The sequence below is a fragment of the Ranitomeya imitator genome, chromosome 3, assembly GCF_032444005.1.
Source record: "Ranitomeya imitator isolate aRanImi1 chromosome 3, aRanImi1.pri, whole genome shotgun sequence".
NCBI lineage: Eukaryota > Metazoa > Chordata > Amphibia > Anura > Dendrobatidae > Ranitomeya > Ranitomeya imitator.
The window spans coordinates 235,117,007-235,405,364 of record NC_091284.1 but is presented as its reverse complement, the minus strand read 5'-3'; the positions used below and the strand labels follow the sequence as shown (position 1 = coordinate 235,405,364).

General features: G+C 43.7%; 1 protein-coding gene across 1 annotated transcript; it reads right to left on the bottom strand.

The window, feature by feature from the left end:
• Nucleotides 1-94,027: 94,027 nt before the first annotated feature.
• LOC138669634 (complement receptor type 1-like) lies at nt 94,028-233,976 on the bottom strand. Its single transcript, XM_069756282.1, has 26 exons — nt 233,880-233,976; nt 233,646-233,784; nt 219,051-219,140; nt 209,969-210,031; nt 207,514-207,603; nt 195,357-195,548; nt 190,876-190,917; nt 187,306-187,494; nt 186,156-186,344; nt 180,955-181,149; nt 163,252-163,348; nt 144,065-144,144; nt 141,826-142,005; nt 137,917-138,096; nt 137,565-137,750; nt 134,777-134,873; nt 131,755-131,831; nt 125,906-126,085; nt 122,922-123,119; nt 117,626-117,722; nt 114,055-114,134; nt 111,727-111,903; nt 102,679-102,870; nt 100,365-100,461; nt 98,130-98,209; nt 94,028-94,372 (listed from the first exon to the last, which is right to left on the bottom strand). The coding sequence occupies exons 3-26, from the start codon at nt 219,127-219,129 to the stop codon at nt 94,167-94,169; spliced, it is 3,243 nt and encodes a 1,080-aa protein (XP_069612383.1). The 5' UTR covers nt 219,130-219,140; nt 233,646-233,784; nt 233,880-233,976; the 3' UTR covers nt 94,028-94,166.
• Nucleotides 233,977-288,358: the final 54,382 nt, after the last annotated feature.

Below are 288,358 nucleotides of genomic sequence, written 5' to 3'. Positions count from 1 at the left end.
TATCTCTGAACTTCATTGTTCGGTGCTGGCCGGTCATCCAGGAATCTTTGGTACCAGGGAGTTGGTTGCTAGATCCTTCTGGTGGCCATCTCTGTCGCGGGATGTGCGTGCTTTTGTGCAGTCCTGTGGAATTTGTGCTAGGGCTAAGCCCTGCTGTTCACGTGCCAGTGGGTTGCTTTTGCCCTTGCCGGTCCCGAAGAGGCCTTGGACACATATTTCGATGGATTTCATTTCTGACCTTCCCGTTTCTCAAAAAATGTCGGTCATTTGGGTGGTCTGTGATCGCTTTTCTAAAATGGTCCATCTGGTGCCCTTGGTTAAATTGCCTTCCTCCTCTGATTTGGTGCCTTTGTTCTTCCAGCATGTGGTTCGTTTACATGGCATTCCTGAGAATATTGTTTCTGACAGAGGTTCCCAGTTTGTCTCGAGGTTCTGGCGAGCCTTTTGTGGTAGGATGGGCATTGACCTATCTTTCTCCTCGGCCTTCCATCCTCAGACTAATGGCCAGACCGAACGAACCAATCAGACCTTGGAAACATATCTGAGATGTTTTGTTTCCGCTGACCAGGATGATTGGGTGTCATTTTTGCCGTTGGCTGAGTTCGCCCTTAATAATCGGGCCAGCTCGGCTACCTTGGTCTCTCCATTTTTCTGCAATTCTGGGTTCCATCCTCGTTTCTCTTCAGGACAGGTTGAGTCTTCGGACTGTCCTGGTGTGGATTCTGTGGTGGACAGGTTGCAGCAGATCTGGACTCAGGTAGTGGACAATTTGACCTTGTCCCAGGAGAAGGCTCAGCTTTTCGCTAATCGCAGACGCCGTGTGGGACCCCGACTTCGTGTTGGGGATCTGGTTTGGTTATCTTCTCGTCATATTCCTATGAAGGTTTCCTCTCCTAAATTTAAACCTCGTTTTATTGGTCCGTATAGGATTTCTGAGATTCTCAATCCGGTGTCTTTTCGTCTGATCCTCCCAGACTCCTTTTCCATACATAATGTATTCCATAGGTCGTTGTTGAGGAGATACGTGGCACCTATGGTTCCATCTGTGGAGCCTCCAGCCCCTGTTTTGGTGGAGGGGGAATTGGAGTATGTTGTGGAGAAGATTTTGGATTCTCGTGTCTCTAGACGGAAACTCCAGTATCTGGTCAAATGGAAGGGTTATGCTCAGGAAGATAATTCCTGGGTTTTTGCCTCTGATGTCCATGCCCCAGATCTTGTTCGTGCCTTTCATGTGGCTCATCCTGGTCGGCCTGGGGGTTCTGGTGAGGGTTCGGTGACCCCTCCTCAAGGGGGGGGTACTGTTGTGAATTCTGTGGCTGAATTCACTTCTGTGGTCACAAGTGGTATTGCAGTCTCTGGGCTTCCTCCCTCAGGTGTTTTGGTGAGCTCGTTGGCTGCCTTGCTATTTAGCTCCACCTGAGTCTGTCTTCCTTGCTCCTTGTCAATGTTCCAGTGTTGGATCTGAGCTACTGCATCTTTCCTTGGGCCTGCTGCTCTGCTAGATAAGTGCTTCTAGTTTGTTTTCTGTTTTTTCTGTTCAGCTTGCTATTAACTTTTGCTGGAAGCTCTGAGAAGCAAAGGAGTGCACCGCCGTGCTGTTAGTTCGGCACGGTGGGTCTTTTTGCCCCTTTGCGTGGTTTTCGTTTTAGGGTTTTTTGTAGACTGCATAGTTCTCTTTGCTATCCTCGCTCTGTCTAGAATATCGGGCCTCACTTTGCTGAATCTATTTCATTCCTACGTTTGTCTTTTCATCTTGCTAACAGTCATTATATGTGGGGGGCTGCCTATTCCTTTGGGGTATTTCTCTGAGGTAAGTCAGGCTTGTATTTCTATCTTCAGGCTAGTCAGCTCCTCAGGCAGTGTCGAGTTGCATAGGTAGTGATAGGCGCAATCCACTGCTGCTTATAGTTGTGTGAGGATAGATCAGGTATTGCAGTCTACAGAGATTCCACGTCTCAGAGCTCGTCCTATTGTTTTTGGTTATTGCCAGATCTCTGTATGTGCGCTGATTACTGCACGCTGTGTTGCCTGATTGCCAGCCATAACAGCTCCCCTCCTATGTCAGGGACACTACGGACGTCCTGGGGAAACTGGATGGCCTTATTTTGGAGCCTGACATGATTTTTGCAACTATCGATGTAGAGTCTCTCTACACTAGTATCCAACATGAAGATGTACTGGAGGCGGCTGAGTTTTTTCTTGGTATGAGTAACCTGGACCCCTTGATGCAGGCCCTGATCCTGGAGCTATTACAATTCATCTTAACACATAATTTTTTTCTATTTAAAGATCGTTTTTTTCTACAAAAATGCGGCACTGCCATGGGCGCGGCATGTGCACCCTCGTACGCTAACCTCTTTCTCGGTTACTGGGAGAGGGAGGTTTTTGGCGAGGGAGCGCGCCGCCTCCCATGTGCAGTGCTGGTACCGGTACATCGATGATGTGTTGATGATCTGGCAGGGTCCTGAGCCGGCCCTCTTGGATTTCATCCATGGGCTCAATCAGAACAGCCATAACATTAGGCTGACTCACAGAATAGCCAGTGGCGATATCGATTTTCTAGACATCAAAATAATGAGGTGCAAAGATGGTGAGATACAGACCGACGTTTTCCGAAAGGAAACGTCGGTCAATGCCCTCTTACACTCTACTTCAGCACATATGCGGTCCACTATACGGGCTATACCAGTGGGTCAGTTCCTCAGAATGAAGAGGATCTGCTCTGCGGATGAGATCTTCGAGAGGCAGGCTCGGGACCTTGCCTGTCGGTTCCAGGATCGGGGCTATAGCAAGAGTCATCAAGAAGGGTTACTTACATGCCAGGAGCTCGCCCAGAAATCAGTTGCTTTTTAGACCTCCCAGGCCTTCTTTTGTTAAAAGAGCTCAGCCGTTGAAATTCATCTCCACCTTTAATAATAGGTGGGATGATATCCGGGAGATACTACAGAGGCACTGGTCAATATTAAAAACTGAACCCACTCTTAATAAGATTCTGCCCGATCGCCCCCTCCTTACTGCGAGAAGGGGGAGAAGTCTAAAAGACCAGTTGGTGAGGAGTCATTATGTTCCTGCCCCCTCTAGAATTTTTGGATCAGGACCACAGAGATGGGGGTGTTTTCCATGTGGCTCATGTAAGGCCTGTAGTAACATCATCAGAGCCACTACTGTTTCGGCAGCGGGGGGAGGTAGGGACTAACGAATCACAAGCTATATATCGTGCAGCACCACTTTTGTAGTGTACTACCCTACTTGTGCGTGTAATTTGATCTACGTTGGCCTTATGTCACGCGAACTCCGTGTCAGGGTCCGTGAGCATGTCAGGGGTATTGTAGCGGCTAAGGAGGTGGCTGACTTAACACCATTCCGAGACACTTCAGGTTACAACATGCCTGTAATCCAGTGTCCTTCAAAGTGCGTGGAATTGATAGGGTCCATGCTGTTAGTAGAGGGGGTGACCTTAAACGGACCTTGGCACAAATAGAATGCCGATGGATCGTGTCATTGGGAACTATGGTCCCAAACGGTCTAAATGAGCAAGTATCTTTTGTTCCTTTCCTATAGACGCTGGGCTTTGTTGTTCTCTCATTTTTTATTTTTATTGTTATTGTGTTTTTAATCATTGTTCTGTTCTCCTTTTTCTCTTCTTCTAGTTTGTCTTTTATTCATATTCACTTTGCAGCGATCCTATTCGCATTCATATTGGTCTGGAACAGGCTGCTCTGTTACTGATATAACTTTTTGGAATATAACATCTGGAAGATATGCAGCATTATTATTATTATTATTATTATTATCTTTATCTATTATTATTATCTTATTGACATGGCATCTTCTATAGGAGAGAATGTGGATGCTATAAAGATGGATCCCGGAACATCTTACCGAGTCTTGATTTAGTTGCCACCATTTAATAGTGTTGTCTGCATGTCCACCGGGTTTAGCGCCGTGCCGTGCATTGTTTTCTACCATCTTTGTACTGTGTTCTATATGTTACCTGTATTTTCACTCTGCTGGCAATTTTCCCCTATCCAAAATGGCCGCCGCAGTGGTGCGCATGCGCCGTGGATCTCCAGCCGAGCCGCGCCTCCCAAGGCTTCCGCAACAGCGACGCCCAGACACAGTGACGTCACGGGGGATTTTCCTCCTCTCTGGGCACCGCTGGGAAGGCCGGAAGTGGCGCGGTGCCAGCGTTGTGATCCGCCCACATGCGCCGCAACTCCTGCGGCTTATCAGCTACAGCTGCATTAATGATATAAAAACTGGGCTTTCACTAGTATCCACACAGCCCCCCGAGGAAGCACTAAAACGCGAAACGTGCTTCGGGGCTCCCGTTAGGACATTCCACATAGGAGCTTGCGCACATGGGTAAGCGGTATGCACGGTCTGGGGTCGTAATTTGATTGTGGAACTTTGTTTGGGCAGGTTGCAATAAGGGTGGGTTCCAGTATGGACAGGGTTTATCCCTATTATGGGGCTACTTGCTTTACTTAACCCTTTGTCCTCTGTCTCCACCCTGTATATGTGCACACACTTCATGCACTTTTACCAGCCTTATGTTATTCATTACATACCCTATACGGTGTGATTTTTCTGCACCTGTATTTTGTTTTATGTGCCCATTCCTGTGTAGTTGTCCTTTATAGTCATACACCTTATCCTCAATATTTGTTGTTTTACTTGTTTGTATCTCTGTGAATAAAATTTATTGATTTTATATTTAAAATTGATTATTGTCACGTATCTTTGGTATGGAGCATTATGCTCTCTGAAACTTATAGGTTTGTACATTTAGCTATTGTGTGGTTTGTCTCTCTGTGCCTTCCGTTCTGTTTGTAGATTTTTCGTTGCCTGACCTTGGACCTTGTTCTGTCTCTTTAACCCCTTCTTCTCTGATCTGCTATCCTCCTGGTATTCTGACCTTGGAAAGTTACCTACTACGCCATTGTCTCTTCCATCTGTTTTATGAAGTATGTTCCTGGCTCATGACCTTAGAACTTTTGACCACTCTGCCTCACAACTAGTCCATGAGAAGTGACTAGCATCACAACAGATTACAAGACCAGCTGAGTTTTTTTTTTTTTTAAATTTGAGTGAAAATGATATATCTCAAATTGAAAGAGAGAAAGTTAGCTGAAAATGTAAGAAAAAAGTAATTCACCATCTTGCATAAATTTTAACACTATTTTTGTTAAGAAATATGAATGTGGTAATGTTTAAATAAAAAAAAAAACTGTAGGCAACATGACTTCAAGAGACTGTATTGATTTTTACTCTCCCCTCCACCAATAAAAAAAAAATATCAAAACAGACATTGTGACGACACATAGGCACAGTCACAGAAGGACATACATCCCATCTTTTAAACACAGGGAAAATGACATGCATTACAGCTGATACACTAAAATAGTGCACCTACTGAAGCCCCTTATTTTTCTAACCCGCTTTCTAACCCGCTTTCATATCCCCAAAATTCTCCACCCAAACAGTATGACAACCCCATTGTCCCCTCAGACAGTATGATGTAATCACAGTCCCTCCACACAGTATGATACCCTCATACAGTATAATGCAACCATTGTCCTTCACACAGTATAATGCCCCCACATGACTCTGTTAGTGTCGCCCTCACAGTTTATAATGGTCCTCACATAATGTGATGTCCCCACAGCTTCACACACACAGTATTATGCCCCCCTTACAATAAAGTGCAACCCCAGTCTTAGTCACACAGTATGATACCCCTACAGTCTTGGACACAGTATTCACAATACAGTATGATGCCAGCACACTCCCCCCACATAATAGCAAGCCCACTACATCCCCCACACAGCATGATGTCACTACAATTCCTCACACCGATGATGGCCCCCACTGCTTCAACAAAGCAGTCAGTTCTCCACACAGTATGATAGTCCTCCACATAGTATGATGTTGACCACACTTTTCTACAGTATGGTGGTCCCTACAGCCCCCACACACAGTATGATGCCCCCACACACAGTATGATGCCCCACACACAGCATGATGACTCCATAAACACTGACACTGTGTGAAGCCCACACAGTGTGATGCTCCATTGTACCCTCCACAAGCAATAACTGACAAAAAAAAATACATCCACCCTGTTTCCTTGATGCGCTACTTCACTCTGTGCAGTGTGTGGACTGAGGCTCTGTTAAATATTAAGTCAAATTAAATTATTAGTTTCCAATACTAGAACATTACTCAACTGTACTGGGTACATTGCTTCACCCTAATGGAAGGTTTTGCTGAAGTACATGTGATATTTTTGTACTTCGCTCAGGGTATGGTAACGAATGCCATATAAAGATAATGTGCTGAGTCCAGGACATACATGTGCATCTCACAAAATTAGAATATCATCAAAAAGTTAACTTATTTCTGTTCTTCAATACAAAAAGTGAAACTCATATATCATATAGAGTCATTACAAACAAAGTGATGTATTTCAAGTGTTTATTTCTGTCAATGTTGATGATTATGGCTTACAGCCAATGAAAACCCAATAGTCTTTTATTTCTCTTATTTCTGTAAATTAGAATCTATATATATAATTGTCTAAGGGTTTTTCTGTCTGTCTGTCTGTCCTGGAAATCCCGCGTCTCTGATTGGTCGAGGCCGCCAGGCCTCGACCAATCAGCGACGGGCACAGCATGGCGACGATGATGTCATAAAGGTTGCCTCGACCAATCAGCGATGGGCACAGTCTGCCGCGAATTCGCCTCGACTAATCAGCGACGGGCACAGTATCGACGTAGATGTCATAATGGTTGCCATGGCGACGATGATGTCATGAAGGTTGCCTCGACCAATCAGCGACGGGCACAGTCTGCCGCGAATTCTGGAATCATCATTGTTCATATACTACGGGGACATGCATATTCTAGAATACCCGATGCGTTAGAATCGGGCCACAATCTAGTACTTTATAACACCAGCTTGAAAAATGATTTTCAAATCTGAAATGTTGGACTACTGAAATGTATGTTCAGTAAATGCACTCAATACTTGGTCAGGGCTTCTTCTGCATCAATTACTGCATCAATGCAGCGTGGCATGGAGGTGATCAGCCTGTGGCACTGCTGAGGTGTTATGGAAGCCCAGGTTGCTTTGATAGCAGCCTTCAGCTTGTCTGCATTGTTGCGTCTGGTGTCTCTCATCTTCCTCTTGACAATACCCCATAGATTCTCTATGGGGGTATGGTCAGGTGAGTTTGCTGGCCTATAAAGTAAAGGAATCCCAGCCCCGCAGTGTGAATAAATCAGAAGACACTGCAGGGCTGGGATTGAAAGGCAGGGCGGCCGCACAGGCGCAGTGAGCTAGACTATATATGAGGACAGAGGACGGGCAGTGCTCACTGCACCTGCCCAAGGCATGACAAAAGAGCGCAGGCGCCGGCTGATTTCAAAACAGCGTTGAGGAGGCGGCGCCCAGCGCAAAGAAGACTTGAGCGACAGCTGTGTGGCGTCTGCAGCAGGGGGGGAAAGACCTGCCTCCAGACTGAAGAAAAGTATTTAGGACAAATTACAAAACGGATTATTTCTGCAGTTACAGCACCAATAACTCTAAGAGCCACCTTGTCAGAATGCAGCATTACTGCTGCACAAGGTGGCTCTTTTAGTTTCAAACACCTGGGGGGGGAAGGGGAGGGTGACAGGTTCCCTTTAAGGTCGAATAAGGATAATATACACCTGTTGTTGTTTTTTTCCAATACGGGAAAAGATATTTGGTTTTCTTTGTTACAATTTTCTTTGTTCTGGGGTTAGTTGTTGGGGGAGGGGGGCTGGAGGGTAATGGGGATGGTTTATGCCATGCTTCTTATTCAGGTAATTTACATGTTGCACATTTTATGTCATATGCAAGTCTGAGTATCAATGTTGGGTGACGTGAAAATTCTGAGTTGGAATGTTAGAAGCCTGGCAGCTGATGGTAAAAAACAAGCAATTTTTCAGTTTTTGCGTGCAGCGAAACCAGCTATAATATGCTTGCAGGAGACTCATATGGTCCCAGACTGGATTCACACCATGAATGGGCATTGGATACAAGAGAGCTATCATGCTACGTACTCTGCCTATTCGAGGGGAGTAAGTATCGATATGTAAGGGAACGAGGTTTGAAAAGCTCAACGTGATCATTGACTCGGAAGGGCAGTATGTGTGTCTTTTGTGCAAACTTAATAGTAGGCCTATACTGCTCATATCTGTGTATGTTCCGCCGCCGTATAATAATAAATTGTTTTTGAAAATACTTGAAATTATCGTGGGCTTCCCTGGAGTACCGTACTTGGTGGTGATCTCAATAATGTACCTGACTCTCATTAGGATAGAGGTAAGGGAGAGGACTTAAAACCGGGGGGTAACTGTACTTCATTTGGTGCTTTGTTGAGAGAAACATCTATGATTGATCTCTGGGGGGTCCGTAACCCCAGGGTGCGTAGATTCTCGTGCTTCTCAGCAACTTTTTCTTCCTTGTCGAGGATCGATTGCCGTTAGGGGATGACCAGATGCTAAGACTTGTGACAGATGTGGGATATTTGATTAGAACAGTGTCTGACCATTCTCCAGTGTATGTCGTACTTGGTGAGCAGGGTCAGATAATGAATAACAAACCCCATTGGCGATTGAATGCCTTTTGGCTACAGTTAATTGATAAAGGAGGTGATCTAGAGAAAGAGCTCCAAGAGTTCTTCAGGGTTAATAGTGGAACGGCCCATGAGGGAATTGTTTGGGAGGATATGGAAGCTTACTTTAGGGGGCTTTGTATTAAAGGAATATCTAGGCTTCAGACGAATACTAAGCAGAAAGATCAATGGGTTTTCAAGGAACTGAGAGAGGCGGAGAAGGCATTGACCTTGAACCCATCCACTCAGGCGGAGGAGAGGCTTAAAAAGGCTCAGGTTGGAATAAATGCGCTGTCCTTACGGATGGCGGAACGAAAAAAGATGTTCCGAACTATGCAATACTTTGAAGAAGGAGAGAGAGACGGTCATCTCCTGGTCCTAGTGGCTGCAGCACAGAGAGACAGTGCTTATATAATTGCATTAAGGAGAGAAGATGGGCAGAAGGTTTGAGATACTGCGGGCATACTGGAGGTGATGGAGGGCTTTTATATTGATCTATATAGATCACAGGCACAGCCAACAGATACAGATATTAATGATTTTTTTGGTCAGAGCTGAGCTTCCCAGATTGTCTGCAGAGAATCAGCAATTATTGGATAGACCTTTTAGCTTGGAGGAGTTGGATGTAGCGCTGGCCTCTATGGCTAATGAAAAGGCTCCAGGGGGGATGGTTTGCCCAGTGAAGTATACAAAAAATATGGGAAATGTTTGCTACCTGCTTTGCTGGAAGTATATAAGGCAGGTTTGGAAAGAGGTGAACTCCCACGGTCCATGCGGGAGGCAATCATTGTTGTGCTCCCTAAGAAAGGCAAGGACCCCACTGAGCCGGCCTCGTATCGCCCAATCTCACTGCTAACGACGGATGCAAAACTTCTGGCTAAAATGATGGCTAACCGTCTTAATAAAGTTATAACATCTATAGTGCATGGGGATCAGGTGGGCTTTATGCCTAACAATTCCACAGCAATGAACTTGATGAGACTTTTTATTAACATGCAAGTGAAGGCGGATAGTCAAGGGCATAGAGCGATCTTGTCGTTGGATGTGGCCAAGGCAACATGGGCTTTGGGGAAGTGTTTACCAAATGGGTTCAGTTGTTGTATACTGCTCCTAGGGCCAAGGTACGTGTTAATGGGCGAATGTCTGAGGGGTTTTCCTTGTTTAGAGGCACACGACAGGGATGCCCTTTATCCCTTTTATTGTTTGCTATAGCAATAGGGCCACTGGCGGCAGTGATTAGAAGGGATCAAAATATTGTAGGATTTAAATATAGGATACATGAGGAAAAAGTGGCACTCTATGCTGACGACATGTTGCGATTTTTGGGAGATGCGGAGGTTTCCCTGGGGACGGTGATGAAGGTTCTAGATGAATATGCCGGTATATCTGGGATCTGCATTAACTGGGATAAATCCATTTTGTTACTGCTGGATGGTGGGACTCTTGTTATAGGAGATCAGCCAACCCCGGTTCAGGTGGTTACAGAATTCACTTACCTGGGCATCAAGGTGTCAAATAATATTGAAGATTATGAAAGACTTAATTTGAACCCGCTGCTAGGTAAATTTAAACAGAAGATTACGGCATGGAGGAAATTAAATTTAACAATGGCCGGGTGTGCTAACTTAATAAAGATGATACTTATGCCTCAGCTTTTGTATGTGCTACACAATGCACCGGTTTGGCTGCCTCAAAATAGATTTTATAAAATTACCGCCATTTTCCGTGATTTGATATGGAAAGGAGGTTGAGCACGTGTTAAGATAGAACTGTTGCAACGTCCAAAAGATGATGAAGGTTTGACGGTTCCCAACCCATGGTTGTATTACATCGGGTCCCAGTGCCAGCATTTGATAGGATGGGGGGATCATGATAGGATGGGGGGCCCGTTGCTTGCTGCTCTGGATGCGCGTAAATTTCATCTGAATCCTAAAAGGTTTCCAACTTTGGCGTTGCTTGAAAACTGTGGAAAAAATAAAGCTATGGAGGGGTATAGGGGAATACACGAGATACACAGCCATTTGGTAAGACCCCCAGCTGACTGAACAGCTAAGTTTACGGAATTTTGGACAGTGGAGAAGAATAGGTATATGGTATGTGTCGCAGCTGCTAGATGTGAGACATTTAAAACATTTGAAACACTAGGAAGGAGTTCCCTTTGGAGCATAATATGTTCTACCAGTATCTGCAGTTGCGACACGCATTCTCTAGACAGTGGAGAAGGTCACCGATAGTGATGCAGAGTGACAGTATGTTGAATATACTTGGTCCACAGAGGGGTACTAGGGGTCTTATATTGCTAATTTACAGGGGATTGCTGGATAGTTTTTGGATAGACATCCATTGATGGCTAGAGCTAAATGGACAAGGGATTTGGGAGACATATCGGATGATCAGTGGGAGTCGATTTTACAGTATGTCCCTAGAATATCTATAAGTGAATCTGGGAGGGTGTCGCAGTTATTCACTATACATAGGGTATACAGGACACCTGTATGGATGAAAAAAGCTGGACTAAGGGCGGACTCTGGATGCCCGAGATGTATGATGGTTGAAGCTGATATTCTTCATATGCTATGGTTTTGTCCAAGACTACAGGCATTTTGGATTGTGGTCCTAAATTTAGTGAAAAGAATGACGGAAGCAACTATTACTCGAGATCCATTGTTATGTATTTTAGGACATGTAGAGGAGGTGGCATCGGATGAATGGGGTAGGCTAGCAATATCCAGACTGCTTTATGCTGCAAGGAAAACTATCACATTGCAGTGGTTAGATGGAAATCCTCCTACTAGGAAGGAATTTGTAAATAGAGTTAATTTTGTAATCCTTATGGAGCAAACTGTATACATGAAAAGAGGCAAGATGAACCACTACGAGAATATCTGGGGGGGCTGGTTGGACTTTCCCGGATTGGCTTCCGCAGAACTCGACAAAAATAGGATATTAGGGTTATAAAATAGTGTGCAACATTGTAATACATGGATAAGGATTGTAGAAGGGGGATGGGGGAGGTTTTCTTGTTATGGGAGGAGGGAGGGATGTGTTTGGTGTATTTACATTTATTAAAAAATGGGGAAAGTATTATCATTTGTACTCTAATGCATGCTTATGTATGTAATGTTATCCTTTCTGCTTTCTTCAATAAAAAAAATACGGTTGCCTCTTTTCTGTGATGCTTTTTGTAGTCTCACTTGGTTAATTATTCTTACCTTTTCAAATTTGTTGATATGGTTGCTTATCAGCCAAGAATGCTTACATTCCATCTGCTGAAGTATAAAGTTAATAGCATATTGTGCAATGTACTATAACCTAGGAGTTTTCAAAATATTGGTTATTGAAGTGTATACTTCATAACTTAGAAAGTCTTTATTACTCCCACTAACTGGTTTGACTCATGACAAAATGTACGGCATAAATAATTCCTAGTAGCTTGGGTTTGACGTATTGAGGATTGGATAGACAAATTGCTGGGTGAGGCTGAGGAAGAGCTATCCATCATTGGGACACATTAATAGCAATGACCAAAGTCAGAGGGAAAGGTCACAAATCATTTTAAGGAGCTATGAGAGTAGCTGAATCCAGGATCTCTAAGTGTTTTCAGAAATATTACCAGTGCAACGAGTGTCACTAGAACAACAGCGAGAGCTTAGGGACCTAAACAAGTGGCTTATAAATTGGTGAAAGGAAGTTGTTGCAGAAGCAGACTTCTCTGTCGGCTACAGACTCTACAGTAGGGATAGGCTTCATCTAAATGTGGAGGGTGCAGCTTTGCTAGTGGAAAAAATGGTTAAAAGGTTAGTGAAACATTTAATTTATGATCTGAGTGAGGGAGAGTGGTTGTACAAAAAATAGACTAGCACTAATAGAGAGTGGAATTTACTTGGATGGGGATTTAGACGGTCTGGGACTTGCAATGAAAGTAGAAAGGTGATTAAAAATGAATGTGGAACTAAGAAAAATAAATGTCTTGGTAGTATCAAAAGTCTGCTGGCACATGCAAGAGATTTTGCAAATTGAATGCATAATTTGGAAATTATAATCTGTACCTGTCATTAATATGTGATGGGCTGGATATAATGGAAACCCGGCAGGATGAGAAGGCTACACTTTTCAGTACAGATAGGAATGATAAAATAAATTGGAATTTACAAAAATACAAATCCCTTTTCCAAAGACCTGTACAGAATAACTGTAAGAAGATGTTATAGGTAAATATCCATCTTGAAGGTAATAGTAAACTTCTAATTGGAGTTTGCTATAAGACACCCAAAATAACTGAACTGGTGGAGAATGAATTGCTGCCCTAAATAAAAGCTGAAAGTGATTGTGTTGAAAGTTGTAAGTTTTTATCCATAATTCAAAAAAGTTATTTATCTCAGCTGATGAACCAGCCAAACATAGTTACATAGTTACATAGTTATTAAGGTTGAAGGAAGACTATATGTCCATCTAGTTCAACCCATAGCCTAACCTAACATGTTGATCCAGAGGAAGGCAAAAAAACCCCATGTGCAAAGAGTAAGCTCCACATTGGGGAAAAAAATTCCTTTCCGACTCCACATACGGCAATCAGACTAGTTCCCTGGATCAACGCCCTATCAAGGAATCTAGTGTATATACCCTGTAACATTATACTTTTCCAGAAAGGTATCCAGTCCCCTCTTAAATTTAAGTAATGAATCACTCATTACAACATCATACGGCAGAGAGTTCCATAGTCTCACTGCTCTTACAGTAAAGAATCCGCGTCTATTATTATGCTTAAACCTTTTTTCCTCCAACCGCAGAGGATGCCCCCTTGTCCCTGTTTCAGGTCTATGATTAAAAAGATCATCAGAAAGGTCTTTGTACTGTCCCCTCATATATTTATACATTAAAATAAGATCACCCCTTAGTCTTCGTTTTTCCAAACTAAATAGCCCCAAGTGTAATAACCTATCTTGGTATTGCAGACCCCCCAGTCCTCTAATAACCTTGGTCGCTCTTCTCTGCACCCGCTCCAGTTCAGCTATGTCTTTCTTAAACACCGGAGACCAGAACTGTGCACAGTATTCTAAGTGTGGTCGAACTAGTGACTTGTATAGAGGTAAAATTATGTTCTCCTCATGAGCATCTATGCCTCTTTTAATGCATCCCATTATTTTATTTGCCTTTGTAGCAGCTGCCTGACACTGGCCACTGAATTTAAGTTTGTCATCCACCCATACACCCAGGTCTTTTTCATTGACGGTTTTGCCCAGAGTTTTAGAATTAAGCACATAATTATACATCTTATTACTTCTACCCAAGTGCATGACCTTACATTTATCCCCATTAAAGCTCATTTGCCATTTATCAGCCCAAGCTTCTAGTTTACATAAATCATCCTGTAATATAAAATTGTCCTCCTCTGTATTGATTACCCTGCAGAGTTTAGTGTCATCTGCAAATATTGAAATTCTACTCTGAATGCCCCCTACAAGGTCATTAATAAATATGTTAAAAAGAAGAGGGCCCAATACTGACCCCTGTGGTACCCCACTGCTAACCGCTACCCAGTCCGAGTGTGCTCCATTAATAACCACCCTTTGTTTCCTATCCCTGAGCCAGCTCTCAACCCACTTGCACATATTTTCCCCTATCCCCATTATTCTCATTTTATGTATCAACCTTTTGTGTGGCACCGTATCAAAAGCTTTTGAAAAGTCCATATACACTACATCCACTGGGTTCCCTTGGTCCAATCTGGAACTTACCTCTTCATAGAAACTGATCAAATTAGTCTGACATGAACGGTCCCTAGTAAACCCGTGCTGATACTGGGTCATGAGGTTATTCCTCTTCAGATACTCCAGTATAGCATCCCTTAGAATGCCCTCCAGTATTTTACCCACAGTAGAGGTTAAGCTTACTGGCCTATAATTTCCGAGTTCAGTTTTTGTCCCCTTTTTGAATATTGGCACCACATTTGCTATACGCCAGTCCTGTGGCACAGACCCTGTTATTATGGAGTCTTTAAAGATTAAAAATAATGGTCTATCAATGACTGTACTTAATTCCTGCAGTACTCGAGGGTGTATCCCATCCGGGCCCGGAGATTTGTCAATTTTAGTGATTTTTAGACGCCGCCGCACTTCCTGCTGGGTTAAGCAGATAATTTTCTGGTCCTGGTCTGCACTAGATACAATATCAGATTTGCAAGTTTGGAGCATAATAAGCTTCAAAACTTTCAAGAAATTATTACAAATTGAAAAAAACTAGAAACCATGGCTTTAGAAAAGCAAATTTCATTCGTTAATGCCCCCTAACCATTTCACGCCGCTGACAATTTCTGTTATTCTTTTATTCGTTTTAGTTTATTCCTCCCCGTCTTCCAAGAGCCTTATATTTTTATTTTTTTGAGGGCTTGTTTTTTGTGGGACAAGTTGTACCATTCATTTCATCGTGATGTACTGGAAAGCTTGAAAAAAAAATCCAAGTGTGTTATTTTTTGCTCCCTGAGCTGATGGTTTTACTGATACTATACTGGGGTAGATATGTTGTTTTGATTGCCTCTTATTGCATTTTATTGCAATGTTACCACAGCCAAAAAATGTAATTCTGGTATTTTTATTTTTTTCTTATTACACTGTTTACCAATCGGATTAACTTATTTTATATTTTGATATATCAGACTTTTATGAACGCAGCAATGCCAAATATGTGTATTTTTTAAATGGTTTATTTTTAATGAGGCCAAAGTGGGGTTATTTGAACTTTTATATATTTTTTTACATTTTTCATAATTTTAAAAACACATTTTTCGCTTTTTACTGTATTTGTTAGTCACTTTAGGGGATTTGAAGCTGCAATCATCTGATTGCTTCTACTATACATAGTATATATAAAAAGACCAAGAAACCTGTAGAATGTAAGCCCGCAAGGGCAGGGTCCTCGCCCCTCTGTATCAGTCCGTCATTGTTAGTTTGTTTACTGTATGTGATATTTGTAACTTGTATGTAACCCCTTCTCATGTACAGCACCATGGAATCAATGGTGCTATATAAATAATAATAATAATAATAATAATAATAATAAATAATAACAGAAACAACAGTCAGAAATCCCATTAGAAGTAACCAAAATATAAATCTTCATTATCAAAACAGGAAAAAAGAACAAATGGGGCTAAAAGGAGTAAAACTAGATGTTAACAGCATCCAAAAAATCGCCACGGGCAAGCATGTCACAGACATTAAGTACATATATCATCAGTACACATCAGAGGCGTAGCTAGGGTTTTGTTTCGGGGGGGGGGGGGGCGAAGTTTCTGAGTGGGCCCCTAACCAGGTAACCTTGAATACAACTCAATGACACACCCTAATAGTGGAGGAGAAGCTCAGCAGATGACCGCACTGTTACTGAAGATAATCTCTATATAACGACCGACATGGATATTACCGCCATATGGTCAGTGGTAAATACCAGCCCCACAGAACATATAAGTGATCACAAAACAGTTACAGATAATGACTTACTACTGACGATCTTTCTGATGGAAGCGTTCACTTTTCCCATCTTTTCCATCTGGCCCAGACTGACACGACAACTTCTTCCAGCCAGGACTTGACTGCAGAGAATACAACAAAGACACATTTCACTTCTCACATTCCAGCCCCATCACCATCTATTCCCAACCTGCACAATCTCCTCATCCAGCTGATATCCCAATACTGAGCGCTGCTGCCATAGGTGTCCCTATTAATCCACCTGATACCCCAATACTGAGCCGCTGCTGCCGTATGTTTCCCTATTACTCCACCTGATACCCCAATACTGAGCTGCTGCTGCCATATGTGTCCCTATTATTGCACCTGATACCCCAATACTGAGCCGCTGCTGCCGTATGTGTCCCTATTACTCCACCTGATACCCCAATACTGAGCCGCAGCTGCCGTATGTGTCCCTATTACTCCACCTGATACCCCAATACTAAGCCGCTGCTGCCGTATGTGTCCCTATTATTGCACCTGATACCCCAATACTAAGCCGCTGCTGCCGTATGTTTCCCTATTACTCCACTTGATACCCCAATGCTGAGCTGCTGCTGCTGTATGTGTCCCTATTACTGCCCGATACCCAAATACTGAGCGGCTGCTGCCATATGTGTCCACTTGATACCCCAATACTGAGCCGCTGCTGCCATATGTGTGCCTATTACTCCACCTGATACCCAATACTGAGCCGCTGCTGCCGTATGTGTCCCTATTACTGCCCCTGATACCCCGATACTGAGCCGCTGCTGCCGTATGTGTCCCTATTACTCCACTTGATACCCCAATACTGAGCCCCTGCTGCCGTATGTGTCCCTATTACTCCACCTGATACCCCAATACTGAGCTGCTGCTGCCGTGTATTTCCCTATTACTCCACCTGATACCCCAATACTGAGCCGCTGCTGCCGTATGTGTCCCTATTACTGCACCTGATACCCCAATACTGAGCCGCTGCTGACGTATGTGTCCCTATTACTGTCTGATACCCCAATACTGAGCCGCTGCTGCCGTATATTTCCCTATTACTCCACCTGATACCCCAATACTGAGCCGCTGCTGCCGTATGTGTCCCTATTACTCCACCTGATACCCCAATACTTAGCCGCTGCTGCCGTATGTGTCCCTATTACTCCACCTGATACCCCAATACTGAGCTGCTGCTGCCATATGTGTCCCTATTACTCCACCTTATACCCCAATACTGAGCTGCTGCCTTATGTGTCCCTATTACTGCACCTGATACCCCAATACTGAGCCGCTGCTGCCATATGTGTCCCTATTACTCCACTTGATACCCCAATACTGAGCCGCTGCTGCCATATGTGTGCCTATTACTCCACCTGATACCCCAATACTGAGCCACTGCTGCCGTATTTGTCCCTATTACTGCACCTGATACCCCGATACTGAGCCGCTGCTGCCGTATATGTCCCTATTACTCCACCTGATACCCCGATACTGAGCCGCTGCTGACATATGTGTCCCTATTACTCCACATGATACCCCAATACTAAGCCGCTGCTGCCGTATGTGTCCCTATTACTGCACCTGATACCCCGATACTGAGCCGCTGCTGCCATATGTGTCCCTATTACTCCAACTGATACCCCAATACTGAGCCGCTGCTGCTATATGTGTCCCTATTACTCCACCTGATACGCCAATACTGAGCTGCTGCTGCTGTATGTGTCCCTATTACTCCACTTGATACCCCAATACTGAGCCGCTGCTGCCGTATGTGTCCCTATTACTGCCAGATACCCCAATACTGAGCCGCTGCTGCCATATGTGTCCCTATTACTCCACCTGATACCCCAATACTGAGCTGCTGCTGCCGTATGTGTCCCTATTACTGCACCTGATACCCCGATACTGAGCCGATGCTGCCGTATGTGTACCTATTACTCCACTTGATACCCTAATACTGAGCTGCTGCTGCCTTGTGTGCCTATTTCTCCTACTGATACCCCAATACTGAGCCGCTGCTGCCATATGTGTCCCTATTACTCCACCTGATACCCCAATACTGAGCCGCTGCTGCCGTATGTGTCCCTATTACTGCACCTGATACCCCAATACTGAGCTGCTGCTGCCGTATGTGTCCCTATTACTCCACTTGATGCCCCGATACTGAGCCGCTGCTGACATATTATTATTATTATTATTATTTATTTATATAGCACCATTGATTCCATGGTGCTGTACATGAGAAGGGGTTACATACAAGTTACAAATATCACATACAGTAAACAAACTAACAATGACGGACTGATACAGAGGGTCGAGGACCCTGCCCTTGCGGGCTTACATTCTACAGGATTATGGGGAAGGAGACAGTAGGTTGAGGGTTGCAGGAGCTCCGGTGTTGGTGAGGCGGTAGCTCCGGTGTTGGTGACGCGGTAGCTCCGGTGTTGGTGAGGCGGTAGCTTCGATAGTGATGAGGCAGCAGCGGTGTCAGTGCAGGCTGTAGGCTTTCCTGAAGAGATGAGTTTTCAGGTTCCGTCTGAAGGATCCGACTGTGGTTGATAGTCGGACGTGTTGGGGCAGAGAGTTCCAGAGGATGGGGGATATTCGGGAGAAGTCTTGGAGGCGATTGGATGAGGAGCGAATAGGTGTGGAGGAGAGAAGGAGGTCTTGGGAGGACCGGAGATCACGTGAGGGAAGATATCGAGAGATTAGTTCAGAGATATATGGAGGAGACAGGTTATGGATGGCTTTGTAGGTCAGTATTAGCAATTTGAACTAGATACGCTGAGGGAATGGGAGCCAGTGAAGAGATTTGCAGAGGGGGGAAGCGGAGGAGTAGCGAGGAGAGAGATTAATTAGTCGGGCAGCAGAGTTAAGGATGGACTGGAGAGGTGCAAGGGTGTTAGCAGGGAGGCCACAGAAAAGGATGTTGCAGTAGTCAAGGCGGGAAATGATGAGGGCGTGCACAAGCATTTTAGTAGATTGGGGGTTGAGGAAAGGACGGATCCTGGAGATATTTTTGAGCTGGAGGCGACAGGAGGTGGAAAGAGCTTGGATGTGTGGTTTGAAGGACAGGGCAGAGTCGAAGGTTACTCCGAGGCAGCGGACTTCGGGTACAGGGGAAAGCATGATGTCATTGACTGCGATAGATAGGTCAAGTAAGGAAGATTTGTGGGATGGAGGAAAGATGATGCGTTCAGATTTGTCCACATTGAGTTTGAGGAAGCGAGAGGAGAAGAAGGAGGATATGGCTGATAGGCACTCTGGGATTCTGGACAGCAGAGCGGTGACGTCTGGGCCAGAGAGGTAGATCTGAGTGTCGTCAGCATAGAGGTGGTACTGGAATCCATGGGACTTTATGAGTTGTCCCAAGCCAAGTGTATAGATGGAGAAGAGTAGGGGTCCTAGAACAGAGCCTTGGGGGACTCCAACAGAGAGAGGGTGGGATGAGGAGGTAGTATGGGAGTGGGAGACGCTGAATGTGCGGTTGGAAAGGTACGAGGCGATCCAGGATAGGGCGAGGTCTTTGATGCCAAAGGAGGAATAGGATCTGCAGTAGGAGGCAGTGGTCAACTGTGTCGAAAGCAGAGGACAGGTCTAGAAGGAGGAGTACAGAGTATTGTCCAGTAGCTTTGGCGGTAAGTAGGTCGTTAGTGATTTTGGTCAGGGCAGTCTCAGTTGAGTGATGGGGGCGGAAACCAGATTGTAGATTGTCGTACAACAAGTTAGATGAGAGGTGGGAGGAGAGTTCAGCATGGACGTGCTGCTCCAGGAGTTTGGAAGCAAATGGGAGCAGCGATATTGGGCAATAGCTGGACATAGCAGTTGGATCGAGGGTTGGCTTTTTAAGGATAGGCGTGATTGTGGCATGTTTGAACGCAGAGGGGAAGGTGCCAGAAGTTATGGACACATATGTGTCCCTATTACTCCACCTGATACCCCAATACTGAGCCGCTGCTGCCGTATGTGTCCCTATTACTGCACCTGATACCCCGATACTGAGCCGCTGCTGCCATATGTGTCCCTATTACTCCAACTGATACCCCAATACTGAGCTGCTTCTGCTGTATGTGTCCCTATTACTCCACTTGATACCCCAATACTGAGCCGCTGCTGCCGTATGTGTCCCTATTACTGCCAGATACCCCAATACTGAGCCGCTGCTGCCATATGTGTCCCTATTACTCCACCTGATACCCCAATACTGAGCTGCTGCTGCCGTATGTGTCCCTAGTACTGCACCTGATACCCCGATACTGAGCCGATGCTGCCGTATGTGTCCCTATTACTCCACTTGATACCCCAATACTGAGCTGCTGCTGCCTTGTGTGCCTATTTCTCCACCTGATACCCCAATACTGAGCCGCTGCTGCCATATGTGTCCCTATTACTCCACCTGATACCCCAATACTGAGCCGCTGCTGCCGTATGTGTCCCTATTACTGCACCTGATACCCCAATACTAAGCTGCTGCCGTATGTGTCCCTATTACTCCACTTGATGCCCCGATACTGAGCCGATGCTGCCGTATGTGTCCCTATTACTCCACTTGATACCCCAATACTGAACCGCTGCTGCCTTATGTGTGCCTATTACTCCACCTGATACACCAATACTGAGCCGCTGCTGCCATATGTGTCCCTAATACTCCACCTGATACCCCAATACTGAGCCGCTGCTGCCGTATGTGACCCTATTACTGCACCTGATACCCCGATACTGAGCCGCTGCTGCCATATATGTCCCTATTACTCCACCTGATACCCCAATACTGAGCTGCTGCTGCCGTATGTGTCCCTATTACTGCACCTGATACCCCGATACTGAGCGGCTGCTGCCGTATATATGTCCCTATTACTCCACCTGATACCCCAATACTGAGCCGCTGCTGCCGTATGTGTCCCTATTACTGCACCTGATACCCTGATACTGAGCCGCTGCTGCCGTATGTGTCCCCATTACTCCACCTGATACCCCAATACTGAGCCGCTGCTGCCGTATGTGTCGCTATTTCTCCACCTGATACCACAATACTCTGCCGCTACTGCCATATGTGTCCCTATTACTGCCCCTTATACCCCAATACTGAGCCGCTTCTGCCATATGTGTCCCTATTACTGCACCTGATACCCCAATACTGAGCCGCTGCTGCCGTATGTGTCCCAATTGCTGCACCTGATACCCCAATACCAAGCTGATGCTGCCGTATGTGTCCTTATTTCTGCACCTCATACACCAATACTTAGCCGCTGCTGCCGTATGTGTCCCTATTACTCCACCTGATACCCCAATACTGAGCCGCTGTTGCCGTATGTGTCCCTACTTCTCCACCTGATACCCCGATACTGAGCCGCTGCTGCCGTATGTGTCCCTATTACTGCACCTGATACCCTGATCCTGAGCTTCTGCTGCCATATGTGTCCCTATTACTCCACCTGATACCCCAATAATGAGCTGCTGCTGCCGTATGTGTCCCTATTACTGCACCTGATACCCCGATACTGAGCCGCTGCTGCCGTATATGTCCCTATTACTCCACCTGATACCCCAATACTGAGCCGCTGCTGCCATATGTGTCCCTATTACTGCACCTGATACCCTGATACTGAGCCGCAGCTGCCGTATGTGTCTCTATTACTCCACCTGGTACCCCAATACTGAGCCGCTGCACCTGTATGTGTCCCTATTACTCCACCTGATACCCCGATACTGAGCCGCTGCTGCCGTATATGTCCCTATTACTCCACCTGATACCCCAATACTGAGCCACTGCTGCCGTATGTGTCCCTATTACTGCACCTGATACCCTGATACTGAGCCGCTGCTGCCGTATGTGTCCCTATTACTCCACCTGGTACCCCAATACTGAGCCGCTGCACCTGTATGTGTCCCTATTACTCCACCTGATACCAGAATACTGAGCCGCTGCTGCCGTATGTGTCCCTATTTCTCCACCTGATACCACAATACTCAGCCGCTGCTGCCATATGTGTCCCTATTACTGCCCCTTATACCCCAATACTGAGCCGCTTCTGCCATATGTGTCCCTATTGCTGCACCTGATACCCCAAAACTGAGCTGATGCTGCCGTATGTGTCCCTATTACTGCCCCTGATACCCCAATACTGAGCCGCTGTTGCTGTATGTGTCCCTACTTCTCCATCTGATACCCCAATACTAAGCTGCTGCTGCCGTATGTGACCCTATTACTGTACCTGATACCCCAATACTGAGCCTCTGCTGCCGTATGTGACCCTATTACTGCACCTGATACCCCGATACCGAGCCTCTGCTGCCATATGTGACCCTATTACTGCACATGATACCCTGATACTGAGCCTCTGCTGCCGTATGTGATTCTATTACTGCACCTGCTGTGTATTTCTGTGTACCCTCTAAATTCTAAAGTAACCCTCTATAATATAGTAATGCCAGGTGCAAGTGCTTTAGAAAACAGCGCCCACATTTTGCCCCTAAAGTAATACTGCCCTGTGTGTCCCTTTGATAGTCACAGTAACCTGAGTTCCCCTATAACAATAAGTGTCCACTTTACATTTAGTGTCCTGAGTCTCCCCCCGTACAGCTCCCCTATACACAGTATAATAGCCCCTCACTGTATAGTACCACCCACACAGTATACTGACCCCTTAGTAGCCTCCAAACTGTTTGATAGCGCCAACACTGTATGATGGCCCCTTCACTGTAATCTCCACACTGTGTGGTGGCCCCATAGATAACGTCCATATAGTGTAATGTGCCAGATAGTCCTCAATATAGTGCAAGGCAGCACCCCCATAGGCAGACCCTGTAGTATAACACAGTACCCCAATAGGCAGACCCTGTAGTATAAAGCAGCACCCCCATTGGCAGACCCTGTAGTATAAGACAGTACCCCTATCAGCAGACCCTGTAGTATAAGACAGAACCCCCATATGCAGATCCTGTAGTATAAGACAATACCCCATAGGCAGACCCTTTAGCATAAGGCAGCACCACATAGGCAGACCCTGTAGTATAAGACAGTACCCCTATAGGCAGACCCTGTAGTATAAGACAGTACCCCTATAGGCAGACCCTGTAGTATAAGGCAGTACCCCTATAGGCAGACCCTGTAGTATAAGACAGTACCCCCATAGGCAGACCCTGTAGTATTAAGCAGCAGCTCCATAGCCAGATTCTGTAGTATTAAGCAGCACCCCCATAGGCAGACTTTGTAGTATAAGGCAGCACACCCCATAGGCAGACCCTGTAGTATTAAGCAGCACCCCCATAGGCAGACTCTGTAGTATAAGGCAGCAACCCCCAATAGGCAGATGCTGTAGTATAAGACAACACCCCCCCATTGGCAGATCCTGTAGTATAAGACAACACCCCCCATTGGCAAATCCTGTAGTATAAGGCAGCACCCCCCATAGGCAGAACCTGTAGTATAAGCACCCCCCATAGGCAGACCCTGTAGTAAAAGACAGAACCTGTTATGATCTGGTGGCCTAGGAGCAGCATGAGATGTACTCTGGAGAAGGTGGTACCTGTACTGACCGCAGACCCTGAACTTAGCACCGCAACTAGAAGTAGCCGTGGGATGTACCTAACACTCCCTAGACACCTCGACACAGCATAAGAACTAACTTCGACCTAAAGATAGAACCGGGAAGACTATCTTGCCTCAGAGAAAATCCCCAAAGGATAGACAGCCCCCCACAAATATTGACTGTGAGAGGAGAGGGAAATGACATACGCAGACTGAAATCAGGATTTAGCAAAGGAGGCCTTTCTAGCTAAAAAGAAAGAATAGGACAGAGTACTATGCGGTCAGTATTAAAACACTAGAAAATATCCACCACAGAAAATACAAATCTCCACATCTGACTAAAGGCATGGAGGGTATATCTGCATCTCCAGAGATACAGCTTGGCTGCAAAAAATCCCTACACAGACAAAGCTGGACAAGACAAAACATGTAAAAGCACTGAATTATAAGGCCCACAGCATGTGGACAGCAAAAACAAAGCCAGAACTTATCTTTGTTGAAAAGAACAGCAAAACAGGAGAGACCAGGTAGGGATGAGACTCCTCCAAAAACAATGGACAACTGGCACTGACTAAAGGATCAAGCAAGACTAAATAGCCCAGTCCAAATTGCAATAAGTGGACACACCTGATAAATGCTGCGATCCAAAGACAGCAGCACTACCACTCATAACCACCGGAGGGAGCCCAAGAGCAAAATTCACAACAAGAACCCCCATATGCAGATCCTGTAGTATAAGAAAATACCCCATAGGCAGACCCTGTAGCATAAGGCAGCACCACATAAGCAGACCCTGTAGTATAAGACAGTACCCCTATAGGCAGACCCTGTAGTATAAGGCAGCACCCCTATAGGCAGATCCTGTAGTATAAGACAACACCCCTCCCATAGGCAGATCCTGTAGTATAAGGCAGCACCCCCAATAGGCAGATGCTGTAGTATAAGACAGCACCCCCATAGGCAGATCCTGTAGTATAAGCACCCCCCATAGGCAGATCCTGTAGTATAAGGCAGCACCTCCCCATAGGCAGATCTTGTAGTATAAGCAACCCCCATAGGCAAATCCTGTAGTGTAAGCACCCCCCATAGGCAGATCCTGTAGTATAAGGCAGCACCCCCCATAGGCAGATCCTGTAGTATAAGCACCACCCATAGGCAGACCCTGTAGTAAAAGACAGAACCCCCATATGCAGATCCTGTAGTATAAGACAATACCCCATAGGCAGACCCTGTAGCATAAGGCAGCACCACATAGGCAGACCCTGTAGTATAAGAAAGTACCCCTATAGGCAGACCCTGTAGTATGAGGCAGTACCCCTATAGGCAGATCCTGAAGTATAAGACAGCACCCCTCCCATAGGCAGATCCTGTAGTATAAGGCAGCACCCCCAATAGGCAGATGTTGTAGTATAAGACAGCACCCCCATAGGCAGATCCTGTAGTATAAGGCAGCACCCCCCATAGGCAGATCCTGTAGTATTAGCACCCCCCATAGGCAGATCCTGTAGTATAAGGCATCAACCCCCCATAGGCAGATCTTGTAGTATAAGCACCCTCCATAGGCAGATCCTATAGTATAAGCACCCCCCATAGGTAGATCCTGTATTATAAGGCAGACCCCATAAAAAAACACAATAAATAAATACCTCTTTTCCTCCTTGTTCCAGCGGTGCTCCCTGCTCCTGCTCATCTCTTGACAGCAGGCACCGGGCGGTGACGTTATCGTGCCCGCTGTCAGTGTCGGCATCTGCGATGTCAGAGGCCGACAGGGGGATGATGGGAGAAGGAGTGCAGCACTCCTTCCCTCATCAATGCTAGATACCGATACAGCTGACCCTGCGATGACAGGCGGGGGGCCCACTGCTGGCACCGGGCCCCCCGCCTGCTTATGGGCGCCCATAAGAGGCAGAGCAGGGAGATTGATTTTCCCTGCTCTGCAGCAGAATGTAACTGTATCAGTGCACCAATGCAGTTACAGTAGCGTAGCTCCGGGTGGACCCCCTTAGAGCATGAATCCCTGGGCGACCGCGCCCTCTGCCCCCGGTAGCTACGCTCCTGGTATACATGTACAATCCATTATAGGAGGCAACCCAGAAATAACATCAAGTAATAGTGAATACAAATACCTTAGTGGATTGAAATTACAGGATCGCTGTGGCACGCCCGTCCACCCCGACGCGCGTTTCGGTCAAAAGACCTTTCTCAAGGGGCGAAAAGCATGTGTTAACGTTGCATGAATAAATACAGGTGGACCGGAAATGGAGACCAGATCAGGTCGCCACATTACCATGGCCACCATCGCAGCCACCAGATCGCACACAGCGAATCAGCGGAGACCAGAACATGTGGGGCACCACATGATCCGAAAACAGATGCGTCGCTGGAGCACAAGCCGGTAAGCGCACAGTGAGCCATGGAGCATGTGCATAGAGGTGTAAGGACACCAGCAGCCATGACAGCTGATGGCAGATAGTCAAATATATTATCAAAATTAGATTTTTAGAAAAAACATAGTATCATGCTAAGTAACGGATAGCCTCAGGATACACACAGGCAACAAAGTGTATATCCTAAAGATAATCCAATGGAGCATTTAAGTATATAACTGCAAAAATTAACCCATAAAGTATCGAAACATATAATATATAGCAGAGTATATAGCTGTAGTATACAACCTATAAGGCCATTACAAACATGACAGAAGACAAAAGACAAATTAATATAAAAATATCTAGAAAAAAATTATAAATACAATGCCTACAAGTAGTATTCAACCCCCTGCAGATTTAGCAGGCTTAATAAGATGCAAATAAGTTAGAGCCTTCAAACTTCAAACAAGAGCAGGATTTATTAACAGATGCATAAATCTTACAAACCAAAAAGTTTTGTTGCTCAGTTAAATTTTTATAATTTTTAAACATAAAAGTGTGGGTCAATTATTATTCAACCCCTAGGTTTAATATTTTGTGGAATAACCTTTGTTTGCAATTACAGCTAATAATCGTCTTTTATAAGACCTGATCAGGCCGGCACAGGTCTCTGGAGTTATCTTGGCCCACTCCTCCATGCAGATCTTCTCCAAGTTATCTAGGTTCTTTGGGTGTCTCATGTGGACTTTAATCTTGAGCTCCTTCCACAAGTTTTCAATTGGGTTAAGGTCAGGAGACTGACTAGGCCACTGCAACACCTTGATTTTTTGCCTCTTGAACCAGGCCTTGGTTTTCTTGGCTGTGTGCTTTGGGTCGTTGTCTTGTTGGAAGATGAAATGACGACCCATCTTAAGATCCTTGATGGAGGAGCGGAGGTTCTTGGCCAAAATCTCCAGGTAGGCCGTGCTATCCATCTTCCCATGGATGCGGACCAGATGTCCAGGCCCCTTGGCTGAGAAACAGCCCCACAGCATGATGCTGCCACCACCATGCTTGACTGTAGGGATGGTATTCTTGGGGTCGTATGCAGTGCCATCCAGTCTCCAAACGTCACGTGTGTGGTTGGCACCAAAGATCTCGATCTTGGTCTCATCAGACCAGAGAACCTTGAACCAGTCAGTCTCAGAGTCCTCCAAGTGATCATGAGCAAACTGTAGACGAGCCTTGACATGACGCTTTGAAAGTAAAGGTACCTTACGGGCTCATCTGGAACGGAGACCATTGCGGTGGAGTACGTTACTTATGGTATTGACTGAAACCAATGTCCCCACTGCCATGAGATCTTCCCGGAGCTCCTTCCTTGTTGTCCTTGGGTTAGCCTTGACTCTTCGGACAAGCCTGGCCTCGGCACGGGAGGAAACTTTAAAAGGCTGTCCAGGCCGTGGAAGGCTAACAGTAGTTCCATAAGCCTTCCACTTCCGGATGATGCTCCCAACAGTGGAGACAGGTAGGCCCAACTCCTTGGAAAGGGTTTTGTACCCCTTGCCAGCCTTGTGACCCTCCACGATCTTGTCTCTGATGGCCTTGGAATGCTCTTTTGTCTTTCCCATGTTGACCATGTATGAGTGCTGTTCACAAGTTTGGGGAGGGTCTTAAATAGTCAGAAAAGGCTGGAAAAAGAGATAATTAATCCAAACATGTGAAGCTCATTGTTCTTTGTGCCTGAACTACTTCTTAATACTTTAGGGGAACCAAACAGAATTCTGGTGGGTTGAGGGGTGGAATAATAAATGACCCTCTGAAAAGACTTTTCACAATTAAAAAAAAAAATAAATAAACAAAGAAATAACATTCTTTTTTGCTGCAGTGCATTTCACACTTCCAGGCTGATGTACAGTCCAAATGTCACAATGCCAAGTTAATTCCAAATGTGTAAACCTGCTAAATCTGCAGGGGGTTGAATACTACTTGTAGGCACTGTATATATAAAGACAGTATTATGATATAAAGTACAGTATAATAGCATAATAGCATATCAATCCTTTACTTAATTCCAAATATTAATCATATAAAGTGAATTATCACAATTAGGTGAAACACCATGAATAACAGAAACTCCGCATGTACAGGGTAATAGTGCAGAACACATACAGTATATAAAGCATTTATAATAGACAAAGATGTCAATATATCCAAGAGATGGTACATGTTCCATATTGCTTCTCTGGATAATTCATAAATGGTAAATTCATTTCAGCATATTCTACATGGTTCAAATACTGGACCAAATCATTTCCAGGCCTACACATAAAAATTACAGAATGTTAAAATCATATAAAAACATATTTGGATGCGAGAAAATACTCAAAAAGTCAGCGGTCGGGTGATCAGAGAAATGGCACGAAACTTAAATTTTCAGAAAAAAATTGGCTCAGCCAGATGGAATAGGTTTACGGTACGGTGGGGCTGAAGCTCAGCGGCCGGGTGATTTGAGATGGGATGAAAAGTTGTCATCCATTAAGACAATGTTAATTAAACATTCCAAAGTTTGATGGAATAGGATTTTTTTTCGAGAAATATGTGAAAGACAAGATGATTCCTAGAGGCTTGAGGGTAAGAGTCATCCCCACTTTTCCTGTGGATGATGAGCAATTTATTGGGAGGTGGGAGGAGGCCTGTAGAATGTGTTTGTCTGCTCTTATGCAGCTCCTTATTGATTTAAATACCAGTAACATCTGTGAATTGGACAAATGATTGATACTGTACAAGCTGAGTTGAGAACTGGTTGTCCTGCTGAAAAGTTACAGCACTTTGAGGCAGACCTGGAAAAATCTATGGATGCCTTGGTCAAAAAAAATACAGGAAACTCAATTGTCAAAATACAATTGTGATTTCAAGGACTATCAAACCAAGAAAGTCTACCTATGGAGAACAATCATCCCTTAGTGAGCAGTATGATATTTCTAATGCTTCAAGAAATTCACGGGTGAATGCTGAGAATAGTAGATTGTGTGATCATGCATACCATCCCTATAGGAGACTTACCACCTATTCACCTGAATTAAGGAAGAAAGATAATAAGATGATAAACCTCAACCAGTATACTCTATCTAGATCTGATCTTTCATTATTGGGTAGAGGTCTTTCCTTTTCACCTACTCCAGAGTATGATACCTTCACTGCTATAAAAGACTTGCATATTTTTGCTAGGTCGTTGTTGTTCAGACGGTATTTCTTTAACAATGAAACTAATGATCTATTTCCTACAGAGGAGGAACAAAGTGCACTAAGAATCTTGGAGGAGTTGACGGTGGAGCATAAACACGAAGGAGGTAAGATTCCTCCCTCCATTCGTCCACGTTCCAAAAAGTTTCCCCCCAACGTCAAATTCTAATATTGATCTGTTTGTACATGCAGTCAGTAAAGATCTATTGAAGATTCCTAGATTTGATAAAACTGACAACCTTACCAGGGAGGAACGGATGAGGCTGAAATATTTTCAGAATCTGCCAGACGTTGAGTTAAAACCTGCAGACAAAGGTGGTAATGTCGTGCTGTGGCCCAAAAAAATGTATGAAAAGGAGGCCTATCGTCAAGTGAATAATAATGAATGTTACAGAAAGCTTACATATAATCCTTTGTCGACATATTTGGGCCAACTAGAGGTCATACTTAAACAGGCTACACAGCACAACATTATCACCAAGGATTTGGCGTCTGCACTCTTAGTTAATGCACCAGCAGTGGCTACCCTATATTTCCTCCCAAAGATCCATAAAAACATCGGGATATCACCAGGACACCCCATTATCTCTGGGAGGGGAAACTTTTTGGAACATGTCAACCGGTGGATTGACCATCACCTCCAACCGTTGGTGGCCAGCCTTCCTTCCTTTCTTAAGGACACCGGCGAGCTGTTGCATAAGGTCGACTGACTGTGCTTGGAGGGTGGTTCTTCACTAGTTTCAAGGGATGTTGAATCCCTCTATACCAATATTAAGCACAAAGACGGCTTAGCCGCTGTACGATTTTTTCTAGAGACATCGACCTTATCTTACGGGTTGAGGGAACATCTGCTGGAGCTACTGGAGTTCACCCGCACAAACAATTTTTTTGTGTTTAAGGGATCCTTCTACCTGCAGCTCCAGGGGACTGCCATGGGTGTGGCTTTTGCGCCATCCTATGCCAACCTTTTCCTGGGGCTGTGGGAGAAGGACCTCTTTCTGTCAGACAATTTGTCACCGATGGACCGCGTCCCATTTTGGACGTGGTACATTGATGACATCTTTTTTGTCTGGCAGGGCACAGCCGTCGACCTCCAACAGCTCACCTCTGATCTGAACAACAATGACATTAACATCCGTCTCACCTTTGTGTGGCATGATAAGAAGGTTCATTTCTTGGATGTTGCTATTATGAAAGATCCAGCTGGGATTATTCAGACAGATATATATAGGAAGTCAACAGCGACGAAAACATTGCTGCATGCCTCCTCTTGCCATCCCTGCCATATGATTAAATCTATACCTGTGGGACAGTTCCTCCGCCTGCGCCGTATCTGCTCAACTGACAGTGACTTTGAGAAACAGGCGGAGGAGATAAAAATGCATTTTTTTCGCACAGGGATACAGCAGACACATAATTAAAAAAGCTTATCACAGGGCTAAACATTCACTACTGCATGATCTGCAATATAAGACCCAGCTCCGCTCCAAACCCGATGGAGAAGGTCAACTAAGATTTATTACAACATGCAACCCGCACTCCAGCAGGGTGCGGTCTGCACTGGAGAAGGCATGGCCTATTTTACAGGTTAACCCTATTATCAAAAAAATTCCTTCCAAGTAAACCATCTATTACGTTTAGACGAGCAAAAAACCTACGTGATCATCTGACTCACAGCCACTATGTAGGTCAACATGTGCCAACATTTTTAGATGATTTTTCGTCTGGGGGTGGTTGCTTTCCATGCAGTCATTGCATTGCCTGCCCCAATGTGGACCGATGTGATTCATTTTCAAATTCTAGTGGTGCAAGACAATATAAGATCAAAAAGCGTATTTCTTGTACCACTAGATATGTCATATACTATGCCACCTGTCCATGTGGATTAATTTATGTCGGCCTTACAACTAGACAGCTCAAGGTACGCATAAGAGAACATGTCCTTGGGATACAGGCTGAGGCGACACACACTCCACACTCAAGACAATACCCCGTTACTTTAAGGCCTTCCATGGATGTGATAGTGCCCTGCTGAGGGTGCGTGGTATTGATTCTTTTAACATTAATATTAGAGGTTAAGGTCTTTCTAAATGGCTGGGGCAGATGGAAGCGCAGTGGATCTGGACCCTTAATACAGTCCAACCCCTAGGTCTTAATGAAAATTTAAGTTTCGTGCAGTTTCTCTGATCGCCCGACCGCTGACTTTTTGAGTTTTTTCCCGCATCCAAATATGTTGTTATATGATTTTAACATTCTGTAATTTTTATGTGTAGGTCCGGAAATGATTTGGTCCAGTATTTGAACCTTGCAGAATATGCTGAAATGGATTTACCATTTATGGACTATCCAGAGAAGCAATATGTAACATGTGCCATCGCTTGGATATATTGACATCTTTGTCTATTATAAATGCTTTAGATATGTTCTGCACTATTACCCTGTAGATGCAGAGTTTCTGTTATTCATGGTGTTTCGCCTAATTGTGATAATTCACTTTAGATGATTAATATTTGGAATTAAGTAAAGGATTGATATGCTATTATGTTATTTTACTTTATATCATAATACTGTCTTTATATATACAGTATTTATTATAGATATTTTGATATTAATTTGTCTATTGTCTTCTATCATATGTTTGTAATGGCCTTATAGGTTATATACTACAGCTATATACTCTTCTATATATTATATGTTTCGATACTTTATGGGTTAATTTTTGCAGTTATATACTTAAATGCTCCATTGGATTATCTTCAGGATATACATTTTGATGCCTGTGTGTATCCTGAGGCTATCCATTACTTAGCATGATACTATGTTTCTTCTAAAAATCTAATTTTGATAATATTTTTGACTATTTGTCATCAGCTGTCATGGTTGCTGGTGTCCTTACACCTCTATGCACATGCTCCATGGCTCCCTGTGCGCTTGCCGGCTTGTGCTCCAGCGACGCATCTGTATCCGGATCACGTGGTGCCCCATGTGTTTACGGTCTCGGCTGATTCGCTGTGTGCGATCCGGTGGCTGCGATGGTGACCATTGTCATGCTGCGTCCTGATCTGATCTTCATTTCTGATCCACCTGTATTTATTCTTGCGACGCTAACACATGCGTTACGCCCCTTGAGAAAGGTCTTTTGACCGACACGCGTGTCGGGGTGGACAGGCGTGCCACAGCAATCCTGTAATTTCAATCCACTAAGGTATTTGTATTCACTATTACTTGATGTTATTTCTGGGTTGCCTCCTAATGGATCGTACATGTGTACTGATGATATATGTACTTAATGTCTGCGACATGCTTGCCCTTTGCGATTTTTTGGATGTTGTTAACATCTAGTTTTACTCTTTTTAGCACCATTTGTCAATTTTTCCTCTTTTGATAAAAATAAAGATTTATATTTTGGTTACTTCTAATGGACTTTATGACTGTTGTTTTTGTTTCTTGATCTTTTTATATATTGTTAGTTGCAGTTGGCCCCTATTACAGTCCATAAGATGATATGTGAATTATATTTACTATTCTGTTATTGTTATTAGTGGAGGTTTTCCTCCAATTTTTCCACGATATTATACGATGCGATACGATACGATACACTTTATTGATCCCGTGGGAAATTATGGTATCACAGCAGCACAACTTAAATCATAAAAATCATAAAGGAATTACATAGTTGACATGACAGTGGAGTTGACAGAAGAACATTATACATTATACATTAGAATAGGACATACACAACAAGTGAACTGAAATGTAGAGAAATAAGTAGACATTCACCTTGGTGGTTTAACCCTAATGTTATTATTGTACATTCCCATGGCAGTTGGCACAAACGATTTCCTATATTTTTCCATCTTACACCTCAGAAGTATTAGCCGGTTACTGAAGGTGCTCTTCTGTCTCATGAATAGCTCATATAATGGATGTGCATTATTGTTCATAATTGCCATACACTTTTTCAGAGTTCTTCTGTCCACTACCTCCCCAAAAGAGTCCAGATTACAGCCCACAGCAGAACTTGCCTTCTTAATAATCTTATTCAGCTTATTAGCATCAGAGGCCCGCACACTACTACCCCAGCACGTGATTGCAAAAAAGATGGCACGTGCCACTACAGATTGGTAGAACATTTCTAACATTTTGCTACACACATTAAAAGACTTCAGTTTCCTTAGGAAATACAATCTGCTCATCCCCTTCTTGCAGACAAACTCTGAGTGGCATCTCCAGTCCAGTTTGCTATCCAAATTAACCCCCAAATATTTGTAACTCTCCACCTGCTCTACCTCCTGACCAGCAATAGTGATCGGTAAGCATTCCAACTTAATCCTGCTATAGTTGGCCACCAACTTCTTAGTTTTCTTAACATTTAGTTGTAGATAGTTACCATTGCACCAATCCACGAAATTTGACACCGCCCTTCTGTATTCCTCATCCCCCTGATCTCCCCTAATGCATCCCACAACCACAGAGTCATCCGAAAATTTTTGAAGGTGGCAAAGTTCAGATTTATACTGAAAGTCTGAAGTATACAGTGTGAATAGAAAGGGCGCAAGCACCGTTCCCTGGGGGGCACCTACACTGCTCAGTAATCTGCTTGACACCACTGCTCCCATCTGTACAAACTGTGGCCGATCTGATAGGTAGTCAGTTATCCAATTTCTCATCCTCTCCTCAACCTTCATATCAGTCATCTTTTTGTTTAGTAAAAGTGGCTGCAGGGAGTTAAATGCACTCGAGAAATCGAAGAACATCGCTCGCACCATGGTTCCGTCAGTCTCCAGAAATGAATGTACCCTATGTAACAGAGAAAGAATAGCATCATCCACCCCCAATCTATGTCGGTAGGCAAACTGAAGGGGATCGATAAAAGCATTGACCCTTGGTCTTAAGTGAGCAAGCACTAATCTTTCCAAGGCCTTCATAGCGTGAGATGTTAAGGCTACAGGACGATAGTCATTTAGGGTTGCAGGAGAAGAAGTCTTGGGTACCGGCACCAGACAGGAAGTTTTCCATAACACAGGTACCCTCTGTGTTTGTATACTTCCATTAAATAGGCGTGTAAAGACAGTACACAGCTGGTCTGCACATACTTTAAGGATGCGTGAGCTGAGTCCATCAGGTCCTGCAGCTTTACCAATGTTAAGTGACTTAAACTGCCTCCTCACATCATTTTCGGATACTCTAAATGTAGTCTGCTCATCCTCCAATATCGATGTTGCAGAATTTGCACCCAATTCCCATCCACTATCAGTTGGCAGTGCACATGTACTGCTAAACCTGTTGAAATACTCATTCATCTCATTAGCCTTGTCTAGATTTCCACCATCATTTTCAGGCCTCAGCTTAAGCCCAGTCAGTAATTTCATTCCTGACCAAACCTCCCTGGTATTATTGTGGGACAGTTTCTTTTCAAGTTTAATTCTGAAGGCTTCCTGGGCCTCCTTTATTTTATGCTTCAATTCATGCTGTATCATTTTAATTTCCTCTTTGTCACCTAGTTTAAATGCCTTTTTTTCCTGTTGAGCAAATGCTTCAATTCCTTTGTTATCCATGGCTTGTTGTTTGCAAAACACCTAATCTTTTTAGTCGGCACCAACATATCAGTGCAGAAGTTAATGTAGTCAGTCACTTTACCAACCACTTCATTAACATTTGTATACTCGTCCATTGTCCCAAGCAACACATCCCAGTCTGTAAGATGAAAGCAATCCTGCAAAGCCTGTTCATTTGCTGGACTCCACATTCTAACTGATTTAATGTAAGCAGGCTGTTTTCTAACAACAGGTTGGTAGACTGGTGACAATAGTATAAGATTGTGATCAGACTTCCCCAAGGGCGGCAGGGTAGACGATGAATAAGCATTCTTGACATTCACATAGAGTAAGTCTAAAGTAATTTTGTCACATGTTGTACATTTAACAAATTGATAGAATTTAGGTAAGGCAGTAGAAATTTTAGCCCGGTTAAAATCCCCAGAGATTACAGTAAGCGAGTTGGGGTGTTTCAGCTGGAGCCGAGCAATGACTCCTGACAGCACTTCACCTTGCCGATATATGCTTGCATGCTTGCCGATAACATTATTTGTTATACATAGTATATAGCAGTGCATCAAAACTGCTATGTACAGTCATGGACAAAAATTTTGAGAAGAGACAATTATTAATTTTTCCAAAGTCTACTGCTTCATTTTTTCTAATGGCAATTTGCATATACTCCTGAATGTCAGAGTGATCAGCTTAACAGCAATTACTGTACTTGCAAAGTCAATATTTGCCCAGAAAATGAACTTTAACCCCCAAAACACATTTCAACATCATTGCAGTCCTGCCTTAAAAGGAGCAGCTAACATCGTTTTAGTGATTCATCCATTAACACAGGTGTGGGTGTTGATGAGGACAGGGCTGGCGATCAATCAGTCATGATTAAGTAAGAATGACATCACTGGACATTTTAAAAGGAGGCTGGTGCTTGGTATCATTGTTTCTCTTCAGTTAACCATGGTTATCTCTAAAGAAACACGTGCAGCCATCATTGCACTGCACAAAAATGGCCTAACAGGGAAGAGTATCGCAGCTACAAAGATTGCACCTCAGTCAACAATCTATCGCATCATCAAGAACTTCAAGGAGAGAGCTTCCATTGTTGTCAAAAAGGCTCCAGGGCGCCCAAGAAAGACCAGCAAGCGCCAGGACCGTATCTTAAAACTGTTTCAGCTGCGGGATTGGACTACCAGCAGTGCCGAGCTTGCTAAGGAATGGCAGCAGGCTGGTGTGAGTGCTTCTGCACGCACTGTGAGGCGGAGGACTCTTTGAGCAAGGCCTGGTTTCAAGGAGGGCAGCAAAGAAGCCACTTCTCTCCAGAAAAAAAATCAGGGACCGACTGATATTCTGCAAAAGGTACAGGGAGTGGACTGCTGCGGACTGGGGCAAAGTCATTTTCTCTGATGAATCCCCTTTTCGATTGTTTGGGACATCTGGAAAACAGCTTATTCGGAGAAGAAGAGGTGAGCGATACCACCAGTATTGTCTCATGCCAACTGTAAAGCATCCTGAAACCATTCATGTGTGGGGTTGCTTCTCAGCCAAGGGAATCGGCTCACTCACAGTCTTGCCTAAAAACACAGCCATGAATAAAGAATAGTACCAGAATGTCCTCCAATAGCAACTTCTCCCAACCGTCCAAGAGCAGTTTGGCGCCCAACAATGCCTTTTCCAGCATGATGGAGCACCTTGCCATAAAGCAAAGGTGATAACTAAATGGCTCATGGAACAATACATAGAGATTTTGGGTCCATGGCCTGAAAACTCCCCAAATCTTAATCCCATTGAGATCTTGTGGTCAATCATCAAGAGACGGATGGACAAACAAAAACCAACAAATTCAGACAAAATGCAAGCATTGATTATGCAACAATGGACTGCTATCAGTCAGGATTTGGTCCAGAAGTTGATTGAGAGCATGCCAGGGAGAATTGCAGAGGTCTTGAAGAAGAAGGGTCAACACTGCAAATATTGACTTGCTGCATTAACTCATTCTGTCAATATAACCTATTGGTACTCATAATATGATTGCAATTATATTTCTGTATGTGATATAAACATCAGACAAACACTAATAAAAACCAGAGGGCAGCAGATCATGTGAAAATATAATTTTGGTGTCATTCTCAAAACTTTTGGCCATGACTGTATAGTGAAAATCAAAGTCTCAGCTAAATGCTGGCTTTCACAGGAGAATCGTAATAATAAGCATGGAGACCTTCAGCAGACCCCTGCCTGTCATTGCAACCCATTGGAGCCATGCAGTCATGTTGGGCACGTGGAATGACACTGTCAAAAGTATGTCACATTCTCCTGGGAGATCTGGGATTAAAGGTCATTACATATTGTAAATCGCAGATCATCCATTTAGCCTGTGTGTTTCGTGTCCCATATTAAATGGATTTTGTTTCATTTGGTGCTAAAGAGGTTAAAGGGAATCTGTCAGCAGGATAATAAAGGGAACACTTAAACAACAGAATATAACTCCAAGTAAATCAAACTTCTGTGAAATCAAACTGTCCACTTAGGAAGCAACACTGACAATCAATTGCACATGCTGTTGTGCAAATGGAATAGAAAACAGATGGAAATGATTGGCAATTATCAAGACACACTCAATAAAGGAGTGGTTCTGCAGGTGGGGACCACAGACCACATCTCAGTACCAATGCTTTCTGGTTGATGTTTTGGTCACTTTTGAATGTTGGTTGTGCTTTCACACTAGTGGTAGCATGAGACGGACTCTACAACCCACACATGTGGCTTAGGTAGTGCAGCTTATCCAGGATGGCACATCAATGCGAGCTGTGTCAAGAAGGTTTGCTGTGTCTGTCAGTATAGTGTCCAGAGGCTGAATGTGCTACCAGGAGACAGGCCAGTATACCAGGAGACGTGGAGGGGGCCGTAGGAGGGCAACAACCGAGCAGCAGGACCGCTACCTCAGGCTTTGTGCAAAGAGGAACAGGAGGAGCACTGTCAGAGCCCTGCAAAATGACCTCCAGCAGGCCACAAATGTGCATGAGTCTGCACAAACGGTTAGAAACCGACTCCATGAGGATGGTCTGAGTGCTCAAAGTCCACAGATGGGGGTTGTGCTCACAGCCCAACACCATGCAGGATGCTTGGTATTTGCAACAGAACACCAGGATTGACAAATTCGCCACTGGCGCCCTGTACTCTTCACAGATGAAAGCAGGTTCACACTGAGCATATGTGACAGATGTGACAGAGTCTGGAGACGCTGTGGAGAGTGATCTGCCTGCAATATCCTTCAGCATGACCGGTTTGGCAGTGGGTCAGTAATGATGTGGGGTGGCATTTCTTTGGAGGGCCAAGCAGCCCTCCATGTGCCCGCCAGAGGTAGCCTGACTGCCATTAGGTACCAAGATGAGATCCTCAGACCCCTTGTGAGACCATATGCTGGTGCGGTTGGCCCTGGGTTCCTCCTAATGCAGGACAATGCCAGACCTCATGTGGCTGGAGTGTGTCAGCAGTTCCTGCAAGATGAAGGCATTGAAGCTATGGACTGGCCCACCCATTCCCCAGACATGAATCTGATAGAACACATCTGGGAGATCATGTCTTGCACCATCCACCAACATCACGTTGCACCACAGACTGTCCAGGAGTTGGCGGATGCTTTAGTCCAGGTCTGGGAGGTGATCCCTCAGTAAACCATCTGCCGCCTCATCAGGAGCATGCTCAGGTGTTGTAGGGAGGTCATACAGGCATGTGGAGGCCACACACACACTACTGAGCATCATTTTCTTGTCGAGGTATTTCCACTGAAGTTGGATCAGCCTGTAACTTCATTTTGCACTTTGATTTTGAGCATCATTCCAACTCCAGACCTCCATGGGATATTAGTTGTGATTTACTTTGATATTTTTTAGGTTTTATTGTTCTCAACACATTCTACTATGTAATGAATAAAGATCTACAACTACAATATTTCCTTCAGTGATATCTAGGATGTGGGATTTTAGTGTTCCCTTTATATTTTTGAGCAGCGTATATATATATATATATATATATATATATATATATGTTTGGATCACACAGAAAAACATTTGTGAGATGCAGAACAACTGAAAAGATGCTGGAAGAGTATCTCACGCCATCTGTTAAGCATGGTGGAGGTAATGTGATGGTCTGGGGTTGCTTTGGTGCTGGTAAAGTGGGAAATTTGTACAAGGTAAAAGGGATATTGAATAAGGAAGGCTATCATTCCATTTTGCAACGCCATGCCATACCCTGTGGACAGCGCTTGATTGGAGCCAATTTCATCCTACAACAGGACAATGACCAAAGCACACCTCCAAATTATACAAGAACTATTTAGGGAAGAAGCAGGTAGCTGGTATTCTATCTGAAATGGAGTGGCCACCGCAGTCACCAGAACTCAACCCCATTGAGCTTTTGTGGGAGCAGCTTGACCGTATGGTACGCGCAAAAAGTGCCCATCAAGCCAAACCAACTTGTGGGAGGGGCTTCTGGAAGCATGGGTTGAAATTTCTCCAGATTACCTCAGCAAATTAAAGGGAACCTGTCACCCCGAAAATCGAGGGTGAGCTAAGCCCACCGGCATCAGGGGCTTATCTACAGCATTCTCTAATGCTGTAGATAAGACCCCGATGTATCCTAAAAGATGAGAAAAAGACGTTAGATTATACTCACTCAGGGGCGGTTCTGCTGTTGGTCCGGGTCCGGCGCCTCCCATCTTCATCAGATGACGTCCTTTTCTTGGCTTCATGCTGCGGCTCCAGCGCAGGCGTACTTTGTCTGCCCTGTTGAGGGCAGAGCAAAGTACTGCAGTGCGCAGGAGCCGGGCCTCTCTGACATCTGAAAAAGATGGGAGGTGCTGGACCCGGACCAACAGCGGGAATACCCCTGGGTGAGTATAATCTAACGTCTTTTTCTCCTCTTTTAGGTAACATCGGGGGCTTATCTACAGCATTCCAGAATGCTGTAGATAAGCCCCTGATGCCGGTGGGCTTACCTCACCCGCGATTTTCGGGGTGACAGGTTCCCTTTAACTGCTAGAATGCCAAAGGTCTGCAATGCTGGAATTGCTGCAAGGGGAGCATTCTTTGACGAAAGCAAAGTTTGAAGGAGAAAATTATTATTTCAAATACAAATCTTTTTTTCGAACCTTGTCAATGTCTGGACTAGATTTTAAATTCATTTGGCAACTCATTTGATTAATAAAGTATGAGTTTTCATGGAAAGCACAAAATTGTCTGGGTGACCCTAAACTTTTGAACAGTACTGTATTTTACAACAAGCAGTCAGTACACTGATGAAGGTTGCCAAATGACCGAAATGTTTGAAGTATACAGTATATACTATACATTGGACTGTATTAAAGTTTCCTGCATATCATCAAGCTGAGTGCCAAGTTTCCATTAACTATACTATTTGGCAGATGAGACTACGTTTCCCATCAGGGCACCTGCTGTCACTGTTATCTTTGACAGCAGACGTAGCAAGATGGGAGCAGTAGTCTCATCGGCCAGCACCTGCAGGTCACAGTCACAGCTGCGGGGTCACGCTGACATCTGCCAGCATGATCCTGCAGCGCTCTGACCGACAGCCGGCGGTAGCGTTACTGTGGGGGACAGTCACAGCTGCGGGATCCCACTGACATCTGCCAGCATGATCCCGCAGCGCTCTGACCGACAGTCTGCAGTAGCGTTACCCCAGGTCACAGTCACAGCTGTGGGATCCCACTGACATCTGACAGCATGATTCCGCAGTGCTGTGACAGTACCGGTGGTAGCATTACCGTGGGTGACAGTCACAGTTGCGGGGTCACACTGACATCTGCCAGCATGATTCCGCTGCGCTCCGACCACCAGTAAGGTTGCGTTACCGCCGATAAGAACAACCGCACCGGTGTTTCCCATGCTGTCACACAGATGACAGCGTGGGAAACACCATAGGAAGCCGGTAAATGCAAGGCATAACCTCAGCAAGTCCACAAACATTTTTATATCTGCATTTTTGCTGCTGATTTGATTGACTCAAAATAAATGGGTGCTGAAACGCAAAAGAATTAACATGCTGCAGCAAAAAATGCACTGCAAATACTTATGGAAATGTACTTATCATGTGCACAACACTTCAGGATTGTCATAGAATTAGCTTGCATTAGGATTCCATTGCATTTTTGGTCCATTTCCGCGAGGAAAAAAACGCAGCGAAAAAGAATAAAAACTGCATATTGTGCATGTAGCCTAAGTTCTCTGGCTGCAATGTTTTAAGGTTATGGGTTTAAAGGTACCGTTACACTAAACAATTTACCAACGATCACGACCAGCGATACGACCTGGCCGTGATCGTTGGTAAGTCGTTGTATGGTCGCTGGGGAGCTGTTCTCCCGCAGCTCTCTCCAGCGACCAACGATCAGGGGAACAACTTCGGCATAGTTGAAACTGTCTTCAACGATGCCGAAGTCCCCGGGTAACCAGGGTAAACATCGGGTTACTAAGTGCAGGGCCGCGCTTAGTAACCCGATATTTACCCTGGTTGCCATTGTAAAAGTAAAAAAAAAAACACTACTCACATTCCTGTCACGTCCCCCAGCGTCAGCTTCCCTGCACTGCGTAAGCGCCGGCCGTAAAGCAGAGCGGTGAATTCACCGCTGTGCTCTGCTTTACGGCCGGCCGGCGCTGACACAGTCAGTGCGGGAAGCTGACGCCGGGGGATGTGACAGGAATGTGAGTATGTACTGTTTTTTTTTTTTTACTTTTACAATGGTAACCAGGGTAAATATCGGGTTACTAAGCACGGCCCTGCGCATAGTAACCCGATATTTACCCTGGTTACCAGTGAACACATCGCTGGATCGACGTCACACACGCCGATTCAGCGATGACAGCGGGTGATCAGCGACCAAAAAAAAGGTCGTGATCACTCCCAGCGACCAACGATCTCCCAGCAGGGGCCTGATCGTTGGTCGCTGTCACGCATAACGATTTTGTTAACGATATCGTTACTACGTCACAAAAAGCAACGATATCGTTAACGAAATCGTTATGTGTGAAGGTACCTTAAGACCTGGGAGCACTCACAGAAAATAGTTTGTTAATTGTTTATTACATTTACTACTTTTATAAGAACTAAAAATTGTTTCTTCACCTAAGTATACATGCACCATAAATATACATTGTTATACACCATGTATTTCTATGGTTATTTATAACTCGCTATTGAACCCGTTCTACGCCCGGGTGGCGAGCATTTACATTGGTATATGGTCTCCATCCTGGTATGTGCTGCTCCATCCTGCGCCCCCATCCTGTCATGTGCTGCTCCCATCCTGCGTCCCCATCCTGTAATGTGCTGCTCCATCCTGCGCCCCCATTCTGACATGTGCTGCACCCATCCTGCGCCCCCATTCTGACATGAGCTGCTCCATCCTGTGCCCCCATTCTGACATGCACTGCTCCCATCCTGCCTGTGCCTCCATTCTGACATGTGCTGCACCCATCCTGCGTCCCCATCCTGTCATGTGCTGCTCCCATCCTGCGCCCCCATTCTGACATGTGCTGCTCCCATCCTGCGCCCCCATTCTGTCATGTGCTGCCCTATTCTGTCATGTGCTGCTCCCATCCTGTGCCCCCGTTCTGTCATGTGCTGCTCCCATCCTGCGCCACCGTTCTTTAATTTGCTGCTCCCATCCATATGCCCCATATGCTGCTCCATAAAGGTTTATGGCCCCCATAAAATGCTCCATAGTATATGCCCCGTACACTGCTCCATAAAGGTTGATGGCCCCCATAAGATGTTTCATAGTATATGCCCCCGTGCACTGCTCCATAAAGGTTTATGGCCCCCATAAGATGCTCCATAGTATATGCCCCCGTACACTGCTCCATAAAGGTTTATGGCCCCCATAAGATGCTCCATAGTATATGCCCCCGTACGCTGTTACATAAAGGTTTATGGCCCCCATAAGATGCTCCATGGTATATGCCCCCGTTCACTGCTCCATTATGGTTTATGGCCCCCATAAGATGCTCCATAGTATATGCCCCGTACACTGCTCCATTATGGTTTATGGCCCCCATAAGAGGCTCCATAGTGTATGCCCCATACGCTGTTCCATAAAGGTTTATGGCCCCCATAAGATGCTCCATAGTGTATGCCCCGTACGCTGTTCCATAAAGGTTTATGGCCCCCATAAGATGCTCCATGGTATATGCCCCCGTACACTGCTCCATTATGGTTTATGGCCCCCATAAGATGCTCCATAGTATATGCCCCCGTACACTGCTCCATAAAGGTTTATGGCCCCCATAAGATGCTCCATAATGTATGCCCCGTACGCTGTTCCATAAAGGTTTATGGCCCCCATAAGATGCTCCATGGTATATGCCCCGTACACTGCTCCATTATGGTTTATGGCCCCCATAAGATGCTCCATAGTGTATGCCCCGTACGCTGTTCCATAAAGGTTTATGGCCCCCATAAGATGCTCCATGGTATATGCCCCCGTACACTGCTCCATTATGGTTTATGGCCCCATAAGATGCTCCATTATGGTTTATGGCCCCATAAGATGCTCCATTGTATATGCCCCGTATGCTGCTGCAATATATAAAAAAAAAATACCATACTCATCTATCGTCGCTGGGTGCCGAGTGCTGGGGGCCTGAGCAAGCGGGGTCACCGGCGCGCTGTGGGGGTCAGGTGCCGGTATCGCCGCCAGCTCAGGCCCCCCAGCACTTGCTATATTCACCTGGCCCCGTTCCACCGCTGCGCGCCGCCATCTTACCGATCCTCTGGCTGTGACTGGTCAGTTAGAGGGCGGCGCCCGCGCGCATTAAGCGCGTCATCGCGCCCTCTGAACTGAAGGTCACAGGCCGAGGACCGGGAAGATGGCGGCGCGCAGCGGTGGAACGGGGCCAGGTGAATATAGCTCATACTTACCCTCCTGGCGGTCCCTGCTTCTCTGTTGGAGATCGCGGTGTGCGTTCAGTGTTTACGCATACCGCGATCTCCTGGGAGCGTCACTCTGTGAGGCCCAGACTGCGCCGGCGCTTGCGCTTGCGCAGTCTATAAAGGCTTCGGACAGAGTGACGCTCCCAGCGTTATATTATAGATCTGCTTCTGGGTTTGTTGCCTGCGACAGAGGTCAAGATAACCAAAATCTCCTATGTACATCATTGTGGACTGTAGCTAAGTGGTAGAGCGGTAACCTTCAAACGCAGATATGTGAGGATTTGTGAATTTGAGTCCTGAGGAGACCAGAAGAGGTGAGTAATACAATTTAATTTATGTACTGTACTGAGCTATGCAAACATCAGAGAAGTGAGAAGAAGCCTTGAGAAAAGCTGTGACGGGACAGTCCTAACAAATCTGGGAGCTTTGCTATAATTTCTACTATGAATACATTACAGTCATGGATAAAGACAATATGGGTTTGAGCAATACAAGCATCAGCTCACTATGGCTATGATAAACCTTGTAACGTTCTAAGGAATACTATAAAATGTTATAAATGTAAATAAGAATGTTTCATCTACTTGGCATCGAAAAAGAGTTTAACCATAAAGTGTATTATAAAGTTTTTCGAGTTCTAAAAGTATGCTGTTATTCTATCCATGAGTAATTTGCTATACTTAGATCAGCTAACCATTCATGTGAACTCTGCAGTTTCCTGCTCAGCGCCTAACAAAAAAAAAGACGTCTCCACCCTTCACTGAAGTTTTATAAAAAGTTAAACATAATTATGTTATCACTATATGTTGAAATATCCTGTGACAGCCTGCACTTGGGCAGAAGAAGGGTGTGAACACTTTAAAGTAGAGCTTGTTAGTTACAGATGTACATTTTTAATGCTTACTTTAGTAATGGAAAAAAAGATGAACAAAAATATAGAATACGAAAATGCTTTGATATAAGTGCATTTGTGGCCTACAAAAGGGATATGGGTGGGTCAGGACAGGACTGCATAAAATATTCTTGAACTTTGGACCACCAGTGAAATAAGTGGTGGCCTTTATTGTGCCATGTGATGCCATATTATATTGTTCATCTTTAATATATGTAGTTTAATGACATTTTATTGCCTTCATTGCACCTTTATTTTATGTTGTATTTAAGGCTGTAATATACTGTATGTGTAGAAATATGCACACAAGTTGGCTTGGTCAGAGCTCAAGTATGCGAATACTACGATGTTGCATTGTATAGTATGAATGGTCTGCGCGCACCATGTTGCGTTTGGAGGACCATGATGTTCCTAAACAGGGCAAATCTCCCACAAGTGACCCCATTTTGGAAACTGCATCCCTCAAAGAATTTATATAGAGGTATAGTTAAGGTAATGATAATAATGCTTTTGGTTTTACTGGTGTATGAATTTATAATGTGATGGTATTTGTAAGTTGCAGGGAGTACATCAGATTATAAAACTGTGTTGTGTCAATAAAACAAATTCTATTCATTTGTGGACATGTGATACGCTGTGACGCAATCCTTAATGCAAAGGCCAGGTTTCTCAGGGAAGAATTTACAATGGTAAATTGTGCCTTTTCGGATTCCCATCTTGGAGCATACTCTTCACCTTTTTTGTGTTCTTCCCTTATCTGCTGCTTGGGGAACCTCTGCTGGAAAATGGGGTGGTACTATCAGTTTCAGACGTACTGGGACTCTCACCCTACTGAGGGTCAAACTATAAGGGCCTTGATGACTACCTCCTGAAATTGAAGGAAGGTCCCTGTATTGTTTGCAGATCGTAACAGCACAAAAGCACAATGTGCAGAGCCATTATTTTGTACCATACGATAGCTTTTCGCATGACATTTTATGGTTTTAGGACCTGATCTGAGAGATCTACATCCCCCATGTACTTATTATAATCCAAGATACAATCTGGCTTTCTGACTTGTGTTATAATACATCAGACAGTGACAAGGGAGCTGTTTTCATGGTGTATGGTGGTTAAGATAAAGACACCCCTCTTGTCCTTATAGTTTACCACCAGCATGCTGCTGCATTGGGCTCTGCTGTCACCCTTTCTCAGCAGTTGCCCAGTTAGCGGCTTAGGAAGACCTCTTTGATTTTTTTTACACAGTGTAGCATGCAACTATACCTCTGACAGAGAGGGTCTTGAAGAGTGGGATGCTGATATAAAAGTGGTCTATGTAGATGTGATAAGTAACCTTTATCCAGCAGTGGGTGCAGCAAATCCCACACAATTTTCCCAGTCATCCCCAGGACAGGGGGCATTCAGGAGGGTCAAGCTGTGTGTCCTTCTCTTCGTAGACCCTAAATCTGTGGGTGTACCCTGAGGAACTCTCGCACAGCTTGTACAGTTTAATTACATACCTGTCCCTTAGTGATGAGCGAGTATACTCGTTGTTTGGGTTTTCCTGAGCAGGCTCAGGTGGTCTCCGAGTATTTATGACTGCTCGGAGATTTAGTTTTCATCACCTCAGCTGAATGATTTACAGGTACTAGCCAGCTTGATTACATGTGGGGATTCCATAGCAACCAGGCAACCTCCACATGTACTCAGGCTGGGTAGTACCGTAAATCATTCAGCTGAGGTGATGAAAACTAAATCTCCGAACACTAGCAAATACTCGGAGACCACCCGAGCGTGCTTGGGAAAACCTGAGCAACGAGTACACTCGCTCATCACTACTGGCCCTCTTACTGGGCAGGTATTTTCGGAATTTTAGGCTCCCTTTGAAAAGAACCAAAGATTTATATATACAGATGTTCCTTTGGAGGTTATACGTCTCAACAAATTTTCTCCTGAAGTTTTCAACTACTGGCCGAATTTTATATAGACGATCAAAGTTAGAATTCGTCTCGGGGAGGACCCTGCACATTACTGCTAAAATGCAAACATTGTTGGATTGTTTCAAATAGTGTCATTGTCACGGCCATATGGAATACCTGTGTGCTGTAGAGTAAATCAGTATTCCAGTATTGCCAAAGCTCTGGTGTTCTGACTATGCCCATATGCAGCACAATTCCCCAAAATGTCATAATTTTTACTGCATTTACAGGGTTCCATCTGTCATATGATGATGTGGGATTTTGGGTGAAAAATTGATGGGCATATAAATTTGTCTGGGTTACTATAAGATTTATTGTTTCTTCCCTGAAAAAGAATTTGAACAAGTCAATTTTACTGAGGCCTGTAGTGTCAAATTGGATTCCAGAGTTGACAATGAAATCCGTAATAACAGGCTGATTTTTTTAATTTTTTGGTGGATGGAGTCCATATGGGATCAATTGCTGAAAGGGTTGGCTGATTCCTAGGGTACCTTGCTTTGGGTCCCTCTTCACTAGATAGAGGAATGTGGGATCTTCCTCACTGCCTGAATCTGTGTTGGAGGCAGGAAAGCATATGCATCCTTTAGTGAATAGCTTGATGAATGGGCCATTTTTATTTTATTCTTCAAAACACCGGGGATGTGTGTGTAAGTGGTGCTTTTACATGTGTATTGTGTGGGGCTTGTGTAAAGGGCACTAGTTATCATAAAAGTAGAGAAAAAATGTAAAAAGGAAAAATTTAGAAGAAACACTAAGGGTATGTGCACACGTTGCGGATTCGCAGCAGTTTTGCATGCGTTGTACAGTACCATGTAAACCTATGGAAAACCAAATACGCAGTGCACATGCTGCGGAAAATTCCACGTGGAAACGCTGCAGTTTATTTTCCGCAGCATGTCAATTCTTTGTGCGGATTCTGCAGCGTTTACACCTGTTGCATAATTGGAATCAGCAGGTGTAAAAATGCAGTTGAAATCCGCACAAAATCCGCAGTAAATCTGAGCTAACTTTTCTTTTTTTTTTTGGAAAAGAAAATGGACACTGCTAACACTGCGACGTATGCTCCCCTAATGCACTAGCTAAGAAACTACCCGGCGATAACCTCTTTACCTATAAAGCTACTTTGTACTATTATTTTTTTTCTAAAAGAAAATTGGACGTCACTAACACTGTACTCTAACACACTACCTCCCTACCTATGAAACTACACTATACTAACTACCGTATATACTCGTGCATAAGTTGAGTTTTTCAGCATATTTTTTTGTTCTGAAAACTTCCCCCTTGGCTTATACATGAGTCATTGTCCAGAAAGCCGGTGGGGAAGGGGGAGTAGCGGAGCAGCAGCAGGAGCCAGCGGCTGTGGCTGTAACTGTGCAGCTGCTAAAGAGAAATTAATATTCATTTCTCATAGCACATAGTGACAGCTGCAGCTGCAGCCGCCGGCTTCCAGAACACATCATACTCACCCTCATCCACACCGTCGCAGCATCTCGATGGTCCCGGCGCCTGCAGCTCTTCTTGTGTTGAGCGATCACGTGGCATCTCTCATTAAGATAATGAATATGCACGCAACTCCACTCTCATAGGCGTGGAGCGCATATTCATTACCTTAATGAGCGGTGCCACGTGATCGCTCAGCACAAGAAGAGCTGCAGGCGCTGGGACCGACAAGATGCTGCAACGGTGCGGAGGAGGGTGAGTAGAATGGGTTTTTTTTAGAATAGGAAGCATGCATACCAGAATGGGGGGAGCCACGCATACAATGACAGGTCCAGTGGAGGCATGCATACAATAGTGGGAAGGGGGCGGGGGAGCCACGCATAACAGGATAGGACTGGGGTTAGCCATGCATACCAGGACAGGACAGGGGTGAGTCATACATACCAGGACAGGACGGAGGGAAGCCAAGCATACCAGGACCGGACGATTGTGAGCCATACATACCAGGACATGACGGGGGAAGCCATGCATACCAGGACAGGATGGGGGAGCCACACATAGCAGGACAGCGACGGGGGAGCTACGTATAGCAGGGCATCAACAGGGAGCCACGCATAGCAGGACAGGGATGAGGGGACAATGCATACCCGGCTTATACTCGAGACAATAAGCTTACCCAGTTTTCCGTGTCAAAATTAGGCGCCTTCGCTTATACTCGGGTCGGCTTATACTCGAGTATATACAGTAATCCTTTTTTTTTCTTTCATTTTATCCATAAATTCATTAAAAAGATCAGCTTAAAAATGACACCAGCCATGTATGGAGGCAACAGCACCATCTTGCTCGAGAAAAAATTGTCTCCACTTAGATGACACTGCCTGTGCAGTAGCAGCTATCAGCGGTCTGATAGCTGATTACTGTGCAGGTGGCACCATCTTGCTAGAGGAAAAAAATTGCCACCTTCAAGATGGCACCGCCGGCGCCTGCGCAGTAGCATCTTTCAGATCGCCAATAGTGTTTACTGCGCAGGTGCGACCGGCACCATTTTCAAACTGTATTTTTTTTAGGAATTTATGGATAACACTAGATGGAAGCCCGATGCTATTGCATCGGGAGGGCAGTAATGTCACGATGGGGCAGGCATGTGGCACTGTTGTTGCCTAATGGCATCCTGTGATAATCTAATGACTTTTGCATCAGAGGACTCATGTGCTTGATGCCTAAGCTTATATGTGAGTCGCCCCGCGGGCAAGGGGTACTCGGTCCGATGTTCACTAGGGGATGTCACGGTGGCTGCGACCCAGTCCATGGCCCTGGGTGCCCATGTAAAAGGGAAAGGTCTTTAAAGGGATAGAATTTATGTTCGTGCCACATGTGGTATTCGGTCAGGGTGACCGACGCTGCTTTAAGGAGTCCTCTGGGGTGATGTTATGGCAGCTAGATGGTATACCTTCCCACAGGTGAAGTACTGTATGTCCCCACGGCTTCCCGGTGTATAGATGTGGTATGATGAGAGGCACAGAGAAGAACGAGGACACAAGGTTGCAGTCTCTTTACCTTTGCTGAAGACTTCAGCATTCATAGTCCAGGGCACCAGATCACGGGGCAGGCAGAGTCCGGCCAGTTTGGAGGCAAGTCCAGAGTTCCCTTGTCCAGATGGAAATCAGTAGCCTTCCTTTGCGCTGCGGTGGTGTAGTCCCTTACTGCCTATGGCTTCACATAAGGGTCTCACAGATGTGGTGTTTCGTTCTCTCTGTCCCCCAAACAGGATAGGACAAACCCGTATGACTGGTGACTTGAGCCTGTTTATAGGGTCTCTTAGATAACCCGGCTCTGTGGGTATCACCGTGCCTCCTGGGTGTAGGTGCAGACAGGTAACCTGCAATTAGCTGTCCTGCCGGTGTTGTGAATTCTGTGGCAGAGCTCCCTCTTGTGGTCACAAGTGGTACTTCGGCTGGTTCTCTCTGTGAGCTTCCGTTGGTGGAGGAAAGTGGTACTGCGGCTTCTGAGTTTCCTTCCTCAGGTGATGTGGTGAAGTCGTTAGGTGCTGCTCTATTTAACTCCACCTAGTGCTTTGATCCTGGCCTCCAGTCAATGTTCTAGTATTGGACCTGTTTCCTCCTGGATCGTTCCTGTGGCCTGCTGCTCTGCATAGCTAAGTTCCTCTTGCTATTTGTTTGCTGTTTTTTTCTGTCCAGCTTGTCAATTTGTTTTTTTCTGCTTGCTGGAAGCTCTGGGACGCAGAGGGTGTGCCTCCGTGTCGTTAGTTCGGTACGGAGGGTCTTTTTGCCCCCTTTGCGTGGTTTTTGTAGGGTTTTGTGTTAACCGCAAAGTTACCTTTCCTATCCTCGCTCTGTTCAGAAAGTTGGGCCTCACTTTGCTAAATCTATTTCATCTCTACGTTTGTCTTTTCATCTTAACTCACAGTCATTATATGTGGGGGCTGCCTTTTCCTTTGGGGTATTTCTCTGAGGCAAGGTAGGCTTATTTTCTATCTTCAGGCTAGCTAGTTTCTCAGGCCGTGCCGAGTTGCATAGGGAGCGTTAGGCGCAATCCACGGCTGCCTTTAGTGTGGTTGGAGAGGATTAGGGATTGCGGTCAACAGAGTTCCCACGTCTCAGAGCTCGTTCTTGTTTTTTGGGTTATTGCCAGGTCACTGTATGTGCGCTGACCTCTATGTCCATTGTGGTACTGAATTACCTTTCATAACAGTACTGGAGGCCCAAAGTACTAATGATTCCCAATAGAGGGAAAAAAGAAGTTCTGAGACCATTTTTTTTCTTTGCACTGTGTTTTGCCTTTTTTTCCCCTAGACATATGGGTGGTTCAGGACACAGGTATAGCAATGGACATTAAAGGTCTGTCTTCATGTGTGGATCAGCTCACGGCAAGAGTACAAAGTATTCAAGACTTTGTGGTTCAGAATTCTATGTTAGAACCGAGAATTCCTATTCCTGATTTGTTTTTTGGAGATATGTTATGTTTGCTAATGACAGGTGTTATGAAGGCAATCCAGAAACACAGTGTGCTTAGCGATCAGAGCGCACACAGTGATCTGACAAATACCCAAAAATACAAGAACGAGCTCTGAGACGTGGAAACTCTGTAGACTGCACACCTGATCCTATCCTAAACACAACTAAAAGCGGCTGTGGATTGCGCCTAACAACTACCTAGGCAACTCGGCACAGCCTAAGAAACTAGCTAGCCTGAAGATAGAAAAATAGGCCTGACTTGCCCCAGAGAAATTCCCTAAAGGAAAAGGCAGCCCCCCACATATAATGACTGTGAGTAAGATGAAAAGACAAAACGTAGGGATGAAATAGATTCAGCAAAGTGGGGCCCGATATTCTAGGACAGAGCGAGGACAATAAAGCGAACTTTGCAGTCTACAAAAAACCCTAAAGCAAAACCACGCAAAGGGGGCAAAAACAACCCACCGTGCCGAACTAACGGCACGGTGGTACACCCTTTGCGTCTCAGAGCTTCCAGCAAAACAAAAGACAAGCTTGACAGAAAAAAAGCAACAAAAAAGCAAAAAGCACTTAGCTATACAGAGCAGCAGGTCACAGGAACAATCAGGAGAAGCTCAGATCCAACACTGAAACATTGACAAGGAGCAAGGATAGCAGCATCAGGCGGAGTTAAGTAATGAAGCAGTTAACGAGCTCACCAGAACACCTGAGGGAGGAAGCTCAGAAGCTGCAGTACCACTTGTGACCACAGGAGTGAATTCAGCCACAGAATTCACAACAGTACCCCCCCCTTGAGGAGGGGTCACCGAACCCTCACCAGAGCCCCCAGGCCGACCAGGATGAGCCGCATGAAAGGCACGAACAAGATCGGAAGCATGAACATCAGAGGCAAAAACCCAGGAATTATCTTCCTGAGCATAACCCTTCCATTTAACCAGATACTGGAGTTTCCGTCTAGAAACACGAGAATCCAAAATCTTCTCCACAATATACTCCAATTCCCCCTCCACCAAAACCGGGGCAGGAGGCTCAACAGATGGAACCATAGGTGCCACGTATCTCCGCAACAACGACCTATGGAATACATTATGTATGGAAAAGGAGTCTGGGAGGGTCAAACGAAAAGACACAGGATTGAGAACCTCAGAAATCCTATACGGACCAATAAAACGAGGTTTAAATTTAGGAGAGGAAACCTTCATAGGAATATGACGAGAAGATAACCAAACCAGATCCCCAACACGAAGTCGGGGACCCACACGGCGTCTGCGATTAGCGAAAAGTTGAGCTTTCTCCTGGGACAAGATCAAATTGTCCACTACCTGAGTCCAGATCTGCTGCAACCTATCCACCACAGAATCCACACCAGGACAGTCCGAAGACTCAACCTGTCCTGAAGAGAAACGAGGATGGAACCCAGAATTGCAAAAAAATGGAGAAACCAAGGTAGCCGAGCTGGCCCGATTATTAAGGGCGAACTCAGCCAACGGCAAAAAGGACACCCAATCATCCTGGTCTGCAGAAACAAAACATCTCAGATATGTTTCCAAGGTCTGATTGGTTCGTTCGGTCTGGCCATTAGTCTGAGGATGGAAAGCCGAGGAAAAGGATAGGTCAATGCCCATCCTACCACAAAAGGCTCGCCAAAACCTTGAAACAAACTGGGAACCTCTGTCAGAAACAATATTCTCAGGAATGCCATGCACATGGTCAGCTGGGCCCAGTATTGAGGTTTATTCTTGGCCAAAGGTGTAGCATCAATTCCTCTCAATGGAATAGGACACCGCAAAGGCTCCAAGAAAAACCCACAACGTTTAGCATAATCCAAATCCATCAGATTCAGGGCAGCGCCCGAATCCACAAACGCCATGACAGAAAACGACGACAAAGAGCATATCAAGGTAATGGACAAAAGGAATTTGGACTGTACAGTACCAATGACGGCAGACCTAGCGGACCGCTTAGTGCGCTTAGGACAATCAGAAATAGCATGAGTGGAATCACCACAGTAGAAACACAGACCATTCAGACGTCTGTATTCCTGCCGTTCAACTCTAGTCATAGTCCTATCGCACTGCATAGGCTCAGGTTTAACCTCAGGCAGTACTGCCAAATGGTGCACAGATTTACGCTCGCGCAAGCGTCGACCGATCTGAATGGCCAAAGACAAAGACTCATTCAACCCAGCAGGCATAGGAAATCCCACCATGACATCCTTAAGAGCCTCAGAGAGACCCTTTCTGAACAAAGCTGCCAGCGCAGATTCATTCCACTGAGTGAGTACTGACCATTTCCTAAATTTCTGACAATATACTTCTATATCATCCTGACCCTGGCACAAAGCCAGCAAATTTTTCTCAGCCTGATCCACTGAATTAGGCTCATCGTACAGCAATCCGAGCGCCAGGAAAAACGCATCGACATTACTCAATGCAGGGTCTCCTGGCGCAAGAGAAAATGCCCAGTCTTGAGGGTCGCCGCGCAAAAAAGAAATAATAATCAAAACCTGTTGAATAGGATTACCAGAAGAATGAGGTTTCAAGGCCAGAAATAGCTTACAATTATTTTTGAAACTTAGAAACTTAGTTCTATCTCCAAAAAACAAATCAGGAATAGGAATTCTTGGTTCTAACATAGATTTCTGATCAATAGTATCTTGAATTTTTTGTACATTTATAACGAGATTATCCATTGAAGAGCACAGACCCTGAATATCCATGTCCACACCTGTGTCCAGAATCACCCAAATATCTAGGGGAAAAAAAAAAGTGAACACAGAGCTGAGAAAAAAAAAAAAAAAAAAATGATGTCAGAACTTTTTCTTTCCCTCTATTGAGAATCATTAGTTGGGCTCCTTGTACTGTTATGTTTGCTAATGACAGGTGTTATGAAGGCAATCCAGAAACACAGTGTGCTTAGCGATCAGAGCGCACACAGTGATCTGACAAATACCCAAAAATACAAGAACGAGCTCTGAGACGTGGAAACTCTGTAGACTGCACACCTGATCCTATCCTAAACACAACTAAAAGCGGCTGTGGATTGCGCCTAACAACTACCTAGGCAACTCGGCACAGCCTAAGAAACTAGCTAGCCTGAAGATAGAAAAATAGGCCTGACTTGCCCCAGAGAAATTCCCCAAAGGAAAAGGCAGCCCCCCACATATAATGACTGTGAGTAAGATGAAAAGACAAAACGTAGGGATGAAATAGATTCAGCAAAGTGGGGCCCGATATTCTAGGACAGAGCGAGGACAGTAAAGCGAACTTTGCAGTCTACAAAAAACCCTAAAGCAAAACCACGCAAAGGGGGCAAAAACAACCCACCGTGCCGAACTAACGGCACGGTGGTACACCCTTTGCGTCTCAGAGCTTCCAGCAAAACAAAAGACAAGCTGGACAGAAAAAAAGCAACAAAAAAGCAAAAAGCACTTAGCTATACAGAGCAGCAGGTCACAGGAACAATCAGGAGAAGCTCAGATCCAGCACTGAAACATTGACAAGGAGAAAGGATAGCAGCATCAGGCGGAGTTAAGTAATGAAGCAGTTAACGAGCTCACCAGAACACCTGAGGGAGGAAGCTCAGAAGCTGCAGTACCACTTGTGACCACAGGAGTGAATTCAGCCACAGAATTCACAACAGAGATAGAACTAAATTTCTGAGTTTCAAAAATAATTGTAAACTATTTCTGGCTTTGAAACCTCGCTCCTCTGGTGACCCAGTTCAACAAGTTCGGATCGTTATTTCTTTTTTGCGTGGCGACCCTCAGGACTGGGCATTTTCTCTTGCGTCAGGAGATCCTGCATTAAGTAATATCGATGCATTTTTCCTGGCGCTCGGATTGCTCTACGATGAGCCTAATTCTGTGGATCAGGCAGGGAAGAATTTGCTGGCTCTGTGTCAGGGTCAGGATGAAATAGAGGTATATTGTCAGAAATTTAGAAAGTGGTCCGTACTCACTCAGTGGAATGAAGGTGCGCTCGCAGCTATTTTCAGAAAAGGTCTCTCTGAAGCCCTTAAGGATGTCATGGTGGGATTTCCTATGCCTGCTGGTCTGAATGAGTCTATGTCTTTGGCCATTCAGATTGGTCGACGCTTGCGCGAGCGTAAATCTGTGCACCATTTGGCGGTATTACCTGAGCTTAAACCTGAGCCTATGCAGTGCGATAGGACTTTGACCAGAGTTGAACGGCAAGAACACAGATGTCTGAATGGGCTGTGTTTCTACTGTGGTGATTCCACTCATGCTATCTCTGATTGTCCTAAGCGCACTAAGCGGTTCGCTAGGTCTGCCACCATTGGTACGGTACAGTCAAAATTTCTTCTGTCTGTTACCTTGATCTGCTCTTTGTCATCGTATTCTGTCATGGCATTTGTGGACTCAGGCGCTGCTCTGAATTTGATGGACTTGGAGTATGCTAGGCGTTGTGGGTTTTTCTTGGAGCCCTTGCAGTGTCCTATTCCATTGAGAGGAATTGATGCTACGCCTTTGGCCAAGAATACATTTCAAAAACCTGACCTGCACATCCAAACATAGACTGAGTGTGAACAGGTGCTGAACCCAGAGTCGCCAACTCGTATATAGTTAAGTAAATAGGGCAGCACACTGCAGCGCCAAAACATGCAAACTTGAAAACACGAAATTTGAACTGCATTACTGCACTAGAAATATGAAAAATGAGAGCTTTTAGCGCATAAAAATGGCCAATTTTATGTGTACCTCGTAGCCACTTTACGGCATCTCTCTTATACGAGGTCCTACGCTTGACCTACCTCGCTGAGAATAAACGTCTCCATCTGAATGGGTACATGTGAAACCTCTTCTTGGACTCAAATTCTCTCTCTCTGTGGAGGGGTATTGGACCTACTATAATTAAAACACCTGAAGCTAGGAGGCGGGGAGTGCACGATCAGAAGGCTAGAGAATACATTTCAAAAACCTGACCTGCACATCCAAACATAGACTGAGTGTGAGCAGGTGCTGAACCCAGAGTCGCCAACTCGTATATAGTTAAGTAAATAGGGCAGCACACTGCAGCGCCAAAACATGCAAACTTGAAAACACGAAATTTGAACTGCATTACTGCACTAGAAATATGAAAAATGAGAGCTTTTAGCGCATAAAAATGGCCAATTTTATGTGTACCTCGTAGCCACTTTACGGCATCTCTCTTATACGAGGTCCTACGCTTGACCTACCTCGCTGAGAATAAACGTCTCCATCTGAATGGGTACATGTGAAACCTCTTCTTGGACTCAAATTCTCTCTCTCTGTGGAGGGGTATTGGACCTACTATAATTAAAACACCTGAAGCTAGGAGGCGGGGAGTGCACGATCAGAAGGCTAGAGAATACATTTCAAAAACCTGACCTGCACATCCAAACATAGACTGAGTGTGAACAGGTGCTGAACCCAGAGTTGCCAACTCGTATATAGTTAAGTAAATAGGGCAGCACACTGCAGCGCCAAAACATGCAAACTTGAAAACACGAAATTTGAACTGCATTACTGCACTAGAAATATGAAAAATGAGAGCTTTTAGCGCATAAAAATGGCCAATTTTATGTGTACCTCGTAGCCACTTTACGGCATCTCTCTTATACGAGGTCCTACGCTTGACCTACCTCGCTGAGAATAAACGTCTCCATCTGAATGGGAACTGCATTACAGCACTAGAAATATATTTATTCTCAGCGAGGTAGGTCAAGCGTAGGACCTCGTATAAGAGAGATGCCGTAAAGTGGCTACGAGGTACACACAAAATTGGCCATTTTTATGCACTAAAAGCTCTCATTTTTCATATTTCTAGTGCAGCAATGCAGTTCAAATTTCGTGTTTTCAAGTTTGCATGTTTTGGCGCTGCAGTGTGCTGCCCTATTTACTTAACTATATACGAGTAGGCGACTCTGGGTTCAGCACCTGTTCACACTCAGTCTATGTTTGGATGTGCAGGTCAGGTTTTTGAAATGTATTCTCTAGCCTTCTGATCGTGCACTCCCCGCCTCCTAGCTTCAGGTGTTTTAATTATAGTAGGTCCAATACCCCTCCACAGAGAGAGAGAATTTGAGTCCAAGAAGAGGTTTCACATGTACCCATTCAGATGGAGACGTTTATTCTCAGCGAGGTAGGTCAAGCGTAGGACCTCGTATAAGAGAGATGCCGTAAAGTGGCTACGAGGTACACATAAAATTGGCCATTTTTATGCGCTAAAAGCTCTCATTTTTCATATTTCTAGTGCAGTAATGCAGTTCAAATTTCGTGTTTTCAAGTTTGCATGTTTTGGCGCTGCAGTGTGCTGCCCTATTTACTTAACTATATACGAGTTGGCGACTCTGGGTTCAGCACCTGTTCACACTCAGTCTATGTTTGGATGTGCAGGTCAGGTTTTTGAAATGTATTCTCTAGCCTTCTGATCGTGCACTCCCCGCCTCCTAGCTTCAGGTGTTTTAATTATAGTAGGTCCAATACCCCTCCACAGAGAGAGAGAATTTGAGTCCAAGAAGAGGTTTCACATGTACCCATTCAGATGGAGACGTTTATTCTCAGCGAGGTAGGTCAAGCGTAGGACCTCGTATAAGAGAGATGTCTTAAAGTGGCTACGAGGTACACATAAAATTGGCCATTTTTATGCGCTAAAAGCTCTCATTTTTCATATTTCTAGTGCAGTAATGCAGTTCAAATTTCGTGTTTTCAAGTTTGCATGTTTTGGCGCTGCAGTGTGCTGCCCTATTTACTTAACTATATACGAGTTGGCGACTCTGGGTTCAGCACCTGTTCACACTCAGTCTATGTTTGGATGTGCAGGTCAGGTTTTTGAAATGTATTCTCTAGCCTTCTGATCGTGCACTCCCCGCCTCCTAGCTTCAGGTGTTTTAATTATAGTAGGTCCAATACCCCTCCACAGAGAGAGAGAATTTGAGTCCAAGAAGAGGTTTCACATGTACCCATTCAGATGGAGACGTTTATTCTCAGCGAGGTAGGTCAAGCGTAGGACCTCGTATAAGAGAGATGCCGTAAAGTGGCTACGAGGTACACATAAAATTGGCCATTTTTATGCGCTAAAAGCTCTCATTTTTCATATTTCTAGTGCAGTAATGCAGTTCAAATTTCGTGTTTTCAAGTTTGCATGTTTTGGCACTGCAGTGTGCTGCCCTATTTACTTAACTATATACGAGTTGGCGACTCTGGGTTCAGCACCTGTTCACACTCAGTCTATGTTTGGATGTGCAGGTCAGGTTTTTGAAATGTATTCTCTAGCCTTCTGATCGTGCACTCCCCGCCTCCTAGCTTCAGGTGTTTTAATTATAGTAGGTCCAATACCCCTCCACAGAGAGAGAGAATTTGAGTCCAAGAAGAGGTTTCACATGTACCCATTCAGATGGAGACGTTTATTCTCAGCGAGGTAGGTCAAGCGTAGGACCTCGTATAAGAGAGATGCCGTAAAGTGGCTACGAGGTACACATAAAATTGGCCATTTTTATGCGCTAAAAGCTCTCATTTTTCATATTTCTAGTGCAGTAATGCAGTTCAAATTTCGTGTTTTCAAGTTTGCATGTTTTGGCGCTGCAGTGTGCTGCCCTATTTACTTAACTATATACGAGTTGGCGACTCTGGGTTCAGCACCTGTTCACACTCAGTCTATGTTTGGATGTGCAGGTCAGGTTTTTGAAATGTATTCTCTAGCCTTCTGATCGTGCACTCCCCGCCTCCTAGCTTCAGGTGTTTTAATTATAGTAGGTCCAATACCCCTCCACAGAGAGAGAGAATTTGAGTCCAAGAAGAGGTTTCACATGTACCCATTCAGATGGAGACGTTTATTCTCAGCGAGGTAGGTCAAGCGTAGGACCTCGTATAAGAGAGATGTCTTAAAGTGGCTACGAGGTACACATAAAATTGGCCATTTTTATGCGCTAAAAGCTCTCATTTTTCATATTTCTAGTGCAGTAATGCAGTTCAAATTTCGTGTTTTCAAGTTTGCATGTTTTGGCGCTGCAGTGTGCTGCCCTATTTACTTAACTATATACGAGTTGGCGACTCTGGGTTCAGCACCTGTTCACACTCAGTCTATGTTTGGATGTGCAGGTCAGGTTTTTGAAATGTATTCTCTAGCCTTCTGATCGTGCACTCCCCGCCTCCTAGCTTCAGGTGTTTTAATTATAGTAGGTCCAATACCCCTCCACAGAGAGAGAGAATTTGAGTCCAAGAAGAGGTTTCACATGTACCCATTCAGATGGAGACGTTTATTCTCAGCGAGGTAGGTCAAGCGTAGGACCTCGTATAAGAGAGATGCCGTAAAGTGGCTACGAGGTACACATAAAATTGGCCATTTTTATGCGCTAAAAGCTCTCATTTTTCATATTTCTAGTGCAGTAATGCAGTTCAAATTTCGTGTTTTCAAGTTTGCATGTTTTGGCGCTGCAGTGTGCTGCCCTATTTACTTAACTTTTGGCCAAGAATAAACCTCAGTACTGGACCCAGCTGACCATGTGCATGGCTCCTGCACATCAGGAGGTTATTCGCTTTCTGGTGTTGCATAATCTGCATGATGTGGTCGTGTTGGGGTTGCCATGGCTACAAGTCCATAATCCAGTATTAGATTGGAAATCCATGTCTGTGTCCAGCTGGGGTTGTCAGGGGGTACATGGTGATGTCCCATTTCTGACTATTTCGTCATCCACCCCTTCTGAGGTTCCTGAGTTCTTGTCTGATTACCAGGATTTATTTGATGAGCCCAAGTCCGATACCCTACCTCCGCATAGGGATTGTGATTGTGCTATCGATTTGATTCCTGGTAGTAAATTCCCAAAAGGTCGACTGTTTAATTTATCCGTGCCTGAGCACGCCGCTATGCGGAGTTATGTGAAGGAGTCTTTGGAGAAGGGGCATATTCGCCCGTCATCGTCACCATTAGGAGCAGGGTTCTTTTTTGTAGCCAAGAAGGATGGTTCACTGAGACCTTGTATATATTACCGCCTTCTAAATAAGATCACGGTTAAATTTCAGTACCCTTTGCCATTGTTATCTGATTTGTTTGCTCGGATTAAGGGGGCTAGTTGGTTCACCAAGATAGATCTTCGTGGTGCGTATAATCTTGTGTGTATTAAGCGAGGCGATGAGTGGAAAACTGCATTTAATACGCCCGAGGGCCATTTTGAGTATCTAGTAATGCCATTCGGACTTGCCAATGCTCCATCAGTGTTTCAGTCCTTTATGCATGACATCTTCCGAGAGTACCTGGATAAATTCCTGATTGTGTAGTTAGATGACATTTTGATCTTCTCGGATGATTGGGAGTCTCATGTGAAGCAGGTCAGAACGGTGTTTCAGGTCCTGCGTGTTAATTCTTTGTGAAGGGATCAAAGTGTCTCTTTGGTGTTCAGAAGGTTTCATTTTTGGGGTTCATCTTTTCCCCTTCTACTATCGAGATGGACCCTGTTAAGGTCCAAGTCATCCATAATTGGACTCAGCCGACATCTCTGAAAAGTCTGCAAAAGTTCCTGGGCTTTGCTAATTTTTATCGTCGCTTCATCTGCAATTTTTCTAGCATTGCTAAACCATTGACCGATTTGACCAAGAAAGGTGCTGATTTGGTCAATTGGTCTTCTGCTGCGGTGGAAGCTTTTCAAGAGTTGAAGCGTCGTTTTTCTTCTGCCCCTGTGTTGTGTCAACCAGATGTTTCGCTTCCGTTCCAGGTCGAGGTTGATGCTTCTGAGATTGGAGCAGGGGCTGTTTTGTCGCAGAGAAGTTCTGATTGCTCGGTGATGAAACCATGCGCCTTCACCTGCTGAGCGAAATTATGATGTGGGCAATCGAGAGTTGCTGGCCATGAAGTGGGCATTCGAGGAGTGGCGTCATTGGCTTGAAGGAGCTAAGCATCGCGTGGTGGTCTTGACTGATCATAAGAACTTGACTTATCTCGAGTCCGCCAAGCGGTTGAATCCTAGACAAGCTCGTTGGTCGTTGTTTTTTGCCCGTTTTGACTTTGTGATTTCATACCTTCCGGGCTCTAAAAATGTGAAGGCGGATGCTCTGTCTAGGAGTTTTGTGCCCGACTCTCCGGGTGTATCTGAGCCGGCGGGTATCCTCAAAGAGGGAGTAATTGTGTCTGCCATCTCCCCTGATTTGCGGCGGGTGCTGCAAAAATTTCAGGCTAATAAACCTGATCGTTGCCCAGCGGAGAAACTGTTTGTCCCTGATAGGTGGACGAATAAAGTTATCTCTGAGGTTCATTGTTCGGTGTTGGCTGGTCATCCTGGAATCTTTGGTACCAGAGAGTTAGTGGCTAGATCCTTTTGGTGGCCATCTCTGTCGCGGGATGTGCGTACTTTTGTGCAGTCCTGTGGGATTTGTGCTCGGGCTAAGCCCTGCTGTTCTCGTGCCAGTGGGTTGCTTTTGCCCTTGCCGGTCCCGAAGAGGCCTTCGACACATATCTCTATGGATTTTATTTCAGATCTTCCCGTCTCTCAAAAGATGTCAGTCATTTGGGTGGTCTGTGATCGCTTCTCTAAGATGGTCCATTTGGTACCCTTGTCTAAATTGTCTTCCTCCTCTGATTTGGTGCCATTGTTTTTCCAGCATTTGGTTCGTTTACATGGCATTCCAGAGAATATCGTTTCTGACAGAGGTTTCCAGTTTGTTTCGAGGTTTTGGAGAGCCTTTTGTGATAGGATGGGCATTGACTTGTCTTTTTCCTCGGCTTTCCATCCTCAGACTAATGGCCAGACCGAACGAACCAATCAGACCTTGGAAACATATCTGAGATGCTTTGTTTCTGCTGATCAGGATGACTGGGTGTCCTTTTTGCCTTTGGCTGAGTTCGCCCTTAATAATCGGGCCAGCTCGGCTACCTTGGTTTGGACTCATGTAGTGGACAATTTGACTTTGTCCCAGGAGAAGGCTCAACGTTTCGCTAATCGCAGACGCTGTGTGGGTCCCCGACTTCGGGTTGGGGACTTGGTTTGGTTATCTTCTCGTCATATTCCTATGAAGGTTTCCTCTCCTAAGTTTAAACCTCGTTTTATTGGTCCGTATAGGATTTCTGAGGTTCTTAATCCTGTGTCTTTTCGTCTGACCCTTCCAGATTCTTTTTCCATACATAACGTATTCCATAGGTCATTGTTGCGGAGATACGTGGCACCTATGGTTCCATCTGTTGATCCTCCTGCCTCGGTTTTGGTGGAGGGGAAGTTGGAGTATATTGTGGAGAAGATTTTGGATTCTCGTGTTTCAAGGCGGAAACTCCAGTATCTGGTTAAGTGGAAGGGTTATGCTCAGGAAGATAATTCCTGGGTCTTTGCCTCTGATGTCCATGCTCCCGATCTTGTTCGTGCCTTTCATATGGCTCATCCTGGTCGTCCTGGGAGCTCTGGTGAGGGTTCGGTGACCCCTCCTCAAGGGGGGGGTACTGTTGTGAATTCTGTGGCAGAGCTCCCTCCTGTGGTCACAAGTGGTACTTCGGCTGGTTCTCTCTGTGAGCTTCCGTTGGTGGAGGAAAGTGGTAATGCGGCTTCTGAGTTTCCTTCCTCAGGTGATGTGGTGAAGTCGTTAGGTGCTGCTCTATTTAACTCCACCTAGTGCTTTGATCCTGGCCTCCAGTCAAGGTTCTAGTATTGTACCTGTTTCCTCCTGGATCGTTCCTGTGGCCTGCTGCTCTGCATAGCTAAGTTCCTTTTGCTATTTGTTTGCTGTTTTTTTCTGTCCAGCTTGTCAATTTGTTTTTTTCTGCTTGCTGGAAGCTCTGGGACGCAGAGGGTGTACCTCCGTGCCGTTAGTTCGGTACGGAGGGTCTTTTTGTCCCCTTTGCGTGGTTTTTGTAGGGTTTTGTGTTGACCGCAAAGTTACCTTTCCTATCCTCGCTCTGTTCAGAAAGTTGGGCCTCACTTTGCTAAATCTATTTCATCTCTACGTTTGTCTTTTCATCTTAACTCACAGTCATTATATGTGGGGGCTGCCTTTTCCTTTGGGGTATTTCTCTGAGGCAAGGTAGGCTTATTTTCTATCTTCAGGCTAGCTAGTTTCTCAGGCCGTGCCGAGTTGCATAGGGAGCGTTAGGCGCAATCCACGGCTGCCTTTAGTGTGGTTGGAGAGGATTAGGGATTGCGGTCAACAGAGTTCCCACGTCTCAGAGCTCGTTCTTGTTTTTTGGGTTATTGTCAGGTCACTGTATGTGCGCTGACCTCTATGTCCATTGTGGTACTGAATTACCTTTCATAACAGCCGGTCTCTGAAATAAGGCATAGAGGTCCTTACTCCCTCGGTGTTCCGGCTACTGGGGTTTTGCGCCTCAGAAAGAGGCAGCCTGAGCGGGGCTGGTCCCCTTCTGGTATCCTCTCCTTTGCTTCGATTTCCTTCACGTTCGCTGCAACACAGTTCTGCTTTTCAATGTCTCTTTCTGGGAGCTGCAGCTCTGAGGGCATGCACAGCTCTTTTAACCTTCTGTCCTCCTCAGACTACTGTCTGGAACTCCCTCCAGAACTCCTGTCTGGAGCTCTGTCAGTAACTCACTTCTGTCTGGAACTTTCCGATTCTCCCTACCAGTGGCGTATCCAGGGGGGGGCAGCCGGGGCATGTGCCCCGGGCGCAGCCGACAGGGGGGCGCCAGCGGGCCGCCTGATGATGCGGCGGTCCAAGGAGGCTCGGGTGGGACTGCACTTGTCCCGCAGCAGAGCCCCTGCACCGCAGAGAGCCGCACACCACAGCTATTGCTTGTGCAGCTCTGTGCTCACAGGACCTGTGATGAGGTCACGGGGGGGAGGAGTCAGGAGTCACATGATGAAGGGCTTCTGTGTAGTGCAGGACTCTGCTGATTGTCATGGTGCTCGGTGCTGGACGAGGGTAAGGGTCAGGAGTGGTTTGTGTGGATGTAGCAGAGCCATGTGTGTACTAGGTGTACAGAGCGGAAGCCGTGTCTGCAAGGTGTACGGAGCGGAGCCGTGTCTGTGTACAGAGCGGAGCCGTGTGTGTACGGAGCGGAGCCGTGTGTGTGTGTACGGAGCGGAGTTGTGTGTGTGTGTACGGAGCGGAGCCGTGTGTGTACGGAGCGGAGCCATGTGTGTACGGAGCGGAGCCGTGTGTGTTTACGGAGCGGAGCCGTGTGTGTGTACGGAGCGGAGCCGTGTGTGTGTATGGAGCGGAGCCATGTGTGTACGGAGCGGGGCCATGTGTGTACGGAGCAGAGCTGTGTGTGTGTACGGAGCAGAGCCGTGTGTGTGTGTACGGAGCGGAGCCATGTGTGTACGGAGCGGAGCCATGTGTGTACGGAGCGGAGCCGTGTGTGTGTGTACGGAGCGGAGCCGTGTGTGTACAGAGCGGAGCCGTGTGTGTGTGTACGGAGCGGAGCCGTGTGTGTGTGTGTACGGAGCAGAGCCGTGTGTGTGTGTACGGAGCGGAGCCGTGTGTGTGTACGGAGCGGAGCCGTGTGTGTGTATGGAGCGGAGCCATGTGTGTACGGAGCGGGGCCATGTGTGTACGGAGCAGAGCTGTGTGTGTGTACGGAGCAGAGCCGTGTGTGTGTGTACGGAGCGGAGCCATGTGTGTACGGAGCGGAGCCATGTGTGTACGGAGCGGAGCCATGTGTGTACGGAGCGGAGCCATGTGTGTGTGTACGGAGCGGAGCCGTGTGTGTACAGAGCGGAGCCGTGTGTGTGTGTACGGAGCGGAGCCGTGTGTGTGTGTGTACGGAGCGGAGCCGTGTGTGTGTGTACGGAGCGGAGCCGTGTGTGTGTGTACGGAGCGGAGCCGTGTGTGTGTGTGTACGGAGCGGAGCCGTGTGTGTGTGTGTACGGAGCGGAGCCGTGTGTGTGTACGGAGCGGAGTTGTGTGTGTGTGTACGGAGCGGAGCCGTGTGTGTACGGAGCGGAGCCATGTGTGTACGGAGCGGAGCCGTGTGTGTTTACGGAGCGGAGCCGTGTGTGTGTACGGAGCGGAGCCGTGTGTGTGTATGGAGCGGAGCCATGTGTGTACGGAGCGGGGCCATGTGTGTACGGAGCAGAGCTGTGTGTGTGTACGGAGCGGAGCCATGTGTGTACGGAGCGGAGCCATGTGTGTACGGAGCGGAGCCATATGTGTACGGAGCGGAGCCGTGTGTGTGTGTACGGAGCGGAGCCGTGTGTGTACAGAGCGGAGCCGTGTGTGTGTGTACGGAGCGGAGCCGTGTGTGTGTGTACGGAGCGGAGCCGTGTGTGTGTGTACGGAGCGGAGCCGTGTGTGTGTGTACGGAGCGGAGCCGTGTGTGTGTGTACGGAGCGGAGCCGTGTGTGTGTGTGTACGGAGCGGAGCCGTGTGTGTGTACGGAGCGGAGTTGTGTGTGTGTGTACGGAGCGGAGCCGTGTGTGTGTGTACGGAGCGGAGCCGTGTGTGTGTGTACGGAGCGGAGCCGTGTGTGTACGGAGCGGAGCCGTGTGTGTGTGTACGGAGCGGAGCCGTGTGTGTGTGTACGGAGCGGAGCCATGTGTGTACAGAGCGGAGCCGTGTGTGTGTGTACGGAGCGGAGCCGTGTGTGTGTGTACGGAGCGGAGCCGTGTGTGTGTGTACGGAGCGGAGCCGTGTGTGTGTGTACGGAGCGGAGCCGTGTGTGTGTGTACGGAGCGGAGCCGTGTGTGTGTGTGTACGGAGCGGAGCCGTGTGTGTGTGTACGGAGCGGAGCCGTGTGTGTGTGTACGAGGTGTACAGAGCTGAACTGCGTGTGTGCAAGGTGTACATAGCGGAGCCGTGTGTGTATGAGGTGTACATAGCGGAGTCGTGTGTGTACGAGGTGTACGGAGCGGAGCCGTGTGTGCAAGGTGTACGGAGCTGAGCCGTGTGTATACGAGGTGTATGGAGTGGAGCCACGTGTGTACGGAGCGGAGCCGTGTGTGCAAGGTGTACGGAGCTCAGCCACGTGTGTAGGAGTAACTAGGTGTGGCCATTACATTACTGTACTCAGTGTGTGTGTGTGTGTTTGTGCGTGCATGCGTAGCGCTGCGGGTGAATGTGCAGAGACGTAAATGGTTTTTTGTGTGTACGGAGAGGAGAGGCGAGGGCAATGATGGGACTGACGGGGAGAGGGCAATAATTGGGATGGAGGGGGAGGAGGAAATGATGGATGTGGTGGAATGGGCAATAATGAGGGGGGGAAGAAATGATGGAGGTAGTAGAATGGACAAGGATGGTGGTGGTGGAAAGCACACTGATGATATTGGAGGGGGAGAAAATGATGGAGGTGGTGGAATGGGCAAGTATGGTGATGGTGGAAAGGACAATGATGATGGTGGTGGAAAGGGCAAAGATGGAGATGGTGGGGGAAAAGAAAATGATGGATATGGTAGAAAAGGCAAAGGAGGAAATGATGGAGGTGGTGGAATGGGAAATTATGGGGTGGTGGGGGAGAAAGCAATTATAGTGGTGGTGGAGAAAGTAAAGATGGAGGTGGTGAAGAGAGCAATGATGGGGTGGGGTAGAGGAAAATAATGGGCATATATGAGGAAACAGTTCAGGAGAATGGGGGGCATATCTGAGGAAACAGTATGGGGGATGGGTGCAGACAGTATGAGGAGCGAACGGGGGAATGTATGTGGACACAGTATGAGTAGCAATGTGAAAAATGTATGTGGACAGAGTACGGGGAGTGAGGGTGATGGGATGTGTGCAGACACAATATAGGGAGTCAGGTGAGCAGGCAGTATAGAAAGCGAGGGGGTAAATATATGAGGAGACAGTTTGGTGAACAGGAGGGATGTGAGAGGAGACAGTATGAGGAGGGAAGGGAATAGTGTGAGGAGACAGTATGCGGGAGAAAAGTGAGTGGGCACAGAATAGAAACTGAGCAGTAGGGGTGTAGAATGAGGGGACAGTGTAAGGGCACAGCCAGCAGAGGACGGTATACCAAGGAGGGGGGAGTGTAATCAGAGTACAGTACAAATACTGGGCCCTATAGAGGGGGACACAGTGTGAGAGGACAGTGTGAAGAGGGGACCGGTATGGAAAGGAGAGGTTAGAGTGAAGAGTATGTACCATAAGAGGGACAGTGTGGGGGTCATATTTTGGGCAGACAATATAGTGAGGGGCAATTTTTTATTCAGGAGCATTATAATGACACTTGTATCTTTAAGGGCGTCATGTGGAGATTTTCTGCAAAAGAGCGGACAAGATGGAAGTCTGCAGAGACGGCTGTGGATGAGAAAACTCATCATGGGGTCTGGACAAGATGAAGAAAAGAAGTAGAACGACTCCAGAGATGACGACATCTATAAGGTACCTGGATGTAAATGTTATTTGTGTGTTGTGAATTCTGTGGCAGAGCTCCCTCCTGTGGTCACAAGTGGTACTGCGGCTTCTGAGTTTCCTTCCTCAGGTGATGTGGTGAAGTCGTAAGGTGTTGCTCTATTTAACTCCACCTAGTGCTTTGCTCCTGGCCTCCAGTCAATGTTCTAGTGTTGGTCTTGCTTCCTCCTGGATCTTTCCTGTGGCCTGTCTGCTCAGCATAAGCTAAGTCTGCTTGTGTTTATTTTGTTGCTATATTTTCTGTCCAGCTTGCTTTTTGGGTTTTGCTTGCTTGCTGGAAGCTCTGAGACGCAGAGGGAGCACCTCCGTACCGTTAGTCGGTGCGGAGGGTCTTTTTGCCCCTCTGCGTGGTTGTTTGCAGGTTTTTGTGTTGACCGCAAAGCTATCTTTCCTGTCCTCGATCTATTCAGTAAGTCGGGCCTCACTTTGCTAAACCTATTTCATCTCTGTGTTTGTATTTTCATCTTACTCACAGTCATTATATGTGGGGGGCTGCCTTTTCCTTTGGGGAATTTCTCTGAGGCAAGGTAGGCTTATTTTTCTACCTTCAGGGCTAGCTAGTTTCTCAGGCTGTGCCCGAGGCGCCTAGGTCTGTCAGGAGCGCTCCACGGCTACCTTTAGTGTGGTATTATAGGATTAGGGATTGCGGTCAGCAGAGTTCCCACGTCTCAGAGCTCGTCCTATGTTTTGTGGGTTTTGTCAGGTCACTTGTGTGCTCTGAACTTCAAGGTCCATTGTGGTTCTGAATTACCTAATCATAACATTGTGATACTGACTAACTCATGTTTTTATTTATGTTAGGAGCATTAAAGGGGTTGTCCAGGTTTGTAATGAGTCTGCAGTCATTCTTTGTGACTGCAGACTTCTGAATTCTCACAGTGCGCCCTGCACGCTGTCAGGATTCTCTCGTGCTGGTGATTTACATACATGCGGTCACGTGCTGACTAGACATGTGTGGCCTCACTCAATGAAAATGAACTGAGCGAGGCCGGCACGTCTAGTCGGAATGTGGTCAGAAGTATACTAATCACATGCTTTTGCTGACATGACCGTCCACCGGCAAGGGAGAATCCTAAAAGAATTCAGAAGCTGCGATGTCAGGATTCAGCTCTGCAGGTTCCAGTAGTCGTCACATGGACACTTCACTCATATGCGACTTTCAGACTTGTGGTCCTGTGACAACGAGCTTCTCTTCTGCTTCTCTCAGTTTTTCACTGAATATTGAGAGCATTAGGGAGAGGAGCTCGTGGGTACATGACTAAGTGTGAAAATCACATATGTCCTGGGGGGGGCGCCGAAATGAATTCTTGCCCCGGGTGCCAGAAACCCTAGATACGCCTCTGCTCCCTACAGACTACCAGTTTTATATATATATATATATATATATATATATATATATATATATATATATACAGGTCCTTCTCAAAAAATTAGCATATAGTGTTAAATTTCATTATTTACCATAATGTAATGATTACAATTAAACTTTCATATATTATAGATTCATTATCCACCAACTGAAATTTGTCAGGTCTTTTATTGTTTTAATACTGATGATTTTGGCATACAACTCCTGATAACCCAAAAAACCTGTCTCAATAAATTAGCATATTTCACCCATCCAATCAAATAAAAGTGTTTTTTAATAACAAACAAAAAAACCAACAAATAATAATGTTCAGTTATGCACTCAATACTTGGTCGGGAATCCTTTGGCAGAAATGACTGCTTCAATGCGGCGTGGCATGGAGGCAATCAGCCTGTGACACTGCTGAGATGTTATGGAGGCCCAGGATGCTTCAGTAGTGGCCTTAAGCTCATCCAGAGTGTTGGGTCTTGCGTCTCTCAACTTTCTCTTCACAATATCCCACAGATTCTCTATGGGGTTCAGGTCAGGAGAGTTGGCAGGCCAATTGAGCACAGTAATACCATGGTCAGTAAACCATTTACCAGTGGTTTTGGCACTGTGAGCAGGTGCCAGGTCGTGCTGAAAAATGAAATCTTCATCTCCATAAAGCATTTCAGCCGATGGAAGCATGAAGTGCTCCAAAATCTCCTGATAGCTAGCTGCATTGACCCTGCCCTTGATGAAACACAGTGGACCAACACCAGCAGCTGACATGGCACCCCACACCATCACTGACTGTGGGTACTTGACACTGGACTTCAGGCATTTTGGCATTTCCTTCTCCCCAGTCTTCCTCCAGACTCTGGCACCTTGATTTCCGAATGACATGCAAAATTTGCTTTCATCAGAAAAAAGTACTTGGGACCACTTAGCAACAGTCCAGTGCTGCTTCTCTGTAGCTCAAAAGTGGCTTTACCTGGGGAATGCGGCACCTGTAGCCCATTTCCTGCACACGCCTGTGCACGGTGGCTCTGGATGTTTCCACACCAGACTCAGTCCACTGCTTCCTCAGGTTCCCCAAGGTCTGGAATCGGTCCTTCTCCACAATCTTCCTCAGGGTCCGGTCTCCTCTTCTCGTTGTACAGCGTTTTCTGCCACATTGTTTCCTTCCAACAGACTTACCATTGAGGTGCCTTGATACAGCACTCTGGGAACAGCCTATTTGTTGAGAAATTTCTTTCTGGGTCTTACCCTCTTGCTTGAGGGTGTCAATGATGGCCTTCTTGACATCTGTCAGGTCGCTAGTCTTACCCATGATGGGGGTTTTGAGTAATGAACCAGGCAGGGAGTTTATAAAAGCCTCAGGTATCTTTTGCATGTGTTTAGAGTTAATTAGTTGATTCAGAAGATTAGGGTAATAGGTCGTTTAGAGAACCTTTTCTTGATATGCTAATTTATTGAGACAGGTTTTTTGGGTTATCAGGAGTTGTATGCCAAAATCATCAGTATTAAAACAATAAAAGACCTGACAAATTTCAGTTGGTGGATAATGAATCTATAATATATGAAAGTTTAATTGTAATCATTACATTATGGTAAATAATGAAATTTAACACTATATGCTAATTTTTTGAGAAGGACCTATATATATATATATATATATATATATATATATATATAGAGAGTGACCTAATAAATAGGAGCAGAAGCTCCCCCTGGTGGCCTGGAGTGTGAAATGGGTTGCATGTTTGTGATACCTGGATGCAGTTATCCTTTCTTGCCTCTAAACGCAGTATCACTCTCCCCGAGAGGAAAGTAATACCACTGCGACGACCAGGACCCTGGGGCGCCGCATATGCATTGTTTTTGTCCCAGCGATGCTGTTGCTCTTCAAGAGTCTCATTTGCCCTTTGTTGTCTTCGACGTTGTGCCTTTGCTGCTTTCCTTTCATTGTCATTGGTGTACGTTTTAGGACGAGCCATGTTGGCATTGATATTTGCTTTTTAAAGGGGTTTTCCGACGAACAATAGTTCATTTTAAAAATTGTCTGTGTCTGACCGTGTACCGATCATACCGCAGCTCGTGGGCATGGGAGGAAGCAAAATACAATACTGACATTACATCAGGAGATCACAGAGGATACATTTTGTGAGGTAAAATATTTTTGAAAAACAGTCAGTGAAATATTTTACCTCACAAAATGAATCCACTGTGATCCCCTGCTGTAATGTCAGTATTGTCTTTTGCTTCCCCCCCTGCCCAGGAGATGTGACCGTCTTCCTCTGCCTGTAGACACATCACACATCTGCTGCTAGGATCAGCTGAATGATTCACTGCACCTGCGTGCAATTCGCGCAGGGGCAGTAAATCAGACCGCCGCCATCTTTGTGCAGACAGATAGTGGCAGTCACATTAAAGGGAACCTGTCACCTGAATTTGGCGGGACAGATTTGTGGTCATATGGGCAGGGTTTTCGGGTGTTTGATTCACCCTTTCCTTACCCACTGGCTGCATGCTGGCCGCAATATTGGGTTGAAGTTCATGCTGTGTCCTCTGAAGTACACGGCTGCACAAGGCAATCTTGCCTTGCACGCGCAGTATGCTTTGCCCAACTGCGGGCAAAGCCGAAAAGCCTTAGTGCGCATGCGCCGGCGCACTATGTCCTGGAACACAGTGAAATACTTCCGGGACATAGTGAGCCGGCGCATGGGCTTGATGTCACTGGACAATACAAAGGTGACATCAACCCCACAAATATTACACCACTTTCCACAACTACAGGGCAAGTGGGAAGAGCTGGGAAAAGGGCCACAATTGACGCATCTTTGGATGCGCCAATTGGGTGGCTGCGGGCTGCTATTTTTAGGCTAGTGCGCAACAAAATCTATGGGCCTCGCCAGCCTGAAAATACCAGGCCGCAGCTATCTTCTTTTTCCTGGTCAAAAATAAGGGGACCCCACGCTATTTTTTTGAGGGGATCTCAGTATGTTTGTAACCATCCAAGGTAAGCAGACTGCTGCGGCCTGGTATTATCAGGCTGGTAAGGTTCATGGATATTGGATCCTTACCAGCCTGAAATACCAGTCCCAGTAGTCTGCTTTACTCTGGCTGGTTAACAAATATAGGGGGACTGTTATGACCTGGTGGTCAGGACAACAATGGACCTGGTGGTTAAGAGCACATGGAATGACCTGATAGTTACTGATAATAAAGGACGAGCTCTGGGATGTGGGAACTCTGCTGACCGCAATCCCTAATCCTATCAAACACACTAGAAATAGCCGTGGATTGCTCCTAACGCTCCCTATGCAACTCGGCACAGCCTAAGGAACTAGCTAGCCCTGAAGATAGAAAAATAAAGCCTACCTTGCCTCAGAGAAATTCCCCAAAGGAAAAGGCAGCCCCCCACATATAATGACTGTGAGTAAAGATGAAAATACAAACACAGAGATGAAATAGTTTTAGCAAAGTGAGGCCCGACTTACTGAACAGACTGAGGATAGGAAAGGTTGCTTTGCGGTCAGCACAAAAACCTACAAAAAGACCACGCAGAGGGCGCAAAAAGACCCTCCGCACCGACTCACGGTGCGGAAGCGCTCCCTCTGCGTCCCAGAGCTTCCAGCAAGCAAGACAACAATAAAAATAGCAAGCTGGACAGAAAAATAGCAAACCAAAGAAAATACAAGCAGGAACTTAGCTTCTGCTGGGAAGACAGGTCACAAGAACGATCCAGGAGTGAACTAGACCAATACTGGAACATTGACAGGTGGCATGGAGCAAAGATCTAAGTGGAGTTAAATAGAGCAGCCAGCTAACAAATTAACCTCGTCACCTGTGGAAGGAAACTCAGAAACACCCACCAGAGGAAGTCCATGGACAGAACCAGCCGAAGTACCATTCATGACCACAGGAGGGAGCCCGACAACAGAATTCACAACAGTAACCCCCCTTGAGGAGGGGTCACCGAACCCTCATCAGAGCCCCCAGGGCGACCAGGATGAGCCAAATGAAAGGCACGAACCAGATCGGCAGCATGAACATCAGAGGCAAAAACCCAGGAATTAATTTCCTGACCATAACCCTTCCACTTGACCAGGTACTGGAGTTTCCGTCTCGAAATACGAGAATCCAAAATCTTCTCCACCACATACTCCAACTCCCCCTCAACCAACACCGGGGCAGGAGGATCAACGGATGGAACCACAGGCGCCACGTATCTCCGCAATAACGACCTATGGAACACATTATGGATGGCAAAAGAAGCAGGAAGGGCCAAACGAAATGACACAGGATTGATAACCTCAGAAATCTTATACGGACCAATGAAACGAGGCTTAAACTTAGGAGAGGAAACCTTCATAGGAACATAACGAGACGACAACCAAACCAAATCCCCAACACGAAGTCGGGGACCCACACAGCGCCGGCGGTTAGCGAAACGTTGAGCCTTCTCCTGGGACAATGTCAAATTGTCCACCACATGAGTCCAAATCTGCTGCAACCTATCCACCACAGTATCCACACCAGGACAGTCCGAAGACTCAACCTGCCCTGAAGAGAAACGAGGATGGAAACCAGAATTGCAGAAAAATGGCGAAACCAAAGTAGCCGAGCTGGCCCGATTATTAAGGGCGAACTCAGCCAACGGCAAAAAGGACACCCAATCATCCTGATCAGCAGAAACAAAGCATCTCAGATATGTTTCCAAAGTTTGATTAGTTCGTTCGGTTTGGCCATTTGTCTGAGGATGAAAAGCCGAGGAAAAAGACAAATCAATGCCCATCCTAGCACAAAAGGATCGCCAAAACCTCGAAACAAACTGGGAACCTCTGTCAGAAACGATGTTCTCCGGGATACCATGTAAACGAACCACATGCTGGAAAAATAATGGCACCAAATCAGAGGAGGAAGGCAATTTAGACAAAGGTACCAAATGGACCATCTTAGAAAAGCGATCACAAACCACCCAAATGACCGACATCTTTTGAGAGACGGGGAGATCCGAAATAAAATCCATAGAAATATGCGTCCAGGGCCTCTTCGGGACCGGCAAGGGCAAAAGCAACCCACTGGCACGAGAACAGCAGTGGTTAGCCCGAGCACAAGTCCCACAGGACTGCACAAAAGAACGCACATCCCGTGACAAAGACGGCCACCAAAAGGATCTGGCCACCAAATCTCTGGTACCAAAGATTCCAGGATGCCCAGCCAACACTGAACAATGAATCTCAGAGATAACTCTACTAGTCCATCTATCAGGGACAAACAGTTTCTCCGCTGGGCAACGGTCAGGTCTATCAGCCTGAAATTTTTGCAGCACCCGCCGCAAATCAGGGGAGATGGCAGACAAAATTACCCCCTCTTTGAGAATACCCGCCGGCTCAGGAACACCCGGAGAGTCAGGCACACAACTCCTTGACAGGGCATCAGCCTTCACATTCTTAGGGCCCGGAAGGTACGAAACCACAAAATCAAAACGGGAGAAAAATAACGACCATCGAGCCTGTCTCAGATTGAACCGTTTGGCAGACTCAAGATAAGTCAAATTCTTGTGATCTGTCAAGACCACCACGCGATGCTTGGCTCCTTCAAGCCAATGACGCCACTCCTCGAATGCCCACTTCATGGCCAACAACTCTCGATTACCAACATCATAATTACGCTCAGCAGGCGAAAACTTTCTAGAAAAGAAAGCACATGGCTTCATCACCGAGCCATCAGAACTTCTTTGCGACAAAACAGCCCCTGCTCCAATCTCAGAAGCATCAACCTCAACCTGAAATGGGAGCGAAACATCTGGCTGGCACAACACAGGGGCAGAAGAAAAACGACGCTTCAACTCCTGAAAAACCTCTACAGCTGCAGAAGACCAATTGACCACATCAGCACCCTTCTTGGTCAAATCAGTCAACGGTTTAGCAACACTAGAAAAATTAGCGATGAAGCGCCGATAAAAATTAGCAAAGCCCAGGAACTTTTGCAGGCTCTTCACAGATGTCGGCTGAGTCCAATCGTAAATGGCCTGGACTTTAACAGGGTCCATCTCGATAGCAGAAGGGGAAAAAATGAACCCCAAAAATGAAACCTTCTGAACTCCAAAGAGACACTTTGACCCCTTCACAAACAAGGAATTCGCACGAAGGACCTGGAACACCATTCTGACCTGCTTCACATGAGACTCCCAATCATCCGAAAAGACCAAAATATCATCCAAATACACAATCAAGAATTTATCCAGGTACTCTCGGGAGATATCATGCATAAAGGACTGGAATACTGATGGAGCATTGGAAAGCCCGAATGGCATAACCAGGTACTCAAAATGGCCCTCGGGCGTATTAAATGCTGTTTTCCATTCATCGCCTTGTTTAATACGCACAAGATTATACGCCCCTCGAAGATCTATCTTGGTGAACCAACTAGCCCCTTTAATACGAGCAAACAAATCAGACAGCAACGGCAAAGGATACTGAAATTTGACTGTAATTTTATTAAGAAGGCGGTAATCAATACAAGGTCTCAAAGAACCATCCTTCTTGGCCACAAAAAAGAACCCTGCTCCTAACGGTGATGACGACGGGCGAATATGGCCTTTCTCCAAGGATTCCTTTATATAACTCCGCATAGCGGCGTGTTCTGGCACAGATAAATTGAACAATCAGCCCTTAGGAAACTTACTACCAGGAATCAAATTAATTGCACAATCGCAATCCCTATGAGGAGGTAGGGTACTGGCTTTGGGCTCATCAAATACATCCCGATAATCCGACAAAACTCTGGAACCTCAGAAGGAGTGGAAGACGAAATAGACAAAAATGGAACATCACCATGTACCCCCTGGCAACCCCAGCTGGACACAGACATAGATTTCCAGTCCAATACTGGATTATGAACCTGTAGCCATGGCAACCCCAAAACGACCACATCATGCAGATTATGCAACACCAGAAAGCGGATATCCTCCTGATGTGCAGGAGCCATGCACATGGTCAATTGGGTCCAGTACTGAGGCTTATTCTTGGCCAAAGGCATAGCATCAATTCCTCTCAATGGAATAGGATACTGCAAGGGCTCCAAAAAAAACCCACAGCGCCTAGCATACTCCAAGTCCATCAAATTCAGGGCAGCGCCTGAATCCACAAATGCCATAACAGAATAGGATGACAAAGAGCAAATCAGAGTAACGGACAATAGAAATTTAGACTGTACCGTACCAATGGTGGCAGACCTAGCGAACCGCTTAGTGCGCTTAGGACAATCGGAGATAACATGAGTGGAATCACCACAGTGAAAACATAGCCCATTCCGACGTCTGTGTTCTTGCCGTTCAGCTCTGGTCAAAGTCCTATCACATTGCATAGGCTCAGGCCCATGCTCAGATAGTACCGCCAAATGGTGCACAGCTTTACGCTCACGCAAGCGTCGATCGATCTGAATGGCCAAAGACATAGACTCATTCAGACCAGCAGGCATGGGAAATCCCACCATGACATCCTTAAGGGCTTCAGAGAGACCCTTTCTGAAGATTGCTGCCAGGGCACATTCATTCCACTGAGTGAGCACAGACCACTTTCTAAACTTCTGACAATATATCTCCGCTTCATCCTGACCCTGACACAGAGCCAGCAAGATTTTCTCTGCCTGATCCACTGAATTAGGTTCGTCATAAAGCAATCCTAGCGTTAGGAAAAACGCATCAACATCACGCAATGCCGGATATCCTGGCGCAAGGGAAAATGCCCAGTCTTGAGGGTCACCACGTAACAAAGAAATAATGATCTTTACTTGTTGAACAGGGTCACCTGAGGAGCGAGGTTTCAAGGCAAGAAACAATTTACAATTATTTTACAAATTCAAGAACTTAGATCTATCACCAAAAAACAAATCAGGAATTGGAATCCTAGGCTCTGACATCGGATTCTGAACCACAAAATCTTGAATGTTTTGTACCCTTGTAGTGAGATTATCCATCCAAGAGGACAGACCTTGAATGTCCATGTTTACACCTGTGTTCTGAACTACCCAGAGGTAAAGGGGAAAAGAGAGACAAAACACACTGCAAAGAAAAAAAAATGGTCTCAGAACTTCTCTTATCCCTCTATTGAGATGCATTAGTACTTTGGGCCACCTGCACTGTTATGACCTGGTGGTCAGGACAACAATGGACCTGGTGGTTAAGAGCACACGGAATGACCTGATAGTTACTGATAATAAAGGACGAGCTCTGGGACGTGGGAACTCTGCTGACCGCAATCCCTAATCCTATCAAACACACTAGAAATAGCCGTGGATTGCTCCTAACGCTCCCTATGCAATTCGGCACAGCCTAAGGAACTAGCTAGCCCTGAAGATAGAAAAATAAAGCCTACCTTGCCTCAGAGAAATTCCCCAAAGGAAAAGGCAGCCCCCCACATATAATGACTGTGAGTAAAGATGAAAATACAAACAGAGAGATGAAATAGTTTTAGCAAAGTGAGGCCCGACTTACTGAACAGACTGAGGATAGGAAAGGTTGCTTTGCGGTCAGCACAAAAACCTACAAAAAGACCACGCAGAGGGCGCAAAAAGACCCTCCGCACCGACTCACGGTGCGGAAGCGCTCCCTCTGCGTCCCAGAGCTTCCAGCAAGCAAGACAACAATAAAAATAGCAAGCTGGACAGAAAAATAGCAAACCAAAGAAAATACAAGCAGGAACTTAGCTTCTGCTGGGAAGACAGGTCACAAGAACGATCCAGGAGTGAACTAGACCAATACTGGAACATTGACAGGTGGCATGGAGCAAAGATCTAAGTGGAGTTAAATAGAGCAGCCAGCTAACAAATTAACCTCGTCACCTGTGGAAGGAAACTCAGAAACACCCACCAGAGGAAGTCCATGGACAGAACCAGCGAAGTACCATTCATGACCACAGGAGGGAGCCCGACAACAGAATTCACAACAGGGGACCCTACGTTATTTTTTTTTTAAAATTATTTATTTATTAAAAAGGAGGGGACATCTCTCTGCGCTTTCCTCCACTTCCTGTGTCATGTACTTCTGACTATGTTACAAGATTCATCATTATTTAAATTAGTACACATGCGTAGTAAGCTGCGTTCCCGCACTTAATACGCATGTAACTAGGAAGATCATGCGGTTTTATCGCATCTAATGAAAGTGCATGGGTAAATTACGCAGCGGAGACTGAGCATCTCAGCTATATAAATTGACATGCCGCGGTCTGGAAAGACGCGCCGCATGTCCATCTCTGCCGGTGAGCCGCGGGCATCGGTGCACGCATAGTGGGTATGGGATTTCTTGAAATCCCATCCACTGTGACTATGCTGTAACAGCTTGACGCTGCAGGTTGGACGCTGCGGATGTACGCAGCGTCCAACCCGCAGCGTTTACTGGCCTTGAGAACATACCCCAATATATCTGCAAACAGGAAATCACTTTTTTGTCCTTCCCAGAAGCCAACTTTCAATTAGCTTTATTTCAAATGACAAAAAAAACGCATGCAATGAAAAAACGCATCAAAAGCACATGCGGAAAAAATGCTTCAAAAAACGCATGTAAAACGCATAAAAAATGCACGTAAAAACACAGTTGACCTGCCAGTGACCTCAGGTGCGGATTTCACCTGCTTTAATTCCTGAGTCATTCCTGACCATGGGAACATACCCTTCAGTGACTGCTTGTAAGGTTAAGGTTGTGGATTTGTGGGTTCAAGAGCAGGAGACTCACAGAATAAAAAAAATATTTTTGTGACTGCTTACTATTTTACTACTTCTATAGGAACAAAAAAATCTTTTTCTTCACCTCATTATACAGGCACCATAAAAATACATTGTTAGGCCGGCGTCACACACAACGTATAAAAATACGGTCCGTTTTTTATGGACCAAATATGCAAAAATGTTCCCTGAACAGTGATCCGTATGTGATCCGTAAGCAAGGTGTTGCTGCGTATTTTATGCACGTCATCCTCTGTATGTAATCCGTACGGCATCTGTACTGTGTTTTTTTCTCGCACCCTTGCAAAATGGGCATATAATGGATCCATGGGCGCGCTCGACTATTCGTGCAAACATATATACTGTCTATATATATATATATATATATATATATATATATATATATATATATAAATATATAGATATATATATATATATACAGTGCAGACCAAAAGTTTGGATACACCTTCTCATTTAAAGATTTTTCTGTATTTTCATGACTATGAAAATTGTACATTCACACTGAAGGCATCAAAACCATGAATTAACACATGTGGAATTATATACTTAACAAAAAAGTGTGAAGCAACTGAAAATATGTCTTATATTCTAGGTCCTTCAAAGTAGCCACCTTTTGCTTTGATGACTGTTAAGCACACTCTTGGCATTCTATTGATGAGATTCAAGAGGTAGTCACCGGGAATGATCTTCCAACAATCTTGAAGGAGTTCCTAGAGATGCTTAGCACTTGTTGGCCCTTTTGCCTTCACTCTGCGGTCCAGCTCACCCCAAACCATCTCGATTGCGTTCAGGTCTGGTGACTGTGGAGGCCAGGTCATCTGGCGTAGCACCCCATCACTCTCCTTCTTGGTCAAAAAGCCCTTACACAGCCTGGAGGTGTGTTTGGGGTCATTGTCCTGTTGAAAAATAAATGATGGTCCAACTAAACGCAAACCGGATGGAATAGCATGCCGCTGCAAGATGCTGTGGTAGCCATGCTGGTTCAGTATGCCTTCAATTTTGAATAAATCCCCAGCAGTGTCACCAGCAAAGCACCCCCACACCATCACACCTCTTCCTCCATGCTTCACTGTGGGAACCAAGCATGTAGAGTCCATCCGTTCACCTTTTCTGCGTTGCACAAAGACATGGTGGTTGGAACCAAAGATCTAAAATTTGGACTCATCAGACCAAAGCACAGATTTCCACTGGTCTAATGTCCATGCATTGTGTTCTTTAGCCCAAACAAGTCTCTTCTGCTTGTTGCCTGTCCTTAGCAGTGGTTTCCTAGCAGCTAGTTTACCCTGCTGCACAAAGTCTCCTCCTAACAGTTCTTGTATAGATGTGTCTGCTGCTAGAACTCTGTGTGGCATTGACCTGGTCTCTAATCTGAGCTGCTGTTAACCTGCAATTTCTGAGGCTGGTGACTAGGATAAACTTATCCTCAGAAGCAGAGGTGACTCTTGGTCTTCTTTTCCTGGGGCGGTCCTCATGTGGGCCAGTTTCTTTATAGCGCTTGATGGTTTTTGAAGCTGCACTTGGGGACACTTTCAAAGTTTTCCCAATTTTTCGGACTGACTGATCTTCATTTCTTAAAGTAATGATGGCCACTCGTTTTTCTTTACTTAGCTGCTTTTTTCTTGCCATAATACAAATTCTAACAGTCTATTCAGTAGGACTATCAGCTGTGTAGCCAGCGGACTTCTGTACAACACAACAGATGGTTCCAACCCCATTTATAAGGCAAGAAAACCCACTTATTAAACCTGACAGGGCACACCTGTGAAGTGAAAACCATTCCCGGTAACTACCTCTTGAAGTTCATCAAGAGAATGCCAAGAGTGTGCAAAGCAGTCATCAAAGCAAAAGGTGGCTACTTTGAAGAAAATAGAATACAGTCATGGCCAAAAGTATTGACACCCCTGCAATTCTGTTAGATAATACTCATTTTCTTCCTGAAAATGATTGCAAACACAAATTGTTTGGTATTGTTATCTTCATTTAATTTGTCTTAAATGAAAAAACACAAAAGAGAATGAAGCAAAAAGCAAAACATTGAGCATTTCACACAAAACTCCAAAAATGGGCCAGACAAAAGTATTGGCACCCTCAGCCTAATACTTGGTTGCACAACTTTTAGCCAAAATAACTGCGACCAACCGCTTCCAGTAACCATCAATGAGTTTCTTACAATGCTCTGATGGAATTTTAGACCATTCTTCTTTGGCAAACTGCTCCAGTTCCCTGATATTTGAAGGGTGCCTTCTCCAAACTGCCATTTTTAGATCTCTCCACAGGTGTTCTATGGGATTCAGGTCTGGACACCTTAGAAGTCTCCAGTGCTTTCTCTCAAACCATTTTCTAGTGCTTTTTGAAGTGTGTTTTGGGTCATTGTCCTGTTGGAAGACCCATGACCTCTGAGGGAGACTCAGCTTTCTCACACTGGGCCCTACATTATGCTGCAAAATTTGTTGGTAGTCTTCAGACTTCATAATGCCATGCACACGGTCAAGTAGTCCAGTGCCACAGGCAGCAAAGCAACCCCAAAACATCAGGGAACCTCCGCCATGTTTGACTGTAGGGGCCGTGTTCTTTTCTTTGAAAGCCTCTTATTTTCTCCTGTAAACTCTATGTTGATGCCTTTGCCCAAAAAGCTCTACTTTTGTCTCATCTGACCAGACAACATTCTTCCAAAACGTTTTAGGCTTTTTCAGGTAAGTTTTGGCAAACTCCAGCCTGGCTTTTTTATGTCTCGGGGTAAGAAGTGGGGTCTTCCTGGGTCTCCTACCATACAGTCCCTTTTTTATTCAGACGCCGACGGATAGTACGGGTTGACACTTTGTACCCTCGGATTGCAGGGCAGCTTGAACTTGTTTGGATGTTAGTCGAGGTTCTTTATCCAACATCCGCACAATCTTGTGTTGAAATCTCTTGTCAATTTTTCTTTTCCATCCACATCTAGGGAGGTTAGCCACAGTGCCATGGGCTTTAAACTTCTTGATGACACTGCGCACGGTAGACACAGGAACATTCAGGTCTTTGGAGATGGACTTGTAGCCTTGAGATTGCTCATGCTTCCTCACAATTTGGTTTCTCAAGTCCTCAGACAGTTATTTGGTCTTCTTTCTTTTCTCCATGCTCAATGTGGTACACACAAGGACACAGGACAGAGGTTGAGTCAACTTTAATCCATGTCAACTGGCTGCAAGTGTTATTTAATTATTGCCAACACCTGTTAGGTGCCACAGGTAAGTTACAGGTGCTGTTAATTACACAAATTAGAGAAGCATCACATGATTTTTCGAACAGTGCCAATACTTTCGTCCACCCCCTTTTTTATGTTTGGTGTGGAATCATATCCAATTTGGCTTTAGGACAATTCTTTTTGTGTTTTTTTGTTTAAGATAAATTAAATGAAGATAATAATACCAAATAATTTGTGTTTGCAATCATTTTCAGGAAGAAAATGAGTATTATCTGACTATCTGAATTGCAGGAGTGTCAATACTTTTGGCCATGACTGTATAAGACATATTTTCAGTTGTTTCACACTTTTTTGTTAAGTATATAATTCCACATGTGTTAATTCATAGTTTTGATGCTTTCAGTGTGAATGTACAATTTTCATAGTCATGAAAATACAGAAAAATCTTTAAATGAGAAGGTGTGTCCAAACTATTTGTCTGTACTGTATATGTACCTGTTCTATGTGTAGACATTTATTTTAGCTATTCTATTCTAACCTGTCAGTGTGATTTTACTGTACACTGCACTGAATTGCCGGCTTTTCTATAGAACACCGGTGTGTATTTCTCGCAAGTAACACGCATGGTCCGTGTGTAATCCGTATTTTTCTCGCCCCCATAGACTTTCATTGGTGGATTTTTTGCGCAATATGCTGACAAACACAGCGATTTTCTCAGCCCGTAAAATATGGCCGAGAAATATACGGCAGATAGGAGCTGCCCCATAGAGAAACATTGGTCCGTGTGCAATGTGTTGTTTTTGCACCTCTCATACATCCATATTCCTCTCTAGTGTGACCCCGGCCTTACAAAACCTATCCAGAGTACGTTTGGAAATGGAAGGAATGGATGACAGAGGCATACAACATAGCCTCCAAAGTGGCTACCCAAGGGCAGAGCAAGATTAAGGAGTACTATGATCGAAAATGTTATGGAGCAGAATTAATACCGGGAATTCGGGGTGCTAGTCAAGAACTTACAAGAAAAAGGTGGTCCAGGAAAGCTTCAGATTGGAAATGGGGGACAAGAAAACCAGAATAGTCCATCAGAATTTACTACAACCCTGTGATTATCTCCCACCATAACAAGTCTCCCCAGAAGTAGACCAACATCGATCGAGATTGACTATGGGGCTACCACAGCTCTGGAGGTGGATAGTGACCTTGCAAGTTCCAATGAAAAAGAGCACATTGTTGTACCTCTCAGACTGGCGAGGAGAGGGATGTACTATCCTCAGGAGAGTGAACTAATTTGAGAGGCTCCAGAGTTTGTACCAAGGAGTACAGATGAAGTCCAATTCAGTTCTGATGATCGAACACTGCAGAGACCGATCAACACTCAGGAGGAGTGGTATTACCAGACTGTGCGAAACCAGATGATTCAAAAGAAGTGTAGGAATTTACAGAGGCAGTTCCAAGCACATCTGAAGATGTACGAAAAATGAGTGCAGCAGAAAAACTCCTGCAACTGAAGAACCAGGGGTATCTGAGGAACAACCCATCAGGAGGATGTCAACTCGAGAAGCAATGGCAATTGAACCATAGGGATACAGGATTCCATTACAGAGTGGAGTTCGGCTAACCCCTTGTACTGCTATTTGAGGAATTCTAATAGGAGCAGGAAGATAAGGACTGGAAGAAGTGTTAAGGTACCGTCACACATAACGATATCGTTAACGATATCGTTGCAACGTCACGCTTTTGGTGACGTAGCAACGATCCCGCTAACGATCTCGTTATGTGTGACAGCGACCAACGATCAGGCCCCTGCTGGGAGATCATTGATCGTTGGGGAATGAGCAGGACATGTTTTTGGTCGCTGATCAACCGCTGTCATCGCTGGATCGGTGTATGTGACGCCGATCCAGCGATGTGTTCACTTGTAACCAGGGTAAATATCGGGTTACTAAGCGCAGGGCCGCGCTTAGTAACCCGATATTTACCCTGGTTACCATTGTAAAAGTAAAAAAACAGTACATATTCACTTTCTGATGTCTGTCACGTCCCCCGGCGTCCACAGGGTTAAAACTGCTTTCAGCAGGAGCGCTGCTAATCCACGCGCTCCGGCCGAGAGTTTCCCTGCACTGACTGTGTCAGCGCCGGCCGTAAAGCAGAGCACAGCGGTGACGTCACCGCTGTTACTGCCGGCGCTGACAGTCAGTACAGGGAAACTCTTGGCAGCAGCGTGGGCATTAGCAGCGCTCTTGCTGAAAGCAGTTTTAACCCTGTGGACGCCGGGGGAAGTGACAGACATCAGAATGTGAATATAAAATAAACCCGGCACTCAACTTATGGTGAATCTCTTGGGATTTATTAACAAGAGAGAAGATAAACGTTTCGGCCAATATTGGCCTTCCTCAGTAACGTACTGCCAATAGGAGCGGTGAAAGGTGAGGCAGTGAAATTCTGCCAGTGCTGTGAGTTCAGGAAGTAGATAGAAGCAGGCTCACAGGGTCCGACCAAAACAGGGTCTGGAATAGCGTGGGTGGCCTGAGAGGAGCTGTGGAACAGATTAGTCCATGCGACGCGGTGTCCACATCAGAATGTGAGTATGTAGTTTTTTTTTTAAACTTTTACAATGGTAACCAGGGTAAATATCCGGTTTTAACTGTCAGCGCCGGCCGCTGTGCTCTGCTTTACGGCCGGCGCTGACACAGTGGACGCCGGGGGACGTGACAGACATCAGAATGTGAGTATGTAGTGTTTTTTTTTTAACTTTTACAATGGTAACCAGGGTAAATATCGGGTTACTAAGCACGGCCCTGCGCTTAGTAACCCGATATTTACCCTGGTTACAAGTGAACACATCGCTGGATTGGCGTCACACACGCCGATCCAGCGATGACAGCGGGTGATCAGCGACCAAAAAATGGTCCTGATCATTCCCCAACGACCAACGATCTCCTAGCAGGGGCCTGATCGTTGGTCGCTGTCACACATAACGAGATCGTTAGCGGGATCGTTGCTACGTCCAGGGCCGTATTTGCCACTAAGCACTCGAGGGCACGTGCCTAGGGTGGCGACTATGCGGGGGGGCGGCACCAGAGCAAAGGATTTTTGTTTTTTTTTAGGTCCGGGCCGGCGGGGTCACCCTGTCCCTAATAATACCCCCCCGTGGTCGCCCGCGGTCGCCCGCCATCATACAGGGTGGATTGGTGAGTCATCATCATACATACTCACCTAGCTAGCTCCAGCGATGCCTGGTCTGGTCTTGTCTCCGCGTCGGCGGGCGGCAGCTCGTCCTGCGTGAGGTGTGGTCAGGTGGTACCGCTGCTCATTAAGTTCATGAATATGCGCATATTCATGAACTTAATGAGCGGTACCACCTGACCGCTCACGCAGGAGGACGAGGGTGCTGCGCCGCTGCCGCCGGGACAGAGGTGGATTCCGCGCGGTGTGGAAAGGAGTCGGACGGACCGACGGTGACTCGGTGAGTATGAATGTCTGATGTCATGATGTGACAGCCAGGGTGGGAGGACGGCGGGGGGAGGACCATGGACGGGGAGCGGAGCAGCAAGCCGAGCCATGATAGGATGGGACTGGAGCGCGGAGTGGCGGGGTCGGGGAGCCTCAGCCGGTGAGCCGCCCATGAATGATGGTGACACTGATGCGGCGCCCATGCATGGAGGATGGAGCCTGGGGGCGGCTGGCCAGGGGGGAGAGGAGGGCGGCGATGAGCCACGCGTACAGAAGGGAGGGGGGATGGGAGATGAGCCAGAGCCACCCCTGCATACAGGGAGGCCTGGAAGGGGGACAAAACATGAGCCATGCATGGGGGGGATGGGAGATGAGCCAGAGCCACCCCTGCCTGCATACAGGGAGACCTGGGAGGGGACAAAACATGAGCCACGCATGGGGGGATGGGAGATGAGCCAGAGCCACCCCTGCCTGCATACAGGGAGGCCTGGGAGGGGGACAAAACATGAGCCACGCATGGGGGGATGGGAGATGAGCCAGAGCCACCCCTGCCTGCATACAGGGAGGCCTGGGAGGGGGACAAAACATGAGCCACGCATGGGGGGATGGGAGATGAGCCAGAGAGCCACCCCTGCATACAGGGAGGCCTGGGAGGGGGACAACACATGAGCCATGCATGTGGGGGATGGGAGATGAGCCAGAGAGCCACCCCTGCATACAGGGAGGCCTGGGAGGGGGACAACACATGAGCCACGCATGGGGGGATGGGAGATGAGCCAGAGCCACCCCTGCATACAGGGAGGGGGGACATGAGCCACGCATAGGGGGATGGGAGATGAGCCAGAGCCACCCCTGCATACAGGGAGGGGGGACATGAGCCACGCATAGGGGGGATGAGAGATGAGCCAGAGCCACCCCTGCATACAGGGAGGGGGACAACATGAGCCACGCATACAGGGGGGAGATGAGCCATGCATACAGGAGGGGGGAGAGATGAGCCATGCATGATGGGAGCGGGAAGCCGATGAGCTATGCATGGGGGGGAGATGAGCCATGCATACAGGATGGGGGGGTGGGCCATCAAATATTATGCGTGGAGCATCATATATGGCCATTATACAGTATGGAGCATCATGTAGAGCCATTATACAGTATGGAGCATCATGTGTGGCCATTATACAGTATGGAGCATCATGTGTGGCCATTATACAGTATGGAGCATCATGTGTGGCCATTATACAGTATGGAGCATCATGTGTGGCCATTATACAGTATGGAGCATCATGTGTGGCCATTATACAGTATGGAGCATCATGTGTGGCCATTATACAGTATGGAGCATCATGTGTGGCTATTATACAGTATGGAGCATCATTTGGCCATTATACAGTATGGAACATCATGTGGCTATTATACAGTATTGAGCATTGTGTGGCCGCCTATTATACAGTATGGAGCATCATGTAGAGCCATTATACAGTATGGAGCATCATGTGTGGCCATTATACAGTATGGAGCATCATGTGTGGCTATTATACAGTATGGAGCATCATGTGGCTATTATACAGTATGGAACATCATGTGGCTATTATACAGTATTGAGCATTATGTGTGGCTGCCCATTATACAGTATGGAGCGTCATGTAGAGCCATTATACAGTATGGAGCATCATGTGTGGCCATTATACAGTATGGAGCATCATGTGTGGCCATTATACAGTATGGAGCATCATGTGTGGCCGTCCATTATACAGTATGGAGCGTCATGTAGAGAGCCATTATACAGTATGGAGCATCATGTGTGGCCATTATACAGTATGGAGCATCATGTGTGGCCATTATACAGTATGGAGCATCATGTGTGGCCATTGTACAGTATGGAGCATCATATGTGGCTATTATACAGTATGGAGCATCATGTGTGGCCGTTATACAGTGTGGAGCATCATGTGTGGCCATTGTACAGTATGGAGCATCATGTGTGGCCATTGTACAGTATGGAGCATTATGTGTGGCCATTGTACAGTATGGAGCATCATGTGTGGCCATTGTACAGTATGGAGCACCGTGTGGTCATTATGCAGTATGGAGCATAATGTGCGGTCATTATACAGTATGGAGCATCATGTGTGGCCATTATACAGTATGGAGCACTGTGTGGCCATTATACAGTATGGAGCATCATGTGTGGCCATTATACAGTATGGAGCATCATGTGTGGCCATTATACAGTATGGAGCATCATGTGGCTATTATACAGTATGGAACATCATGTGGCTATTATACAGTATTGAGCATTATGTGTGGCCGCCCATTATACAGTATGGAGCGTCATGTAGAGCCATTATACAGTATGGAGCATCATGTGTGGCCATTATACAGTATGGAGCATCATGTGTGGCCATTATACAGTATGGAGCATCAAGTGTCGCCGCCCATTATACAGTATGGAGCGTCATGTAGAGAGCCATTATACAGTATGGAGCATCATGTGTGGCCATTATACAGTATGGAGCATCATGTGTGGCCATTATACAGTATGGAGCATCATGTGTGGCCATTATACAGTATGGAGCATCATGTGTGGTCATTATACAGTATGGAGCACTGTGTGGCCATTATACCGTATTGATCATCATGTGGGGTCATTATACAGTATGGAGCATCATATGTGGCCATTATACAGTATGGAGCATTGTGTGGCCATATTTTTGGGGGGTTATAATTATTGTATATGAAACAGTGTGATCAGCAGTGCTAAATGGGTGTGGTTGGGACTTGGATATGGGTGTGACTAGTTGTGAAATGGGTGTGGTCAGAGGCGTGGCCTAAAATTTGCCGCGGTGCACTACGTGCGCCGCAACCTTTATACCTCTTTCCCTTCAAGAGTTGGGAGGTATGGTACCGCATTTGCCAGATCACAGCAAATGCCGCAAATCCCATAGGGAATGAATGAGGCCAAACACAGTGTTGCCGTAAGTGATCCGTTACGCGGCAGATGCAAAAAAACTGCCCGATCTGCTGCAAAAGGCTATTTTCACAACAGCGATTCTTGCCAAAGTCACTGCCGATAGTGTCATACTCACCAAGGGGGGAGGCAGCACTAAAAGTGCCTAGGGCAGCAGAAACTCTAAATACGGCCCTGGCTACATCACCAAAAGTGTGACATTGCAACGATATCGTTAACGATATCGTTATGTGTGACGGTACCTTTAGACAATGTGCCTCTAAGAAGCAGCTGTACTGTTTATAAAGCCTGTGCTTAAGGGTATGTGCACACAAAGGTTGAATCTCGGCGGATTTTTCCACACCTGTTTTTGTAAATCCGCAGGTAAACCGAACTGCAGATTACCTGCGGATTCACTGCGGAATTACAGCGTATTTACCACAGTTTTTGTGCGGATTCCACCTGCGGTTTTACACTTGCGGATTCCTATTATGGAGCAGCTATAAACCGCAGCAGAATCCGCACAAAGAATTGACATGCTGCGGAATGTAAACCGCGGCGTTTCCACGCTTTTTTCCCGCAGCATGTGCACTGCGGATTTTGTTTTCCATAGGTTTACTTATGGTACTGTTAACTCATGGAAAACAGCTGCAGATATGCAGCGTCAACCGCTGCGGATCCACAGCAAAATCCGCACAGTGTGCACATACCCTTAGAGACTTGAATTGTACTGAATGTGCTGTGATATTAAACTACTCTGTTCATGTTCATGAGGATTCTATAAATTGTATCTGTGAGCAAATGGATCCATCTTGTGCCTGAGGAAGCTACAGTTCATGGTCACCCTGAGTAACGGTTCCACCAGAGTTCCAAAGAATTCATGAGACCTGTCCTGGCCCTATCTGAACCTAGCAGCGTACATGTAGCATAACCAAAATTTGCATAAAATGTATGCGATTCAAATAAGGAAAGATGTACAATAGATCAGTTGAGCATCCTAAATTTGAACCATATACTGTAAGTGTTTAATATGGAACAAACACAAAAACCTAAATAATTCAAATAAAAACATTTACAAAATGCTCAAGTTTTGCTAGAATTTGTTTCCTTCCTAACTTCCTCCTATGGCGATACACACAGGGTCCTCAATCCCATATGATGCTTTTCTATCAACCAATTTACCTGGTGAACGATACACATGGTACTATACTGCACAGTGTTACTGCTCACGTCTTATTTTTTATATTGCATTATTTGTGTATTATGTGTATATGTACATTGCTCTTTTTTCCTTTATTGAACACTATTTGACATCACTTTAGAGGTAGTGACCATCTATACATATTTCAGAAATAGGTATGAATGGACACTACTTCTAAAGTGGTGTGAAATAGTGTTAAAAAATGAAATAATTGTAAAATAAAGTGGATATGGAGGGAATGTGTGGGTATTTAACCCTTTCTGTAGTATTTCACCATCAAAATACCTTTTATTGTGAAATTTACTTCAGGTGATAGGACTTATAGAAAACAGTTTTTCAATTTCTGCAAATTTCATACATTATGTCACTAGATTGCTTCATTGTAAAAGGATTTAATTCTTGACTTTTATAAGTTTTGTTATCCGATTTTACCCAATAGTTAGTTCCTTTTTTGTCTATTATCGCAGCCTCAAATAATGAATTTTTATTAGATGCAAGAACCCAAGAGACAAATTCAAACAATGTATTTTTTTTTCCAAATGTCTGAATCATCAAATGTGATTTGACATTTTCAGAGGATTTTGTCACGATTCCACCACTCACGTTGTCCTAAGGATGCTGTGAGTGACATTATTGTGAGTGACAGGTCAACTGCCCAATCTGGCCGGGTCTAAGGGGTTTCCTCCAGGTGTTACCCTTCCAGGTTGATTACCTAGTTATTTAGCTCACTAGCAATGGTCGGACCATTGCCAGTCATAGTCTTGATCTGTGGTGTATTGCTCTGTGCTTTGCGCTCTGATTAGGGATGAGCGAGAACTAAAATGCTCGGGTGCTCGTTGCTGAAACTGAGTACTTTCTAATGCTCGCGCACTCATTTCAAGTAATGAGTATAATGGGAGTCAATGGGAAATTTGAGCTTTTTTCCATCATACCTTACAAAGAGGTATGGGGGCAGTGAAAATGGAAGGAGAATAGCAAGCGAAAGACCTCTGGCAGCATCTCTGACTCCAGAATCGCTGCGGAGAACTTTTACTCCACTTTTAATCTACTTTAAGGCTGGGTTCACAATGCGTTCATGGTGTCCATTAGATGGACTACGTTACATAACGCGGTGTAACGTAGTCTGGTAACGCCGCCATTGAATGCAATGTCGGACACATCGCTAGCGCATGCGCACAATGGGCGTGCGCTAGCCATGTGCCGTCATTGAGTGAAGGACCTTGAGACCTTGAGACGCGGGCTGAAGTGTTTCCGGGTCCGTCACTGTTAGAGCATCTGCTAGCTCTATCTGTGCTAGCGATGTGCCATAACGACACTTGCGTTAACAGCAGCCCGTTAAACACATACGTTAACGGGCTGCTATTAACGCAATGTGAACCCAGCAATGTGAACAATGACTTGTATATAAGGCAATATTTAAAATGGATTTTAAAAAAATATATAATTTAAGTAAACCTAAGTTATTTTATTATTAAAAAATAGGAAATATCAATGTAATTTATGATGGAAGCAAGAACTGCTAAAAATAATGGACTAAGGGTACCGTCTCACAGTGGCACTTTGGTCGCTACGACGGCACGATCCGTGACGTTCCAGCGATATCCTTACGATCTCGCTGTGTCTGACACGCTACTGCGATCAGGGACCCCGCTGAGAATCGTACGTCGTAACAGATCGTTTGAAACTTTCTTTCGTCGTCAAGTGTCCCGCTGTGGTGGCATGATCGCATGGTGTAACAAAGGTGTGCACGATATTGTATACGATGTGTGCATAGTAACCAACAGCTTCTACATCGCAAACACGTCATGAAATTATCGCTCCAGCATCGTGCATTGCGAAGTGTGAACGCAGTCTACGACGCTGGAGCGATAATGGTGCGATGCTGGAGTGTCACGGATCGTGCCGTCGTAGCGACCAAAGTGCCACTGTGTGACGGTACTTTAAGGTACATCCTGTATTAAACATAAAGAAGGGCCTCATACTCATTCTGTTCAAATTGTCATGTATTGGTACTCCTAGACTCGTAAAGGCTAGGCACTTTGGAGGGTTATAGACCAAAGAAATGTACTCCAGACCATGGAATAGTCTATGGGTGAGCAATATAATACTGACAAGGGTATGTCCACACTTTGAGTAAAATTTTTGCACCATTTCTGCATCTCTTGGCAGGAAAAACGCAGCTGCAAAAATGAGCCTTTTTGAGAGCCATAACAGCAAATTTTACACACCTGCTCCCTATTCACAAGAGACCTTGTAACACTAATGAGTCACATGACACCAGATATGGTAAATGACTAATTTGGTCATTTTCACTTAGGGGTGTAATCACTTTTGTTGCCAGTGGTTTAGACCAGAGGTCCCCAACTCCAGTCCTCAAGGCCCACCAACAGGTCATGTTTTCAGGATTTCCTTTGCATTGCACAGGTGATGCAATTATTACCTGGGCAAGACTAAGGAAATCCTGAAAACATGACATGTTGGTGGGCCTTGAGGACTGGAGTTGGGGACCCCTGGTTTAGACATTAATGGCTGTGTGTTGAGTTATTTAAAGGGCACACTAAATTTACATTATTATACAACCTGTATATTAATGACTTTACACTGTGTCAAAGTGTCATATCTTCAGTGTTGTTCCATGAAAAGATATAGTAAAATATTTACAAAAATGTAAGGTGTGACAGAGCCACTAGCTTTGTAGAGGAAGGGAGGTACACTGGGTGCTGAGAGGCCGTGTACAGAGTTAATGGGCCGGTTTCATGTGAGCACCCGCAGTGCGGTAGTGAGGGTGCTCACCGTACCCCTTTCCCTGCAGGACCTGCAGGTGTTTGAGGACCTGCAGTGATGTCATGATCATGTGACTAGTACATGTGATGTATACCTGGACTTGTGGTTCAGTCTGTGTATGGAGCTGTGGGGAGATTCTGTACTTCCCACAGAAGTTGAGGACTGAAAGTGTTTTTTTCCTAACAGTGTGTGGGAGTACCACGCACAAAGGAGGACTGAACTGTATGTATGTTATGATTTTTGTTCTTGTTTTTCTGTTGTGCCCAGAGGGCTGTGTTTTGTTTTCAACACTGTAGCTTATGGTGCATATTATAAACCTACTGGTGTCTTATGTGCACATGCTCCCGAGTCTACCTGAAGGCTTGTACACAGAGGAGTGTACTCACTTTTGTGATATACTGTATATTGTAGGGCTGGTGACATTTAAAAGCCGCTGTTAGAGATTAGCAGCAGCAGCTAAAGTACTAACAGCAGTAATCAGAGCTCAGCTCCAGCCACTGCTGCAGGGGAAATATGCCGGCTGTGTAACATACTGTAACCTGAATCCACCGCATGTTCCTCTCTACATTTGCTGACCACAACACTGATGAACATATCTGGCATTTTGTGCAAGGGTTTAAAATACCACTAGATTTTCATTGTGATTGCTAAGTGGTTTCACTTGGCTAATTTTTACCATGTTACCTTGTTGCCACCCTGTGTTTAAATTTCGGTACTACATCAGCACTTTACTAAATAGCAAGTTATACTTGATATTTTCTGCAATGTCACAAATTATATAAAAAGTATATTTTTCCAATTTTAGGATTTTTAAACACATTTTGGTAAAAAAAAATTTGTAATTGAAATGAGGTTTAATTTTTTTTGTTTTTTTAAATTGGAACCCCATTTGGAGCTCTGCATGCAGGCTTCAAATCCGTTATTGCAAACCAGATAATATAATGGAAGTTAAAGAGCAACTAATCAATTATAATTGACCAATTGTTTATAATTATTATAATTATAAGGTCCTAACACCCCCATCAATCAGTCAAAAGAATGCTGAGAAATGCATAGCTCCTGCCTGAGCAAGTGCTCAGAGTAGAAGACAGATTCAATTGATAGCCTATAGCTTAAGGGTACCGTCACACAGTGGCATTTTGATCGCTACGACGGCACGATCCGTGACGCTCCAGCATCGTAACAACATCGCTCCAGCGTCGTAGACTGCTGTCACACTTTGCAATGTACGACGCTGGAGCGATAATTTCATGATGTATGTGCGATATAGAAGCCGTTGGTTACTATGCGCACATCGTATACAATATCGTTCACACCTTTGTTACACCATGCGATCATGTCGCCACAGCGGGACACTAGACGACGAAATAAAGTTTCAAACGATCTGCTACGACGAACGATTCTCAGCGGGGTCCCTGATCGCAGGAGCGTGTCAGACACAGCGAGATTGCTGGAACGTCACAAATCGTGCCGTCGTAGCGATCAAAATGCCACTGTGTGACGGTACCCTTAGGCTGACATTTCATACGCCAGTGTTAATGATGGGCGTGTAGGAGTAAGGCACACCTAATTCATTAAGGAGCGCACGTCACTTAATGAATTACGCGCATCTTATTAGTTGTGTGCGCCTGTTTGCTGGAGTAACATTTCTGGGGTAGTGTACACTGGGCAGGTGTTGTTATGCCCCTTCCCTCACCAGTTCCTCCCCACCTCTGCTCACTTTGGCATAGTTGGGCGAAAGTGGTGTGGAAACATCAATAGTTGTAATATTTTAGCACAATTTTGCAACTTTTAAAAATGTTTTATGCCAGAATTCTGGCTGAAGCATTATGTTACACCGGGGCCTAAGGCTTTCTATTCAGTCCTTACCTTGTCCTGGTCACTCATTCAAGCTGGAGTTTAGAACTTCTGCCTATCCTGAGTTGTGCAATTCTCAGCAGCCTTTAAATAACCTGAGTCATTGCTGGGGGTATCAGGACCTTAAAAGACCTTAAAAGACCTTAAAATATATAAATATCTGAACATTTTTGCAACTCTTTAAAATAAAGGAGTAAGTAATATGGTGCGTTAGGCTTTATATACAAAAGAAAAATCAACATTCAACATTTGAGTAAATGAGTTTATTGGGTTATATATATTAGATTTTTTTTAAAACAAGTTTACATAATACTGCATAGCTAATCGATTTAACTGTAATCTTATTGCATTAAAGCATCTTATAAAGAGTTTAAAAAAAATCAGGTCTTTTGGTTCCTCTTTTCTGATGTGGAACTGATTTGAACAGCAGCATTATTTAGCTTTTTCTTAATTTCATTGTCCAATTTCAAGTTTTCAATTTGATGATAGAGGTACTGCACCTGAAGATACTTAATCCATTCATCTGGGGTAGATGTACATTTCCGAGCTTCTTCTTGCAATTCCCAGATTTGATCACACACAGGTTCTATGAAACAAGAATATCAATTACACCAGTCTATATACATATAGAAGAAATGTATTCACTATATGTTTTCACCATCGTGCGTTTTTTTTCTATTTAATCTTTCATATAGTTTCAATTCTTAAAATTTTACAACAGTTACTTGAGGCTTACCAAAAAGTCTATAGTTTCACTTCACTGCTGAAGATTATGCTGTCCCGTATGGAAGGGACTTTTTTGCATAAAAGAGGGAGAAAATATTGAAGAGGAAACTAGGGAAAATGCAGAATGAGCTAGTGATGTTGCATGTTCCAGAAATATCCTAGACTATGGCCCCAATTAATCAAAAGTATATACTCCAAAAATCTTGTTTAAAAAACTTTGATAAGGCTCAAAATTTTTGCACAATACGAGTATGCACAAAAATTGTGTGACTTGCCATTTTGATGACCGTTTTGGCCAGCTCTGCCAAAATGGGCAGAATTAGGGTGGGATGAGGGCGCGACAGGGAGTGGTCATGACTGCTCATCTAATTCATGACGTGCTCTATGTTATAAATATTCAGTAAGTTTGGTTTGGGGTCAGAACTTTTTTGACTTCCTACAGAAACTTGAGTATGTGCCTGTCTGTTCATGTAATGAGGTGCCACTTTTATATTCCCTCTTTTTAGATAAGGATGCAGCATGTTGGGGGAATTCTGTGGATACTGTTTTACAGTACTTTATATTAAAATAGCCATGTTACACTTTCATATCATCTTTTGCAATATAGTCCAGAGTCCATAAAACTTATTTCCTCTATTTGAGCTCCTTGCAATTGTCTTATTTTGCTTTTGAGTCCTGCAAAAATATGATCCTTTGGCTTTTCCTGGGTCCATTTCTAAAATCTTGTATGAATAAAATCTCAGAAAAAATGCGGCAGCACTCACCGATCTTGGAGTGATGTGATTCCTTTATTCAAGGATGTACTTATATTCATTTAAAAACATAAGTATAGCGCTGACCCGTGGAAGCGCTATACTCAGCGTGAAATGGCCATCATCGATCCCTGCACACCCCTGCATCACTTGCACTCCCCCGAGCCGTGAAGATTATGTTTTTAAAGCTTGAATAAAGGATTCGTATCACTCCAAGATCGGTGAGTGCTGCTGCATTTTTTCTGAGATTTTATTGATACAAGTCCTATTTTCCATGCGAGCACCCGTGATCTGCTGTCAGGCTCTTTGTTTGCACCAAGTGCAGACTATTGTTGGCTCCGTGTTCCTGGGTTTGTGCTGCTTAACTTTTTTCTTGTCTTTTTTGTCCATTTCTAAAATCTCGTGCACAAGTTATCCATGTGCTTGATTCAGAAGCACTGATAGCATTCGTTCTGAATGTGGCCTGTTGGAATGTCAAGTACTAAAGATGAGCGAATCTTTTGAAATTCAAATTCGCTGACTTTACCTAATTTTTCTCCGAAATTTGATTTCCGCTGAATAACTTTGCCAGGAATCTTAACACTGCAAATCCTCTAATTGTTCTTAAAATAGGCGTATAATACTTGGAAGGTCTCCTAGGACTGTATTAAACCCCTTATGAGCTCTTTGGCTCTTGGCCACTTGAGAGGAAAAATAACTTTTATTTTCTTTCCTCTGTAGTCTTCCAGCCTTCTATGGGCATAAGTATGAAGTGCCTTCTGCGCAAAACTCCCATGAAAGTATGAAGGGTACCCATAAATTACCAAGTAAAAAAAGGCACAACCTATACACTGCTCAAAAAATAAAGGGAACACTTAAACAACACAACATAACTCCAAGTCAACACAATGTAGCTCCTGCTGTTATGCAAATGAAACAGACAACACATAGAAATAATAGACTATTAGCAAGACAACCTCTATAAAGGAGTGGTTCTGCAGTGGGTGACCACAGACCATTTCTCTGTTATCATTCTTTTTAGCTGTTATTTTGGTTACCTTTGCATTTTGTAATTGCTCTCACCAGTAGACGTACTGTACAGTAGCATAAGGCCACCTTCTGTCGTCTCCAACTCAAAAATATTGCCAGAATCCATCTCTTCCTAACCCCACAATCTACTAAAACTCTTGTGTATGCCCTCATCATCTCCTGCCTCGATTACTGAAACACCCTCCTCTGTGGCCTCCCCGCTAAACTCCCTTGCACCACTCCAGTCTGTCCTCAACTCTGCTGCCCGGCTAATCCACCTCTCTCCTCACTACTCCCCTGCTTCTCCCCTCTGCAAATCCCTCCACTGGCTCCCAATTCCCCAACAAATCCAGTTCAAACTACTAACACTGATCTACAAAGCCATCCACAACCTGTCCCCTCTCTATATCTCTGAACTAATCTCCCACTATCTTCCCTCAAGCAATCTTTGATCCTCCCAAGACCTCCTACTCTTCTCCAAGATTTCTCCTGAATATCCCCCATTCTCTGGAATTCCATGCCTCAACACATCCGATTATCCACCACCCTCGGTGAGTCGGATCCTTCAGACGGAACCTGAAAACCCATCTCTTCAGAAAAGCCTACAGCCTGCAATAACCATTCTGCCTCCTCACCAACCACCCGAGCTGCCGCCTCACCAACCGCCTGAGCTGCCGCCTCACCAACTGCCCGAGCTGCCGCCTCACCAACTGCCCGAGCTGCTACCTCACCAACCGCCCGAGCTGCCACCTCACCAACCGCCCGAGCTGCCGCATCCCCGACCTTCTGTCTCTTCTCCAGTATCCTGTAGAATGTAAGTCGGCAAGGACAGGGTCCTCTCCCCTCTGTACAAGTCTGTCATCATAAATTTGTGTACTGTAAATTACATCTATAACCCTGCATGTAACCCCTTTCTCATGAACAGCACCATGGAATTAATGGTGCTATATAAATAAATAATAATAAGGCAGTGTCTACAACCCACGAGTTGTTCAGGTAGTGCAGTTCATCCAGGATGGCACATCACCGTGAGCTGTGGCATGAAGTGTAACTGTGTCTGTCAGCACAATGTCCAGAGCAAGGAGCAGATACCAGGTGACAAGCCAGTACACCATGAGACATGGAAGGGACCATAGCAGGGCAACAACCCAGCAGCAGGACCGCTACCTCCTTCTTTGAGCAAGGAGGAACAGAAGGAGCAGCGCCAGAGTCCTGCAAAATGATCTCCAGTAGGCCACTAACATCCATGTGTCTGCTCAAACTGTCAGAAACAGACTCCATGAATGTGGTATGAGGGCCCGATGTCCACAATTGGGTGTTGTGCTTAGAGCCCAACACCACTGGAGGCACCGCATGTGCAGACTGAGATCTCGGGAGACAAGATCTCGGTGCCGAGGTCTCAGTCTGCGCATTTGCCGCCTCTGGCGGCTATTTTCCTGGAGGTCACCACATTACAGCAGTGGAAGTATGGGAGCTCCGGATTTTCACAAAATGTCGGTGGAGCCCCTGCACCACCGAGCAGCTCCAAACTGCCGTGCACCAGCCTGGGATGGATGTGTTGGGACTCCGGGCTTTCACAAAGTGTCGGAGGAGCCCCCATACCACCAAATCTGCCGCACCAGCCTGGGATGAATCGGATCATAGACAGACCACTGAACACCTCCTGTGACCCTGCTCCACTACTGCTCCCGATCACACCCTACAACCCGGAAAGCTGAATTCAGACTGTAAGATGGACCCTCATCTGACGTATTAATTTTTTTCCCTATTTTTCTTCTGAAAATTTGGGAATCCTCTTATGGTCCGATGCGTCTTATAGTCCGAAAAATATGGTAAATGTCATTGTTGGTACGTTACCTTTGCACACTGGGGGCTTACCACTCCAAGTTCCATCTGCTTGACATTCTCTGTAATTTCTTTTTGATGTCATCGAATATCTTGAATATGAATAACAATAAGAGAAAGTGATCTTAATAACATATTTGATTTTAAAAAATAGTTTTCAGAGGATCAGCGGCACTGAAGAAAACACAGACTCAAATGGGTATTTCCATCTTGGCTATTCATGTCTTCCTATCTAAATGTGACAGACAGAAGTGCCTTGAATTATGGAAACAGCCAAGCTGGCTGTACTACCCTGTTTCCTTTACTTCTATGGAATTGAATGGAAGTCACTAACAATGTATAGTACTAAGAGCTAAGCTGTTTCCATAAGGTCTTATTCACACGTTTAGTATTTTTCATCAGTTTTTATGTCAAAACCAGGAGTGGAACATACAGGAAAAAACTATAGTTGAAAGATTGACTCCTGTTTTGGATTTTAAAAACACGCCTAACTGTAATCCTGGCCACCTCTGGGACTACTTAATTTTTCTGATTTCTTTAAAAAAAATGGTCTGGGTAAAACTGTCTAACAGAAAACCTTGCCTTGTTGCCCATGGCAATCAATCAAATTGCAGAGTTTATTTTTACAGAACAGTTAAAACAACAAGTAATCTTTTGGAAATTTGTGGATACTTAAAAGGATTATGTCACCATTTTTTTGCAGCATAATGTAGGGGCGGAGACCCTGATTCCATCAATGTATCACTTACTGGGCTGCCTTCTGCAGTTTTGATAAAATCACATCTACATATCTACCAGCTTGCTTAATGTTGAACACTATATGACCCAGCACATACCACTGATCAGCAATTTTCTGCCTACGCATAGTGTACACAGAAAGTACTAGCTAGAGTCAGGGTTAAGTAGTTAAACAGCTGGAATCAGGGTCTCTGCCCCTTCATTATGCTGCGCTCAGATTTGGGTAGTAAAAAATTCCCTTTAACCATTTTAGTTAAAAATTACGAGACCTATAGCTTTTTATTTTTTCACTTACGGGGCTCTGTTAGGCCTGCTTTTTTTGTTTGGGAAGCTGTAGTTTTAATGGTACCACTTTTGAATACATGTAATGTTTCTATTGCTTTTTACTGCATTTTTGTAGAAAGTACAGCAAGACAAATAAATTGTAGCTTTTGAGCTTTATTTCTTTATAATGTTCACCATATGAGTTAAACAGTATAATGTCTTGATAGATCAAACTTTTACAAATGTGACTATAGTAAATATGTCTATTTTATTTTTTAAATGTCTGTATTTGTAAGTGGGGAAAAGGTGTATGATTCATTTTTTACATTTTTTTTAATATTTGTAGAAACTTTATAAATTATAAACTATAAATTTTTTCTTTTTACTACTCCCCAGGAACTTGAACCTGATATTGTTTAATCAGTTGTACTTTATATTACCATACTGTAGTATCGCAGTATACAGTCCTAATATCATGCCTGATGAAGAGACCTAAGTAGTATTGAAAGATTGCTTTGTAACATCCCATATTTTACTTTTGCTAGCCATTAAAAGGTATCATAACCACAAAATTATTATTTTGTTTCTCCCATTGAGAACAATCAATATTTTGTCACAGACTGGAAACAGTATTTAAAGGGAACTTGTCAGCGGGTGGGCCTCTCTGACCTTTCCCGGCGCCTGCACACTGCAGTACTTTGGTCTGCCCTCAACAGGGCAGATAAGTACGCCTGCACAGGAGCGCGATGCCGGGAAGCAATGAAGCAACAGGAGGGCGGCATCGCAAGAAGATGAGAGGCACCGAACTTGGACCGGCAACATCCATCGGACTGGACCGCCCCCCGGGTGAGCATAACAAAACTTATTTTTCTTATCTTTCAGGTCGGACCGGGGGCGGGCTTATCTACAGCTTTATAGGATGCTGTAGATATGCCCTGAAAGGCAGTGGCCGTATCTTATATCAGCCAAAACTGCTGACTGGTTCCCTTTAAGGGGCTAAAAACATTGATCGGTGCCAACTTCAATTGAAGATAAGAGTTAGATGCCATCTGTGAGCGCACAGCTCCTGAGACTGCTCCACACATTGCAATCCACTCCATGATGGAGCGTTAAGAGGTTATATGTTGTGATAAGCCAATCTGCTGTTTTACATATATTAATAATTCTACATTGTAACAATTTTTGATACAAAATAAATTATCAGTTGTCTCTTGAAAAACTGTGACTTCTCTAATGCCAACCTACCCTGGATTACAAGTGTAATTGACTCTTGAACCAAAAGAGAAGTGGTCATATTGCATTTCTCCATTATCTATTTGTCCTGGGTTGCCACATGATATTGCTGCGTGGAAAAAAGAAAAGTTATTTTTAGACCTTACTTTTTTAAAAGACTTATGCAAAACTTTCAAAAACAGAAAGAGACTTTAGAAAACATAAAATATTTACCCCCGTACACATTAGATTAATGTGCCGGGTGTCAGCTGTGAGAATTAGCTGAGACCTGGCCACGATCATCCATGCTCCCCCGTGAGCACGGCTGATTGCCTATGACGTATTATTCCGTCCATAGGAATTAAGTCCCAGTTCACATGGACGGAACAGTATGTCCAATGCCAGAAAGGGTTTAATCAACTTTATCAGAAAATTTGGATTTTTCTTCATTTTCTCTGCATTTTTGAATACTTAAAAACAATTTTTATTTTATCATAATTCCCAGGGGGACTTGAACACCCGATTTTTTTTTTAATCGCATACATAATGCCACACACTATTTATGTAGTGTAGAGCATTATCCAGCCTATGAATGTTATACTGACAGCCTAATAGTATGTCTTGCGCATTGTTCATCACCGCCAGAGCTTGTAACAGCTGGTCAGTGGGAGACCCAATTGTTGGTCCTCCGCAGATCTTATATTGATGTCCTGCACAGTTGTAGAAATAAACTTATGTAACGCTCGCGCCGAGACTGGTTGGCGCCTGGGGGTGTGGCCCCACTGGACCACAGACCGAACTTCCCTGGAAGGGGCGTAACTAAGTAGTTTCCTAGGTGTTCGCTGGAGTCTCTGATGGTGAGGTCAGACTTGTGCAATAGGAAGCTACCAGGTACCACTCCAGGGTGGAGTCGGACTGTGGATGCTGATCCCACCGGGGACAAGACACGGGCAGGCAGGCACGGCTGTGACACTGGCTGACAGACAGGTATGGCAGAGGCCCTGACGGGCGGACTGGCTTGACGGAGATACGGCCAGGCAGATGGGCGCGGCTGGCACTGGCAGACAGAACTGAAACTCTGGTAGGAACTGGTATTCAGATGGATGTATGGAAACAGGTAAGAACCTGTTCAGACTGGAGAATATAAAGAAACAGGTAGAGACCAGTATGGAAGTTGCAGAGTGAAGATAGAGCAAGAGTAGAAGCAAAGCTGAATCACAAGAGGCGGAGTAAGAGTAGGAGGTGGAGCTAAGAGAAGGAGAAGGCAGAGCTATGAGCTGAGAAGAAGAAGGCAGAGAGGCCACGCTGGAGGCGGAGCCAAGAGCGGCCACGCTGGAGGTGGAGCTAAGAGCGGCCATGCTGGAGGCGGAGCCAAAAGCGGACACACTGGAGGTGGAGCCAAGAGCGGACACGCTGGAGGCGGAGCCAAGAGCGGACATGCTGGAGGCGGAGCCAAGAGCGGACACGCTGGAGGCGGAGCCAAGAGCCAGAAGCACAGGAGGTAACGCCAAGAGCTAAAGACGTAGAACCACAAGGAGAGGAGCCAGGTAGAACCGCAAGGAGCGGAGCCAGGTAGAACCGCAAGGAGCGGAGCCAGGTAGAACCGCAAGGAGCGGAGCCGCAGAGCGAGAGCAGGGCAGAGCCGCAGAGCAAAGCCACAGAGTGCAGAGCAAGGTCAGAGTGCAGAGCTGAGAGCAAAGCCACAGAGTGTAAAGCAAGGTCAGAGTGCAGAGTAAAGTTACAGAGAGCAGAGCTGAGAGAAAAGCTGAGAGACACAGAACCACAGGTTGTGGTAGAACTGAGCAGAGAGAAGCAGAACCACAGACAGTGGCGAACAGAGCAGAAAGATAAGGCGGAGGTACACACAGCAGAGTGGGAAATGACAAATGACAAAGGAGAAACAGGAACGGACATAGACCAGAGTTCAGACAGGAACGGACTGGATACACAAACAGAACACAGATGAAGGCCGGCAGTATTGCAGCCCTCTGAGACAGGAAACAGACACGACCTGGCAGCTCAGTAGCAAATGCTAACTGAGGGGAATAGTTTGCACAGGCATCCTCCAATGGGTGAGGATGCCTTAAGTATCAGAGGCCTCAAGGCTATTGGCCAGAAGCACCTTAGGGAGGTGCACACAGTCTCAATAAGAATCTGGAGTTGCTGGCGCCGCCCCCCTATGCACACAGCCAGGAAGTGTACACAGAGCAAGCGGTCATGAAGCACATGGCATGGAGCCGGCAGCAGACAGATCTCACAGCATGACGCTGGGTGAGTGAGTTGATGTAACAGGCAGGAGGGGAATGGAAGGCCATGCAGTGATGCCGGCAGGGTTGTTACAACTTACCTGTGCAGAATATGTCATACTGTGACCATTTGAGGTTTTCAAGACATGTAATTTTATTATTTGAGCCACTAACGGGAACAAAACCTGGACGACATTTGTACTGCAAGCTTTCTTCCCTATCAGCGTACTCGGGGTTGCTAACTTCTATATCCACCACTGCAAAGGGAAGCTCAGGAGGGGATGTGCAGGCATCTGCAAAAAAAAAGTAACAATAGTTAATTTATTATTGTTTTTAAAATTCAGCAATTTTACATCGTGTCATAATTATTACAGTATTAGTATATATAACAAACTCAGTTTTTACCTAATGTGTGTTTTTGATGTTTTTTTTCTACTGCTAAGAGACCAAAAACCTATTTAAAAAAAGACTATTATCTCATCTCCTTACACATCGAACTGTACATAGTGGTTCATGTACATTATAAAATGGGTCTGTTACCAGATCTTAACTATGTACACTACTAAATAGATCTCTTAAGCCGAATAAAAATGTTGTATTTCCTCTAATAATAGACTATTAACAATTTTATAGAACAACTAGATGGATGCCTGATGCTATCGCATCGGGAGGGCGGTAATGTCACGATGGGGGCAGGCTTTGCAGCGCTGAGAAACTCTCCCCCATGTGCTCACCCACCTATCCACTATCTCTTTCCCCATGTGCTGACTTCTCCCGTCTGTGCTCTGTTCTTTGACCTGTGTACCCCATGTGCTATCCCCCTTGCTTGCTGTGTCTCTCCTTCCTGTGCTGTTCTCCCCTCATGTGCTGTCCCATTTGAGCTGTCTCCCTCTTGTGCTCTGTCTCTCTCACCCCAGTGCGCTGTCTCTCTCCCCCATCTGCTGTCTTCTCTTCTCATGTCATCTCTTCTTTGATCTGTGTACCCCATGTGCTCTCCAAACAAATATTAATCTCCAAACAGAAGGTGAGATGTTGCTCAGATGACATAGATATTGCTTAGGTAGATAATATGCCCAGCATTTTACTTCCATCAAAGATAAGTTCCTTTTGGTTGATATTAGATGAGTATTTGAGGTATTCCAGAGGCCTAAGCATTGTGACATCCAAAGGTAACAGGATATATTATCACTAATGTTATTCCCTCTCACCTCTGTATTTTGATATTTTATATACATTTGTTGAGGCATCAGTATTGAATGAGTTTTTGAGGCATAAGCATTGATTTTCATCAATGCTTATGCCTCAAAAACTTTTTACCTCTACATGTTGACACTGGATGTATTTTTGAGGCATTCTTCAGGCATCAACTTTGGGGTAGTTTGAGGGAAGAGCTTTTGATTTTCATTAAGATAAAATCCTTTAACCTCTGCATTTTTGATTGTACATGTGTATTTGTTTACTAGGGTTATATAGGGAGGCACCATATCATCAACTTTAACTAGAATGCCAACCTCCGCTGGTAGGCATGAAATGAGTGTTTAAGGGATTCATTAGAGTTTATTAGCCTTAATTAGGGGGCCCAGTACAGAAGGAACTGATTTTGTTTTTGCACATTGTCACTTAACGCACTTTATTATGAAAACAGTCTAGCACACTCCACTGGGTTTACCATTAAGGCTGTATTAACCTTTGATTGAATGTTTGCCCTGAGATCTATATAAGCAATTATAAGGGACTTCTAGGGCTTAGGAGAGACAGCTGCCTTGGAGTGGGGGTGCCACTGCCGTTTCATAAGGCAAACGAGAATTACCCGGTTATTTGGATCAGTGTGACCCATCAGTTTGGGTGCATTTGTGTTCATAGGGGTGTGAGTGACTATACTGTATTTGTCTCACTTGGGTTGATATATATGTCTGGTTTTTAAAACTGATTTAGTAAGGTTGTTATTTTAGGGTGTATGTTATGCTATTTCCTTTAATATTAGAGGAATACATCAGTAATCCATTATAGAAGTTTATCTCAATCTTCACCCACCTGATTTAACAGCTCCTCGACACCCCTCCTGCTGTTGAGATTTCACACTGCTCAGTACAAGCTGCAGCTATCAGTCACCCTCAGTGGGCAGAGACTGAATACAATTGAACTCATGAAAAATAAACAGTCAGTGATATTTTAACCCCTTAGTGGCAGAGCCTATTTGGTACTTAATGACCAAGCCAATTTTTACAATTCTGACCACCGTCATTTTATGAGGTTATAGCTCTGGAACGCCTCAATATATCCCACTGATTCTGAGATTTTTGTGACATTTTGTACTTCATGTTAGAGGTAAAATTTCTTCGATATAACTTGTGTTTATTTATTAAAAAAAATGAAATTTAGCAAAAATTTTGAAAATGTTGCAATTTTCAAACTTTTAATTTTTGCAGCCTTAAATCAGAGTTGTCACACAAAATAGTTACTAAATAACATTTCCCACATGTCAGCTTTACATCAGCACAATTTTGGAAATGTTCTAATGTTTTTGTTAGAATGTTAAAAGGGTTACAATTTGACCAGCAATTTCTCATTTTTCAAACAAAATTTACAAAACTATTTTTTTAGGGACCACCTCACATTTGAAGTGAGTTTGGGGGGTCAATATAACAGATGTAACAACCCTGCCGGCATCACTGCATGGCCTTCCATTCCCCACCTGCCTGTTAAATCTACTCACACACCCAGTGCCATGCTGTGAGATCTGTCTGCTGCTGGTTCCATGCCATGTGCTTCATGGCGGCCTGCTCTGTGTACACTTCCTGGCTGTGTGCATAGGGGGGCGGCGCCAGCCACTCCGGATTCTTATTGAGACTGTGTGCACCTCCCTAAGGTGCTTCTGGCCAATAGCCTTGAGGCCTCTGATACTTGAGGCATCCTCACCCATTGGAGGATGCCTGAGCAAACTATTCCCCTCAGTTAGCATTTGCTACTGAGCTGCCAGGTCGTGTGTTTCCTGTCTCAGAGGGCTGCACTATTGCAGGCCTTCATCTGTGTTCTGTTTGTGTATCCGTGTCCGTTCCTGTCTGTACTCTGGTCTATGTCCGTCCCTGCTCCTTCTTTGTCATTATTCATTTCCCACTCAGCTGTGTGTACCTCTGCCTTATCTTTCTGCTCTGTTCGCCACTGTCTGTGGCTCTTCTTCTCTCTGCTCAGTTCTACCACAACCTGTGGTTCTGTGTCTCTCAGCTTTTCTCTCAGCTCTGCTCTCTGACCTTGCTCCGCACTCTGTGGCTTTGCTCTGCGGCTCCGCTCCTTGCGGTTCCACCTGGCACCGCTCCTTGCGGTTCTACGTCTTTAGCTCTTGGCTCCGCCTCCAGCGTCCCCGCTCTTGGCTCCGCCTCCAGTGTCTCCGCTCTTGGCTCCGCCTCCAGCGTCTCCACTCTTGGCTCCGCCTCCAGCATCTCCGCTCTTGGCTCCACCTCCAGCGTCTCCGCTCTTGGCTCCGCCTCCAGCGTCTCCGCTCTTGGCTCCGCCTCCAGCGTCTCCGCTCTTGGCTCCGCCTCCAGCGTCTCCGCTCTTGGCTCTGCCTCCAGCGTCTCTGCTCTTGGCTCCACCTCCTGCGGCTCTGTCCTTGGCTCTGCCTTCTCCTTCTCTACTCTCTGCTCTGCCTTCTCCTTCTCTACTCTGCCTTCTCCTTCTCTGCTCATAGCTCTGCCTTCTCCTTCTCTTCTCTTAGCTCCGCCTCCTACTCGTACTCAGCCTCCTGCGATTCAGCTTTGCTTCCACTCTTGCTCTACCTTTATTCTGCAACTTTCCATACAGGTCTCTACCTGTTGCTTTATATTCTCCAGTCTGAACAGGTTCTTACCTGTTTCCACACATCCATCTGAATCCCAGTTCCTACCAGAGTATCAGTCCTGTCTGCCAGTGCCAGCCGTGCCCGCCTGTCTGCCTGAGTGCCAGCCGCGCCCGTCTGCCTGCCTGTATCTCCGTCAAGCCAGTCCGCCCGTCAGGGCCTCTGCCATACCCGTCTGTCAGCCAGTGTCACAGCCGTACCTGCCTGCCCGTGTCTTGTCCCCGGTGGGATCAGCATCCACAGTCCGACTCCACCCTGGAGTGGAACCTGGTAGCTTCCTATTGCACAAGTCTGACCTCACCATCAGAGGCTCCAGCGAACACCTAGGAAGCTACTTAGTTACGCCCCTTCCAGGGAAGTTCGGTCTGTGGTCCAGTGGGGCCACACCCCCAGGCGCCCGCGCCAACCAGTCTCGGTGCGAGCGTTACAGATTGCTCAGGCCATGGTCCCCGCTGAGTCCCATGAGCCGTTGCTCTCGGAGCAAAATGAACTCTCTTCTAGCCTGTATTGGCCCCCGGAAGGTTTTTATACTCAGTTGAAAGATCTGCCTACACCTACTCCTGGTGGTCCACTCATAATCTCTAAAGAGTTGTATGATTACATTGCCAGTAGAGAAAAACTCCTTCCGCCTAGATACTATGGGGATCCAGAGGAGTGCATGGAGTTCCTGGGGCGTAGTCTGATGTATATCGAAGCTAATCCTTCCGAATTTTCTTCTGATGAGTTCAAGGTAGGATTTATCTTGTCCTACCTAGCAGGAGATGCATTGAATTGGATGAACCCTCTCTGGGAAACAAGGGATCCAATCCTCTCAGACCTTGGGGCTTTCCTGGAAGCCTTTGTTGAAGCCTTCAAAGCGCCTAAACCTGCTCCTCCTGCAAAGTCTTCCCTCACCAGATCCCAGAGGCAGTCTAGACGAGCGAATCCCCCAAAGAAATCGTCACGTCAGACCAAGTCCGTCCAAGACCCACCTGTTCCTCTACCTGTCCCAGCAGCTACCCAAGCGAAACCCCAGAAGGCTGATAAAAGTGGGCTGGCAAAGCAGCAGCCCAAATCCAGCCGCAAGAAGGAAACGCGGTATCGCTGCGGTTGCAAGGAACATCCAGACGGTCTCTGCCCTGTAGATCTAAAACTCCAAAGCCCTGGGCCAGCAGGAGAGGCTGCCCTAGGTGAGAGTACCTCCTCTCCATTAAAATCAAAGACTGTGTCTCTGTTTTCCGGGAGCTTTGGTGTGGTAAAGTCGCCATCCATTCGGAGTCGGTGTGTGGTCTCTGTCATACAGCTCCAGAACCCGGTAAGGGCGTTGTCTGAAGTTGGTCAAGCCCTACTCAAGAGCAGTCTAGTCCTGCAAGGACAACTACAGCTCCAAGTTGGAGCCTTATACACGAAGAAGTTTATCTACCGTATGCTGTCTGTTATGCCCATGGGTCATTCTGAGCCTGGGACTCTACCACCCGCTCTGGTCAAGAGTTCCTGCAAAATACTTCGTTTGAATTTACCCAGTCATGAGAGGTGTCTGGTTCCCATGCATCAAGGACAGTCAACTGTGTTGTCTTCTTCTTCAGCTGGTCTGCTAGTCGTCGAGCCAAGGTGTGTTGATGTCACCCAAGATGAGGAAGCGGTGACTATTTCTCCACACGTCTCTTGTGACTATACCAGGAACCCGTTAGTCATCGAGTCAAGGAGTGCTGATGTTACCAAAGATGGGAAAGTGGTGACAATCTCTCCTCACTACTCTAATGACTATACCTGTAACCTGTTCGTGGAAATACATCCGCCTCTTGGACGTTTTTTTCTGGATAATCGGCAGAAAATGGTTCCAATGTGGGTGCCTTCATCGTCCATATGGCCGGTTGGTGAAGATTCCAAAACAGAAGTTTTCTCCTCTCAGTTTTTTCCTGATCCGGTGGAGTTATTATTCTCCACCCTCTGCTCCAGTGATTTTTCCTGTGTTCAGTACTCTGGAACATTTCAGCTACCTGAAAGTTCGTCTCTGGATATCAGGCAGAAGATGTATCCTGTGAGTGTTCCTTCGGCTTCTAAGTGGCCGGCTGGTGAAGATATCAAACCAGTGCGCCAGCCACTCCGGATTCTTATTGAGACTGTGTGCACCTCCCTAAGGTGCTTCTGGCCAATAGCCTTGAGGCCTCTGATACTTGAGGCATCCTCACCCATTGGAGGATGCCTGAGCAAACTATTCCCCTCAGTTAGCATTTGCTACTGAGCTGCCAGGTCGTGTGTTTCCTGTCTCAGAGGGCTGCACTATTGCAGGCCTTCATCTGTGTTCTGTTTGTGTATCCGTGTCCGTTCCTGTCTGTACTCTGGTCTATGTCCGTCCCTGCTCCTTCTTTGTCATTAGTCATTTCCCACTCAGCTGTGTGTACCTCTGCCTTATCTTTCTGCTCTGTTCGCCACTGTCTGTGGCTCTTCTTCTCTCTGCTCAGTTCTACCACAACCTGTGGTTCTGTGTCTCTCAGCTTTTATCTCAGCTCTGCTCTCTGACCTTGCTCCGCACTCTGTGGCTTTGCTCTGCGGCTCCGCTCCTTGCGGTTCCACCTGGCACCGCTCCTTGCGGTTCTACGTCTTTAGCTCTTGGCTCCGCCTCCAGCGTCTCCGCTCTTGGCTCCGCCTCCAGCATCTCCGCTCTTGGCTCCGCCTCCAGCGTCTCCGCTCTTGGCTCCGCCTCCAGCGTCTCCGCTCTTGGCTCCGCCTCCAGCGTCTCCGCTCTTGGCTCCGCCTCCAGCGTCTCCGCTCTTGGCTCCGCCTCCAGCGTCTCTGCTCTTGGCTCCACCTCCTGCGGCTCCGTCCTTGGCTCTGCCTTCTCCTTCTCTACTCTCTGCTCTGCCTTCTCCTTCTCTACTCTGCCTTCTCCTTCTCTGCTCATAGCTCTGCCTTCTCCTTCTCTTCACTTAGCTCCGCCTTCTACTCGTACTCAGCCTCCTGCGATTCAGCTTTGCTTCCACTCTTGCTCTACCTTTATTCTGCAACTTTCCATACATGTCTCTACCTGTTGCTTTATATTCTCCAGTCTGAACAGGTTCTTACCTGTTTCCACACATCCATCTGAATCCCAGTTCCTACCAGAGTATCAGTCCTGTCTGCCAGTTCCAGCCTGTCTGCCTGACTGCCAGCCGCGCCCGTCTGCCTGCCTGTATCTCCGTCAAGCCAGTCCGCCCGTCAGGGCCTCTGCCATACCCGTCTGTCAGCCAGTGTCACAGCCGTACCTGCCTGCCCGTGTCTTGTCCCCGGTGGGATCAGCATCCACAGTCCGACTCCACCCTGGAGTGGAACCTGGTAGATTCCTATTGCACAAGTCTAACCTCACCATCAGAGGCTCCAGCGAACACCTAGGAAGCTACTTAGTTACGCCCCTTCCAGGGAAGTTCGGTCTGTGGTCCAGTGGGGCCACACCCCCAGGCGCCCGCGCCAACCAGTCTCGGTGCGAGCGTTACAGATTGCTCAGGCCATGGTCCCCGCTGAGTCCCATGAGCCGTTGCTCTCGGAGCAAAATGAACTCTCTTCTAGCCTGTATTGGCCCCCGGAAGGTTTTTATACTCAGTTGAAAGATCTGCCTACACCTACTCCTGGTGGTCCACTCATAATCTCTAGAGAGTTAGCGAGCGTTATAACAGAAAATACCCAAAAGTGACACCATTCTAAAAATTGCACCCCTCAATGTGCACAAAACCATATTCAAGTAGTTTATTTACCCTTCAGGTGCTTCACGAGAACTAAAGCAATGTGAAAGGAAAAAATGAACATTTTAGTTTTTTCAGAAAAAAAATATTTGGAACCAAACTTTTTTATTTTCACAAGGGTTTCAGGAGACAATGAACCACAAAATTTGTTGTACAAATTCTCCTGAGTACGGCGATACCCCGTATGTGTGGAAAAGTCACTGTTTGGGCGCATGGAAGGGATCTGAAGGGAGGGAGCACAGTTTGACTTTTTGAATGCAAAATTGGCTGGTATCAATGGTGGGCGCCATGTCGCATTTGGAGACCCCGTGATGTCACTAAACAGTGGAACCCCAAATTCTAACTCCAACACACCCCTAACCCTAATCCCAACCCTAACCTCAACACACCCCTAACCCTAATCAGAACCCTAATCATAACCCTAACCACAACCCTAACCCCAAAACACTCCTAGCCCTAATCCCAACCCTAGCCATAACCCTAACCACAACCTTAACACTCCCCTAACCCTAATCTCAACCCTAACCGTAATCCCAACCATAACACTAACCACAACCTTAACCACAACACAACCTTAGCCCCAACCCTAACCCTAGCTCAATCCTAACCCTAGCCCAACCCTAACATTAGCCCAACCTTAACTCTAGCTCAACCCTAACTCTAACCCTAGCCGCAACCCTAGGCCCAACCTACAGCCTTAGCCCTAGACCAACCCTAATGGAAAAATTGAAATAAATACATTTATTTTATTACTTTTACCTAACTAAGGGGATGAAAAAGGGGATTTATTTACTTTTTTTATTTTGATCACTGTGATAGACCCCATCACAGTGATCAAAATGAACCAATAGGAAAAATCTATTGTTGCCAGATGCCGGATGACAGATCTCAGCAACAATAGGCCGAGGGACAGAACGGGGGGAAGCAGGAGGGTCCAGGGACACCGGAAAGACCGGGGGGGGGGGGCTCAAGGGACCCCATTTCTCTCTCCTCTGAGATGAGGGAAATTAAATGGAAAATTAGACTTTTTTTTGCGGTCGCTGTAATTCTGTGAATAACGGTGATCGCAACACTGGGGTCAGTAAAAACCAACCCGAATCATGTTCTCTGGGGTCTCAGCTACACCAGTAGCCGAGACCCCGGAGAATTTCTGATACTGGGGGGGGCGCTATATACTTATTCCTCAGCGCTGCTCTTTAATGGCGCTGAGAAATAAGTACCCTTAACTGCCGCTGTTAAAAGGCATATTGTCGGTCGTTAAAGGGTTAGAAATAAAAACAACAGTCTCATAAAGTCTAAGATCTATTTGTAATTTGTATATTGTTAAATTTAGTGATGCATATGCTTTAAAGGGGTTTATATAAATTGACAAATGGCTTTTCTTATTTTTTTATAAAACAAGAATGGCATCATTCTTGTTTTTGGGTTGTGTATCGTGTATCGTCTTATTCCCATTCAAGTTGATGAGACAGAGCTGAAATAATAAACTAAGCCCATTTACAAGAGTAATAAAATAATTTACAAGAGACAGTTCAGTACAAATTGTATCTAGACTACCCATATAACCTACACACTTTAGATTTTCACGACAAAAAGAAGAAAGCGAAATGTTTAACCTCTACACTGGGGTGCACTAGATGACCATTTTCCTTCATCCGTACAAGATACTGATGCTTTTCCAGCAAGTTGTAGTGTATTGCACTTGTATGTCACAGTTTCTCCATACAAATACTCATTTTTCTTAAGGCTGTATGATCCATTTTCAAGATCTTCTGGTGGTGAACATTTTTGGACTGAAAAGCAAACCAAGAAAATATTGATATGTGCTCAAAACTTGAAAAATGTCTGCAGTTAACCTAATATAATATACCTGTAAGGGTTAATTGCAATTCACTGTATTGTTGGAGATTTGTGATGTAATATATGATCTGGCCAGGAGTGGGCAGCAGCGAGAGGCCGAAGTTGTAGCTTAGAGGCTTTTGGAGCTCGGAGAGCGGTTGGGAGGAGTCAAAGGGGAGTCCGAGTGGAAGTGAAGTTGCTGATGATTGAAGAAAGTCTGGATAAGGTGGTGCAACTCTGAATCTGTTGCTGGTGGCTCTGGGACACATTGCTCAGCTTGATAAGAGAGCTGATTCGGTGAGGTCAAGCAAGTAGACAGCATCTTGGGCTAGGCCATGTGAGGCCTTATCTCTAAGGACTTAGGAAAGTCTTGCGTTGGAGAGATTGGCATTCCCTAAGGCTAGGTTCATATTGTGTTAGTGCAACCCGTTTAGCGCTAGCGGGTTGCGCTAACGCAATGTTTTTAATGGGACCGCGTTCCGGGGTCACGGTAACGTCCCCGCTCTCGCAGATCCCCGATCTGCGAGAGCGGGGAACGGACCGTGGGCGCGCCTCGGACGCTGCAAGCAGCGTCCGCGGCGCGCCAGGAAACACCGGCGCGTTGCTAGCGCGTGCCGAACATGGCACGCGCTAGTGCTGCGCGTTCCCATTGCCGTGAATGGGCGCGCTAACGGACGCGTTGCACGGCGTTAATTTCGCCGTGCAACGCTGTCCGTTAGCGCTTTCCCATTAACGCAATGGGAACCAAGCCTTAGAGTTTCAATACGTCATTTCTGATTATTCAAGGCTCAGACCAGCAAAGACCCTTCTATTTCAGTTTCAGGATGTACAGTACCATCTTACATCTGAATATATAAATAGCCTTATAGAAGTCCAGTTAGTTAAGAGAAAAAGCCTCCTCTGTGAGAGACCCTTTGAAAACTGCACCAAATAGGTGATTACTAAAGTACTGGCACAATATTGTTGTTTTATTGATTTTTGCATAACAAGGATAAATCGCATTGTATTTTGCTAGCATATAACTATTAATTCTGTTTAAGTGTACTTGCATATAGTCTTATCAGTGTTATTGAGAGTAACTGCTGTCATGGTATGTGTTACTTATACACTGTTTACTTACCATCTTTTCCTTTGTTTTATAAACTGATTAGTAAATATTCACATTATGTTATCTAATCTTTCTGCGTCTACTGAGCAACAACTTGCAAAAACTTGCTGACAGCCTCCCTTTTAAAGGCTTTTTTATTAAGAATTTTTTTTGTGTCTTTTACTATTTTTGTTCTTATATATTTTTAGACATTTTATTTTCATTTTTGTACATTCTTTATTAGTTCCACAAGCTGAAAATATCATGTGCTCTCTTGATGGGTTGTGAATTGGGAATGTATCATGCCTGTCAGCGTAAATATTTGGAGTGATCAAAAAAGATAAATATAACATTTATTTGTGGGACAACCACATAAAATGGTTACAATCATTGCAAGAGGGACTGGAGATTATTTGTGCAAAAATGTGTAAATTGTTAAAATTGATGAATTGGCCAGAAACATCTGTAAAGCACAGGCGTTTCTGGACAATTCTGGCCAATTCACCACATTTTTTCACAAATGATCTCCAGTCCCCCTTGCAATGATTTTAACAATTTATAGCAAAATTTGTGACTATTTTGTACTAAAAAGTTGCAAAACCAGTTGAAGACAAAAATAAAGAGTATTTTTGATGTTAATCAACATCTATGAATCATTTGCGCCATTTTGAAACATTTAAGGAAAAAATGTCAACAACACAAGACAAAAAAAAATGCAAACAATGAATCAAGCTCAAAAAGTTATGTGACTCTATACTTCATCATATGGCAAATATAGCTAAGATATTCTCCCTTGATGGCTGAGCTTAAAACTCCAAAATATTCCATGGCATATGAAGATACGGCACAATAAGGCCTATAGAGTTGTAAATTGCTAGATTATGGCTCTATACAAGCTGAATGTCAGGAAACTGAGATCTTCTCAGATGCGGTTATACAGTCAGAAGGACTCACTTTGCTGCTGTTTAGGAGTCCTACGAGTGTGTGAGAGAAATCCACATTTTAGCTAGTATTTTACCTGTACAAACAGGCAAGGTTCCATTCCATCTTCCATTTGATTCACATTTGATAGAATTACTGGGCGAGTCCGTTTTATATCTAAAGGAAATGGACAAATATAATTATTTAGCATTGTGTTGCATTTTGCGGACTATTTTGTACAAAATTATTTGTCACTATATATGAACAGGACATGAGAAAGCTTTACAATGCTTCTGATGTTTATTACTTGTGTTCCATTGTTTTTGCTTCCTTGATCTAAATACGTAAACTTTCATCCTTCAATGCCATTTTTATTTTTTCATTCATTAATTTATTTGTTTTTGTTATCTATCCTTTCTACCTTGGATTTTTATTTTTTACAGAATAAGCTTTAAATTCTTTGTATAACTGTCATAAGGATACCGCAACAGAAAGGCTGGATATGCTTTGCCTTCCAGTTAGATGTGCAGATTTCTCTTGCTCTGTTGTTAAACGGTTCTGTCTGTCTCCTAGAGCTCTCCATCTCGAGTTATCTCAGCTGTTCTGATTTTGCCACTCCCTTTTCATATAAATACCTCTTAGCTTGGATAGTTGCCAGTGATAGCTAACTATAATCTGGTTTGGAGCTGTGTGAAGAGAGGTCATCTGGGAGTCATCTCTGGAGATATTTGTTTGGAAGTTTGTTTGAGTTCTTCCTTGACCTTATCTCCTATTTGGTTATCTCCTATTTGGTTAGTCTCACCTTTTCCTTCCCCTTTCTGTAGTCTGGGATAACATTAAATGATTGCTGTTTCTTTTATCCTTGTCTGTTTCCCTTTGTGTATTTATGTTAGAGCAGGACTAACATAACTGCTGCGGCATGCACTAGTCAGGGTCATTCTCAGGACAAGACAGGGATAGAAACGTGATTGCCGCATGGGGGAAAGAACCAGTCTAGGGAAACTAGGGAGCTTGGGGGTTGGGCAAGGCAAAGATTGGCCCCCTTTAATCTTTCCCTAGTGCCATGTTGCTTCTGGTGCCCAAACTTTTGCATTGGCCCATTTTCCTTTTGGAATTTTTAAAATGTAAAAGATGAAAATATATATCTTTTTTTATTTTTTTTGCCTAAAATACAAATGAAAAATATCATCTTTAACTTTAGACCTTTTAGAGATCATTTCATCTTCAACTGGCTTTACTGTTCACAATAGCAGTAATTTTGATGGTGGTGCCCAAACTTTTACATGCCACTGTACAGTCACCGCTAACAGCACCACTTACTGTACTGTGAGCTGCGGCTGTAAAAACCTCTGTGTAGAGCGAGCTGTCAATCAATGTGCTGGAACAAGTTTACAGCTATCTTTCATGGTATAATAAGGCTATGTGCACACGTTGCGGTTTTTGCTGCGGATCCGCAGCAGTTTTCCATGCGGTGTACAGTACAATGTTAACCTCTGGAAAACAAAAACCGCTGTGCACATGCTGCGGAAAAAACCGCGCGGAAACACTGCGGTTTATTTTCCGCAGCATGTCAATTCTTTGTGCGGAATCCGCAGCAGTTTGGCACTTGCTCCATATTAAAATTCCGCAGGTGTCTAAGACCGCAGTGGAAACCACACAAAAAACCGCAATAAATTTCGCAGTACTTTTTGCACTGCGGATTTAATGAAATCCGCTGTGGAAAATTTCGCAATGGAATCCGCAATGTGTGCACATGGCCTAAGTGGTGCTGCGAGTAGTGCTATAGCCATGCCATGCACATCTATGACTGAAATCAGGTGACTCTCGGGAGGGAATAAATTTCTGTTCTCCTGTTAGTTGTACTTTCAGTAATACGGTCAGACACCATATTAACACTATTTACCTGCAGATTCATCCTATACCTGTAGGTAAATATTTTCCAAGTTACATTTTTAGAGAGGATACTTTTTTCTTATACTAATCACCTAAACTGCTGTATAACGTGCTTTAGGCCAGTTTTACAGACAAGTGTGTAAGGGCTCAAAGAACACAACCTGTCAGCTTCCTACATCACTATGAATACGGCAGTCCGGATTTGGTTTATAGACCCACGGTTGGACCAGGACCTGCAGCCTTAATGCTGGCACACAAATGAGCTTCTCATACACCCAACTGAAAGTGGCCCTAAGGTATGTGCACAGAACAGGAAAATGCGCTCCATAATCCTCCTGAAAAAACGCTACAGAAATCCTAAAAAAAAGGAACATATGCAATGCAGTGTAAAAATGACTTGCTGTTCGTGTGTTTAGGCTTTTGTATTTCAGGTATCCAAAGTCATGGTGGCTACCTCTTGCAGCTCAGCTATTTTGTACATACAAGTATGGGTCGACATTGACTTTTAGGATTGCTACTTCCAATAGGTGGCACTAGAGTTCTAGTCCTCTTCCTCTCTTAAGAGACAATTTGCATATTTCCCAGAGGAGCATTGTGGCTTTAAGTCTCCTCATCTCGGCATGCTTAGCATGTCAATCTCCGCAAGCAGAAATTATACTTCTTGGATATCGTACATACAAGTAAAAAGAAAAACGTTAACTTCAGAGAAGCTACAAAAACCAACTACATTAAGATGTCAAAATAGACGCTTTAGGAAAAACATGGCCAGCGTTTTCCTGAAGCATCTTTGGTTTGAAAAATCCAGCAGGTTAGGCAGAGCTTAACCTGTTACATGTTACTTCTTTTAAGAACTTCAGAATAATGAAACGGTTAAAAGATGTGATAAGATGGAACATGTACACAGTAATGTTGTTTTGACATTGCTGTGCGTTATGCTCATGTTATGGTGTGCTCTTCGGTGCTTTTTAGCTGGATTCTTGGCTATGTAATAACATCCTAAGTAAAAATCTTTCTATACGGTAGTCTGATTTGCATCAGATTTTCATTATACTCAATGGAGGAAAAAAGTAGCCCCTTCTTTTACAATCAATTTGAAATCTAACATGTAGAGACTGATAAACCAAATTACTTGACTGCATTGATGTTGGAAAAATGATTTTAGAAACTAGTAACTACTTTCAATCTCTTTAGATGGTACATGTCAATCTGTGTCGAGCTACATAAATCTCACAATTGTGCATTGGAAAACCCCATTTAATGACTGCCAATGGGGTCACGAGGCGTCATGAAAAAAATCTAAACTCATCAACATAGACCATAAAGCAAATTGCCTGCAACTGCAATTTGCCTATAAACTGACTGTAAAATAGTTGTTTTTTTTGTGGAATATCGCACCACTTTTATTGAGCAGATAAAAACTTTATTTTGCTCAGTTTGTATATCATTATTTGTATCTATATGTGACCTGATGGCAACCTGCTCTTGTCTGCATAACTTTTCCATGTCAGTCAGTGCAAATATTTATTGACATGGCAGCATTATGTCATGACCATAGGAAATTTACAGAAAAAACAAATACCAGTCACAGACTTACGATAGTTCTATAAAAAAAAAGTCAGTGCCAATTAAACAATGGTGTTGGAGGTTGGAAAATACAAGGATCCATCTTTTTTATACTTAGCTAGTTTTCATAACCACAACTTTATTGTAATAAATGTTCATATAAAAGTAACTTAAAAAAATCTAAATACTCTACATGTTTTTGTTCAACTCACCCCTTTTCACATTTATAAACTGCTTTAGAATCGAATAAAAAGTCTTTTGCGTCCGATATCGCATTCTTTATCACTGGAGGATGGCCACAAGATCTCCCTGTAATTGATGTTTGTGTTAGATGACTAAATAAATGTAAATACTTTTTGATCAACATGTATAACTTTAAAATATTTTGATATGCTATATATACTGTAACGTTGCGCTTACTGCGTGTCTTGGGGGACACTCGCTTGGCACCGGATTCAAGCACTCAGGCACGGTTTTTCCAGTTAAAACAGTCTATGTGGTTTATACTCTGCATAAACCATAGAAACATGAACAAAAGGTAAACAGTCTTACATCAGACAGATAAATCCTTAATGTCCATAGTAGAGCTCCGCTCTCTCAGGTCTGTGGGGACACAGGCTGTGCTATGTTGAGCACGCAGACTCTACACCCTAAACACGGTCTCTCTGTATTGTCCAGCCGGGACACATGAAAGTCTGCCCACACTGACAGACTCCCAAACACTCACTCACATGTGCCAAATACACCTCCATTAGGTAGCCTGTAACCTCACCCACAGGTGAGGTAACTTCATGCACTGGTCACATGATCATGACATCACTGCAGGTCCTCAAACACAAGCACTTCCCGCAGGAAAAAGGGGTACAGTGAGCACCCTCACCCAAAGGTGAGGTATGTGGGTAGCCAGACCCTCCTATCTCTCATAGCTACCCGCAACCCAGACCCAGGTGCATTAAACGACATATTTAGTGCTTATGTGCACTAAAGACAAAATACTCCGGGTTGCATCACAGGGAGCATCCATCCCTGTGACACATACCTCCCATTTACCACACGACCACCAGTCACACCACAATACAGTATACAGAAAGAGAAATAGACACACAAACATACTCCCAAAGACTTGCTGCACTGATTGAATACTTTTTCAAGCCACTGTATATTATATACATATATATTACACCCACAAACTTAAATATATTTTATTGGGATGTTATGTTGGTACATGATATACAGTGGGTACGGAAAGTATTCAGACCACTTCATATTTTTCACTCTTTGCTTCATTGCAGTCATTTGGTAAATTCAAAAAAGTTCATATTTCACATTAATGTACACTCTGCAACCCCATCTTGACTGAAAAAAAAACAGAAGTGAAGAAATGTTTGCTAATTTATTAAAAAAAAGAAAATCTGGCATACCACATGGTCATAAGTAATCAGACCCTTTTCTCAGTATTGAGTAGTTGCACAATTTTGAGCTAATACAGCCATGAGTCTTCTTGGGAATGATGCAACAAGTTTTTCACCTGGATTTGGGGACCCTTTGCCATTCTTCTTTGCAGATCCTGTCCAGTTCCATCAGATTAGATGGTGAATGTTGGTAGACAGCCATTTCAGGTCTCTCCAGAGAGCTCTCGAGAGAGCCGCCAACCTACCCTCCAGCTGCTGGATGTACCGCAAATATTGCTGTTTGTCTGACATTTACTAGCCAGACCCTGGCGCTAGTATTCTGTTAGGGTTGGCGGAATGCACCAAATATATATATATGAGACATTAGGTGCGTTCGCAACCCAGGGTCCACCGTGCAGGAGAGAAACCTGCTGCTAGTAAAAGGCGGTACTATATGGCGGTATAAGTGAACTCTGTTACTTCACAGATCCACTATGAAAAGAGAACACCATGCCCTGTTAACCTCACAGGAGATCACAGCTACCTAATAGAGCCAACAGTGATCATGAAGCCAGAATAGCACACAAGCAACTCCTCTCCGGTGAAGCCAAAATTCTAATGGCTATTCGCCAGCCCTGAATCCACATAGACAAAACTCCTCACCGGAGGTGCCAGTATTCTAGGGGCTTATTTCAGCCAAACCCTGACCACATACAACCATGACCACACTGGCGATGAACCCTTAACATAGATTTGATACTAGCGCATGGCCGTGCGGCCATGCAAAACTTTTATGGTTTTAGTACTCAAGGACCTTCCTAGTGGTCCAACAGGAACCGCTTCAGGACCTGCGCATTTGACCCCAACCTCCAATGGGAGGTCGTCCCGTGAGCATGCCCAGTATGGGAAAAGCAGGACTTAATCCCAGAAAGATCTGCTCGCGGCTGATCAGCGCTAGCTACAAAGGCAGAGCCTGGAAGGACAGTAGTAACCAGTCACCCAGCATCAGCCTGAGTCAGACGCTGAGACCAACGTCTCCTCTGAGCAGGCTCCACTGCGGCTGGAGAGGAATGGGAGACTGCAGCAGAGATGGTTCGAGATTCCCCCTGTGCAGAGACCGGAACTCGACACCTAACACAAGTCTTAGTGGACTTTGAAAGGTCCAATGCTGCCAAAGTTTTAGATTCCTCTCAGAAGACATTTTCACTTAGGATTTGATGACTTGATTAAATTCATCTTTCCCTCCACACACTGCAAGTTTTCAGTGCAGGAATCAAAGGGACGCAATGCATCATTAAGCCACCATCATGCATGACTGTAAAGAGGGTTTCCATTTCAGTATATGCTTCATTCTTACACTTTAAGACATTCAATTGATCCATAGGCTAAATAAGTTTTGGTATTGTTTCACTGCTCCACAGAACAAAATTCCAAAACCTTGTGACTTATTTATAAGGTTTTAGGTAGAGATGAGTGAATACATTTGAATGGAATTGAATTCTACTCACACAAGACTGGGGAATTCATTTTTGATTAGGACCAAGAGGGTTATGTGCATGTGTGCACCAAGTCATGGCACATGCCATGACACAATTACACTTGGCATGCATTTGCACAGAATTCTCTTGGGCCTCTTCAAACACATAAGTCCAAGCCCAGAGGGGAATTCAACATGAGCGGTGGTGATCTAAAGATGCAATGAGGACTGGATAGGTGAGAATGATGAGCGGATGGGCTGGAGAGGTGAGCAGTGAGGATAAGGATTTTATTATTTTGTACATACTACATTTATTGTGCTCTGGATTTTGTGGAGACCCCACAGCATAATATGGGACATTACATTCGTGGAGAATAACTTTTTGAAAAAAAATTTCCAGGCAAAAATAGGTGAGTATGAATTATGTCTGATCCATTCATCTCTAGTTTTGAAAATATTGGAGTTGACTTTTCCTTTAGGTGAGATGAGGTGTACATTTTGGAGTTTGAGCATGGAGACCTTCCACATTTAGTATGTGCTTTACTGTGCAGAGACCTCAGTACCTGCTGCCACCAACGTTTAATGTAGGTCTTTTGCAATCACTTTGATCCTTTTTTGCTGGGTTAAGATAGCGTTGCCAGTGTTCCTTTAACTTTGAACTTCTGGACTATGCTTTCAACTGTATCTGAATATTGAAAAATGCTTGTATATTTTTGTATCCTTTTCTTTTTAGTGTGCAAGGCAGTGATCTATTCTCTTAATGTCTTAGACCACTCTCTTGCCTCAACCATATTTCTATTATGCAATCAAACATCACAGTGAACAAGTTTTTAGCTAGTCCAGATATTTTATGTATTTTATTCCAAACACACATGATGCAATTAATGAAGCCACTGATTAATTGCTTCAGGTGTACTCGAATCAGCCACATGTATTAAAGGGCTATTGAGGGTATTGATGCAGCAGACAGACTCACAATGGGCTTTGTCATACATCGTTTTCGGGCATATTTGACTAGTTGAGGCTGGCAGCTAGATGTACAGTAGTCTACAATGTCTTGCTGTCCATCTTCAAAAAACTTATACATGATGTAAGACAGAGCACACGGTAACTCTGTCTGGATCATTACTGTCATTGAACAGTTCAGTGCATATGCCTGAACCTCATTTTGTGGGAAGTTCAGAAGTAAGCTTCAATAGTCATTGAATTTATGGTAAAACACTACATAAACATAAATAATTGCTCTTATGAAGAGTTTTATTCAAAGTATTGAATATTCTAAGACTGAAGTAGTCATTTAAAGTGGCATTTTGTATTGTATTTTTATAAAAAAATTATTATATCAGTTGTGTTGAGCTATGTAAATTGCTCTTTTTTGGTTTATTGCAAACAGCAGAAACTTTGCACATTTTGCAGATAAACCTACGGTAATTTGTTAGTATATGTACTACACCAATTAACATTAAAATTGCAACATCAAGAAAAGTAGTGGGATTCCGAAAATCACAAGATCAATAAACATGTTAATTATATGCAAATCATGAAAAAATGGTACAATTTTTTTTTCCGTGGCATTGCCAAAGTGGTCTCCAGACCAATCTTTGGCCATCATTGTGTCCAAGACAAAAGTAGGATTCATCACTGAAGGGGATAAATCTCCATACAGCCTCCATTGCCATCTTGCTCTGCTCCTTGATAGCCTTTGAGAGCAAAGAAGAGACTTTGAGGAGGGAATGCCATGCTGTGCCTTCATCAGGGATTTTAGTGTGTGGTGGCCTAATGTATGGTAGCTGGACCCCTTTAGTCTTCATTTCAGGTACAAATAGCTTGGCGTTACCTTGATTTCAGTAATGGAACTAATGGTGTGATATTTCTCGAAAGTGTCCCTGAAGCCATTTTTCTTTACAACAGCACAGGATGCATGTTGCTCATACTACTATGAGCAGCCTGTGTGACCTAAACATAATAGTATGGTCTGCAGCGTCTTTGGACTTGTGTGTCATCAAGCACATCTGAAGTGTCACTGGTTGGCAATTTGCAAAAAAACCTGTCAGCAGCAGATCTTGATGATTTGCGTTCTCAACTGTATTCAGCGTAGCAGAAAATTCCTCGGACAACCATAAATAACCTTATTGATAACAGCCAAGGTGTGTAAGTGCAGGTCTTTGTGGATGTGACAATTACACTCAATACTGAATACTGAATTAATAGAGATATTCTGAAATGTTTGTTTCCATTTTTCTATGATTTGAATATCATTAGCATGTCTATCCATCTTGTGATTTCCATAATTCCACAATTTTTCCTTCTTGGCGTTGCAATTTCAATGTCATAGAGCCTTTTTATTCCCACCAACAACAGATACAATCTACCAAGGTATAAGCTGAACGTTCATTATGGGATGTCACAAAACAGTGCACTTTTTTTTCTATTTTTTACAATGAGAGTCAATAAGTGAAAAATATACTGATATCTAGTACAGTTGCATTTGTCAAGGCTATATGGGAGATTTTCTCTCTGTATATAATATGAATGGGTATCACAAACTTGGAAGGAACAGAGCCTTGGACAGACATAAAATTTTTAAATACTGTACATTTTATCATTCTTTACAAACTACCAAAAAATGTGAATACTTACGACTACAGAACGCCTTGGGTATATCTGACCATTCAGAGTTTTCCAAACAAGTTATATTATAATGTTTGTTCACAGTATTCCGAACATATCCACGTCTACATTTGTACTGTACTTTATTGCCAACAACATAGATTGCCGTGGGTTTATTTTGAACATCCAATATAGCATAATCAAGGGTAGGTGGGTCTTTACAGATGCCTGGGGAAAAAACAGGTTTCATATTCAATAAATATTGTATAAATCACTTTTTTCTTAACTTCTGACAGACTTGATTATTTAAAGGAAATGTGTCACCGCGAAAATGTGAAAATCATTTCAGTGAAAAGAATTACATTGTATGATTCCCAATCCCTTCAGAAATCCTCAGATTATAGTAGTTCATAGTGACAGGTTCTCTTTAAAGGGAACCTGTCAGGAGGATTTCACCCACAAGCTAATATAAATGTGCATAAAACACTTTCAAATACAAGTCAAGCAATATCTTTACATGGTCAGTCCATTCCTCCGTTACTGAGAAATCAGCTTTTGTATTGATATGCAAACGAGGCTGAATAATTATTTGTACAGGGTGTCTCTAAAGTCTGGACACTTAGAAATTCTTATTATCTATCATTTTAATTAATTTAATTAATTATAATACAAAAGTGCAACGCGCATCACTCTTTGCATCACAAATGATGGAAATCATATTGTAGAAGTTATTTTATATTCCAACTGAATAAAATGTTGTTAACAAATTTAATTTCTTAAAAATATGTATTTTTTCCTGTGTCCTATGTGTCCAGAATTTAGGAACACCTTGAAGATATAAAGCTTCTGTCACTCCAGTTCTATTCCTGACCCAGCGCTGCCTCCTCCCACTTGACTAACAGCATCTGTGCTGCATGATTTCAGGCAAAAGAGCTGTCAGTCAAGCAGGAGAAGATGGCGCTGGACGGAAAATACAGCTGTAGTGACAGAGGTTTTATAGCTACAATAGTCCTCCAGCCTCTTTTTAATATCAATTCAAATGCTGATTTCTCAGTAGGAAAGGTATATCCCTGAAAAATAAAGCTTAAAAAGGACCTTTCACCAAATGTTTCTTCTGAGCTGGGGACGTAATAGTAGCTGCAGAGTGGAGTAAAATAATTTTTTTTTTATTTACTTTTTTATTTTACCCTTCTATTGCAGAGATATTACATTCAAAGTATTTGGCACCTAATGAGTTAACTTTACTTAAGTCCGAATGGGTGTTTTCAGATTGTAACTCTTAAATAGGGAAGGAGTACACAGCCCTAGAGAGAACTATCTAATAAAAACTACTGGGACTTACTGTCTACATGGAGGCAATATGAAAAAACAAAAAAGTTTTATGCCACTCTGCAGCCACTATTACATTGTGTATCCAGCTCAGTTACCGTATCTTACTTTCTGGCATCGCTCCTCCCTTAAACAAAGCCAAGAAGTAAGTTTTTGTATGCTAAAATCCATACTAATTACAGTTGCCGCTCTGAGTGTTGTCAGCAGTGAATGGAGCTGAGCTGGCATGCCAGTATGACTGAAAACCGGTGGCTGCAGGGAGGAATAACATTCATTTTCTCCCAGGAGCCGCGCTTTCACTACTGTGGCTGGGAACTTTTCTAATGCTATTTACTTGCAGATTAATCCTGTATCTGCAGGTAAATAGCTTTATCCAACAACAAGCAATTTAAGGAGTTACTTTGAAACTGGCATGGGTGAGTTCAAATTTTCTGCTGAAAAATATTCACAGCTAATCTATGTCAAAATTTGAGTATTTGCAGCGGATTTCACCTTCTAGATTACCAAAGGTGAACAAAGCAGTAAAAAACACACAGTATAAATTGTCATGCTGCAGATTAACCTGAAGATCAATTACTTCTGTAAATTTATTTCTGTAACCTGTAGATGGGACTTGGTAAAATTGAAGACAATATTTAAAAAAGTGAACATTCTGTAAATTTAGTTCAATGAATTATCATTTCAACATAATCTAACATAGGGAAAAAGGGATCTGATAATCTTCAGCAAATATTACTCCTGTTGGTTCAATCGAAGACAAAAATAGTAGAAAACTCCTGTAATATTTTTATGTTATTTTTATGTATCTACAATAAAAAATCAGCAAGTTTTCAAATAGTATTGATTACTTATATCCCTTACAATTTTTATTCCAAAAGTCAAGGTTGTATACAATTTGCTTCAGTTTTAGTTCAGAAAAAAAGTAGTTGCATAATAGGCATCCATGCTGTAACTGGATTTACAAGAATCTCTAATTTCTCACTATTTCTCTATGATTCTATTAGTGGAATACATTCATTACAGAATTTTATTCATTTATTCTTTATTTTAGGGCTCATGCAGATGTCTGTGCAAACTCGTGCAGTGAGGGTCGCTAATGCACAGACTGGCCTTGTATGAACAGTTCCCCTTTCATCCATGATCTATGTTTGTGTGGGTTACATTGTGTATATATGTACAGTATATTAACAGTTACATAGTATTTTTTCTTTGTCCACTGCGACATTATGAATAAGACCCAGGAAGGGTCAAAACGTTAATAACATTTTATGTCACCTATTCCTGCACCCATCATGTCTGTGCACATGTTTAATTTTTGCACATGAAATAAACTCTTTTCCATATCTAACATGTGTGTGACTAATTACTGTTTACATGGAATTATGATAGCATTGTGTAGGAGATGTACCAGTGCGAACATATCATTGGTGCAGTCTGTGCTCCCACGCAGGCGCCCAAGAGATAAGGGAAGGGTACCCATTTACACCTTCTCAGGTGGAATCGTGGATTATGAAGAGCAACTGGGCTGCAAAGGGCCCATATAATGTTCTTGCACTGGGGCCCTCTTCTGTCTGTGTCCCCCAGTGAGATGTGCATATATTTAAAGCAAAGGGTGAGATCTGAACCTATTTTGTGAAATCATGAAAGTTCTTCTCAAAGCAAATATTCCCCAAGCAGCTATTTACCTCTGCATTCTGGTTCCTTATAATTCCATCTTCCATCATGGTTGCAGGTAATTATGTCTTGGCCAATAAGCTTATATCCTTCATGACAGCCAAATGATATAGTATCATTGTAAAAATATTGTTGCTTTTCTGGCTCAATCCACCCATTATTTGACCATTCAGGGGCCAAACATGTTTGAACTGGAATAAATCAAATACATATAAATATATGTAAAAAAATAAAGGAATATATAATAATGCATGACATTCTCAGTTAGTGATAGCAAACATTTGTGGGTTCAGGTGGCTTTGCAGAGTCATTGGACCCAATCCTTTAAAGGGACACTGTCACCTGGATTTGGAGGGAACAATCTTCAGCCATGGAGGCGGGGTTTTTGGGTTTTTGACTCACCCTTTCCTTATCCGCTGGCTGCATGCCGGCTGCAATATTGGATTGAAGTTCAATCTCTGTCCTCCATAGTACACGCCTGCGCAAGGCAAGATTACCTTGTGCAGGCATGTACTACGGAGGACAGAGAATGAACTTCAATCCAATATTGCAGCCAGCATGCAGCCAGCGGGTAAGGAAAGGGTGAATCAAACACCCGAAAACCCCGCCTCTATGGCTGAAGATTGTTCCCTCCAAATTCAGGTGACAGAGTCCCTTTAAGGTTGGCGTTTTGTATGGCATCAATGGAATAAGAGTTAGGCGCATCTTTCAAATGCCATACATCACAGCCAGAAATATTACTCCAGTCAAAGAATTGGCTATATTTCCGAAGTAGTTTACATCACTAAAGTGGCATAAATTGTTATGAATTTGCTGGACAGACCCCGCCTCATCCAAGCTCCACCCACTTTGCCAGAGCTGTCTGACACTGTTGTAAAATACCAAAAGTCGAAACGTATTCTTATTCCATAAAATCATTGTATTTGGTGAAATTATGTGAGGTCACTTTTATTTTTTGTTGTTGCATGAGGGCTTGTTTTATTTGGGATGAGTTGTGTTTTTCATTGGTAGCATTTTGAGGTACATCTAACTTACTCCCAAACATCTACATTTTAATTGACGACCTATCTCTAGGATAAATACAAATAGAGAACAAGACCAGCACATCCAATCTAGTGTGAACAGGGGCCAACCAAAAAAACATATAAGTTGAAAAAGTTGGACATGTGCAATCCCAATTCCAATAGCCACAGGGGATTTTAAGTAGTTAGCTGGTCCACTCCTGACCCATACATTGTAGGCTTTTTTGCACAGGAGAGGTTACAAAACAGGACAGGGACCCAATTACGAAGGACGCCTTGACGTGGCAATTGGACTCACATACATTTGTCAATTTATGCGCGAAATACCTTCCTTTTTTCAAAGCAATTTTTTAAGATAAATATTTCATGTGTACATTATATAGCGCTTTTTTTCCTATTTTCTATGGCAGTAATGCATTTTCAATATTCTAGAGTAATCATTCTTGGTAAATAATGGTGCAACCTTTATCTTTTTTCAACTTATACTTTTTTTTTGGGGGGGGGGGGTTGGCGCCTGTTCACACTAGCTTGGATGTGCTGGTCTTGTTCTCTATTTGTATTAAGCCTTTCTGGACATGTGCACTCCCACTCCCAATAGCCACAGGTGATTTTAAGTACCGTATATACTCGAGTATAAGCTGAGATTTTCAGCCCAAATTTTTGGGCTGAAAGTGCCCCTCTCGGCTTATACTCGAGTCATCACGGTCGGCGGCAGGGCTGGCGGGTGAGGGGGAGAGGGCGCTGAGGCATACTTACCTGCTTCCGGGGCTCCTGGCGCTGTCCCTGCAGTCCCACGGTCTCCGGGTGCCGCAGCTCTTCCCCTGTTCAGCGGTCACTTGGGACCGCTCATTAAAGTAATGAATATGGACTCCACTCCCATAGGGGTGGAGCTGCATATTCAATTCTCTAATGAGCGGAAACGGTGACCGCTGATGGAGGAAGAGGCTGCAGCACCGAAGACCAGCTGTCCGGGGGAAGGAGCGGGACGCCGGGAGCAGGTAAGTATTACATATTCACATGTCCGCATTCCACACGCCGGGCGCCGCTCTGTCTTTGCGTCCTCTGGCTCTGACTGTTCAGGTGAGAGGGCGCGTTGATGTACTAGTGTGCGCGGCGCCCTCTGCCTGATCAGTCAGTGCGGAGAGACGCCGAGACGGGACGCTGAGGAGCTGCAAGCAAGAAAGGTGAGTATGGCATTTTTTTTTATTGCAGCAGCAGCAATGGCACAGCTTTCTATGGTACATCTATGGGGCAATAATGAACGGTGCAGAGCACTATATGGCAGAGCTTTCTATGGCACAGCTATGGGGCAATAATTAATGGTGCAGAGCACTATATGGCACAGCTATGGGGCAATAATGAACGGTGCAGAGCACTATATGGCACAGCTATGGGGCAATAATGAACGGTGCAGAGCACTATATGGCACAGCTGTGGGGCAATAATGAACGGTGCAGCGCACTATATGGCACAGCTATGGGGCAATAATGAACGGTGCAGAGCACTATATGGCACAGCTATGGGGCAATAATGAACGGTGCAGAGCATATATGGCACAGCTATGGGGCAATAATGAACGGTGCAGAGCACTATATGGCACAGCTATGGGGCAATAATGAACGGTGCAGGGCACTATATGGCACAGCTATGGGGCAATAATGAACGGTGCAGAGCACTATATGGCACAGCTATGGGGCAATAATGAACGGTGCAGGGCACTATATGGCACAGCTATGGGGCAATAATGAACGGTGCAGAGCACTATATGGCACAGCTATGGGGCAATAATGAACGGTGCAGAGCATATATGGCACAGCTATGGGGCAATAATGAACGGTGCAGAGCACTATATGGCACAGCTATGGGGCAATAATGAACGGTGCAGAGCACTATATGGCACAGCTATGGGGCAATAATGAACAGTGCAGAGCACAGCTATGGGGCAATAATGAACGGTGCAGAGCACTATATGGCACAGCTATGGGGCAATAATGAACGGTGCAGAGCACTATATGCCACAGCTATGGGGCAATAATAAACGGTGCAGAGCACTATATGGCACAGCTTTCTATGGTACATCTATGGGGCAATAATGAATGGTGCAGAGCACTATATGGCACAGCTATGGGGCCATAATGAACGGTATGGAGCATCTATTTTTATTTTTGAAATTCACCGGTAGCTGCTGCATTTTCCATCCTAGGCTTATACTCGAGTCAATAAGTTTTCCCAGTTTTTTTGTGGCAAAATTAGGGGGGTCGGCTTATACTTTGGTCGGCTTATACTCGAGTATATACGGTAGTTAGCTGGTCCACTCCTGACCCATAAATTGTTGGCTTTTTTGCCCAGGAGAGGTGACAAAATAGGACAGGGACTCAATTACGAAGGACGCCTTGACATGGCAATTGGGCTCACATACATTTGTCAATTTATGCGCAAAGTACCTTCCTTTTTCATAGCAATTTTTGCAGATAAATATTTCATGTGTACATTATATAGCGCTTTTTTCCTATTTTCTATGGCAGTTATGCATTTTCAATGTTGTAGAGTAATCATTATTGGTAAATAATGGTGCAACCTATCTCTAGGATAGACCATCAATATCTGATCGGTGGAAGTGTGACACACGACATCCATGCCAATCAGCTACAGTCATAGCTGAAAGTGTTGGCACCCTTGAAATTGTTACAGAAAATAAAGGATTTTTCCCAGAAAATTATTGCATTTACATTTTTTGTTATACACGTAATTACTTCCTTTGTGTGTATTGAAACAGCAAAAAAAAACCAGAGAAAAATGACTAATTGAACAGAATTTGATACAAAACCTCAAAAATGGGCTGGACAAAATTGTTGGCATCTTTCCAAAATGTTTTCAGCGCTGAAATCTCATCTTTCGAGATCTTGATCCCGAGATCACCATCAATGCATGCCCCCGGCGGCAGCCATATTCCCGGAGACCAGCGCACATGGAACCCTGGAAGTGCTGGGGCTCTGGCCAGTCGCAAAGTGTCGGTAGAGCCCCGGGCAGTACCGGACACCCACGCAGTACCGCTGTGTACCAGACACACCTGCAGCAATGGCCAGCAACTGCCGGGCACCTGGAGATACCCGGACACCCCCACCCCCCGGTAAGGCATGTTCGCTTTCTAAGACGCACCCCCATCTTCCCCCCAAGTTTGGGGGAAAAAGTGTGTCTTACAAAGCGAAAAATACGGTATATATCTAGTTTGCAAAATTTATCACTCACAAAAAAATGTAACTATTTTACTGGGGTTTGCCACATTATAAGCCCAATAGATGTTATACACAACAAAAACAAAAGATAGTCAGGTCACCTGAATATCGGCTATTCCACACCTGTTCCTGCACGGAAAAGTTGAGCACTCAGTCCACAGAAAAATCGATGAATCCAGCAGGAATGTAGTAAAATCACTAAATTTATTTCTTCATTTTTTTACAGAAGAGTATAACATGATGATTAAGACGTTAGTCGAAACACTTCGGAAGAACGCTGCCATGTGTGCATAATGCTGTAAGATATTATAACTTATTTACAAGTGGTGTACCATAGGATACAACCCTTTCCTTTTTTTTAAAAAATGAAGAAATAAATTTAGTGATTTTACTACATTCCTGCTGGATTAATCGATTTTTCAATAAATGTTATACTCTTCTGTAAATAGAGTTTTTTGTGGACAAGCTGTATTCTTCACTGGTGCAGGCCCAGGATTCATGCTACATTTGAAGGGCCCCAGTACTTACAATTCTTACCTCTCCCCGTTCCTGCACTGCGGCGTCTTCCGCGTCTTCTGACTCTGACTTTTCAGGTCAGTGGGCACGATGACGTCAGTACTGTGCATCCTCTATTTTAACAGGCACAGTGAAGAGAGCTGGAAGACGGTGATGCTGAGGAGTACTGGATCATCATATACTGAAGCATCATAAGGAGCATCATATGGGGCCCATTGTATAGGCAGCATCCTATGGGGCCCATCAAATACTGGAGCATCATATTGTGCCCATTTTATATGGAGCATCATATGGGGCCATCATATACTGGAGCATTATATGGGGCCAATTATATAGAGAGCAATATATGGGGCCTATTCTGTATGGAGCATTACATGAGGCCCACAATGTAATGAGCCTTACATGGGGCTCATTAAGTATAGAGCAATATATGGGGTCCATTATTCTGTATGGAGCTTTATATGGAGTCCATTATACTGTATGGAGCATTATATGGTGCCAATTATTTTGCATGAAGCATTATATGGGGTCCACTAATACTGTATGGAGCACTATATGGGGTTCATTATACTGTTTGGAGCATTATATGGGGCTCATTATACTGTACAGAGCATTACATGGGGCCTATTGTTTTCTATGGAGCACTATGTTGTGCCCATAATACTGCATTTAGGACTATACTGTCCAGTTTCTGAGCTATTGATAAAACTCATGTAATGTAAGAAGTATGTTATATTTTTGGCATTGTGCTATACCGATAATTCTCTGCCAAATCTGTGTATCATGAATTGTGGTATGTGTTAAAGGGGCCCACTGAGACTCTTTTCCCCAGGGCCCACGAAAACTTGAAGCGGGTCCTGATTCTGACAACATGAGTCAAATGAGAGGTTCCTTTGAATTGTATTTTTTATGAAGGGGATTTGGAGCTCTGTATCATAAAACAGCTTTAATCTTCAAAATAATACAAAGTAAGTTAGCCTAAAATTTTTGATGTTAAAATCTGTTGTAAGAACAAATATACACTTTAAGATGTTCTATTTTATTTTTATGCACAATCTCATATGTGTTCACTGATTGATAATATACCTTCACATTCAGGTATGGGCAAACTCCAAGATTGATTTGACAGGCACTCTCTGTAGCTTAGGTTCTTCATCGTGTAGCTAAAATGATAAATAATACTGGGTAAATTCTTTATTCTTCACTAGTAAATTGAAGTGTAGTTTGCATAGCACCTGGCAGAAACATCTTTCAACAACCACACCCTTTTTTCAGGTTCTTCCCTCTCCATGCCCTATTTCCCAACCCCTGAGCTTCTTTGTCCACTTCCTGTTTTCGAATACATTATGAGCAGCTTTGTTACGCTCCCAGGAGATTTGCAATATCTTCAGGGAATGCAGAGGTCTCCTCTTTTTCCAGAAGCCTTCTAGACATATCAGTAGAGTTGAACAGGACTCAAAGATGTTTTGGGTTAACTGGGCTACAGAGCAAGGAGCTGCAGTATCTACAGAGGAGTGAGAAGACAATCCTGTGCTTACAGAACCTGTATGGGCTCTTATTAAAAAGAAGGAAGCCACAGCAAAAGATGCTGTGAGGCTGGTGAAAGAGAAAAATATTAGAATCAGCAATATCAGAGGCAAGCTAACTGCACAAACATGGACAACACTTCAAATAATTTTAATTTGATTCATGCCCAAAAAATTCCCACCATTTTACACATTGTAGAATATTACCTTAGAAACAGAAGGCTCACATTTTCTCAGACATTACTGTGTGGGCTTCTCAACAAAGCATTGTAGCTATCAAATATCATAGTATAGCACAATCAATCAGAAAACCAGTGAGCTCTTTCAAGACCTTTGCAACCTTATTATTCCAAAACATACTGATTGCAATTATTAGAAAAGAATTTCTAAATACTGATGGTTCTAGTGAGTATTGTTGAGGCCATAATCCACAAGTGGAAAGAACATAATTTAAAAAGCCGTGTAAAGTCATGACACCAGCTGAAATCTATCAGAAATTAGAAAACAATCCTGCCACTTAGTGAAAAATAATATTAGCTGGTTCAAATGATGGCATATAAAAAGGTTTCTCATTACCCTGGTGCCACACAAAAAACATCCTACAATGGGTAAAAACAGTAATATGTCCCAAGATCTTCGCGACCGTAGTGTTGCAAAACTTAGTGATGGCATTGGTTACAGAAGAATTTCTAAACTTCTAAAAGTTCTAGTGAACACTGTTGGGGTCATAGTCCAGAAGTGGAAAGAACATCATTTCACCATAAACCGTCCATGACTAGATGCTTCCCGCAAGATTTGAGACAGAAGCATGAAAATTATTTTTAGAAGCAATGTCCAAGAGTCAGGGTCCACCTGTGGAGAGCTACAGAAAAGATCAGCAGGTACGATTGTGTCAAAAAAGACAATAAGTAATGCACCCAACCTCTGTGGCCTGTATGCAAGCTCACCATGCAAGACTGCATTGTTGAACAAAAGGCATGTTCAGCACAAAAAGGGTGGACATTTTAGCAAGATAATGATCCCAAATACAAAGCCAAAAGAAACTCTCAGTTGATTTCAGAGAAAGAAAATAAAGATGCTAGAATAGCCCAGCCAATCACCTGACCTGAATCAAATAGAAAATTTATGGAAGGAACTAAATCTTGGAGTTCATAGAAGGACCCCATGTAACATTCAGGATTTGAAGAGTGTTTGTGTGAAAAGAATAGGCCAAAATCCCACCTGAACAATGCATGCAATTTGTTTCTTCGAACGGCAGGCATCTTGAGCTGTCATCACCAACAATGGCTTTTGCATAAAGTATTAATTAAATTTCAGTTAGCGTGTTAAAAAAAAAATTCCGGTCATTTCTCATTATTACACATAACTGAATGTATGGACAGCTATGGTTTGATTTCTTTGGCTGTGTGGATTGCATAGATTGTTACTGAGAATTCTGTGTCAATAGCACCTTTAGAAATATATTTACTTAGAAAATTGGTGATGTGTTTAACACTTATTTCACTAGCTGTAGACAGATATATAGATAAATATATATATAGATAGATAAATGGATGGATAGATGGATGATAGAAAGAAAGATAGATAGATAGATAGATAGATAGATAGATAGATAGATAGAAAAAATTGAGCACAGAGCAGCACCTAAATAATGGTAATAGGTGCAGAGCTTCACAGGTACATACTGTATAATAGAAAAATTAAAGAAGCAGCACACCATCATTTTAGTGCAAAAAAAAGCTATTTTAATAGCCCATTTGTGCGCGACGTTTCGGCTCTATGTGTGAGCCTGAATGAAGTGAGGGTGAGGCGGCAGGCCTGGGTGTTAATTTTGTGTTATATCAAGTAAGTTATGGCGCATGCACTTGTACTTTGACTATGGATACTCTGTTTAATTAATATGCACTAATGCGCACTGTGTCACTTTATTCTAAATGAGTGACTTGTATCCATGTTTCCTCTCCACTTGGAGTTTGACCCCTTTTGGGACTCGGAACATGGTAATGGTGACTCCTATGTATTCAATGTGCTCTCACATTATTTACTGGAGCATAGTAATGGCAATCTATTGTACTAAATTTTTTTAGTTGTTAATAATGCCATACTTTGATTCACAAAATCCCCTTGTTACCTGCTTTGGTAGTGCTACTCTGGATTAATGTATTTTGCATAATTTTAATACTAATAAAATGTTAACTTTTTGGTAAATATACTCTTGACCCTTCTTTTGTGGTTTTTCATACCCAATTAGGGCTTGTTGTGTGGTACTGATATTTAGAGTTTTTTTCTTATTGCCTAATCTCTTGATATCCGCTTTGGGAAAATTTGTGTTTAACCCCTTATATAAACTAAGCAGCAAGTAGTAACTAACTTTTTTTGCACAGAAAACCAGGGAATATCCTTTTAATGTATTTTAAATCACCAGAACGATTGAAATTACCCTTCTGATAACTATTACAATTAGGAAAGTATTAATTATTCTAAAACATTTTTTTATTCGCTGAAACCTTGCAAACCGGTATATTGTAAATGAATATTTCATTGTGTAACAAAAGGCATCTAAATGTATTAGTTTTACTTACCCAATGTCACAAATATACGTTATACGGGTACCAAATGAAAGTGATCCAGCAATAATTCTTCCATTAGGCGTAGGTTCTGGTTCTACGCATAATTTTGCTGAATGAGATAAAAAAAACAAAAATTTTTCAAAAACTGAATCTAAAACTAATCTACAAGATTGGAATATAATTCCCACAACACATTTATACACTAATTAAATTCTATTTATGTGGGGCATGTGCAAACAATAGACACAATGGGTAATTGATTTATACTCAAGTTTCATACTCAGGTCTAAATCTATAGTTTTCTTGAGAAAAATGTGATAAATTTATTAAGATGCAGGCTTTTTAATCACTTTGTCACAACTCTCTGAAGCTGACACTCGTACACTTGGCTTGAGAGAATCACTGAGAGTGGAAGAAGAAGCTGCGCGCATGCGCAAGGTAAGTATAGCGTTAGCGATGATGTCAGCATTTATAAGTTATGCTTTCATGACCACAGGAGTGTGATAACATGCGAAGTGGTCAGACTAGTCTGGGGACACTAAGGCCCCATCAACTAGCTGTAGCAGGACATGGTGTTGCAAAGCCCACCTATCAAATTGATCAAAATTTACACTGTGTTTATGAAGGCAATTTAGCCAGAAATGTATTCCAAAAGTAACATTTTTGGCACTGGCACACCCCAGTTGTAACATGCTCCTAATTTTTTATGTTTACCCCTCTTACTGAATTACTGCTTACTCCAGTGGTCCTGTTTATTAAGACTGACGTACACAATGTATTTATACAGTGTGTGCAGAATTATTAGGCAAGTTGTATTTGAGGATTATTGTTATTATTGATCAACATCTATGTTCTCAATCAACCCAAAAGACTCATAAATATCAAAGCTTAATATTTTTGGAAGTTGGAGTGGTTTTTTTTTTTAGATTTGGCTATCTTAAGAGGATATCTTTGTGCAGGTAACTATTACTGTGCAGAATTATTAGGCAACTTAATAAAAATCAAATATATTCCCATCTCACTTGTTTATTTTCACCAGGTAAACCAATATAACTGCACAAAATTTAGAAATAAACATTTCTGACATGCAAAAACAAAACCCCTAAAAATTAGTGACCAATATGTATTGTATCATACAATTATTAGGTTCTGTAGAAGGACGTAGATCTGGGTATTTATTATGATGGAATATAGGCTGAACTGGATGGACAAATGTCTTTTTTCGGCCTTACTAACTATGTTACTATGTTACTATGTAATATAGCCACCTTTCTTTATGATGACACTCAACAGCCTTCCATCCATAGATTCTGCCAGCTGCTTGATCTGGTTACGATCAACATTGCGTGCAGCAGCCACCATAGCCTCCCAGACACTGTTCCGAGAAGTGCACTGTTTTCCCTCCCTGAAGATCTCACATTTTATGAGGGACCACAGGTTCTCTATGGGGTTCATATCAGATGAACAAGGGGGCCATGTCATTATTTTTTCTTCTTTGAGACCTTTTTGGGCCAGCCACGCTGTGGAGTAGTTGGAGGCATGTGATGGAGCATTGTCCTGCATGAAAATCATGTTTTTCTTGAATGATACCGACTCCTTCCTGTACCACTGCTTGAAGAAGTTGTTTTTCAGAAACTGGCAGTAGGTCTGGGAGTGGAGCTTCACTCCATCCTCAACCCGAAAAGGTCCCACAAGTTCAACTTTGATAATACCAGCCCATACCAGTACCCCACCTCCACCTTGCTGGTGTCTGAGTCGGAGTGGAGCTCTCTGCCCTTTACTGATCCAGCCTCTGGCCCATCCATCTGGCCTATCAAGATGCCCCCCCGAGGAAGCACTGTTAGCGAAACGCACGTCGGGGCCTCTTTCACATCTGGCATATAGGTTGGTATTACCTCCATTGTTTGATTATTATCTCTCCTGGCATACTTGCTTTTGGGTCAGAGATCTTCTGTGGTAATGTTGCCTGCATGTAGTATAAGTTACACTGGTGGTGGCTCCATATATCTTATCATACCGACTGAACTTATATATTTTGCTCATTTATTAGACGCCGGTATAGTTGAATGCAGCGGCGGCGGGGGGGGGGGTGAGTCGGGGTGGGGAGTCAGCGCTGGCGAGCGGCCCACGACTGCCACCGGCCCTTCTGGCATTTGCTAGAACTGTCTGATGGCCAGTCCGGCCCTGCCTGGAATTAATACTTGAGGGGTCTGGCTACCATACATTATGCCACCCCATGGCATAATCATGGGAGTAGAACTAGAATAACATTCCCTCCTATAGGCCATTCATGGCTTTGCCCACTAATCTCCAGATGGATTCCAGTGCCTGTAAAGGATATCTATATTATTCAGCGATGAGTCTCGCTTTTGTCCTGGATCCAATCATAGCCGATGATTAATCTGGAGACTACATAGACAACGCCATGGAGAGCCCTTCAAGAGTGAATTTCATAAAACTCCTACTCCAGGGTGTGGTGTGGCATAATGTACAATAACTGAGTAACTGGACCATTATTGTTTATATTAAAGGTATACTAACAACTCGACGGTACATTGATTTGGTCTAGGAAACAGTAGTATGGCCATTTTCCAACACAACAAGGTCTATTCTGGAATGGGGCCCTACACATGCCGCTGTGAGATGAGAGATGGCCACACAGCCATGAATATCTGTATTCATATTTTTAAGAGGTAAAATTAGTGCCAAGCAAGTGTGAATGTAAAGACAGGAAAAACTCAGCGTTTCGTACATTTTTTAAACCACTTCAGTACATAGTAACAGATAAATGTATACATACGTGTACAAAATTCAGTAGAAGGTGACCACGTAAACCCAGAACATGTGACAGTAGCTACTGCACCAGGAGCAAGCTCATAACCTTCTTTACATTTATACTTTAGTTGGGTGCCTTCAAGGAATCTTGATTCATTAGTAGGCTCCACTATTTCTGCATATTTGAAGCGAGGACGAAACTGGCAAACACCTAAAAGAGAAGGAATAACTAACATGTAAATATATTGCAATCAATAATGATAACCATTACCAAACAGGGGTAGAGCTGGTAAAACAGTTGGCTGCTACATGAATATCTGCCATCTCACATTTATTAAATATTGAATGTATTTGTAAAATACAGAATATCTACTTACCAACACACTTTGGTAGTTCAGGTTCCCATTTACTACTTTGATTACATTTCACAACATCAGATCCAATCAATACATATTGTGGTCTGCAAGAAAACCTCACAGCAGAATTCATAAGGTATGGGCCCGAATATCCCGACACTTTGTATGCGTTGTACACATAGGGATCAGTACACTGAACAGCTAAGAATACAAACAAATGGAAGGGGAACATTTAGCGCTATGCACTACTGAAGGTGTCTTTAAAATCTACCATAAAGTATATCTAATACATACACAAAATAAATATATGCCAGTCAAATAAGTATTTTTTTTTTTTAATTTTCTTGTTATATCTCATATGTGTTCCAACAGCCCATTTTCACATATGTATGTTAATAATCAGTAAAAGGGGAAAGAATGGATGGGACTAGGGATGAGCGAAACCGAAATGGAAAGTTCTGAGTTCGTACCAAACACCTAGTGCCCAGTACCGAACATCAACAATTTACTTTATATCTGGCTCCCTGTTTGGGTTCGCCAGTCTAATAAAGTGTGTTTAAAGGCACAGAGCAGCCACTCAACAAGCTTTAAGACTGTGGGCACTTCTAGAACCATCACAGCCATGCCAATTATTGGCATGGCTGTGATTGGCTGGTGCAGCACGTGACCTGCCGCCATTATTCGCTCATTATTCTAAGAATAGGATGCAGCTGGAGTGAGGGATAGATTCTGACTATGCACTCTGCAAACAAAATGCTGTGTGTATGCGTGCTATGTGTGCTATTTCTGTGGTAACAGCCATTGTGTGTACTCTGCACCCCCCACCTGCTGGAAGTATTGTGCCTTTAGGATGCTGTGTGTACTCTGTCCCCTCCGCCTGTGGGAGTACTGTCTTTTAAGCCACTGTGTGTTTTGAAGTACTCTGAGAAATAAATAATTGGCATTAACAGTATTGTTGCCATTTCTATACCCCAAACATAATTTTTCAGGCCTGGTCTGTTTTTTTGTACTACTTATGCAAATCAATATATCAAAGTAGCCTTATTAATAATCTTTATTGTAAGGTCATAAAAACAGACAGGTAAAAACTGATTAGTAACAGTGGGGGATGTGCAGCAGTAGGGTGAGAATGCCAAAAGTGTGAGTAGACCGACCGCACTTTCTGACTGGATGAGGAGACAGTGGAGAACATGGAGTAGGAGGAGAAGGCAACATGAAAAAAATAAAACAAAACCAGTGTAGGCTACCTCCTCTTCCTACACCACGTACTCCTATACCTCAACATCCTCCTCCATTTGGACCTCCATTATTTTTTTTTATTCTAAGCTCTTTTAAGTCTGTTCCCTAACTAAAACGATCCCCCCACTAAAACAGGGTTGCATACCTTACAAATTTGAACAACCTCTCTTCAAACCGTATTTACAATATATATATATACAGTGTGTATATACAGTGGGGCAAAAAAGTATTTAGTCAGTCAGCAATAGTGCAAGTTCCACCACTTAAAAAGATGAGAGGCGTCTGTAATTTACATCATAGGTACACCTCAACTATGGGAGACAAACTGAGAAAAAAAAATCCAGAAAATCACATTGTCTGGTTTTTTAGCAATTTATTTGCATATTATGGTGGAAAATAAGTATTTGGTCAGAAACAAACAATCAAGATTTCTGGCTCTCACAGACCTGTAACTTCTTCTTTAAGAGTCTCCTCTTTCCTCCACTCATTACCTGTAGTAATGGCACCTGTTTAAACTTGTTATCAGTATAAAAAGACACCTGTGCACACCCTCAAACAGTCTGACTCCAAACTCCAGTATGGTGAAGACCAAAGAGCTGTCAAAGGACACCAGAAACAAAATTGTAGCCCTGCACCAGGCTGGGAAGACTGAATCTGCAATAGCCAACCAGCTTGGAGTGAAGAAATCAACAGTGGGAGCAATAATTAGAAAATGGAAGACATACAAGACCACTGATAATCTCCCTCGATCTGGGGCTCCACGCAAAATCCCACCCCGTGGGGTCAGAATGATCACAAGAACGGTGAGCAAAAATCCCAGAACCACGCGGGGGGACCTAGTGAATGAACTGCAGAGAGCTGGGACCAATGTAACAAGGCCTACCATAAGTAACACACTACGCCACCATGGACTCAGATCCTGCAGTGCCAGACGTGTCCCACTGCTTAAGCCAGTACATGTCCGGGCCCGTCTGAAGTTTGCTAGAGAGCATTTGGATGATCCAGAGGAGTTTTGGGAGAATGTCCTATGGTCTGATGAAACCAAACTGGAACTGTTTGGTAGAAACACAACTTGTCGTGTTTGGAGGAAAAAGAATACTGAGTTGCATCCATCAAACACCATACCTACTGTAAAGCATGGTGGTGGAAACATCATGCTTTGGGGCTGTTTCTCTGCAAAGGGGCCAGGACGACTGATCCGGGTACATGAAAGAATGAATGGGGCCATGTATCGTGAGATTTTGAGTGCAAACCTCCTTCCATCAGCAAGGGCATTGAAGATGAAACGTGGCATGGTCTTTCAACATGACAATGATCCAAAGCACACCGCCAGGGCAACGAAGGAGTGGCTTCGTAAGAAGCATTTCAAGGTCCTGGAGTGGCCTAGCCAGATCTCAACCCTATAGAAAACCTTTGGAGGGAGTTGAAAGTCCGTGTTGCCAAGCGAAAAGCCAAAAACATCACTGCTCTAGAGGAGATCTGCATGGAGGAATGGGCCAACATACCAACAACAGTGTGTGGCAACCTTGTGAAGACTTACAGAAAACGTTTGACCTCTGTCATTGCCAACAAAGGATATATTACAAAGTATTGAGATGAAATTTTGTTTCTGACCAAATACTTATTTTCCACCATAATATGCAAATAAAATGTTAAAAAAACAGACAATGTGATTTTCTGGATTTTTTTTTCTCAGTTTGTCTCCCATAGTTGAGGTCTACCTATGATGTAAATTACAGACACCTCTCATCTTTTTAAGTGGTGGAACCTGCACTATTGCTGACTGACTAAATACTTTTTTGCCCCACTGTATATATATCTATATCTATATCTATATATATGTATATATATACTAGATTGTGGCCCGATTCTAACGCATCGGGTATTCTAGAATATGCATGTTCCCGTATTATATGGACAATGATGATTCCAGAATTCGCAGCAGACTGTGCCCGTCGCTGATTGGTCGAGGCAACCTTTATGACATCATCGTCGCCATGGCAACCATTATGACATCTACGTCGATACTGTGCCCGTTGCTGATTGGTCGAGGCGAATTCGCGGCAGACTGTGCCTGTCGCTGATTGGTCGAGGCAACCTTTGACATCATCGTCGCCATGCTGTGCCCGTCACTGCCCGATTCCAGAATTCGCGGCAGACTGTGCCCGTCGCTGATTGGTCGAGGCAACCTTTATGACATCATCGTCGCCATAGCAACCATTATGACATCTACGTCGATACTGTGCCCGTTGCTGATTGGTCGAGGCCTGGCGGCCTCGACCAATCAGATGCGGGATGTCTACGTCCTTTATGACATCATCGTCGCTGTGCCCATTCGCTGATTGGTCGAGGCCTGGTGGCCTCGACCAATCAGAGATGCAGGATTTCCAGGACAGACAGACAGACAGACAGATGGAAAAACCCTTAGACAATTATATATATAGATATATATATATATACACACTGTATATATATAAAGGTTAATAACATACATCTTAGCATAGCTATAAGTTGGAGCATCACACAATATCTATGCCGTGACCTGGTTATCTAGCTATGAAAAGTTGGCCTTTATAAAATTATTTTATCGTCTATATTTCCAGTTTACCACTGCTCACAGATGGCGTATGTAATGTATGCTATTCAAAGAAGTAAGTTATTCTAGATACAATATTGTAAAACATATCTTACATTTGCACTCCGGGGCATCAGAACTCCACGTTCCGTCCTCTTTACAGAAAATGTTATGGTCTCCTATAATTTGCAGATTTCCACTGCATACATATCTCACAGAATCGAGGTAGGAGTATTCCTCTTTCTCTGGATAATAATGCCCATTGAAAATGGCAAATGGTGGTTCACAGAGCTGCACTGAAAGTGATAGAAGTAAATAATATGTGGATTAAAACTGTAAGGAAAAGATTTTAGAAACTTAACACTAGAGAGAAGATTGTGACTTTCTCTGTTCAGTATACAGAACGTGCCACCCAATTTCCAAGGTGCAGAACATGGTGGAATACATTACACGTTATGTATAGAACTGAAGTTGCCTTATTTTATCCTTTAACAACAAGAATGAATAATATTAATAGTTTTTTTTTTTAAAGTGTTATTCCAAATTAGCCATTTGTGTCCTAAGGATCAATACCTACAGTATCTCAAGACTGGGTGTCCGCTGTTTCGGGAATTCTTATAGAATCGAATGGAGGAAGCTGTTCACGCGCCTGTCCATTCATTCTTGTTTTGATCAGGTAGATGGAGGACACTCCTTTTCAAGATAGATTCAGGTTTTACCATTGAGACACACACCTATCAGACCCTTGGCTATGTCCTACATTTCTGAAATGGGAAAAGCCCTATAGGCCTCAGGCGCATGGCAGAGAAGGGTGCACTGTACCTATACGGAAGTATACAGAGTACCAATTGTTCTGTAGGATAAATTCAGAGGCACTTTGCGGCAGAGCAGTCATTAATATGTTAAAGCCAGTATTCTGTTGCTAAAAAGCACTTTAAATAGCCAGAAAATTCTTGAACAATGCAGAGTTGAGACTCTTGGTGTTTTCATAACAGTTTCAAGCAATTCTGCCAAAACGGGCAGAGTTGGGGTGGGACGGGACATGATTATACCCAGTAAGTGCCATGCAGCTCTTAATGCATTTGGCTCACCTTATTCCTGCATGCCCCTCTTTAAAAATGGCATAAGAAATGCCAGTCTTAATAAATCCTGGCAATATGATGCCTTTTCTCCTCTAGAAACTAGATTTCAAAAGGCATAATACCTTAAAAAATAGGTAAATTGAGCTTACAGCACTATTTTCCCGTCAGAATCAACAGAATCTTATTAAAGGGAATCTGTCAGCAGGTTTTTGCTATGTAATCTGAAGACACCATGAGGCAGGGTTTAAAAAATTGAATTCAATGATGCGTCACTTATTAGGCTGTGTGTTGTTGCTTACAATGAAGGTTTTATCATCTTGTGATTATCATTGCTGTGACTAGCTGGTAAATGCTAAGTTGTCTGACTCCGCCCCCTCCTGTGATAAGAAGCTTACTGTCAATACACTATGTACACAGGGAGAATGGTGTGGGCAGGATCAGATTTCTCAGCTTTGCTTTATGCTGCATCTAAGAACTCTGATTGTGTCACAACTGCAGAGTAAACTAAGTGATATACCGTTGGATTTAGGGACTATTTGCCTACATCATGCTGCTGTCAGATGAGGTAGAAAAACACTGCTGACAGAATCCCATTAAGTCTGTGCCTGACTTATGAGGCATACCACGATAAAATTAAAGATTGCGACAGCTGCCATATTACGTCTTTGAACAATGGAAATGTTATACAGAGTTGTAATAAGTCTCTGGGAATGAGTGGTTAAGCTATATTCAACATGCTATGATTGTTGCCTCAGGGTCTTGGAAAAAAATATGAATTTTTCCTGTCATTTCTTTCAAAACTCCACTGCGGCACTGCTGAAATAGAACTGGGAATACATCATAAAAGAAATGTTATGTATTGTGACAGATAGCAGACTGCAGATAAGACAAAGAAAACACACTGATCATTTATAGTAAAGAGTCTTTTTTGGGTGGTTGGGGAAATTTCAGATAAACCCCTTGAGGCAGGGTTCACACAATGCATTCTCAATTAATTTATTTGCTGTGATTTTCCAAAAAATTTCCACATTTTTGGAAAATCACAGTAAAAAAAGAAACTCATTGTGCACATATTGTGTGAAGAAGGCTTTATTATGCTAACAAGTAAACTTCAAGTATTTCTTGTCGTTTTGAAAATGCCACCTTATGCCATTATAGTTCTCTGCTTTTATTTTTTGATGGACTGCACCATTACGTGTGTATCAGTTTTCTTACATTTCTTACTTTTCCTGTTTGTTATCAAATGTTGCGTTACCTTTTAATTAGATATTACCTTCGCACACAGGAACGGAATTGCTCCATGCCCCATTTGCCTGACAATCTCTGTAATTTCTTTTCGTTGTCATTATATATCTGAAATCGAAAAAACAAGAAAGATTCTTTATCACAGCTTCATACAAGCTTATATCCAAAAGTAATGACGCTAAGCATAAAATTAACTGTATTTAACACTTTGTCTGCCAAGGAAGTATTTCATGCATCCTTGCAAGGTAGCAACGCTGGAGAGCCAGGGTCGTGTGAGATATGTCCTACCAATTGTGATATTTCAGACTGGATTGCAGCTACAAAAGTGTGATTCAAAATTAGATCAGAATCCAACCCGAGAAATCCAGAATTAAGTTAAGAGCTCCGGGTTTCTGCCGCTGACACTTCCGACTGGGTCATGACTCCAGTGGTTCAAAATTGCAGCTTCAATATTAACCTAGTTGTACCAGGGTAGTGGGACTAATAAGGTACTAATAAGGTGATAGAGTAGACAAAAGGAGTGGAACACTAGGGGTTAATGAGGATTTGGGCGGCTGGGATATGCAAGGAAAGCAGGGAGCTGAGTAGGAATAACAAATGTGCTAATAATATTAAATGTCTGATGGCAAATGCTAGAAGTCTAGCAAGCAAAATTAACGAACTGGAGACTCTTATGATGGTCACAGAATACACTACACTACACTACATTTAGAAAGGACAGGAAAGATAAAAAAAGGTGGAGGGATGTGCATCTTTATAAAATCCAAATTAAAACCTGTGTTAAATGAAGACATTGGAGGGAGTTACAGCAATGTAGAGTCACTATAGGTAAATGTACTTTGGGATGGCAATTATTGAAAACTGCTAATCGGATTTTGTTACAAGCCTCCTAATATAGCTGAACAGGTAGAAGATGAAAATCTTCATCAAATTAAAAAGGCAGCAAAGAGTAATAGGGTTCTTATAATGGGGGATTTTAACTATCCAGACATTCGATGGTTGTGATAAAAAAAGCTGATTTCAACAAAATTACGGGAAGAGCTTAATTGTGTAAACTGGGACCTTGTCATGGTAACTGGTAATACCGAACATAAATGGGGCATTTTAAGGGAATATTATTAGAATCCTGCAGAAAACTTATAACCTCTGGTAATAAAATGTCAAGAAATAAAAAGAAACCATTATGGATAAATAAGACAGTACAAAGTTTAATAAGACAAAAACAAAGGCCATTCAAAATCTTGAAAGCCGAGAACACTGAAGTAGCATTTCAGGAGTATAAAGATCTAAATAAGAAAAGTAAAAAAGAAATCAAGCTAGCAATGTTATCCATAGAGAAACAAATCACCAGCGACATTAAAATAACTCCCCCAAATTGTTATAAACACAACAATGCCAAAAAGAAAAAAACATGGTGTTAGCCCCTTAAAAGATGACAATAGCAAGATAATTATAGAAAACAAGGATAAGGCTGAGAAACAGCCACTTTTTACAGGGCTCATTCAACAAGGCAAAAATCAAAGTTCACCACCTGATATAACTAGTTTAACACAAAAAGAACTGCATCTACATCTGAGCAATTTAAACATTGACAAATCCCCCGGCCCAGAAGGCATTCATCCACGGATACTGAGTGAATTGAGCTCAATAATTGACAGACCACTGTATCTCATATTCTTAGACTCTCTTGTACTAGGTGTGGTGCCACAAAATTGGAGGGTGGCTCAAGTGGTACCTATATTTAATACAGGCAAGAAGGTGGACCCAGGCAACGGTAAGCCTTGTATCAGAGGTGCGCAAAATTTTTGAGGGCATTATAAGATATGACCTGCAGAAATATATTGTAGATCATACAGTATAGACCAAAAGTTTGGACACACCTTCTCATTTAAAGATTTTCCTGTATTTTCATGACTACGAAAATTGTACATTCACGCTGAAGGCATCAAAACTATGAATTAACACATGTGGAATTATATACTTAACAAAAAAGTGTGAAACAACTAAAATTATGTCTTATATTCTAGGTTCTTCCAAGTAGCCACCTTTTGCTTTGATGACTGCTTTGCACACACTTGGCATTCCCTTGATGAGCTTCAAGAGGTAGTCACCGTGAATGGTCTTTGTTGTGAATTCTGTTGTCGGGCTCCCTCCTGTGGTCATGAATGGTACTTCGGCTGGTTCTGTCCATGGACTTCCTCTGGTGGGTGTTTCTGAGTTTCACAGGTGACTAGGTTAATTCGTTAGCTGCTGCTCTATTTAACTCCACTTAGATCTTTGCTCTATGCCACCTGTCAATGTTCCAGTATTGGTCTAGTTCACTCCTGGATCGTTCTTGTGACCTGTCTTCCCATCAGAAGCTAAGTTCCAGCTTGTATTTCTTTGGTTTTCTATTTTTCTGCCCAGCTTGCTATTTAATTTGTTGTCTTGCTTGCTGGAAGCTCTGGGACGCAGAGGGAGCGCCTCCGCACCGTGAGTCGGTGCGGAGGGTCTTTTTGCGCCCTCTGCGTGGTCTTTTTGTAGGTTTTTGTGCTGACCGGAAAGTAACCTTTCCTATCCTCAGTCTGTTCAGTAAGTCGGGCCTCACTTTGCTAAATCTATTTAATCTCTGTGTTTGTATTTTCATCTTTACTCACCGTCATTATATGTGGGGGGCTGCCTTTTCCTTTGGGGAATTTCTCTGAGGCAAGGTAGGCTTTATTTTTCTATCTTCAGGGCTAGCTAGTTTCTTAGGCTGTGCCGAGTTGCATAGGGAGCGTTAGGCGCAATCCACGGCTATTTCTAGTGTGTTTGATAGGTTTAGGGATTGCGGTCAGCAGAGTTCCCACGTCCCAGAGCTCGTCCTTATTATCAGTAACTATCAGGTCATTCCGTGTGCTCTTAACCACCAGGTCCATTATTGTCCTGACCACCAGGTCATAACAGTACAGGTGGCCTAAAGTACTAATGCAGCTCAATAGAGGGATAAGAGAAGTTCTGAGACCATTTTTTTTTCTTTGCAGTGTGTTTTGTCTCTATTTTCCCCTTTACCTCTGGGTGGTTCAGGACACTGGTGTAAACATGGACATTCAAGGTCTGTCCTCTTGGATGGATAATCTCACTACAAGGATACAAAACATTCAAGATTTTGTGGTTCAGAATCCGATGTCAGAGCCTAGGATTCCAATTCCTGATTTGTTTTTTGGTGATAGATCTAAGTTCTTGAATTTCAAAAATAATTGTAAATTGTTTCTTGCCTTGAAACCTCGCTCCTCAGGTGACCCTGTTCAACAAGTAAAGATCATTATTTCTTTGTTACGTGGTAACCCTCAAGACTGGGCATTTTCCCTTGCGCCAGGAGATCCGGCATTGCGTGATGTTGATGCGTTTTTCCTGGCGCTTGGATTGCTTTATGACGAACCTAATTCAGTGGATCAGGGAGAGAAAATCTTGCTGGCTCTGTGTCAGGGTCAGGATGAAGCGGAGATATATTGTCAGAAGTTTAGAAAGTGGTCTGTGCTCACTCAGTGGAATGAATGTGCCCTGGCAGCAATCTTCAGAAAGGGTCTCTCTGAAGCCCTTAAGGATGTCATGGTGGGGTTTCCCAAGCCTGCTGGTCTGAATGAGTCTATGTCCTTGGCCATTCAGATCGATCGACGCTTGCGTGAGCGTAAAGCTGTGCACCATTTGGCAGTACTATCTGAGCATGGGCCTGAGCCTATGCAATGTGATAGGACTTTGACCAGAGCTGAACGGCAAGAACACAGACGTCGGAATGGGCTATGTTTTTACTGTGGTGATTCCACTCATGCTATCTCTGATTGTCCTAAGCGCACTAAGCGGTTCGCTAGGTCTGCCACCATTGGTACGGTACAGTCTAAATTTCTATTGTCTGTTACTCTGATTTGCTCTTTCTCATCCTATTCTGTTATGGCATTTGTGGATTCAGGCGCTGCCCTGAATTTGATGGACTTGGAGTATGCTAGGCGCTGTAGTTTTTTCTTGGAGCCCTTGCAGTATCCTATTCCATTGAGAGGAATTGATGCTACGGCTTTGGCCAAGAATAAGCCTCAGTATTGGACCCAATTGACCATGTGCATGGCTCCTGCACATCAGGAGGATATCCGCTTTCTGGTGTTGCATAATCTGCATGATGTGGTCGTTTTGGGGTTGCCATGGCTACAGGTTCATAATCCAGTATTGGACTGGAAATCTATGTCTGTGTCCAGCTGGGGTTGCCAGGGGGTACATGGTGATGTTCCATTTTTGTCTATTTCGTCTTCCACTCCTTCTGAAGTTCCAGAGTTTTTGTCGGATTATCGGGATGTATTTGATGAGCCCAAAGCCAGTGCCCTACCTCCTCATAGGGATTGCGATTGTGCAATTAATTTGATTCCTGGTAGTAAGTTTCCCAAGGGCCGATTGTTCAAATTATCTGTGCCAGAACACGCCGCTATGCGGAGTTATATAAAGGAATCCTTGGAGAAAGGCCATATTCGCCCGTCGTCATCACCGTTAGGAGCAGGGTTCTTTTTTGTGGCCAAGAAGGATGGTTCTTTGAGACCTTGTATTGATTAATGCCTTCTTAATAAAATTACAGTCAAATTTCAGTATCCCTTGCCGCTGCTGTCTGATTTGTTTGCTCGGATTAAGGGGGCTAGTTGGTTCACCAAGATAGATCTTCGAGGGGCGTATAATCTTGTGCGTATTAAACAAGGCGATGAATGGAAAACTGCATTTAATATGCCTGAGGGCCATTTTGATTACCTGGTTATGCCATTCGGGCTTTCCAATGCTCCATCAGTATTTCAGTCCTTTATGCATGACATCTTCCGAGAGTACCTGGATAAATTCCTGATTGTGTATTTGGATGATATTTTGGTCTTTTCGGATGATTGGGAGTCTCATGTGAAGCAGGTCAGAATGGTGTTCCAGGTCCTTCGTGCGAATTCCTTGTTGGTGAAGGGGTCAAAGTGTCTCTTTGGAGTTCAGAAGGTTTCATTTTTGGGGTTCATTTTTTCCCCTTCTGCTATCGAGATGGACCCTGTTAAAGTCCAGGCCATTTACGATTGGACTCAGCCGACATCTGTGAAGAGCCTGCAAAAGTTCCTGGGCTTTGCTAATTTTTATCGTCGCTTCATCGCTAATTTTTCTACTGTTGCTAAACCGTTGACTGATTTGACCAAGAAGGGTGCTGATGTGGTCAATTGGTCTTCTGCGGCTGTAGAGGCTTTTCAGGAGTTGAAGCGTCATTTTCCTTCTGCCCCTGTGTTGTGCCAGCCAGATGTTTCGCTTCCGTTTCAGGTTGAGGTTGATGTTTCTGAGATTGGAGCAGGGGCTGTTTTGTCGCAAAGAAGTTCTGATGGCTCGGTGATGAAGCCATATGCTTTCTTTTCTAGAAAGTTTTCGCCTGCTGAGCGTAACTATGATGTTGGTAATCGTGAATTGTTGGCCATGAAGTGGGCATTCGAGGAGTGGCGTCATTGGCTGGAAGGAGCCAAGCATCGCGTGGTGGTCTTGACAGATCACAAGAATTTGACTTATCTTGAGTCTGCCAAACGGTTGAATCCGAGACAGGCTCGATGGTCGTTATTTTTCTCCCGTTTTGATTTTGTGGTTTCGTACCTTCCAGGCTCTAAGAATGTGAAGGCTGATGCCCTGTCAAGGAGTTTTGTGCCTGACTCTCCGGGTGTTCCTGAGCCGGCGGGTATTCTCAAAGAGGGGGTAATTTGGTCTGCCATCTCCCCTGATTTGCAGCGGGTGCTGCAAAAATTTCAGGCTGATAGACCTGACCGTTGCCCAGCGGAGAAACTGTTTGTCCCTGATAGATGGACTAGTAGAGTTATCTCTGAGATTCATTGTTCAGTGTTGGCTGGGCATCCTGGAATCTTTGGTACCAAAGATTTGGTGGCTAGATCCTTCTGGTGGCCGTCTTTGTCGCAGGATGTGCGTTCTTTTGTGCAGTCCTGTGGGACTTGTGCTCGGGCTAAGCCCTGCTGTTCTCGTGCCAGTGGGTTGCTTTTGCCCTTGCCGGTCCCGAAGAGGCCCTGGACGCATATTTCTATGGATTTTATTTCGGGTCTCCCCGTCTCTCAAAAGATGTTGGTCATTTGGGTGGTTTGTGATCGCTTTTCTAAGATGGTCCATTTGGTACCTTTGTCTAAATTGCCTTCCTCCTCTGATTTGGTGCCATTATTTTTCCAGCATGTGGTTCGTTTACATGGTATCTTGGAGAACATCGTTTCTGACAGAGGTTCCCAGTTTGTTTCAAGGTTTTGGCGATCCTTTTGTGCTAGGATGGGCATTGATTTGTCTTTTTCCTCGGCTTTCCATCCTCAGACAAATGGCCAAACCGAACGAACTAGTCAAACTTTGGAAACATATCTGAGATGCTTTGTTTCTGCTGATCAGGAAGATTGGGTGTCCTTTTTGCCGTTGGCTGAGTTCGCCCTTAATAATCGGGCCAGCTCGGCTACTTTGGTTTCGCCGTTTTTCTGCAATTCTGGTTTCCATCCTCGTTTCTCTTCAGGGCAGGTTGAGTCTTCAGACTGTCCTGGTGAAGATACTGTGGTGCATAGGTTGCAGCAGATTTGGACTCATGTGGTGGACAATTTGACATTGTCCCAGGAGAAGGCTCAACGTTTCGCTAACCGCAGGCGCTGTGTGGGTCCCCGACTTCGTGTTGGGGATTTGGTTTGGTTGTCGTCTCATTATGTTCCTATGAAGGTTTCCTCTCCTAAGTTTAAGCCTCGTTTCATTGGTCCGTATAAGATTTCTGAGGTTATCAATCCTGTGTCATTTCGTTTGGCCCTTCCTGCTTCTTTTGCCATCCATAATGTGTTCCATAGGTCGTTATTGCGGAGATACGTGGCGCCTGTGGTTCCATCCATTGATCCTCCTGCCCCGATGTTAGTTGAGGGGGAGTTGGAGTATGTGGTGGAGAAGATTTTGGATTCTCGTGTTTCGAGATGGAAACTCCAGTACCTGGTCAAGTGGAAGGGTTATGGTCAGGAAGATAATTCCTGGGTTTTTGCCTCTGATGTTCATGCTGCCGATCTGGTTCGTGCCTTTCATTTGGCTCATCCTGGTCGGCCTGGGGGCTCTGGTGAGGGTTCGGTGACCCCGCCTCAAGGGGGGGGTACTGTTGTGAATTCTGTTGTCGGGCTCCCTCCTGTGGTCATGAATGGTACTTCGGCTGGTTCTGTCCATGGACTTCCTCTGGTGGGTGTTTCTGAGTTTCACAGGTGACTAGGTTAATTCGTTAGCTGCTGCTCTATTTAACTCCACTTTGATCTTTGCTCTATGCCACCTGTCAATGTTCCAGTATTGGTCTAGTTCACTCCTGGATCGTTCTTGTGACCTGTCTTCCCATCAGAAGCTAAGTTCCAGCTTGTATTTCTTTGGTTTTCTATTTTTCTGCCCAGCTTGCTATTTAATTTGTTGTCTTGCTTGCTGGAAGCTCTGGGACGTAGAGGGAGCGCCTCCGCACCGTGAGTCGGTGCGGAGGGTCTTTTTGCGCCCCCTGCGTTGTCTTTTTGTAGGTTTTTGTGCTGACCGCAAAGTAACCTTTCCTATCCTCGGTCTGTTCAGTAAGTCGGGCCTCACTTTGCTAAATCTATTTCATCTCTGTGTTTGTATTTTCATCTTTACTCACAGTCATTATATGTGGGGGGCTGCCTTTTCCTTTGGGGAATTTCTCTGAGGCAAGGTAGGCTTTATTTTTCTATCTTCAGGGCTAGCTAGTTTCTTAGGCTGTGCCGAGTTGCATAGGGAGCGTTAGGCGCAATCCACGGCTATTTCTAGTGTGTTTGATAGGTTTAGGGATTGCGGTCAGCAGAGTTCCCACGTCCCAGAGCTCGTCCTTATTATCAGTAACTATCAGGTCATTCCGTGTGCTCTTAACCACCAGGTCCATTATTGTCCTGACCACCAGGTCATAACAGGTCTTCCAACAATCTTGAAAGAGTTCCCAGAGACGCTTAGCACTTGTTGGCCCTTTTGCCTTCACTCACTTCACCCCAAACCATCTTGATTGGGTTCAGGTCTGGTGACTGTGGAGGCCAGGTCATCTGGTGTAGCACCCCATCACTCTCCTTCTTGGTCAAATAGCCCTTACACAGACTGGAGGTGTGTTTGGGGTCTTTGTCCTGTTGAAAAATAAATGATGGTCCAACTAAACGCAAACCAGATGCCGCTGCAAGATGCTGTGGTAGCCATGCTGGTTCACTATGCCTTCAATTTTTAATAAATCCCCAACCGTGTCAACAGCTAAGCACCCCCACACCATCACACCTCCTCCTCCATGCTTCACGGTGGGAACCAGGCATGTAGAGTCCATCCGTTCACATTTTCTGCGTCACACAAAGACACGTTGGTTGGAAAGAAAGATCTCAAATTTGGACTCATCAGACCAAAGCACAGATTTCCACTTGTCTAATGTCCATTCCTTGTGTTCTTTAGCCCAAACAAGTCTCTTCTGCTTGTTGCCTGTCCTTAACAGTGGTTTTCTAGCAGCTATTTTACCATGAAGGCCTGCTGCACAAAGTCTCCTCTTAACAGTTGTTGTAGAGATGTGTCTGCTGCTAGAACTCTGTGTGGCATTGACCTGGTCTCTAATCTGAGCTGCTGTTAACCTGCGATTTCTGAGGCTGGTGACTCGGATAAACTTATCCTCAGAAGCAGAGGTGACTCTTGGTCTTCCTTTCCTGGGGCGGTCCTCATGTGAGCCACTTCCTTTGGAGCACTTGATGGTTTTTGCCACTGCACTTGAGGACACTTTCAAAGTTTTCCCAATTTTTTGGACTGACTGACCTTCATTTCTTAAAGTAATGATGGCCACTCGTTTTTCTTTACTTAGCTGCTTTTTTCTTGCCATAACACGAATTCTAAAAGACTATTCAGTAGGACTATCAGCTATGTATCCACCAGACTTCTGCACAACACAGCCGATGGTCCAAACCCCATTTATAAGGTAAGAAATCCCACTTATTAAATCTGACAGGGCACACCTGTGAAGTGAAAACCATTCCCGGTGACTACCTCTTGGCGCTCATCAAGAGAATGCCAAGAGTGTGCAAAGCAGTCATCAAAGCAAAAGGTGGCTACTTTGAAGAACCTAGAATATAAGACATATTTAAAGTTGTTTCACACTTTTTTGTTAAGTATATAATTCCACATGCGTTAATTCATAGTTTTGATGCCTTCAGTGTGAATGTACAATTTTCATAGTCATGAAATAACAGAAAAATCTTTAAATGAGAAGGTGTGTCCAAACTTTTGGTCTGTATTGTATAATAACTGACAATCAGCATGGATTCATGAAGAATAAGTCGTGTCTAACTAACATGTTGGGTTTCTATGAAGTGGTAAGTACAAATCTGGTGTCTGAGCTGAGGATGAAACCCATATGCTCCGAAAAACAAGGACTTTCCTGTAGATTCATGACAATGATTATTTATTGTGAATTCGGCTAATGATAAGTAGATAACCCAATCCTCCTGATTCTCAGACACAAAACACCTAAGATAAGTCTCCAGATTCTAGTTAACGAGTCTAGTCTGCTCATTTGGCCGGAGTCACACATGCGAGAAACACGTCCATGTCTCGCATGTGAACAGCAAGCTCTGGCGCCGGCACTTCAGAGCGGAGCGTGCGGCTCCATGTGTTCCTATGCGGCCGCACGCACCGTTCCGAAGTGCCAGCGCCAGAGCTTGCTGTTCACATGCGAGACACGAACGTGTTTCTCGCATGTGTGACTCCGGCCTTAGACTGAGGGTGAAATGCAGAAGAAAATGACAGATGGATCCCCAGACGGGTGCAAAATGCCCTTCAAAACTTGGAAACAAAATGTACCCCCCCAGTCAGAAACAATATCAGTCGGGATCCCATGCAATTTTGCAATTTCCCTGATGAAAATTTGGCGTTCGGTAAAGCTGGTAATGCAATAAAATGAGACATCTTACTGAATCTATCCATGACCATACCATTACCATATTCCCTGCTAACACAAGTAGATCAGTGATAGAATCAACCAACAAGTGAGTCCAAGGTCTACTGAAAATCTCCATGGGTTGGAGAGTCCCGATGAACTCTAAGAGGTCTTAGAATGCGCACAGACACTGCAAGCGGCTACATACTCCTGGACATCCTGATGAACCCCTAGCCACCAAAACTCCTTCTCATAGAACAACCAAAAACACCTCTCCTCCTAGCCATGCAGCATAAGCTAGCTCTGATGATGTGTTTCAATCAGGACCCAGATTATAAAGGGGATAGGAGTGGCTAACCAAGCTTAGCTGAGAGCTCATACTCCCAGAACTCCTAACATGGCCTATTAACCCCTGTTCCGCCAAAAGACATTAACACCATTAAAAAAGAAGGTGAAATGCTTCTTTTCAGAGTAGGAGTAGGAGCAATCAAATGCTGCGATCCTCTGGATCGCCTCTGTGGCGGTAACCCTGTGACATCTGGATGTTGGTAATGCGGCTGATGTGATTTATCTGGACTTTGCAAAGGTATTTGATACTGTTACACATAACATCCTCTTACTGAAGCAGGGTCTGGGGAAAACTATATGCAGATGGGCAAGGAATTGACTAAATCAGAGAAAACAAAGAGTTGTCATAAATGGTACATTCTCTAAATGGGATATAGTCAGCGTAGGGGTCCAGCAGGGATCTGTGTTAGGACCGATTCTTTTTAACCTCTTTATTAATGACCTTGTGGATGGGATTGAGAGTAAAGTGTCAGTCTTTGCTGACGACACTAAACTATGTAGGATATTAAAATCTGACAATGACATTACAATATTGCAAAATGATCTGAATAAGATGACTGAATGGGCAAACACTTGGCAAATGGGATTTAATATAGATAGATGTAAAGTAATGCACCTAGGACGGAATAATCCTATTGCTGCATATACATTAAATGGGAGTGTACTCAGGACTACAGAACAGGAGAAGGACTTAGGTATTCTGGTTCCAAGTAAGCTGAGCAGCAGTACTCCATGTCAAGCAGCAGCCGCAAAAGCAAGCAAGATTCTAGGATGCATAAAAAGAGAGATAAAATCCCGCAATCCTAATGTATTATTACCCTTTAAAAATCACTGGCGAGACCACATCTAGAATATGGGATCCAGTTTTAGGCTTCACATTTTAAAAAGGATATCAAAATCAATTCAACGACCGGCAACTAGATTACTACAAGGGATGGAAGGCCTCTCATATGAGGAGAGGTTGGAAAAGTTGGGCTTGTTTAGCTTTGAAAAAAGACACCTCAGAGGAGATCTCATTTACATGTATAAATATATGTGTGGCCAGTACAAAACACTGGCACATCACTTATTCCTTCCAAAGATCCTACTAAGGACCAGGGGGCACTCATTACCAGTGGAAGAAAGGCGATTTCGGCTGCTAAATAGAAAAGGGTTCTTTACAGTTAGAGCAAGAAGTAGTAATGGCAGACACTATAACAGCTTTTAACCCCTTAGCGACCGCCGATACGCCTTTTAACGGCGGCCGCTAAGGGTACTTAAACCACAGCGCCGTTAATTAACGGCGCTGTGGAAAAAGTGTATAGCGCCCCCCAGAGGCCGAATTTCTCCGGGGTCTCGGCTGCCGGGGGTAGCCGAGACCCCAGAGAACATGATTCGGGGGGTTTTTTACCCACCCCGCATTTGCGATCGCCGGTAATTAACCGTTTACCGGCGATTGCAAAAAACCCCCCAAAAACGCGATTTGCTTTGTGTTTCTCTCCCCTCTAATGTGATCGGACATTAGAGGGGAGAAAAATAGGGTCCCCCGAGCCCCCCACGGTACCTAATGTACCGGTGAAGGTGCCCCCCGGTCCCCGACCCTCCTCCTTCCGGTGCGGGCTCTAAAATGGCGGGCGCAAGTGCAGATGCGCCCGCCAAAACCTAGCTTCCCCCGGTGTATTGGGGTCGGTTTTTACCGACCCCTGGAGCGATCGCAATCCCGGGGGTCTTTATAGACCCCCAGGGTTGCGATCGCTGCAAATAGTTTATGAAAAAAAAAATGCTTTGCATTTCTCTCCCCTCTGATGTGATCGCACATCAGAAGGGAGAGAAATAGAGCCCCCGAGCCCCCCACCATACCGCCTGCACATCAGTGCTCCTGTCCCCGGTCCCCGGTCCTCAGTCCATGGTCCCCGGTCCTCAGCCCATGGCTCCTGGCCCCCCTTCTTCTTCTCTGCTGGAAGAAAATGGCGGGCGCATGCGCAGTGCGCCTGCCATGATCTGCCAGCAGAGACCCAGCAACCTATGAGAATTTTCTCATTGGCTGCTGGGTTTTGATTACTGTAATATGTCCAATTACAGTGATCAAAACCCCTAATATTTGATAAACATGGCTGCACTTGGGCTGTACCTTTCTCTTCTCTCCTTGTAGTTGTTCTAGGAGAGAAGAGAGAGAGACTACAGTTCAAGTGCTGCCCTGTCAGTTACAAAAAACATAATATCTGCCTCCGCCAGCATCCAATTTACCCACCCCCGTTCTCCGTAATCCCTGCATCATCAGCAGAGGATTATAAAAAATAAAAAAAAATTATAATTTTTTTTTTTTAAATTTTTTTAGGGTTAGGGTTAGGGTTAGGGGAGGAATTAGATAAAATGGCCCGCAGAACTTTTAGCGTGGAGCAAGCTTACAGCCTGCTTTGCTCCGGCAGCTCCGGCAGCGAAACAGATTCTGCCCCTGAAGTTGAGCAGTTTTCAGACAGTGATGACGACTCTTCCTCCACGGGATCCCCCAGCCCGGTGGTAGCGGAGTCGGTCATCACTGCTGAAGCTTCAGAGGCAGGACCAAGTACCGCAGTCCCCCCACCGCTGTGGTATAATGACACGTCATTTTCCCCTCAAATTCCCCCTTTTTCTGCAGTCCCTGGAATAAAAGTAGATGTCGCCAATTTTACCCCCATTGATTTTTTTGAAATTTTCATTAGCCCCGAAGTCCTGCAATTAATCGTCCACCAAACAAATCTATATGCCCGGCAATATATTTCCCAAAATCCCACTGCCTTTCATTCCCGTTCCTGGATCCCCACAAATGTCCCTGAAATAAAAAAAAATTCTTAGGCCTCACCCTGAATATGGGTATAGTAAAAAAAAACCACTCTCCGCTCTTACTGGGCAACAAAAGCTGTCCACTGCACCCCTGTATTTGCAGCCATCATGTCCCGAGCCCGTTACGAAGCCCTGATGAGATTCCTCCACTTCAGTGACAATTCCCAAGCTCTCTCAAGAACTGACCCCAACTACGATCGGCTAAATAAATTAAGACCCCTAATTTCCCTCCTAAAAACTTCCTTTCTAAATTCCTATACCCCAGAGCAAAATATGGCAGTCAACGAGTCCTTGATGAGCTACAAGGGCCGTCTGTTATTCCGCCAATTTATTCCCTCCAAGAGAGCCAAATACAGCGTAAAATTATATAAAGCTTGCGAGAGCTCATCATGGTACACGTCCACCTTCCTAATTTATGAAGGTAGGGACCGCCAAATAAACCCCCCAAACTGCCCGCAGACAATTGGTATCCCAGGCAAAATTGTCTGGGAGCTAATGACGCCCTTTCTCAATCAAGGGTACCACGTGTATACCGATAACTATTACACGAGTATCCCCCTATACAAATCCCTCCATGCTGCAAATACAGGCCGCAGTCACATTATGGGTAAGCTAGGATAAGAGGAGGGAACGGGGGCTTTATCTATTGTGTACACATTTGTTTCACCGCCGTTGCGGTGCTAGATGGTTTATGCCCTGCATTCTCTGATTCCCTTATTTACAATATGCACGTAGCACTTTATGTACTTGCCCATTTATGTTTTCTGTGTGTCCGGACATTAGTGGCCATCACTATTTGATCCCAGTCCATTATATTGTTTCTATATTTGTTAATAAAATTATTCTTTTCTATTTGGACGTTCTTTACTCCTATTTTTTGTTCTATTTGGGTTGTAAAATACAGGGGCCTGTGGGGCAGTGAGGAAAGACAGAGTGGGGTTTCCGTCACAGTTGGTGTCCAGACGTTTGGAGAGGGGGGCGTCATTTTCACTTGCAAGCGACCAACTTCTTGCAGTGAAGTGGAAAGACAGGAAGGACGTCTATATGCTTTCCACACTGCATACGGACACCACTGTGACGGTCAGAGAGAGGGGTGCCACCAGGGACAAATAAAAACCAGTCTTCGTCACAGACTATAACAGACATATGGGTGGCGTAGACCTGTCAGACAAGGTTCTGCAACCATACCTGGTCAAGAGGAAGACCAGGGCGTGGTATAAAAAGGTGGGAATCTATCTAATTCAGACTGCCACCTACAACAGCTTTGTCCTATATAAAAAATCTCAAGGACTGCTAACTTTCCTGCACTTTCAGGAAAAAGTAGTAGAGAGCCTCATATTTGAGTCCATGGCACCGGGGGAAGCCTTCGACTCTGAGGATTCCCGGAGACTGTCAGAACGCCATTTTCCTCACCCTGTCCCTGTCACTCCCACCCAAAGGTATCCTCAAAAAAGGTGCAGAGTTTGCAGAAAGCATGGCAGGTGGAGTGATTCCCGATTCTATTGCCCCACATGCCCATCCCAACCAGGCCTTTGTATCTCCCCCTGTTTTGAGACCTACCACACCACCTACAATTATTAGTTTGCTTTTTTTCAATAATTTTTATTTTCTGCTTAGTGGCCCCAGTAGTACAATTTGGAACAATTGATAAATAATATTTTAATTAGTAGATCCCATTTTACCCCATTTCACAATTAATTCCAGAACTTGATCAATCCCATACCAAACTACTATCCCAACAAATTCTCGTCCACGTACCCACGTCTGTACGCTCTAGAGTGTGGACCCCACAAATGTTCTTGCAAAGTCAGGTCATCTGAAAATTCTACGACTCGATCAATCCCATACCAAACTACTATCCCAACAAATTCTCATCCACGTACCCACGTCTGTACGCTCTAGAGTGAGGACCCCACAAATGTTCTTGCAAAGTCAGGTCATCTGAAAATTCTACGACTCGATCAATCCCATACCAAACTACTATTCCAACAAATTCTCGTCCACGTACCTATGTTAATAAGCGTTAGAATGTGGACCCCAGAAATGATCTTGAAAAGTGAAATCATCTGAAAATGAATTCTAGGACTTGATTACTCACAAACATTTTTGACCATTTATCTAACTTTGACTGCTTTATGACTCTTGCTACACAAAACTTTGGCTTCCATTTATATTACTTATATTTATGTTGATGATACGGGCATGATCATTTTATTGTAGGATTTCTAAAAAAAATTAGGAAGTTCCGTACTTATACACTATGGGCTTTACTTTATGGTTCTTGCCGAACCTCTGGTACCAGACAATACTTTCTATAGAGAACTGGTTGTTTTGTGCATATAGCGGTTCTGACCTTGGCGGGTGGGAGCTTGCTATAGTGTACCACGTCTATTGGCACATTCGTCTCTCATATAGGGATTGATGGAGCTAAAAGGACGTTGTACGACCAGTCTCTGAAAGTGTCTGCCATTCTAGCCCTGATGGTGTTCTTTCATCTTTGGAACAAACTCCGCTTTGCCACATAGTTGGCTGCATTTTCCTACACATTTTGCCCTTCATTCCAGTACAGTTTATTCTTCCTGCTACAATATACGCAAATGCGGGACAACTGTTTTGTTAGCAAGACCAATTTTATAGTCAGCCATTGTGTTTTAGGAGCATGCCTCCCTCTGTGAGTAATAATTCCTGGAAGGATTTTCTTTTTTGCTCAATGTATCTAGAAGCTTTGAATGGGTCCTGGATCTTCAATTTCAAATAAAGCCAAATTTGTCACATTGTGCCCCTTTCTGTCCAAGCCCTGCCATTTGTCCAAACAGAACTTTTTGACTACATATGGGATATCGCTGCGCTCATAATAAAGTGGGTAACGAATTGTGGGGTCCACTTTTTGATGTTATTTCTGAAAAAGTGAGACATTCAGGTCTAAAACAAGATTCTCGTGGAAAAAAATGAATTTTTTCAATATGACGACCTAATGTTATCAAACTCTGTGTCATACATGTGGGTTCAAATTGCTCAATATACCCCTGATTAAAATCTTTGAGGGGTGTAGTTTCCAAAACGGGGTCAGTTGTGGGGGGTTTCTGCTGTTAGGCACATCTACAAACCCAAAATGGCGTCCGCTCTCACAATTAAGAGATTAAAAATTCAAACGGCGCTCCTTCCCTTCCAAGCTCCGCAGTGCGCCCAAACAGAGGTTTACCCCCACATACGGGGTATCGACATACTCAGGACCAATTGCACAACAACTTTTGGGAACCAATTTCTCTTGCTACCCTTAGGAAAATAAAAAATTGGGGGTGAAAAGATCATTTTTGTGAAAAAAAAAATGATTTTTAATTTTTTCGGCTCTACGTTATAAACTTGTGTGAAGCACTTGGGTGTTCAAAGTGTTGACCACACACCTAGATAAGTTCCTTAGGGGGTCTATTTTCCAAAATGGTGTCAGTTGTGGGGGGTTTCCACTGTTTAGGCACATCAGCGGCTCTCCAAACGCGACATGGTGTCCGATCTCAATTCCAGAGAATTCTATGTTGAAAAAGTCAAATGGCGCTCCTTCCCTTCTGAGCTCTACTGTGCACCCAAACAGAGGTTTACCCCCACATACGGGGTATTGACATACTCAGGACAAATTGCACAACAACTTTTGGGGTCCAATTTGTCTTGCTACCCTTGGGAAAATAAAAAATTGGGGGTGAAAAGATCATTTTTGTGAAAAAAAAAATGATTTTTAATTTTTTCGGCTCTACGTTATAAACTTGTGTGAAGCACTTGGGTGTTCAAAGTGTTGACCACACACCTAGATAAGTTCCTTAGGGGGTCTAGTTTCCAAAATGGTGTCACTTGTGGGGGGTTTCCACTGTTTAGGCACATCAGCGGCTCTCCAAACGCGACATGGTGTCCAATCTCAATTCCAGAGAATTCTATGTTGAAAAAGTCAAATGGCGCTCCTTCCCTTCTGAGCTCTACTGTGCACCCAAACAGAGGTTTACCCCCACATACGGGGTATCGACATACTCAGGACAAATTGCACAACAACTTTTGGGGTCCAATTTGTCTTGCTACCCTTGGGAAAATAAAAAATTGGGGGTGAAAAGATCATTTTTGTGAAAAAAAAATGATTTTTAATTTTTTCGGCTCTACGTTATAAACTTGTGTGAAGCACTTGGGTGTTCAAAGTGTTGACCACACACCTAGATAAGTTCCTTAGGGGGTCTAGTTTCCAAAATGGTGTCACTTGTGGGGGGTTTCCACTGTTTAGGCACATCAGCGGCTCTCCAAACGCGACATGGTGTCCGATCTCAATTCCAGGGAATTCTATGTTGAAAAAGCCAAATGGCGCTCCTTCCCTTCTGAGCTCTACTGTGCACCCAAACAGTGGTCCTTCCCCACATATGGGGTATCGGCATTCTCCGGACAAATTGCACAACAAATTATGTGGTTCATTTTCTTTTTTTACACTTGTGAAAATAAAAAAAATTGGTTCTGAAGTAAAATGTTTGTGAAAAAAAGTAAAATGTTCATTTTTTCCTTCCACATTGCTTCAGTTCCTGTGCAGCAACTGAAGGGTTAATAAACTTCTTGAATGTGGTTTTGCGTACCTTGAGGGGTGCAGTTTTTAGAATGGTGTCAATTTTGGGCATTTTCTGCCACATAGACCCCTCAAACTGACTTCAAATGTGAGGTGGTCCCTAAAAAAAATGGTTTTGTAAATTTTGCTGTAAAAATAAAAAATTGCTGGTCAAATTTTAACCCTTATAACTCCCTAATAAAAAAAAATGTTATTCCAAAATTGTGCTGATGTAAAGTAGACATATGGGAAATGTTATTTATTGACCATTTTGTGTGACATATCTCTTTGATGTAAGGGAATAAAAATTCAAATTTTGAAAATTGCTAAATTTTCCAAATTTTTGCCATATTTCTGTTTTTTTAATAAATAGTCGCAAGTAATATCGAAGAAATGTTACCACTAACATGAAGTACAATATGTCACGAAAAAACAATCTCAGAATCAGCGGGATCCGTTGAAGCGTTCCAGAGTTATAACCTCATAAAGTGACAGTGGTCAGAATTGCAAAAATCGGCTTGGTCATTAAGTACCAAATTGGCTCTGTCACTAAGGGGTTAAAAAAGGGCTGGACTATTTTGTTGATACACATAACATTGTGAGTTACAGTTAAATTAGTGATGAAATGTACAAATATTGGAGGAAGGTTGAACTTGGTCTTTTTTCAACCTATGTAGCAATGTAACCTTGGATCAACTCTGTTGTTGCGATCCAGGCTGAGATGTAGCCCATTAAAATGCTCTTCCCTCAACAGACAGAGGAGAGGAGGAGAGGATGCATGGGAGCTGATAGGCTGTAGCAGAGACAGGAGAAAGTTTGTGTAATCTCCTCCAGTGTAACATACCAGCAAAGTAAAAAATATATTTAGAAAACTAAAAAAATAGGCTAACAAAATGGAAATAGTTCTTTTTAGCAATTTAAGTCCTTTAATATTGAAAAAAAAACATACAGTATTTGGCATCGCCACATCTGTAACAACCCAAATTATAAAACTAACTTTTAACTAGTCTCTCTGAGTGAATGCAGTAAACAAAAAGTTAGAATACATTTTTTCAGTACTTCGCAACAAAAAAAATCTAAAGAGTGATTAAAAAGTCCAAGTCTCAAAAATATAACTAAAATTGCAGTTCATCCCGCAAAAAACAAACTCGCATACTCCTCCATAGCTGAAAAAATAAAGTTGTGGCTCTCGGAGAATTTTGTTATTAATTTGATTAAAATGTAAAATTTATTCGTACACGTCAAAGGTGAAAAAACTGTCCATACAAAGACAGACGCAAAATGTTGAAAAACCCCTCAAAATAGTAGGGTTAATAATAGTGATGGGTGAACGTGCTTGGATAAGTTGTTACCAGAGTGTCTTCAGTGTGCTCAAAAGATCCCTGCATGAAAAAAGACGCCAACGGCAAAGCTTCCATAAAAATAACAATGAAGGTAACAAAGAAGACGCTTCAGGATAACACCACAGGCATTTTCTGAAGCGCCTTCAGCGTCTAAAGTTATGCGGGTATGCCAACGTCAAAAAGATGTCGCGTGCACATGGCTTTAGAGTGAATTGAAAATGTAAGCAACCACTCATAAAACTCACCCACGATTACAAGTATATGTTACTCTGGAGCCAAAGTCCAAGTTCTCAGCCTGCATTTGACCATTTTCCACCTCTCCAGGATTACCACAGGATCTAACTACAAAAAAGAAAGTAATAATCAAATCAAGTGAACCTCTTGAGTATCGGCTGTAGTTTTTGAAGAATAGAAAAATAAAAAAAAGATTATAACCGTTCTGGTATTATTCTGACAATTCTTTGCTAGTAAAAAAATTCTAATCTTCTGTTCCTAAACATACATATTCCTACTTAATTATTTTTAAGTCTAAAATTCAGTGCTATTCAATTTTATAACATAGAACATAATTTTGGCCACCCTCATCCATCACTAAGGGGAGATTACTTCAGGGCGATTTAAGCAGTACCTGCTGAATTTCAGCTGCATTTAGGAAAACAGAAAATTTTGCAATAAAAAACAAATAATCCTTAAAGTTGGAATAACTATTTCAGTTAATAAATGTGACCCACCTTAAAAAGGGTTGATAAGTAAAAAAAAAATACTCACCTGCCAATACCCATCTATACCACTTTCTGTATTCCTCAACAGTCTCCTTCTCTTCCAGTCGTATACAATTGTGACCACTGCAGCCAATCACGTGCCAAGTGATTTTTTACACTATTTGGCTTCGATAATTACATTATATCCCCATCTGAAGAGGTGGATGGGAAATTAGAGGAGGACCCAAGGAGTGATATGGAGGGGAATCAGCACATGAATAAGCTTTTTTTTTTTGGCCAGGCCAGGGCATTTTGTAAAAAAAGGTTGTGGACCAAAGGTTAACCTCAATATATCAGAAAAAGCTGACTAGTTATTTTGGAATGGCATCAGTCTGATAGGAATAAATGTTCTAAAGCAGTTGTGTGTTGTGCTGACTGCATTGGTCGCTCTTTGCTGCAAGGATTTCCACCTCCAAAATCTGCATGTTCTTCATTTTACTAATAATAGTGAATAGGTGATATTATCTTGGATAAATGCGAGTGAAGATAAAAAGAATACAAGTAGTGCAGAAGTCAAATGGTAATAATGAGTGAGTATATAAATACATAAACCATGTACTAATTTTCTGCATCGCCCCTTGGAACAGGCCAGGGCGAAACGTGCGTCAGGCATCAAAGGTAATACACACTATGCATCTACTTTGAGTCTATGGCTACCTTGTATTATATGTAAGGCACAAGATTGTTATTATAGGCATTATATAATTTTTCTGATATGCACCATCCCTTACTATAGTTAATTTAAGAATTTTTTTTTAATCTGACTACAATTTCTTAATCCTTATTGTTTTTAATTTATTCACCTTTACAATGCATAGCAACCTGCCCTAGCTGATAATTACTATATGGTTTATGTATTCATACACTCTTTCCTTATTGCCATTTGACTTGTGCATTACTTGTATACTTTGTATCTTCTTTGGTATTTTTCAATGCTGATATCATCTATTCACTTTTTATTCTGTAAATCTTATATTTTTTTATGTAATAAAGTTAGTATTTTAATACACTTGTGATAATATTGGTAGGTTTTGCATACGTATACTGTCTATGACTACTATTCCCTTCACTATCCTTTACATTGACCCACTGGCTTGCTGCCATTATTTGTAGGTAATATAAGAATTTGTGTAGTTCTGCAATAAGTTAGGAAGCTCCAATAACAACAATCTACAAATTTTTGAAAGTTAATAGCAACAAAAATCCCAGATACATATTAAATGCCAGTATGGTAGCAGGTGACGTAATCCACCCCCGACAAGTCAACACCAGCTCCAGTGTAATAGGAACAAAAAAGGAGGACGGGGAGCAATAGATGAATAGAACAAAAGTCAAATTTATTAAGCAAATGTAAATGAGTAAAAAATGCACATAACATAGTAACACTAAAAGTAACACTAGGGCAATGCAGAAAAACACACGGTCTCCCACCAGAAAAAAGTAAGATACATGTGTAAGTGCATCAAGTGATCACATATGAAATGGTACAGTATGTACCACAGGGCAAGCTAAGGGAAACATTCCCCCAAAAGGAGCCGTGCAAAGGACAGAGCCATTAGCCAGCAAATGAGAACATGAAGCTTACCAGAATTTGTTGGGGGACCTGGAACCAGATACAAATTTTTAAAAGTTGTCTTGATTCAGAAATGAAATGTGCCTTTTCTATGATTTTGATGAGCTGAACTCAAATATAACAATGAAAACTTGTCATTTGGCTCTTTTTTTTATGACATTGAAGAGCTTTCATTTTACTACTACGTAAATTATGTAGATAATGCATAGAAATGTAATTATTACTTTTAAACATTATTATTTCTACAAACCTAAAGATGCACATAGAGGAAACTTATCTGTAATTAAACGTACTATAGAATATCTATTGAGAATTATAAAGGGAAAACAACATGCAGAAGTAGCAACTGTTAGGGTATGTTTCCACGTTCAGGAAACGCTGCGTTTTTGACGCTGCATTGAGCCACAGCGTCAAAAACGCAGCATCCAGATGTTACAGCATAGTGGAGGGGATTTCATGAAATCCCGTCTCCACTATGCATTAAAAGACCCATGCTGCAAGTCCTATTCTGCAGCCACATATCAGGTCGTAGGCTTTCTTAACCACAGAAGTCAGCTTTCTCTCCTGTGATGCAAGGGTCACTTTGCCACATATACAGTGCCTTGCGAAAGTATTCGGCCCCCTTGAACTTTTCAATCTTTTCCCACATATCATGCTTCAAACATAAAGATGCCAAATGTAAATTTTTGGTGAAGAATCAACAACAAGTGGAACACAATTGTGAAGTTGAACGAAATTTATTGGTTATTTTAAAATTTTGTGGAAATTCAAAAACTAAAAAGTGGGGCGTGCAATATTATTCGGCCCTTTTAACTTAATACTTTGTTGCACCACCTTTTGCTGCGATTACAGCTGCAAATCACTTGGGGTATGTCTCTATGGCCGGGATCATACATGCGAGAAACACGTCCGGTCTCGCATGTGAAATCCAAGCTCTGGCGCCGGCACTGTGGAGCGAAGCGTGCGGCCGCATAGCAACACATGGAGCCGCACGCTCCGCTCCCAAGTGCCAGCGCCAGAGCTTGGATTTCACATGCGAGACACGGACGTGTTTCTCATATGTGTGATCCCGACCTATCAGTTTTGTACATCGAGAGACTGAAATTCTTGCCCATTCTTCCTTGGTAAACAGCTCGAGCTCAGAGGTTTGATGGAGATCGTTTGTGAACAGCAGTTTTCAGCTCTTTCAACAGATTCTTGATTGGATTGAGGTCTGGACTTTGACTTGGCGATTCTAACACCTGGATACATTTATTTGTGAACCATTCCATTGTATATTTTGCGTTATGTTTGGGATCATTGTCTTGTTGGAAGACAAATCTCCATCCCAGTCTCAGGTCTTTTGCAGATTCCAACAGGTTTTCTTCAAGAATGGTCCTGTATTTGGCTCCATCCTTCTTCCCATCAATTTTAACCATTTTCCCTGTCCCTGCTGAAGAAAAGCAGGCCCAAACCATGATGCTGCCACCACCATGTGTGACAGTGGGGATGGTATGTTCAGGGTGATGAGCTGTGTTGCCTTTACGCCAAACATATTGTTTGGTATTGTTGCCAAGAAGTTCGATTTTGGTTTCATCTGACCAGAGCACCTTCTTTGTTGTGAATTCTGTTGTCAAGCTCCCTCCTGTGGTCACGAATGGTACTTCGGCTGGTTCTGTCCATGGACTTCCTCTGGTGGCTGTGGGTGGAGCCGCTGTTTCTGAGTTTCCTTCCACAGGTGACGAGGTTAATTCGTTAGCTGGCTGCTCTATTTAACTCCACTTAGATCATTGCTTCATGCCAGCTGTCAATGTTCTAGTATTGGTCTAGTTCGCTCCTGGATTGTTCTGGTTTCCTGTTTACTCCAGCAGAAGCTAAGTTCCTGTTTGCTATTTTCTTGTTTGCTATTTTTCTGTCCAGCTTGCTATTGTGAATTTTTCTTGCTTGCTGGAAGCTCTGGGATGCAGAGTGGCGCCTCCGCACCGTGAGTCGGTGTGGAAGGTTTTTTTTTCCTGCACACTCTGCGTGGCTTTTTGTAGAGTTTTGTGCTGACCGCAAGTGACTTTTCCTATCCTCTGTCTGTTCAGTAAGTCGGGCCTCTCTTTGCTAAATCTATTTCATCTCTGTGTTTGTGATTTTCATCTTAACTCACAGTCAATATATGTGGGGGGCTGCCTTTTCCTTTGGGGAATTTCTCTGAGGCAAGATAGGCTTTATTTTTCTATCATTAGGGCTGGCTAGTTCTGATGCTGTGTCGAGTTGCATAGGGAGCGTTAGGAGCAATCCACGGCTATTTCTAGTGTGTGTGATAGGATTAGGGATTGCGGTCAGCAGAGTTTCCACTTCCCAGAGCTTGTCCTGTGTTATTGTAACTATCAGGTCTTTCCGGGTGCTCTTAATCACCAGGTCCATTATTGTCCTAACCACCAGGTCATAACAGTACAGCTGGCCCAAAGTATTAATGCATCTCAATAGAGGGATAAGAGAAGTTCTGAGACCATTTTTTTTCTTTGCAGTGTGTTTTGTCTCACTTTTCCCCTTTACTTCTGGGTGGTTCAGGACACAGGTGTAGACATGGACATTCAAGGTCTGTCCTCTTGGATGGATAATCTCACTGCAAGGCTACAAAACATTCAAGATTTTGTGGTTCAGAATCCGATGTCAGACTGGGCATTTTCCCTTGCACCAGGAGATCCGGCATTGCGTGATGTTGATGCGTTGTTCCTGGCGCTTGGATTGCTTTATGATGAACCAAATTCAGTGGATCAGGCAGAGAAAATCTTGCTGGCTCTGTGCCAGGGTCAGGATGAAGCGGAGATATATTGTCAGAAGTTTAGAAAGTGGTCTGTGCTCACTCAGTGGAATGAGTGTGCCCTGGCAGCAATCTTCAGAATGGGTCTCTCTGAAGCCCTTAAGGATGTCATGGTGGGATTTCCCATGCCTGCTGGTCTGAATGAGTCTATGTCTTTGGCCATTCAGATCGATCGACGCTTGCGTGAGCGTAAAGCTGTGCACCATTTGGCGGTATTATCTGAGCATGGGCCTGAGCCTATGCAATGTGATAGGACTTTGACCAGAGCTGAACGGCAAGAACACAGACGTCGGAATGGGCTGTGTTTTTACTGTGGTGATTCCACTCATGCTATCTCCAATTGTCCTAAGCGCACTAAGTGGTTCGCTAGGTCTGCCACCATTGGTACGGTACAGTCTAAATTTCTATTGTCCGTTACTCTGATTTGCTCTTTGTCATCCTATTCTGTTATGGCATTTGTGGATTCAGGCGCTGCCCTGAATTTGATGGACTTGGAGTATGTTAGGCGCTGTGGTTTTTTCTTGGAGCCCTTGCAGTATTCTATTCCATTGAGAGGAATTGATGCTACGCCTTTGGCCAAGAATAAGCCTCAGTACTGGACCCAATTGACCATGTGCATGGCTCCTGCACATCAGGAGGATATCCTCTTTTTGGTGTTGCATAATCTGCATGATGTGGTCGTTTTGGGGTTACCATGGCTACAGGTTCATAATCCAGTATTGGACTTGAAATCTATGTCTGTGTCTAGCTGGGGTTGCCAGGGGGTACATGGTGATGTTCCATTTTTGTCAATTTCGTCTTCCACTCCTTCTGAAGTTCCGGAGTTTTTGTCGGATTATTGGGATGTATTTGATGAGCCCAAAGCCAGTGCCCTACCTCCTCATAAGGATTGCGATTGTGCAATTAATTTGATTCCTGGTAGTAAGTTTCCTAAGGGCCGATTGTTCAATTTATCTGTGCCAGAACACGCCGCTATGCGGAGTTATATAAAGGAATCCTTAGAGAAAGGCCATATTCGCCCGTCGTCATCACCGTTAGGAACAGGGTTCTTTTTTGTGGCCAAGAAGGATGGTTCTTTGAGACCTTGTATTGATTACCGCCTTCTTAATAAAATTACAGTAAAATTTCAGTATCCTTTGCCGCTGCTGTCTGATTTGTTTGCTCGTATTAAAGGGGCTAGTTGGTTCACCAAGATAGATCTTCGAGGGGCGTATTATCTTGTGCGTATTAAACAGGGCGATGAATGGAAAACAGCATTTAATACGCCCGAGGGCCATTTTGAGTACATGGTTATGCCATTCGGGCTTTCCAATGCTCCATCAGTATTTCAGTCCTTTATGCATGATATCTTCCGAGAGTACCTGGATAAATTCCTGATTGTGTATTTGGATGATATTTTGGTCTTTTCGGATGACTGGGAGTCTCATGTGAAGCAGGTCAGAATGGTGTTCCTGGTCCTTCGTGCGAATTCCTTGTTTGTGAAGAGGTCAAAGTGTCTCTTTGGAGTTCAGAAGGTTTCATTTTTGGGTTTCATTTTTTCCCCTTCTACTATCGAGATGGACCCTGTTAAAGTCCAGGCCATTCATGATTGGACTCAGCCGACATCTGTGAAGAGCCTGCAAAAGTTCCTGGGCTTTGCTAATTTTTATCGTCGCTTCATCGCTAATTTTTCTAGTGTTGCTAAACCGTTGACTGATTTGACCAAGAAGGGTGCTGATGTGGTCAATTGGTCTTCTGCGGCTGTGGAAGCGTTTCAGGAGTTGAAGCGTCGTTTTTCTTCTGCCCCTGTGTTGTGCCAGCCAGATGTTTCGCTCCCGTTTCAGGTTGAGGTTGATGCTTCTGAGATTGGAGCAGGGGCTGTTTTGTCGCAAAGATGTTCTGATGGCTCGGTGATGAAACCATGTGCTTTCTTTTCTAGAAAGTTTTCGCCTGCTGAGCGCAATTATGATGTTGGCAATCGAGAGTTGTTGGCCATGAAGTGGGCATTCAAGGAGTGGCGTCATTGGCTTGAAGGAGCCAAGCATCGCGTGGTGGTCTTGACAGATCACAAGAATTTGACTTATCTTGAGTCTACCAAACGGTTGAATCCTAGACAGGCTCGATGGTCGCTATTTTTCTCCCGTTTTGATTTTGTGGTTTCGTACCTTCCGGGCTCTAAAAATGTGAAGGCTGATGCCCTGTCAAGGAATTTTGTGCCTGACTCTCCGGGTGTTCCTGAGTCGGCGGGTATTCTCAAAGAGGGGGTAATTTTGTCTGCCATCTCCCCTGATTTGCGGCGGGTGCTGCAGAAATTTCAGGCTGATAGACCTGACCGTTGCCCAGCGGAGAAACTGTTTGTCCCTGATAAATGGACTAGTAGAGTTATCTCTGAGATTCATTGTTCAGTGTTGGCTGGTCATCCTGGAATCTTTGGTACCAGAGATTTGGTGGCTAGATCCTTTTGGTGGCCGTCTTTGTCACGGGATGTGCGTTCTTTTGTGCAGTCCTGTGGGACTTGTGCTCGGGCTAAGCCCTGCTGTTCTCGTGCCAGTGGGTTGCTTTTGCCCTTGCCGGTCCCGAAGAGGCCCTGGACGCATATTTCTATGGATTTTATTTCGGATCTCCCTGTCTCTCAAAAGATGTCGGTCATTTGGGTGGTTTGTGGTCGCTTTTCTAAAATGGTCCATTTGATACCCTTGTCTAAATTGCGTTCCTCCTCTGATTTGGTGCCATTGTTTTTCCAGCATGTGGTTCGTTTACATGGCATTCCGGAGAACATCGTTTCGGACAGAGGTTCCCAGTTTGTTTCGAAGTTTTGGCGATCCTTTTGTGCTAGGATGGGCATTGATTTGTCTTTTTCCTCGGCTTTCCATCCTCAGACAAATGGCCAAACCGAACGAACTAATCAGACTTTGGAAACATATCTGAGATGCTTTGTTTCTGCTGATCAGGATGATTGGGTGTCCTTTTTGCCGTTGGCTGAGTTCGCCCTTAATAGTCGGGCCAGCTCGGCTACTTTGGTTTCGCCGTTTTTCTGCAATTCTGGTTTCCATCCTCGTTTCCCTTCAGGGCAGGTTGAGTCTTCGGACTGTCCTGGTGTAGATACTGTGGTGGATAGGTTGCAGCAGATTTGGACTCATGTGGTGGACAATTTGACATTGTCCCAGGAGAAGGCTCAACGTTTCGCTAACCGCCGGCGCTGTGTGGGTCCCCGACTTCGTGTTGGGGATTTGGTTTGGTTGTCGTCTCGTTATGTTCCTATGAAGGTTTCCTCTCCTAAGTTTAAGCCTTGTTTCATTGGTCCGTATAAGATTTCTGAGGTTCTCAATCCTGTGTCATTTCGTTTGGCCCTTCCAGCTTCTTTTGCCATCCATAATGTGTTCCATAGGTCATTATTGCGGAGATACGTGGCGCCTGTGGTTCCATCCGTTGATCCTCCTGCCCCAGTGTTTGTTGAGGGGGAGTTGGAGTATGTGGTGGAGAAGATTTTGGATTCTCATATTTCGAGACGGAAACTCCAGTACCTGGTCAAGTGGAAGGGTTATGGTCAGGAAGATAATTCCTGGGTTTTTGCCTCTGATGTTCATGCTGCCGATCTGGTTCGTGCCTTTCATTTGGCTCATCCTGGTCGGCCTGGGGGCTCTGGTGAGGGTTCAGTGACCCCTCCTCAAGGGGGGGGGGTACTGTTGTGAATTCTGTTGTCAAGCTCCCTCCTGTGGTCATGAATGGTACTTCGGCTGGTTCTGTCCATGGACTTCCTCTGGTGGCTGTGGGTGGAGCCGCTGTTTCTGAGTTTCCTTCCACAGGTGACGAGGTTAATTCGTTAGCTGGCTGCTCTATTTAACTCCACTTAGATCATTGCTTCATGCCACCTGTCAATGTTCTAGTATTGGTCTAGTTCGCTCCTGGATCATTCTGGTTTCCTGTTTACTCCAGCAGAAGCTAAGTTCCTGTTTGCTATTTTCTTGTTTGCTATTTTTCTGTCCAGCTTGCTATTGTGAATTTTTCTTGCTTGCTGGAAGCTCTGGGATGCAGAGTGGCGCCTCCGCACCGTCAGTCGGTGTGGAAGGTTTTTTTTCCCTGCACACTCTGCGTAGCTTTTTGTAGGGTTTTGTGCTGACCGCAAGTGATCTTTCCTATCCTCTGTCTGTTCAGTAAGTCGGGCCTCTCATTGCTAAATCTATTTCATCTCTGTGTTTGTGAGTTTCATCTTTACTCACAGTCAATATATGTGGGGGGCTGCCTTTTCCTTTGGGGAATTTCTCTGAGGCAAGGTAGGCTTTATTTTTCTATCTTTAGGGCTAGCTAGTTCTGAGGCTGTGTCGAGTTGCATAGGGAGCGTTAGGAGCAATCCACGGCTATTTCTAGTGTGTGTGATAGGATTAGGGATTGCGGTCAGCAGAGTTCCCACTTCCCAGAGCTTATCCTGTGTTATTGTAACTATCAGGTCTTTCCGGGGCTCTTAATCACCAGGTCCATTATTGTCCTAACCACCAGGTCATAACACTTCTTCCACATGTTTGGTATGTCTCCCATGTGGCCTGTTGCAAACTTTAAACGACACTTTTTATGGATATCTTTAAGAAATGGCTTTCTTCTTGTCACTCTTCCATAAAGGCCAGATTTGTGCAGTGTACGACTGATTGTTGTCCTATGGACAGACTGTCCCACCTCAGCTGTAGATCTCTGCAGTTCATCCAGAGTGATCATGGGCCTCTTGGCTGCATCTCTGATCAGTCTTCTCCTTATTTGAGATGAAAGTTTAGAGGGACGGCCTGGTCTTGGTAGATTTGCAGTGGTTTGATACTCCTTCCATTTCAATATGATCGCTTGCACAGTGTTCCTTGGGATGTTTAAAGCTTTGGAAATCATTTTGCATCCAAATCTGGCTTTAAACTCTCCACAACAGTATCACAGACCTTCCTGTTGTGTACCTTGGTCTTCATGATGCTCTCTGTACTTCAAACAGAACCCTGAGACTATCACAGAGCAGGTGCATTTATACGGAGACTTAATTACACACAGATGGATTATATTTATCATCATTAGGCATTTAGCACAACATTAGATCATTCAGAGATCCACAATGAACTTCTGGAGTGAGTTTGCTGCACTGAAAGTAAAGGGGCCGAATAATATTGCTCGCCCCACTTTTCAGTTTTTGAATTTCCACAAAAATGTAAAATAACCAATACATTTCGTTCAACTTCACAATTGTGTTCCACTTGTTGTTGATTCTTCACCAAAAATTTACATTTGGGATCTTTATGTTTGAAGCATGATATGTGGGAAAAGGTTGAAAAGTTCAAAGGGGCCGAATACTTTCGCAACGCACTGTAGCAAAAATAATCTGATTTGTTAATGCAAGTCCAAGGCCTCAGTGAATTTATTGTGATAGAATTAAGCAAAAAGGCTAATAAATAATGCTGTCTGACTAACAGAGAGAGTATTTCTAAAACCAAGTGATGTAGCTTTATTGAATTGCATCATCGAGGCTGAGATAGCAGGTTTCTATTGGTCACTCTGAGAAGATGCAATACTGATGGCTCAATAGACTCCTGGTGATGTAATACTGATACAATAATGAATATGAATGTTTCCCTATTGTTGCATCAAAGATTGTGGTAAATAATTACTCCTGTATCATCAAAATTAAATAAAATTTTCAAATGTAAACATTTTTTTAAAGGAACCTGTCAGCAGGATTGTGCACAGTAACCTTCAGACAGTGTAAGGTCGGCGCCATTATACTAATTAAAATGATAACTTGGTTGATGAAATCCATCTTATGGTTGTTCTTTAATCTTTATTTTCAGTTTGCAGTTAATGGTATGCTTGTGCTCCGGGGCGGCCTGGAGGGGGGCTATGCATGTGGTGCGATGATTAGATATTCATAATGCAAACTGATGACAGGTTACTGATCGCTCACTGACCTGTCCTCTAGTTTGCATAATGAATATCTGTATATACTTTAAAAAAAACTTCTGTAGGCAGGTGCCAGCATAAACGCATGTTTTATGTGCCAAAAATGCATTTTATTCATGTTATTCAGCTAGAAAAAAAATCGATTTGAAAATGGCGCCCGCCGCGCCTGCACGGTAGCTGCTATTGGTGTCTAGCTGTGATCCGATCACTGCTACTGCGCATGTGCCGGCAATGCCATCTTACTGGAGAAGAAAAAAAATTCCTCCTCTAAGATGGCGCCACCTGCACCTGCGCAGTAGCAGCTCAGAGATAGCCGATAGCTGCTACTGCGCATGCGCCAGCGGCGCTATCTTGGAAGAGGAATTTTTTTTCGTTCTCCAGTAAGATGGAGACGCATGTGCAGTAGCAGCTATCGGATCACAGCTAGACACCAATAGCAGCTACTGCGCAGGTGCGGCAGGCGCCATTTTCAAATCAATTTTTTTTCTCCAAGCTGAATAACATGAATAAAATGTATTTTTGGCACACAAAACATGTGATTTTGCTGCACGTGCCTGCAAAATGTGTTTTTTTTCCTCAGTAGGTACTGATATTCATTATGCAAACTAGGGGGCAGGTCACAGATGGATCAGTATGTAAAGTAAGCTGCGGAGACACCATCACGTGTTACTCAACGCAAGCAATGAATAGCCAGGCCTTTCCCCGAGAAGGAACAACCACGGGAAGGGCAGCATCCAATAAAGGAAAACCACCTATGCCAAGCATGGTATCCATCCACAGACAGCTGTTTCTTTTTTTTTTTTTTTTTCCCCTCAGATGGGAAAATCCACGGTCCAGAAATCCAAGACCAAAGAAAAATCCCACACAGCTGCGTCAAATCCAAAACACAAAAGCTGTTCCCATCATCATCGGAAAATTTCAGTTTAATACAACATCAGAAAAAACAAGTCAAGACATATTTACAAGGTATCTCCACTTCTTCACCTTCCAAATCCCTTCGGCATCCACCTCCCCCCTTCTTCTTTTATCCCATAGAAAACACACATACATCTTCCCCAAAATCACTTTTAGACAATTCTTTACTACAATTTCCTTTCTCTTAAAAACATACACATTCCTCACATCCCATAATACTTCTTTTATACATGCAACTATTAACCACAACACTCTCTCCTTCACTCCATTACACATTCCCAAGCCAAACATGAACAACTCGAATGATAACAAGCTCACACCACACAATTCTTTACACAACGGTCCCATTCTTCCAATCACCTCCCTAGCATAATGACAATTCCAAAACACATGTATTACACTTTCCCTTCCACCACACCCACCTCTCGGACACATATCATTTCTCCCCAACCCACGATTCTTCTGAAATTCTCTAACTGGTAACACTCCATGCAAAGACTGCCACACAATCTCACTCTGCCTATTCGTCATACCGTCCAACCGCACTTTCTTCCATACTTTTTCTATATCATTCCCTCTTACCATGTTTATTCCACACTCTGTCTCTCTACATTCAATCATCCTATATACAGCCTTCTTATTACTCAACAACCTAACATCCACATCACATAACTCATACTTCACCAAAAATTTATAAACCCACACATACCATCTAGGCACGTCAAAAGCAACCGGATACTTCAGATCCCTCTCTCGCCACCTCAAACGAAATAAATACGCCCCAAACAAAAACCTACACAGACAAGAAAACTTCCCATCCATCCTAATCACCCTCAACACAAAAACCACAATATTTACACCAAAAAACACCTCAAGGTTTGGAAAACCCAACCCACCTTTTTCTAAACGTTTCACCAAAACCTCCCTCCTAGCCCTCTCCATTCTAGAATTCCACAAAAACACAAACAGAATCCTATTTAACCCTCTCATACACATATACCCCGGCGGAAAGACCACTGCAATATATAAAAAAATAGGCAAAATCACACTTTTAATAACTAAGATTTTTCCAAAAAACGAAAGACTTCTCATCTTCCAAAAACATAACTTCCGCTCAACTTTTCCTTTTGCATCATCCCAACTTTCTTTCCCATCCAAACTCTCTGAAAATTTCACACCCAAAACCTTAATAGACCCAGTCACCTCATTCACTCCTACATCCTTACTTAAAACCCCTCCCCCAAAAACCTTACACTCACTCTTCTCCCAATTCACCTTAAATGCTGACGCACCACAAAAAATAGACGCTAATAACTTCACCCGCCTCACAGAATACTCTGAATCACACAACACACACACGTCATCCATATAAGCACTAACCTTCCATTCCCTCCCTCCACCTCCTGGCACTTGTACTCCTCTAATCACTTTATCTTTCCTCAACATACAAAGCAATGGTTCAATCGCACAAATAAAAACCACAGGAGACAAAGGACAACCTTGTCGCACACCTGAAAAAACATTCACTCTTCTACCCACAGAACCATTCATCAAAACACAACTATAAATGTCTTTATATAAGCTCCTCACCCTCCAAACAAAATCAGGCGGAAACCCCATTCTCAATAATACCCGGAACAAAAAACTATGTGCTAACCGATCATACGCCTTTTCAAAGTCCAAACTCAAAACAAATACACTCTTCTTCCGACTCATACAGTCCCACAAACAATCTCTCAACATACACACACACTCATGTATACGTCTCCCCGGCACTGCACAACACTGTTCATCCCCAATCACACTCTCTATCACGTCACGCATCCTATTCGCCATTACTTTCGCATAGATCTTATAATCGCAATTCAACAATGTTATCGGTCTCCAATTTTTTAAACTCTTCAAATCTCCTTTTTTAGGTATTAACACAACAATCCCTGCACGCATACTCTCAGCCACCTCCATACTAGACCACATATACTTACACATATCCACAAAATCCTTACCAATCACATGCCACATCACCCTATAAAACTCTATAGGAAGACCATCCTCTCCTGGAGTCTTATTTAACGCCATGCTATTCATTACCTTCCATAACTCATCACCTGTCACCTCACCCATCACTCTCTCTCTCTCCATCTCACTCAATTTATTTTCTAATACACTTAGTACATCCTCCTCCAAAGCCTCATCCCTCCACTTCACTGCATACAGCTCCTCATAAAACTTAGCCACATGTTCACACATATCCTCCCCACTTACCTCTCTTCCATCCTCTGCATTCAAAACACTCATACTCTGCTTTTTCCCAAAAACCTTTTTAAAGAAAAACCTCGAACACCTTTCATCTTGCTCCATTCTATCAATTTTTGCCCTAAAAAATTTTTTCCCTTTCTCCTCCAAAAACTCTTTAATTTATTTTTTAACCTTTTTTATCCCCTCCTCCACCTCCATTCCTCCTTCCCTCAATTTATACAATAAACATAAACGGGCATTCAACTTAACAAACTTTTCCCTCTTAATTGCCGCAAATTCATACCCCACACTTTTAAAAAACTTTTTTGTCTGCCTCTTAACCCAATCCCACCACTCACAAACATTCCCAAAACTTTCCTTACTTTTACACCACTGTTTATACTTTCTCACATACTCCTTCCTCACAGCTTCATTTTCCAACAATTTCACATTTAATTTCCACAAACCCTTTCCAAACACACCACTAACATTAATATCTAACTCGCACAACACACAAACATGGTCCGAAAAAACGACCCTATCCTGCTTATATCCAACAGGAATAATATTTTTAGAAATAAAACAATAATCCAACCTGGACTGTGCTCTTCCACTATCAGAAAAAAAGGTATCTAACAAAGGGTTAACCTTACACACACGCTGCATATCACTCAAATCAAAGTCAGTAACTAACTCTAGCAAAACTTTTCCAGACACATCCACATTCACTCCCCCCACATCACAATTCATATCACCCACAATCACCACAGGCACTCTTCCTGGAACAAAAAGCTTCACTTTTTCAAATAATAACTTACGCTCATTTTTTTCTACTGGCGCATAAATATTGATAACACAAAACTTAGCATTTTTATATTCAAAATTTGCTAAGATACACCTCCCCACCTCCACCACCAAATAATTATTCAAAACAACCTCCTGCCCCTTGACTAAAATACCCACACCATCATTTCTATTATTTGCACTACCAGACCACACAGACGCACCATAAGACCACTCATCCCCTTTCACACCATCCACAATCCCACATTCTTGCAAACAAAAAATAGATGCACTCTGCATAGCTAAAAAATCCAAAATTGCTGCTCTCCTCCTCGCTTTCTTAAAAACTCTCACATTTTGAGAAACTATAGAAAAACCCATACTATAAAAACAAAAAACAATGCAAAAATTACCACAAAACTACACACATTACACAAAAAGCCGTTGACAAAGGTCAAGACTCACAGAAAGGAGAGAAAAAAAAAAAACAACAGATCCACTGAGCTTTCATTTTACCCAGTATCACCATTGTCCTCCTCTGCCATTCGGACTGAACAGCAAGTCTCTGAACCACTAGCCCCTTCGTGCTCACTCCATTTTTTTTTAGCTGGCCCAATTTTCCTCTTAGGCATACTACTGCATGCCTCATCACTTTCCCCATCCTCCTCCCTCTGACACTTATTCGCACCCCTGTCCTCATCTGAAGAGAGCCCTCTAATATTCTGAGGATCTGAGGGGTGCACAGGGCTCTCAGCTTCAGAAATGCGCACGTTTTCCTCCGTTGCATCCATTGCTTCCTCAAGAGAAAACATTTCAGGCACAGTAGAGTCATCATCTTCTTCCTCATCTTCTTCCTGATCTTCTTCCTTCTTCTTAAACCCCTTCTCTACTTTTTTTGCCGCCAACCAAAACTCCTTATCTTCCTTCTGTGCATCACTCATAGCACCACGGGGTGCTAGCACAATGTCATCTGGAGTCACAGAGCGTCTTTCCCTCTCCCTCTCCCTCCTTTCCTCTCTCTCCATTCTTTCAGTTTCCTTTCTGATAGTCGCCAACGTCCTCCTTCTCTCCTCCTCCTCTCTCCATTCACTCTCTGAGCGTCTAGGCGCCCTCCGCGGACAATCCTTATACATGTGGTCACTACTACCACACACGTCACAGGTCTTAGCGATCGGGCAATCACCAGCCATATGCCCCTCCTTCTTGCAGTTTCGGCAACACTGCCCCTTCTGGCAGTCTGCCTGGACATGTCCAAAAGAGAAACATCTCCTGCAAAACAGAGGCTGCCCAGGGTACGTCAGGAAACCCCTATGCCCTGCCACAGAGAAGTTCGCCGGAGGGTGTCTGAACCCACCCACACTGCCAGGATCTCTTCTGAACCTTACACGATACTTGTATCGACAATTAAAGATTCCTAAGCAGTTCACTTGCTTCTCTCCCTTTGAAACAAAGTCACAATACTGTGAGAGGAAGCTCTCCAACAATGCAGGTTCAGTAAAGGGGTTATAGACAGTGATAGTCACCTGCCTTTCCTGAAGACCAAACAGTGGTTCACATTTGACTCCCTTTAAACAGGGATCTCCGGCATGATTCCGAAACCACTCATAGACATTCAGGCAATAATGCTACGACATAAAAGTAACATCGTAGTTACCTTGATTAGGGAACTCATTGATACTAAAGATGTTCTCCCGTTTTCCTCCAGCCTTTTCCTCAATAAGGTCACGAACGATAAAGACCACGCTGTTCCTTGCCCGGATAGATGGCTCCAACGTCACTCGGATGGTGTTCTTCACATAACTCATCTTCAAAGCTGTCGGTATAAACTACCACAGAAAAAAAAAACAGAATTCTCTGCAAAAGAGTCTGGATTCCTCCAGAAAACCTCACTCCTGACAGCTGTTTCGGGGTTTTTGCCCCTCATCAGTGTGGAGTAGAAAACTGGCTACTAGGAGCAGTGCCTAGTAGAAAGTCTATAAAGGCACGGATGATTGACCTCGTGGAGACCAAAACATCCAACACCCGGAGACACCATGACGTGTTTCTCAACGCAGTGATCCAGAACACTGCCCCCATCCCTTATGGGAAATATGCAAATGCATGAAAAGTAAGCTGCTCCTAATAGCCCGGGGAAAGGCCTGGCTATTCATTGCTTGCGTTGAGAAACACGTGATGGTGTCTCCGCAGCTTACTTTACATGCATTTGCATATTTCCCATAAGGGATGGGGGCAGTGTTCTGGATCACTGCGTTGAGAAACACGTGATGGTGTCTCCGTGGTGTTGGATGTTTTGGTCTCCACGAAGTCAATCATCCGTGCCTTTATAAACTTTCTACTAGGCACTGCTCCTAATAGCCAGTTTCCTACTCCACACTGATGAGGGGCAAAAACCCTGAAACAGTTGTCTGTAGATGGATACCATGCTTGGCATAGGTGGTTTTCCTTTATTGGATGCTGCCCTTCCCATGGTTGTTCCTTCCCGGGGAAAGGCCTGGCTATTCATTGCTTGCGTTGAGAAACACGTGATGATGTCTTTGCAGCTTACTTTACATGCATTTGCATATTTCCCATAAGGAATGGGGGCAGTGTTCTGGATCACTGCATTGAGAAACATGTGATGGTGTCTCCGCGGTGTTGGATGTTTTGGTCTCCACGAGGTCAATCATCCGTGCCTTTACAGATGGATCAGTGACCTGTCAGCAGTCTGCATTATGAGTACCTAATCGGAGCACCGCATTCAGACCCCCCTCCAGACCCAACATAGGGCATGAGCATATCAGTAGCACAAAACTGAAAATAAAGATTAAAGAACAACCACAAGATGGATTTCATCAAACCAAGATAACATTGTAATCAGTATAACTGCGCCGATCTAACACTGTGTGTTGGTTACTGTGCACAATCCTGCTGACAGGTTCCCTTTGAACACCGCAAAATTAGTCGAATTGAATTGTTTCAATTGATTGCAAATGGTATAACTTACGTTTACAAAAGACATTTGGTAGAGACCATGTGGAATCATCCATGCATGTTACAAGTGCGCTTTTGCCAGGAATTTTAGTATAACCAGGTCGGCAAACATACATAATTTTTGTACCAAAAGAAAACAGGGTTCTTTCCAAATCTTCGTCTCTAGGTAGTCCATACTCAAGTCGTGGGGGAGATCCGCAAGCCTTTGCTAAAGTGAAACAATGAATTATTAATATATTTTCCACCCACATTCTAATCTTGACTCCTAAAGGACATCATGTGGATGTAATACTGGCCAGCCAGTACAAAACCGTAGCAGTGACAGCCTCTCCAAAGTCTTAAAGTGTCCTCATTGCAGAGCCCTTTGCCTCACCCACATTTCTATACTGTCTTTCATACACACGAGCAACAAACCATAGATCACAAAAGTTTGTGTGGCAGTTAAATTACCGTCTCCAAGCAAACATTTCTATAACATTCATGTCGTTAGCACTTTTTGCTATGATTATGAAAATTTCAGAAAATTAATAGTCAAAACTACAAAAAATTCCTGAAAATATGTAACTGTATGCCTAATAATGTTCATCAAGCTGATTCTTCCCATTCTGAGAGTAGCATAAAATGGGAACAAAAACACTCATTTCAATGATGTGTCACTTACTTGACTCTTTGATGTAGTAAAATCACTGTTTTACAGGCCACAGCTCTACCAGTTTTCGTAGGCCAGGTTCACATTAGCGTTTCACTCTGCAGCGTGGTGCTGCGGACTTCTTTCCTTAAGCTCCGCCTACTTCCGCATGCGTCCTGCGTACCTATCTTTAACATTGTGTATGCAAGGACATGCGTTGTATGCGGATTCATCCGCATGCTGCGTTTTGACGTGCCCGCCGAATGCAACATTTTGCGCTCAGCAGGCACGTCAAAACGACGCATGCAGACTCACCACATACAACGCATGTCACTGTGTACACAATTATATTATAGAGTATAATAACTCTGTAAGGCATGTGGTAATGCTGCCAACATCCTGGACATGACTGCAATAGGGCAATTGACTGATGACAAAGAATACACTAGTGGTACAGAATTACCATAACAGTGCAAACCACATTGTCCCACTGCCAGGCTGTACATCTATGAAATTAAACTACCTATAAGATGAATGTTAGCTCCCTTACATGCTTCCCCCAAGCTCCTATAGGACACAGATGAGAGAATAGTGCTGCGATAAATTAAAATAAAGCTATAAAGCAAAGTGAAGATGTAAAATACAGAATGCGGGATACAAAAATACTGTGATAACTTTCAACAAAGCAGGATAATACCAATTAAGCACAATTATCCCCAACAATGTGAATTTGTTGCTTGTTTGATTCAAGCAGTATATAAAGTTGATGCAACTAGACACAATTCAAAAGAAATCTGAACTATGCCATTTCTTCTGTTGGAAGCTAAATATAGTCTAGGCTCTTTTTGCCTTGTATTTCCTCTTTAGTAAAACCTTACAGACGACCTTTCACTAAATTGTCCACATTGAATCAGACGTGGTTGCTGCACAGAATATGTACATAATATATATATATTTTTTTTAATTTTGCCTCTCCATTGCAGACAAAATATTTGGCACTTAGTAAGTCCAAGTGGTTGTTATCAGAGAGCTTTCACTGGGGGTCTGTACTTCTTCCCCTGTATGACGTTGCCCAACCATAAGCAGGCAGCAATAAGCAGAAGTAACAGAACAGAACACACCCCACAATAGCTTAGAGCAGGTTTCTCAGAGTGTGAGATGTAATGAAAGACAACCCTGATGTACTGGTCTAACTTTGTGCATAATTAACCCCTTAGTGACCGCCAATACGCCTTTTAACTGACCTGACATATAAGGGAATAGCCTCCCCATACAGGTAACAATATAGCATCTGTCCGTTGTACACTATAGCTGACAACTTGCTGCATCAGCCACGATCAGTGTTTGCATCTTCCAAATCTGTTTAACCCCTTAGATGATGCTGTCAGTAGTGACTACATCATTATAAATGGTTAACAGAGTGTGGGGGCTTCCTCTTTATCCCAATTGGTGGTCTCAGATCATGATTGTGTGGTCCTGATGTTTGCGATGGCAATTCATGACCAAATAGCGGCCTTAGAGTCTGACGGCTGTTGTAACCTGTTCAGAAGTTAGTGGCAGTTAAGTGGTAAAAATACACATTTTCATTTTTCTCATACCACTTTGCATTAATTCCTGAAAATCACCCGAAGGGTTAACAAACTACCTGACTGCAGTTTTCAATATGTCAGGGGGTGCTATTTTTAAAATGGTATCACTTGTGGGGGTTTCCCTATATATAGGACCCCCAAATTCACTTCAAACATGGATAAGTCCCTAAAAAAATACATTCTGTTAATTTCCTTGAAAAAAATTCAAATTGTTGCTAAATTTTTAAACCTCCTAAAATGCTAACAAAATAAAATAACATTTTGCAAACGGTGCTGATGTAAAGCCGACATGTGGGAAATGTTATTTATTAATGTTTTGCTGTGGTATGACTATCGGGATTAAAGGGATAATCATTGAAAGTTTGAAAATTCCTAATTTTTTAACATTTTTTTCAAATGTCTGATATTTTTTATAAATCAACACAAAACATATGAACCTAAATTCACCATTATCATAAAGTATAATGTGTCACGAAAAAACAATCTCAAAATCACTGGGCTTTGTTGAAGCGTTCCAGAGTTATTACCACATAAAGTGACACTGGTCAGATTTCAAAAATTTGGCTCTGCCACTAAGGGGTTAAAAAAGTGCTGGTAGTAGAGCACAGATAACTACCACCTAAACCAGAGCAGGCTGTCAGTACATCTCACACAGGAGAAACCTGTTCTGAGCTTTTGTGGGACATGTTCTTTTTTTTCTGCGTATTTTATCTTGCTTATGATTGGATAATGTTATAAAGGGGGAAGATGTACATGCCCTCCGTGAAAATTGTCTGATAATGCCCACTTGAACATAACGAAAATCGACTCATAATGTGCCAAATATTTTGATTGCTAATATCTCTGCAAAGGAGCAGGAACATGAAAAAAATATTCTGCTTTGCAGCCACTATTACATCGTGTGTCCAGTTCAGCATGAAAAATTTGGTGAAAGGTCTTCTTTAAACAAGTGTCTCTTATAACTATTAGTCTTTTCCATGAACTTTTCCATCTTTTTCATGTGTAATGTGTGAGGAGTTTCTTCAGAGGATTTGGATCCAGATAGGTCCATTCAAGATTCTTCCATTTCCTTTTTTCAGCCGTTCTATAATGTTATTAATTGCCTGCTTATGGTTTTTGTCATATTGCAATGCCCAGTTGTGGCTAAGATTCAGTCTTCTGATAAATTTTGTTACGTTATCCTAAAAAAAAAAACTATAGTAGATTTTGTGACTGTGAGCTGTCTATGCTCTAATGAAGCAAAGCAGCCACAATCCATAATATTTTTCCTGCTATGTTTTGTTAATTAGGTTCTTTTGGTCAAAATCTGTTTTTGCTTTATGCCAAATGTCTTCTAGTAATATGGACAAATAAGTCTCTGTTTGCATTGAGTGTCTGGAGCACCTTGTTGTCATTGGCAAACTATTTCAAGTTTTCATGGGCAATCATTAGCCTTGCTCATATATGTTTTATGGTCCAAAATATTTACTCCTTGTAGGCAGTGCATATACATGCAAGTCTTTCTAACAGTAGACTCATGGTAATCATCAGTTCATAAGAGAAAAAAAAAGAAATTTGGAGGTTCTTAAAGACTTGTTCAAGCACTTTGCAGTCTTGTATCATGTTGATCTTGCTGGTATGGTCTGGCTTGAGCCACCTACTTCACAATTTTCTTCACAATGAAATCACTTGATGATTTTAAAAAATTCCTTTTTAGACTCATTGGCATCAATAACCTTTCTGAAGTCCTTGGACAAAGGACTATTCAAACAAAATATCAAACGTTTCATTAAGATGGTTCCCCCAAGATTCTTCTTACTTGAGTTCTAATGCTCTCGATTGTCTAATTTCAGGCATCTTAGGTAGTGACAAATGAGTAACAGTTTACTTGCATTTATTTTCAACAAAGGAAATGGCATATGTGTGATTTGTGTTTTTTAAGATAACACATTGTCAATAGGTCAGCATATTGTTTTACATCACCTTTATTCAGTATCCAAAGAGCAATGGTCGTTTTAATTTATATATCAGAAATCAATAATGCACATGTAAATACAAAAATTTGCCTTTCATCTTAGAGAATTCTGCTTCTTTCTCCTCCTGTACTGATCAAAATTCTCACTTCACAAGTAAACTCTGTATTCAATGAATACAGATTTTAATATTGCTACTGATAAGATTCTATGCAGATGGGAGGGTAGGAGGAGATAGCAAAAGAACTTAAAGGAATTATAGAGGTTTTTTTATTTTATTTTTTATTTTTTCATTCCAAAGACGTGGTATGTTAAAGGGACACTGTCACCTGAATTTGGAGGGAACAATCTTCAGCCATAGGGGTGGGGTTTTCGGGTGTTTGATTCACCCTTTCCTTACCCGCTGGCTGCATGCTGAATGCAATATTGGATTGAAGTTCATTCTCTGTCCTCTGTAGTACACACCTGCACAAGACAATCTTACCTTGTGCAGGCGTGTACTATGGAGGACAGAGAATGAACTTCAATCCAATATTGCGGCCAGCATGCAGCCAGCGGGTAAGGAAAGGGTGAATCAAACACCCGAAAACCCCGCCCCTATGGCTGAAAATTGTTCCCTCCAAATTCAGGTGACAGAGTCCCTTTAAAACAACAAAATCCAAATCAAAAGCACAACAATGGCTCTCTGTCAGTGCCACCAATCATTGACATGGCTGCAGTGGTTTTCTCATGAATACAGCACTTGACAGCTACAACCAATCACTGGGCTCAGAAATCATATTCTGCTTCACTCTGCACAATCACCGAGCTAAGGGATCGGCAGCAGCGTTCCCAAGGTGTAGTCATTAAGTAACCTTGGTGGTGTGACAGCAAAAATTTGCTATATTTGCACAATACAAGCCTTTGAAGCAAAAATAAAAATTGGTGGATTGAAAAAGAGTGTAAAGTAGAATTGTAAATCAAAGGGACATTTATGTACACGTCTCTTGCTCAACATCATCTTATAACTAATACTGTTTTTGCTTAAAAACAAAGATGAACTTACGGTGACAAAAAAAATCATTTGTAGACCATTTTCCATCCACACATGTTACAAAATCTTTAGCTCCAGGTATGTATGCAAAGCCAGATTTGCATTTGTAGCTGGCAATGGCACCAGGCAGGAAATCTACTTGTTTCAAAAAATCATCTTTGAGTTCGGCATATGAAATATCTGGGGGAGACCTGCAAATGCCTATTAAGAGAATTATAAGTCATGTGAAAAATCAAAAAGTGCTACATTAAATCACAGAAGAAGGCAATAGCCGAAACATACGTAGGGGCAGGTAATGGCACCCACCAGAGGTAAATTTTGTACCATCTTGATTTTTCTTGTAGTCATCCACATTTCTTTAGGAGAATGTTTTTCCACTAGGACATTTTGGCTCTTTTTTGGATGTATGATCCTGTGAAGTGTGTTTAGTTTATTAATTTCTATGTACAACCTCTTGATAATATGTGGTGGGTTCCTGTTGCCAAATTTTTAGTTTCCCACTTTTTAATAACTTTGTATGTCCTTTTGGTTCTTGTTTTGTCAATAAAATTTTGCATTTTTTATTATGATTGGTTCTTGTGTACATTTTTTCTTTTTATGATTTTATTAAATCACAATGCAATAACTAAAGAACAGGTTGGGGTCTTTGTTTATTTTTTTTAGTTATTTATTTGCAGTCGCTTAAACTTTATAATGAGCTGGGCTACTGTTAATTTAGATGCTACTGTCAATCCATAACAGTGGCATTTAGGTGGAGCGGCTACCTGTGGAGCAAGTATCAGCTTCCATCGGCCACCCACAACATGGTCATGGGTTACCAATGTGATAACTTGGCAGCCAAGACCTGCTGAAGGTCCCAGTCACAGCCATTTACGCTCTTCTGTCAGATTCATGCAACGATATACAACTTCCAACAGACATGAGGGCAGACACAATTGCTCTATTTCTCAGAGGGGAACCCCAGAAAGTGTACTTTTAGGTAAGCATGATGATAGCAATACCCTAAACTAAAAGTAATCTGTTCTCTCATGGATGTTACACCTGCAGATCCCAGCTAAATACTCCATTGCAAACATTTCTATTTTGTAAAAATTTTGAAACTTGTTATTTAATAAAGGCAAAAAACCCTTTTAGGTCAAAACAACACAAAAGGTATACTTACGTCCGCAAACTGTGTCAGAAAACCATGTTCCATCACTTAAACACCTTGCAGTTAAAATATGTCCTGGTGTTGGCGAATAGCCGGTTTGGCAATTCAAGGTGACCGTGGTATCTTTAGAGAAGACAGTTTGCTTTGAGAATTCTTCACTAAGCTCTGCAAAGGGAATATCTGGGGGAGAACTGCAAAAGCCTGTGAAATGCAAAAAAAACTTGTGAAATTTCTAAAAGTAGTAAAAAGTAGTAGGAAGAAGGTAGGTAAAGGACAAAGAGCTTAAAGGGGTTTTCCCCACAAACAAAGTACATTTTAATTAGTAGATCTTGGAATAAAAATAAGCTCCACAACTGGATGTGTTAAAAAAAAAAACGTGTTCTTTTGCTGAGATAATCTTATAAATGTGCCCCTGTTGTGTGCAAATTGCCTCTTCTGAGAAAAAGAGGACTTAAACTCTATAGCGCCACCTGTTGGAAGTAGCGATCCTACAAGTCACAATCAACTCTTTAACGAGTCGTGCAATATGACTTAGGATTAAAGCCAAATCAGTATCTCAGTTCGCAGACATGGGGTTTCGGGCTGTTGGCCCTCGTCAGTGCGAAGCATGAGAACTGATTTGGCTAGGTGAGAGGCTCTGGACTGGGGTCTAAGGGGTATCGTTTCTCCTTATGGAGAGTGACATACCATCTCTGGCTTGTCAAGGTAAGGAGGCTTATTCGCCGTGCAATGCTCTTCTGGGAAATTAAATATGCAAATTGCCTCTTCTGCGAAAAAGAGGACTTAAACTCTATAGCGCCACCTGTTGGAAGTAGCGATCCTACAAAACTTCCAACAGGTGGCGCTATACATAACTCGCAATGATGTGCCATCCTGGATGTGCATCCTGGATGTGGTCTGTGATCCTCACCTACAGTACCACTCCTTTATTGAGTGTGTCTTGATAATTGCCAATAATTTCCATCTGTTGTCTATTCCATTTGCACAACAGCGTGTGAAATTGATTGTCAAACTGTGTTACTTCCTAAGTGGACAGTTTAATTTTACAGAAGTTTGATTTACTTGGAGTTATATTCAGCTGTTTAAGTGTTCCCTTTATTTTCTTGAGCAGAATATATATATATATATATATATATATATATATATATATATACATATATATATATATATATATATATATATATACAGCTCTGGTAAAAATTAAGAGACCACCACATCAAATCCCTGTCATGGGCAGCCCAATCTCCGGACTTGAACCCCATTGTAAACCTCTGGAATGTAATAAAGAGGATGATGGATAGTCACAAGCCATCAAACAAAGAATAACTGCTTACATTTTTGTGCCAGAAGCAGGTGGAAAGCATGCCAAGACGCATGAAAGCTGTGATTAAAAATCATGGTTATTCCACAAAATATTGATTTCTGAACTCTTCCTGAGTTAAAACATTAGTATTGTTGTTTCTAAATGATTATGAACTTGTTTTCTTTGCATTAGTTGAGGTCTTGAGCACTACTTTTTTTTATTTTGACCATTTCTACTTGTCAGGAAATAATTACAAAATTCATTGCTTGGAAATTCGGAGACATGTTGTCAGAAGTTTATAGAATAAAAGAACAATTTACATTTTACTAAAAAAATATACCAATAAAGAGAAAAATCTGACAAACTGAACATTTTGCAGTGGTCTCTTAATTTTTGCCAGAGCTGTATATACATACACACTCGTGTATATATATGGCAGTGGGTAAGGACGTTACGTTATTTTTCCCAAATTGAGTGGGGAGTGATACTGTAGGTGGGCTGGTGGGGCTTGAGTGCCATGGATGCTTTTTACTCCCAATCTTGTCTGGCCTTCTTCTATGCTAAATGATGTATGTAAGCAGTATAATGTACATGATATGTAGGCTGCGTACCAACAAAGACACAGTAAAAGACAAAACCTGTTTAAAAATACCCCTAAAGGAAATCTGTCAATAGGATTTCCCAACTCAAGTTACAGTATATGTGTGGGTTGTTCATTCAAAGACAAGACCAGCAATAATTTATAAAGCCCATCAATTTCTCGGTCAAATCAATGTTTGATTTGATATGTAAATGAGGCTGAAAAATGACCTGAAGCCTTGGTCACTCCAGCTCTGTTTCCAGCCAAACGACTCCTCCTCCTGCTCTCCGGATACAATTTAGAAGTAGGATATTTCATGAGAACATAATGAGCCATCCTTGAGAACAAAGTTGACACCTGCTCTCCCCACCACATAAATGAAGAGCCAGAAGACTCAGGTGGACCAGTGAATAACACAATGGCAATTTTAGAGCAGAAATTGAAAGAAGACACAGGATACAACCTGCTACAAAGTATTTGACATTACAGTCAGTGAAATGTGTCGTCCAGACAAGGAATTTGCCAGTCAAATGTTGTTTCATAAAGCCTACAGCAGTAAGGGATTATGATCCTAGAAGCCAGAGTTTGCACCCTTAAAGGAATATGGCATGCTGTCCCACGCTTAATGCTCTCTGTTTCAACTATATTTCAGAAGAGGCACAATCTGGTTCCTTAAAGGAGGACAGAGAACTCGATTTTGTTTTTTGGGCTAAACCTATCAGATTTTTAAATGGAATTTGCTATCAGGTTTTTGATACCTCATCTGACAGTAGCATGCTGTAGGGGCAAAGACCCTGATTGCAGCAATGTTTCACTTACTGGTCTGCTTAATTCAGTCTTTATAAAACTACTGTTGTCTATGCGGCTGGTTTAGCAGTTCTGTGAATACTATTCGCCATATAACCCTCCCCCCCCCCACACACACACACACAAACACACACATAACACTGATTGGCATCTCCCTATGTTCACTGTACATTGCCAGAGTGCTGCTAATCAGTGGTGGGGGTAGGGTTATGTAGAGCACATGATTATGGAGGACTTCCTGGCATAAGACAGCTAGTCCTCTAGTGATAAACTCCTGCTGGTAAAACCAGAATTTTATTGAACCTACATCAACCAGCCTAGCAAGTGACCCATCACTGGAATTGGGCCTTCTGCCTCTACATCTTGCTGATTTTACATTAAATAGCAAAAAAAAAAAAATGATGACTGATTCCCATTCGTTTCTATCTGCTTCTGTCATCTCCTTCAACCACTACCCCTACTTCTTGTTTTGCAGTTTTTACATTTATACACTTGAAAAAAACAAACATTTTTGGATCAGATACATCTTTCCCTATTACATTCTTTAGATGGCTCCTCTGACAATTGACAAGGGCATAGGAAATACTACATGCCTCAAAAAATGACAATATGATCATTGGCCAGTGGATATATGAGCCATTCAAGAGTTTGTATAGGAAATCCTTCAACTGCTTTGCGATACCGTCAATGTCCAATCACTTTAGGTCCAACTGCTGTGATGCTCATTCATTGCTGGAACGAAGCAGCAGAGGTTCCTGCTGGCTTTATTTTTTTTTACATGTCTCATGGTCAGCTATTAAATATAATGGACCGACTAGACAGAAAATAAAGAAAAGGGAGAACATGTATGACTAGACTAAAATCCAAAATTGAAAGAGAATTCAATCAGTACCTGTATTTTCAGGATTTTTTTGGCTTTCACTTTTGGGATCATCTGTAATGGAAAGAGAAATGCAGCCAATATCAAAATGTTTTAATAGTCACTACAAATCAATGTTATGTCTATAGAACTATATTAGTAACTATGTTAACTAATTTTATTTTACCGCTAATCACAGTAATAGCAGCACATGATATAACCTACAAGCCTGCTGAGTATTAAGGGGAGAGGATGGAAATGCCACATTGAGGCTACTATGAGGTAGAATTTGTGATAATGATAATCATTAGGTATTTTCTAAATAAGCTGTTCTTTCCTTTCAGATAAAAGTGTGAAAAACTTGGAGGGATGGCTGGGTTTCTAGAAAAAGAAGAGAAGATTCCAGTTTTGGCCTTTTGGGCTGTCTAAGGATCAGATCATCTGAGAAAGCTCTTTAAATATGTTGCCATTTGGTTCCCCCAAAATTTCAAAAGTGATAAAGTCATGAGAATGTCATAAAATTGCAAAAGACATTTGTTCAAAATTGTGAAGTGTAGAGGAAATGATACATGGTTTTCTAATTATTTAAAAAAATATAAATCTGAAAATTGTAACATGCTTTTGTATTCTGCCTCCTGTCGTCTGATACCCCTAAAGTATACTCCTGAGTGACCAATTTCTTCCAGAGTTTTCCACATAGATATTAAATTGAGTCCACCTGTGTATAATTTATTCTCAGCATAACTACAGCTGTTCTGTGAAGGCCTCAGAGGTTTGTTTGAGATAATTAGGGATCAAACAATATCATGAAACCAAGAAAGACACCAGACTGGTCAGGTTATAAGAAAATATACCTGTAACCTAAGCTCTGGACATCTTATGGAGCATTGTTCAATACATTACATCATCCAAAAAAGGAAGGAGTATGGCACAACTGCAAACCTACCAAGACAAGACCGTCCACCTAAACTGGCATCTTAAACAAGGTGATAATTAATTATAGAAGCAGCCAAGAGGCCCATGGTCACTCTGGGGAGCTGCAGAGATCTACAGCTTAGGTGAGAATCTACAGGATAACTATTAGTTGTATACTCCAGAAATCTAGGGTCTTTATGGAAGAGTATCAAGGACTAAGACATTTTTTTAAAGCAAGTCATATGATGATTGCAAAGAGTCATGTAAGGGACAAAGCTAGCATGTGTAAGAAGGTGCTCTGGTCTGATGAAGCCAATGTTGAATTTGGGGCTAAATGCGAAGCTCAGTGTGTGGCATAAAAATAACACTGCACATCACCCTGAAAACAACATAACCACCTTCAAACATGGTGGTGGCAGCATCATGCGGTGGGAATGCTTGTCTTCAGCAGGGAAAGGGAAGCTGGTCAGAGTTGATGGGAAGATGGATGGAGGAAAATTTAGGGCAATCCTGGAGGAAAATCTGTTTGAGAATGCAAAGACTTGAAACTGGGGCATAGGTTCAGATTCCAGAAGGACTATAGCCCTAAACATACTGCCAGCCACAATGGAATAGTTTAGAAAAGCCATATCCGTGTGTTTGAATAACCCAGTAAAAATCCAGTCCTTTATCACATTGAGAATCTGTATCAAGACTTGAAAATTGCTATACACAGACACTCTCTAATTTCACTTAGCTAGAGCGAGTTTACAAAGAAGAATGGGCAAAAATGTCAGCCTCAGACACAGCAGTAATTGCATCAGAAGGTGGTCCTGCAAAGTATTAACTCAGGGGGGCTGAATACAAATGCACGACACGATTTTCAGATTTAATTTTTTTAAAATTTTAGAAAACCATATATAATTTCCTTTACACTTTACAAATACTCACCACTTTGTATTGGTATATGACATAAAATCCCAATAATATACATTTAAGTTTGAGATTGTAACATGAAAAAATGTGCAATAGTTTACCGGGTAGGAATACTTTTTCAAGGCACTGTAGGTGTGATGGTCAGGTGTCCACATGCTTTTGCATTTTACTCTAATCCTATATGGCAATTTCCAGTGAAGTATCCTGTCCCAAGGCATCAGTAACACATCCATACATACACCCAGCCAGAAACACACCTAATGCGCGTTTCGCTGAAGCTTCATCTGGGACACGTTGGGTGTGTTTCTGTGTGAGTGCATAAATGCATCTCTTTGATCAATAATAATAATAATAATCTTTATTTTTATATAGCGCTAACATATTGCGCAGCGCCTTACATGTTGCACACATTATCATCGCTGTCCCCATTGGGGCTCACAGTCTAAATTCCCTATCAGTATGTCTTTGGAATGGCTATTTAGCGCTGTGATACTTTATCCTTTTTCATATGACTTATCAAGTATCCATCTCTTTACGCCTTTTGCTTTTTAAGATTGATGTGTGCCATTTTACTTATTGGTAATAATTTCCTTATACTTCTGTGCCTATACAGTCATGGCCAAAAGTATTAACACCCCTGCAATTCTATCAGATAATACTCAGTTTCTTCCTGAAAATGATTGCAATCACAAATTCTTTGGTATTATTATCTTCATTTAATTTGTCTTAATTGAAAAAACACAAAAATAATTGTCCTAAAGCCAAATTGGATATAATTCCACACCAAATATAAAAAAGGGGGTGGACAAAAGTATTGGCACCGTTCGAAAAATCATGTGATGCTTCTCTAATTTGTATAATTAATAGCACCTGTAACTTACCTGTGGCACCTAACAGGTGTTGGCAATAACTAAATCACACTTGCAGCCAGTTGACAGGGATTAAAGTTGACTCAACCTCTGTCCTGTGTCCTTGTGTGTACCACATTGAGCATGGAGAAAAGAAAGAAGACCAGAGAACTGTCTGAGGACTTGAGAAACCAAATTGTGAGGAAGCATGAGCAATCTCAAGGCTACAAGTCCATCTCCAAAGACCTGAATGTTCCTGTGTCTACCGTGCGCAGTGTCATCAAGAAGTTTAAAGCCCATGGCACTGTGGCTAACCTCCCTAGATGTGGATGGAAAAGAAAAATTGACAAGAGATTTCAATGCAAGATTGTGCGGATGTTGGATAAAGAACCTCGACTAACATCCAAACAAGTTCAAGCTGCCCTGCAGTCCGAGGGTACAACAGTGTCAACCCGTACTATCCGTCGGCGTCTGAATGAAAAGGGACTGTATGGTAGGAGACCCAGGAAGACCCCAATTCTTACCCCGAGACATAAAAAAGCCAGGCTGGAGTTTGCCAAAACTTACCTGAAAAAGCCTAAAACATTTTGGAAGAATGTTCTCTGGTCAGATGAGACAAAAGTAGAGCTTTTTGGGCAAAGGCATCAACATAGAGTTTACAGGAGAAAAAAGAGGCATTCAAAGAAAAGAACATGGTCCCTATAGTCAAACATGGCGGAGGTTCCCTGATGTTTTGGGGTTGCTTTGCTGCCTCTGGCACTGGACTGCTTGACCGTGTGCATGGCATTATGAAGTCTGAAAACTACCAACAAATTTTGCAGCATAATGTAGGGCCCAGTGTGAGAAAGCTGGGTCTCCCTCAGAGGTCATGGGTCTTCCAGCAGGACAATGACCCAAAACACACTTCAAAAAGCACTAGAAAATGGTTTGAGAGAAAGCACTGGAGACTTCTAAGGTGGCCAGCAATGAGTCCAGACCTGAATCCCATAGAACACCTGTGGAGAGATCTAAAAATGGCAGTTTGGAGAAGGCACCCTTCAAATATCAGGGACCTGGATAAGTTTGCCAAAGAAGAATGGTCTAAAATTCCAGCAGAGCATTGTAAGAAACTCATTGATGGTTACCGGAATCGGTATTTGGGCTAATGGTTGTGCAACCAAGTATTAGGCTGAGGGTGCCAATACTTTTGTCTGGCCCATTTTGGAGTTTTGTGTGAAATGATCAATGTTTTGCTTTTTGCTTCATTCTCTTTTGTGTTTTTTCATTTAAGACAAATTAAATGAAGATAATAATACCAAAGAATTTGTGATTGCAATCATTTTCAGGAAGAAACTGAGTATTATCTGACAGAATTGCAGGGGTGTCAATACTTTTGGCCATGACTGTATACTTGTATGTGGTTGCTAATATAGTGTGGCTGCTTATCCTTTAGACTATATATTAGATATACTTATTCATTACATACTTCATATATAAAAAGTTGATTTCCTTTCATTTGTGACTTTATCATTTGTTTAAAGTCCTATTAAAAGGTATTACATACCCTGTTCATTGTATGTTTGATTTTATTTGTAATGTTAATACTTCTTGCTTTTATATCATGTTTATATTTTTCTTTGGCACGTGTGCTTCTACTGGTTTTGTAATTTAATGTGTTAATGTATAAGAATTTCCTTGGTCAATTTTATAATCAGGAGGATAGTTGTGCAGGCCATAGTACAAGTCACAACATATAGTACAAATAATATACTTCTGTTTGTTAAGGCATAAAAACCTTGTTAATTGATATTTTCAAAACCTATCCTTTTTCATGGGAAAGCACAAAAGTAAACTTACATTTGCAAAATGAATGAGGAAAAGACCACGTTCCATCAGTCATACATGTCACAGCTACATCGGTTCCTGGTGAAGGGGAATAGCCGGTTTGGCACATGTACCTTACTGTGGACCCTATAGAGAAGATGTTTTTTTCCAAAAATTCTTCACTGAGCTCTGCAAATAGAATATCTGGGGGAGTTCTGCAAAAGCCTGTGAAATATACACAAAATCTTGTTAAGTGTTTGAACATCGCAGAAAATCTCAGTTATAGTTACATCAAGAACCAAGTACTTTAAAGGGGTTTTCCAGTTTCAAAATGAAATACTTCGAATGTATTTAGGTATGCCCTTTTCCACTGAACCTGCATATTTCTGTTCTCTTTAAATCCTCTAAAACCTGTAGGTGACCTCACATGTATTGGATACATAGCATATACGGGTTCCTGCCCAATTATCCTCAAACACCAGAGCTCTTCATGCTTAATAATTTCCTTCTTCACTTACCCGTGCCTCCCGATCAATGTAAAGGTCATTCATATTGTGAAGTTCAAAAAGCAATATTATTAACACTCCAAATGCCATATTTAACATGCAAACCGTGTAATCAGTATGTTAACATTCGCTAATGGTCGACCCATAATAAATTCAGTCAACCTCCATTGTAAATTGGGTTTCTTAGCAAAGCGTACTCATTTTTTGCCATTTGGAATAAAACATACAGGAACAAAAAAAAACTATAAAAAGCTCAATAAAACCACTTCATGACAAGTGTCTTAAGCACTTGGAGCATCCCTTGGCTGCTATGACATGCTGCAAACATGATACATATATAGATACCAGTGTCTGACAGCGTTCCTGGGGAGTCATGCTATGTTTATTTGGGCAATGGCCTCCAGTTTACTAATAGTATTGGGTTGACATGCTCCAGCCACGCTTCAAATCACATCAAAGATTATCAATGGAGATTAAGCCAGGCAACTTTGATGGCCACTCTCCCAAGACTACTTCTGAAACGAAACCATGGGCTTTTAGTTATGCATGGGATCATTATCCTGTTAAAAGGTCCATTGAAGATATTGCTCATTCACCAGGTGACCTGCCAAAATGATTCTCCAGGTCATTACGAGTTCATAGACACCAAACATGTCTAGGTTCTTTTTTATCTAAGTGGTGAAAAAAAATTCCAAACTTTGTTTAAAAAAAAAAAAATTGCGCCATTTTCCGATACCCATAGCGTCTCCATTTTTCGCGATCTCGGGTTGAGCTTATTTTTTCCGTGCCGAGCTGATGTTTTTAATGATTCCATTTTGGTGCAGATACGATCTTTTGATTTTAAAGCAATGTGGCAGTGACCAAAAAAACCTAATTCTGGCATTTTGATTTTTTTCTCACTACGCCGTTTAGCGATCAGGTTAATCCTTTTTTTTAATTGATAGATCAGGCGATTCTGAACACAGCGATACCAAATATGTGTATGTTTGATTTTTTTTAATTGTTATATTTCAAATGGGGTGAAAAGGGCATGATTTGAGCATTTATATTGTTTTATATTTTTAAAAACTTTTTTTTTTACTTTTGGCATGCTTCAATAGTCTCCATGGGAGACTAGAAGCTGCCGTAACCCGATTGGCTTAGCTACATATAGGCGATGATCAAATCACCTATATGTAGCTGAATTACTCACTTGCTATGAACGCCAACCACTGGGCGGCGTTCACAGCAAGCTGGCAGTGACAATCAGAGAGGTCTCCAGGAGACCTCTGGTTGTCATGCCAACCCACCGGTGACCCGTGATCACGTGACGGGGGTCACCGGTGGGCGGATTTCTGGCGTGATTGCCGGAAGCGCTTGTTAAATGCAGCTGTCGACACTTGACAGCGTCATTTAACAGGTTAATAGCCGTCGGTGGATCATGATTCCACCCGCAGCTATCGTGGGCACATGTCAGCTGTTCAAAACAGCTGACATATCCCGGGAAAGATATGTTGGAAAGAGATTAAAATTTTGCCTAGGGCCAAACTAAACCGACCCTGCTGCTACCTGATCTGAGAACAGCATTATGTAGGGGTTGAGAATTATTCTAGCAATGTATCACTCAATTTACTGGATGCAGCAGTTCTCTGCTGCACATGTAGCACTGCTCTGAATGCTGAGCCTTGTACAACCCCATTTACACCACTAATTGGCAGCTTTCTATGTACACTGTGCATAGGCACAAAGCTGCTAATCAGTGGCAGGGGCGCGGTTACACAAAACAGTTGACTAGGAAGCACGTTACCCCTATTCCTGTAGTGAAAATCTCCAGCTGATATCACACTGATTTCTATTGAATCAACAGCACACAGCCGAGTAAGTGACACATCACTAGAATCTGTCTCTACATTATGCTATGCTCAGATTAAATAGTAAAAACCTGCTGACAGATTCCCTTTAACAAGTTTCATACAGTGTACCAAGAGCCACAGAGTGGTATGTAGATTTGCTGTTAAAATATGCTATCACGAAGCACGAAAAGGCTGTAAACAATTGTTAATTACGTCAGTTACAGCATAGCAAAGCATCTATAGTAAAGGTGCATCGCGACATCCCATCATTATACTAAAATGTCTTGTTAGGAGACAAGTACTGTATGTGTGAACTGCAATAGGCATGAAAAGAATTTACATAAAAATGAGTGCCTGAAAGCTGCGGGCACATTATAACAGAATAATACAGGCCTGTAGTGCTCTGTACTATGCACAATACCCAAGGAATGGTAGGTAATGACCAGCAGTATTAGGAACCTAAAGCTAAGTGGTACAGATCTATAAAAACAATGCAGTGATAAAATACCACAAAGTGAGACCTACTGTCATGTTCACAGGTGACGCACGTGGTTCGTGGACCCACTGTGCCATGGGGCCTGGCTTGTCTAGGAGGGGCATAGCCAAGGGGCTACCTGGTGTTCACTGGAGCTCCTGATGGTGGAGTCAGGCTTGAGCTGCATGTAGCTGCCAGGTACCACTCCTAGGCTGTCCCCGCGCAACAGCTACCAACCCCAGGGGTCGAGTTTGTTGGAAGGGGACACGGGAGTGGAGTCAGTGACTGGCAGGATATTGAGACTGATGGACAGTCCAGATAGCGTAGGGTTTGAGGATAAGTTTTCATTCAGACACACAGGTCTTGGGAAATGGTTCAGGTACCGCAGAAGTGGCTTCAGGGTCGCGTATAAAATACCCAAGATTACAGGGACAATACTGCATAAAGAACTAACTATAACAGGCTAAGGCGGGGGATCTGGCAACATACAGTTGTAAACGTACACATACACACACGTATGTACACACACACTACTGCTAATTAACTATAGGGGTTGCTCAGGCACATTCCTATTGGGGAAGGTGCTTTTTATGCAAGGTGCCTCCCAGCGATTGGCTGGGGGAACCTTTGCAGGTGTGCAAGCTGCCCCTTTAAGGAAAGGAGAGCGCACGCACTAGTTACGCAGCCTGAGGCTTGTGCTGCATGCACAGGGGAAGGAGGGAGAGGAGCATGAGGACGCTGCCATGGCCAGGGTGGTGAGTATGGCGGCGCCCCTGCATGAAATGAGAAGGGGAACCATGCAGGGGTGCCGACAATCGATGCCAGACATAGTATGTTGCAGTGCTTATACCAAAAACATCAGAATCATAATAACAGAGATAGTCAAAAATATAGTGCACAAATGCGGGAAGTGCTCAAAAGAAAGATTTAGGTCTCACCAAGTCCCACAGTAGTTATGTGCCATTAAGAAAAGGTCTTTCCTTGTAGGTGAACAGTTCTGCTCAAAAGTTTACACACCCCAGCAGAATTTCTTTTTTCTTGGCCTTTTTTTTCAGAGAATATGAATGATAACACCAAAAATTTTTCTCCACTCTTGGCTAGTGATTGGGTGAAGCCATTTATTGTCAAACTGCTGTATTTTCTCTTTTTAAATCATAATGACAACCCAAAACATCCAAAAGACCCTGATCAAAAGTTCACATACCCTGGTGATTTTGGCCTGATAACATGCACAGAAATTGACACAAATTGGTTTGAATGGCTACTAAAGGTAACATCCTCACCTGTGACCTGTTTGCTTGTAATCAGTATGTGCGCATATAAGCTGAGTGAGTTTTTGTGATCCTGACAGACTCCTGCATTTTTTTTAAATCCAGCCACTGACGTTTCTGGATTGTGAGTCATGGGGAAAGCAAAAGAATTGTCAATGGATCTACGGGAAAAGCTAGCTGAACTGTAAAAAACAGGAAAGGGATACAAAAAGATATCCAATGAATTGATAATGCCAGTCAGCAGTGTTCAAAGTGTGATTAACAAACAGAATATCAGGGGCTCTGTAAAAAGAAAACATCAGCTGAAATACAGGACTCTCTGAAAACTAGCGGTGTGGCTGTTTCAAGATGCACAATAAAAGGAGGCCCTTGGAGAAAAATGGGCTGCATGGTCGAGTTGCCAGAAGAAAGCCATTACTGCGCAAATGCCACAAAGTATCTCACCTACAATAAGCAAAACAGCACAGAGACAAGCCTCAAAACTTCTAGAACATTGTAATTTGGAGTGATGAGACCAAAATTTAACTTTTTGGCCACAACCATAAACGTTACATTTGCAGAGAGGTCAACAAGGCCTATGATGAAAGGAACACCATTCTACTGTAAAGTAAGGCGGTGGATCGCTGAGGTCTTTGGGATGTGTGAGCTACAAAGGCACAGGAAACCTGGTCAGAGTTGAAGGAAAGATGAATGCAGCAAGTTATCAGCAAATACTAGAGGCAAATTTACACTCAACAGCGCATGGGACGTACTTGGACGTTTCATCATTACAATGATCCAAAACACAAGGCCAAGTCGACCTGTCATTGGCTACAAAGTGAAGGTTCTGGAGTGGCCATCCCAGTCTCCTGACCTCAATATTATTGAGCCACTCTGGGGAGATCTCAAGCATGAAGTTCATGCTAGACAGCCCAGGAATTTTCAGGAACTAGAGGCTTTTTGCCAAGAATCATGGGCAACTTTACCATCTGAGAAAATCCACAACTTGCACAAAAGACTTCAAGCTGTGATTGATGTTAGAGGGGACAATATATGGTATTAAGAAATGGAGTATGTAAACTTTTGATCAGGGTCATTTGGATGTTTTGAGTTGTCACTATGATGTCAAAAAGAAAATACACAGTAGTTTGACAATAAATGGTTTCACCCAACCTCTAACCATGAGTGGAGAAAAGGTTTTGGTGTGATCATTCATATTCTCTGATAATAGACCAAGAAAGCAAAAATTCTGCCAGGGTATGTAAACTTTTGAGCACAACTGTATCTGCTTCATCCCTATCTATGGTATAAACTAACCCTGTTGTGCTTCTGCAATGACTTCCGCCTTGACAAGGGTGGTACACAATTGTGTTACTGTCTATACTGCATGCCAAAAACTCCCTTTTTCCTGCATGTTATGCCAGAAGTATAAGACTCATCAGACACCACCTTGTAATACTTAGCCAGAGAATTGCATTGACAAGACTTGGGCGATATACGCGTACAAGCATGTTCCAATTTCACTCGCACGCTGAATACGCCTGAGAAAAAAACGGAGATGGGAGCTGCACCATAGATTAACACTGGTCCGAGTGCTATGCAATGTTTTGTCGCATAGCACTCGTCCGTATTCTTTGCTAGTGTGACCCTGGCCTAAGAGTCAGCATTGGTGGCTTAGCATGGAGAAGGAACAGTGTGGGCTAAGCTCAATATGGTAAAAGAGAAAGCGAAGATGCTCAGTATGGAGAAGGAGTAGCATGGAGGGCTCAATATGCAGATAGCTTAGGAGACTCAGTATATACAAGTAAGAATGAGGAGCTTAATAGGGAGAGAGAGTAACAAGGCCTCATCATGGAATGGGAGTAATGTGAGGGAGACAGTGTGAAGAAGGGGCAGCAGGGAGAACAGTGGGAAGAGGGAGTAGCATGGGGTGCGGACAGTGTTGAGATTGTAGTTCATAAGTAAGGAGGGTATGGTGATAGTGAAAGAGTTAGACTGTTCTGCATTTATACCCCTGAAGAGAACAATTGCGCTATGTGTACAGTTTCATGCAGTTCTACATGTTATGTGAATAGTGATGTGGGTCTTTTATATTGTGTGATGGTAATGTACAGCGTATAAGTAAAGTAAAGTGTTAATGTACAATATGAGTAGTGTATAGTGCAGGGTAAGTACAGGATTAGGATTGTAATAGTATAAGTACTGTTCATATAGTTAAGTGGCTTAGCAATGGTTTAGGACAAAAGGTTTAGTCTATAGCAGTGGTGGTGAACTTATGTCACATGTGCCGGAGAGAGCACACAGAACCTTTCCTGTGGGCACGAGCGCACCGTCACCATTCCGCATCAGGGAACCTGGGCCAGCGAGTCCGTGCACTGCAATACATGTTGCTGGCCAATCAGAGGCCAGCAACTGATGTCACCGGCAGTGACATTATTCACCTCCCATCGTTTGGATGGTGAAATCAGCAGCTAACTTCAGAATACAACACAGTAGGGGAGAGAAAAGAAGGAAGGTGAATAGAAATGTTTATTGTGGTTTTTTTTTCTTTCTCTGCTTTGAACAGTGGCACAGGCACGATGGGGACATATTTCTCGATGGGGGAGCATATACAATTATGGGGTTACAGTTACAAGGATAGGGGCATATATACCAGGATGAAGGGCATATACAAGGATGGGCAGCATATATTCCAGGAAAGGGGACATATACCAGGATGGGGGTGCATATATACCAGGATGTGGAAGCATATACAAGGATGTGGGAGCATATACCAAGATGGAGTCATATACATGGATTGTGGGAGTATATACAAGGATAGGGGCATCATATACAAGGATGGGATATTATATACAAGGATGGGGGAGCATATACATGGATGGGAGAGCATATATATGGATGGGGGAGCACATACATGGATGGTGGAGGCATATACCAGGACATGGGTGCATATACCAGGATCAGGGTGCATTTAGCAGGATGAGGGTGCATATACCAGGATGAGAATGCATATACCAGTCAGAGGGTGCATATACCAGTCAGAGGGTGCATATACCAGGATGAGGATGCATATACCAGTCAGAGGGTGCATATACCAGTCAGAGGGTGCATATACCACGATGAGGGTGCATATACCAGGATGAGCGGCATATACAAGGGTGGGGGGCATAAACCAGGGTGGGCGACACAAGCATGAGAAGCATATATCAGGATCATGGCACACATACTAGGATGAAGGTGCATATACCAGGATAAGGGGCATGTACCAGGATAGGAAGCATATTCCTTTACAGTGGGGAAAAAAGTATTTAGTCAGCCACCTGTTGTGAAAGTTCTCCCACTTAAAAAGATGAGAGAGGCCTATAATTGACATCATAGGTAGACCACAACTATGAGAGACAAAATGAGAAAATAAATTCAGAAAATAAGCTTGTCTGATTTGGCAATATTTATTTTGCAAATATTTTTAAGTGGAGGAACTTTCACAATTGGTGGCTGACTAAGTACTTTCTTTCCCCACTGTATATCTGCAGTCTGGTACCCCTGCTCTTGTCTGTGGCTGCTCTCTGTTGCCACCGCCTGCTCTTTGCTGCCCCTGCCTGCTCTCTGCATGAGTTGTTTTTTCTAAACCAAAACCTCAGTATGCAAGTTAAATTGCTGTGTTGACTCTTTGTCAGTTTGGGCACTCAGTCTCTAAAAGGTTCGTCATCACTGGCTAAAGGATAGAATATAGTTGTTATTATTATTATTATTTATTTATATAGCACCATTAATTCCATGGTGCTGTACATGTGAAAAGGGGTTACATACAGAGTTATAGATATCGCTAACAGTAAACAAATCTACAGTGACAGACTGGTACAGAGGGGAGGGGACCCTGTCCTTGCGGACTTACATTCTTCAGGATAATGGGGAAGAGACAGGAGGCTGGTATGGTGCAGCACTGGTGGTGGTGAGGCGGCAGCTCAGGTGGTTGGTGAGGCGGCAACTCGGGTGGTTGGTGGGGCGGCAGCTCTGGCGGTGGCAACGCGGCTGCTCGGGTGGTTGGTGATGTGGCGGCAGAATGGTTATTGCAGGCTGTAGGCTTTCCTGAAGAGATGGGTTTTCAGGTTCCTTCTGAAGGATCCGAGGGTTGTGGATAATCGGACGTGTTGAGGTGAGGAATCCAGAGGATGGGGGATATTCGGGAGAAATATTGGAGGCGGTTGTGTGAGGAACGAATAAGTGTGGAGGAGAGTAGGAGGTCTTGGGAGGATCAAAGATTACGTGAGGGAAGATAGTGGGAGATTAGTTCAGAGATATAGGGAGGGGACAGGTTGTGGATGCCTTTGTAGATCAGTGTTAGTAGTTTGAACTGGATTCATTGGGGAATTGGGAGCTAGTGGAGGGATTTGCAGAGGGGTGAAGCAGGGGAGTAGCGAGTTGAGAGGTGGATTAGCCGAGCAGGAGAGTTGAGGATAGACTGGAGTGGTGCAAGGGAGTTAGCGGGGAGGCCATAGTTAAAATATAGAACTAGCCCAGTGGGTAGGGACTAGTGTTAGTAAAAAGTAGGCACTTCCTGTTAATGACTCAGACTGTGAAGTGCACTGACAAGGTCAAGTTCAAGAACGGTGGGCTGCTACAGCATGTACCAGTCGCTTAATGCAGTGGAAAGCCATACTGGAATACTATCATGTTCAGAACCAAAGCTCTGGCATAGGAGCTGCCGGGCACATCATGTCCTCTGGTTCACAGTGGAAGATGGACAGGAACATGTCCAGACTGAACGTAATGGATCCTGAGTGCACTGCTGAAGTGGACAAGAAATCCCTGAGGCTGACAGTCAGTGGGGCTTGGAGATAGCACAGGACAAAGAGTGGTAGGGCTGAAGATTTATTGTACTACGGAAAATACTGGAATCCTGAGTGGATGCTCCTGTCATGTCTGGAGCCCAAGCTCTGGCATAGGAGCTGCTGGGCACATCATGTCCTCTGGCATTCAAGGGAAGATGGACAGAGACCTGTATACATGGAAGGTAATGAATCTTGGGTGCACTGCTGAAGTGGACAAGAAATCCCTGAGATTGGCAGCATCAGTGGGTTGGGGATAGTCCAAGATAAACGAGTGGTAGGGCTGAAGATAGAAGGAAGGAAGAAATATGAAGTGTTGTGCCCTATCCCACGTGTTACAACCTGATGAACTTGAACTGACAAGTAAATGTTTGCTTGTTGCTTGAACTTGGTGTTTCCTGAAATATGTGTAGCGACTCCTGAAGATGGAGTCCTGGAGATAGCGAAAGCCTGCAGCATCCAAGTGAGTGTGATGCACCCCACACCTGACAACAAATTGGGACTGGGACATTGTTTTGCTATAAAGTGCCAAAGTATACCCAGACGGCAGTTCGGGCATAACTACCTCTTGTGGCCACTTTACAATAGGACAGCTCACTGGATCAAAAATCCCAGCACTAGCGAAGATTTAAATGATTAAAACTTGAGTTATACTGAATCTTTTCTTACCAAGCTATGTAACGATCTGTTAGCTCCCTGTGTTCTATCACATGATACTTGCAGATTGGACTGAATTTTCATGTTGATATATTTTTTTTAAAGGCGTTGTCCACTACTAGGACAACCTCTTCTCAATCTGAATATCTGAAATAAAATAAAAACACTTATACTCACCTTCCGCACGGGTGCCGTTCCAGCGGCATCAGCATTCGTGTTCTCATGGCTCATGTGAGGTTATTATTTCATGTGAGGCCTGTGCCCAATCTGCACTAGCATCACTGTCCTGACCTTCAGACAGATAAGTTATTAACAGGAAGTGAGCACCAGACACAGCTCTCACTTCCTGTTGATTAATTATACTGTACGTCTGAAAGCATGGACACCAGTGCAACACCAGCACTGATTGGGCACAAGGCTCACGTGACATAACAACCTCACATGAGCCCTGGGTACACAAGAGCCAACACCGCTGGAATGGTGCCGGCACGGGAGGTAAGTATAGGTGTTTTTGTTTAATGGAGGCAAACATTCAGAATGAGAAGGGGTTGTCCTAGAAGTGGACAAACATTTTAAATGAGGACATTAAAATTAAAACCTGTTTGCCCATAAGGAGATTCAGAGCATAGAGGTGGTCAAAAATGAGCTGTGACATTGGCCTATTGTCAGTGGTATTGCTAAGGCTCCTCTCCTGCTCTCTGAACACAAGCTTCCTTCTTTTTCTGTTATGACTTGCTGCTTTTGTGACTTGCAGTCATTGTTGGCCCCAACCTACTCCCAGTCCTTCCCTGACTTAATGCTTAATACTATCAGTTAAATCTTATGGTCACTAATTTCTACCACTACCACTTAATTGTATAATTTATGGTTCTTCTCCTCTGTGAGATTTCTCAGGGTGTACCATCTCTATGCTGATGACACCCAATCATAGACTTCTCCTCCTAACATTACCCCCTCACTACGTCTACTACAAAACACCAGTCACTGTTGGATGTCTCTAACATCTTGTCCTCTATACATCTCAATATGAATATTTCCAATATGGAACTCCTTGTGTTTCCTGCCTCTACTACCCTTTCTAACTATGAAATGTCTACCATATTTCTGAGTGTGGTTTCACCATACCTCCCAAGCAGCACATCCTCTATCTTGGGGTTATATTTAACTTGGAACTTTGTTTCATTCCCTACATCCACTCACTCACAAGCTTGTGTCATTGGCAGCTTAAAAACATCTCCAGAATCCTCCCATTACATACCTTTGAAAGGGCAAAAAATATTACTGTTGCTCTTATTCATTCTCACTACTCACTGCTGATCAGTCTCCCTCTTACTAAACTGTTCACTCTCCAGTCTATTCTGAACAGCCAGGGTCATATTTTGTACAGCCGCTACACTGATAAATAATCTTTATTTTTATATAGCGCTAACATATTCTGCAGCGCTTTACAGTTTGCACACATTATCATCACTGTCCCCGATGGGGCTCACAATCTAAATTCCCAATCAGTATGTCTTTGGAGTGTGGGAGGAAACCGGAGTACCCGGAGGAAACCCACCAAACACGGGGAGAACATACAAACTCTTTGCAGATGTTGTCCTTGGTGGGGTTTGAACCTAGGACTCCAGCGCTGCAGTGCTCAGTGCTAACTACTGAGCCACCGTGCTGCCCACTTTTATTTCTATCCTGCACAAGTCATAGCACTGGTTGCCCATTCACTATAGAAGGCAACACAAACTTATCATACTACTCACCCATGGATGAATGCTTGATAAATGTATATACTGTATGCAAGTATTATGTGTCTGATTGGTGGAGCTCGCACGTTTGCATAATGGCTGCTACCAGCCAGCTTGAGATAATGCACTACCCACATCATATCACATTATAACATAGTACAGCAGAACTGAACGTTGTGCCATTACAAACAGATATGCATCAGCAGTTGTCTGTTTTTTTCAGCTCTGCTGCAGAGCTATACCTGATTACAACTAACACAGTACAGCAGAGTTGAATTTTGTACAATTCCAACTACATTTGCAGTTGTCTTCTCACAATGCTGTCAGCTGTGCTGTACTGCCCTTTTTCCCACACTGTCTGTGTGAGATGGAAGTTGAAGCGCTATGAGAGGTCAACTGCTGCTGCAAATGTGTTTGTAATAAGACAAAGTTCAGTTCTGCTATACTGAGTTATTATCACATAACCACTGCTCTGCAGTGAATTCAAGAGAGCAAACTTTCAGTAATTACATGTCTTACACTGGTAGCGCCTCCTTTCATTTTAAATAAGCAGTGGAGACAGGTTCTGAGGGAGATCAGTGTCTTGGCCATAAATCGTAACAGCTCATTTATATAGCAGGAAAAATGGAGATTTCTCTGGAATAAGACATTGGATATAATTTTATTCAACTTTCTATGATCTTGACAGACTCCATTTAAATATAATGGGTCAACCCTACAGCAGACAAAGAAAAGCCTAGTGCAACAAAAAGTAGTTATAGACCACAATAATTGGCATGGGTTACACAGCATTTGGACTTCACAATTAGGAAACTAATTTAGGAAATTGCGTAATTCATATGGAGAAAAAGTGCAACTAGAATAAAAGACAAAAATAGCAAAATTAGTAGAGAATGCAGTACCTGTAAACCTATCGTTGTCACCATTTGTCTGCTGTTTGTTGCCACCATTTGTCTGCTGTTCCTGTGTTGTAAAGCTTGTAAAGCAATTATCTGTAATGGAAAGAAAAATGAAAACAAGACAACATTAAGAATGATTCTATAAGAAGCAACGACAAATCAGTATGATACTATGCGCCATTTTAATTGCAGAGAAGAATCTCTTCTAATGCTCCTTTGGTCTTCGCAAAAATAAGAATCCAACTTTACTATCTAATATCTCCAAAATGGAGATGAGAAATAAAAAAGAAATAAATAAAAAAAAATGTGTTATTCCATGATTTAACATTCTAAAACTGGTGAAAGATCCTTTTTATCCAAAAATCATCAAATACCTGATGGTAACCATTCCACTATTGACTCAGTCGACCCTCCTTTTCACCTTTGGTTATTGTACAGGCCTTCTCTTTGATCTCCACATACCTCACAAGTGAACATTTTGTGTTCCACACTTGGACTCTTCTGCTCTTCTCTATCTACAGCTTTGTCAAAAGACAGCTTGTGAAAGTTACCAAATGTCTATTAGATGCTATTGCTTCACAAGAGAACGCTGCACTTCTCCTTCTAAGGCCGGCTTCACACTTGCGAGTTTTACGGACGTAAGAGCGCAGAAACTACGTCCGTAAAACTCGCAAAAAATACGGCATAATTATTCTCTATGCCCCTGCTCCTATCTGCCGTATTTTACTGATCAGTATTATACGGCTTTCTACGGCCGTACAAAATCGCAGCATGCTGCGTTTGTCACCGTACTGCGCAAGAAATACGCCAATGAAAGTCTATGGAAGCGTGAAAAATACGGATTACACACGGACAAGCAGTGTGACTTGCGAGAAATACGCAGCGCTGTTAGAGAGAAAAGCCGGTAATTCAGTGCGGTGTACAGTAAAATCACACTGACAGCTTACAGTAGAATAGGTAGAATAAATGTGTACACATAGAATAGGTATATATATATATATATATATGTCAGTGAGACACATATATGTATATATATTAATATTTTTTCCAGCGCTATACAGCTTGAAAGCCGGTAATTCAATTACCGGCTTTTTCTTTCTCCTGGGAGCTTTCTAGGAAAGTTCCCACGATCTATGAACATCCAGCAGAGGGCGCCTCACCGCAAATGAAGCTAAATATAACTCATTGATCTATATTTAGACTCATTCCCCGGGGTTTTGCAGCAAGGAGCAGCCTGCATTAGCAAAGCTCCTTGCTGCAAAATGTTTTAACCCCTTCAGAAGGATTTACATCGTTGGACGTTACAGATCTGCAGAGGGTAAGTATATTGTTGGTTTATTATGTTTTTTCTTTCACAGAACGAGGGTCTTCAGTGACTGGATTGTGACTGGATTGGGCGCAGAATAAAATACTCCAACAACCATTGTTTTTATTTCATTAAAATAATTTTAAATAATGTGTTTGTGTTTTATTTAACCCTTTACTACAATTGGATTAATAATGGATAGGTGTCATAATTGACGCCTCTCCATTATTAATTAGGCTTAATGTCACCTTACAATAGCAAGGTGGCATTAACCCTTCATTACCCCATATCCCACCGCTACACGGGAATGGGAAGAGAGTGGCCAAGTGCCAGAATAGGCGCATCTTCCAGATGTGCCTTTTCTGGGGTGGCTGGGGGCAGATATTTTTAGCCAGGGGGGGGCTAATAACCATGGACCCTCTCCAGGCTATTAATATCTGCCCTCAGTCACTGGCTTTACTACTCTGGCGGAGAAAATTGCGCGGGAGCCCACGCCAATTTTTTCCGCCATTTAACCCTTTATTTTAAGAGCTAGAACGGCCAAATTTTGCAGATACACACTACTGACATTAGTAGTGTGGAATCTGCAAAAAAAATGGAGAGAAGACATGGTTTACTGTATGTAAACCATGTCTCAAATCATGTCGGGTTTTAGGAAGGAGAAAGAAAAAGCCGGTAATTGAATTACCGGCTTTCAAGCTGTATAGCGCTGGAAAAAATATTAATATATATACATATATGTGTCTAATGACATATATATATATATATATATATATATATACAGTATATATATATTTTTTTTTCTTTTTGGGACACATGGATCATTTCTATAGTGGTATGTTGGTTTTGCAAGCCTGCGAGAAAACCACGCAGTACGGATGCCATACGGATTACATACGGAGGATGCCATGCGCAAAAAACGCTGACACACCCTGCCTACGGAGGAGCTACGGACCACTATTTTCGGGACATTTCAGCGTATTACGGCCGTAATATACGGACCGTATTTTCATACGCTGAGTGTGAAGCCGGCCTAAACCTATCCTCCACCATTGACACCATCTAGCCTCCTCATTGCATAGGTTTTCATCTACTAGCACTGGTATGGAGATGTTTACTATGAAAACGTTCATCCATTTATGAGAATCATACCTGAGCATGGTGTAGAAATATCTTGTTCGAGACCATCTATATCCAAATCTGAAGCAGCTTGAGCTTTATGAATCAAAAATATGGCAGAGATGTTAGAATATATTCTATTTTAGCAATTCTCTTCTTGAATAAGTGAACTAAAAATATAATTCTTAAAAAAATTACATAGAATATAGTGATTTTTGAACAACAACAATTTAGTGTAATTACTAGAGATGAGCGCTTTTTATCCACTCATAGTGCAGCGAGTTCGTTTGATGCTAATCAAATTTGGCGGTAAAATTCTGTGAATCTGGCAAATTGCAATTTCAAGGATTCACTCATCTCTAGAGATTGCACTGTATTTTCTCCTTAAGTTAAAAAATATGATGAGGGTTAGGTGACAGCAATAATGATTTACACTGGGATATTTTTTGGGGCTGTCGTCTTGCATTCAATATGGTCTCAAAATACTATGGGCTTACAATTAATGATTTTTATTGGATTTCTTAAGGGAATCTGTCACTTTTGCTTTGCAATCTGACAGTAGCATGGTGTAAGGACAGACACCCGGATTCGAGCTCTGTATCACTTACTGGACTGTTTTCTGTCATTTTGATAAACTCACTGTTTTCTCTGCTGTAGATCTATCAGTTCTCTGGATGCTGAGCTCTCTATAACCCCACCCACACCACTGATTGGCAGTTTTCTGTGTACACTGTGCATAGGCAGGAAGCTACTAATTAGTGGAGGGGGCGGAGTTATACAGAGCAGGAGGACTACATTACCTGAGACAACTAGTCCTCTAGTGATAATCTCCTGCTGATAAAACACTGATTTTATTGAAACAACACATAGATCAGTAAGTGTGGATTGGAACCTATTGGAAGTGGATTACTGGAATCATGCGCTTTGCCTGCTGCTCTTAGGGTACAAGGCAAAAGCCCGCTGACAAATTCCCTTTACTATACATATATTTGTTTTCATGTTGTTACCCTGACTTTCCCACTATTGCAGTTGAACCCTTGCAGCAGCCAATAGACACTCTAGTATTTGTGCTATTTTTGTTTGTATTAATATTCCAGAATTACTAGGAAGAGGATACCGCTAAACTTTTGGCCAAAGTATGAAAGCTTTTGTGATCCACATTTTTAAAAGTTGAAAACTCATTTAACAAACAAATCTGTCTTGTTAGGCTGGTTTCACACTTGCGTTTTAAAAAAAACGCATGGTGAAAAAACGCATGTAAACGCGTGCAAACGCCGCATTTTTTTTGACGCATGCGTTTTTGCTTGTGGTGAAAAAAACACGGCGTTTTAACGCGTTTACATGCGTTTTTCATGCGTTTGCATTTTTTAAACGCATGCAGATAAATGTGTGACAGCTGCCAACCATCAAAATAAAGTAAAAAACCCACTATAAACAGAAAGAGCTAGGGTTAGGGTTAGGGATAGGGGTAGGGATCCTAACCCTAACCCTAAAGGGATCCTAACCCTAGCCCTAACCCTAACCCTACCCCTAACCCTAACCCTACCCCTAACCCTAACCCTACCCCTAACCCTAACCCTACCCCTAACCCTACCCTTAAAGGGATTAGGGTTAGGGGTAGGGATAGGGCTAGGGTTAGGGGTAGGGTTAGGGGTAGGGTTAGGGTTAGGGGTAGGATCCCTTTAGGGTTAGGGTTAGGGGTAGGGTTAGGGTTAGGGTTAGGGATAGGGTTAGGGTTAGGGTTAGGGGTAGGGTTAGGGGTAGGGTTAGGGTTAGGGGTAGGATCCCTTTATCAATTTTATGGTGTGGGGTGGTTTATCAGTGTGTTTTTTTGTTTTTTTTTAATAAAAACGCATGCGGTTTTAACGCATGCAAACGCATGTGGTTAAAAACGCATGCATTTATATAGACAGCAATGCATTTTTTGCCGCAAAAAAAGCATGCGTTTTTTTGCGGCAAAATAACGCCGCTAAAATTACTACATGTTGCATTTCTGCAACACAACGCATGCATAAAAAAGACACATGCGGTGGAAAAACGCGGCAAAACGCATGCAAAAAACGCATGCATTTTTAATGTTAAGTATTGGGGGAAAAAACGCATGCTTTTTTTGCGTTTTTAACCGCAAAAACGCAAAAAAAAAACCCCGCAAATGTGAAACCAGCCTTATATAGATATTTATATAAAGAAAACTGGTATGATTAACTAGTGCATGGTGCTGGGGGCCAATGCAATATTTGGACAGTCAGTGTGATACTATAATACCAAATAAATCCACATTATGAAAGCAAATAAATATGCATTATTTCAACTCTTTCAGTAATGAACAGACATCTTCATCATGTAGGGAAAAATATCTTTATTGATTTGATACTGATTTTTTATGTGATTACACTTTTCCTTATCGTATAATTGAATCACTACAGGAATCAGAAGTAGCTAAAAATTACAATCAAAGAGAAATAGATCACTTTGCTTCAACATGCCCCCAATGGATTTCCAAGCTTATTTGCATGTGGTTTCAAAGTTTCATTTGTCAGTGCTGGCACAGTGGATTACTACAAAACAGGTATCACTTCTATCACTGTTATAGGTCTTATACAGCCTTATCATTAATTTAATTAGTAAAATAGCCCTGAGAGGTAAAATGATAGTCCAATACCTATAAAGCAGTTTATAAATACCTATCTTTAAGTCCTAAGCACTTTTGTAATTAGATTTATTATTAAACTTCCAACACTTCTCCCTGTCCTACTATTTCCTGTACAGACAGACCAATTACTGCGATTGCTGAGTGACGCCAAAGCTAATTGGTCCTGGACCGGCTAGATGTATGTCCCCAGTGAAGGTAACATAGTAACATAGTAACATAGTTATTAAGGTTGAAGGAAGGCTTTAAGTCCATCTAGTTCAACCCGTAGCCTAACCTAACATGCCCTAACATGTTGATCCTGAGGAAGGCAAAAAAACCATGTGGCAAAGAGTAAGCTCCACATTGGGGAAAAAAATTCCTTCCCAACTCCACATACGGCAATCAGACTAGTTCCCTGGATCAACGCCCTATCAAGGAATCTAGTGTATATACCCTGTAACATTATACTTTTCAAGAAAGGTATCCAGTCCCCTCTTAAATTTAAGCAATGAATCACTCATTACAACATCATAAGGCAGAGAGTTCCATAGTCTCACTGCTCTTACAGTAAAGAATCAGCATCTGTTATTATGCTTAAACCTTCTTTCCTCCAGAAGAAGAGGATGCCCCCTTGTCCCTGTTTCAGGTCTATGATTAAAAAGATCATCAGAAAGGTCTTTGTACTGTCCCCTCATATATTTATACATTAAAATAAGATCACCCCTTAGTCTTCGTTTTTCCAAACTAAATAGCCCTAAGTGTAATAACCTATCTTGGTATTGCAGACCCCCCAGTCCTCTAATAACCTTGGTCGCTCTTCTCTGCACCCGCTCTAGTTCAGCTCTGTCTTTCTTATACACCGGAGACCAGAACTGTGCACAGTATTCTAAGTGTGGTCGAACTAGTGACTTGTATAGAGGTAAAATTATGTTCTTTCTCATGAGCATTTATGCCTCTTTTTATGCATCCCATTATTTTATTTGCCTTTGTAGCAGCTGCCTGACACTGGCCACTAAATGTGAGTTTGTCATCCACCCATACACCCAGGTCTTTTTCATTGACGGTTTTGCCCAGTGTTGTACAATTACAATTAAGCACATAGTTATACATCTTAGTACTTCTACCCAAGTGTATGACCTTACATTTATCCCCATTAAAGCTCATTTGCCATTTATCAGCCCAAGCTTCTAGTTTACATAAATCATCCTGTAATATAAAATTGTCCTCCTCTGTATTGAGTACCCTGCAGAGTTTAGTGTCATCTGCAAATATTGAAATTCTGCTCTGTATGCCCCCTACAAGGTCATTAATAAATATGTTAAAAAGAAGAGGGCCCAATACTGACCCCTGTGGTACCCCACTGCTAACCGCGACCCAGTCCGAGTTTGCTCCATTAATAACCACCCTTTGTTTCCTATCCCTGAGCCAGCTCTCAACCCACTTACACATATTTTCCCCTATCCCCATTATTCTCATTTTATGTATCAACCTTTTGTGTGGCACAGTATCAAAAGCTTTTGAAAAGTCCATATACACTATGTCCACTGCGTTCCCTTGCTCCTGTCGGGATTTACCTCTTCATAGAAATTGATGAGATTTGTCTGACAGGAACAGTTCCTAGTAAACCCATGTTGGTATTCAGTTATGAGGTTATTCCTCTTCAGTTCAGATACTCCAGTATAGCATCCCTTAGAATGCCCTCCAGGATTTTACCCACAGTAGAGGTTAAGCTTACTGGCCTATAATTTCCAAGTTCAGTTTTTGTCCCCTTTTTGAATATTGGCACCACATTTGCTATACGCCAGTCATTACACTGGTTACCCATCCACTCAAGAATCCAGTACAAAACTACTACCCTCATCCACAAAGCACTCCATGGCTCAGCACCACCCTACATCTCCTCTCTGGTCTCAGTCTACCACCCTACCCGTGCCCTCCGCTCCGCTGATGACCTCAGGTTAGCATCCTCAATAATCAGAACCTCCCACTCCCGTCTCCAAGACTTTACACATGCTGCGCCGATTCTTTGGAATGCACTACCTAGGATAATACGATTAATCCCCAATCCCCACAGTTTTAAGCGTGCCCTAAAAACTCATTTGTTCAGACTGGCCTACCGCCTCAATGCATTAACCTAACGATCCCTGTGTGGCCTATATTAAAAAAAAAAAAAAAAAATAATTAACTGGTTCATGCAGCTTTACATGAACACCCAAGCCTTACACTATGGCTGGTCCGAATAACTATAGCAATTGTTACCATCCACCTCTCGTGTCTCCCCTTTTCCTCATAGTTTGTAAGCTTACGAGCAGGGCCCTCACTCCTCTTGGTATCTGTTTTGAACTGTATTTCTGTTATGCTGTAATGTCTATTGTATGTACAAGTCCCCTCTATAATTTGTAAAGCGCTGCGGAATATGTTGGCGCTATATAAATAAAAATTATTATTATTATATTATACGCCAGTCCTGTGGTACAGACCCTGTTATTATGGAGTCTTTAAAGATTGAAAATAATGGTCTATCAATGACTGTACTTAATTCCTGAAGTACTCGGGGGTGTATCCCATCCGGGCCTGGAGATTTGTCAATTTTAGTGATTTTTAGACGCCGCCGTACTTCCTGCTGGGTTAAGCAAGTGACATTTAATGGTGAATTTTTGTTTTCACTGATCATATTGTTTGCCATGGAATTTTCTTGTGTAAATAATGTTGAAAAAAAAGTCATTTAGCATATTGGCTTTTTCCTCATCCTCATCCACCATTTCACCCAGACTATTTTAAGGGGGCCAACACTATCATTTTTTAGTTTCTTACTATTTATGTAGTTAAAGAATATTTTAGGATTATTTTTACCCTCTCTGGCAATGAGTCTATCTGTCTAAATTTTTGCTGCCTTGATTTGCTTTTTACAGAATTTATTTAATTTTCTATATTTATTTAATGCCTCATCACTACATACTTCCTTTAATTCTCTAAATGCTTTCTTTTTGTCACTTATTGCGCCCCTTACAGCTCTATTTAGCCATATTGGTTTCCTCCTATTTGTAGTATGCTTATTCCCATACGGTATATACTGTGCACAGGTCCTATTCAGGATGTTAATAAACGTCTCCCATTATCTTTGTGTATTTTTATGTCTCAGGATATCATCCCAGTTAATTGCACCAAGATCATCTCTCATCCGTTGGAAATTTGCCCTCCTGAAGTTTACTGTCCTTGCAACCCCTCCACTACACATCTTATTAAAGGATACATGAAAACTTATTATTTTGTGATCACTATTACCCAAGTAACCCCCAACCCTTATATTTTTTATGTGGTCTGGCCTGTTGGTTAATATTAGGTCTAGCAGTGCCCCCCTTCTTGTTGGGTCCTGAAACAGTTGTGAAAGGTAGTTCTTTCTCATAGTTGCAAAAACCGATTACCTTCGCTGAAACTGCAGGTTTCTGTTCCCCAATCTATTTCAGGGTAGTTGATGTACCCCATAATAATGACTTCTCCTTGAGTCGCAGCTTCACCTATTTACTTTACGAAGATATTCTCCATTGCTTCCATTATTTTTGGAGACTTATAACTAACCCCTATCAGTAATTTATTATTTTTTCCCCCTCCCCTTATCTCCACCTACAGGGACTCTACATTTTCATTAGATTCACCTATATTATCACTCAGGATGGGTTTTAAAGGGAACCTGTCACCCCCAAAATCGAAGATGAGCTAAGCCCATCGGCATTAGGGGCTTATCTACAGCATTCTGTAATGCTGTAGATTAGCCCCCAATGTATCCTGAAGGATGAGAAAAAGAGGTTAGATTATACTCCCCTGGGGGGGGGGTCCAATCCGATGGGCGTCGGGGTCCGGTCCAGGGCCTCCCATCTTCTTACGATGTTGTCCTCTTCTTGTCTTCACGCTGCAGCTCTGGCGCAGGAGTACTTTGTCTGCCCTGTTGAGGGCAGAGCAAAGTAATGCAGAGTAAGGTCAGAATGGCCTGGTGCCTGCGCACTGCTGTACTTTGCTCTGCCCTCAACAGGGCAGACAAAGTACGCCTGCGCCGGAGCCGCAGCGTGAAGACAAGAAGAGGACAGAACCGTGACGCCCATCGGACTGGGCCGCAGCGGGAACACCCTTGGGTGAGTATAATAAAACCTCTTTTTCTCATCTTTCAGGATACATCGGGGGCTTATCTACAGCATTACAGAATGCTGTAGATAAGCCCCTGATGCTGGTGGGCTTAGCTCATCTTCGATTTTGGGGGTGACAGGTTCCCCTTAAGGATAATTTTACATATAGACACACACCTCCCCCTCACTTATCCGTTCAGTCATTTCTGAACAGATTATAACCCTGTAAGTTAACAGGCCAGTCATGGCTCTCATCCAGCCATGTTTCAGATATCCCCACCATGTCATAATTATGCTCCAACAACATTAGTTCTAATTCGTCCATTTTGTTGGCGAGGCTTCTGGCATTAGTATACATACACTTGATGTTCCTCTCTGTACTTCTATTCTTTCTTAAATTATTAACTGTTCTAACCCCACCCCCCATGCCATCGCCACCCCCAACTTCCTTATTTGTGCCCAGGTATCTATCTGCACTATCTTCCCCTCCTATAAAATGAATACCCTCCCGTCAATCCCTAGTTTAAACACTCCTCCAATCTTCTAACCATTTTCTCCCCCAGCACCGCTGCACCTTCCCCATTGAGGTGCAGCCCATCCCCAGCATAGAACCTATAGCCAACTGGGAAGTCGGCCCAGTTCTCCACGAACCCAAACCCCTCCATCCTACACCAATTCTTGAGCTACTTATTAACCTCCATAATCTCCCGTTGCCTCTCTGGTGTGGCACGTGGTACAGGCAGTATTTCGGAAAATTCCACCTTGGAGGTCCTTGCTTTCAGCTTGCAGCCTAATTCCATGAAATCATCTTTAAGGACCTTTCACCTACCTCTAACTTTGCCATTTGTGCCAATGTGCACCATGACCGCTGGGTCCTCACCAGCCCCTCCCAGTAATCTGTCAACCCAATCAGCGATGTGTCGGACTCGAGTTCCAGGTAGGCAGCACACCGTTCGACGATCCCTGTCTTTGTGACAGATTGCCCTATCTGTTCCCCTAATAATTGAGGCCCCCACTACCAGCACCTGTCTGGCCTGCCCTGCGGACCTATTTCCCTCCATACTGGAGTAGTCACTCCTCCGGCTTTCAGAGGACATGCCTGGCTGCAGCAGTGCTATCCCTGTACTGGCACCCCCCTCATCTGCCAACTTATCAAACTTATTGGAGTGTGCCAGATCAGGACTAGCCTCCCTGGCACTCTTCCCTCTACCCTGCTTTCTAACTGTCACCCAGCTTGCTGCTCCACTGTCCTGCAGCTCTCATCCTACCATCCTCCCCACTGAGCATCTGCTCAGTGAGCAGAAGACTCCTTTCCATATTGTCAATGGATCTCAGTGTTGCCAGCTGCACATTTAGATTCAGAATCTGGGCTTCCAAATGCACAACGTGCTCACATCTCGCACAGCAGTATGCACCCTCGACCGGCTGATCAAGGACTGCATACATGTGGCAAGATGTGCACTGGATGGCATTAACAATAGTGGAGCACATTTCCTAATGGGGATTGCACAGACAGAATCGTTAAATAAAAATAAATACAAAGTATTAATAAAATACAGATAGCAATACAGTTATTCCCCCCTTGGAAACTCCCTGAATCCAAAGTCACTGAATCACAAGTCACACACTTACCGCCGTTCACACTTGCGCTCGTTCACACTCGCTAAGCTGAAGAAGATTGTATTGTATTAATTTTGTGGGGTGACAATTTAAATGTGGGGTGATGTAATTTAACGTATATGTACTGTATATGATTTTGCATAAAGGGGTTAAAGAATAAATTCTATTTTAATTTTTATTTCAGAAATCAACAGTATACAAAAAATAAGCAACTTTAAGATATCTCATAAGATAAATGCATTTTCCTCTCCTCCTGGATTGTTCTTTCACTATCAATTCATGGGTGAAATCTATATTCAGTGAATCAGATTTTTACATTACTGAAATAAGACATGGCAGTTGGTGCTTTTAAAATTCTATGGAAGGGGAGGAGGAGGAGACGGAGGAGGAGCTAGAGGCAGACACAGACATTCTGCTGCAAGTTCTCCTGAAATGACGGTTACAGTTTTCCATAGAATATTATGAGCACCAACTGCCATCTCAATAATGGAAAATCTATGTTCACTGAATAAGTAAGTTATTTTTAAGTAAAAACTTGCTATTATTGATTTCATAAAAAAATTAAAGCAACCATTACTCTATAGGCATTTTTCCAATGACACTCAAACCTGTTTTCTGAAATCTAATATTTACTATAAGTCAAAAAGAAAATGCTAAAAGTTATTATTAAAAAAAAGGTAAAAATATATTAAAAATCATCTGTGTGAAATTCACTCTGATGTTTAATGTAACACTTACTTACCGTGACTTCTGACTGCGAAGTTAGCTAGAAATAACACTATGAGGAGTGTAGAACTGCTGATGAATCCCAACAACTTCATCTTCAAGAAACCTAAACAAAATGTTTATTATTAACCCTTAGTGACGGAGCCACATTTTTGAAATCTGATCAGTGTCAGTTTATATGGTAATAACTCTGGAACGCTTCAACAAATCCCAGTGATTTTGAGATTGTTTTTTCATGACACATTATACTTTATGATAATGGTTAATTTAGTTTGATATGTTTTGTGTTTATTTATAAAAAATATCACTTCTGAGAAAAAGAGGACTTAAACTCTACAGCGCCACCTGTTGGAAGTAGCGATCCTATAAGTCACAATCAACCCTTTAACGAGTCATGCAATACGACTTAGGATAAAAGCCAAATCAATATCTCAATTCGCAGACACGGTGTTTCGGGCTGGAGAGTGACATACCATCTCTGGCTTGTCAAGGTAAGGAGACTTATTCACCGTGCAATGCTCCTCTGGGAAATATAATATGCAAATTGCCTCTTCTGAGAAAAAGAGGACTTGTAGGATCGCTACTTCCAACAGGTGGCGCTATAGAGTTTAAGTCCTCTTTTTCTCAGAAGAGGCAATTTGCATATTATATTTCCCAGAGGAGCATTGCATGGCGAATAAGCCTCCTTACCTTGACAAGCCAGAGATGGTATGTCAGTCTCCATAAGGAGAAACGATACCCCTTAGACCCTAAAAAATATCAGAAATTTGAGAAAAATGTTAAAAAATTACCAATTTCCAAACTTTGAATGATTATCCCTTTAATCCAGATAGTCATACCACATCAAAACATTAATAAATAACATTTCCCACATGTCGGCTTTATATCAGCACCATTTATAAAAAATTTTCTTGTATTTTGTTAGCATTTTAAGAGATTTAAAAATGAGCAGTAATTTTTCATTTTTTCAAGGAAATTTACAAAATATATTTTTTGCGGACTTATCCATGTTTGAAGTGACTTTAGGGGTCTCATATATTGGGAAACCCCCAAAAGTGATATCATTTTAGAAACAGCATGCACTGACATATTGAAACTGCTGTCAGGTAGTTTATTAACTCTTCAGGTGCTTTTCAGGAATTAATGCAAAGTCGCATGACAGATATGAAAATGTGTATTTTTACCACCTAAATGCCTCTAACTTCTGAACAGATTACTATAGCCGGCAGACTCTAAGCCGCTATTTGGTCATGAATTGCCATGGCAAACATCAGGACCACAAAATCATGATCTGAGGGCACCGATTGGGATAAAGAGGAAGCCCCCACACTCTGTTAACCATTTATAATGAAGTAGTCACTGATGACAGCAGCATCTAAGGGGTTAAACAGATTTGGACGGTGCAAACACTGATCGTGGCTGATACAGCAAGTTGTCAGCTATAGTGTACAGCCGGCAGCTGCGGGATTGTCACCTGTATGGGAATGCTATTCTCAAATATCTCAGGTCAGTGAAAAGACATATTGGCTGTCATTAAGGGGTTAAAAAATTTGTATACTTAATTTTTAAAACACATTTTTTATGCTGAACCTAAGGGTAATTGTCCTTTCTAGATGACAATTATCGTTGAATATTTTTAAACAGTTAGGCTTAATTCAGACATCCAAGTTTTTCACATATACGTGTTTTTGATCCAAGTGCCATCAGTAGGGTTGAGCGACTTTTACTTTTATAGGATCGGGTCGGGTTTCACGAAACCTGACTTTTTCAAAAGTCGGGTCGAGTGAAATCGGCCGATCCTATAAAAAAGTCGGGGTCGGGGTCGGCCGAAACTCGAAACCCAATGCAGTGCATTGGGTTTCCAATGGTTCCCAGGGTCTGAAGGAGCGGAAACTCTCCTTCAGGCCCTGGGATCCATATTTAAGTGTAAAATAAAGAATTAAAATAAAAAATATTGCTATACTCACCCTCTGACGCGCCCTGGTACTAACCGGCAGCCTTGCTTCCTTAGAATCAGCGCGTGAAGGGCCTTAGATGACGTCGCAGCTTGTGATTGGTCGCGCGACCGCCCATGTGACCGCTCACGCGACCAATCACAAGCCGCGACGTCACCGAAGGTCCTTCAAGCGCTGATTCTTAGGAAGGAAGGCTGCCAGAAAGAAGCAGGGCTCGTCCGAGGGTGAGTATATTACTATTAGGTATATACTCACCCTCGGACGCGCCCTGCTTCTTTCCGGCAGCCTTCCTTCCTAAGAATCAGCGCTTGAAGGACCTTCTGTGACGTCGCGGCTTGTATATTCCTATTAGGTATATACTCACCCTTGGACGCGCCCTGCTTCTTTCCGGCAGCCTTCCTTCCTAAGAATCAGCGCTTGAAGGACCTTCGGTGACGTCACGGCTTGCGATTGGTCGCGTGAGCGGTCACATGGGCGGTCGCACGACCAATCACAAGCCGCGACGTCATGTAAGGCCCTTCACGCACTGATTCTAAGGAAGCAAGGCTGCCGGTTTGTACCAGGGCGCGTCAGAGGATGAGTATAGCAATATTTTTTATTTTAATTCTTTATTTTACACTTAAATATGGATTCTGATACCGATTTCCGATATTGCAAACATATCGGAACTCGGTATCGGAATTCCGATACCAGATTCAGAAGATCGCCGACCTCATGGCCGACCCCACACAGGGGTCGGGTCGGGTTTCATGAAACCCGACTTTGCCAAAAGTCGGCGACTTCTGAATCTGGCCGACCCATTTCGCTCAACCCTAGTCCATCAGTGCTTGGTCGGTGTATCATCAGTGTTTTAATAGCACCTGCACATTACATATTTTTTCAGCTCGAAAACCTACAAGTCACATAGCTTACAAAATTCGCAACATGTCAGTTCCTTGTAGGAATGTTCTCAGTGGGAGAAACAAAATACTAATCTTGTAGTTATAATACCTGTTAATGGGGGACAAAAATAAAATTTGTGATGTTACAGAGCAGAGCAGAAGAGAAGAAATTGTTCTGTTGAGGTGACATCAAAGGAAGCTGTAGAATCATCACCAGAATGGTCCGTGACGACTCTGACTCAGTGGAGATATGGGCAGAACAGGCAGGTAGTTAGCAACTTGTTCCATGAAAATAAAAAAGTCTCGGATAAATTTATTTAATGATGCCAGATTCCTCCCTCATTATCGTGTGAAACTTCTATAGTTCTACTAACATATCACAAACTAGGGATAATCAATATGGGCACAGTGGTATTGTTGGTTGTGGTACTGAATTCTTGAGTAACTCAATGACATGTCTATGGTGTTCCGGCAGGGCATGTGCTTTGGGTGCAGAGAGCAAGGGGATGACAGTTAGCAGGAGGAGAGGGAGAGCTCCGCTGGGACCTTTAATCCCACCCCTGCAGAACCTCTGCACCTCAGGCACATAGTGAAAATGCTGATTTCTAGCGACCACTTGGCTCTGTGTCTGGGGCACTACTTCAGCATTTAACAATTTCCTTGTCAATGACTATTTAATAGTACCCTGCACAGGTAGGCACATCAGTGGCCAGGACAACATCTTACACATAGCAAATGCTCTTTTTTTTGCTTCTCTAACAGACCGTATTGTGACTGTCGCCAGCTTGCGATGTGATGGTAAAGTGAGAGCTTGCCGAGACTTACAGCTCTCAATCCCAACTATATTACAGCTTCAGAAAAGGTTTTATTTGAAGGGCAGGACTTCTAAATGTGGTAACGACTGATCTATTCTTAATCCAGACTGAGATTTCATGAATTAGTCCTTCTCCACTGTTCTTCAGATAGAAGTAGTGAAGAAGAGGAGGAAAACTTATGACTTGTGATTTTCCTTCACTCCCTGTATAAGGACTAGATTTTTTCAGGTCATGCTTTAGTAAGCTAAGCATCGCTCCAGTGAATTTTTGTAAATTTTCCCATGCGCTAGCTATCGTGTTTATAAGTGTAGTTAATGTACTAACATACACACTGGTCACCATGTTCTCCCTGTATCAGCCCCGCTTCAGTACTACGTCACCGCAGAAAAATTAAAGAAGCTCTCCCAATCATTTTTGGGACATGTGCTGCTGAGAACAATGACAATCTATGCGCACTGAATATTCTTTCACTGATCGTTCAGTATATATCTGAAGCACAGGCTGCCAATGTAAATAGGATATTAAACTACCGCCGACGGGTACATATTGTAATATAATGTGGGCCATAAAGAGTCACATCTTATACCCGCACCACACACAATCATCAATAAAGTTCTGTCTCACACAATCCAAACCTGACCTCTGGCGTAAAGCTGATCAGTCCTTAGTAATACCCACTGCATGCTACATAAGGATTATCACGAGGTAAGAACGTCCAATGTATTCCTGCTACAGTCTGCACAGAGGAATAGTACATTATATACTGACCTATCTAGGAGACATGTACCTGGCACAATGATGACTGTAGGGCACAGGGACACCAATTACTGTTTTCTTTTTAGCTGACTCCAGCAGTCATGCTCCTCAGGGCTCATACTCACTTGTGAGAAACTCGGATGAGTCTCGCATGTTAACCCCTTCATGACCCAGCCTATTTTGACCTTAAAGACCTTGCCGTTTTTTGCAATTCTGACCAGTGTCCCTTTATGAGGTAATAACTCAGGAACGCTTCAACGGATCCTGGCGGTTCTGAGATTGTTTTTTCGTGACATATTGGGCTTCATGTTAGTGGTAAATTTAGGTCAATAAATTCTGCGTTTATTTGTGATAAAAACGGAAATTTGGCGAAAATTTTGAAAATTTTGCAATTTTCACATTTTGAATTTTTATTCTGTTAAACCAGAGAGATATGTGACACAAAATAGTTAATAAATAACATTTCCCACATGTTTACTTTACATCAGCACAATTTTGGAAACAAAATTTTTTTTGTTAGGAAGTTATAAGGGTTAAAATTTGACCAGCGATTTGTCATTTTTACAACGAAATTTACAAAACCATTTTTTTTAGGGACCACCTCACATTTGAAGTCAGTTTGAGGGGTCTATATGGCTGAAAATACCCAAAAGTGACACCATTCTAAAAACTGCACCCCTCAAGGTACTCAAAACCACATTCAAGAAGTTTATTAACCCTTCAGGTGCTTCACAGCAGCAGAAGCAACATGGAAGGAAAAAATGAACATTTAACTTTTTAGTCACAAAAATTATCTTTTAGCAACAATTTTTTTATTTTCCCAATGGTAAAAGGAGAAACTGAACCACGAAAGTTGTTGTCCAATTTGTCCTGAGTACGCTGATACCTCATATGTGGGGGTAAACCACTGTTTGGGCGCACGGCAGGGCTTGGAAGGGAAGGAGCGCCATTTGACTTTTTGAATCAAAAATTGGCTCCACTCTTTAGCGGACACCATGTCACGTTTGGAAAGCCCCCGTGTGCCTAAAAATTGGAGCTCCCCCACAAGTGACCCCATTTTGGAAACTAGACATCCCAAGGAACTTATCTAGATGCATAGTGAGCACTTTGAACCCCCAGGTGCTTCACAAATTGATCCGTAAAAATGAAAAAGTACTTTTTTTTCACAAAAAAATTCTTTTAGCCTCAATTTTTTCATTTTCACATGGGCAACAGGATAAAATGGATCCTAAAATGTGTTGGGCAATTTCTCCTGAGTACACCAATACCTCACATGTGGGGGTAAACCACTGTTTGGGCACATGGTAAGGCTCGGAAGGGAAGGAGCGCCATTTGACTTTTTGAATGAAAAATTATTTCCATCGTTAGCGGACACCATGTCGCGTTTGGATAGCTCCTGTGTGCCTAAACATTGGCGCTACCCCACAAGTGACCCCATTTTGGAAACTAGACCCCCCAAGGAACTTATTTAGATGCCTAGTGAGCACTTTAAACCCTCAAGTGCTTCACAAATTGATCTGTAAAAATGAAAAAGTACTTTTTTTTCACAAAAAAATTATTTTCGCCTCAATTTTTTCATTTTCACATGGGCAGTAGGATAAAATGGATCATAAAATTTGTTGGGCAATTTCTCCCGAGTACGCCGATACCTCATATGTGGGGGTAAACCACTGTTTGGGCACTCGGCAGGGCTCGGAAGGGAAGGCGCGCCATTTGACTTTTTGAATGGAAAATTAGCTCCAATTGTTAGCGGACACCATGTCGCGTTTGGAGAGACCCTGTGTGCCTAAACATTGGAGCTCCCCCACAAGTGACCCCATTTTGGAAACTAGACCCCCCAAGGAACTTATCTAGATGCATATTGAGCACTTTAAACCCCCAGGTGCTTCACAGAAGTTTATAACGCAGAGCCATGAAAATAAAAAATAATTTTTCTTTCCTCAAAAATGATATTTTAGCCTGGAATTTCCTATTTTGCCAAGGATAATAGGAGAAATTGGACCCCAAATATTGTTGTCCAGTTTGTCCTGAGTATGCTGATACCCCATATGTGGGGGTAAACCACTGTTTGGGCGCACGGCAGGGCTCGGAAGGGATGGCACGCCATTTGGCTTTTTAAATGGAAAATTAGCTCCAATCATTAGCGGACACCATGTCACGTTTGGAGAGCCCCTGTGTGCCTAAACATTGGAGATCCCCCAGAAATGACACCATTTTGGAAACTAGACCCCCAAAGGAACTAATCTAGATGTGTGGTGAGGACTTTGAACCCCCAAGTGCTTCACAGAAGTTTATAACGCAGAGCCATGAAAATAAAAAATAAAAATTATTTTCTCAAAAATGATCTTTTAGCCTGCAATTTTTTATTTTCCCAAGGGTAACAGGAGAAATTTGACCCCAAAAGTTGTTGTCCAGTTTCTCCTGAGTACGCTGATACCCCATATGTGGGGGTAAATCACTGTTTGGGCACATGCCGGGGCTCGGAAGTGAAGTAGTGACGTTTTGAAATGCAGACTTTGATGGAATGCTCTGTGGGCGTCACGTTGCGTTTGCAGAGCCCCTGATGTGGCTTAACAGTAGAAACCCCCCACAAGTGACCCCATTTTGGAAACTAGACCCCGAAAGGAACTTATCTAGATGTGTGGTGAGCACTTTGAACCCCCAAGTGCTTCATAGAAGTTTATAATGCAGAGCCGTGAAAATAATAAATATGTTTTCTTTCCTCAAAAATAATTATTTAGCCCAGAATTTTTTATTTTCCCAAGGGTTACAGAAGAAATTGGACCCCAAAAGTTGTTGTCCAGTTTCTCCTGAGTACGCTGATACCCCATATGTGGGGATAAACCACTGTTTGGGCACATGCCGAGGCTCGGAAGTGAAGTAGTGACGTTTTGAAATGCAGACTTTGATGGAATGCTCTGTGGGCGTCACATTGCGTTTGCAGAGCCCCTGATGTGGCTTAACAGTAGAAACCCCCCACAAGTGACCCCATTTTGGAAACTAGACCCCGAAAGGAACTTATCTAGATGTGTGGTGAGCACTTTGAACCCCCAAGCGCTTCATAGAAGTTTATAATGCAGAGCCGTGAAAATAATAAATACGTTTTCTTTCCTCAAAAATAATTATTTAGCCCAGAATTTTTTATTTTCCCAAGGGTTACAGGAGAAATTGGACCCCAAAAGTTGTTGTCCAGTTTCTCCTGAATACGCTGATACCCCATGAGTGGGGGTAAACCACTGTTTGGGCACACGTCGTGGCTCAGAAGGGAAGTAGTGACTTTTGAAATGCAGACTTTGATGGAATGGTCTACGGGTGTCACGTTGCGTTTGCAGAGCCCCTGGTGTGCCTAAACAGTAGAAACCCCCACAAGTGACCCCATTTTAGAAACTAGACCCCCCAAGGAACTTATCTAGATATGTGGTGAGCACTTTGAACCCCCAAGTGCTTCACAGACGTTTACAACGCAGAGCCGTGAAAATAAAAAATCATTTTTCTTTCCTCAAAAACTATGTTTTAGCAAGCATTTTTTTAGATTCACAAGGGTAACAGGAGAAATTGGACCCCAGTAATTGTTGCGCAGTTTGTCCTGAGTATGCTGGTACCCCATATGTGGGGGTAAACCACTGTTTGGGCACACGTCGGGGCTCGGAAGTGAGGGAGCACCATTTGACTTTTTGAATACGAGATTGGCTGGAATCAATGGTGGCGCCATGTTGCGTTTGGAGACCCCTGATGTGCCTAAACAGTGGTAACCCCTCAATTCTACCTCCAACACTAACCCCAACACACCCCTAACTCTAATCCCAACTGTAGCCATAACCCTAATCACAACCCTAACCGCAACACACCCCTAACCACAACCCTAACCCCAACACACCCCTAACCCTAACCACAACCCTTATTCCAACCCTAACCCTAACCCTAATCACAACCCTAACCCCAACACACCCCTAACCACAACCCTAACCCCAACACACCCCTAACCCTAACCACAACCCTAATTCCAACCCTAACCCTAAGGCTATGTGCCCACGTTGCGGATTCGTGTGAGATATTTCCGCACCATTTTTGAAAAATCCGCGGGTAAAAGGCACTGCGTTTTGCCTGCGGATTTTCCGCGGATTTCCAGTGTTTTTTGTGCGGATTTCACCTGCGGATTCCTATTGAGGAACAGGTGTAAAACGCTGCGGAATCCGCACAAAGAATTGACATGCTGCGGAAAATACAACGCAGTGTTTCCGCGCGGTATTTTCCGCACCATGGGCACAGCGGATTTGGTTTTTCATATGTTTACATGGTACTGTAAACCTGATGGAACACTGCTGCGAATCCGCAGCCAAATCCGCACCGTGTGCACATAGCCTAATTCTAAAGGTATGTGCACACGCTGCGGAAAACGCTGCGGATCCGCAGCAGTTTCCCATGAGTTTACAGTTCAATGTAAACCTATGGGAAACAAAAATCGCTGTACACATGCTGCGGAAAAACTGCACGGAAACACAGCGGTTTACATTCCGCAGCATGTCACTTCTTTTGTGCGGATTCCGCAGCGGTTTTACAACTGCTCCAATAGAAAATCGCAGTTGTAAAACCGCAGTGAAATGGGCAGAAAAAAACGCGGTAAATCCGCCATAAATCCGCAGCGGTTTAGCACTGCGGATTTATCAAATCCGCAGCGGAAAAATCCGCAGAGGACCAGAATACGTGTGCACATACCGAAACCCTAACCCTAGCCCTAACCCTAACCCTACCCCTAGCCCTAACCCTAACCCTACCCCTAACCCTACCCCTAACCCTACCCCTACCCCTAACCCTAGCCCTAACCCTACCCCTAACCCTACCCCTAACCCTACCCCTAACCCTAACCCTACCCCTAACCCTAACCCTTTTCTAACATTAGTGGAAAAAAAAAATTTCTTTATTTTTTTATTGTCCCTACCTATGGGGGTGACAAAGGGGGGGGGTCATTTATAATTTTTTTTATTTTGATCACTGAGATAGATTATATCTCAGTGATCAAAATGCACTTTGGAACGAATCTGCCGGCCGGCAGATTCGGCGGGCGCACTGCACATGCGCCCGCCATTTTGGAAGATGGCGGCGCCCAGGGAGAAGACGGACGGGACCCCGGCTGGATCGGTAAGTATGATGGGGTGGGGGGGGGACCACGGGGGGGGATCGGAGCACGGGGGGGGGGATCGGAGCACGGGGGGGGAATCGGAGCGCGGGAGGGGTGGAACGGAGCACGGGGGGGCTGGAATGGAGCACGGGGGGGCTGGAATGGAGCACCGGCGGGGTGGATCGGAGTGCAGGGGGGGTGATTGGAGCACGGGGGGGTGATTGGAGCACGGGGGGAGCGGACAAGAGCATGGGGGGGAGCGGAGCACTGGACGGAGGGGAGCCGGAGCAGTGTACCGGCCAGATCGGGGGGCTGCGGGGGCGATCGGTGGGGTGGGGTTGGGGCACATTAGTATTTCCAGCCATGGCCGATGATATTTCAGCATCGGCCATGGCTGGATTGTAATATTTCACCCGTTATAATAGGTGAAATATTACAAATCGCTCTGATTGGCAGTTTCACTTTCAACAGCCAATCAGAGCGATCGTAGCCACGAGGGGGTGAAGCCACCCCCCCCTGGGCTAAACTACCACTCCCCCTGTCCCTGCAGATCGGGTGAAATGGGAGTTAACCCTTTCACCCGGCCTGCAGGGACGCGATCTTTCCATGATGCCGCATAGGCGTCATGGGTCGGATTGGCACCGACTTTCATGACGCCTACGTGGCGTCATGGGTCGGGAAGGGGTTAATACCCGGCACTGCACCCGGCACTCTGATTGGAGCGTGCGGCCGCATAGCCATAAATGCAGCCACACGCTCCGCTCCTGAGTGTCGGGTATTGACGTGCGAGACTCATCCGAGTTTCTCGCAAGTGAGTATGAGCCCTAACACTGTAACCAGAATTATTTCAGGGAGTGTCTGCTGCTGAATACTGACTGTGTTTGGGACTGGAGAGGGAATAATCTTAAAAAAAGAGAAAAATATGAGCGTGCCTTCTCAATGGATACGGCGCAAGGAAACATGCAGTGCCGCAGTTAGCAAACCATTTGTAGAAATAGAAAAATATTGTATTGAATAAAATTCATAAGTCTTTATTGAAGCATTAAAAAGTTGACCCCAGGGTACATGGGCAGATAAAAATGTGCAAATCTAGCATATGTGTTTCGGAATTTAATCTGATGAGACTTTTTAATTCTTCAATAAAGACTTCTGAATTTTATTCAGCACGCTGGATATTTTTCTATTTCTACAAAGGGAATAATCTTATTCTGGTCTAAGCTGGAGGGAGCATTAAAGTTCTAAGGACAGCATGATGGCTTAGTGGTTAACATTAGTGTTGAGCATTCCGATACCGCAAGTATCGGGTATCGGCCGATACTTGCGGTATCGGAATTCCGATACCGAGATCCGATATTTTTGTGATATCGGGTATCGGTATCGGAAGTGTAAAATAAAGAATTAAAATAAAAAATATTGTTATATTCACCTCTCCGGCGGCCCCTGGACATCTGCGCGAGGAATCGGCGTCCGGCACGGCTTCTTTCTTCAAAATGCGCGCCTTTAGGACCTGTGGTATGACGTCCCGGCTTCTGATTGGTCGCGTGCCGCCCATGTGACCGCCACGCGACCAATCAGAAGCCGCGACGTCATTCCTCAGCTAAAGTCCTAGAATGAGCGCCTTTTAGGACCTGAGGAATGACGTCGCGGCTTCTGATTGGTCGCGTGGCGGTCACATGGGCGGCACGCGACCAATCAGAAGCCGGGACGTCATTCCACAGGTCCTAAAGGCGCGCATTTTGAAGAAAGAAGCCGTGCCGGACGCCGGATCCTCCCGCTGATGTCCAGGGGCCGCCGGAGAGGTGAATATAACAATATTTTTTATTTTAATTCTTTATTTTACACTTTAATATGGATCCCAGGGCCTGAAGGAGAGTTTCCTCTCCTTCAGACCCTGGGATCCATGAGGATACATTCCGATACTTGATGTCCCATTGACTTGTATTGGTATCGGATATCGGTATCGGCGATATCCGATATTTTTCGGGTATCGGCCGATACTATCCGATACCGATACTTTCAAGTATCGGACGGTATTGCTCAACACTAGTTAACATTGTTGCTTTGCTGCACTTGGGTCCTAGCTTCAAACCCCAACAAACCCCAAGGACAACATCTGCAAAGAGTTTGTATGTTCTCGTGATTATGTGGAGTTCTTCCAGGTACTCAGGTTTCCTTCCGTGTTCCAAAGATATACCGGTAGGAAATTTAGATTGTGAGCTACAATGGGTACAGCGATACTGATGTCTGTAAAGGGTTGTAAAGGAGTAAAAATAAATAAAAAACGTGTGAGATAACGTGATACCTGGCTATGTTAATAATATATTGTGCTATCTGGCTAGATAAGGTTACTATATAAGTATTTCTGTGAGGAGCATTATTATAAAATTAAGCACTGCAGCATGCCAAATCCTAATAGCTTGTAATATACTCAGCTTCATTATTTAGCTCTGCTTGCTTTTCATCACATGATCACTTATATGAAATTTTCATACTTGGTCTCATGCCAACTAACTCCTCTTCCTGCTTTTTTTTAAATGAAGCAGAAGCTGTAGGTTATTTTTACTGAAAATTGAGAGAATTAGGAAGAGTAACTCGTTCGCACATGACTGACTGTAACATGACATGTGAACTTTTGGACATGGTGCCTTTGAGGAACCTTATTGTCATGACTGTTGTTGGGTGTCCCGTCACCAGGGGCTCCTTCCATATCCCTAATGCTTGGGGCGCCCTAGCTCACCCTGATTCCTAGATTACTTCTGATGGTGAAGATGCCAAAGAAGCCAAGGCCACGTACCTTGCTTTAGCTACTGAATCCACCCTCAGTTTGTACCCTTCCCCCACCCAGGGAAGAGGGGAGTAGTAGGGTACCATAATACACCAACCAGACTAACAAGGTAATATGAACAGAGACAAAGGAAAATACCAATCAGACAAATATACTCACACAAACAAAGTTAAACAGCGGGCAGTGGAGGATGGGGTTAAACCAAAGTAGGAGAAGAAAGGTAATTATCACACAATCAAAACCTAGCAACAGTCACAGATAAATCCACCAAACGCCTTCTCCAACAACAACCGCCAACAACCTCCAGCCATGTAGCATAACCTTCTCTGAAAATGAGTGCTAGCCACGGCCCAGATTATATAGGAGAGGGGAGTGGCTAACAGTCAACAGCTGAGCCTAAAACATAGGAAAGCTTCCAAGAGCTCTCAACTGACATACAAAGCCATCCACAACCTGTCTCCTCCATACATCTGTGACATGGTCTCCCGGTACCTACCTACACGCGACCTCCGATCCTCCCAAGACCTCCTTCTCTACTCCCCTCTCATCTGTTCTTCCCATAACCGCATCCAAGACTTCTCCCGTGCTTCCCCCATACTCTGGAACTCTCTACCCCAACAAATCAGACTTGCGCCTACCATAGAAACCTTCAAAAAGAACCTGAAGACTCATCTCTTCCGACAAGCCTACAGCCTGCAGTGATCCTCAACCTACTGAACAGCCGCACAGCCAGCTCTTCCCTCTCCTAGTGTATCCTCACCCACCCCCTGCAGACTGTGAGCCCTCGCGGGCAGGGTCCTCCCTCCTTATGTGCTCGTGTGCCTTGTTATCTGCTCATGTTTAATGTATTTGTCTATATTTGCCCCGTATTCACATGTAAAGCGCCATGGAATAAATGGCGCTATAAAAATGTATAATAAAAAAAATGTATAATAATAATAACTGAGCAGATTAATCTCTACACTGCTAGAAGAAACCTGCACCATTTAATATGAAGGTGAAGTTCTTGTAATCAGTGCAGGAGTAGGAAAAATCAGACGCTGCAGTCTTCAGGCTCCTCTCTGTCCTGGTAAACCCGTGACACTTATTATAAGCCAAAACTTTTTAGATAGAGCTCAATGAACCAGTTTCACCCAGTATGTATAGGGATCACTCGAGAAATACTATCTAGCTGTATTTGAAAGGATTTTTTAAAAATGCAGGCAGCAAATTTAATGTATGTCAATAATAGAGATGGACAAATTCTCCACAAAGGGATTTTTTGCAATTTTCTTCTTGTGAATTAGGCAAAATTGTGGCTAGATGAACCAGAGAGGGACAGCAAAAAGGTTACATAAACCTAAAACCTAATACCTCACTGTTCACCAGCAGCTTTCCTTTTCTATCAAAAAAGCATAAAAGCCATTCTACCACAAGGTGTATCCATTGGCATAGTACTAACCTGGGTGTCATAGTTGGGCCCTGTCCTTATTCACATTGATGTCATTTGACTCATGGCAAAGTTTTAATACTAGAGACAAATTACGACTGTCCAGATGGGTACACCTTGTTGTGGTTCGATGGCTTTTATGTTTTTTTTTTAAATCAAAATAGTATTTACTAAGTATCCTATGTCATTTACATGTACGATTACTATTTAGTTATTTACTTGCTTTAGGCTATATGCTCATTTTTGTTTTTTTCTTGGGTTTTGTCTGTGAAATAGCAATAGTGTGAATGTGCTCTTACACTTTGCACCTATACCAGCTTACAGTCCAGCTCAGTTTTTTGTTTCTTCAGTTATAAATTGCATTTGCAACTTCAACGGTATAAACCCAATTACAAACTGCTTATTCCTCATCATAGCCGAAAAGATAAAAAGGTTTTCCACCATTTTTGTCTCACATAAATGTATATAATTAGTGATAATAATAATAATTTTATTTATATATAGCGCCAACATATTCCGCAGTGCTTTACAAATTATAAAAGTTTCATTGAAAATGTTGCACTTTCTATATCCTCTGTGTTGTACTGTATATTGCTGGCTGCAGAATGAGTTAATAGAGAACCTTTCAGCTCACTATTGTCACTTTATTTGTTTTTTGCCTCGCCTTTCAGCTAATTTATGATCACAGACTAAATCACAGTTGTGCAGGGAAATAAAAAGCCTGTAAAACCCAAACGGTGTAACAGTTATAATAAAACTCAATTCCAAAAATAATTTTTAGACCAAATTACATGCATTTAAGTTAAAAAAAAAGTACCCCAAGGTGGACAACCAATATATTAATTTTTAGGTTAACTGAATATAAACTTACCCGTGCTCTGGAGTTGTCAGGTCACTTGTATAATTCCAGTCTTTAACTCTCTGCTTACTTTTCACTTCAGAAAGCTCCACGGATCTTGGCTTTCTCAAACATTAATGTTTTGGAAAGGGGGTTAGGATACAGAGTAATACTAAAAAATAATTAAAATGAAAATTAAGTAAGTAAAAGTTGAGAAAAGAACTTAAAAAATAAGAAAATAGAAGAAAAAAACAAAACAAACCATACCACAGTATGTTTAGAGATAAGTGAACACTAGCTTCAACAGCAAGGTTTATAAATGGTGACGAGTAAGTAACGGTAAGAAGTGAAGGGCGTGTTGTAGTTGATCCATGTGTAAACAAGCTGATGTTGAAACTCATATTGATCCAGAGATCTTTACAAACAAAGCAAAACTCACATGAACACTGACTTTTACTTCCTTTTAATTTCAGCTGAACTCACAATTCATTAACTGAACTAGCAAGTGAAAGTGGCCCTAGATTGTACAAAAATTGTGATAAATGGCTAAATCTATTTATTATTATTTATTATTATCATACTGCCATTTATTCCATGGCGCTTTACACGTAAAAGCAAGTAAAACAATTGTGACCAAAATGAGTCTCCGACCAGTACAAGAGGGTTCTCAAAATCTACAATGGATGGGTGAGGATACAATAGGTGAAGGCAGAGCTGGTTGTGCAGCAGTATGTTGGAACGAGGGTTACTACAGGTTGTACTCTTGTGGGAAGAAGTAGATCTTCAGGTTCCTTTTAAAGATTTCCTTGATAGGCAAGAGTCTATGTTGGGGTAGAGAGTTCCAGGGTAGGGGGGGGGTGCGTGGGAGAAATCTTGTATGTGATTGCGGGAAGAGGAGATAAGAGGGGAGTCGAGAAGGAGATCTTGTGAGGATCGGAGGTTGTGTGCAGGTAAGTACCGGGAGACTAGGTCACAGATGTATGGAGGAGACAAGTTGTGGATGGCTTTGTGTACCAAAGTTAGGGTATTGAACTGGAGTCTCTGGGCAGTGCGGAAACAGTGAAGGGATTGACAGAGAGGAGAGGCCTGGGAGTAGCGGGGGGACAGATGGATTAGTCGGTCAGCAGAATTTAGGATAGATTGGAGGGGTGTCAGAGTGTTAGAGGGGAGGCCACAAATCAGGAGTTTGCAATAGTTGTGGTTCTATGTATTAGAACAGTGGTCCCCAACTCCAGGCCTCGAGGGCCGCCAACAGTGCAGGTTTTCAGGATTTCCTTAGTGTTGCACAGGGGTTGGATTCCAACCCCTGTGCAATACTAAGGAAATCCTGAAAACCTGCACTGTTGGCGGCCCTCGAGGCCTGGAGTTGGGGACCACTGTATTAGAACATAATAAAAAACTGTAGTCCTTAGTAGAGATGAGCGGACCCGTGGATGGTCAGGTTCGGCTGTACTGTAGTTCAAAGCTCGGTTTAGGATCTGAACTTGACTTTGAACCTGAACCCAATAGAAGTCAACGGCAACCCGAACATTGGTGCTTTAAAATGGCTGTAAAATGGACATATACAATGTTCCAAACTTTTATGCAAATTGGATTTAAGTGTCATAAAGATTTAATTGTTTTGTTTTTCAAATAAACTCGTGGATGGTATTGTGTCTCAGGGCTCAATGGATCACTGAAATCAATCTTAAACACATGTGATAATTAGTTTTCCAGGTGATTCTAATTAAAGAAAAACTACTTAAAAATGATGTTCCACGTTATTAAGCAGGCCACAGATTTCATGCAATATGGGAAATAAAAAGGATCTCTCTGCTGCTGAGAAGCATTAAATAGTGCAATGCCTTGGACAAGGTATGAAAACATTAGATATTTCATGAAAACTTAAGAGTGATCATCATCCTGCAGGGCCGCCATCAGGGCATGACAGCCGTGACTGGCGTATGGGGCCCGGTGAGCAGAGGGGGCCCGCAACGGGCCCCGTCTCATCTGCTCACCGGGCCCCCCCTGCAGGCGCTGCGGGCGGCACACTATTGACGTGCGGGCCCGCGCCCGCACGTCAATAGTTAACAGCCGCCAGCCAGTCTGAGGCTGGCAGCTGAATAGGGCCGCAGTGCGCACTCGCCGGCGTCTGACGTCATTGTCAGCCGCCGGGCCCGGCGAGTGCGTCTGTGTAGAGCCAGGGGGGATCTTTGCCCGGTGCAGGAGCATGGCCAGGTAAGAAGTCGTGTTTTTTTTTTTTCTGAGAGCGGCATCCAGGGGGGCCCAGGGGGCAGAATGCTGGACACACAGGGGCAGAAATGCTGGACACAGTGAGGCAGAAATGCTGGACACAGTGGGGCAGAAATGCTGGACACAGTGGGGCAGAAATACTGGACACAGTGGGGCAGAAATGCTGGACACAGTGGGGCAGAATGCTGGACACAGTGGGGCAGAATGCTGGACACAGTGGGGCAGAAATGCTGGACACACAGGGGCAGAAATGCTGGACACAGTGGGGCAGAATGCTGGACACAGTGGGGCAGAATGCTGGACACAGTGGGGCAGAAATGCTGGACACAGTGGGGCAGAAATGCTGGACACAGTGGGGCAGAAATGCTGGACACAGTGGGGCAGAAATGCTGGACACAGTGGGGCAGAATGCTGGACACAGTGGGGCAGAAATGCTGGACACAGGGGCAGAAATGCTGGACACAGTGGGGCAGAATGCTGGACACAGTGGGGCAGAATGCTGGACACAGTGGGGCAGAATGCTTGACACAGTGGGGCAGGAATGCTGGACACACAGTGGGGCAGGAATGCTGGACACAGTGGGGCAGAATGCTGGACACACAGGGGCAGAAATGCTGGACACACAGTGGGGCAGAATGCTGGACACAGTGGGGCAGAATGCTGGACACACGGGCAGAAATGCTGGACACAGTGGGGCAGAATGCTGGACACACAGGGGCAGAAATGCTGGACACAGTGGGGCAGAATGCTGGACACACATTGGGGCAGAAATGCTGGACACAGTGGGGCAGAAATGCTGGACACAGTGGGGCAGAAATGCTGGACACAGTGGGGCAGAAATGCTAGACACAGTGGGGCAGAATGCTGGACACAGTGGGGCAGAATGCTGGACACAGTGGGGCAGAATGTTGGAGACAGTGGGGCAGAATGTTGGAGACAGTGGGGCAGAATGTTGGAGACAGTGGGGCAGAATGCTGGAGACAGTGAGGCAGAATGCTGGAGACAGTGGGGCAGAATGCTGGAGACAGTGACAGGGGCAGAATGCTGGAGACAATGACAGGCAGGGCCGCCATCAGGGCATGACAGCAGTGACTGGCGTATGGGGCCCGGTGAGCAGAGGGGGCCCGCATCGGGCCCCGTCTCATCTGCTCACCGGGCCCCGCCTGCAGGCGCTGCGGGCGGCACACTATTGACGTGCAGGCCCGCGCCCGCACGTCAATAGTTAACAGCCGCCAGCCAGTCTGAGGCTGGCAGCTGAATAGGGCCCCGGCCGCAGTGCGCACTCGCCGGCGTCTGACGTCATTGTCAGCCGCCGGGCCCGGCGAGTGCGTCTGTGTGGAGCCAGGGGGGATCTTCGCCCGGCGCAGGAGCATGGCCAGGTAGGAAGTCGTGTTTTTTTTTTTTTCTGAGAGCGGCATCCAGGGGGGCCCGGGGGGCAGAATGCTGGACACACAGGGGCAGAAATGCTGGACACAGTGAGGCAGAAATGCTGGACACAGTGGGGCAGAAATGCTGGACACAGTGGGGCAGAAATACTGGACACAGTGGGGCAGAAATGCTGGACACAGTGGGGCAGAATGCTGGACACAGTGGGGCAGAATGCTGGACACAGTGGGGCAGAAATGCTGGACACAGTGGGGCAGAAATACTGGACACAGTGGGGCAGAATGCTGGACACAGTGGGGCAGAAATGCTGGACACAGTGGGGCAGAATGCTGGACACAGTGGGGCAGAATGCTGGACACAGTGGGGCAGAAAAGCTGGACACACTGGGGGCAGAATGCTGGACACAGTGGGGCAGAATGCTGGACACAGTGGGGCAGAATGCTGGACACACAGTGGGGCAGAATGCTGGACACAGTGGGGCAGAATGCTGGACACAGTGGGGCAGAATGCTGGACACAGTGGGGCAGAAATGCTGGACACACTGGGGGCAGAATGCTGGACACAGTGGGGCAGAATGCTGGACACAGTGGGGCAGAATGCTGGACACAGTGGGGCAGAAATGCTGGACACAGTGGGGCAGAATGCTGGACACAGTGGGGCAGAATGCTGGACACAGTGGGGCAGAATGCTGGACACAGTGGGGCAGAATGCTGGACACAGTGGGGCAGAAATGCTGGACACAGTGGGGCAGAAATGCTGGACACAGTGGGGCAGAAATGCTGGACACAGGATTGGAGACAGATGGGGCAGAATGGAGACACAGGGGGCATGATTGGAGACAAGTGTCAGGATTGCAGACATGGGGGCATGGTTGGAGACATAGGGGGCAGAATGGAGACATGGGGCATGATTGGAGACACTGGGGGCAGAATTGGAGACAGAGCGTGCAGGATCATGGGGCAGGATGGATATGATGGAGACAGATGGGACCGGATGGAGAGATCACATGGGGCGATTATATGGGGCAGGATGGGGAGATCATATGGGGCAGAATGGATACTCATGAGGGCAGGATGGGAGAACATCTGGCTGACGCCAGGAATGAGACACACAGGGCCAGGATGGGGGATATTATTAATACCATAGGGGCTAATTTAGGGATATTATTACTGCAGTGATGTATTTATTTTATTTTTTGAGTATACTGTTTTAAATGGGGGGCGGTCCTGTTACTGTATAAAGTGATACTATGTCGCCTTCTTCATGTGGTGTAATGTAGAAGTTGTGAAAAATTAAGTAATGTGTTCTGCAAGCGGAGCTCGAGATAACTGTGTTATTTCCTGCAGAGAGAACTCCTGGCTGGATGAAATGATGGCGGTCTGTGCTGGATGAAAGATGAAGGACTTCACCTAGAGACGTCACTGGTGAGTCAGTGTGTTACCTATACACTGACACTATACACTGTATACTGTATACAGAGCTCCTGTGTATAATTTCACTAGTGATCACTATATTATCTGTACACAGACACTGCTTACTAATTACAGATCTCCTGTGTATAATGGCACTTATGGTGATAGTATGGTGCTTTTTTTTAAATTACTGATCAGAATTGTAGTATTCAGTCACTATGTGGTGGTAATATGTGGTCTGGACATGGTGTTGTGGTATTTGTTCCTTGTATGTGATATTATTCGATCCCTGTGGTGGTAATATGTGGTCTGGTCATGGTGTTGTGGTATTTGTTCCTTTTATGTGATATTATTCGATCACTGTGGTGGTAATATGTCATCTGGTCATGGTGTTGTGGTATTTGTTCCTTCCTTCCTTTTAAAAATTGAAAAATAAGTAAAAATATACCTAAATTGTATTGCATATTTTAACAAATATTTAATAGGTTACAGCAGAGTAGGGCCCGGCCAAAAGTGTCTACCTTGTTATGGCGGCGGCTTAAAAAATATTTTGGCCAAACAAAAGCTGCCGGCTATATGTGTGATCTGGTGATGGGAACTGTCAATGTGTGATAGGTGAGAAGTGGAGTTTTTCCAAGAGAGAGCGGTGGGACTGTGGACAGTTCGAGGGGTGGAGCCTGGAGGCGGGGCTGGGGTGGAGCCTGGAGGCGGGGCTGGGGTGGAGCCTGGGCGGAGTCTCAAGGGGGCCCCAAAAATTTTGCCAGTATGGGGCCCCAAAATTTCTAGTGGCAGCCCTGTCATCCTGTGAAGAGATTTGTGACTGAAACAGAACACATAGCAAGTAATGGTAAACTAACTGAAGAGACAACTAGTCTGAACTGGTGCATAACCAAAAACAACTTACATAGCAAATATAGAAATGACTGCACTCATTTGTGTGCAGCCATTTATCTATTTGCTATGTAAGTTGTTTTTGGTTATGCACCAGTTCAGACTAGTTCTCTGTTCAGTCAGTTTACCATTACTTGCTATGTACTATTTTTTCTGACTGGAACACCCCGCCCTTCACCATGCTGTGATTTTAATTACATCCAAACACATTTGATTCCGACCTTCCTGTAAATACAGGCTTTACCATGACATTAGCCAGAGGTAAGAGTTCACACTAGGTAGTTAGGTCAGGGGCTCATCCGATTCATGAGTTTACCTTGATGTTGTGGTAGATGGGCTCACATTTTTTGGCCAAGTTTTGTGCTAAGCATCTCATGTGCTTTTTCATAGATTTCAAAAGCCATTATATAGCGCTGTATAGAATTTGAGTATCACACAGCCACCAAATAAGTACACCGGCCTCCAATGCCCAAACTTAGAGCACAGAGATATATGACGGCTGTAACGGAAATACCACACTGGCAAATCTGTGGCCTTTCAATTTTTCTTTATGCTAAATAGCGCTGTATAGAATTTGAGCATCACACAGCCAAAAAATAAGTAGATTTGCCTCCAATGCCCAAACTTAGAGAACAGAGATATATGAAGCCTTTTTCAGTGAATTTAACACACCAAAAAAAAAAGAGGCAAAAGGGTAGCACACACAACTATGCTATGTATGCCTGACAAACTACCACTTTTCAACAGGCCTCAGTCTGACAGAACAGACTGTATATTGTTTTTTTTTTTTTTTGGCGGGGGGGATTTGTGGAAAAAAAAAGGTATATAGACAGTAAATAAGCTGCAGCAGCAGGCAGTTATGGAGCTTTGGGAAGGATGCAGTGGGACCAATGGACGCACCTACAGTGCTTCCAGGCCTTGCACTGATGTGGATATGCTGTGCCCTGCCTACCTAGCACTGCAATATCGGGACCCACGAATTAGCCCTAAAAAGGACTGTTGGTTTCTCAGGAGTTGTGGATGTAAGAGTTCCAGACCTACACTAACTCTAAAACCACAATTCTGACCCTATCTCGGCAGGAGCTCTCCCTACTCTTGCTGAAACAGGAACAGAATGCGGCGAGCAGGGCGGTGAGTAATGAGTAGTGGCGAGCACTAGAGTTGAGCAACTTTTTGTTTTAGGATCCAGTCGGGTTTCGCGAAACCCGACTTTGTCAAAAGTCGGGTCGGGTGAAATCGACTGATTATTTCAAAAAGTCGGGGGCCGACCGATACACGAAACCCAATGCAAGTCAATGGGGAATCAAAGTCGGCAGTGAGTGGAAGACAGGAAAACACCTACAGTGCCCATTTTAATGCCAAAAACATCAATTCTTATTTCTTAAGCTTGTCAATCTTAATTTACTTTATAATAATAGTTAGGCATTGAAAACAGGGGGTCATTTGGCTAAAGTTGTGGGGGGGTAGGGCTGGCTCAAGATTTTCGTGGGCCCAGGAAACGCGGAATACGTCACGGCAGAGCAGGGAGAGGTAAGTATTTCAACTTTCCAAATGCTGTGATCCTGAGCAAGCAGGGGGGGCCCACTCGTTGACACTTGGCACTGGCACAGGGCCCCTCATAGTACGGTGGTGTGTTTGACGGCGGGTGGCGCCTCCCACTGCCAGAGAAACTTTTGCATACTATGAGGGACCCTGTGCCAGTGACGTCGCCAACGAGTATGCCCCCCCACCTGATGTAGGAACCTGCACTTTTATCTGCACCTTCCTCTTTGTCCCCGTGTAAGGTGGTATACTATGCGGGAAGGGGAACCTGACTTTCAGCAGGGTCAGATTCAGGCTGTGCAGAGTGCAAGGGGAATGTAGTGGTCTGGGTCAATCTACCAGCAGACTCATCTAGCAGTGGCTGGGCAATGGGCAGGATGAGGAGGAAACACAGATGTAAGCCCAAATAATAAAGTAGGTTAAATGCAGTTCAAAATTGGTAATAGGACTAAACAGGCAGCATTGCTTTGTTCAGTGGAGTACACCTGTAATGAGTGGCGCAGACACAGTTAGTAGACCCAAAATAAAGAAGTTGGCTAAATGCAGTTCAAAATTGGTAACAGGACTAAACAGGCGGCCAAGATTTGTTCAGTGGAGGACAACTGTTGTGAATTCTGCTCTTGTGCTCCCTTCGGTGGTTATGAATGGTAGTGCTGCGGTAGTTGGATCGCAGCATTTATCAGGTGTATCCATTTTTTGCAATTTGGGCTGGGCTATTTAAGTCCTGCTTTATCCTTTAGTCAGTGCCAGTTGTCCATTGTTTTTGGAGGATTCACATCCATACCTGGTCTCTCCTGTTCTGCTGTTCATTTCAACAAAGATAAGTTCTGGCTTTGTTTTTGCTGTCCACCTGCTGTGGACCTTATAGTTCTGTGCATTTTCATGTTTTGTCTTGTCCAGCTTTTTCTGTGAAGGATTTGTTGCAGCCAAGCTGTGTCTCTGGAGATGCAGATATACCCTCCATGTCTTTAGTCAAATGTGGTGATTTGTATTTTCTGTGGTGGATATTTTCTAGTGTTTTAATACTGACCGCATAGTACTCTGTCCTATTCTTCCTTTTTAGCTAGTATGGCCTCCTATGCTAAATCCTGATTTCATGTCTGCGTATGTTATTTCCCTCTCGTCTCACAGTCAATATTTGTGGGGGGCTGTCTATCCTTTGGGGATTTTCTCTGAGGCAAGATAGTTTTCCCATTTCTGTCTTTAGGGGTAGTTAGTTCTTAGGCTGTGTCGAGGGGTCTAGGGAGTGTTAGGTACCCCCCACGGCTACTTCTAGTTGCGCTGCTAAGTTCAGGGTTTGCGGTCAGTACAGGTACCACCTTCTCCAGAGTACGTCTCATGCTGCTCCTAGGCCACCAGATCATAACAGACAACTGTAATGAGTGGCGGAGACACGGTTAGTAGGCCCAAATACAAAAGTAGGCTAAAAGCAGTTCAAAATTGGTAACAGGACTAAACAGGCAGCATTGCTTTGTTCAGTGGAGGAAAACTGTATTGAGTGTCGCAGACACAGTTTGTAGGGCCACAATAAAAAAGTAGGCTAAATGCAGTTCAAAATTGGTAACAGAACTAAACAGGCAGCATAGCTTTGTTCAGTGGAGGACAACTGCAATGAGTGGCGCAGACACAGTTAGTAGGCCCACAATAAAAAATAGGCTAAATGCAGTTCAAAATTGGTAACAGGACTAAACAGGCGGCATAGCTTTGTTCAGTGGAAGACAACTGTAATGAGTGGCGCAGACACAGTTAGTAGGCCCAAAATAAAAAAGTAGGCTAAATGCAGTTGAAAATTGGTAACAGGACTAAACAGTCGGCATTGCTTTGTTCAGTGGAGGACAACTGTAATGAGTGGCACAGACACAGTTTGTAGGCCCACAATAAAAAAGTAGGCTAAATGCAGTTCAAAATTGGTAACAGGACTAAACAGGCAGCATAGCTTTGTTCAGTGGAGGACAACTGTAATGAGTGGCACAGACACAGTTTGTAGGCCCACAATAAAAAAGTAGGCTAAATGCAGTTCAAAATTGGTAACAGGACTAAACAGGCGGCATAGCTTTGTTCAGTGGAGGACAACTGTAATGAGTGGCGCAGACACGGTTAGTAGGCCCAAATACAAAAGTAGGCTAAAATCAGTTCAAAATTGGTAACAGGACTAACCAGGTGGCATAGCTAGGTACTGGGGTGGGCTCCTCTGCTGAGTAGCAGACAGTGGTAGTAGGCGCAAAGTATTAACTGGTCTAAATGGAGGCCAGGGCCCCTGTATATTTTACCTATCATCTATCATTTCAACAGATTTGTATTGGCAGTGCCATTGAAGGATTTAACAGCACATACTACACAGTGGTGGAGCAGGGAGAGGTAAGTATTGCAAGTGGTAGAGCACTGTTCGAGCTGGGGGGGAACACTTTCTCGTGGGCGGCGGTACTGGCACAGGGCCCCTCATATTACGACGATGTGTCTGACGTTGGTTGTGCACCACCACCGTCAGAGACACTTCATTGTACTATGAGGGACCCTGTGCCAGTGCCGTCGCCAAATAGTGGGTGCACCCACCTGTCCAGGCAAACGGTACTCACACGGGTGCTTGCGCCAGGTGGTGACCACGGCCCTGTGGGGGGAGTCAGCCCATTTAGGGAGGTATAAAAATGGCCTATGGTGGACATTCAGCAGCTGCAAATGGCGGAATTGGAGAAGTCAGTAAGAGGAGGCCAGAAACAAGACATTTTTCAGGCAAGCTACGTGTCAGCAGGAGAAGGTGGGGCAAAATAATTTGAAATCCATGATTGGTTCATTTTAATGTAGGTTAGATCATCAACATTCTGGTTAGCCAGACGTGTCCTTTTTTCGTTCAGTATTGAACCAGCAGCACTGAAGACTCTTTCTGATAGCACACTAGAAGCAGGGCAAGTGAGCTCCTGTAATGCATATTCTGCCAATTCAGGCCAGATGTCTATTTTAGATGCCCAGTAATCAAAGGGGAATTACCTGAAGGGAGGAAAAGTAGTTCGTAACCATACTGGACAAATGCTGTCTCCTGTTTGAATCGATGCAGTGGCAGAAAGTGGCTGGCAGATATATGAAAAAATACAAGGACTGTAGTACAATTTCAATCTCCCTACAATGATCTCAGGAAAAGTATGGCAGCAATAAAAAGGACTGCTGCACACAAAAGTGTGGACAAATAAACAAGATAACTGTGCAGAAAGGAGCAACAGGATTTTTGCTTTTAAAAAAGCAGTTGGTTTGCACAGCGGCGTGCAAACAGCAATGCAGCTATCAGGGAGACTTATAAGGCAGCCTAATAAGCTACAAAGCTGATGCCCAAAAATATAGCCTCCGCTGTCCCTGCAAACAAATGGTGGTGTTGGACAGTGGAAATCGCTACAGCACAAGCAGTTTCAGGGCTTAATCTTCCCTCCCTAACTATATTCCTTCTTCTGATGAAGCTGCAGCAACCTCTCCATATGCTATGATCGGCAGAAGTAAGATGGCGGTCGGCGTGCATGCCCCTTTATAGCCCCTGTGACGCCGCAGAAAGCAAACCAATCACTGTCATGCCCTTCTCTAGGATGGTGGGGACCGAGACCTATGTCATCACGCTGCCCACACTCTGCGTCCTCCTTCATTGGCTGAAAAATGGCGCTGAAAGCATCATACGAAACGTGACTTTGGAGCGAAGATCGCTGACCTCATGGCCGATCCCACACTAGGATGCCAAAAGTCAGCGATTTTTGAATTTGTCCGATCCGTTTCGCTCAGCCCTACTTAGGATCTTAGCATCTTGTCTGTCAGCTTGCAAAGTGAAAGTAAAACGTGCTACAGCTAAAACACAGTGAACAGGAACTTTCTGTTTTTTTGTGATGTTTTTTTAACAATTCTTACTGGCAATAGAACACTTGCTGGAGACAAAAACTCATGCACTATTAAAAAGTAGAGATAAGCGGACCCCTGGATGTTCGGGTTCGACCGGAGAGATAAAAAAAATGTTTGAGTTCGGGACCAGAACAGTACCTGGATCTGAACCTGACCCAAACTCTATTCACTTGAATGGGGCCCAAACATCCAGTGTTTGCCACACTGCTTCTGATTGGCAGTAAAATCATTATCGCCGGTCAAACAGCCCTGGCTTCCACGCTGCCAAATGACATTGTAAGCCCGCATCTGTGATCAGAAGTGAAAGGTTTACCTCTGGTTCCTGGCGTTGGCTGATCGGACTACTGCTCTCATCAGCCTACACCTGCTGCTGCTAATAACAGCGAGAGCAGGTGGCGGTTCATGGGAGCATTCATCAGCTGGCGCTTGCGCTCTAAAATATATATTTTTTAAAATGCCGTGGGTTCCCCTGTATTTTTCATAACTAGCCAAGTAAAACTGACAGCTGTTGGCTGCAACCCTAAGCTGTCAGTGTTATCAAGGTTTGTTATCAAGACTAGAGGGGTCCCCAAGCAGTTTTTTTAAAATAAATAATTAAAAAAATGACATGGGGTCCCCCCCCCATTTTTGACAACCAGCCTTGCTAAAACAGACAGCTGGGGGCTGGTATTCTCAGGCTGGTAAGGGGCCATTTATATTGGCCCCCTCAGCCTAAAAACAGCAGCCAACAGCGACTCAGAAAAGGAGCATCTATTAGATGTGCAAATTCTGGCGCTTTGTCTGGTTCATCCCACTTGCCCTTTAGCGGTGGCAAGTGAGGTTCATATTTGTGGGGTTGATGTCACTTTTGTATTGTCCGGTGACATCAAGCCTACGGCTTAGCAATGGAGATATGTCTAAAAGACACCTATCCATTACTTATCCTATAGCTATATGGTCAAAAAACACACAGCCACAATAAAGTCCTTTAATCAAAAGAATGACACAAACTCATTTAATGATTCTAAATTAAACCATAGTCACGTCATTGCCCTTGCCTTTGAAGCAGTGTAGGACTGGAGTAGTTTGGGCCCACCAGAGAAAATCATTTTGGGGGTCCACCATGCTTAAGGGGTACTAGCTGCCGAGTCATCCCTTAGCTTACATCTAGTCAATGATAATCAGGGAATTTTTTCCAACTATATACCTGTCCAAATAATCACCTGACAAACCAGCAAAAAGCTCATTTGTTGGGTGCAATGAGTTTTATGCTTAATTTAAAAACATCCTTATTGACAGCAGATAATTTTGTGTAAACAAGTCAAGCACAGAAGAATTGTATTAATTAGACATGTGCCACATACACACACTAGACACAGGATACATGTACACCGGTCACATGTTGGACACATACACAACGGTCACATGCTAGACACAGGACACATACACACCGGTCACATGCTGGACATAGGACACATACACACTCATCACACACTGGACACATACACACTGGTCACACGCTGGACACAGGACACATACACACCAGTCACACTCTGGACACAGGACACATACACACCGGTCACACACTTGACACAGGACACATACACACAGGTCACATGCTGGACACAGGAAACATACACACTGGTCACATGATAGACACAGGACATACACACACCAGAGACAGGATTTGAGATGGGCGGACCCCTAGAGGTTGAGGTCCGGTGGGTTCAGCCGAACAGTTAAAAAAAGTTTGGGTTCGGGTACCAGAACAGTACCTGGACCCCATTCACTTGAGTGAGGGGCCCTAACATCCAGTGTTTACCATTCTGTCATGTGCTTGACAGCATGGCAAACACTGCTACTGATCGGCAGTAAAATCATTACTGCCAGTCAGACTGCCGTGCTTGGCTAGTGGGACTACTGCTCATATCAGCCTATGGCTGCTGCCGCTAATAACAGCGTCAGCAGGAGCGTCTGATGGCAGTATTCATCAGCCTACATTCTAAATAAATAATTTAAAAAACGGTGTGTGGTACCTTGTATTTGACAGACAGTTGGGGGCTGCAGGATTGGCAATGCTGATCATCAAGAGCAGAGAGGTTCCATTGATACATCACACCTTAATGAAACCTTGAGCTTCAAACCCTTTATTTAGAGCACAAATTTTATCACATATTCATGTGCTTGTATGTTTTTGTTGTGTATGTCCTTGTTTATTCATTTTATCTTTTTTTTTTTTAATTAGTTTTCATTTCTTTATCCCTGATTTACTATATGAAGTGTGTATGGACTTGCTTGCATACTTACTCATGTACCATGAGTTTTGCCATGACGATTGCAGTTGACAATGCGGATTTTGTCTACTATGAAAGATCACAAGAGAACTCCAGTGAAATACAGAGCCTAAGTGTGTTTCCAACAACATATTTAACATCTCTGTCATGTTGAGTGAGCTACGATGGGCACTTTTATTGGGATATTGTATATGTAGCTATTATCTCAAATATGCACGTTTATACAATCATTTGTAGTAGATGTAGGTTAACTGTGTATAATTATACAGTAGAAGGTTCAATTGTTAACCCTGCATATTGTAGCACAAATAAATGTTTCTTTCCATGTAATTAATGATTGTATTATATTAAACTTATTTCACTAATATACACCAAATTGATCATTTAAATATGAACTGGTTGATCAATGTTTTATTTAGCATAACTAGTTAGGGCTTACAAGCACTGCTCATTTTAAAACTGTGATAAATGTGATCTGTAGTACTATGGTGTTGTTACTATGTACAATATGGATGCACTGTGTTTGCTTTATTAGTTCTTATGTATTTTGGGCTGCTATGTACTAACCATCAACTTCATGACATATGCCTCATTTTTTATAACATGCAAGCACTTATTATTTATTATAGATGCATCAATAATAGGACAATAGCTTGATATTATCTTAGATTTATCTATTCTACATTACCTAGTGCCATGTTAATATACATTTAGAATCGGTTAATTCATTTTTCATATTGCTGGCATTTGAATGCACATTGTGGTGGAGAGGTACTCTTTTGTGACGCCTTGGTTACATGCCCGCTCATATGACCGGTTCATGTACCCGGATGACGTACACATTGAGCGCTTCCTCTTCTATAATGTGGAAAGTAGTATATATGATCTATGAGTATTGCCTACATATAGGAGCAAATTATTATAGTCTTCCGGCTATGTAGCCATCTTGCTTCCAATGTGGATCTAGTATTATTTAGCCAATTGATCCCAATATACATTGGATATTTATCTTATTAATACTTATTATTTATATACACTTGTTAGCATGTGGAGCTGTGCTATACTGTTTCTGTCTCCATGTTTTACAACACAAAAATAATGTTTTTATGGATTTCATGTAATCTATTACATTATGTGTAATTAATCTTTTTAATATACTCACAAAAAAATTGTCATTTTACTATATTCTGATCATATTGTTACTTTGCAGTCGCTGTAGTTTTATATTGCTTACTTATGAAGGGATCATCTTCTGCATTTCTGAGAGGAATTATTTTGGTTTCAACAGTGTTTAGGATTGTTGCCCATCATCTGTGCAAAGTATGAGATCTGAGTTGGAAATGATTAGTGATGAGCGAATATACTCGATGCTCGAGATTTCTCGAGCATGCTCAGGGGTCCTCCGAGAATAAAGTTGTGGAGAAGAGTAAATGAGGGTTAGGTTATAAAAAAAAAAACTAGTTCAAGCTCTGAACAATTGAAGAAGCACTGTTCAATCCATAATCTACAAATTGAAGGAGTATGGCAGAACTGCAAACCTAACAAAACACGGTTGCCCGCTTAAGCTGACGTCCCAAGCAAGGAGAGTACTAATTAGAGAAGCAGCCAAGAGGTCCATACACAGCTCATGTGGGACAATCTGTCCACAAGACCACAATTAGTCGTCCAAAAATCTGAGCTTTATGAAAAAGTAGCAAGAAGAAAGCCATTTTTTAAATCAAGTCATAAGAAGTCCTATTTGCAGTTTGCAAAAAGCCATGTAAGGGACACAGCTAGCATGTGGAAGAAGATGCTCTGCTTACCAGTTCTAGCAGTCATCATGTGTCCACTCATATGTAAATTTCATACTTGCAGTCACGTGATAACAACCTTTTCTTTCTAATTCTCTCAGTGAAGCAGGGACTGTAGTATTTCACTGAACACTGACAGAACTAGGAAGAGCTAGTCGGCGCGCGACTATAAGTGTGCAACTCGCATAATGAGCAGTCACAGGACGACTACACAAACCACTAAGGCTAGGTTCACATTGCGTTAGGGCAGTCTGTTTAGCGCATAGCGCTACGGACTGCGCTAACGCAATGTCCCAAAAGGGATCGCGTTTGCCGATCCCACTAGCGCAGATACCCGATCTGCACTAGCGAGGAACGGACCTCGGACGCTGCAAGCAGAGTCCGCGGTCTGTCCTAAACCAACGGGACATTGCTAGCGCATGCCGAAAATGGCATGCGCTAGCGATGCGCTAGAGATCCGTTAGCACACTGCCGTCAATGGGTGCGCTAACGGATGCATTGCATGGCGTTAATTGCGACAATTTCGCCATGTAACGGAGTCCGCTAGCGTTAACCCATTAACACAATGTGAACCTTGCCTTAAGCTGTGTGTAGGAGGAGGCACCAAACTGCATTTTTGCCCCGAGTGTAGGAAAACTTAGATTTGCCTCTGCTTTTACCCCTCAATGACCCAGCTAGTTCAAGCCAATAGGACCTCAACAAATACACAGCTATGATTAATTTGCAGTTTTTATTGTAGCAAGCAGTACAGAGCTGCATATTTAAAGGGCTTGCCCCACTAACAACATTAACTGTAGATCTTATTTACAGGATAAGTAATAAACGTTTGATTACTGGTCTTCTGACCAATTGGTATCCAAGAGATCACGAGAATCCGGTGACTTGTGAATAGTTGATAAATGCTTTTAGTGGGTCAACTTTTTTTAAAGAGGTTGTACTAGATTAGAAAAAATGGCTACTTTAATTCTATGGTTTGTGTGGGATTCCCCTGTCTGACCACTTATATGCCATAGTTGCTGTTCATCATGGCATCCAAGAGATTAAACTACTGGGATAAGAGCTAGCTCCAAATGCGGAAGTTACGAGGGGGATCAGCTGTGTAAAATCTGCTTCAGCACGATTCTGCTTCACACAACCTCTGCCATTCATATATGGTGGAGATATGGGAAACTAGGTAAAAAGAGAGCGCAATAGGGTCTTAACTGATAATACAATAAGATGCAGAGAAAAAAAGGAATCTGCAAGACACAGGTCCATAAGGAAAGAGTGGTACAGGATCTGGGTGAAGTATCAGTGAATATATTCAGATAGTCGAAGAAATTTTCAAAAGCTTTTTTGGACAGGTTTTAGGTCAACGCGTTTCAAAGTCATACACAGGACTTCTTCATCAGGACAAAATCTCTTGTTTTGTCTTGATGAAGAGGTACCATTCAACTCACAAGCCCTGTAGGAGCTGTGTGTTTGGCTTTCATTGGAGTTACACCCTTGGTACAGAGAGAGAATTGATAAAGATGATGTATGAAGAAAAATACATATATTGACATTCTGTCAATTACATGAAGTACAAAAAACAAGAGACAATTGTATTTGCAATTGAATAGACCAGCAATCATCTTTATTTATGGTTTCACCAAAGTTTTATTTCTTGTTTCATGTATAAAAGAAATTTTTTTACATTACAATCCGCACTAAAGCATGAGCGCAGAAAAGTATGATACCAAAATATGCCCTAAATATAAATGTATAAATGATCTACATTCTTGCCCACTGGACAGTCTATGGTAATCTTGATATAGAGTAAGCTTTTTCCTGCTAAGTTTGCCTTAATTTACAATCACTGACAGGCCCTTCATTGGTAGTTGCATACTCATTAACACACTGATAATGTTCTTGCCAAGGCAATAATTTGGAAAGCGATAATATTCTCATAGGTGACAGGTGAAGGATAGAGAAGAGGTCACAGTATTATAACATTTTACATTTCTATTGAATGTTGATTTTCATTTTGAAACAAAAACATTTAAAAACAAAGAACAGTAATTTTCTTTCTGGCTTGGAACCTGTGGCAGAGCACAGAGCTTCTGAATGTGAGAAAAGGGTTAATCTCAGGGGAAATCGGTTACTTTTATCCATTCTTTGAACAAACTTAAAGGGAACCTGTCACCCCGAAAATCGCGGGTGAGGTAAGCCCACCGGCATCAGGGGCTTATCTACAGCATTCTGTAATGCTGTAGATAAGCCCCCGATGTTACCTGAAAGGTAAGAAAAAGACGTTATATTATACTCACCCAGGGGCGGTCCTGCTGCTGGTCCGGTCGGATGGGCGTCTCTGGTCCGCTGCGGCGCCTCCCATCTTCATTCCAAGATGTCCTCTTCTGATCTTCAGCCACGGCTCAGGCGCAGGCGTACTTTGCTCTGCCCTGTTGAGGGCAGAGCAAAGTACTGCAGTGCGCAGGCATCGGGCCTCTCTCACCTTTCCGGCGCCTGCGCACTGCAGCACTTTGTTCTGCCCTCAACAGGGCAGACAAAGTATGCCTGCGCCGGAGCCGTGGCTGAAGATCAGAAGAGGACATCTTGGAATGAAGATGGGAGGCGCCGCAGCGGACCAGAAACGCCCATCCGATCGGACCAGCAGCGGGACCGCCCCAGGGTGAGTATAATCTAACGTCTTTTTCTCCTCTTTCAGGTAACATCGGGGGCTTATCTACAGCATTACAGAATGCTGTAGATAAGCCCCTGATGCCGGTGGGCTTACCTCACCCGCGATTTTCGTGGTGGCAGGTTCCCTTTAAGTCTGTGTGCCCAGGTGAGTTTTTGGTGAATTTTGGATGCAGCATCTAACAGTTCCAGCAAAATGACTGGGGTTTATAGAAATGTCATACCCACTGTGCGTTTTTTTTGTTCAGCGTAAACTTGCATGCTGTGCGTTTTTCAAATCTGCAACTTATTAATTTCTCTTGTGAATATGATGAGTTTTATGTACAGATTTTTCCCATAGACTTGCATAAGATGCAGGAAATCCACAGGTAAAAAATGCAAATGTGTTTTTAATGCTGCGAAACTGCATAAAAAACGCACATAATCAGAAAATGACTTTCAATAAAGTTTTGTTAAAGCCTAATACCCAGAGGTATAAAAAACAAAGCAGCTTCAAGTCATTTGGTGTAGATACAGAATAAATATTTAGATCCAGTGACCACTGACATCTCATTTTCTGTTGTTTATTCTCCACCTGGTCAGACATTCATGTCAACATCTCCCAGCCCCGACTCATGATGTCTCACTGATCACCACACCTCTGAAAATAACAAGGTCACGTATATTAAATATACACATTTGCCTCCTGAATAAAAAATCCCCCACACTGCACCCCTAAATACCAGTGTGGAAACAGGAACACATGGGCTACTTGCACAGTGAACAAGTCTGTATGATCATGTTCACACACCACCAAGAAACCTGAAGACACAAAAGAGAATAGTAAAACCAAAAACACTCAGTTTGAAAAAATGTTGCAGTAATCCGCAAGTGCTAGTAAAAGATGTAAAAAACAGGGTATTTGGTTGATACGTTTTTTGCAAAAAATGTATACTAAGCTGCTCTACCAATCTTCACGGTATACCCTTATCAGAGCAGTCCTAACTAATGTATGCAATCCCTATCTGATGTATTTAAAAACCTGATCATCTGTATATAACCTGTGTGAACAGGGTTCAGAGAGGAAAAATCCATGTGTGCATACAGGGTAGAACAGCTTTTGTGCAGATAGCCCAAGAGGATGGGTGGAACTCCCCAGTCTTGTAGACACAAGAGAACAATTATGGAAACAGGAACACATGGGCTACTTGCACATTGAACAAGTCTGTATGATCATGTTCACACACCACCAAGAAACCTGAAGACACAAAAGAGAATAGTAAAACCAAAAACACTCAGTTTGAAAAAATGTTGCAGTAATCCGCAAGTGCTAGTAAAAGATGTAAAAAACAACCAAATACCCTGTTTTTTACATCTTTTACTAGCACTTGCGGATTACTGCAACATTTTTTCAAACTGAGTGTTTTTGGTTTTACTATTCTCTTTTGTGTCTTCAGGTTTCTTGGTGGTGTGTGAACATGATCATACAGACTTGTTCACTGTGCAAGTAGCCCATGTGTTCCTGTTTCCATAATTGTTCTCTTGTGTCTACAAGACTGGGGAGTTCCACCACTCCTCTTGGGCTATCTGCACAAAAGCTGTTCTACCCTGTATGCACACATGGATTTTTCCTCTCTGAACCCTGTTCACACAGGTTATATACAGATGATCAGGTTTTTAAATACATCAGATAGGGATTGCATACATTAGTTAGGACTGCTCTGATAAGGGTATACCGTGAAGATTGGTAGAGCAGCTTAGTATACATTTTTTGCAAAAAACGTATCAACCAAATACCCTGTTTTTTACATCTTTTACTAGCACTTGCGGATTACTGCAACATTTTTTCAAACTGAGGGTTTTTGGTTTTACTATTCTCTTTTGTGTCTTCAGGTTTCTTGGTGGTGTGTGAACATGATCATACAGACTTGTTCACTGTGCAAGTAGCCCATGTGTTCCTGTTTCCATAATTGTTCTCTTGTGTCTACAAGACTGGGGAGTTCCACCACTCCTCTTGGGCTATCTGCACAAAAGCTGTTCTACCCTGTATGCACACATGGATTTTTCCTCTCTGAACCCTGTTCACACAGGTTATATACAGATGATCAGGTTTTTAAATACATCAGATAGGGATTGCATACATTAGTTAGGACTGCTCTGATAAGGGTATACCGTGAAGATTGGTAGAGCAGCTTAGTATACATTTTTTGCAAAAAACGTATCAACCAAATACCCTGTTTTTTACATCTTTTACTAGCACTTGCGGATTACTGCAACATTTTTTCAAACTGAGTGTTTTTGGTTTTACTATTCTCTTTTGTGTCTTCAGGTTTCTTGGTGGTGTGTGAACATGATCATACAGACTTGTTCACTGTGCAAGTAGCCCATGTGTTCCTGTTTCCATAATTGTTCTCTTGTGTCTACAAGACTGGGGAGTTCCACCACTCCTCTTGGGCTATCTGCACAAAAGCTGTTCTACCCTGTATGCACACATGGATTTTTCCTCTCTGAACCCTGTTCACACAGGTTATATACAGATGATCAGGTTTTTAAATACATCAGATAGGGATTGCATACATTAGTTAGGACTGCTCTGATAAGGGTATACCGTGAAGATTGGTAGAGCAGCTTAGTATACATTTTTTGCAAAAAACGTATCAACCAAATACCCTGATTTTTACATCTTTTACTAGCACTTGCGGATTACTGCAACATTTTTTCAAACTGAGTGTTTTTGGTTTTACTATTCTCTTTTGTGTCTTCAGGTTTCTTGGTGGTGTGTGAACATGATCATACAGACTTGTTCACTGTGCAAGTAGCCCATGTGTTCCTGTTTCCATAATTGTTCTCTTGTGTCTACAAGACTGGGGAGTTCCACCACTCCTCTTGGGCTATCTGCACAAAAGCTGTTCTACCCTGTATGCACACATGGATTTTTCCTCTCTGAACCCTGTTCATACAGGTTATATACAGATGATCAGGTTTTTAAATACATCAGATAGGGATTGCATACATTAGTTAGGACTGCTCTGATAAGGGTATACCGTGAAGATTGGTAGAGCAGCTTAGTATACATTTTTTGCAAAAAACGTATCAACCAAATACCCTGTTTTTTACATCTTTTACTAGCACTTGCGGATTACTGCAACATTTTTTCAAACTGAGTGTTTTTGGTTTTACTATTCTCTTTTGTGTCTTCAGGTTTCTTGGTGGTGTGTGAACATGATCATACAGACTTGTTCACTGTGCAAGTAGCCCATGTGTTCCTGTTTCCATAATTGTTCTCTTGTGTCTACAAGACTGGGGAGTTCCACCACTCCTCTTGGGCTATCTGCACAAAAGCTGTTCTACCCTGTATGCACACATGGATTTTTCCTCTCTGAACCCTGTTCACACAGGTTATATACAGATGATCAGGTTTTTAAATACATCAGATAGGGATTGCATACATTAGTTAGGACTGCTCTGATAAGGGTATACCGTGAAGATTGGTAGAGCAGCTTAGTATACATTTTTTGCAAAAAACGTATCAACCAAATACCCTGTTTTTTACATCTTTTACTAGCACTTGCGGATTACTGCAACATTTTTTCAAACTGAGTGTTTTTGGTTTTACTATTCTCTTTTGTGTCTTCAGGTTTCTTGGTGGTGTGTGAACATGATCATACAGACTTGTTCACTGTGCAAGTAGCCCATGTGTTCCTGTTTCCATAATTGTTCTCTTGTGTCTACAAGACTGGGGAGTTCCACCACTCCTCTTGGGCTATCTGCACAAAAGCTGTTCTACCCTGTATGCACACATGGATTTTTCCTCTCTGAACCCTGTTCACACAGGTTATATACAGATGATCAGGTTTTTAAATACATCAGATAGGGATTGCATACATTAGTTAGGACTGCTCTGATAAGGGTATACCGTGAAGATTGGTAGAGCAGCTTAGTATACATTTTTTGCAAAAAACGTATCAACCAAATACCCTGTTTTTTACATCTTTTACTAGCACTTGCGGATTACTGCAACATTTTTTCAAACTGAGTGTTTTTGGTTTTACTATTCTCTTTTGTGTCTTCAGGTTTCTTGGTGGTGTGTGAACATGATCATACAGACTTGTTCACTGTGCAAGTAGCCCATGTGTTCCTGTTTCCATAATTGTTCTCTTGTGTCTACAAGACTGGGGAGTTCCACCACTCCTCTTGGGCTATCTGCACAAAAGCTGTTCTACCCTGTATGCACACATGGATTTTTCCTCTCTGAACCCTGTTCACACAGGTTATATACAGATGATCAGGTTTTTAAATACATCAGATAGGGATTGCATACATTAGTTAGGACTGCTCTGATAAGGGTATACCGTGAAGATTGGTAGAGCAGCTTAGTATACATTTTTTGCAAAAAACGTATCAACCAAATACCCTGTTTTTTACATCTTTTACTAGCACTTGCGGATTACTGCAACATTTTTTCAAACTGAGTGTTTTTGGTTTTACTATTCTCTTTTGTGTCTTCAGGTTTCTTGGTGGTGTGTGAACATGATCATACAGACTTGTTCACTGTGCAAGTAGCCCATGTGTTCCTGTTTCCATAATTGTTCTCTTGTGTCTACAAGACTGGGGAGTTCCACCACTCCTCTTGGGCTATCTGCACAAAAGCTGTTCTACCCTGTATGCACACATGGATTTTTCCTCTCTGAACCCTGTTCACACAGGTTATATACAGATGATCAGGTTTTTAAATACATCAGAAAGGGATTGCATACATTAGTTAGGACTGCTCTGATAAGGGTATACCGTGAAGATTGGTAGAGCAGCTTAGTATACATTTTTTGCAAAAAACGTATCAACCAAATACCCTGTTTTTTACATCTTTTACTAGCACTTGCGGATTACTGCAACATTTTTTCAAACTGAGTGTTTTTGGTTTTACTATTCTCTTTTGTGTCTTCAGGTTTCTTGGTGGTGTGTGAACATGATCATACAGACTTGTTCACTGTGCAAGTAGCCCATGTGTTCCTGTTTCCATAATTGTTCTCTTGTGTCTACAAGACTGGGGAGTTCCACCACTCCTCTTGGGCTATCTGCACAAAAGCTGTTCTACCCTGTATGCACACATGGATTTTTCCTCTCTGAACCCTGTTCACACAGGTTATATACAGATGATCAGGTTTTTAAATACATCAGATAGGGATTGCATACATTAGTTAGGACTGCTCTGATAAGGGTATACCGTGAAGATTGGTAGAGCAGCTTAGTATACATTTTTTGCAAAAAACGTATCAACCAAATACCCTGTTTTTTACATCTTTTACTAGCACTTGCGGATTACTGCAACATTTTTTCAAACTGAGTGTTTTTGGTTTTACTATTCTCTTTTGTGTCTTCAGGTTTCTTGGTGGTGTGTGAACATGATCATACAGACTTGTTCACTGTGCAAGTAGCCCATGTGTTCCTGTTTCCATAATTGTTCTCTTGTGTCTACAAGACTGGGGAGTTCCACCACTCCTCTTGGGCTATCTGCACAAAAGCTGTTCTACCCTGTATGCACACATGGATTTTTCCTCTCTGAACCCTGTTCACACAGGTTATATACAGATGATCAGGTTTTTAAATACATCAGATAGGGATTGCATACATTAGTTAGGACTGCTCTGATAAGGGTATACCGTGAAGATTGGTAGAGCAGCTTAGTATACATTTTTTGCAAAAAACGTATCAACCAAATACCCTGTTTTTTACATCTTTTACTAGCACTTGCGGATTACTGCAACATTTTTTCAAACTGAGTGTTTTTGGTTTTACTATTCTCTTTTGTGTCTTCAGGTTTCTTGGTGGTGTGTGAACATGATCATACAGACTTGTTCACTGTGCAAGTAGCCCATGTGTTCCTGTTTCCATAATTGTTCTCTTGTGTCTACAAGACTGGGGAGTTCCACCACTCCTCTTGGGCTATCTGCACAAAAGCTGTTCTACCCTGTATGCACACATGGATTTTTCCTCTCTGAACCCTGTTCACACAGGTTATATACAGATGATCAGGTTTTTAAATACATCAGATAGGGATTGCATACATTAGTTAGGACTGCTCTGATAAGGGTATACCGTGAAGATTGGTAGAGCAGCTTAGTATACATTTTTTGCAAAAAACGTATCAACCAAATACCCTGTTTTTTACATCTTTTACTAGCACTTGCGGATTACTGCAACATTTTTTCAAACTGAGTGTTTTTGGTTTTACTATTCTCTTTTGTGTCTTCAGGTTTCTTGGTGGTGTGTGAACATGATCATACAGACTTGTTCACTGTGCAAGTAGCCCATGTGTTCCTGTTTCCATAATTGTTCTCTTGTGTCTACAAGACTGGGGAGTTCCACCACTCCTCTTGGGCTATCTGCACAAAAGCTGTTCTACCCTGTATGCACACATGGATTTTTCCTCTCTGAACCCTGTTCACACAGGTTATATACAGATGATCAGGTTTTTAAATACATCAGATAGGGATTGCATACATTAGTTAGGACTGCTCTGATAAGGGTATACCGTGAAGATTGGTAGAGCAGCTTAGTATACATTTTTTGCAAAAAACGTATCAACCAAATACCCTGTTTTTTACATCTTTTACTAGCACTTGCGGATTACTGCAACATTTTTTCAAACTGAGTGTTTTTGGTTTTACTATTCTCTTTTGTGTCTTCAGGTTTCTTGGTGGTGTGTGAACATGATCATACAGACTTGTTCACTGTGCAAGTAGCCCATGTGTTCCTGTTTCCATAATTGTTCTCTTGTGTCTACAAGACTGGGGAGTTCCACCACTCCTCTTGGGCTATCTGCACAAAAGCTGTTCTACCCTGTATGCACACATGGATTTTTCCTCTCTGAACCCTGTTCACACAGGTTATATACAGATGATCAGGTTTTTAAATACATCAGATAGGGATTGCATACATTAGTTAGGACTGCTCTGATAAGGGTATACCGTGAAGATTGGTAGAGCAGCTTAGTATACATTTTTTGCAAAAAACGTATCAACCAAATACCCTGTTTTTTACATCTTTTACTAGCACTTGCGGATTACTGCAACATTTTTTCAAACTGAGTGTTTTTGGTTTTACTATTCTCTTTTGTGACCCCTAAATACCAGTATATATCCCACCATTAACTCCTTAATGATTGCCAATATGCCCTTTAACGATGGCAGATACGAATACTTATTCCTCAGCGCCGCTTTTTAACGGCGCTGAGAAATAAGTGTATAGCGCCCCTCAGCATTGGAAAATCTCCAGGGTATTTTTTTCCATTCTTTGTAGTTAGTTTGAGGGTTGGGGCTAGGGCTGGGGTTAGATCTAAGGTTAGGGTTGGGGTTAGACCTAGGGTTAGGGTGGGGGCAAGGGTTAGGGTTGAGGTTAGGATTAGAGCTTAGGGTTGGACTAGGGTTAGAGTTTGGGCTAGAGCTAGGGTTAGGGTTGGGCTAGAGTTAGGGTTGAGGCTAGGGTTAGGGTTGTGTTGGGTTATGGTTGTGTTGGTATTATGGTTGTGTTGTGGTTAGGGTTGTGTTGTGTTTAGGGTTGTGTTGAGATAACGGTTGGGGTTATGGTTGTGGTGTTGGGGTTAGGGTGGTGTTGGAGTTAGGGTTGTGTTAGGGTTATGGTGGTGTTTCCCAGCCAGTGTGTTAACAGCTGGGAGTAATTTATGGTATTTTTTATGTTCACACTTTATGTTTGGTAATCACCAGATTTTGGGAGCTTAAAGGACCCCTACCAGTGTGTTATATTATTTTGTGTTTTTGTCATTGCATGTTTGTTTAAATAAAGGCTACTGTGGCCTTAATTGTCCAAATAATTTATGGTGCCTTAGTTTTATTTTAAGGTGTAGTAAGTGGGTGGAGTTATAGTTAATCGGGATAAAACTAATTTGGGTTATCCTACCGAAAAACATCGACAATACCAGTATCAAGGTTCGCCCCCATATAATAATGACTCACATCCTGGTATAATGTCATTCATCCTGTGCCCCATAATATAATAATGCCCCCTATCCTGGCCCCCTTCATGGTAAAATGTTCCCAATCCTACGCCCCTTCATGGTATAATGTCCCCATCCTGGGCTCTTTTCTGGTAAAATGTCCCCCATCCTGGGCTCGTTTTTGGTAAAATGTCCTCCATCATGGGCTCCTTTTTGGTAAAACATTTCCCATCCTGAGCCTCTTCATGGTAAAATGTCTCCCATCCTGGACCCTTCCTAATAATAATGTGCTCTGTTCTTTTTCAATACATTTAAAAAAAAAATAAACAATTCTTCTTACCCTCCTCAGTACCCACAACGCGTTGCAATACATTCCATCTGAATGTGTGTCCTCAGACACACATCCCCCTCCACCTCTGGGCACCAGGACAGCTGCACCGGCATTATGCCCACTCCTGGACTGTCTGATATTTTACCTCCAGATATACAATTACGTAGTTATAGTTCCATCAAGTTCAGCCTCTGACAAGTCTACATTTTCTATTGCTAAATTGTTTATAACCCACACTACCATTTTTGTGAGAAAAGCATCCAGCACTTTTTAAATATAGTTGTAGTGTCTGCCATTACTACCTCTTGTGGTCAGGCATTCCAAAGTCTTACTGCTCTAACTGTAAAGAACCCTTTCCTAGTTAGATGCCAAAATAATCTTTTCTCCACACATAATGAATGTCCCTGGACTTTTATAAGGTCTTTGGAAGGAACAAGTCATTGAGGAAAAAATTGCAGCATACACATATTGCATCAGATTATCGGATTCACACCGTGCTGCCAACAATATGTCACGAATCGGGGGTGACCTTTGGCCAGCACACTGTTATCACATGTGCAGGGGGCTTACCTTAGTTATCCCTCCACTGCTACAATGTGATGAAAACACAAACAAGGCTATTGACCTATCAATTTACCGCATGGGCTTATTTTAGTTATCCCACTGCTGCTACAATATCACAAACTGCAGGGATTTATGTATATCCTGCCTTCCAGTGCCGTTTTGGAACTTGCAGCTCTCCAGCGCCCCCCTTACCCTCAGGTCAGTCAGGGAACTACATCTGGGATAATTAGTCGTCGGACGTGCTGCTTCACTGTGGACTGGCTAGCAGGCATGCTGCAGCGAGGGAATTATAAATGCTCAGGCTGCTGCCAGACGATAGCTTATAAACCCCGTTCCGTTGCTGACAGCCCCCCTGCCTAGCCCAGAACACACTTCGCTGCCACCAGCTCAGATTTCTCACAGGGAGGGGTTCGAGCCAACCCAAATTAGCAGCGTAATTACTTCAGGCAAGAGCCTGAAGACTCACATCTTCCAACAAGCCTACAACCTGCAGTAACCACCGATCGACCAAACCGTTGCACGACCAGCTCTACCCTCGCCTACTGTATCCTCACCCATCCCTTGTAGATTGTGAGCCTTCGTGGGCAGGGTCATCTCTTCTCCTGTACCAGTTGTGACTTGTATTGTTCAAGATTATTGTACTTGTTTTTATTATGTATACCCCTCCTTACATGTAAAGCCCCATGGAATAAATGGTGCTATAATAGTAAATAATAATAATAGTACTCGACCATTCATATCCATGGGTCTGTGGAAAAAATTGGACCACACTTGGATGTCATTATTTTAATGGAGTAGATGGAGAATTTTTTATTTACTCTCCACATCCAAGAAAATCGGATCACCCAGTGATCAAACACACCTAAATTACATGTAATCCGCATATGACTTTATCAACAAAGTTTTAGAACAGCGAAATAACAGGAAGTATCAAAATAAAATAATTTTCATTTAAAACATGGCATACCAAAAGAAGTAAAAAATTGCAGCAGAAAAATTGCAATAAAATGCATGTAAAAAATGCACCTAAAAACACAATGAAAAAAGCACACGCAATCTAAGTTAGCTAATTGGTGCAGAAATTCTGCAACATCAAAAACTCACCAAATACACATCATGGGAGCTAAGCCTTTTGGTCCATTCTGGCCTGCAGCTTTCCTTGTTTATCTTCACATTTTATTGCCTTCTCTAGTCTTAAATCAGATGATTATTTGTTTAGTGAGTATAACTAGACCTAGATCTAAGCACATACTTCACTATAAATTAATATCTGGCCAAGATGAAAAAAAAAATGAGTGTATCTTAGACCTCAATCAAATTTCTGTGTTGCACGATCCACAACCCATGGTGCTGTTCACATGTCGTGTTTTTTCCAGTAATACAAATGAAAAAGACCAATATAAGTCTATGAGTCTGTGAAAAACACATATAGCACATTAATGGCATCCGTGTACTGTACGTGTGCTGTACGGATTAAACCAAATTATAGGACAAGCTATGTAATTTATTTATCCATCCATGAAAACCACTGATGAGACTGATGGTAAAGGTATGTGCACACGTCAGGATTTTTTCCTGGCAAAATCCTGAGAATTCTGCCAGAAATCTGCGTGCTTTTTTTCGCGCGGATTTCTCACGGAATTTGCGTGTTTTTTGCGCGGATTTTTTGCGGATTTTTAGCTTTTTTTATTTTATTTTCCGGAATGTCCTTTTTGATAGGAAATCCGCAGAAAATCTGGAAAAAGATAGAGCATGTCCGGATTTTTTGCGGTATGCGTTTTTTTTGCGGAAAAAAACGCTAACATATGCACAAAAAATGCGGAATGCATTCTAAAAGATAGGATGCATAATGTTAGCGTTTTTTTACCGGATTTATAGCGTTTTTATGGCGAAATTCTGCAAAAAAAACGCTAAAAATCCTGACGTGTGCACATACCCTCAAACTGACACACAGACCGTACACTGCTGACACACTGATCTAAGACACAGAGTAAGGCCTCATTCACACATCAGTATTTTTGATCAGTATTTCATCAGTATTTGTATGCCAACACCAGGAGTGGCTCCAAAAAACAGAACATGTGTCAATCTTCAATTATAGTTTTTCTCTGGAAGTTGAACTTCTAGTTTTGGCCTGCAATTAGTGATGAAATATTGATCAAAAATACTGACATGTGTATGAGGCCTTAGTGTCATGTTTGTCGTAGTGCTCTGGCAGTTGGACATGGCAGATAAACAGTACAGGAGACAAGTAAACAGTGCAAGATGGTCAAACAAACTAATTTCCTGTTTACTTATGCTGCAAAATGTTTTTCCCAATATCTATTTACTTCAGTTGCTGACGCTGTATATCCTTGTGTATTCTGACTGTACTAGTATAAGAAATGACTCCTTAATTTTAAATTGCACTACTTCTGATGTGCCCGCTAGGGCCATGGGGTACCCAGAATCGGACCGGACAATTTTATGGGGGAGGTCACGGGGCCTTGATCTATTTCCGTGGCCCTGGCTGTGTCATAAAATGGAGGATAATTATGTGGTGTTGGGTCGTGACTAGGGTTGAGCGACTTTTCCTTTTTTGAGGTCAAGTCGGGTTTGGCGAAACCTGACTTTCTCAAAAGTCGATTCGAGTTAAATCGACCGATTATCTTGAAAAGTCGGGTCGGGGGATCGGCCGAAACACGAAACCCAATGCAAGTCAATGGGAAATCTCCATATATTTATATTTACTTCAGCACGATATAGCAGAAAAGCCGGTAATTCAATTGCCGGCTTTTCATTTCTCCTTCCTAAACCCGACATGATATGAGACATGGTTTACATACAGTAAACCATGTCATATTCCCATTTTTTTTTGCATATTACACACTACTAATGTTAGTAGTGTGTATGTGCAAAATTTGGGCGCTATAGCTATTAAATTTAAGGGTTAAATCGCGGAAAAAATTGGCGTGGGCTCCCGCGCAATTTTCTCCGCCAGAGTGGTAAACCCAGTGACTGAGGGCAGATATTAATAGCCTAGAGAGGGTCCACGGTTATTGGCCCCCCTGGCTAAAAACATCTGCCCCCAGCCACCCCAGAAAAGGCACATCTGGAAGATGCGCCTATTCTGGCACTTGGCCACTCTCTTCCCATTCCCGTGTAGCGGTGGGATATGGGGTAATGAAGGGTTAATGTCACCTTGCTATTGTAAGGTGACATTAAGCCAGAATAATAATGGAGAGGCGTCAATTATGACACCTATCCATTATTAATCCAATTGTATGAAATGGTTAAAAAAAACACACACATTATTACAAAGTCTTTTAATGAAATAAAGACACAGGTTGTTGTAATATTTTATTAGACTCTTAATCCACCTGAAGACCCTCGCTCTGTAACAAAGGAAAAATAAAAAAACAACAATATCCCATACCTTCCGATGATCTGTCACGTCCCACGCTGTAAATCCATCTGAAGGGGTTAAATAATTTTATACCCAGGAGCTCTGCTAATGCAGCTGTGCTCGTGGCTGTAAAACCCCAGCGAATGAATGGAAACTAGGTCAATGACCTGTAGTTACCTTCATTCGCGGTGATGCGCCCTCTGCTGGATGTCCTCATATGAACTCGAGCCTGGGAACTTTTCTGAATATTTTCCCACGCTCTCTTTTAGGGCCCCTGCTGCTTGTAGCTAAGCTGCGGCCCTATCCTGCGTGATGAATTCTAACCTGTATAGCAGACAATGTGAGCCTATTTCACGGGCACTGTCCTTTTCACTGTCAGCCCCGGGCTCTTAGTCTGCTACCGTGCCTTCAGGTGTTCGGTGTGGCTAGGGAACTTGCAGTCCCCATCCCTCCAGATTCAGCTATCAGGGCGTACAGCACCTGCCCAGCCAAGGACTCTGGCGTCCATTTTTATCAGCGCTCCGCTCTGGGGTCAGCTATACGCAGTTTTTATTTCCCTGAGCTCTTGTCTCTGTTCCTGTTCCTTCCCTCTCCACAGACCAACTGCCAACTCTCCTCTCTCATTGCATAGCTCCCAACCGTCCCTCATAATGCGGGACTGTCCCGATTGTAAGGCTGTGCACTAGAGTTGAGCGACTTTTAGTTTTTTAGGGTCGAGTCGGGTTTCGCGAAACCCGACTATCTCAACAGTCGAGTCGAGTGGAATCGGCCGATTATCGCGAAAAGTCGGGGATCGACCGAAACACGAAACCCAATGCAAGTCAATGGGGAAGCATAGGCGGCAGTGAGTGGAGGCCAGGAAAACATGTACAGTGCCCATTTTAATGGCAAAAACATAAATTCTTGTTACTGAAGCTTGTCAATCTTAATTTACCTTATAATAATAGTAAGGCATTGGAAATTGGGGGTCATTTGGCTAAAGTTGTGGGGGGTAGGGCTGGTTCAAGTATTTAGTGGGTCCAGGAAATCTGGACCACGTCACAGCAGTGGAGCAGAGAGAGGTAAGTATTTCAACTTTGCAAGTGCTGTGATCCTGAGCAAGCAGGGAAGGCCCACTCGTTGGCATTGGCACTCGCACAGGGCCCCTCAAAGTACGGCGGTGTGTTTGCACGGCGGGGGCGCCTCCCACCGGCATCGACACTTTTGCGTACTATGAGGGGTCCTGTGCCAGTGACGTCGCCAACGAGTATTCCTCCCCCCACCTGATGAAGGAACCTACACTTTCATCTGCACCTTCCTCTTTGTCCCCGTGTAAGGTGGTATGGTATGCGGGAAGAGGAACCTGACTTTCAGCAGGGTCACAATCTTGCTGTGTAGCGTGCACAGGGAATGTTGCGTTATGGGTCAATGTACCAGCAGACTCATCTATCACTGGCTGGGCAATGGGCAGGATGAGGAGGAAACACAGATATAGGCCCAAAGAATAAAGTGGGCTAAATGCAGTTCAAAATTGGTAACAGGACTAACCAGGGGGCATTGCAGTGGAGGACAACTGTAATGAGAGGCTGACACAGAGAGTAGGCCCAAATCAGTAAGTAGTCTAGATGCAGTTCAAAATTGGCAACAGTAGTAAACAGGCGGCACAGCTTTGTTCAGTGGAGGAGAACAGCAAGGAGCGGCAGACACCTATAGTAGGCCCCAACCCAACTAGTAGGCCAAATGCAGTCTAACATTAACAACTACTTAACGAGAGCCTGAAAATGGAATTTCAGGACAGGAAACCAGGAGAACAGCAAGGAGCGGCAGACACTGTTAGTAGGCCCCAACCCAACTAGTAGGCCAAATGCAGTTGTTCCATTTAACAACTATTTAACAAGAGCCTGAAGATAGAAGCTCAGGAAAGGCAACCTGGAGAACACCTTGGAGCGGAAGACACCGTCTCTACAACCCAGACCCAACTTGTAGGCCTAATGCAGTGTTGTTTCAACAACTACTGAACGAGAGCTAGAAGATCGAAGCTATGGAGAGGCAACCTGGAGAACACCTTGGAGCGGCAGACACCGTCTCTACAACCCAGACCCAACTTGTAGGCCTAATGCAGTGTTGTTTCAACAACTACTGAACGAGAGCTAGAAGATCGAAGCTATGGAGAGGCAACCTGGAGAACACCTTGGAGCGGCAGATACCATCTCTACAATCCAGACCCAACTTGTAGGCCTAATGCAGTGTTGTTTCAACAACTACTTAACGAGAGCTAGAAGATCGAAGCTATGGAAAGGCAACCTGGAGAACACCTTGGAGCGGCAGACACCGTCTCTACAACCCAGACCCAACTTGTAGGCCTAATGCAGTGTTGTTTCAACAACTACTGAACGAGAGCTAGAAGATCGAAGCTATGGAGAGGCAACCTGGAGAACACCTTGGAGCGGAAGACACCGTCTCTACAACCCAGACCCAACTTGTAGGCCTAATGCAGTGTTGTTTCAACAACTACTGAACGAGAGCTAGAAGATCGAAGCTATGGAGAGGCAACCTGGAGAACACCTTGGAGCGGCAGACACCGTCTCTACAACCCAGACCCAACTTGTAGGCCTAATGCAGTGTTGTTTCAACAACTACTTAACGAGAGCTAGAAGATTGAAGCTATGGAGAGGCAACCTGGAGAACACCTTGGAGCGGCAGACACCGTCTCTACAACCCAGACCCAACTTGTAGGCCTAATGCAGTGTTCTTTCAACAACTACTGAACGAGAGCTAGAAGATCGAAGCTATGGAGAGGCAACCTGGAGAACACCTTGGAGTGGCAGACACCGTCTCTACAACCCAGACCCAACTTGTAGGCCTAATGCAGTGTTGTTTCAACAACTACTTAACGAGAGCTAGAAGATCAAAGCTATGGAGAGGCAACCTGGAGAACACCTTGGAGCGGCAGACACCGTCTCTACAACCCAGACCCAACTTGTAGTCCTAATGCAGTGTTGTTTCAACAACTACTGAACGAGAGCTAGAAGATCGAAGCTATGGAGAGGCAACCTGGAGAACACCTTGGAGCGGCAGACACCGTTAGTAGGCCCTACCGAAGTAGTAGCCCCAATGCAGTTTTCAAATTCCTATAGGCTGAAAACCAGACTATTGACGCTCAGCTTTTTTCAGAGGAGGACAGCTGTATTGAGTGGCGCAGACAGACACAGGTAGTAGGCCTTAAACAAAAAATTTGGCTCAATGCAGTTTAAAAAAGGTTACAGGGGTACACAGGCAGCATTGCTCTGGTCAGTGGAGGACAATTTCAATTATGGACCGCAGACAGACTTAGTACGCCTACAATTATAAAAAGGATGCTCTATGCAATTTAAAATAGGTTCCAGGGGTACACGGACAGCATTGGTCTGGTCAGTGGAGGACTATTGGAAGGAGGGATCGCAGACAGGCTTAGTAGACCTAACATAACAAAAGTAGGCTGTAGGCACTTTAAAATAGGTTCCAGGGGTACACGGGCAGCATTGGTCTGGTCAGTGGAGGACTATTGGAAGGAGGGACCGCAGACAGGCTTAGTAGGCCTAACATAACAAAAGTTGGCTGTAGGCACTTTAAAATAGCTTCCAGGGGTACACGGGCAGCAGTGGTGTGGTCAGTGGAGGACTATTGGAAGGAGGGACCGCAGACAGGCTTAGTAGGCCTAACATAACAAAAGTTGGCTGTAGGCACTTTAAAATAGGTTCATGGGGTACACGGGCAGCAGTGGTGTGGTCAGTGGAGGACTATTGGAAGGAGGGACCGCAGACAGGCTTAGTAGGCCTAACATAACAAAAGTTGGCTGTAGGCACTTTAAAATAGGTTCCAGGGGTACACGGGCAGCAGTGGTGTGGTCAGTGGAGGACTATTGGAAGGAGGAACCGCAGACAGACTTAGTAGGCCTAACATAACAAAAGTAGGCTGTAGGCACTTTAAAATAGCTTCCAGGGGTGTACGGGCAGCAGTGGTGTGGTCAGTGGAGGACTATTGGAAGGAGGGACCGCAGACAGGCTTAGTAGGTCCTATGCACTTCGAATTAACATAACAAAAGTAGCCTCTATGCACTTGGAATTATCTTGCAGGGGTACACAGGCAGCATTGGTGTTGTCAGCGGAGGCCGATTGTAATAAGTGTCTGACAGTTAGTACTCCCAAAAAATAAATAGATGTTAATGTCTCGCAATACAACAAAACCAAAAAACAAAAGGGTGGCATACTTAGGTACAGGGGTGGGCTCCTCTGCTGAGTTTCAGACCTAGTAATTTGGCGCAAAGTATTTACTGGTGTAAATATAGGACACTGCCCCTGACTATTTTAAGTAGCATCATACATGTCAACAAATTGGTATTGTCAGTGCTAGGCATTGAAGGATGTCAGCGCATAGACTAAACATTGGTGGAGCTGTGAGAGATAATTTTGCAAATCATAGAGCACTGTTTGAGCTTGGGGGGGGGAAACTGTCTTGTTGCCGGCGGTACAGGCCCAAGGCCCCTTATGTTACAACGGTGTGTCTGATGTTGGTTGCGCGCCACCACCGCCAGAGACACTTTATTGTACTATGAGGGACCCAGTGGCAGTGCCATCGACCAAAAGCGTGCACACCCACCTCTTCAGACAAACGGCACTCTCACGGGTGCTTGCGCCAAGTGGCGAGACCACGGCCCCGTGGGGGGAGTTTGGCCATTTAGGGAGGTGTAAACATGTCGTATGCTGGACAAACAGCTGCTGCAAATTACGAGATTGGAAAACTCAGTCAGAGCAGTCCAGAAGCAAGACCTTTTCATTGGAAAGCTAGGTGTCAGCCGGGAAAGGTGGGGCAAAATAATTCGAAATCCAGTAGTGGTTCATTTTAATGAAGGTTAGATCATCAACATCTTGGGTAGCCAGACGAGTCCTTTTTTCGGTTAATATTGAACCAGTAGCACTGATTACTCTTTCTGATAGCACACTAGCTGCTGGGCAAGCAAGCTCCTGCAATGCATATTCTGCCAATTCTGGCCAGGTGTCTAATATGGATGCCCAGTAATCAAATGGGAATGACGGTTGAGGGAGAACATCGATAAGGGATGAAAAATAGTTAGTAACCATACTGGACAAATGTTGTCTCCTGTCACTTTGAATTGATGCTGCAGTACCTGTCCTGTCTGCGGTCATAGCAAAATCACTCCACAACCTGGTCAGAAAACCCCTCTGTCCAACGCCACTTCTGATTTGTGCACCTCTAACACCTCTGGTCTGCTGCCCCCTGCAACTCGTATGAGAACGATCACTGGCGCTGTGTGCTGGGAATGCCTGAATCAAACGGTCAACAAGAGTTGATTGTTTGGTTGCTAATATTTGTTCCAAGTTCTCATGTGGCATAATATTTTGCAATTTGCCTTTATAGCGAGGATCAAGGAGGCAGGCCAACCAGTAATCGTCATCGGTCATCATTTTAATAATGCGTGTGTCCCTTTTGAGGATACGTAAGGCATAATCCGCCATGTGGGCCAAAGTTCCAGTTGTCAAATCTGCGGTTGTGCTGGGTTGAGGGGCAGTTTCAGGCAAATCTACGTCACTTGTGTCCCTCAAAAAACCAGAACCCGGCCTTGCCACACCACCAATTTCCAGTGGCCCCAGAGAAGCTTCCTCATTAAAAAAATACTCATCCCCATCATCCTCCTCGTCCTCCTCCTCCTGTTCGCCCGCTACCTCGTCCTGTACACTGCCCTGACCAGACAATTGCTGACTGTCATCAAGGCTTTCCTCTTCCTCTGCTGCAGACGCCTGCTCCTTTATGTGCGTCAAACTTTGCATCAGCAGACGCATTAGGGGGATGCTCATGCTTATTATGGCGTTGTCTGCACTTACAAGCCGTGTGCATTCCTCAAAACAGTGAAGGACTTGACACATGTCTTGTACCTTCGACCACTGCACACCTGACAACTCCATGTCTGCCATTCTACTGCCTGCCCGTGTATGTGTATCCTCCCACAAATACATAACAGCCCGCCTCTGTTCGCACAGTCTCTGAAGCATGTGCAGTGTTGAGTTCCACCTTGTTGCAACGCAACGTTGATGATTAGGCGATGCTGGGGAAGGTTCAAAGACCGCTGATAGGTCTGCATACGGCTGGAGTGTACGGGCGAACGGCGGATATGCGAGCAAAGTCTGCGCACTTTGAGGAGCAGGTCGGATAACCCCGGATAACTTTTCAGGAAGCACTGCACCACCAGGTTTAAGGTGTGAGCCAGGCAAGGAATGTGTTTCAGTTGGAAAAGGGCAATGGCAGCCATGAAATTCCTTCCGTTATCACTCACTACCTTGCCTGCCTCAAGATCTACAGTGCCCAGCCACGACTGCGTTTCTTTCTGCAAGAACTCGGACAGATCTTCCGCGGTGTGTCTGTTGTCGCCCAAACATTTCATAGCCAATACAGCCTGCTGACGCTTGCCAGTAGCTGCCCCATAATGGGACACCTGGTGTGCAACAGTGGCAGCTGCGGATGGAGTGGTTGTGCGACTGCGGTCTGTGGACGAGCTCTCGCTTCTGCAGGAGGACGAGGAGGAGGAGGAGGGGGGGTGAACGGCTACAGCCAACTGTTTCCTAGACCGTGGGCTAGGCAGAACTGTCCCAATATTGCTGTCCCCTGTGGACCCTGCATCCACCACATTCACCCAGTGTGCCGTGATGGACACGTAACGTCCCTGGCCATGCCTACTGGTCCATGCATCTGTTGTCAGGTGCACCTTTGTACTCACAGATTGCCTGAGTGCATGGACGATGCGCTCTTTAACATGTTGGTGGAGGGCTGGGATGGCTTTTCTCGAAAAGAAGTGTCGACTGGGTAGCTCGTAGCGTGGTTCAGCGTAGTCCATCAGGACTTTGAAAGCTTTGCTTTCAACTAACCGGTAGGGCATCATCTCTAAAGAGATTAGTCTAGCTATGTGGGAGTTCAAACCCTGTGTACGCGGATGCAAGGATGAGTACTTCCTTTTTCTAACGAGAGTCTCATGTAGGGTGAGCTGGACTGGAGAGCTGGAGATCGTGGAACTAGCGGGGGTGCTGGTGGACATGGCAGACTGAGAGACGGTTGGAGACGGTATTCTTGCCGGTGCCCTAGATGCAGTGTTTCCTACTACGAAACTGGTGATTCCCTGACCCTGAGTGCTTTGGCCTGGCAACGAAACCTGCACAGATACTGCAGGTGGTGCGGAAAATGGTGGCCTTACAGTGACGGAAGGGATGTAGCGTTGCTGACTAGCTTCATTGGCCGAGGGTGCTGCAACCTTAAGGGACGTTTGGTAGTTAATCCAGGCTTGCAAATGCATGGTAGTTAAATGTCTATGCATGCAATTTGTATTTAGACTTTTCAGATTCTGACCTCTGCTTAAGGTAGTTGAACATTTTTGACAGATGACTTTGCGCTGATCATTTGGATGTTGTTTAAAAAAAAATGCCAGACTGCACTCTTTCTACCATCGGATACCTTTTCAGGTATTGCAGACTGAGCTTCTTTAACCGGATGGCCACGCTCTCCTCCAACTGGTTTTGGCTTTGCCACGCATTTTGGGCCAGATACGGGCCTGGCAGATGGAACCTGTTGCGATGTTAATGCCTGCTGCGGCCCCTCCTCCTCCGCTTCAGAACTACTGCCGCCTGCACCCTGTTTCCCCAATGGCTGCCAATCGGGGTCAACAACTGGGTCATCTATGACCTCCTCTTCTATCTCATGTGCAACTTCGTCTGTGTTACCATGTAAGCCGGTGGTATAGCGTTTGTGACGGGGCACTATAGTCTCATCAGGGTCTGATTCTGGATCAGTACACTGCGAGGGCAATGTGGTGGTCTGAGTCAAAGGAACAGCATAGTAATCTGGCTGTGGCTGTGCATCTGTGCACTCCATGTCCGATTCAACTTGTAATGGGCATGGCCTGGTAACTGTTTCACTTTCTAACCCAGGAACGGTATGTGTAAAGAGCTCCATGAAGTAACCCGTTGTGTCGCCTGACGCATCCTTCTCTGTTGTTGTTTTTGCTGAACAGGACAATGGAGCGACTTGTCCCTGAGCGTGAACATCCACTAACAACGCGCTGCTTTTACATTTACCAGTTTCAGAAGAGGAGGCAAAAGAGCTAGAGGCTGAGTCAGCAAGGAAAGCCAAAACTTGCTCTTGCTGCTCCGGCTTTAAAAGCGGTTTTCCTACTCCCAGAAAAGGGAGCGTTCTAGGCCTTGTGTAGCCAGACGACGAACCTGGCTCCACAGCTCGAGACTTAGGTGCTATATTGTTTTTCCTATGACCACCTGATGCTCCACCACCACTACCATCATTACCAGCTGGCAATGAACGCCCACGGCCACGACCTCTTCCACCAGACTTCTTCATTGTTTTAAAAACGTAACCAAAGTAACGGTATTTGTTACTGTAAAACAACTTACAAGGTGAACTCAAACTTCTGTAGGATTTAGATATCCCTTTATAGGTGGGTGAGACTGCAAGGAAAATCAGGCACAATGTTACACACTCGGTTTTCTGTGGCACAAAATGAGACAGATGCCACACACGCAGGACTGGCACTGAAGCACAAATGCCAATATTAATCTCCCACTATTTATTTTTTTTCAGGGAGAATTTAAAAACAAAAAAAAAAAAACAGACACTAGGCTTTCTGTGGCCCACAATTTGAGAGAGATGGCACACATGACTGGCACAGAAGCACAAATGCCAATATTAATCTCCCACTATTTATTTTTTTTCAGGGAGAATTTAAAAACCAAAATAAAAAAAAAGACACTAGGATTTCTGCGGCCCACAATTTGAGAGAGATGGCACACACGACTGGCACTCAAGCACAAATGCCAATATTAATCTCCCATTTTTTATTTTAAAGGGAGAATTAAAAAAAAAAAAAAACAGTATTGCAGACACTAGGCTTTCTGTGGCCCACAATTTGAGAGAGATGCCACACACGCAGGACTGTCACTCGAGCAAAAATGCCAATATTAATCTCCCATATTTTTTTTTTAAGGGAGAATTAAAAACCAAAAAAAAACAGTATTGCAGACACTAGGCTTTATGTGGCCCACAATTTGAGAGAGATGCCACACACGCAGGACTGTCACTCAAGCACAAATGCCAATCTTAATCTCCCACTTTTTTTTTGTTTCTGGGAGAATTGTCAAGAAATCAGGCCCAGTATTACACACTAGGCTTTCTGTGCCCCAAAATTGGAGAGAGATGGCACACACAGGACTGGCACTCTAGCAGAAATGCCAATCTTAATCTCCCACTACTTTTTTTTGTTAGGGAGAATTGTCAAAAAATCAGGCCCAGTATTACACACTAGGCTTTCTGTGCCCCAAAATTGGAGAGAGATGGCACACACAGGACTGGCACTCTAGCAGATATGCCAATCTTAATCTCCCACTACTTTTTTTGTTGGGGAGAATTGCCAAGAAATCAGGCCCAGTATTACACACTAGGCTTTCTGTGCCCCAAAATTGGAGAGAGATGGCACACACAGGACTGGCACTCTAGCAGAAATGCCAATCTTAATCTCCCACTACTTTTTTTTGTTAGGGAGAATTGCCAAGAAATCAGGGCCAGTATTACACCCTAGGTTTTCTGTGCCCCAAAATTGGAGAGAGATGGCACACACAGGACTGGCTATCCCTGCTTCTGACGAAGCGGCAGCAACCTCTCCCTATGCTCAGATCAGCAGCAGTAACATGGCGGTCAGCGGGAACGCCCCTTTATAGCCCCTGTGACGCCGCAGACAGCAAGCCAATCACTTCAATGCCCTTCTGTAAGATGGTGGGGACTAGGACCTATGTCATCACGCTGCCCACACTCTACGTCCACCTTCATTGGCTGAGAAATGGCGCTTTTCGCGTCATTTAAACGCGACTTTGGCGCGAAAGTCGCGTACCGCATGGCCGACCCCACACAGGGATCGGGTCGGGTTTCATGAAACCCGACTGTGCCAAAAGTTGGCGACTTTTGAAAATGAACGATCCGTTTCGGTCAACCCTAAGCGCCATTTCTCTGCCAATGAAGGTGGACGCAGAGTGTGGGCAGCGTGATGACATAGGTCCTGGTCCCCACCATCTTACAGAAGGGCATTGCAGGCACTGGAAAGCGATAGTCCACAGCGGGGGTGGGTACACGCTGTGGACTATCGCTTTCCAGTGCCTGCTCAGGTAATTATGTAGCAATTTATGTTAGCCATTGTGTGGCAATCACTAGATATATTATTTTTATGGGCTATATTTTTCCTGGCATGGCTAATTATAACATTGTATGTCCCCCTTTTTTGGTATAACAAAATTGACTCTATTTAAGTCTCCTATGGGAACTTTGATATTCTGTTACTACTGTGATAGTCCTCATGCCTGTACCCCTGCCGTTTCTTTGTGTACATTGTGGCTTGAGTACTTTTTTCCTCTCCTCCTGGCTTTGCCAAATGTCCTGTTTTTTTTTTAATATATATCTATCTAATAAAGATTTTGTTATAAACTTTTTCTTAATTTTGTTGTTGGGTGTTTTTGATCGTATTTTTTCTTTGGTATTGTATTCTATGGTAGCGATTATCCCGTAGTTGTATCCATGATAACCCATTTGTAGGATTTTGACTTTATGTGATCTGTTCTTACTTATTTTATGGGTATGCTTCCTATGAAGCTATGGTTCTAACCAGCAGGATAAGCAGCCAACACATTCCCTCGATTAGGCCATGCCCCTCCGTATCTTCTCCGGTAGTTCAGAGAGGGAGAGAGGACTTTCTGAGGTATGTGTGTGTGTGATAGTTACTGTGTGGTATTAGAGCAATCCAGTTAGCCGGAGCAATCCAGTGCAGAATGTTAGCCAGATCAATCCAGTGCAGCCTGTTAGCCAGAGCAATCCAGCAATCCAGTGCAGCCTGTTAGCCAGAGCAATCCAGTGCAACCTGTTAGCCAGAGCAATCCGGTGCAGCCTGTTAGCCAGAGCAATCCAGTGCAGCCTCTTAGCCAGAGCAATCCAGTGCAGCCTGTTAGCCAGAGCAATGAAGTGCAGCCTGTTAGCCACAGCAAGCCACTGCAGCCTGTTAGCCAGAGCAATCAAGCAATCCAGCGCAACCTGTTAGCCAGAGCAATCCACTGCAGCCTGTTAGCCAGAGCAATCCAGTGCAGCCTGTTAGCTAGAGCAATCCACTGCAGACTGTTAGTCATAAGCACAGTATATATATATATATACTGTATATATATAAATATATATATATATATATATATATGTATCTTTTATATACTACAGCAGTTATGGAGTGGAGCAAGTAGACAGTGGTGTTGTCCGAGTGCATGCAGAGTTCGCAGAGCTGGGCTTCATTGCAATGTGCAGGATCTGTGAGGCAGCAGTGTGGACAGCAACAGGTGGTGAAATCTTTGCCTGCATTGTGAGCAGAGCTGGTGGGACACATCTACAGCCCCGACTATACACTGGCATTGTCATGTGTGGCCATTATACACAATGCAGCACTGTGTGGCCATTATGCAGTATTGAGCATCATATGGGGCCATTATACAGTATGGAGCATCATGTGTGGCCATTATACAGTATGGAGCATCAATTGGGGCCATTAAACTGTACATAGCACCATGTGGGGCCATTATACAGAATGAAGCACTGTGTGGCTATTATAAAGTATTGAGCAACAAGTGTAGCCATTATAGAGTATGGAGCACTGTGTGGCTATTATACAGTATTGAGCATCATGTGTGGCCATTATACAGTATAGAGCATCATGTCTTGCCATTATAGAGTATGGAGAATCATGTGGGGCCATTATACAGTATGGAGCACTGTGTGACCATTATACAGTATGGAGCACTGTGTGGCCTGTTATGACCTGGTGGTTAGGACAATAATGGACCTGGTGGTTAAGAGCACACGGAATGACCTGATACTTACTAATAATAAAGGACGAGCTCTGGGACGTGGGAACTCTGCTGACCGCAATCCCTAATCCTATCACACACACTAGAAATAGCCGTGGATTGCTCCTAACGCTCCCTATGCAACTCGGCACAGCCTAAGGAACTAGCCAGCCCTGAAGATAGAAAAATAAAGCCTACCTTGCCTCAGAGAAATTCCCCAAAGGAAAAGGCAGCCCCCCACATATAATGACTGTGAGTAAAGATGAAAATACAAACACAGAGATGAAATAGATTTAGCAAAGTGAGGCCCGACTTACTGAACAGACTGAGGATAGGAAAAGTTGCTTTGCGGTCAGCACAAAAACCTACAAAAAGACCACGCAGAGGGCGCAAAAAGACCCTCCGCACCGACTCACGGTGCGGAGGCGCTCCCTCTGCGTCCCAGAGCTTCCAGCAAGCAAGACAACAATAAAAAAAGCAAACTGGACAAAAAAATAGTAAACCAAAGAAAATACAAGCAGGAACTTAGCTTCTGCTCGGAAGACAGGTCACAAGAACGATCCAGGAGTGAACTAGACCAATACTGGAACATTGACAGGTGGCATGGAGCAAAGATCTAAGTGGAGTTAAATAGAGCAGCCAGCTAACGAATTAACCTCGTCACCTGTGGAAGGAAACTCAGAAACACCCACCAGAGGAAGTCCATGGACAGAACCAGCCGAAGTACCATTCATGACCACAGGAGGGAGCCCGAAAACAGAATTCACAACAGTACCCCCCCCTTGAGGAGGGGTCACCGAACCCTCACCAGAGCCCCCAGGCCGACCAGGATGAGCCAAATGAAAGGCACGAACCAGATCGGCAGCATGAACATCAGAGGCAAAAACCCAGGAATTATCTTCCTGACCATAACCCTTCCACTTGACCAGGTACTGGAGTTTCCGTCTCGAAATACGAGAATCCAAAATCTTCTCCACCACATACTCCAACTCCCCCTCAACCAACACCGGGGCAGGAGGATCAACGGATGGAACCACAGGCGCCACGTATCTCCGCAATAACGACCTATGGAACACATTATGGATGGCAAAAGAAGCAGGAAGGGCCAAACGAAATGACACAGGATTGATAACCTCAGAAATCTTATACGGACCAATGAAACGAGGCTTAAACTTAGGAGAGGAAACCTTCATAGGAACATGACGAGACGACAACCAAACCAAATCCCCAACACGAAGTCGGGGACCCACACAGCGCCGGCGGTTAGCGAAACGTTGAGCCTTCTCCTGGGACAATGTCAAATTGTCCACCACATGAGTCCAAATCTGCTGCAACCTATCCACCACAGTATCTACACCAGGACAGTCCGAAGACTCAACCTGCCGTGAAGAGAAATGAGGATGGAAACCAGAATTGCAGAAAAACGGCGAAACCAAAGTAGCCGAGCTGGCCCGATTATTAAGGGCGAACTCAGCCAACGGCAAAAAGGACACCCAATCATCCTGATCAGCAGAAACAAAGCATCTCAGATATGTTTCCAAAGTTTGATTAGTTCGTTCGGTTTGGCCATTTGTCTGAGGATGGAAAGCCGAGGAAAAAGACAAATCAATGCCCATCCTAGCACAAAAGACTCACCAAAACCTCGAAACAAACTGGGAACCTCTGTCAGAAACGATGTTCTCCGGGATACCATGTAAACGAACCACATGCTGGAAAAATAATGGCACCAAATCAGAGGAGGAAGGCAATTTAGACAAAGGTACCAAATGGACCATCTTAGAAAAGCGATCACAAACCACCCAAATGACCGACATCTTTTGAGAGATGGGGAGATCCGAAATAAAATCCATAGAAATATGCGTCCAGGGCCTCTTCGGGACCGGCAAGGGCAAAAGCAACCCACTGGCACGAGAACAGCAGGGCTTAGCCCGAGCACAAGTCCCACAGGACTGCACAAAAGAACGCACATCCCGTGACAAAGACGGCCACCAAAAGGATCTAGCTACCAAATCTCTGGTACCAAAGATTCCAGGATGCCCAGCCAACACTGAACAATGAATCTCAGAGATAACTCTACTAGTCCATCTATCAGGGACAAACAGTTTCTCCGCTGGGCAACGGTCAGGTCTATCAGCCTGAAATTTTTGCAGCACCCGCCGCAAATCAGGGGAGATGGCAGACAAAATTACCCCCTCTTTGAGAATACCCTCCGGCTCAGGAACACCCGGAGAGTCAGGCACAAAACTCCTTGACAGGGCATCAGCCTTCACATTCTTAGAGCCCGGAAGGTACGAAACCACAAAATCAAAACGGGAGAAAAATAACGACCATCGAGCCTGTCTCGGATTCAACCGTTTGGCAGACTCAAGATAAGTCAAATTCTTGTGATCCGTCAAGACCACCACGCGATGCTTGGCTCCTTCAAGCCAATGACGCCACTCCTCGAATGCCCACTTCATGGCCAACAACTCTCGATTACCAACATCATAATTACGCTCAGCAGGCGAAAACTTTCTAGAAAAGAATGCACATGGCTTCATCACCGAGCCATCAGAACTTCTTTGCGACAAAACAGCCCCTGCTCCAATCTCAGAAGCATCAACCTCAACCTGAAATGGGAGCGAAACATCTGGCTGGCACAAGACAGGGGCAGAAGAAAAATGACGCTTCAACTCCTGAAAAGCCTCTACAGCTGCAGAAGACCAATTGACCACATCAGCACCCTTCTTGGTCAAATCAGTCAACGGTTTAGCAACAGTAGAAAAATTAGCAATGAAGCGCCGATAAAAATTAGCAAAGCCCAGGAACTTTTGCAGGCTCTTCACAGATGTCGGCTGAGTCCAATCGTAAATGGCCTGGACTTTAACAGGGTCCATCTCGATAGTAGAAGGGGAAAAAATGAACCCCAAAAATGAAACCTTCTGAACTCCAAAGAGACACTTTGACCCCTTCACAAACCAGGAATTCGCACGAAGGACCTGGAACACCATTCTGACCTGCTTCACATGAGACTCCCAATCATCCGAAAAGACCAAAATATCATCCAAATACACAATCAGGAATTTATCCAGGTACTCTCGGAAGATGTCATGCATAAAGGACTGAAAGACTGATGGAGCATTGGAAAGCCCGAATGGCATAACCAGGTACTCAAAATGGCCCTCGGGCGTATTAAATGCTGTTTTCCATTCATCGCCTTGTTTAATACGCACAAGATTATACGCCCCTCGAAGATCTATCTTGGTGAACCAACTAGCCCCTTTAAGACGAGCAAACAAATCAGACAGCAACGGCAAAGGATACTGAAATTTGACTGTAATTTTATTAAGAAGGCGGTAATCAATACAAGGTCTCAAAGAACCATCCTTCTTGGCCACAAAAAAGAACCCTGCTCCTAACGGTGATGACGACGGGCGAATATGGCCTTTCTCCAAGGATTCCTTTATATAACTCCGCATAGCGGCGTGTTCTGGCACAGATAAATTGAACAATCGGCCCTTAGGAAACTTACTACCAGGAATCAAATTAATTGCACAATCGCAGTCCCTATGAGGAGGTAGGGCACTGGCTTTGGGCTCATCAAATACATCCTGATAATCCGACAAAAACTCTGGAACTTCAGAAGGAGTGGAAGACGAAATAGACAAAAATGGAACATCACCATGTACCCCCTGGCAACCCCAGCTGGACACAGACATAGATTTCCAGTCCAATACTGGATTATGAACCTGTAGCCATGGCAACCCCAAAACGACCACATCATGCAGATTATGCAACACCAGAAAGCGGATATCCTCCTGATGTGCAGGAGCCATGCACATGGTCAATTGGGTCCAGTACTGAGGCTTATTCTTGGCCAAAGGCGTAGCATCAGTTCCTCTCAATGGAATAGGATACTGCAAGGGCTCCAAGAAAAAACCACAGCGCCTAGCATACTCCAAGTCCATCAAATTCAGGGCAGCGCCTGAATCCACAAATGCCATAACAGAATAGGATGACAAAGAGCAAATCAGAGTAACGGACAATAGAAATTTAGACTGTACCGTACCAATGGTGGCAGACCTAGCGAACCGCTTAGTGCGCTTAGGACAATCGGAGATAACATGAGTGGAATCATCACAGTAAAAACATAGCCCATTCCGACGTCTGTGTTCTTGCCGTTCAGCTCTGGTCAAAGTCCTATCACATTGCATAGGCTCAGGCCCATGCTCAGATAGTACCGCCAAATGGTGCACAGCTTTACGCTCACGCAAGCGTCGATCGATCTGAATGGCCAAAGACATAGACTCCTTCAGACCAGCAGGCATGGGAAATCCCACCATGACATCCTTAAGGGCTTCAGAGAGACCCTTTCTGAAGATTGCTGCCACGGCACATTCATTCCACTGAGTGAGCACAGACCACTTTCTAAACTTCTGACAATATATCTCCGCTTCATCCTGACCCTGACACAGAGCCAGCAAGATTTTCTCTGCCTGATCCACTGAATTAGGTTCGTCATAAAGCAATCCAAGCGCCAGAAAAAACGCATCAACATCACGCAATGCCGGATCTCCTGGCGCAAGGGAAAATGCCCAGTATTGAGGGTCACCATGTAACAAAGAAATAATGATCTTTACTTGTTGAACAGGGTCACCTGAGGAGCGAGGTTTCAAGGCAAGAAACAATTTACAATTATTTTTGAAATTCAAGAACTTAGATCTATCACCAAAAAACAAATCCGGAATTGGAATCCTAGGCTCTGACATCGGATTCTGAACGACAAAATCTTGAATGTTTTGTACCCTTGTAGTGAGATTATCCATCCAAGAGGACAGACCTTGAATGTCCATGTTTACACCTGTGTCCTGAACCATCCAGAGGTAAAGGGGAAAAGAGAGACAAAACACACTGCAAAGAAAAAAAAATGGTCTCAGAACTTCTCTTATCCCTCTATTGAGATGCATTAGTACTTTGGGCCACCTGTACTGTTATGACCTGGTGGTTAGGACAATAATGGACCTGGTGGTTAAGAGCACACGGAATGACCTGATAGTTACTAATAATAAAGGACGAGCTCTGGGACGTGGGAACTCTGCTGACGGCAATCCCTAATCCTATCACACACACTAGAAATAGCCGTGGATTGCTCCTAACGCTCCCTATGCAACTCGGCACAGCCTAAGGAACTAGCTAGCCCTGAAGATAGAAAAATAAAGCCTACCTTGCCTCAGAGAAATTCCCAAAAGGAAAAGGCAGCCCTCTACATATAATGACTGTGAGTAAAGATGAAAATACAAACACAGAGATGAAATAGATTTAGCAAAGTGAGGCCCGACTTACTGAACAGACTGAGGATAGGAAAGGTTGCTTTGCAGTCAGCGCAAAAACCTACAAAAAGACCACGCAGAGGGCGCAAAAAGACCCTCCGCACCGACTCACGGTGACAACAATAAAAAAGACAAACAAACAAGCAAGACAACAATAAAAAAAGCAAGCTGGACAGAAAAATAGTAAACCAAAGAAAATACAAGCAGGAACTTAGCTTCTGCTGGGAAGACAGGTCACAAGAACGATCCAGGAGTGAACTAGACCAATACTGGAACATTGACAGGTGGCATGGAGCAAAGATCTAAGTGGAGTTAAATAGAGCAGCCAGCTAACGAATTAACCTCGTCACCTGTGGAACGAAACTCAGAAACACCCACCAGAGGAAGTCCATGGACAGAACCAGCCGAAGTACCATTCATGACCACAGGAGGGAGCCCGACAACAGAATTCACAACAGTGGCCATTATACAGTATTGAGCAAGATGTGTGGCCATTATACAGTATTAAGCATCACGTGTGGCCATTATACAGTATGGAGCATTATGCGTGGCCATTAAACAGTATGAAGCATCATGTGTGGCCATTATACAGTATGGAGCACTGTGTGGCCATATTTTTTTTCTGTTTATAATTATTGTTTATGAAACATTGTGATCAGCAGTGCTAAATGGGTGTGGTTGGGCTATTATACATTATGGAGCATCACGGGTGGCCATTATACAGTATGGAGCATCATGTGGGGCAATTACACAGTATGGAACATCATGTGAGGCCATTATACAGTATGGACCATCATGTGTAGCATATATTCAGTATGGAGCACTGTCTGGCCATTATACAGTATTGAGCATCATGTGGGACCATTATACAGTATGGAACACTGTGTGGCCATTACACAGTATTGAGCATCATGTGTGGTCATTATACAGTATCATATGTGGCCATAATACAGTATTGATCATCAAGTGTGGACATTAAACAGTATGAAGAATCACATTGGGCAATTATACTGTACGCAGCATCATGTCATTATATGGTATGGAGCACTGTGTGACCATTATGCAGTATTGAGCATCATGTGGGGCAGTTATACAGTATTGAATATCATGTATGGGCATTATACAGTATGGAGCACTGCGTGTCCATTATACAGTATGGAGCATCATGTGTGTCCATTAAACAGTAAGGAGCACTGTGTGGCAATTATACAGTATGGAGTACTGTGTGGCCATTAAACACTATGGAGCATCATGTGGGGCCATTATACAGTATGGAACACTGTTTGGCCATATTTTTTCTGTTTATAATTATTTTTTATGAAACAGTGTGATCAGCAGTGCTAAATGGGTGTGGTTGAGCTATTATACAGTATAAAGCATCATGTGTGGCCATTATACAGTATGAAGCATCATAAGGGGCCATGATACAGTATGGAACATCATGTGGGGCCATTATACAGTATGTAGCATCATGTGGAGCCGTTATACAGTATGGAGCACTGTCTGGCCTTTATACAGTATTGAGCATCATGTGGGGCCATTATAAAGTATGAAGCACTGTGTGGCTATTATACAGTATGGAGCATCATGTGAGGCCATTATGCAATATGGAGCACTGTGTGGCCATTATACAGTACTGAGCATCATGTGTGGCCATTATACAGTGTGGAGCATCACGTTGGGCAATTATACTGTACACGCAGCATCATGTGTGGACATTATACGGTATGGAGCATCATGTGGAGTCGTTATACAGTACTGAGCATCATGCATTGCCATTATACAGTGTGGAGCGCTGTGTGACCATTATACAGTATTGAGCATCATGTGGGGCCATTATACAGTATGGAGCACTGTGTGGCCATTATATAGTATTGAGCATCATGTGTGGCCATTATACTGTACGCGGCATCATGTGTAGCCATTATGCAGAATGGAGCATTGTGTGGCCATTATACAGTACTGAGCACCATGTGTGGCCTGTTAGCCAGAGCAATCAAGTGCAGCCTATTAGCCAGATCAATCCAGTGCAGCCTGTTAGCCAGAGCAATCCAGCAATCCAGTCCAGCCTATTAGCCAGAGCAATCCAGTGCAGCCTGTTAGCCTGAGCAATCCAGTGCAGCCTTTTAGCCAGAGCAATCCACTGCAGCCTTTTAGCCACAGCAAGCCACTGCAGCCTGTTAGCCAGAGCAATCAAGCAATCCAGCGCAGCCTGTTAGCCAGAGCAATCCACTGCAGCCTGTTAGTCAAAGCAATCCAGTGCAGCCTGTTAGCAAGAGCAATCCGGTGCAGCCTGTTACCCACAGCAATCCAGTGCAGCCTGTTAGCCACAGCAATCCACTGCAGACTGTTAGCCAGAGCAATACACTGCAGCCTGTTAGTCATAAGCACAGTGTATATATATATATATATATATATATATATATATATATATATACTAGCTATTGAACCCGTTCTACGCCCGGGTGGCGAGCATTTATATTGGTATATGGTCTCCATCATGTGCTGCTGCCATCCTGCGCCCGTTCTGTCATGTGCTGCTGCCATCCTGCGCCCGTTCTGTCATGTGCTGCTGCCATCCTGCGCCCGTTCTGTCATGTGCTGCTGCCATCCTGCGCCCGTTCTGTCATGCGCTGCTGCCATCCTGCGCCCGTTCTGTCATGCGCTGCTGCCATCCTGCACCCGTTCTGTCATGTGCTGCTCCCATCCTGCTGCCATCCTGCGCCCGTTCTGCCATGTGCTGCTGCCATCCTGCGCCCGTTCTGTCATGTGCTGCTGCCATCCTGCGCCCGTTCTGTCATGTGCTGCTCCCATCCTGCTGCCATCCTGCGCCCGTTCTGTCATGCGCTGCTGCCATCCTGCGCCCGTTCTGTCATGCGCTGCTGCCATCCTGCGCCCGTTCTGTCATGTGCTGCTGCCATCCTGCGCCCGTTCTGTCATGCGCTGCTGCCATCCTGCGCCCGTTCTGTCATGTGCTGCTGCCATCCTGCGCCCGTTCTGTCATGTGCTGCTCCCATCCTGCGCCACTATTGTATTATATGCCCCCATATGCTGCTGCCATATAAAAAAAAAAAAATACCATACTCACCTATCGTCCGGCTCCACTGCAGGTGTCGTCAAGAAAATGGCGCCGGAAAGCGCGGACTGCGCAGGCGCCGATTCCGGCTGCAGGAATCGGCGCCTGCGCAGTCCGTGCTCTCCGGCGCCATTTTCTTGAAGACACACCTGCAGTGGAGCCGGAGTGTGTCTTCAAGAAAATGGCGCCGGAAAGCGCGGACTGCGCAGGCGCCGATTCCGGCAGCAGGAATCGGCGCCTGCGCAGTCCGCGCTCTCCGGTGCCATTTTCTTGAAGACACACCTGCAGTGGAGCCGGAGTGTGTCTTCAAGAAAATGGCGCCGGAAAGCGCGGACTGGGCAGGCGTCGATTCCGGCAGCAGGAATCGGCGCCTGCGCAGTCCGCGCTTTCCGGCGCCATTTTCTTGAACACACACTCCGGCTCCTCTGCCTGTGACTGGACTCTGTCACAGCAGAGGAGCCGGGAGACGGAGCCGCACGCAGCGCTGGAACGGAGGACAGGTGAATATACTTACCCTCCCTCCTGGCGCGTCCACGGTCCCTGACTCTCTGGTGGAGATCGCGGTATGCGTTCAGTGCTTACGCATACCGCGATCTCCTGGGAGCGTCACTCTGTGGGGGCCACACTGCACCGGCGCTTGCGCCTGCGCAGTCTATAAAGGCTTCGGACAGAGTGACGCTCCCAGCGTTATATTATAGATATATATAATAGAAAAAATGGAACAGCACAAATCCTATACTTATCTTCGGGTGCAAAGCCCAGACAACCCGTCCATCGGTTGTTACCAGTCCATATGTATTCAAAAAAGAGGGCAGCACTCCATATTCTGTGAGATAACGTGTAGGTGTTTATTCAAGCCCACATCTCCTTGCAACGTTTCGGCTCCAAATGAGCTTTTCTCAAGCCATTAAACAGTATTTAGCACTGTGTGGCCATTATGCAGTATTGAGCATCATTTGTGGCCATTATACAGTATGGAGTACTGTGTGGCCATTATACAGTATGGAGTACTGTGTGGCCATTATACAGTATGGAGCATCATGTGGGGCCATTATACAGTATGGAACACTGTTTGGCCATATTTTTTTCTGTTTATAATTATTTTTTATGAAACAGTGTGATCAGCAGTGCTAAATGGGTGTGGTTGAGCTATTATACAGTATAAAGCATCATGTGTGGCCATTATACAGTATGGAGCATCATAAGGGGCCATGATACAGTATGGAACATCATGTGGGGCCATTATACAGTATGTAGCATCATGTGGGGCCGTTATACAGTATGGAGCACTGTCTGGCCTTTATACAGTATTGAGCATCATGTGGGGCCATTATAAAGTATGAAGCACTGTGTGGCTATTATACAGTATGGATCATCATGTGAGGCCATTATGCAATATGGAGCACTGTCTGGCCATAATACAGTATTGAGCATCAAGTGTGGCCATTAAACAGTATGAAGAATCACATTGGGCAATTATACTGTACGCAGCATCATGTCATTATATGGTATGGAGCACTGTGTGACCATTATGCAGTATTGAGCATCATGTGCGGCAATAATACAGTATTGAATATCATGTATGGGCATTATACAGTATGGAGCTGCGTGTCCATTATACAGTATGGAGCATCATGTGTGTCCATTAAACAGTAAGGAGCACTGTGTGGCAATTATACAGTACTGAGCATCATGTGTGGCCATTATACAGTGTGGAGCATCACGTTGGGCAATTATACTGTACACGCAGCATCATGTGTGGACATTATACGGTATGGAGCATCATGTGGAGTCGTTATACAGTACTGAGCATCATGTATTGCCATTATACAGTGTGGAGCGCTGTGTGACCATTAAACAGTATTGAGCATCATGTGGGGCCATTATACAGTATGAAGCACTGTGTGACCATTATACAGTATGGAGCACTGTGTGGCCATTATATAGTATTGAGCATCATATGTGGCCATTATACTGTATGCAGCATCATGTTGGCCATTATATGGTATGGAGCACTGTATGGCCATTATACAATATTGAGCATCATGTGGGGTAATCATACAGTATTGAACATCATGTATGGCCATTATACAGTATGGAGCACTGTGTGTCCATTATACAGTATGGAGCATCATGTATGGCCATTAAACAGTATTTAGCACTGTGTGGCCATTATGCAGTATTGAGCATCATTTGTGGCCATTATACAGTATGGAGTACTGTGTGGCCATTATACAGTATGGAGTACTGTGTGGCCATTATACAGTATGGAGCATCATGTGGGGCCATTATACAGTATGGAACACTGTTTGGCCATATTTTTTTCTGTTTATAATTATTTTTTATGAAACAGTGTGACCAGCAGTGCTAAATGGGTGTGGTTGAGCTATTATACAGTATAAAGCATCATGTGTGGCCATTATACAGTATGGAGCATCATAAGGGGCCATGATACAGTATGGAACATCATGTGGGGCCATTATACAGTATGTAGCATCATGTGGGGCCGTTATACAGTATGGAGCACTGTCTGGCCTTTATACAGTATTGAGCATCATGTGGGGCCATTATAAAGTATGAAGCACTGTGTGGCTATTATAAAGTGTGAAGCACTGTGTGGCTATGGAGCATCATGTGAGGCCATTATGCAATATGGAGCACTGTGTGGCCATTATACAGTACTGAGCATCATGTGTGGCTATTATACAGTGTGGAGCATCACGTTGGGCAATTATACTGTACACGCAGCATCATGTGTGGCCATTATATGGTATGGAGCATCATGTGGGGTCGTTATACAGTACTGAGCATCATGTATTGCCATTATACAGTGTGGAGCGCTGTGTGACCATTATACAGTATTGAGCATCATGTGGGGCCATTATACAGTATTAAGCACTGTGTGACCATTATACAGTATGGAGCACTGTGTGGCCATTATATAGTATTGAGCATCATGTGTGGCCATTATACTGTATGCAGCATCATGTGTAGCCATTATGCAGAATGGAGCATTGTGTGGCCATTATACAGTATTGAGCATCATGTGTGGCTTGTTAGCCAGAGCAATCAAGTGCAGCCTATTAGCCAGATCAATCCAGTGCAGCCTGTTAGCCAGAGCAATCCAGTAAATCCAGTCCAGCCTATTAGCCAGAGCAATCCAGTGCAGTCTGTTAGCCTGAGCAATCCAGTGCAGCCTTTTAGCCACAGCAAGCCACTGCAGCCTGTTAGCCAGAGCAATCAAGCAATCCAGCGCAGCCTGTTAGCCAGAGCAATCCACTGCAGCCTGTTAGTCAAAGCAATCCAGTGCAGCCTGTTAGCAAAAGCAATCCGGTGCAGCCTGTTACCCACAGCAATCCAGTGCAGCCTGTTAGCCACAGCAATCCACTGCAGACTGTTAGCCAGAGCAATACACTGCAGCCTGTTAGTCATAAGCACAGTGTATATATATATATATATATATATATATATATATATCTTTTATGTACTGCAGCAGTTATGTAGTGGAGCCAGTAGACAGTGGTGTTCTCCGAATGCATGCAGAGTTCGCAGAGCTGGGCTTAATTGCATTGTGCAGGGTCTGTGAGGCAGCAGTGTGGACAGCGACAGGTGGTGAAATCTTTGCCTGCATTGTAAGCAGAGCTGGTGGGACACATCTACAGCCCCGACTATACACTGGCATTATCATGTGTGGCCACTATACAGTATGGAGCACTGTGTGGCTATTATACAGTATTGAGCATCATGTGTTGCCATTATACTGTACGCAGCATCATGTTTTGCCATTATACAGTATGGAGCACTGTGTGGCGGTTATACAGTATGGAGCATCATGTGACGCCATTATACAGTATTGAGCATCATGTGTGGCCATTATACAGTATTGAGCATCATGTGTGGCCATTATACAGTATTGAGCGTCATGTGTGGCCATTATACAGCATGGAGCACTGTGTGGCCATTATACAATATTGAGCATCATGTGTGGCCATTATACAGTATTGAGCATCATGTGGGGCCATTATACAGTATGGAGCACTGTGTGGCCATTACACAGTATTGAGCATCATGTGTGGCCATTTTACAGTATGGTGCATCATGTGGGGCCATTGAACAGTACAGAGCACTGTGTGGCTGTTATACAGAATAGAGCATCATGTGTGGCCATTATACAGTATGGAGCATCTTGTG

Coding starts and splice junctions, on each gene's coding strand:
- LOC138669634 (XM_069756282.1), bottom strand. CDS start 219,129: ATGAAGTTGTTGGGATTCATCAGCAGTTCTACACTCCTCATAGTGTTA. Junction 210,032..219,050: donor CTTCGCAGTCAGAAGTCACG/GTAAGTAAGTGT, acceptor TGATTCATAAAG/CTCAAGCTGCTTCAGATTTG. Junction 142,006..144,064: donor TTCCGTTCCTGTGTGCGAAG/GTAATATCTAAT, acceptor TATCACTTTCAG/TGCAGCTCTGTGAACCACCA.